Source organism: Lissotriton vulgaris, chromosome 6, assembly GCF_964263255.1.
Source record: "Lissotriton vulgaris chromosome 6, aLisVul1.2, whole genome shotgun sequence".
Classification (NCBI taxonomy): Eukaryota; Metazoa; Chordata; class Amphibia; order Caudata; family Salamandridae; genus Lissotriton; species Lissotriton vulgaris.
Window position 1 is genome coordinate 487,650,034 of NC_141694.1, and position 288,358 is coordinate 487,938,391.

Below are 288,358 nucleotides of genomic sequence, written 5' to 3' on the forward strand. Positions count from 1 at the left end.
CTAACAGCTCCCTCCACCCCTCACAGTCGGGTTTCCGGACCGGCTATTCTACGGAAACAGCATTATTGGGGGTCACCGAAAAAATACGTAAACTTCTGGACGATGGCCAAACAGTTGCCCTCATCCCATTAGACTTAAGTGCGGCCTTTGATACCATCTCGCACAAAAAGCTGTTAAATACGTTGAAAAAAACAGGTGTACGTGGGGCAGCCCTGAAATGGATCGGTTCGTTTCTGGAAAACCGTACTTTTCAAATTACATCAGCCACAGCGAGTTCCAAATCCTTTGTTTCACCTCATGGGGTGCCACAGGGCTCAATCCTCAGCCCATTGCTGTTTAATTTGTATGTGAGGCATCTAGCGGATATAGCAGACCAAGCGGGCCTTGCTCTCATGACTTACGCTGATGACTCTCAAATCATCTTTTCCTTATCTGATTCCAGCAAATCAGCCTCCTCCTCTCTTAAACAGGGCTTTATTGATATCTCCAACTGGATGACCTCTAACCAGTTAAAGCTAAACAGAGATAAGACAGAGGTTCTCATTTTAGGAAAACACAAAGATCTCTGGGAGTCCTCCCATTGGGTTGTGCAAATGGGTAATTTCCCTGTCCCTACCAGCCACGTCCGCAATCTGGGCGTCCTTGTGGACAGCACCCTGTCAATGAAACAACAAGCAGGCAAAGTAGCTGCTCTATGTTTCACTATCCTAAAATGGCTTAGGAAAATCCTTTGGATGTTGCCTGTTTCTACCCAAAAGACCGTAGTCAATGCTTTGATCACATCTCGGCTTGACTACAGAAACATACTATATCTTGGGGCAAATAATGCTGTGATACATAGATTGCAGCTTATCCAAAACTCTGCCGCCAGGCTACTCTGCAAGGTGCCAAAAACCTCCAGCATTTCAGGCCATCTTCGAGATCTACACTGGCTCAGGGTAGAAAATCGGATAAAATTTAAAGCCCTAAATTATATGTTTAGGATAAAAGCTGATACTGCCCCAAAATATCTAAAAGCTTTAGCGCACCCCTATGTACCCACTCGCGACCTACGATCCCAAACTGCGGCTAATTTCTGTGTACTCAGTTTTAAACTTTCTAGAATAGGAGGGAGATCATTCTCCTATCTTGGTCCATTCATCTGGAACACTCTTCCTACTTTCATTCGAAAAGAAGAAAACCACTTGCGTTTCCAAAAACAGGTTAAAACCTGGTTGTTTAATCAATAGCATCTGCAATAGGGTCTGTTTTGGTTAAATACATGGTCCTGGCGCCAGGAAACCCTTTTTGGGTAGCTGCGCGCCTTACAAGCCTAACAAATAAATAAAATAAATAAAATGTTATTAATAGTAAGCTAAAGCGTACACTGTCCTAAGGTGCTATTGCCCTTCCAAACAAACTCAATTAGCGGCATGCAATTGTTATTGCCAAATTTTCTGTCTTCGCTCATGTACTGGCACAGCACAAATGTGCCTAGAATTCAATCTTCGGAGAGCAAAATGAATTGGTTAGACCAGATTTCTGCCATCTTGCGAAATGGCTAAGAGGGCACCTGTTGGTAATCTTAAGCATTACATTTGGCAGGTAATATTGCAAGAAGATTCTGCCTTAAACCAGCATTTTAAGCAAACCCCTCAATGCCTTGAGGCCAACAACTTATGGAGAGTTTTTCTCCCACCCAAGCTGCAAGACTACTGTCAGAACAGGCATCATTTATCTCTGTACACTTGGATGTTAGCACTCTTGGTAAAAAAGTATAAGGCAGCTGGGCAGTTAAATTATACAACCCTTTGCGACTGCCAATTTACTTAATTCAACCGTTACCTAAAGTTCAGAAATGTCAATTGATAAGGTTGAGATTTGGACAAATTCTCCTAAAAGGTTATCGATATGGAAGGCTAAATGGGGCCCTAGAATGCCCTTGCTGTCTTTGAGGCTATGTTGTGGAGTTGCTAAGCCACGTAGTTTGTATCTGGGAGCAGCTCCCTCCCTCTAGGGTGCTTGAGAAATGATTGTAGTGTGCTTTTAGATATAGTTTGATATATAGATAACGACGTAAACGCCTGTGAAGAGTTCCATACATATGGAATAATTGGTAAATTGAGTCTTAAATGAACTGTTTGGTCATTTAATGTTTGGAGGCTACAGGTATTGACAACAAATAGTGAAGTACACACAGGGACTAAGATTTTGATCTCAATCACAAAAGCCATCTTTCAGGAGTCCAAAAGCTCAGATTGCATCCACCAAGGCCTTCTCTCAGGACCCAAAGCCAAAGAGAAGAGCAAGTAATCCGTGAAAACATACGTGAACTTCCAAACTCAAACACCACATAGTCAGCTCTTATGCTACATATCCCGGTAGACTGTGGCTTTAGAAGGCACACTATCTCAGAAGATAATTGAACAGGCTTGAATATTACTTGACAGTTCTCCCATATTGGCTTGTACCTTAAAGACTCAATGTTCAACCCGCAAAGATATATTCAAATAATATAGGTTTTGGAGGGGCAAGTTTTACATAGCACCATTTTCCAACATTTTACTCATACCTCATGGGTGTTTACTATAAAAATGATATAACAGTATATCACATTTCATAAGTCACAAAGCTCAACCTATTCGTATTTTATATCAAGTGCCTTAAAAGGTTTTAGACAGCAAAGATAACTAGCAGAGTACACTACTCTCAGGGATGAATGTTCCAGATAACAGGGTGACTCAGAAATTATTGTTCTTAGCAGTAGCTCTTAAATAATTTTTTTCAGGCCAAAACAAATATAATGCGCCAATCCCCAGGCAGCAAAGGATCAACCACTCAGATACCTAGACATCACAGTTGTCTCCAAACCGCATCCCTCTAGATGACATGATAATGTCTTATGGAAGATTAGTTTCTTTATTGCTCCAGCCAAATGTCATCCCTCAGTTCACAACATGGTGTAGTGCATGACAGGTAACACAGATCAATCAAACATGTTGCTCAATATGAGATCAAGTGGCAAAGAAAAGCTAGGAACTCCTAATACGTACTGGAGCACATAAGAAGCCTGTTCACTTCATCATCCCGCAGTGCTCACCCTCTGCTGGAAACAACAACAGACATCTCTGCATCCATAATCTAGCGCATCCATACATTGGGCGACATAAACGGAAATCTACAAATTGGGAGACAAAAAATTGAAGCTTTTGAGCACAGTGAAGCCAGACTCCTGATGATAATACTATTGATGTTTCAATTATCCTGTACTAAAAATAGCGTGGCATTAATTGTTTATAGTATTTTAATAGTATCATTCTTGTTTTTTATGTACTTTTTGTGTGAAGGTTAGATTAAAGGTTACTTTCAATTATTTGATAAAATATTGCTTTCTAAATTTTACATTTGTTTAAATGTTTTTAGTTTGTGGGGTTTATTTGGAAATTAGGTGGCTAGTGTTTGAATTTTTAAAACTGTATTATATTGTTTTCTTTATGTTTTTAAACAATAATGGTCATTATTTATTAATCAATTTAATTTAACCTATAAAACATATCAGAATATTATTTAAGGTTGGTAGTGCTTTCTTTTTATTTAATCCTTATTTAACAGATGTTAAGGTACATTGTTTAAATTAAATGGTTACTATTTTACTTACTGACTAATGTTTTTAAATCTATAAGGAAGTGGGTATATTTACTACCTATAAATATTTGATTTTATGAGGGATTGATTTTGTACCTGATTTGTATTAGCAATATACATTTAGATTACATTTTGGGCATGTCGGTGATATTATTTTAAATTTTAGTATTTACACAATATTTTATTAATTTAATGAACTATTGGGTTTCAGTGTTTAAATTAACATATATATTTTAAAGGAAAATTAGCATTTAGTTTGTAAAAATAACATTGGGGTTTATATTATTTTAAAAGTATTATTATTAATATTTTAATTAATTAGATTGTATTTACACAACATGTTAGCCCATCTAATCTTTTATTCCAGTAAATATATATTTAATGAAGTAATATAATTTAAATGTACTTAGAAAGTACAATTACATTATTTTTCAGCAAAAATATATGATTGGTGATATTATATTTATTTACATGCATCAAATATATATTCACATTAAAAAAAAGATGATTGACAGAAATGATATTGAAACTTAAACATGGAGTCCCACACAAACAATTCTTACCTCAATGTTTGTGAGCCTAGATTTGGAACAGTAATTTTGACCCTCTCACCCAATGTATACACTTTCTCGAGTGTAAGTTGTACTGGAATTCCAATAATTAATCAGAACTTACCCAATACAAGTACATTTCACTATGCAATTTGAATTGGATTTAGAATACTGATAAGGCTTCACCGCCATATATGTGCACTTTCCCCCAATGTTTTTGAACTAGAGATAGAATAGAAAATGTGATCACCCACAATGTATACACTTTCTCCGGTGTAAATTGGATTGTTGATAGAATATTAAATCTATATTCCCTTTAATTTATGTATTTACTCTATTTATGCCAGACTGAAATTAGAATAGTGAACCTGAGTCCAAACATATATGCTCTTTACCCACTGCATGTAGGTCTAATGCTGGGTTCTCCAAAGTGACTCCTGGGGGATCAGAACCATGCCAGATTTTTAGCATAGCCCCATTTAGATACACAAAGTTATCTTAAAAATCTTGCACGGATCCGGCCCTCCAGGACCAACTTTGGAGGACCCTGACCTATAGGTAAAATAGTAAATCTGAACCCTACAAAAATATCCCAGTTCGCAACTGCATTTAGGGCTGGAGTTAGAGTAATAGATAAGAACTCCCACAATATAGGCATTTTCTCTCATGTAAGTGGGTCTGGAATCGGATCCAGAGTACAAGATTAGTGCTTTCTGCCAAATGGCAACTGCCTGATTTATAGCAACTGCATTCTAGTTTTTGGCAATGCAAACGAAGAGTGCATTGACACACAGGTGAAAGACTACCAAGCGCTTCATGAAGCCAACATGACACTTCACAAAGAAAAGTGCCACTGTGAGTGGACCTCTATGTGGACCTCTATGATGGTTTATGGCCATTTATTTACACAGGATGGCATGTAGCTAGACCATGCCAAGATTGTGGGCGCCACCTCAATTCCAGCTTATGACAATACTTCTTCTCTAAGATGTCTCTTGAGCCAGAATAGGTATTGTGCATTTACATACTTGACTTTGTATCTTGAGATCCCCCCCTCAGAAACCTGATGACTAAAACGCAAATTTACAAAAGGGCATGGGATTTCAATAAAAAGGTAAAACAACAAGACAGGAATCTAGCCTACTTCCTTCTTGCTTTGCATACCAAAACTGTTGTTCATGCAAGTACAATGGCCCTTGGTGTCATTTTACTTAAGCAGGATAATGACCCAGAAAGCATGTTCAAGGTGATTTCCTAGGAGAGTCATACCCTTACAAGCCCAGAAAAGAAATACAAGCAGAGCGTTTGGCTGTAGTTTGGGCTTGCAAACACTTCCATCTGCTCATCTATTACAAGTTGTTTAAAATAATGACAGAACATCAGAATCTGCTCACGATCTTCAGAAACCCAAAGGCCACGATGCCCCATCGAGAGATGATGCCTTCAGGTACAGGACTGTCAAGTCAAAAAGATTCATTGTTCAGGGTATTATCAAAATCCTGATTTGGTCTCTTGATTCCGCCTCAATACCAACAGCTCTCAGTGGCTGAGGAATATCGTGGGTACATGAACAAGCTTGTCCTGCGGCCCTTAGTTAGGAAGAACTCAACGGGGCATCACTTGCTGATCTTACTCCCAGTGCTGTATCTTACATTATTCTCGGCGATGGAGAGATCTGTAAGGTGTCAAGAAACACATAAAAGTTGTAGTTGCAAAGACTAAAAGACATTTAAAACTGCCCAAGGTCCGCTAACTTAAAAGCGCAGTTTTTTAAAAGCCTCTTTGATTTATATTATACACCGGTTCGAATGCTAAAGTGGGGAAGAGGTCATGATGGCAAATGCTTTCGCTGTAAAATGGATAATGCAGACTGTATACATATTTTTTTCTCTTGCCCTATATTAGGGAGATTCATCCAAGATATTGAAAAGTTTGTATCTATTATCCTAAAGGTTAATCTCAAAATTACTCCTTCAATGATGATTTTAGGAAAGATTCCTGAGGATGGCCAAAATAAGGAAATCATTGGTTGTCGACAGTTTATTTTTGTTATAATGACGGTCGCTAGATTATGTATTGCGGCAGAATGGCTTCAAGAAAAACCTCCATTATTCCAACAATGGCAAGCTCGATTATATAAATTGTATAAGTTAGAGTGGAGTCTGTTTTCGTTATCTGAATCAAGAAGGAAAAAAAGATTGGGATTGAAAATTTGGGGGGCTTTTTCTGATTTTTATGAGACTTAAGTATTAATAATGATGTGGCTATAGTTATGTGTATCTCCTATTGTGTAGACCTTACCCTTTTCTTATTTGTAAGTTGTATTTGAGTATGTGCGCTTGTGTTTTTTCATTTCTCCAAGGTTGGAAAATGTATTTTGAATTATGAATTATGTATTCTGTGACGGTTATCTTGTGTATCTTGTATGTTCATGTTTTTTTTTTTCTTTTTTGACGTGTTCCAATAAAAAAAAAAAAAAAAAAAAAAAAACTGCCCAAGGTGTAGGTAGCAAATTGTTACTGGAAAAGACTCACATTGAGAGGCACCTCACGATTGTTTCCTCTGTCACTACAGAAGCAAGTGTGATTCGCATGCAGTCGAAGGTCATTGTGGCATCATTAAAAAACTAAAAGGTGTGGTTTCTTTTGCTTCTGAGTTGGTTAAATAAATGCTCAGGACCTGCATCTTTGGCGAGGTCCTGTGCAGGGCCGGACTGGGAACCAGAACCGGCCCTGGCAAAGTGCTCGGCCGGCCCCCCTCCCCCCCTCCGGGAGGAGAGGGGAGGGGGGAGAGGTGCGACCGCGCTCTGTGACAGGGCCGGTTTTCGGCCGTTTTTGTTACAGGACCGTTTTTGCAGCATAACGGCCCTGTAATAAAAACGGCTCCAGGGGCCCAAAACCGGCCCCCAACCATGCGGCCCACCGGGGGATTGCCCGGTGCCCTCAACGGCCAGTCCGGGCCTGGTCCTGTGTAAAAACCTGTGCAACTCCTCATAGCACCACAGGTGTCTCACCTGCCGAGCTCATGTTCGGAACGCAGCTCTGGGCGAAAAGCAGACACATTTGAGCTGAAGAGAATCATCCTGTACATGAGCATGTGTCAGCTGGAGTGTTTCCAAAAGACAGAAGATGAAACAGTATGCTGAATTACAGAAGGAGAAACAAATCAGCCTTGTTTCACGCAAAGACTTTCTCTTTGTATTATATCAAGATTACATGAGCAGAGACTCAGAGTCAGACGCTGGTACACACCTTCACACTCACAGCAGCGACTGGCCTGTGTGGGAAAAATACCAGGAATACAAGGAAGCTTGGCGCCTGTTTGGGCCCATGCGATGTCTGTATGCGTCCGTAATTTGTAAATGTATTGTCACAACATTACCAGGCACAGTCAAGGATCTATCTGGTGTCTGCTGGACTGAACAATGCCCCATGGCCTTTACTGCATTAAGTTTTAGTCTAAAAGAGGGAAAGCTGATAAAAGATTGAATATTAACATTTTAGGATAAAAATATTAATGAGCCTCCTACCTCAATTATCAGGGTTTCTATAATGGGCAGAACGACGTTCTCTAGCATTTTCAATCTTAACAAAATATTTACCATACTCTATTTATTACAAACAAAATCGTCCCTGAATGTTTGAGTTGCCTATGGCTGAAAGGGAAGAAGGCGTATGTGTGTGTGTGTGTGGAGGGAGGGGGGTGGGAAGGCTCATCTACTATGAAAGGAGAGGAGGGAGAAGCAGCTAAATACGAAATAAGGTTTCTGTCCAGGGTGCTTGCTACCTGAAAGAAATGTAAACATGTGCAAGATTAGAAAGTCTAAAGTCTGCTTTGGAGCCAGTATAGAGCATTATTAGCAGTATCTGGAATGTGTCATTTCAATGTCAGATTATTGTTGCAAATTAGGTTACTGGTTGAGGGGGTGAAACCCTTCTCAGCAGCAACCACAATTCTTGTCAGGGTGAAGTCACATGAAAACTTCAAATTAACTTGTGTTCAACCCTCTAGAAGCTTGGCATAGAGTAGTCAGGCTTAACTTAGAGGCAATGTGTAAAGTATTTATGCAGAACTTCAAACACCAATATGTAAAAATAAATAGTACATTTCAACAAATAAATCAAGACCATAATGATGAAAATCCAATCAGTAGCACTGGAGATATACATGTTTAAAGATATTAGTGAAAAGAGTCCAAAAAAGCAAAACACACCAGCTATGGTTATGTGGTTCAGCCAGACTGAGACAAAGTCACAAGTTTAGGCCGACAACAGGGACCCAATTAGGCCAGCTAAACACAGTACCCTAATCCTGGTTGCGAAGGGATGTGTGTCCAGTGTTGAGAATGCGCCATGCAGCAGAGGTGATTCAAGGTCCAGGTGAGGAGATGAGTCGTTCAACAGCAACTATGGGGAGATGTGAAGTGCAAAGCAATGTCCTTGTGTGGAGATGCATCATGCAGCGCTGTTTGCGATGGGCTGGGTGGGTAAGGTAATTTCCTTGATGGGAGATGCATAGGCTCTGAATGGCTCCAATGAGCGATGCAAAGTCCTTTTGTCTGGGAAGTCCATGAAGCAGGGGCGATGCAGCGGTTCCTAGGGCGATGTTTTAAGAAGCAAAGGTGATGGCCCGGTTCTGTGAGAGATGCTCAGTGTCGTGGAGGAGATGCATCAGTTCTGTTGTATCCACAGCTGGGCCGGCAGAGCAACTTCAGACCCCCTTCCAATGACCCAGGGCTGGGGTGGCACCACTTGGGAGGGCAGGACTCACAGATGGTAGAGTCCAGGTGCTGAGTTCAAGGTTGGTGGAAGCCTGTTATGTCAATGAGGCCTTTGGGCAGGAGGCCAGCCAACTAACCCTCGGAGTCACTCTGGAAGTCTGGGATTAGTGATCCAGTTCTCATGTTGCTTGGATATTAATTTACCCTGATAAAATAAAAGACAAGAGGTGTTTGGCAAAACAAGAACAGTTGGTTTAATTAAACACTTCGGTTGGAAGCACAGTAACCGTAGCGGGTCTGAGGATTGTCTCACAGTACAATCAATCTAAACAGAGTTTTATCAAATGTTTTGGGTATCATAGATACTTCCAGCGACCCTTGTTTGGTAAAAGAATGCGGTCCTGGTCTATGGAGTCATAAATTCGGCTCCTTGATGACAATTGCAGGTGGGCCTAAACATTGTGTGGACACAATGTGGGCCACTGCTTGTACTGTGTGTGCTGTGTCCTGATTGGCTGTGTGTTCCTAACTTAATGTGGCATCTCACTTTATGGTGTTTTGGGAATGCGAACACCCCTCTGGCCATGCGTTCTTTATTGGGGTCAATATCCCAGGACTTTTGTGGTGTTGCTGCCATTATCTGGGGGATGAATCTGAGTTTCCTGTTCACACGTTTGTCTGCTGGCAACGTGCTTCACTATCTGTTACCTGTCAAACAGTAACCTCAGGAATAGGTTGGAGAGCCTGCCTAATCACGTATTTCTGAGTCTGGGTTGATGGAGAGTTCATGACGGGTGAATTTGATATTAGTGAGGCAATTTTGTTCATATGTACGAGTGTATTATAAACATTGGCTTTGATTCTTTCAATAGTAACACTAATCGCACAGGCAAGAGGGCAGCAGGGTACTACAGCAGGACAGCAGTCCTTCAGAGCAGTAGTCCAGCAGAGTGGCAGCCCTTTCGCTAGAAAAGCAGTCCTTCTTCGTGGCTGGTCAACAGAAGTATACTGAAGAGTTGGGTCTTGGGGTCCAATATTAATACCTGATGCCCACTTTGAACTGGTAGAATCTTCCAAAGGTTTCCACCACTCTGAGGAGTCACACATCCCTTTCCTCTCTGTGCTGGCCCCAGTTTTTCTTGGGTCACAAAAGACCAGTGGCAAACCCTTTGTGAGAGTGATCAGGCAGAGCCTTTGTGATGTGCAAGTGTGGAAGGTGACAACTCCAGCCTCCTCGTTAAGTCAGAGTGGCCCATCCTGCCAACACCTATCTTCCCTTTGTCTCGCTGTCTAGGTGAAATACACCAAGACCAACTAGCAACTCCTCCTACTTATGTTTCCCTGGATTAGGTTGAGACACCAAATGGTTTGGTCAAGAAAATGCCAACTTTCTAAAAGTGACATTTTCAGAATTGTGATTAAAAATCCAACTGTACGTTTAAAAACGGCATTAAAGTACAAATCTTTAGACACCAAATTCAACCTGTCTACTTGCCCTCAATTGGAAGTTACAGCTTATTAAATCTAATAAAGTAACTCCAAAGTTATCCAAAGGGAGAGGTAGGCTTTGCAGTAGTGAAAAATGAATTTAGTCATTTTTTACTACCAGATAATGTAAAACTTAAATATAAATGTTCTACTTTTTAAATATACTGTACCCATCGCTATGGGCTGTTCAGGGCCTACCCTAGGGGTGACTTATATGTATTAAAAAGGAAGGTTTGGCCTGTCAAAAGGTTTATTTTGCCAGGTCAAAAAAGCAGTTTAAAACTGCACACACATGCTGCTATGGCAGGCCTGAGACAAGTTTAAAGTCTACTTAGCTGGATGGCACAATCAGTGCTGCAGTTCCACTAGTAGCATTTCTTATACAGGCACATGAAGTACCCCTTTACTAGAGATTTAAAAGTAAATTAGATCGTTTAATTGGGTGTAAGCCAATTCTACAATTATTTTAGGCAAGAGCGGAAGCACTTTAGCACTGATTAGCAGTGGTAAAGTGCACAGTTTTATAGCCAGAAAAAACAAAGTCAGCAACAGAGGAGGGTAGAAAGCAAAACCTTAGAGGAGAACCAACCCATGGATGCCACGTCTAACATGTGTCTTCCTCCAGCTGAAAGTGGGGAGAACTACCCATCTCCTGGGAGTTCTCACCACTAAGGCAGAAAAACCTGGAGAGACCATCAGTGTGGGCCTGATGGTATTTCACCGTAAAGTTCATTCCCTTTAGGGAAATGGACAACCTCGACAGTTTGGGATTCTCAGCCCTCATCTGCATTAACCATCTGAAGGGTCTGTGGTCTGTCGAAACCCAGTATCGAGCACCAAACAGGTATGGTCTTCTTTCATGCCCAGACTACTGCAAATGCCTCCCCTTCTATTGCACTCCATCTCTGTTCCCTTGGAAGTAGCCTTCTACGATGAAAGCTACAGGTTGATCTAGGCCCTCTTCATTTAGCTGTGAGAGTGTGTCCCCTGTACCATGCTCTGAGGCATCTGTCTGTAAAAACAATTTCCTAAAGAATTTAGGTGCTTTGCGCACGGATATTGTTTACATGCCTTTTTTCAGGGTGTCAAAAGTGCACTGGCATGCCTCCGTCCAGATAACTTGACTGAATTGTTTCTTGGAGGTCAGTGCTGTCAAGGGGGCAACAACAGCGCCATACGCCTTGACAAATCTCCTGTAGTACCCAGTGAGGCCCAAGAAGGCTGTCACCTCTGTATGAGTCCTGGGGAGGTTACCAAGCCAGAATGGTCAGGAATTTGGCCTGAAGGAGCTGGAACATGCCTCCTCCCACTTGGTCCCCCAAGTATACCACTGTACCCTGCCCTATCTGGCATTTACTGGCCAGGTCGATCTGGCACTTATTGGCCTTAATAGTCAGGCCTGTTTTCTACATAGCATAATGCACTTTCCTGAGATGGCACAGGTGATCCTCAGGGCTAGAACTGAAGATCACAATGTCATCTAGGTAGGCGTCACTGAAGTTCCCCAGTCCAGTCAGGACCTGTTTGACGAACTTCTGAAAGGTGGAAGGTGTGTTCTTTAACCCAAAGGGCATCACCCAGAACTGGAAGTGGCCTTCTGGAGTAGAGAACACAGACCTCTCTTTGGTCAGCTCTGTCAAGTCAATCTGCCATTACCCACACAGTAAATCGAATGTGCTGAGAAACTTGGCAGCTCCCAACCGATCTGTGAGTTCATCAACTCGGGAGTTGGACTATGTGTGAGTCTTGGTGACTGCATTGAGCCCCAGGTAACCAACACAGAACTGGAGTTCAATAGTGGTACCTGGTGATCATGCCTTTCAGGGTTTTGTTGAACCTCTTACCAAGCCTGTTAGTTTGGGGAAGTAGCATGTGAAAAACGTATAGCATACCCCAGACTCCTTCCACATGGACTTCATGTATGCAGACATGAAGTTGGTACCCTGGTCAGATACCACCTACTTGGGGAATCCCACTTGGGTAAATATCCATTTCAGTGCCCTGGCCACTGCAGATGCAGTCACTGTCTTCAGAGGAATAGCCTCCGGCTTACCGGATAGCATGGTCCACTAAGGCCAACATGAATCTGTTTCCCAGGGCTTTCTTAGGGTCCAGAGGCCTGACAATGCCCACACTTTCAAAGGGAGTGCTAACAACAGGAAAAGCCTGCAGGGGAACCTTGTGTGTCCCTCCTGACTTACTACTGGCCTTGCAGGTAGGGTCTGACCTGCAGAACGCATCTGAGGCTATCCGCATCCTGGGCCAATAGACGTGGTTAACAGGCCTTTCAAAGGTCTTTTCCTGCCCTAGAGGACCTGCCAGAGGAACATCATGAGCCAGCTACACTAGGAAGGTCCTGTAGCACTGGGGGACCACCAACACATGAGATGCACCAGGCTCAGAACCATTAAGTTTGCCATACAGAAGATTGTTCTCCCAATAGAAGTGTTGCCAGCTGCCTGAACCTTGGTCTGACCTTGTATGCTCTTCGGAGTAGGGCACTCCTTCTGCGCTCTACAAAACTCCTCCCTAGTGAGAATCCTTTCCTTCTGCCAGTTGGTCAGGACAGGTAGGTCTCACAGTGTGGCAATATTCTGCCCTGTTGGTTCAGAGATATCACTGGTAGGCTCACCCTCCTCTCAGACCGTGTTTCAGTAGTAGTTTTCCCACGCCCCTTACCCTTCCTTTTTTTGGCAGGTATCTGAGCCATTCTTACAGGCTCCAGGTCTTCCTGACTACCCTCTACAGCAGTCAAAGGCTGTGTGAGCAGGCACACCCCCTCAGGCAACTCTAGCACCTCTAGGTGGGATCTGAGTGCCCCTTTTTTCCAAGTGGCACGCTCTAGGTCATGCCAAGTACAGAATCCACACGCATTGATGGAGTAACAGCTACCCTTAAGGAATCTGAGACCACCCCTTTCCCTCCAACCCCTCCCCCACTGATAGGGAACCAGAGCCACTATATAGTGTGGCTCTCATGGTTGTAGGCTGCAGAAATCTGGTGGAATGCATTAAGTACTCCTTGCTCTGAAGTCACCGGATGACATTTGTCATGCAGGCTCCAGTGTCTCTCAGATCCTCCACGCTATGCTCATTGATAGTGACCCACTCCCTATACTGCCTATACTTATAATGATTTCTAGGGCATGCAAGCCATTGGCGCCATCTCTCTTTCACCCAGGGATACAAGGGTAACCTCTGCACTACCACCACATTATCTGGGGCAATCTCCACCCAAAGTGCTGCACTCGTCAGCCCCAGTGTCTGCCCACCAGTAGGGGGCTGTACGTGCTTGGGACACTTGCAAAACAACAAAGTGTGCCTGAGTCTCTATTTCTTACAAGCTTTTTTTACTTTTTGCTTATAAGCCAAACACATGTCTTAATGTTTGTGCCTGTATTTTATTTATACCTTTTTTGGGGGGATAGTCTTATTTCTATTTTCTCATACAGTTTTCTCAATGAAAAGGAAAAAATAGTGAATACTTTACATATATTACAAAAATACTTCCAAAAAATAAATTTACAGTCCTTTACAATAAACATACTATGATATACATACTACATTATAATACACATGCCTATATACAAATACCACAATAAACCAATTGTGACCTTAAGTTCAAATTATACAATGAATACATCAATATCATAGATTTTCAAAATATCTATCTATCCATAAGAGCATAGAATCATTAAACATTTAATTCATCAAAATAGGAAAATATCCCTGCCTATTTCTCGTCCCCTTGGGCCATACTCCTTTTTCTTAAAAAAAATGCTTGGGGCACTTGGCATTCCCCTTGTAGAGCCCAACCAGTGGGCACTCTTAGCACTTTGAGGGTGCCTTCCGAGAGGACATGTACGTATGCATTCCATAAGTTATTCTCAACACAGAAATTAAATCCTGTTTATTTCTAGTTTTTATGTTTGTCTCCCCCCTCCTTTTGTCTGGTAGTATCTCTGCCCATCCTCTTGGAGATCCGCCACTGATACCATATTGTGGATTCTGGTTCTTAACCAGTGGTCCAACTCCGTAGCAATCTCCCTTGGGTTAGTACCATTTACAGCAAAGGGGTAAACCTATTTCCCTCCAAACCTGAGTAATGAACATAAGAAGCTACAAGTGGTTCCATTGGGTGGAGCAACAGGAAATTACTTTTTTGACTCCAAAATCATTTTGTAGATACAATGATTAATAGAAACAGTTGTTTTCAGTAGTTGGTGTAAATATAAGTAACACACCCCAGAAGATGTCGAATTATTTGATATTCAATTTAATTCACATCACATGAGGTTTTTCACAGAAACAAATTAGAATAGGCTGTCAAACACACAAAAGAAAGAAGAAATGAATAAGTGATTACAATGACAAGTAGTGAAACAGAAAGTAACATGTATGTATTTAAGCTTACATAGCGCCCAGCTATCCCCAACGGGGTTGTCCCGGCGCTTGCGGACACATACCAAATTCAAACAAAAAAGGGGCACAACAACATAGATTTCTCCATCCTTCTTTAGGTTCCAACTATAACTTGCAATGTTGGTTCACTATATGGATATATTGGACCTGGACATGTGACACCATTATTCGCTGATGTTTCGACCCTATAAGGTATGTGTGCGTAGATACATCGAGTAGGGTCCTCCTCAGGGGAAAAGACCAAACAACAGCCAAAAGGAAGTAAAAATGGAACTACCACTAATGGGGTGTGTGCATAAAAAGGAGGTCAAGAAGTTTAAAATCCCATGGTGGGTACTACCTCAGGAATCGAAATAGCAAAAGACATAACTGCTCCTTTGTATGTGGAGAGTATCCAGGGAATGGAAATTTCAACTCACGACAACCATCAAATGGTCCTGGATTCTTTAGTGGAAAAAATACCATAGTAAATCCAAAGGGATACCCGTTAATAGTAGTTCAATTTTTATCTCTTTTTAGGCTGTCATTTGGTCTTTTGTCCTGAGGAATACCCTACTGGATGTATCTACGCAAACATACCCTACAGGGTCTAAACGTCTACATATATTAGTCTCATGTCCAATATAACCATACAGTGAACGGACATTGCAAGTTATAATTGGAACCCAAAGAAGGATGGAGAAATCTATGTTATTGTCCCCCTTTTTTTGTTTAAATTTGGCATGTTGCTTTCTGTTTCACTACTTGTCATTGTAATCACGTATTTATTTCTTGTTTCCTTTGTGTTTGTCTGACAGCCTATTCTCACTTGTTTCTGTGTAAAACCACATGTGAGCTGTATTAAATTGAATATCCATTCATTGTACATCTTCTGAGGTTTGTTACTTATATTTAGAGCAACTACTGAGAACAACTGTTTCTATTAATCATTGTATCTACAAAATATTTTTTGAGTCAAAAAAGGAATTTCCTTTGGCTCCACCCAACGGAACCACTTGTAGCTTCTTATGTCCCTGGAGTTAGTGTCACACCTGCTGCGGTCCATATACTGGATGCGGTGGGGGCGGTGCGCTTCTGGAATAAAGCTGGCCTCACCCAGCAAGAAACTGCTTGGTCTTCTAGTGTTGCATTTGCAGCCTTCTTGCTGTCGGTTCACTTTCTTTAAATTTCTGGGTCACTGCACACTGTGTTCGGCGTCTTTGGTGGCGTTGTTCATCAGTCTTCTTTCACGCATCACAGTGTCCTTAGTTTCCTGGGTGACCGCTCCTGTTCAGCTCCAATATATTCTCTCATCAAAGAAAGGAGAAACTCAGACATTTATAGGAATTCATTTCTTCAAAGCTACCTAGTGGTGACACTTTCTGCGCTTATACACTTGCCTATTACTGCATAAGACTGTTCTTAAATAAATACTGCATTCAGCAACTGGAGGCCGCTTTCCTGTTATATAATATTAAGTCTAAGGACAGTAAAAAGAGAAAGACATTCAATACTTGTTTCTGCATGCTAAATAAATAAGTACTAAGCATTCACCTAAAGCTCTATATATTTTTTGTATTTTGTTTTTGACCTTTATTTTTTGACTAGAAGAGTTATTCAATTGGAAATTGTACAAAGTAGTTCAATTATTTTTACCTTCTGATTCTTCACTATTCTAGACTATGTTTGATCCTTCATTTGTCACCCAGAACAGAAAGATACACGTTATGCTTAACTCTCACGCATGTAGATAGGGGCTAGGGTGTTTTAGATTCTAGCTGCCACCTAAACAGTTACTCTCTATTTCGTTTCCCTAGACTGTATGACACTTCATTAGATGCAGACAGCTGCCTAGTTTATGGAAGAAGGGATTTTCACGTATTCTTATGCCAGTAATAAGTAAATACCACATGTGGTATAGGACATATCATTATAGCAGATTTACTGATGCCCTCTTTCTTTTCAATTTTACTTGAAGACAAATAGAACATGTCTAGGTAATACATACTGCTCTGCACTGACTCTGTGAGACCTGTGTTCTCTTCCCATCCCCTGTTCTCCCATTTAACCTAGATTGGCTTTGACTTTTGTTGGGCTGTCTCGGTGGTGGGTGAAGTTGGGAACTCACCTTGCAAATTCCCTATCACTCCTGCAGAAAATAAGGTGAGATCTGACAGTCAGTGAGATTACTATCAATCAGGTCTTGGCATAGATCTGCAACATAAAGTGTGAACATGTGCTCTCTTGCAATCAAGTTATAACGTCCCTGGTAATCCTACACATCACTGCCCTTCACCCAGCCATCCAGTGCGTTGCAAAAGCAATCTACACAATCCACCTAGTACTGATGGGCTGTCCCGAAACCTTTTCCTGTCGTATTATGGAGAGAAACCATATTTCCTGACAAGGATGTCCTTCACGTGGGGATATCTCATCCTGTCCTCCTTCTCTAGGACCAATAGGACATCCCTCCCATCACTAGGTACGCGCCTTCCAAGGCTAGCTCCACAATCCTCCTCAGGAATAATATGCATCTGCAAAGCGACCTCATAAGCTTCACACCATTTGGCAATGTTGCACCCCAAAAAAAAGTCAGGCACAAGGCTTTTAGGTATCGGGACCCTCTTGTCTCTAGAGGGCTCTGTGTGTATGCTGCCTCCATCACGGCTAGACCCCAGCTGTCTGGCCTTGATATCAAGTTAATAAGGCTCCTTCCATGAGCCAACAGTTTCAATGTAACTCTTTCCTCCATGGACAGTTTTTCTTTTGCTCACACCCTCTCAGCCTCAGCTCAGTCTTCTTTTCCTCCACGTCTGTTGGAAAGTGGGTTATTAGTAGTGGTAAATAAGCAGCTACCACTGGCAATAAGGCCACTAACATGGTCTAGGGCTCAGTCAATCAATTATTCCCATGCTCAACCCTTGGTAGCTTGGCTGTGAGCTCCCAGACTTAACTTAGGAGACAGGAATGTAAAGCATATAAAAACACCAATTCAGTAAATATTTAAGACATAACACAGAGTAAAAACCCTACTTCAATTAAGAAAAATAGGAAATATTTTTATCTTTAAAATGACATCAAAATTACAAACATCCATTGTAGGGAACCGGAGATATGAATTTTTAAAGACTTACCACTTTATAGTGCTCAAAAGCTTATAGCACCATTCTTGAACATCTGGTCACACTTGCCCGAGACTAAGTTTCAGGAAGAACGCAATGGAGCCCTGGCCCGATACACTAAGTGGGAGGCCCCAGTCAAACGTTTACCTTCGCACTTAGAAACTTTTGTGGAGCTTTTTCTCCCCCCCCCCCCTTGCTGCTCCTCACTACACCGGAGTCAGAGAGGGTTTGCTGGCTTGAGTTCCACGAGGCCTCGATCAAATCCTGGAAGTCGGAGTTCCGGAGCTTTTCAGCAGGAGGAACAAGCAGTCCAGGCCAAGTCGCAGTTGAAGGAGGCCAGTTTGGCTTCCTCGGTTGAGTCGGTTCCCCTCTGGAGCTTTTTTCCAAAAGTTCTCCACACTTCTCCAGACTTCATGATGTATTTCCTGAAGGCCTCTTTGTTGGTTCAAAGTGTCCAAAACACAAATCTAAGGGTCTGGAATCTCGTGGATAGTCATCGGAAGGTTGGGACCACAATATCCACAATGCAGCTGGCCAAATCTTTAAAGGTCAACTGGATGCATTCAAGGCTGGGGACTAATGGTGGAGATGAGTCAGGTGAGCTCTCTTAACCTGTAGCTTGCAGGGAGTCCATTCTCCCATACTTTTGAAGCAAGGTACCTTCACAGTGCTGTAGTTCCAGATAGTGAAGCAGGTGCAGTCAGTCAGAATGAACAGCATGGTGGTGCAAATTAAGTTTCATGTGTGGCAATCCTTCTTCTCTTAGTTTTAAGCAGCAGATCTGAGATAGTGTTCTCTGAAGTCAAGAAGTAGAGCACTCCTGGCCAATGAGGTGCAAGGCAACACCCCAGAGCATGACAACTTCCTCCCAAGTCGGACATATTCTTCTCCCAGAACGCACTATTCCTCCAAAATTCAGTATGGCTGAAATCTCAGCAGAGGAGCAAGAACTAGCTAAACCAACCTCCTGTGTGGCTCATTTCCATAGCTCTCCTCCCCCTAACATCTACAGATTTCTTCCTTAGGCCTGCCATCTGGCTGGGCCAAAGGGGATGGGGATAGGCAGAACTGGCATTCATTGTCTGTCCTGTTCCGCTCTTGAAACCTCATGCTTTACGACCCGTCCTCCCTGCTCTGGCATTCCTGTGTAGCAGAGCCATCTCCAGCAGATACCCTCTTCCCTAGTGAGCCACTTATCATTTCATCAAAGCAGCCTGTCTAATCCTGTTTACCATGACCAATCAAGGAAGACGGCAGGAAGGCTGAAATTTTGCTTAGACAAGAAAGTCTTAACTTTTCTGTACAATTTAGGATACATTCAGCAATGGCATATTGCTGGATTTATCAATACCATTCCCATAAGTCTTGAATGGTATTTTATTCAATTCTTGGCAATTTTTATGCGTTCAAAAACTATTGCAATGTTATCCATGGGGATAGTATCTACAATACAGAAAATGAAGTGTGCAATTTCTCCATCACCAGGGCATATATAACATATTTAATAAAGGCCCTGTTTATAGTTACATGACCCCCCATACCCCCAGCCCTGGGACACCTAGGTTAGACCATTGGAGTCCTGAATATGAACAAATAGTGTAGATCCTCACTTCACAGTGCTCGCAGCACCAACGTATATTGTGGGAGTGAGTTTACTACAATGGCGGAAGTGAAATGTGCAATTTCTCTATTCACAGGGCATATAAAACATCTATTATAAGGACCCTGCTTATAATTACTTGACCATCCACCCTTGGGACACCTAGCAATAATGTAGGTTATCACTTTTTAAGTGTCGCTACCACCAAAGCTGAGTTTGGGTTTAATTTACATTTAAAAGCAGAGCTGCAACACAGATCTGCTTTTAAAATGACAGTAGGCTCTCAGCAGTGTACACATGTAAGTACAACAAAGGCTGCTGCCTCTAAAATGCTATGCTCTATGATATATTAGGGAGTGAAAGATAGTTTTAATCCACTTGGCCAGACTATGCACCAGAGATTTATGGGGTAGGTCATGGCAATTATAAGTGTACCCTAACACATAGTGTACCCTAATGCATGTGTATGTTTTCACTTGTGTTTTCAAAATAGCACTGGCCCTGTGCCTCATTAGGGAGAGCCCCGGACAGAGTCAAAGTCAGTTACCATCAGTCAGCCAAAATGAGGGTGCACAGGGCACACAGGATGACTTTGCCACACAGTCCAGTTGCTGTTCCTCCATTTTTAACTGGCCCAACTGCAGGCTGAACTCCCTTTCGGCCTTCCTGTCAGTCAGCTCGTCTGGGGACAGGTCTTGTGAAGACATGGTGCTCTCCGATCTGGCAGGGAGCTCCAGCTCAAGAGACAAGTCACCCCCCTGAGCCGAATGCTGCATCTCAGACTGGTATCCAGATCCTCTACTTACCTTTCTCCATCATCGTCCCCTTCAGTTGCTGTAACCAGTACCTTGTGGACATCCACCCAGGCCCTCAGCACCTTTTGGAGCTCCAGCTTTCTGGTGTTGCTCTTGGCTGGAAGTACTGTGGTCTTGCAGAACTCCTTGTGTAGGCATCTATGTGGGAAACTCAAACCTCATCCTCGCAGGTGTGCTTTCAGGCCCAACAGTCAATAGAATGAGAGGGAATTTGGGGCAAAAAAAAAAACAATATGGGAGAATTTAAAAAACTTAAATTTGTCTAGATCATTTATCTGGGATTTTCAGTGTAACACAAAATCACTCCCAGCACTGAACAAATCCTTACTGCTGAGTACCAATGTAAGAAATTGGGTTACAGGTTGGGTGGCGTGAAACCCTTCTCAAGTATCAACCACAATCCTTGTGAGGGCAAAATCACAAGCAAACCTCACATTAACCTGTGCTCAACTCTCTGGTAGATTGCCACAGAGCAGTCAGGTTTAACTTAGAGGCAATGTGTAAGGTTTTTATGCAGCACTTCAAACACAAATACAGTGAAAACATTGCACAAGAAGAATCCCACACCAATTTAGAAAAAGATGGTAAATTTTTATAAACAAATCAACACCAAATGACAAGCATACAGTCAGTAGAACCAGAGATATACAAGTTTAAAGATTTCAGTGAAAATTGTGCCAAAACCCACAAAGACCCAACTGTGGTATCTGGTTGCGCGAGACCTGGACAAAGACACACAATTAGGCCAACCGCGATGGAGCGCTGGCCAGCTACAGATACCCAGTTATGCCCGCTGCTCACAGTACCTTAATCGTGATTATTAAGAGATGCGGTGATGTCCTTGTGTGGGGATGTATTGCCTCTGATGGGCTGTGATCTGCCCTGCGAAGTCCTATTATCTGAGCAGCCGAGGCTATGCGTCAGTTCTGAGGGCGATGCGCCATGCCACTGAGGAGAGGACTTGGTTCTGTTGTATCCACAGATGGGCAGGCAGAGCCCCTTTATCCCCACTTCCAAGAGTCCAGGACTTGGGAGGCCACAACTCACAGATGGCAGAGTGTAGATGCTTAAGCTCAAGGTTGTTGAAAGCCAATTATGTCCCTGAGGCTTCTGATCAGCAGGCTGGCTACCTAGGCCTTGGAGTCACACCGGGGTCCTGGGTTTAAAGATGCAGGTCCTGTCATTATCAACCAGGCAAGAGGGCAGCAGTCAGGACAGCAGGGCAGCAGTCCACCAGAGTCACTCTCCTTTCAGCAGCACAGCAGTCCTGGTACCACACATTGAAGTAGAAGAAGCTTCTAGAGGTTTCCACCTCCTGAGGTGGCAGGCATCCCCATTCTCACCAGCTTCTATAGGGTAACAAATAAAATAGCGGTAGCCCCTTTGAGAGAGTGCTCAGGCACTGCCTTTGTGATGTGCATGTGTGGTAGGTGACAGCTCCTCCCCCTTTTAATTCAGAGTGGCCAACACCTATCTCCCATTTGTCTCACTGTCTAGGAGTAATACACAAAGACCAATTGCCATCTACTCCTAATTATGTGACCCAGGATCAGGCTGCGCGCACCAAAACTCAAGAAAAGACAAAAAAGACATGAAAATGCCAGCTTTCTAAGCATTTTCAGAATTTTTATTAAAAATACAACTTTACCATTAAGTAGGGTTTTTAACTACAATTCTTTAGACAGCAAAATCAACTGTCTACCTATTTCCAATTGGAAGGTATAGCTTATAAATGTATTAAGGTAACTCCAGTGTTATCCTGTAGGAGAGGTAGGCCTTCCAGTAGTGAAAAACGTATTTATGAGTTTTTCACAATCAGGAGATGTAAAACTTAAAAGGGCATTCCCTCCTTTTTAAAAACACTGTACCTTGCCTTCAGGGCTGTTCATGGCATACCCTGAGGGTGAGTTACGTGTATTAAAAAGGAAGGGCCGGTCCTGATAGAAAGGTTTCTTTTACCAGGTCAAAATGGCAGTTTAAAACTGCACACAGACAGGCTGCAAATGTAAGCCTGAGATTTCTTTAAAGACTACTTGGGTGGGGGCTGCAGGCCCACTAGTAGCATTTAATTTACAGGCCCTGGGCACATGTAGTAATACTTTACTAGGGACTTAGAAGTAAATTAAATACGTCAGTTGGGTGTAAGTCGATTCTACCATGTTTTCAGTAGAGAGCACAAGCACTATAGCACTGGTTAGCAGCAGTAAAGTGTGCAGAGTCCTAAATCCAGCAAAAACGAGGTCGGGAAAACAGGAGGATTGAAGGCAAATGATTAGGGGAGAACCACATCAAGGATGCCAGGATTAACAACTATGAAAATGTTTAAAATAGGCAGTCTGCATTTTACCGAAAACATAACTTTTGAAAGCACTGTAAGTAGTTAAACACTTAGGGCCTGATTTAGGGTTTGACAGGTGACTTGATATCTGTCAGAGTAGCACAGGCCATTATGTCTGCCACTTTGACTTCCACCCGTCAAATTCTGAGATCACTGCTGGCACAGTGGTGAACTCCGTGCCTTTAGAAGAACTGGGGTCACAGCAGATCCTCTAGAGTTACCAAACACTTGAAGGACAGCAGCCATTGGTTTGGACAGCCATTCACAAGTCTTCAGGTTTTTCAAAAACAAACTCCAAATGACCCCCACACCCAAGAAGTTTACTTTATGCATGCATGCGAAGGGTCATTATTTTATTTTTTGTTCATCACCACTATGATTTCCCTAGCAAAAAACAGACACCAGACCATCAGCACTAAATGGGCAAGACACCCCTGTTGTGATGGCCAGATTCTGCCCATCATTGGGATAAGCTTTTTGTCGAACAAAGCCAAATGGGCGCACGTTTGATGGAAAGCTGGCAGTTCACACAACTATAAATCAGGCAGGAATACAAAGAATTTGCCATCACAAACGGACATGGTGCAGTAACCTGTCCGCTAGACTCTAAATCAAGCCTTTAATCTTTTGCACATTTTGCTACAGCTTATTTATACTGTATGCATTTATTTTTAAACTGAGGAATCCTATCGTATGCAGTGTGTAAACCATTTCTTTAGAGTAATGACTGACATTCACAGTGCTTTCTGTCACCGGGCGGGACTTCATAGCACTATTCTCAAGTGCATCAACCAGAATTCAAATCATTGAGCTAACTGTTGCACAAAACTCTGGTTAGAGAAATACATTGGACAAATTTCCCTGCACTGCGCAAGGTCCCAGAATTGTCACATGAATGGGCTGAGGCTGTGAGACTCTTGACAGGTTGGTTATTTGGAACCGCTATGTTTCTCTATACATCGCGTCTTTCTGCTGCTCGAACATCCACCAGTTTCATGGCCCAAAAAACTTGCATGACTGGTTGTGTGATCCTAATTGGCTCTCACACATCTTGGCTTCCTCACCTTGACTCTCTAATTCCCTGGATGCTGGTCTGTGACTAACACTAAACATTCTCCTGACGTGGTACCAAATGTACTAAATGAACCTTATAATGAGGCGGATCATTCATCTTCAGCAGTCAGAAAGCTGTAAGAGGGTATCAATGGCCGAGAGACAATCATAAGTGCCTGCCAGGTCATCATAAAGCTCAAAAGTGCCTAGAGAGCATCCAGGATGACCTAAACAGGTGGCTGACCATAGTCCAATTGTGATGCATCACCTGCTCAGCAGGCTATAGTCACAGGCTAGCACAGATGAATGTCACTTGACGGCCATGAAGTATGAGTAAGAAGTGAGCTGTGCTTTCATGTGGCTGGGGAAAATTGGGAAATCATTTTTTAGAATACAACAGTTACTTTTTACGTAAAAGCTCAGGGAGTAGATGTGATCTAGAGAACTGCTGGCTTTAGAACATGGGGAACCGAACTCGAATCCTGATCTTGTCTGAACATCATGTGATTCTCTGCAAGTGCTTAATCTCCTTTGCCCAAAAAGGAAATATGTAATGTTGTCTGGCTCTGTTGTAAAGCACTTAGGGGCCGATTCCGATCTCGCTCGGAAGGGCACTGAACGTGAACCGGCTGGAAAAAGAACGAGCCGTACGCGTGTTTTCCGCCTTGTACAGCTGTATGGGCGAGCAAGTACGATGCGAGCAACGTGAAATTCACCGACCGAGTCGTCTCCGGGTCCAAACCGCTCCGTACGTCTCATCCGTAAGTAAATCATGCCGTGCAATGGATGCGATTTACGACCGAGCCGTGCACGTGTCGGACAGCCGGTGCAAGCCGAAGTTTCCGGCTGGCAAAACGTCAAGGAAGTTGTCTTTGGGGGTCCGCGTCTGACCCCTGTCACCCGCAGACTTAGGACTCGGACACACCCAGGTATGTACCGTGCGGATGGCACTGATGCGTGCCCACTGTAGGGAGCGCCCTTGTGCGAGACGTATCAGGGGTAATTATGCAACAAATGGTCGTGAGGCCAATGATGTAGGGATGGAAATTTGTCCCTAGAGGGTTTGATAACAGTGTGTTGTCTGTGTATGTTTTTAACTTGTTAATTAGTTTCTGACAACTGCATAAACATGACAACTTTGTTTCCCCAAGATAAAACTGATCTTCAGAGTCGTGGAAACAATAGATAGATATTTTACTCAGTCATTCGTGCATGCTTCGTTTCACCAGAGGTGCAGAGAAATAGAGAGACAGGTGTTTTCAATAAAAGAGTATTTATTGAACAGTCTTCTTCATCATGCAGAAGAAATGAACTGTTACAATCGCGATACTGGTTGCAAAGTATAATGTGTACAGTAAAAAGAGTATTATAAAATAATACTGTAAAAGCTTTGTATGGCTCTGTTAGAACCGGCTGTCTCTAGTTGGCAGAGGCATACACTTCTGACAAATAGGGACACTCCTTTTCTAGTCAGGGCAAGGGGATCACACCCTTCGATAACCCCTGCTCACCCCCTTGGTAGCTTGGCAGATCAGAACAGGCTTATCTCAGAGGCTGTGTGTTAAGCAATTATGACCACATACAGTAATAAAGTGAATACACTACAAATGGACACGACACAGTAGTATTATAAAAATAAGTATCTTTATATAAGACTTAGCACAAGACCAAATAACGGCAAAACTGTACACAATCGGAATAAATACGTTCGGGAAGGAAAAAGGATAGTTCAAAGGTAGTTTCTTCTTTAGCACAAGAGTCTTTTATATCAAGCAAATCTTCTTCTTGGAAACACAGTTCTTAGCAACAGGGTAACTCACACGGGAGCTACACAACGCTGGGGCAAAGATAATCCACAGGTTCGGCGTCGACCGCGAGGAGCGCTGCGCCGGGCCTGGAGTCACACGGACCCCCAACAACACAGTACCTTAGGAAATTGAAGCACACGATGATCAGCGGCGTCGAGCAATCCGGCGTCGCGTCTTCGATGTCGTTCAGGCCACAGCAGGCGTTGTCGATGATGCAGTTGCACAGAGTGAGCAGCGCTCACGGCGTCGAAGGGCACACGGTTGATGCGATCAGCAGCGGGGCAGACACGAGGTCCTCTGGAGTTAGAGCCGTACTCCTACTCACTGGCGTTGCTGCTGGCGTCGGTCGGGCCCAGCGTCCGATCGTCGTGATTGCTGGTCCTTTCAGAGGTGCTGGATTCACACTTCCAGCGAATAGCACTTTTTAGCAGGTGAAGTCCTTTAGCCCTGTGACTTCGGCAGGAGACTGGCACTCTTCCAGTCCTTGGAGATTTTCTTAGCAAGTGTGAGAGGACACACACAGTTCCTCTCTCCTGGTTTCCTTGGCAAAAATAAAGAAGCACTGCAGGATTCCCCCAACAACAGCACACTGGCAGAAGGGGTAAGCAGTCCTTTAGATCAGCAGGCTTCTTGTCCTTGGTTACAGGGTTCCTTGTCAGAAGTGATCTGATTTCCTAGTTCAGGGGTCCTTCTCTTATACCCCTTTTCGTCTTTGATCCCTTTGTCTATGCCGGGGGTTTCCCAACATCCTGGGTCTGTGGTGGGTGGAGCTAGGCAGTAGCACCTGGCCTATTCATTGAGCCGGGCCGGTGCTCAGACGCCCCGCAGGAGGTGGAGCCAGTATTGACACTGGCAGGAGCAGAGCTATCGCCCTCCTGGCAGGAGGTGGGGCTAGGATCGTCCATGGCAGGTACAGGGCCATCAGTCGCTCGGCAGGAGGTGGAGCCAGCATTGTATCAGGCAAGGCAGGCTATCAACAACTACTCTCCCCCTACTCTCAACGTAATGTCCCACTCATTCCACACTGACTCATCCAGACCTCTTGGAGCCACCCAGCTCCTGTCACACACACGTAAGACCAGCAGAGACCAGATATGGTTAGACAAGAAAATAGACACTTTCTAAAAGTGCTATTTTCGAACCCAGAGTCCAAAAACCATCCACACCACCGGATGCGTAATTAAACCCCGAGTTCAGGGATACCAAACTCGACATTGCACCATGCTCCCCGAGCCAGCTAGGATTATAGCGTTAATAATCCCGGCGGCCCATTCTATCCAACGGAGAGCAGGCTACCTCGCAATAGTGAAGCCCTAAGGTGGCGGCACTTCACTATCAGGACATGCCAACTTGGTCAGGCTTGTCCTACCTTACACTTACAATGCACCCTGCCCATGGGCCTACCATAGGGGTGACTAACATGAAGTTTAAGGGAAGGTTGGAGGGGCTGGCAAGTAGTTATACCTGCGCCGCCGACGTGACAGTGCAAGACTGCATGTGGGTCTCGCAATGACCGACCCGTAGACATTCTTTTACCGGGCCGCTCCTGTGGGTGGCACAAGACGTGCTGCAAGCCCACGAGCGGCATTTGTATTTACAAGCCCTGGCACTCCTGGTGCACTAGACTAGGGACTGACAGTAAACCAAATAAGCCAAACATGGATACAATAGATACATCATTTTAACAGAGTGAGCACTTGCGCTATGGCACTGATCAGCAGTGACACGGCGCCCAAAGCATATACCAGCAAAACATCGTAAAACAGTAGAGGCAAACAGAAAAAATGGAGGAGAGACTCAAGCCAATGATGTCAGGTCTAACACGTGTCCCCTCCAGCTGAAATGTGGGGAGGACTACCCTTACCCTAGGGAGTCCTCATCACTAAGGCGGAAAAATCTGGACAGACCATCAGCATTGGCGTGATCTGTACCAGGGCGGTGTTCCACCGTAAAGTCCATCCCCTGTAGAGCAATGGACCACCTCAACAGTTTTGGGTTCTCACCCCTCATCTGCATTAACCATCTGAGGGGCCTGTGGTCTGTCTGAACCCGGAAGTGAGTCCCAAACAGGTAGGGTCTTAGCTTCTTCAGCAAATGCTTCTCTCTCTATCGCACTCCACCTCGTTTCCCTGGGAAGTAACCTCCTACTGATGAAGGCTACAGGCAAGTCTCGGCCCTCTTCATTCACCTGAGCTAGAACAGCCCCCACGCCATGCTCTGAAGCGTCCGTCTGAACAATGAATTCCTTCGAAAAGTCGGGTGCTTGGAGTATAGGTGCTGTGCACATTGCAGTTTTCAGGGTGTCAAAGGCCGTTTGACAGGCATCAGTCCAGATCACGTTTCGTGGCTGCTTCCTGGAAGTCAGCGAAGTCAAGGGGTGCACAATGTTACCGTAATCCTTGACAAACCTCCTGTAATAACCCGTGAGTCCTAGGAAGGCTCTCACCTGCGTTTGGGTTTTGGGCGGTGCCCAAGCCAGGATGGTATCAATCTTGGGTTGCAGGGGGGCCACCTTACCGCTCCCTACTTGGTGCCCCAAGTACACCACAGAACCCTGCCCAATCTGGCACTTACTGGCCTTGATTGTGAGGCCTGCTCCGCGCAGGGCCAACAACACTTCCTGGAGGTGGCGCAAGTATTCCTCCCAGCTGGCGCTGAACACTGCGATGTCGTCCAGGTAGGCGGCGCTGAATTCCTCCAGTCCAGCCAAGACCTGGTTGACCAACCTCTGGAAGGTGGCAGGGGCATTCTTCATCCCAAAGGGCATCACCCGGAACTGGTATAGCCCATCTGGTGTGGAGAATGCTGACCTCTCTTTTGCCCCATCAGTCAAGGCGATCTGCCAGTACCCAGACGTTAAGTCAAACGTACTAAGGTACCTGGCAGCCCCCAACCGATCGATGAGCTCATCAGCTCTGGGGATGGGGTGCGCGTCAGTCTTCGTGACTGAATTGAGCCCTCGGTAGTCCACGCAGAACCGGAGTTCTGGTGAAGCACCAGGCGCTGCAGCCTTCGGGACCAAGACCACTGGGCTGGCCCAAGGACTGCTAGAGGACTCAATCACCCCTAACGCGAACATTTTGGAGACCTCCTCCTTAATGTACGCTCGGACCTTGTCAGTCACCCTGTAAGCCTTGTGCTTCACAGGAGGGCTGTCTCCGGTGTCAACGTCATGGACACACCAATGCGTGACACCCGGAACCAAGGAAAACAGATCCGGGAATTGTCCCAACAGTCGGCGACAATCCTGTTTCTGCTCAAGGGTCAGTGTGTCAGAGAGGACCACACCATCCACTGACCCGTCTTGCTCTTTGGCATACAGGAGGTCGGGAAGAGGCTCACTCTCCTCCTCCGTCCCATCATCTGTAGCTAGGAGCATGCCCACTTCGGACCTTTCTAAGTGGGGCTTCAAACGGTTGACATGCAGGACCCGCAAGGGGTTCCTGAGAGATTTCAAGTCCACCAGGTAGGTGACATCGCTCTTCTTCTCCACAACCTTAAACGGTCCAGTCCACCTGTCCTTGAGCGCACAAGGTTCCACAGGGGACATGACCCACACTTCCTGACCAGGCTGAAGCTCCACCAGAGTGGCATTCCGGTCGTACCATCGCTTCATCTCCTCCTGGCTGGCCTCCAGATTTGCCTGAGCAAGTTCTCTGAAGCGCAGAGTCTGGTTCCGAAAGGCCAGCATGTAACTGTATACATCCTGGGGAGGTTTCCTGGGAGATTGCTCCCAGCCTTCCTTGACCAGACTCAGAGGTCCTCTTACCGGGTGACCGTATAAGAGCTCAAAGGGGCTGAACCCTAGAGACTTCTGCGGCACCTCACGGTAAGCAAACAGCAGGCATGGCAAGAGGACGTCCCATTTCCGCCTCATTGGTTCTTCAAGACCCATAATCATGCCTTTCAGGGTCCGGTTGAATCTCTCAACCAGCCCGTTTCCTTGAGGGTGGTAAGGAGTGGTGAACTTGTAGGTTACCCCACACTCCTTCCACAGAGACTTCATATAGTTCGAAATGAAGTTGGTGCCTCGGTCGGACACCACCTCTCTGGGGAACCCCATCCGGGAGAAAACACCCTTCAGTGCCCGTCCCACCACGGGGGCCGTCACTGTCCTGAGAGGGATGGCTTCCGGGTACCTTGTGGCATGGTCCACCAAGACCAGGATGAACCTGTTGCCCAGGGCTGTCTTGGGGTCCAGGGGCCCAACAATGTCAATACCCACCCGGTCAAAGGGGGTGCTGACTACCGGAAAAGGTTGGAGGGGAGCCTTCTGCTTCCTTCCGCTTTTCCCACTCGCCTGGCAAGTGCGACAAGTCTTGCAATGGATGTCTACATCCCTACGCATCTGAGGCCAATAAAAATGGGTGACAAGCCTGTCATAGGTCTTGTCCTGCCCCAGATGTCCAGCTAACGGTACGTCATGAGCCAAACCCAGTAGGAAGGCTCTGAAGCGCTGGGGGACCACCAGCACACGGGCTGACCCAGGTTCAGCAGCCTTAGGCTCGCTATACAGGAGGTCGTTCTCCCAGTACACAAAATGTGACCCTGACTGATCACCTGAGGATTGGGCTGAGGCCTGCTGCCTCATGCCCACAAGAGAAGGGCACTCCTTCTGTTCCGCACAGAATTCCTCCCTGGAGGGACCACCGTCCTGCTGCCAATGGGTCAGCTCGGGCAGATCTCCCAGTTCGGCAATTTGTTCCCCTGTGGGTTCCAGGGCATCCCCCTCAGGGTCTACCTCCTTCTGGACCACGGGAACAACGGGGGCCGGTTTCCCGCGCCTCCTGCCTCTTCTCTTCACAGCTGGGTCCTGGGTCGTACTTTCAGACTCCGGGACCCCATCAACACCCTTACTCGCTGTCATCGAACGAGTGGTTGCACACACCCACTCTGGCACACCCAACATCTTCAAGTGCGCTGCTCTCTCCACCTTAGCCCAAGGTGAGTCTTCTAAATCATTGCCCAGGAGACAATCGACAGGCATGGCGGGCCTCACAGCAACCTGAAGAGTACCTGAAACTCCCCCCCATTCAAAGGAAACCTGAGCCACCTCACACTCTTTCTGGGAGTTATCGGCAGCTATCACGGGGTAGAATGCGTGGGGAACCACCTGCTCTCGGGACACCAAGTGACACTTGACAGCTGTCACACTCGCTCCGGTGTCTCTGAGGGCTTCCACTCTATGGCCATTAATGGCCACCCACTGCCTATATTTACTAGTGTTACTAGGCAGAGGGGGTGGAGGGACCATTTGCATGTCTCCTAGCGAGACCAGGGACATCTCTGCGGGACCCCTCCCACCATGGACAACCATCTCTTCCCCTCCCAAGGCTACACTTGCCAACTGACGAGGGGGTGCACGCGGCGGTGCATTCGAATCCTTTTTGGGACACTGGGGGTCATAAAACCTGTGTCCCACCTGCCCACAACCGTAGCAGGTTAGGGGGCCCCTATGAACAGGTTTACCCGTCGGGGCCCCTGACTTCTTCTCAGGGGGAGGCTGGGAACCCTTCCCTTGGTTCCCTTGGGGATTACTTTGGGGCCCTTTCTGAGACTCCTTCTGTTTACCCTTGTCCCCCCCACTCTTCTGCTGGGGACCCTGCCCACCTTTGGCTGAGTCTCCCACTGGACCCTTGTGGACCCTGGTACTGACCCAGCGGTCCGCCTCCTCAGCAAGTTTTCTAGGGTTAGATATCTTGCTATCAATCAGGTGCTGGCGCAGCTCTGGAAAACAGTTATTAGACAAGTGCTCCCAAGCAAACAAATCATAAAGAGCTTCATAACTTTCCACGTTGCTGCCCTTTACCCAACCATCCATGGCTCTGCAAAAATAAGACACATATTCAACCCACGTCGTACCAGGCAACTTCTTACATTCTCTAAAAGCTTGTCTGTACTGCTCGGGGGTTAAGCCATATCGCAACATTAAAGCATCTTTCATATGAGCATACGACATCCTATCCGCTACAGGCATGTCTAACAGGGTATCTCTTCCCTCCTTCACAAAGCGACCCCACAACCCCGCTCCCCAATTCTTCTCAGGGACCTGGTGGGCCAACAATGCTAACTCATATGCTTTAAACCATTGACCAATATCTTCATTCTTATTGTAATCTTTGATCACATCTTTCGGGAAGTAAAACTTACTTTCTGCAGGCTCGGATGGAATGCTGCCACCAGAGGGATTCAACTCTAACTTTTTAGCTTGGATATCCAGTTCCCTCAACCTGGCTTCACGCTCCAAAGCTAACTTCTCTCGTTCAAACTCCAACTTTTTGATCTCTAAATCAGCTTCCCTTCTACCTCTTGCATTTTCTAACTCCAACTGCCCATTTATCTTTAGCCTTGCCATCTCCATGTTGTAAGCTCGCTCTTTCGCCCTTTCTTCTCTTTCTTCAGGGGAAAGACCTTTGGAGGAAACACTGCTTCCGGGAGAGGGCATAGGTCCATTCACTGGCACCTCCTCATCCCCTTCCTCTGTGGGTACCACCACCACATCAGAGGGATTTCTGGACTCCCACCAGGCCTGCAATGCTTTATAAAAATCATCTTTTCTCGAGAGGCCGGTGGTAGGAACTTCAAACTGGTTGCAAAAGTGTTTCAGCTCATCTTTCTTGTATTTCTTTAGCTTACTCCTCTCGAACTCCTCCACAACAACGATAGCAGGGGCAGTGACTCCGTTGTCACTCATGGTTAAACTGGCAGTGTTCGGAAAATCAAGTTTCAGAAAGCGGAGAACAAAAATAGGATCCTTCCGAATCAGATTGTGACTGCGTTATGGTCTGCTTTCACTACGTAGCGCACACTAATCACTGTACATGGGTCATAAATGCAAGGTCCAAATCCTCACCGCTGCATCCAATGTTAGAACCGGCTGTCTCTAGTTGGCAGAGGCATACACTTCTGACAAATAGGGACACTCCTTTTCTAGTCAGGGCAAGGGGATCACACCCTTCGATAACCCCTGCTCACCCCCTTGGTAGCTTGGCAGAGCAGAACAGGCTTATCTCAGAGGCTGTGTGTTAAGCAATTATGACCACATACAGTAATAAAGTGAATACACTACAAATGGACACGACACAGTAGTATTATAAAAATAAGTATCTTTATATAAGACTTAGCACAAGACCAAATAACGGCAAAACTGTACACAATCGGAATAAATACGTTCGGGAAGGAAAAAGGATAGTTCAAAGGTAGTTTCTTCTTTAGCACAAGAGTCTTTTATATCAAGCAAATCTTCTTCTTGGAAACACAGTTCTTAGCAACAGGGTAACTCACACGGGAGCTACACAACGCTGGGGCAAAGATAATCCACAGGTTCGGCCTCGACCGCGAGGAGCGCTGCGCCGGGCCTGGAGTCACACGGACCCCCAACAACACAGTACCTTAGGAAATTGAAGCACACGATGATCAGCGGCGTCGAGCAATCCGGCGTCGTGTCTTCGATGTCGTTCAGGCCACAGCAGGCGTTGTCGATGATGCAGTTGCACAGAGTGAGCAGCGCTCACGGCGTCGAAGGGCACACGGTTGATGCGATCAGCAGCGGGGCAGACACGAGGTCCTCTGGAGTTAGAGCCGTACTCCTACTCACTGGCGTTGCTGCTGGCGTCGGTCGGCCCCAGCGTCCGATCGTCGTGATTGCTGGTCCTTTCAGAGGTGCTGGATTCACACTTCCAGCGAATAGCACTTTTTAGCAGGTGAAGTCCTTTAGCCCTGTGACTTCGGCAGGAGACTGGCACTCTTCCAGTCCTTGGAGATTTTCTTAGCAAGCGTGAGAGGACACACACAGTTCCTCTCTCCTGGTTTCCTTGGCAAAAATAAAGAAGCACTGCAGGATTCCCCCAACAACAGCACACTGGCAGAAGGGGTAAGCAGTCCTTTAGATCAGCAGGCTTCTTGTCCTTGGTTACAGGGTTCCTTGTCAGAAGTGATCTGATTTCCTAGTTCAGGGGTCCTTCTCTTATACCCCTTTTCGTCTTTGATCCCTTTGTCTATGCCGGGGGTTTCCCAACATCCTGGGTCTGTGGTGGGTGGAGCTAGGCAGTAGCACCTGGCCTATTCATTGAGCCGGGCCGGGTGCTCAGACGCCCCGCAGGAGGTGGAGCCAGTATTGACACTGGCAGGAGCAGAGCTATCGCCCTCCTGGCAGGAGGTGGGGCTAGGATCGTCCATGGCAGGTACAGGGCCATCAGTCGCTCGGCAGGAGGTGGAGCCAGCATTGTATCAGGCAAGGCAGGCTATCAACAACTACTCTCCCCCTACTCTCAACGTAATGTCCCACTCATTTCACACTGACTCATCCAGACCTCTTGGAGCCACCCAGCTCCTGTCACACACACGTAAGACCAGCAGAGACCAGATATGGTTAGACAAGAAAATAGACACTTTCTAAAAGTGCTATTTTCGAACCCAGAGTCCAAAAACCATCCACACCACCGGATGCGTAATTAAACCCCGAGTTCAGGGATACCAAACTCGACATTGCACCATGCTCCCCGAGCCAGCTAGGATTATAGCGTTAATAATCCCGGCGGCCCATTCTATCCAACGGAGAGCAGGCTACCTCGCAATAGTGAAGCCCTAAGATGGCGGCACTTCACTATCAGGACATGCCAACTTGGTCAGGCTTGTCCTACCTTACACTTACAATGCACCCTGCCCATGGGCCTACCATAGGGGTGACTAACATGAAGTTTAAGGGAAGGTTGGAGGGGCTGGCAAGTAGTTATACCTGCGCCGCCGACGTGACAGTGCAAGACTGCACGTGGGTCTCGCAATGACCGACCCGTAGACATTCTTTTACCGGGCCGCTCCTGTGGGTGGCACAAGACGTGCTGCAAGCCCACGAGCGGCATTTGTATTTACAAGCCCTGGCACTCCTGGTGCACTAGACTAGGGACTGACAGTAAACCAAATAAGCCAAACATGGATACAATAGATACATCATTTTAACAGAGTGAGCACTTGCGCTATGGCACTGATCAGCAGTGACACGGCGCCCAAAGCATATACCAGCAAAACATCGTAAAACAGTAGAGGCAAACAGAAAAAATGGAGGAGAGACTCAAGCCAATGATGTCAGGTCTAACAGGCTCCTAGACCATAGATAAATACATACATAAATAACAAAGGCTAAAAAGTACTCAACTGGTGCTTCTAAAATACGCCTACCCCAATGTACCTAACCTAAGTCTCGTATGAGGGAAGAAGTAAGTGAGGTGTCGCATAAGTTTAGTATTCTTTTGCCAAGAATCTATCCAAGATCCAAGATATGCCTAAGATTTCTCTTAGGGTCTAATCAGCTCCATACCTTGGTTTAGAATGAAGGAGGTCAGTCTCAGGACTCGATTTCCCAACACTCCGCAAGGGGAGCTTGGAAACACTGGAGTTGGATTTCTTGGAAAGAGAAAAGACAGCGTCTTCCTCAGTGCGTCTGCTGGAGGGTCGGCTTCCTTCGGCACTTGCTGTAGTGAGATGTGTCGGGCAAGTAGATAGTCCAACTGCTCCAAACCACCGTGTGTTTGCTTGGGGAAGTGTGGGCTTATTTATACCTTGAAGGTGCCGGGTTTGACGTAAAGGTGGACATAAAAACGTCATCAAAGAGTCTCAGTTCTTGGAAAACTCCATGCGTTCTTGGACAAGTCAATATTCAAGCAAGTGGAAGTCCTTAACTGCTGAAGCCGAGTTTTCCAAGAAATCGTTGTGGATTTTCGGAACTAGTGGAAGTAGCCATGCAGTATTTGGACTGCATGAGCTATGTCTAAATATGGTTATGATTTCTATGCCTATGTAAGGACATGGTGATGTATACCTATATAAGGGCATGAATCAGGAAAATTAGACTAGGGTACCAAAATGCTATACAACACCCACTCCACTTTATTATGTTCGACATTACAAAATGTAAGCACTAAAACATATCTAAAGCATGTGTTTACAATCCCACCCAAAAATACATAAAAATGCATTTGAAATGGTTGCACACGTAAAATGAGCATTTTGTACTGTACGCATTTAAAAGCAATGATTTCATTGTAAACATATAATATGACATTGGAAATGCTAACTGAACGAATCATAATATTACATTTATGAAATGTCTCTAAACACAGAAGAAAAAGGTCGAGACCATCCCACAGCAGAATATATAAACTGTTTTGGTTTGTGGATAAGGTCAATATTATTTATAGGAAGTATTCAAAGAATTCTTGTTCTCTAAGAATAGTTCTGCTTTAAGCAGATTATTTTGTGCCAAAATTCAATTTCGGAAAAAAGTCAAATTAAATCGTAGAAAAATAGAGTTCCAAAGCTAGAAGTTTTTGATTTTGAAAAATGAAGGTCAAATTCAAAGTTGATAGAAAGCTGTGTGCTAATTTCAAAAGTTATTCTCGGTGTCAGGAGAAAACATTAAATTTTCTAGGCTGGCAAAGAAATCGTCTACCACAGTAGGTGAGAGTTGAACCACTTCATTAAGTAGATCAATCCATCACAGATGAGAAGCATCGCCGTCAGCGTCAGTCGCATTAGCAATGTTCGCAGTAGATGGTCCCTGTGTGCCTGTTGGTCCACGTATCTCACCCTAAGCTGGAATTGCCGGTGAGACCTCAATGAATGCCGTCATCAGTATCGGTAGCCGCTGGGGGAGAAAACACAATAAATGAGCCGTTACCGAACCAAGCAAAGCGTCAACATCCGTTGGCAGTGCTGTTGGAAATATCCAACACGCATTCCTCTCCACAAAGCATGCAGGTAAGATGCAATTTTGCCAGATTGGTCTGAATGATATGAACCACGTGGTATTCAGATCTCTCAAACAAGCCAAGCCAAGAATCTGTGTTATGCGCTCGCGATACTGCATTGCCAGAAGAGTGTTCTCCATGGAAATCTGGGAATCGTCGGTGACTGGACTTGCCATAACGGAGCGGAAGGAACAAAAATAGTATCCTTGCTACGAGTCCCAAGATGAGAGGCAGGCCGCCGAATACAGAGTGCACAAAGTTTTGAAAAATGCCTAGGACTGCTTCAAAGGGTGCTAACAGTCCCGAAAAAATCATCTTAAATACATGTACAATAGCACTGGTATCAGACATGTTTAAGATACGACCCAACATTTCTGCAAAATGTATGGGGCAGTTCGTTGATAATAAGGCATGTATCTCTGCAGAGGACGTTGCAACTTGCAGATCATACATCTCTCTGGACAAGGTCAGTGGCAGAGTTTTTTGTAAAAGAATGCCTTTCATTCTGCTTAAAGTATCAATTCGTATCGAAGAGATGTTCAGTGAAGGCCATAGCAGCGACTCCCCGTCTGTCTTAGTTTTAGGAAACAATACTTGCATACAGCAAGTGACCCTGGCTGACACACAAGGAGATAGGCTATTCCTGGCATCATTCCACAACAGCTATGATCATTCAACATTATGTAGCTCCCATTGGAAAGCTGCCTAAAAATTGGATCAATCACTGCTGCTGGTGAACTCTGCAGGTGGCACGATAAGTTGGTTGAAGAACCATCGCAGGCTCCATGTAAATTAATACCCTGACACAGAAGTGTACCGCTCAATGTGGTTTTGCAATTTTTACCACTAAGAAATACCTCTTTTCCCCACTCCAACATTTGTGTGTGTATGGTAAATCCCAGGTCGACTTCATGTATTCTTTACCCAACCTTTCATACAGGCCTGCTGGTATGTGTTTTAAGCAATACAGAAACTGGAAAATCGTCACTGGTATTGTGATGGTGCCATGTATTTTCCATTCAGCGGCTTGTTTCTCAGAAACGCTTAATGATAATCTCTCCAGTTTTTCTATGCTCAGCACCGTATAGTCTGCTCCCCTCTGTGCCAAAGAGATTTGTTTATCTATAAGGTTAAATCCAGAAAACAATGACGTGGTGTTGATTAGACGCCAAGGCACATAGCCTGAATGAAGGTTTTGTAACGTCCAGCCTAGCAGCATTATAGAACGCAATTGAGACTGTCCATGTTGTCACATGAGCAAGTCTTGTTCCATTATGTCTATGGCAGAGGATACAATGCAGTCCAAAGAATAAATTCTGAATGACAGAGTTGTTAACCCATTGTCAACTACAAAGAGAGCTTTCTCTAAATTAATAATTTCTCGTATTCGTTCTGCAGTTTCCATTTGCGTGACTTTCCATGCTTCATTATAAGCAGCGTAAATACCGGCTTTTATAAAACGTTTATGACATTGTTTGTGAGTTCCCAGTAAGAATTCTCTCAAATCAATGCCATCTTTAAGTATAGTTAAATGTTGTTTTATATCTGGGAGTGCGGATTTTCGTAGCCACTGAAGGCACAGTTTTCCTACACTGTAAGTTTTTATTATCCCTGGATGTTGTCTCTGGATATATCTTGGATCTGGCCTAGTTACTGTAAACCCTTGTGTCTTGTTCAGTAATCTATTTTGACAGTTATTCGTGTCTGTGGGCCAGATTAACCATTTTTTCCAATCAGGATTAGTTCTGTTCTGTTGTAAAATATAATTATGTCTACCTCCTCATCTGTAGTCCTACTACTATCAGGTGTGGCTTTAGGTATGGACGGTTTATTCAAGTCTTTTATCTTAGGCAGGTCAAGGCAAGATGTCTGTTGAACAGTTTCATTTAAAAACATAATTTGTTCTGGGATGATGCAGGCTCTAAATAAGGCTTCTAACCCTTGCACCTGTCAGTCTTTTGTGGCCCAGACAGTTTTCGTCTCAATGTTGTCTTTCCAAAAGTCAAAACCTAATGTGGACAATTGAGCATAAAAGGCCGCAGAATAAATTTGTTTAGTATTAGTCAACATACTTTTCATTCCTGTCTTATTAACATTTTTAAAGTAAAATGTTTCTGGTTTTGTGACATTAAAGCCTGAGAAGGATTGGACATTTTTCATAAAATGTTTTAGAGCTACCCTTTGGTGGCATTGGACAATGTTCCCATTGATTATAAGTTAAAACATTTCAAGGGTTTGCAGATTTGTGCAAATAATGGTGACCATAATGGTTAAAACAATACATTTGTTCATAATCTGATGAGCCTTCTAAGTATTCATGTTTTGTACATTTTGCTGACATTTCTTAGTCTTCCATCATGCTATTAACAATCTCAAAGTCCCAATCATCAGAAAATGTACTGGGTGAAACAAAATCACTCAAGGAAACCTTAAATTGGTGTAGAATCTTCAACAGCCCGACCGGACCATAAATGTCATATTCAGTTCTGTCTCATGCTATACCACCTGGTAGGGGAACGGCTGTAATGTTCACTGATGACAGGTCTCTTTGTTTACGATGAGATGATTTGTGTGGTTTCAGGAGCAAGTTGATGTTCTTACTTGCTGTGTCTATTTTACTATATTTTCCATCTATCAGCTTTCCCAAACTTAAAACAAGAATGAGCCAAAGTAGGAGAAAAAGTAAACCTAACACAATCCAAAATTCGGCCCATGGTGAAACTAGATATGTATTTGTAAGCTGGTGAAAAAGTTATTTTACTTGTTCCTTGATAGTTTTATTTGCTGGCGTTATTTCGGGCTCACTGGGATCCTCAGAAAAAGTATCAAAGTTGATGAAATAGCCAGAGGCAGTTCTGTCTATTGTTGCTATTGCATCCAGATTATTTGAAATCGCTGGAGTTGCTTGTTCCCTTGACATATTAGTATAGTCAGATGCTACATCATTGTAGACAGGAGTTTATTGATGAACTGTTATTTGGGTTTCAAGAGGCACAAGTTCCATGGCTTTATTGCATAGTCCTTCTTTTCTCACTGCAGATTCTTCAACGGTGATGAGTCTTTCAGTTTGAACCTCTTGGATAGTAGCAAGATTTGGTCGTCTGCTACACCTTTGGAGTCCACTGGGCTTACTACTTATTATCGGCCACATCGTGTGGTTTTACCAGGTCAATTGATATGAACTGGTTCTCCTTTCTTCCACCAAGGGGCGGCAGTAAGACTGTTCTTGATCCGTGGACTGCTAGTGCAGGTACTGGTTTTCTGTAAGAAGGCCCAAATTCCTTCTATCAGCTAATTTCTCTCTGACTAGATCCCCAATTTTTGGAATCCAGACAGGTCTTGCTGGGACAGGTGGTTTTTCTTCAGTGGTCATTGGCTTCTGTATGGTGTTGCTTAGACTTCTTCTTGTTTCATTTAAGTCCTGCAAAACAGCCAAACGGTCTTTGATATCAAAGGGTATTTGTTCTACCACTGAAGTATGACGATGAAGGTGTTCGACCATCATTCTAGTACCAAAAACAATTTCATATGGAGTGATTGCACCCAGAGAATTTCTTGGCAGGTTGTTAATACTACGTTGGACCCTTATTAGATGTTTGACCCACCCGTCACTCGAGCCTAATAACCTAGCTGTTATAGACTGCTTTATGTCATGTTTTTTTCTTTCCACAACCGAATTTCACTCAGGATGGAATGGACTAGAGTACCGCAATGCAACCCTCAAGCTGGCCATGGCCTCCTTGTAAGCTCGAGAGCTAAACGCAGGACCCTGGTCAGAATGTAGCGTGCCGATTGCGTATGTGCCGATAAAGACTCGCCAATCTTTCATAACATTTCGGGCGTCAGCCGTGCGCTGAGGCCACATCCAAATGAATCTTGAGCAGGAATCCACTGCGACCATGATATACTTATAGTTGCCATCCCTTTGTAAGAGACCACAGTGGTCTAGGTAGATACATGCTAGTGGTTTACCTGAGATTAAAAGGGGCGTCTGCGCCATTCATTTTCTGGCAGATTCCACATTCCAAAACATAGTTTCAAGTCTGTTTCCTCATGCGGGCCACCAGTATCTTTGCTTTAATACCCACACTGTGGCAGAAACACCAGCGTGTGCAGAGGCAAGCCATTCATGTGCTGCTAAAATCAGTCCTAATCTGTGTTCCATGTTTGGAATTACCCTATCCCCCAATCCGGGGATTCAAACAAAAGGAACATTATTTGCATCAGTTATATATGAGTACTTCAGTGGAAAGGCTTTTGGAAGGGTTTTACCACTGTCTTTTATTGAAGCAGTGACAGCTTACATTATTTTGCTGTCTATTTTTGTTTTTGAACGAGTGATTGCAACTATGGAAGCCGTTTGCACAGCTGCCTTCGCGGCTTCATCAGCCAATGAATTCCCTGCAACGTGAACGCCATCACGCTGATGACTCAGTGTATGGATCACGTGAGTCTTTTGTAGTTCTTTCTGTAATAGAACTACTTGTTTCCAAAGCAGTTTATGCTTGATTGTGCCACCTTTTGCGTCTTTGAAACCGTTTTGAACCCAATTCTGCAAGTATTCATTGTAAGATTGGACGCAGTAATATGAGTCGCACACTATGAGTGTGGGGAATTCACGATCTGCATTTTCAAGCACCATCTTGAAAGCCTGTAGTTCAGCTCGCTGAGCTGTACGGTCTCCTAGAGATTTCGTTTTTTGTGACCATAGGTCTGAATTTACCATCACAACCTTTATGCGTTTTCCCTGCGCGAGGCAACTCTCTTTTGCTACTGCAGTTTGAACCACTGTCATAATTTTTTCTGTTGAAGTGAATTTCATTTCAGCTTGTGTGTACAAGTGTGATTTGTAAGCTATTGGTACCTTTTCACCTTCACTAAAGGTTAGGTATGTGAATCCGCATCTCCCTGGGATGATTCGGATTACAAGGTTGCGTTTGTTTACGCGTGTCTGTAAATGAGTTGTTGCTAACATGTCTGTTGGCACTGAACGCAAAATTTCTGTGTGTTTTTGAGTCCAATTAGTAGGTTTGAAATCAGGTTTGATTAGTTCGTAGAGAGGTTTAATCCTTTCTGCGTAATTAAGAATGTAAGTTCTTCCGAAATTCAGGAATCCTAGAACTGACTGTAGGTTTTTCAGTGTTTTTGGAGGTTGCAGCATCGCACTTTTTTCTAAAAAAGTTTGCTGCCAGGCTTTTGCCTTCACTTGAAAGCTCGTATCCTAGGAATAGAACGTTGAGGTGGGCAATTCTTGATTTCTTAAAATTGAATTAGTACCCTTCAGAGGCGAAGCCAAGTATTTTGGTGTTCACCCTGTTCAAGTGTTTGTCCAAATCATCGTCTGTAAGATAGATGTCATCGGCATAAGATAATGCCTCATCATCATACATTTGTAGTAACTCTGTTACTCTGGCTGAAAATAACCCTGGTCTAGTCTTGAATCCTGGGGGAGACGACAGAAATGACGCTGTGTCCCCATAATTGAGAAAGCGGTCAAGTACCTGCTTTCAGGTGGGATATTTTGACAGAAGAAACCGTTGGAAATATCTAATGTTGTTTTATATTTTTTTCCACAATGTTATTCAGCAGTGCTGCACTGTGTGCATTTTGCACTGCAAATGTTTTGCAACAAGAATTTAAATGTCTGTAGTCCAAAACTAGACGATATGTATTGTCTGGTTTGGAGACAGGAAACAAAGGATTGTTCATGAATGAGGTGCATGTTTCAATCACCCCTTGGTATTCAAGTTGATCTAAGATCTCCCTGACCTGTTTTTTAGCTTCTTGCTTAACTGGATACTGCCTCTGAACAGTAGGTTGATTTTTTAACTGTTTCTTATGGTGAGGAGAGTCCTCATCCCATCCCACATGATTTTTATATAATGCTGGAGCCTGGGCCACAGCCCATTTTGTGGCATAAGTGTATTTTTTTTAATAGGAATATGTTTGGGGAAGGCTGGCATAATGATCTCTTCGCCATGCGGGTACTCTCTGACAAATTTAGGTGGCCAGTCTTTTTCAGCCAGAAGGATGTCATAACCCTTAGTTTTTCCCAAAAGATCTTTTATTTTTCTAGTTATGCCCCCCTCTATGCGGAATGTTACTTCATATAACTTATGGGGTACACTAACCCTGGTGTCAGCAGTTTCAACTTGAATATATTCATTCAGGTCCACTGTCTCCAGATGATCCTTCAGGATCTTGCGAGCTATGGTAACTTCTGCTGCGCTGTCCAGCATTGTCTTGGCCCACTCCCCGTTCTTGAGTTGTGTCCTCAAGATCCTCGGCATGTCTGATTTTTAGACCTTCTTCTTGGTGAATTGAGTTTTCTTATTTTTTGAAACGTTTTGATCGTCTTTGGACTTAACGCGTTCTTCCTTGTGTTCTGATCTTCCTCTTCTTTCGGATTTCTGCAAGGAAGTCTGAAAGGTACGAGAGGAACGTGTATTAGTATCTTGATATCTATCAGGTTTTCTCAAATTATCCCTATTTCTGAGGTTATACCTCTTTTCAGAGGGCTCCTTTTGAGGAGACCTTCCTCTTGATTGAGAACGCTTCTATTAGGAAGTGTCTGTCTAGTATTTTCCCACTTCTTTTTAGGAGTAGTGAGTGTGTTTTTAATAAAAACTTTTTCAGGATTTTCTGGTAGTTTGAGCTTTACTGGTGTCCCACCCAAGCTATCTCTTCCTAGTTCTTCATAGGATTTTTCTATTATTCTGGCCAGTTCATATGGTTGCTCAGTTACATCAAGTTCTTTTAGTTTTCGGCGGATTGCCACGAATGCTGCTTCACCTTTAATATTAGCTAATATTATAGCTGAGACCTGTTTGAAATCCTTCGGTAACTTCATTTTTTTTGTTTGAATATTTTTTTATTAACATTTGACATTTTGCAGTTTTCGATACAAGGTTTTATGGATGCAACAAGTAGGATAAAACACAACAGCAATCGGTCTAGTGCATGTATCACTTGTTATACATATTATTTAGGTCTAGGCAATTGAAGAATGTGGTAAGACATGTACATCTGGTAATTTTTCGTCTTGGCATCCGTACACAACAACAGTTCAGCGCCGCAGTCAGTGGCAACGCATACGTCCCATGAACTAAATGAACTAAGTGAAACATACCACACTGAAACCATATAGTACAAGCACTGGATAAGGGCTATACTAGCCAATAGGCGCGTCCCCAGCCAGGTAGTGTTGGTTGTACGCCCATAACATGTAGTGTTTCGAGTAATTGATACACCAGGGCCTATGCAGTGTGGAACATTGAGTGCGCTCTCCAGTGTCATGGCTTAGCTATCCTAGTGATATATCCCTGTTCATGAAATCGTGCCAGCCGTTTCTCAATCAAATAATACACTCTCACTTCTGGGGATCCTAAAGTATCGGTGCAACACAGTCCGCTTCGGCGGTCTCTACATGTAGCCCAGGGAGGAGTAATTTCTGGTGCAACTGTCGAGATCCCAATCTGGGAATGTTCGGACTAAACCAAACTCAAGAAAATAAGAACCAAACAAAATGCTATTCAGAACAGGGCAAGGGACAACTGCGTGTGCATGTGGGGTGCGCGTTTTGCCAATCGTTGCATAAACAGTTCAGTTTGAGCGCGGGCCGCTACCCCTGGGGGGCCGGGGGGGGGAGAGGGAGAGGGCGAAGGACCGCTAGTGATGCAGCAACATCCAATATCGCGTGCCTGTCACCCTGTGACCGTGCCTAAGTGTCATCCATCGCTGTTGGAAGGGCGCAGGCGTGGGGGGTGTCGTCTGGGTGGATCTCTTGCTTCGATGCTATCCCGGGGGGCTGGGGAGTGATGAAGGATTTGTGCCTAAGTAATGCCTCTCTGTGTACACACCTGGTGAAAGGCGGCCAGGATATCATCCCAGGTCTGGGCTATGGGGTATTTGCGAAGGCCTGCAGTCTCCTCCCTATGTAAAGCAACGCTTTCTGCTTTTGCCCAGTTATCAAATGACGTGCGCCAGTGTATGGCCTGTGGGGTTTCTCTGTTTTTCTAGCGTTTGGTAATGAGCTTTTTTGCAGTTATGAGCCCAAGGTCCCAAAATCTACCTGTGACTTTTGACAGCTTCGTCCTTCTGTTTAGGCCCAATAGACAGGCTTCCCATGTGTGTGGCAATCCACCTCCCGCCCCTAACGCCAGCGCGGTTGAGACCTCCGTCCAGTAGCCTTGCAAAGAAGAGCAGGCCCATAGCATATGCAGACAATCCGCATCTAGTAACCCGCACCTAGGACAGGATGTCGTTGTCAGACCAAAGTAGCAGTTTATCTTATCGGGGGAAAGGTATGCCCGATGTACAATATAATATTGGATGATTTTAAATCGGGAATTGCGCTGGATATCTATTGTTCCGGCTAGTGCCTTACCCCATTCTTTATCGGTCCAGTCCCGTCCCCTGTCTCTAGCCCACTTGTCTCGCAAGTGCTGGGTGGAGTATTGTGTATGCATGTGTAAGGCTTGTGCTAGCCAGTGTACCAAGTGAGACCCATTTCCCATCACTTGTAGGTATTTTATCAGTAAATGAGGAGGTGGCTCTACCGCAAGGTCACCCCAAGCATATGTGAGTATGCGCATTAGTGTCGCGTGCATGAGGAACTGGCCTGCTGGAATCCCCGCGTCAGCGACTAGCGACTCGAACGAGAGCAGCGAGCCATCCTCGTACAGGGCACCCACTGTGTCTAGATCCGCCTGTAGCCAGCTGCTCAGCGCCGCTTCCGTGAGTGTCCCAGTACCCCAGGGCATCCCCAACAATGGCAGGTTAGGTGCATAGGGCTTAATGCTGTTTGTGAGCTTTAAGCTGCGTGTATAACATTTTCGCGCCACCGCTAAGTGTATCTGTGTTGGGCATCGGGACATGGAGAGAGGATGAAAAAGCTTGTGTGTCTGAGTGACAGTTAAAACTGTCGCATCTGTGGCAGTATCAGCAAAATTTTTCCCGCTTAGCCAGTAGGCCACCCACTGCAGCTGTGCTGCTAAATAATATAATTCATGGTTCGGTACAGCTAGTCTGCCTGCTTCCAACGATGCATATAGGGTGTGTAGCGCTACCCTGGGTCGCCCCTTGTTCCAAATCAAGCGTCTGCTCAGAGTCTCTAGCTCGCGGAATATGCGAACAGGGACATAAACTGGCATATTGGCGTAAAAGTACAGTAATCTAGGTAATACCACCATTTTCGTCAGGGTGATACGAGCCGGAACATTTAGCGGGAGGGAGCTCCAGAATGTCACTAGTGCAGTGAGTGAAGAGATTGCTCGTATCAGGTTCCCCTCCAACACATCAACAGGGTCACAGTAAATATACAGCCCTAGATATTGAAACGTTGTGGGATACCACACAAGCCGTTCTCCCATGACGGCAATATCACACTCTTGTGTTGCGGCATTAAAGGGATAAACGCCCGATTTGGTCCAGTTGACCCGGAGTCCCCACATTTCGCCGAATTCCCGGAAAATGTCAGTGAGTTCCTGTGGGAAGATGGTCAAGTCACGGATGTAAAGTAGTAGGTTAGCCGCATATAATGACACTGCATGCATCCCATCCGCCAGCAGTATTCCCCAGTCTTCGCCTGAAGCACGCAGTCGAATCGCCAATGGTTCCATCACGGAGGCGAATATAAGAGGGGAGAGGGGAAACCCCTGCCTAGTGCCTCTACATACCCTGATCTGGTCTGAGATGAGCCTGCCCGTTCTGACACGTACCACTGGCCTTTGATACAGGAGCTCCACCAGTTGCAGCAAGCCCTCTCCCAAGTCACATTTTTTTTGCACCAACATCAGGTAAGGCCACTCTACAGATTCAAATGCTTTTTCCAGATCAAGCACTAGGCATCCTGAGTTAGGCCATTGGTGTAGGGCCAGGCTTTGCACACTAAACAGCCGTCTGATGTTGTAGGATGTGCTGCGCGTGGGTACAAAACCATTTTGATCACTGTGGACAACGGTGGGCACCAACGGTGCCAGCCTCTGTGCCAATGTAGAAGCTAGGATTTTATAGTCCGTATTGAGGAGTGCTAGGGGACGGTACGACCCCAGGTTGGCCCCATCCCTGCCTGGCTTCAAAAGTGATATGAGATTCGCCTCATTTAGTGTGGGAAGAAGGGCAGAGTCCTGAACTGTTGCCGCGAACATGCGCAATAGTTCCGGAATCAATATGATAGAGTAGGCCTTATAGAACTCTGTGGGAAGTCCGTCGGGTCCCGGGGATTTGCCATTTGACAGATAAAATATGGCCGATCTAAGATCTTCCGATGTCAGGGGAGCCCCAAGGTCTTCCCGTTGCACATTGGTAACAGCCGGTAAGGGCAGGGTGGTTAGATATGTCGAGATCTGTTCTGCAGTAACCTGTATGCGAGAGCGGTAGAGGCCCTCATAATGTGTTGTGAAGGCATTGTGTATTGCTTGTTGTGTATACAGTGGTATTCTGTGCTGCTTTTATTGACATCACCTGGGTAGTTTGGGTTTCCCACCTGATCAGCCAGGACAGCAGCTTGCCTGGTTTATCCCCAGAAGCGTGCGTGCGTGCTGAGTGTGCTGTGTAATTTAGATGCTTCAGCCTGTCTAATAACTCCGCGTGTCGTTCTCTGTTTGCCAGCAAGTTTGTGTCGTCGCCCTCAATCGCCTCACGCTCCTCATCCAGCAGTGCGGCCTCCACTCGAGCAAGTTCTCCATCAATCTGCCTACGCATCCCTGCCTTCCCAGACATTGTGTCCCCTGACCACCACCTTGAAAGCGTCCCATTCCAGCTGCGGAGAGGAGGCGGTGTCAGCGTTCTCCTCCAAATATTGCAGGAGGCGGGTTTTAAGTGCTGCCCAGAACGTCCAGGAGGAGATCTGGTTGTAGGCGCCAGGTTGGCACTGGTGGATGTGGGCGCACCCAGGGGAAATATAAAGTGTGGGGGTTATGGTCAGAGTGGGTGTGTCCTAGATAGCAGGAGTCATCTACTTGGGGGAGCAGATCACTAGTCAACATGTATCTGTCTAGCCTAACGTGTAGTGTGTGTGCCCCAGAGTAATAAGAGTATGTCTTCGTAAGGGGGTTACGTACTCTCCCGGCATCATGCAGATCCCATTGTGCAGCCCAATCCCTGAGCACCCTCATAGCCCTCGCTCACCGTTGCACCGGCCAATGGGGGGGAACGAACGATCCAGAGCAACATCCAATACACAGTTAGAATCACCTCCCAACAAAAAGGGCATTCCGAGCCATGGCGCCAATACTGCTGACAGCCGCTCAAAAAAACGGGGTTGATCAGTGTTAGGGGCATAAATGGAAGCCAATACTATCGGCTGTCCGTCGGATCCCTGCAGCACTACTTATCTGCCATCTGTGTCTATCATGCAATGGGAAAGCGCAAAGGGAACTCCAGGTCGTACCCAGATTAGTACTCCTCTCGCATAAGCCGAATAGCCAGTAGTGTGAATTGGCCCCCTCCATTTGCGGCGGATCGCCAATACCTTCGCAGCGGTCAAATGGGTCTCCTGTAACAGTGCAATTTGGATGTGCTGTCTCTTAAGATAGGAATAAACCTGGTAATGGCGTGTTGGCGTGTGCATTCCCAGCACGTTCCAGGTGCAGAATTTAACCATAGTCATAATTGTCCCTCAATCTCAGCGTGACCATCACCCACCCCCCACCACCCCACAGCAGCGCAAGGTCACCCAAACAGGCATGAAAATCTGCAGTGGATCTCCACTCGCACCCATTACGCAATGATAGAAGGGAAACAAAATACATAAAAGCAAACAATCCTGTGAACATTAGGAGCAACAATGCAATACCAAAAGGTCGACAGCAGAACTTTTTATCGTCCATACGCTCTAGAGAGCTTAATAACAAAAAAAAACTTGAGTTCAGGGGGAGGTCGTTAAGCACTCGGCTCCGAGGGTAAGAGCCTAACACACGTGCAGGTAGAGGGTGTCTTCCCCCACAGGCCCTATGGCCCCTCGTACTAGCTCTGGCTTGTACTTACTATGTCTCTGGAGCGCTCATCAGGCCAGTCACCGGCACCCTCCACTGGGGCAGGGCAGCCTTAGCAGAGTACCAATGGGGTAAGACGGTGTCAAAAAGGAAACCCCCTACTGTGTGGCATAAAGAGGTTATGGGCTTAGCAAGAAGGGGCAAACAGTTCAGAAAGACACTAATGAATAAAGTCTGCTGTTTGGGGCGTGACGTCAGATAGGTCTGCTGATGCCTGTGAGTCAGGCAGTCCATATATGCGTTCATCATCACAGGGGAGGTCACGGGGACTAGTCGCCAGGAGCGGGTCTTTTTCCCTGCGAGCCGCTGATCTCCGCCACCATCCGCGGAGCCTCCTGCTGCTCGCTGTGCATGAGTTCGGTTGGAGGGCCTATTTCAGTTTCCATCCGAGTTCTTCCTGAGGGCGAGAGCCTCCGCTTGCGGCAACGTCGGGGACCTCTGTTGCGTCGCTCAGTTGACCCGGTAGCCGCAGCGCTGGGTTCTACATCAGTTCCCGAGTCCAGCCAGGTTTCCACAGCCTCAGGGGTGTCAAAGAAATGGGTTTTGTCGCGGGCGACCACGCGCAGCCGCGCTGGGGAAAGCAAAGAGTATTTTAGTGTCAAGTCGCGGAGTCGCCGTTTCACTGCCAGGAAGGAGTGTCGTTGGCGCTGTACCTGTATTGTGTAGTCAGGAAAGAGCATTATCTTCGCGTTTTCAACCCTGACGTCAGATAGCTTCCTTGTCTCCCACAGCACAGCATCGCGGTCTCGGTAGTTCAATATTCAGATGAGCATGGGTCTCGGGTTGGAGCCCTCTGGGGGGGGGACTCGCAGGCACTCTATGAGCTCGCTCAACCACAAAGTGGGGAGAAGGGGAACCCTCAGGAAGGAGGTCCATGAGCCACTTCTCCATTCGGATTTCCGGTTCTCTGCCCTGCCATCTTTCCGGCAGCCCAAAGATACGGACGTTATTTCTTTGCGCCCTTCCTTCCGCATCCTTGGCGCGGTCTTCGAGGAACTCTACACGGTTGAGGAGGTCCTGGACGTGTTTGTCTGTTTGTGATACTTTGGGTGTGATGTCCGCCACGGTAGCCTTGAGGGCAGCTGTGCGTTCAGACAATTTCTTATGATCCGCTCCGAGGTGCGTTAGGTCAATGGCTAGGATATCTATCTTCGTCTCCAGTGACGTGCGAGTGAGTTGTAGGGATTCCTCTAAGCGCTCCATTACCACCAGCATAGTGTTCATCTTGGAGGCGGTTTGATCCTGGTCTGCTTGTTTCGCCATTCGTCCCTTTATTAGTGCGCTGCCAACACCGGCCCTCGTCTTAGGCCCGCCAGACATGGGCAATTTGATACAGGTCTATGCGCAATCGCTCTCAAAGAAAGTTCTCCGTAACGTAGGGAATGTTCCAGTGCAAGTTGCCACAGGTGAGCACTGTCCGAAAAGGTGCGACAGTTCCACCGCGCCCTCCAGGTACACCGGCGTCCTATTTGTACGGCAGGGGAGAGATTCGCCGCCCGGTAGATGCAATGAGACATACAGTTTACCTCACCTTTTTAGGTTCAGGTCCTCCAAGTAATAGATGATCCTCCGCAAGGGTTGGTTCGGCGCAGCTGATGAGAAGCACACTTAGCTCGCAACAGGATAACGCCCAGTCAGGACTGGTCTTTCCAGCATCTGTTTATTATGGGCTCTGAGCTTCCGCACTGTCTGTCAAAGGCCTCTGCGACCATTGCCAGCTCCCCAGTTCGGGCAATGCTCCCAGCCGCGGGGTGGGCCGATCCAGGTCCCCAATTCAGTCAACGAGGACACCCCCCTCTCTCCTTAGACGCGGGGTGGGCGGCAGGTCCGCACCGATCAGTGCTCCGTGTGTCCACAGCTAGTATGGGCGGGACCCTGTCTCACAATCGGTAGCACATATAGGGAGGGTCAGGAGGCGAAGAAGTGTTGTGAATAAATAGCACGAGTACCTTCACTCCACGTGTACGCTGCCCCTCAGCCGCGCCTGCTCCTCCGCTCGGGGAGGCCCCAGCGTCGCCACCTGCAGCACAGTGCCCCCGTGCACCAGCCGGTCTCGACTGCGGGCCAGGACTCTCCGTCAGCAGGGTGGAGGGCCAGATGGACCAGGCTCCCTCAGGCAGGTCCGCAGCGCCGCTAGTTCAGCGCCAATTTCATGAGGGTCTGGGCTCTCCGCTGTCCATCAGTGTCTGTGAGGGTTGTGTTCACTCATCTACGCCTCTGGTATTCGCCTCAGGCAGGGCATGGGATCCTGTAGGTGCGCCGATCCGCGCATCGGGTTGAGAAGACCCACCAAGATGGCCACTCTGATTGCCCAGTTTGAGAGCAGGGGCCCAGGGAGTTCAGATCGTTCTGTGGCAACCCTTCGCCTCTACCCCAGTGCAGGAGGGGGCACAGATGTGGTACTCGGGGGTCTCGTCCAGCCTGGCCGTTGCCGGGACTGCCTCGCTATGTCCTCACTTGATTTCTCCCAGGCCCGGTTGGGACCAGCCCGTCAATATGGCCGCCGTCATCCGTCGTCTCCAAGACGGAGGCCCCCGCCTCGATCGGGCACCGCCAGCAGGGGGTCTCTCTCCTCGTCCGGCCGATCTCCGCAGACAGCAGGAAGAAAACGGGCAGGGTTCTGATGTCTGCCAGGTCCTGAGACCGCCCGGCTATCTCGCCCGGCCTGCTTCACAGCGCCCGACCTCGGGCTTGCGTAGGTGCAGGCGCCAGCTACGAGGATCCACAGCAGGGGCCGGCGCTTCCCGCCCCCGTAGAAGTGGCCACGGCCAGCCTCCCAGCTCCAGACTTTGTCAGTGTGTGGGGTGCAGTCACCCACAGCCTCGCTGTCGACGGGGCCGTGTACAGGGAAAATTGCCGGTGAAATTGCCTGTGTGAGGGAAGCTCAGCATGGAGCTCTACCCAGGCACGTCTGATGCCATTGCGTGGTTAGCCACGCCCCCCCATCCTTCAGTAACTTCATACCGAGATTTAAAGCAGGCTCTGCCCCGTATTCATTTTGAATCTGTTTCAGGACGTCTGGTATGACCGCCATGGAAGGAACACCATGTGCTTTTGTGTAAATTGCAGAAAAAGACTGTACCCCAAGTGTCACAGCCCTCCAAGTGTGGTGCGATCCCCATTGGTAAACAGATTGTTAGAATCCTGTGTTTCTCATTTGGTGTACTATCGGGAAATACTGCCTCGATCTGAGTAATTTTTTGAGCTAACCAGAATGGAATTTGTTCCCTTTTTGTGGGTAATTTACCAATGATTGATTGTATAGTCTGTGGTGTAATTTTGTTTGTGTTCCCTTGATGAAGGGTTTGCTGTGGAATTCTGATAGTCGGTTGGACTGGTAGAGTCCGCATGACATATTGAACCAATTGTCTATGTATTTTAATTAATTGTTGAGCTAACAGTTCTACATCTGACATTCTTTCAATGTCAGGATGTGGTGTATATCTGGCTAATACCGGCCATGTTGCTCCTGGTCTACCTAGTGGACCGAGCCAGGTAATGTTATTTTGATGTTGTAGGGCGCCTTTAAATCAGAGCTGATGCTCTTGGTAAGTTAGTGGAATTTCAATGTCCTCGAATTGAATGTATTCCGCTGGAGATTCCTCTATCTTGTAGAAGTGGCACACGTGTGTTCTTGGATTTGCTTCTGGGACGATAATCCATGAATAGAATACCTTTGTCTGCCAATATTTGTGTGCCTCTAAGACAAATAAAACCCTACCACCTATTGGTGATAGGGCATTTTCTATAAGCTTTATAGCTATTGTTTTCCTTACATTTTCCGGGATGATTATAGCATCTGCATCGTCTTGTTGGAAACCTGTAACGTCTAAACCTGGTTGTGTTGCATTTACTGCAGCTCCACCGGTTGCGTTGTTGTTGTTATTTGACATTTTGTTGAAAGTCTTGCAGAGCATGTTTCAAGGAAACAAAGATAAGGTGCACAATATTTTTGGAACACTGTATCCTTCAACGTTGAACAAACTGATGGAGTGGACTTTCAGAATTATTTCTGAATAATAGTTCGTGACAAATGAAACTCTCATGATTTTTATTTTTACTAATGAGTGTTGCATGATTTGCACGTTTTTACTGACTCAACCTAGAATAGCATGCACCAACACCAACACACGGGTTTAATCATTTGTGCTCTTGTCATGTTTGTCATTTTGCTTTAAATAATACATTTACTTTGTCTTTTGTTTCGTTATATATTAACTGCGGCTGTTTTTTTTAAATAATAGCATGTGCATTCTTTTAAATGTGCTTCTGTTTATGTTTTGTCGTCTCATGTGTCTGTGTTTGTTTATTTATTTGTATGCAAAACTAGGTAACATAGTTAATGGGTTAATTTTAGCAAAGGGGGTGGGTAACAGAATAATTATCATTTCTTGAATTAATTATTGTCTTGTGTTTCCTTGCATACTAGACTCACGCTAAAAGGCCTGTTGCCTACTTCTAAAATGGATGTCCGAAAAGCTTTGCCAAAAATAAATGTGACAAGCAAAGCTGAATCAAAACAAGCTGATCATGATGTTGCAGGCAAGACTAACAGAATCATTGAGCATAAACCAGATGTCCATCAGGACAGATCAGTTGGAGATTTTTCTACTAATTCATTTTCCAGACTCCTTTCAGAGTATGATAGAGTCATGGATGTTAAGGATTGCTATGTATGTGTTAAGCTTCCTACTTCAGTTTCTGAAGGGGTCAAGTATAACATGCTTCCCCTTACTTATGGAATAACATGCAGTGTTATATCAAGCTTGTTCTATCAAACTGGTCGTCTGGAATACTATTATTCTGATTTCGACAAGATTTTTGCTAACCTGAAAGTTGTGAACAGTCTTAACAAAGTTAGGCCTGCCAAGCAGATGAGGGAATTTTTCCTGGTAACAAATGAACTAACATACAAGTACGCATACAAGAATAATTTAACTTGCAAAATGAGGGATGAAGAAAGATCTTTCCTTGATCAGGTTGAGGAGAGAAGAGCAATTTATAAGAGGAATGAAATGCTGAAACAAACTAAATCTAAGTTTTGGCAGATTGAGGATGAGAAACTTAATGGTGAAAACAGTTTTGCTGCTATTCATATAGATGAACCAGTTAGTCGAAAGTTTTGTATTAGAAGAGATAATTCGCTTTACGACAACTATTTTGTCGGTGCTAGCCAATGTGAGGACACTTACCGAATTATTGGGGGTTGGGGATTTAAAGGTGGTAAAGACCCAATTTTCCCAGGAATTTATTTTGTTTGTGGAAATAAAGCATATTTCAGTCTTCCTGACCATTGGTATGGCACATGTTACCTTGGTCTTGTCTTTCCTAAAATTTTCTATGTTGACAGAAATGGAGAAGGATCATTTGAAATTGGCAAACACCTGAATAGGTTCAAAAGAGAAAGTTTTTCAGAAATCATGGGAGATATATTTGGTGCAATAATTCCTATGGTGAGAATTACCCTGAATGCAATTAAAATCAGAAAGGTTTCTACAATTGTTGACAGATTGTCCACTGATACTGCAGGTGGTTTCCAGTTGGTCAATACAGAGCTCATTGCTACCAGAAGCATGGTTATGCAAAACCGGCTTGCTTTAGACATCCTTTTAGCAAAAGAGGGAGGAGTCTGTGGGATTTTACATGTTCAGCATTGCTGTACATATATCCCAGATAAAAGTCAGAACATTGAATTGTTAATTAAGAATATTACAGAATTTCATTCCGAAATAGAACCCATGGAAGATGACAGTTTTTCTGAACGTTTGTCAAAAAGATTTGGGGCAATCAAGGAGTGGTTTTCTGACATTGGCAGTTCAATCATTGGCAACGTGCTTTAACCTGTTATAGTTATTGTTATAGTGACACTCTTGTTAAAAAACAGTTGCATGATTCACAAAAGAAAGAAGCATGTGAGGGAAAAGAAGAGGACTTATACACTCAGAAAAGCCCAGGAGAAGGAGATAGAAATGGATGACTTCCGTAGGGCTCAACATGATAGTTCCAGACAGAGACAGACTGATGAAACAGAAGTTTAGATTTACTAATACTGAGAGAGATCATTATATGTCATTTCTAAAAGTAAAAATTTAGTATACATTTTGGGGTTTTGTTTGGTGATTTTTAAATTACCAGATGAGGGAGTTGATGGAGCGGACTTTCAGAATTATTTCTGAATAATAGTTCGTGACAAATGAAACTCTCATGATTTTTATTTTTACTAAAGAGTGTTGCATGATTTGCACGTTTTTACTGACTCAACCTAGAATAGTATGCACCAACACCAACACGCGGGTTTAATCATTTGTGCTCTTGTCATGTTTGCCATTTTGCTTTAAATAATACATTTACTTTGTCTTTTGTTTCGTTATATATTAACTGCGGCTTTTTTTAAAAAATAATAGCATGTGCATTCTTTTAAATGTGCTTCTGTTTATGTTTTGTCGTCTCATGTGTCTGTGTTTGTTTATTTGTTTGTATGCAAAACTAAGTAACATAGTTAATGGGTTAATTTTAGCAAAGGGAGTGGGTAACAGAATAATTATCATTTCTTGAATTAATTATTGTCTTGTGTTTCCTTGCATACTAGACTCACGCTAAAAGGCCTGTGGCCTACTTCTAAAATGGATGTCCGAAAAGCTTTGCCAAAAGTGGGCCTTGCACAGCTACGATGGAATGTGAAAATGTTTTTCTACATTAATTCTTGAAGCGTGGCTTGCAAACAAGGCTGTGTGGAAGCTTAGGACATTTTGTTCAGATTTCTTCATGGTCAAGGCCGCACTTGATGTTCAGCGGCGGAAAAGCTTGAGTGGACGAAGGAAATGATATAATCTTTTTTCAAAAGTAACCACCTTCGGAAGCTGCTAGTGACATTAAATAATGGACAATGCTGCTCTTGAAAGAACGTGACTCTGGCTATGCGAGAGTCGGATGACCACATCAGGAGACATCCTTTGACCAATCGCGTTTTGTCCTGCTCGAATATTTGTATTCTTCTAGTTAGTTGTAGATAGGAAAATACTATAAGAATTGCCCCCTTGCTAAGAGCACTGTTCGTTCGTTCCTGTGCTCCAGAGACGCTGCCAGATTTTCCTTTCACGTAAGACTCTTAATGACTTTACTTTTTCCTTTCAGGTTTTTCTTAGCTAAGTTAGGGAAATGGGCTATGGAGAAATAATCTAAGTGTTTGAGCATTTATTCATGCTGATTTTGGTTCGAACTTGCTAAGACTAATGTGCCTTTGATGAATTATTCTGCGGAATTAAAATTGCCAAACAAAGAGTTTTCACAAAAATGCATTTTGCTTTAAAATAAAGTTAATAAACATAGATTTATAATTATGACAAGCTGGTCTTGTTTGTTTCCTTAAGTTACCATTAGTTAATCCATTGCCTATATATGTGACTTAATTAAAGTGATTTGCTATGTTAGATTAATTAGGTCATAAGATTCAGTAGGTCAAAATTCAAGTCTCAGTCATTTATGGGCCTAGTGATAAATTTATAAATAATGGTGAGTATTGTGGTGTAGAGTTGTAAATATGAGACTGAATTTCTCTTGACCTGCTGGATCAAAACCAAAAACTAATACATAGGATTTTTGTCTTACTCTGTTATGGCAGATATTTTATCATTCATTCATACAAGTAATCTTTATTTCGGTCAAAGACCTTAAAAGATACAAAATACAGAAATGCAATCAATAAAAACATCATTACAGCTATGTGCATCTCCGTTTTGCAACAAACGGAGATATGTTATCCTTTAACCCACTCCAGACGTGTATTGGAGTATTTTACGGCAAAACGGGGTCTCTGTGAAAAGCACGACTGAGTTACTCTAGTATCTAGCGTTAAATGAGTGCCTTACCAAACGTTGGGCACCATGTAGTGTAGTTCCTATATTCCCAATAGGCTCGGCACATTGGAATAATATATCGATTAGATGTGACGTAGGACTTATGTGTACTAGGTCTCTATCGAATATATTAGACTTTATTGTGAGTGCCAGCTAGCTCAGAGGTCACTAGAAACTTTCTCGAGTTCATAAGAAGGGATTAGTTTCTGACAACCGCATAAACATGACAACTTTCCCCAAGATAAAACTGATCTTCAGAGTCGTGGAAAAAATAGATAGGTATTTTACTCAGTTATTCGTGCATGCTTCATTTCACCAGAGGTGCAGAGAAACAGAGAGACGGCGTTTTCAATAAAAGAGTATTTATTGAACAGTCTTCTTTCTCATGCAGAAGAAATGAACTGCTACAATCGCGATACTGGTTGCAAAATATAATGCGTACAGTAAGAAGAGTATTATAAAATAATACTGTAAAACATTGTATGGTTCATAGACCATAGATAAATACATACATAAATAACAAAGGCTAAAAAGTACTCAACTGATGCTTCTAAAATATGCCTACCCCGATGTACCTAACCTAAGTCTAGTACAAGGGAAGAAGTAAGTGAGGTGTAGCATAAGTTTAATATTCTTTTGCCAAGAATCTATCCAAGATTTCTCTTAGGGTCTAATCAGCTCCGTACCCTGGTTTAGAATGAAGAAGGTCAGTCTCCGGACTCGATTTCCCAACACCCCGCAAGGGGAGCTTGGAAACACTGAAGCTGGATTTCTAGGCAAGAGAAAAAACAGTGTCTCTCTCAGTGCGTCTGCTGGAGGGTCGGCTTCCTTCGGCACTTGCTGTAGCGAGATGCGTTGGGCAAGTAGATAGTCGAACTGCTCCAAACCACTGTGTCTTTGCTTGGGCAAGTGTGGGCTTATTTATACCTTGAAGGTGCCGGGTTTGACGTAAAGGTGGACATATTAACGTCATCAGCTTGTCTCAGTTCTTTGAAAACTCCATGAGTTCTTGAACTAATCAATATTCAAGAAAGGGGAAGTCCCTAACTGCTGAAGCAGAGTTTTCCAAGAAATCGTTGTGGATTTTCGGAACTAGTGGAAGTAGCCTTGCCGTATTTGGACTGCATGAACTATGTCTAAATATGGTTATGATTTCTATGACTGTATAAGGACATGGTGATTTATACCTATATAAGGGCATGAATCAGGAAAATTACACTAGGGTCCTAAAATGCCATACAACAGCTCAAGCTCAGTCAGTTGCTGGGTCTTGAATGTTGTTAAGGTCTCTGCTGATTCTGCACGTAATAAACCTGAAGCCTCACCAACCAACTGGTCTGTATTTATTGGATGAACTCCACAACCGCTTTTAGGGTTTACATGACTATTGACTTGCCTCTTAGTTCACTAATGGCATTGTTTTTGGGGATAAGCTATGAATATTTCTAAAAAATATCACTTTTAATAAATGGCTGTCTTTATAGTAATATACTATGGTGTACTAAGGGGAATGCTTCTACATGTTTCAGAAAAATGCTTTTTAACATTTTGAACAGATTGTATTACATTTTTTAGTTATGTTTGTTGTGCAATATGCATACCAAAGGTTTTCATACTCGACTTGTGCATGGGTGCTTAGAGCCAAGCCAGATCCATGGCTCAGCTCGCCTAAACAATTTGCCACCTTTATTCGATTTTAAAGATAAAATCATAAACTCAAATCATTTAAATTGGTACACAAATTGTCATCCACATGCTCATACTTATTTTAAAACCCCTGTGAGAAAACGTACGAGAAAAAAGAAAACTGTGAGTATATTTAGCCCCTGTAAGTACAATAAAGCAGGCCGGACTTGAGTAAAAATCAAATGTTTTAAAATTGGACGTAAAAACTTGTGTCGGAAATTATTAGATTTTGGGTATATCAGAACAACATGCACTGTGCCGTTAATTGAAGTGTTAAAACAACAATTGATGGACAGAATGCAGAGCAATGTCACACATTCACCCCAGTACAGAGATCTGAGCTTAATCCATCGTTTTTTTGCACTCCACACCACCCCAGTTCAGACATGGCCATATGCAAATCAGCCTTGACCCTGTGCCTCATGGGAACAGTCCAGCCCGAACTGCCAAGCCATGTCTTTCCTGGAGCAGAATCAAGCATCCTAGAACCGGTTTCTGGCTATCAGCCGTCTTCAGCCAGGATAGCTTGACTCAGGTGGTGTGGAGAGCATGGGACTCACGTCTGAGCATACCCATCCCACTCGGGTGACAAATGCAAAAACAACAATTGATGGACAGAATGCAGAACAATGTCATACATTCACCCCAGTATAGAGATCTGGGCCTAAATCCATCTTTTTTTGCACTCCACACCACCCCAGTTCAGACATGGCCATATGCAAATCAGCCTTTGCATTTTGCATTTGTCACCCCAAGTGGGATGGGTATGCTGTAGTCATGAGTTCCCAGAGACAACTACCAGCCCAGTTGGGACAGACATGGGCATAGCTTCAGTGGCCGTGTTTGGGATGTGACCCCCCGCAAATGCTTTATTGGTTTGATAGTTGGGTCTGGGTGCCCTGAGTTGAGTCTATTATGTCTATGTTGGTTTTTCTCATTGCTATCTTTTTACTAAGATGTTTTAACATGTTCATTTTTTGGATTGGAATCTTAAATGTATATATAGTAACCAGTTTACCAAATAAAGTAGTGAATCTGCACACATCAAAGTACTCCTTGAACAGGTGCTATTTTACTACTTTTGGGAATTTACAAACATTGGCAGTAGTAGGCTTGGAAAGCAACCAGTCTCAAGTAAGTTTGCAAGCATACTGCTAGCAATCAAAACCCAAAATGTGATGGGATGAATGCTTGCAAATAGTTTAACCAGTGGTAATGACTTGTAGTAGTATTCCCACCCATAGTTGTTCGCCTACTGTGCCACTCTAGACAGATGCTCACCTAATACAAATCAGTACACAAACAGTATTATTAACAAACCGTGATCAACTCACCCCTTCACACTGCAGCTCACTTTTTTTCTGTAAAGAGATTTGAGTCACACCCTCCGAATCTCACCGACTAGCAACAACAGTGCTAGCTGGGCAATTATAATGGGTTAAGTGTGCAATTTAAAAGCATGTTTCACAAAAAATGTTTAATTTACTATTCAACTGCCCACCACCATCATATTTTACTTATAGAATTTAATAGTTTTGCATAGTAAATACTAGATCCAGTTAGTGCTTTTTCTCCAAAAGTCATCACTATCATGAAAAAAATGAAATAGTGCACATAGTGTATATCCAGTTACCTGGATGTGAAAGGCCAACAATATAGCTACAGATTATTTTGTTCAAGTCACTGCCCAAGATCCCATTGTATTCAGGGCATACATGCCAACAATTTGGAAGAGGAAAGTTGGAGATTAAAAAAAAAAATAGGGATGGTATGGGAATTGCAAGTGTGCTGCTGCAGGATGGGAAATTCGAAATGTAATATAAGTTGTGTCCATACCCGTCAGAAGCAGAGAGAAGTCGCTATGGCAGACAGAGAAAGCGAGACAAAAATGTTGTGCCCTTGCAGGTTAGTGGCACTGCATAATTCGAGTCATACAAAATGATCGGCCCCTGCCATCTGAAGTCCGCTGAAGAATCTGTTTTTTTTATGCAGGATCAGAGTCAGACTTCCCATTCTTTTTTTTAAAAACACTTAGACCACTGCATGCAATACAGGAGAGAAAAACGTCGTACTACAAGATCAGGTCAAAACACTGTCCCTCTTTCACTTTAGTAAATATATTTTGACGTTATGTGGGTTGGGCTTGATTCGATTGTCTTTCGAGAAACAGGCGGAGCTTGTTTTTTCAACAAACCTCTGGCAGCAGAGTAGTTCTTGCTGCGCTGACAGCTTGGGCCAGCAGAGAGCACTTCCTGCTGCTGCCGCTGCACCACTGCTCCTCTGCCGCCTCCCCTGCCGCAGCAGCCGCAGCAGCCGCAGCAGCACGGGGGTTAAATGGGAAACCTCTTCGGAGGGGTCAGCCAGAAGGAGCCCACCGCCCTGGAGGAGTGCGACTCCACCTGGGAGACAGACTCGGGAGGTGAAGACTCAGAAGAACTAGACAGCGAGAAGAAGCAGCGCTGCTCTGAGCAGGAAGAAGACGGTGACCCGCAGGGGAAGGAGCAGAAAGAGGGCGCAGAGGCAGAGGTTGGCTCTGAACAGGTATGCACGCCGTGAACATCGCTATGGTAAACTTATTCACCTCAGACGCTAGCCAACATTGTGCACACAGTAGTCTCTGATCCTAGAGTTCATAGAATAAGACTGCATGGTCAGGTGCAACTGTTTTACATGGGCGCAGAGAGAACAGCAGCACCCTAGCATCTGAAGTACATTGGTGTCGAGTATTTTTCAACTGCCCTTATCTTAAGAATACAGGTGCTAATGAATCATCACTACAACCGTGTATGAAAATGTATTCCTTTATTTGGCATTATATTGTGTGCAAAGCCTGTCTCAGAGTGCTGGGGGGGTCACCAGCACCGTTTGCTAAGGGATTATATACATTGCTAATGCTAAAGTGCATTCAACCTCAGCAATGGTCTACACCTACAAGAGTAGAACAACACAGGTGATCATGTGTTCTCAGCACTCCCCCTACTCTAGTACCCAGATGTTAAGGCATCCTCATGATTCCTGAGCATGTGCTGACAGGTCACTAAGGGAGTTTAAGCACCTGGGCACCTGAAGTCTCTTTGCACCAAGGAATTTTAGCTCCCCAGGCCTTCTAGTGGATTGCCTTCATTCTTCCACCTGAAGTACTTGGCCACTGAGTCCAGGAGGTCATTCATGCTGAGTGATTTTTATCTCCTAAATGGCTGGAACAACACTAATGAAGACCAATTAGCAGCACAAAAACTGTCACAGGTTCGTAAGAGGAGTGAAATCATCAGCCGCCCATGCCTCTCATGTGGGGTCACTGCTGTATGTTTGCAGTACATTCTGTACATGGGCGGTATATTTAAAGGTTCAGGTGACACAGCATTACGTGCCTGAGTGCCCCCCTGAACTGGCATCACTGCCTGCACCTTAAATTACAGCATGCATGAATTTAATTGCACAGTTTAGTTTGCAGCTTTGTGAATTACGTCAGCTCTACTACAACTTTGCATGGGGAGTTGGGTATTGCAAAATTCCCAGTTGGCGTATTGGATCTGAATCATTGAGTTTAAAAGCAGCAGTTTGCAAATGGTTGACTTATGTGGTAGTGTTGTGGTAGCCCAAGATAATTTTATATACGTGTACTATCGAATGCTGAAGTACAGTGCCAATATCGAAAGTGCCTGAGTCCAGGGCACTAAGAATCATTTGAAAGTACTGTGTTAGTGTATCATAACTGACAATTTTAAATTATGTCTAAATTGTTTACCATGTCTTGTAATGAAAACATCTGCGTTTTAGCTAATTCACAGTAGACTAGACTATTCCTTTGCAAATATTTGGTTTCATCATAGAAGTGCTTATGGGACAAACAGTTGCTTTAGCATTATATGGGACTAGGGCATAGGATAAGAAGTGGTAAAATGCTTGACTTTTTGTGCCTCCCAAAAAGTCAAAGATGTACTCTGGCCAGTGGTGGCTGGTGACATTTGAAAGAGGCGGGCGTAAAAGTCATGGCAACGCAATTTAGAGAGCGAGCTCGACCCTATTAAGGCTGGTTCAGGGAAATTTTGAAAAAAGAGCAGGCAAATGGTGCGTTTTCAAGCACTTTTCAGAAAGCAAGAATGTTAATAAACCATTCTATATATTTGCACCTTTCATCTACTCCCTCATTATCTTTCATCCTTTCTGTCATCACTCTTACTCCTACCCATAACCCTACACTTAATCCTACTTACGCTTAATCGTATTTCACATCTCTATTTACTCTTAGTCCTACAGTTACTTCTACTTACTCATACTTACACAAATTTGCACCTACTCAGTCCACTTTACACCAAATCATACTTCTAATTAGTCCTACACTTCTTACTCCTTTTCTTGCTTATTCCTCTTCTTACTACAAAGCTGACGCTTTACCGCAAATACATAATGTAATAGCAGTGAAGGCTCGCAAATGATACAAAATGTAAACCTAGATAGGTACTGACTGGCTGTAACCCGATTGGGGAAGAAGCCGTCTTTCATGCGCGAGGCAGGCACTGCCTATTATATTACTAGAAAAACAATTTTGGTGAACATAATAAACTGTTTTAAAAGTAGCACGCCACTCTTGCTTCCAAAACGGAATGTGAATTAATTACATCCCGTTTTGGAGGCAAAAGTGATTGTGCTTCTTTTAAAACAGTTTATCAATCAAGGCCCAAAAGGGTGCACGAGAGCCCTGCTGCAATGAAGCTCACAAGAGAGTAGGCAGCCACTAGTAGGGGTCAAAAGCGAGCAACAGAGCCCTAAGGGAGCAGTGGCAGCAACAGACCCCAGGATTGAGCCCAGAATCTTGCAATATGGCATGAAGGCAGCAGTACAGTCTCCAGAAAAAGGCTGGACTGGGCATGCATATATACACTGAGCCCAGGCTTCAGAACCGCTATGGAGACAAATACATGGCAGAAGTGAGCTCAGTAAATGCTGAAGACATGACATAAGAACCTCAGAGGAAACCTCAGCGGCGTGAAGTCATGGTAACCTGCCCGTAGGCGGCAAATTAGCACCCCTACATACTTCAGTAGTGGCATGGCAGCATTGGGTTCACGCACAGGCCGAGAACTGTCCTTGGTGTTAAAATGCCAACTTGTGCTGCAGGCCAAGAAGATTGAAATGCGTAGGCAGAGTTGAAGGGGCGTGGGGGTTGGTCAGGACTGGAATAGCAAGGTCCCTGCGGATTCGAATGGAGGTGCATTGAGAGAGTGGGGGTGGTCCTCGGTGCTTGAAGGTGCCAGGCTGCTCCATGTCAAGGGTGAGGCGAATTAGGCGCGGGGTCGCAATCGATAGTAAAATACAAGGCCGACTGCTTAATAACATTCCGGAAGGAGGTGCTTTGGCAGAGCTGTCTGTGGTCCCAGTGCCGGGCTAGAAAGTAAGAAGTTGCTCTCTCCAGGATTCACTGGCCTTGTAGGTGTTCTAAGAGGCACCCCAGTGCTTGATGGAGGTCAGTGTGAGGATGCGTTGGCGCAGACGTGTGTGCAATGACTGGCAGATAGATGCTGCAGAAAAGTGTAAGACAGCTGAGATATTACACAATAAACACGACAACTGGCACATGCTAAACACTGCTGTGAGACTGAGACACAGTCGCTTCCGGCATTACGGTCGGGTGGGGGGGGGTTCGAAATTGAGTTGTCGCGCCGCGGAAGGGATGGTGGGGAGGCGGGAGGGGTTTCATGGAAAAAACATATATAAAATTAAGTACACTTATCGTCCTAAGACTCCCACTCCCGCCGTCCTGACAGGCAGGCATCTCCCTCCCCTCCACTGCAGCGTTTTTGATTGGTGAGGCCGCTGCCCCACCCGGGTCATTTTCTCTCTGTATGCTGCAGCATACAGAGCGAACAGGGAGAGGGGGCGGAGTGGCTCGAGGGCCGGGGGAGTGGCTTGTCCACTGTTGTTACTACTGACTGTTTGGGCGGCCTCAGGCTGCCCAAACAGTCAGTATTAACAACAGTGGGCAAGCCACTCCCCCCTGCCCTCGAGCAACTCCGCTCACCCCAACCAGGAACTTCTGCTTTCTCACCGTGCGAGAAGGCAGAAACAAATGGTAGTTATTACGGCAATAACTACCATTTGTTTCTGCCTTCTCGCACTGCGAGAAAGTAGGGGGGCGGCGCCCAAACACCCCCGTAGAGGAGCCGCCACTGACTCTGGCATTCTTGTATCACAATTGTTCAGTAAAAGGACTGACTATATCTATTGATCATTTTTAGTACCCATATCCAAATTTACAAGGAAGTACTTATGTGAATGTAAAATTACGAAAACAACAACCAAAAGTGAAAAACAGACTGCGCCTCCTAGAGTTCATATTCTCGGAGAGTACTACTACAAAGAAAAAACTATTCTGAGAACCTGCGATGAGCACCACAATTTCTCTTTTGTCTGGAGTACATCATATTGTTTTCATTATTTCTTCAACACTTAGGGGGCTATTTGAAAAGTAAACTTACATGTGAGTAAATCTGCATATGTAAGTTTACTCTTATACCTCTGAGAAACACTACCACATTTAGTTGTTCGCCATTTCTGAGTGTAAAGTTACTCAAAAATATAAGGGAGTCGGTTAAAACATCACATGCGCACTTAAAGTTGCTACTAGTAGTGACTTACAACAGTATTTAACATTCCACACACTTGGAGGAAACCACTGTAGTCCGGCAGATATCTCCCTGTGGTAAAGTGCAAGGAAGAGCTTTGTTTATTAAAGTTTAATATATATATATATTTATATTTATATATATATATATATATATATATATATATATATATATATATATATATATATATATATATATATATATATATTATTTTTACATCTAATGTTATATAATTTAAAAGTATTGAACATTTTACAAATCAATACTACAGCACGGTTAATTTTGAATTAAATATTGAATTTAATTAAGTATATTAAAATTATTTTTAAAGATTTGTTTTAAAGACAATACACCTAAAGTAAATTGTTTTTATTTTTATGCATTAAAGGGTACTTAACAATATGTATGTAATAACTTTACAATTATTTCATTTTTTATGAGCTTTACATTTATTTGTAAATTTAAAAAGGTAATTAATGTGTTTTAGAAATGAAAATGTTACAATTTATATTTAAAATTTATATTTACATTTTTAATATTAAAATCTGTTTATACATTTTTTTAAACGTTTAAATAAATTTAAATATTTTAACATTATTTCCTAAGTGGTTCTATCTTTAGTCCCTGCTTCTGTTATTTTCTATGGGAGAATGTTGTAGCGGACTCAGTGGTTGGTAGATATTTTCCCATTTTCCAGCTACTCTCCCTCCCTGCCACATTTACGACTAAAACGTATACCCAAGTGTTCAGACATCTCTGCAGTCAGGGAGCAGATAAAAAATAGTAGAGGCCAGGACGTTGACAGCTGCATTTAGGCTTAAAAATAGCATTTTGTAGTATGCTAGTAGTACTATTATACTATACTAAACCTACTACAAAATGTAGGTTGTAACTAGGGGCCAGATGTAGGACCATTTCATTTTGCAAGCCTTTAATTGCGCTTTTTGCGACTGGCAATTAGAGACTTGCAAAATGAAATATACTAATGTGTCTCAGACACATAAGCGAGTCCCAAAGAGGTCGCAATTGACCTGCCTCATTAACATTGAAGAGGCATGTCACATTTTGCGACCCCTTGTGAATGGGCAATAAAACAGGGATGGTGACCTGCTGGGGACAGCAGACCACCATGTCTGTGTTTTCTTTTAAATAAAGTAACCTTTTTGCCTTTTGGATATAAAGCCAAATTTTCCTTGAAGGGTTGCATTTTCCTTGGAGGGTTGCATTTCAAAAAGAACAATTAAACGTTTCTGTCTGTTTTTTTAAGAGTAGGCAGTGGTCCTTGGGACCACTACTTGCTCCTAAAAAAACTTTTCACTACTATTCGCAGAGGGAAATGGGTGCCCTTGGGACCCCTTTCCGTTTGCTAATGGGTTACCACCTGCTTAAAGTAGGCGTTAAGCTGCAACTGTTTTGCAACCACATTCTATACCCCCCTGCGACTTGCTAATAGGAAGGAATGCCCTTGGAACACCACTTCCAAATAGTAACTCACAAGCCCTATTTTGCGAGTCAATAATAGTTTACCAACTCATAAAATAGGGTTAGTACATGTGAAAAGGCTATTAACGCCTTAACCGCGGCGGCAATTCCGCCGTGGTACGGGCGTTTTATTGAGTGGGCACTGGGGAGGGAGCACGGAAGGGGTTAAGTGGTCGCAAACAGTCCGATTTTCCATTTGCCACCGCAAAAAGCAGTCATACGTCTAGCCCCAGCCCCCTAATTTTTATGTTGTAGAATGCCAAGAACATTTGTAGTGCTATTGTTTTTGTGTTATGTGGTTTGTGAGTAAATGTAGAACTCTTTGCGTTTGTGAAGGAAAACAAACCAAGGGAACCCCTGTATCTCCCAGGAAATCTAGTAAAAATAAATGTCTCTTAATGAATACTTTTGATAATACTTAACAGTTGTCATAATTCATCACTGGGTGGCATTGGCAAAACTGTTGCAGAGTCTGAAGCACTTCTGGGATTTGATGGAAGCGTCTTATTAGCTGAGTTAAAGTTGTTCTTCTGTACACTAAAAAATGTGATTCTTAGTAAAGAGAATGTAGTATTTAGAACATCTGACATGAAGTTGGAGCTTAAGCCATACCAATGAGTTGTAAACACTGAGATCCAGTTGTTGATGGTGTATGTTCCATTTGGGTGATGATCTTTTAGAGTAGGAGTCCAATAGTTCAGAAAGTCCTCCATACTGGAGTAACATTGCTGCTACCTGTGCTGAAAGAAGGGGTCCGGTTTAGTAACTGGTGATGCTGACCTTGTGTATGGCGTGCAGTTTACGAAGAGTGAGAATGCTGTAGTGGTCACTCAGGAGAAATGGGTGAGGTCACTAGTTTTCTGCTCAAAGGATCTGAGTAAATTGCATTCAAGATGTGTGTGATTGAGTGAGTAGATATGAGGCCTATGGCATTCACAAATTGGATAGTACATTTTTCGATGCCATTGTCAAGATGGTTAAACCAGAAATTAAGACTGCTATAGAAGATCACAGTGGATTGAAAAGAGAGTTTGCATTTTGCTAAACAGATTTGTAATCCGAAATATGTGATGGGATCATCATATTTAAATATAATTGGAGAGTTTCATTTATATTTTGATTCTGAGAATTTGAGTCACTTAGTAAAGTTAGTTAAAGTTCTGGAAGCCTTTCAGCTGGCCCAGTTTGTTAAAGGTCCTATGCATGCAGCAGGTTCTGTTGGAACCTGTTTTCTCCAATTTAATGCCCCTGAGTGTGCATACCCTCTTCCCCTTTGCTTGGACCAGTCGCTTTGCCTTCCCTCCAGCAATGGTGGTAGAGCCCTTACCACCTCGGATGAATGGTAGACTGCGGATTAGTAGACAATGGTATAAATTATGACTTATTGCAAGTACCCCCAACACCTTTTATGTGTTTGATGTACCACCCTAAGTGGCCAAGGGTATGCCCAGATGTGGGTCTCTTTATCACCTTGTCACTGGAACCAAGCTAAGCCCAACGGAAGAGTTAAAATCGGGGCGAAACTGGTCCCACATTGCCTGTGTTGCGGTTCATTAAGAACCTGGCTTGGCAGTTCGAGCTGGGTTGTTCCTATTGGAGCAAGGTCAAGACTGATTTGCATATTGCTGGGTCTAATCTGAGGTGGCATGGGGGGCAAAAGAACAATAGTTTGGAAGGCTACCCTGAACTATTGCCACTGGTTAGACTTTTTGAAAGCATCCTCCAGTCACCTTTTGTTTGTTTGAGGTACAAGCCAATGTGGCTAAGGGTGTGCCCAGACATGGTTCCCTTTGTCCACAGTGCTACTGAAGCGAAGCTACAACCGACTGAAGAGCCTCAATCAGGGTAAAACCGGTCTTGGGTTGCTTGTGTTTTGGTTCAGAGAGGACCTGGCTTTGTAGTTCAGGCTGGACTGGTCACAACTGAGTAGGGTCAAGACTTATTTGAGCATAACTGGGTCTAATGTGAGCTGGCATTATGGGCTAAATAACAATGCATTGTCTTGCTACCCTGAATGGTTGCCTGTGGTTAGGCTTATTGCAAGCATCCTCCCATTAACTTTTGTGTGTTTGATAAATTGAATGAAGCTAATTTCTTGTAGTGTGTTACAGATGGAAATACTGGTGGTGGACACGAAAATAGAAGAACCAGTGACTAGAACTAATTCCTGTATTTTTTCGGCAGTTGACACTCTTATTCCTGAAATAGTGGCCAAGCCTAAAAAGAAACCACCTGCCGTTTGGTTTGATAACCACCTAGATGAGCAAAACAAAGATGTAAAGTTCTGGAACAAGCATGGCAGAAATCTTATGATCCTAAGGATGAAAAGATCTATTCATAATACAAGGAAGACACCAGAGTACTGAGTGAGCACACTGTTATAAAAAAAAGTTCAACACAAATATATAGATTGCGCATATAAGTATATATATATATATTTGATTTGACAATCTCCAAACAGCCAACATGTGTTTCATCTTGGTGGACTTTTTCAGGGCTGCAACACAATGTCATAAAATAAGTTATTGGGAAATGTATATGTAAATATCATTAAATATGTCAATCTTGATTTTACATAAACAAGAATGTACAAGATCCATTTTGTATAAAAAGGTGTCTTTAATAAATTCCCATGTTAATAATAGAGAGTGATAATTCGAAACCAAGTGTGTGCATGGTGCCAGAAAGTAGATACATCTTGTAGGTAAAGAAACACAGTGCAAGTAGTCAAGAAAATAGCCTGAACATCTAAATAGTGTACACCACTGATAGAAATATAAACAAAAACAAATGTCCAGAAAAATGAAGGTCACAGTTAAAGAAAAGTAAAGTATATAGAGTATATAAAACAAATATGCCTCCTTACAACGCATGCCTTTGTCCCGCAGGCTATTACAACGTGGTTGTTACAACGACCGCGTTGTAACAACGCATACCATTACCCTGCAAGTCATAACCATGGCTTGCCCAAGGGAAGGGGGGGGGGGGGGGGGGTTGGATGTTAGAATAGTATAATTTACTATTCCAACTCAAATCTGTGCAACAGTAGAAAAGTTGTTGGATTTTAAATCCAACGCCTTCTGACCCCTCCGCAAGTCGTTGTTATAACTTGCGGGGTAATAGTATGTGTTGTTACAACGCGGTCATTGTGACGACCGTGCTGTAATAGCCTGCGGGGAAAAGGATTTGTGGTAAACTATGTTTATCATATAAACCTCCATACTTTAAGAGTCATCTTGAATCCTCTGGATCAGTGAACATATAGAAAAGAGGGTCTCCAAAAAAAGACTGGCGGAAGGACCTACCCTGTGTATCGTGTGGTACTCAAGAAAAAATAAAAGGAAGGTCCAAACAAACTGTTGTGAACAAAGCCAATTAGATCTTTTAGGAATATTAAGCAAGTGTGATCATAGTGATAACAAAATTGTGGGAAAAGGACACAGATTCAAAGGCAGTCATAATGGTTGTTCATAGCATACCGTAATAAAACTCACATGCTATGATAAGTATAATCCCAGAGTATTGGTCAGTCGGCAAGTGAAAAAAGTAAGAAGGATGGAGATCATGCCAAATATATTTAATTGTTAATATGTATGCAGAATGACAAATTGAAAACACTTTGCAGCTACGAACAGTTCTATAGCCTGTGCCTGAGGTCTAGAAGTGTTTTCATCATCCTCTGTAATAGGCAAGGGGTATGATATGCCCTACCGCACCTAAAGTAAAAAGACCATAAGGAACATAAAAAGCCTCAACATTGTCATCATAACAATTGATACATTCTCTGTTGAAATAGGTTACTATTAAAATACATACCAATAAGGTTATAATAATGGGGGAAGCATGTCTTATAACAGACTTGGGGTATTGATACATTTTGAACTCCTAGGACACCATGCATATATGTTCTGTTTAAGGTATGCAAGTCCGGCCCCATTCCCCCAGGCAGGCCCACTGTAGTGGGTATTGACTCTACTATAGAATGTTTGTCTGAATACATTGATTCATTTTTACAGCCTATTGTTTTGAACCTTCCTTCCCATATACAAGACTCTAGAGACCTTTTCAATAAACTTATTGATTTTGATTGGCACGGAGACTTCACCTTTGTCACTTTGGATGTATGTTCCCTGTACACTTCGATACCTAAGAATTACTGCCACTCCGCACTTTCTCTATCTTAGCGATGCCACTTTGTATGAGCATTAAAATATGTTGTTGGACATAATCATCATCTATCTTCATTCGGTCATTTGATGACAATAAAAGTTGCACAATAAATATAAAATCACATAAATCTATGTCGCAGTCTAGTCAAAATAAGGTAATTTAGTCAATTGGTCAAGTATCTGGAGGAACTTCATTTATTGCATACATCTCAAACTGGCTTTTAGCTGTCTCATAGTACTGAGATTGTGTTGCTCAAGCTCACAGAGGAGCTCCGTAAGATTGTCAACACAGGAAGTTCAGCTGCTTATATTTTACTAGATTTAGGCGCTGCTTTTGACACTATATCCCACAAGATACAATTGAGCAGATTAAATGACATGGGTATGTCCTGCCATGTGCTAGGCTGGTTTACCTCCTTTTTTGGTGATATCTCCTTCCAAGTGATATCTCCATTGTTCTCTTCCACAACGCACAAGCTGGAGTTTAGGGTTCCACAGTGCTCTGCGCTAACTCCTTTGCTTTTTAACATCAATGTTCGCCCACTAGCGGAATATCTGGAGGTTTCTTTGGTTTCATATGCAGATGACATTCAATTGATTTGACTGTTATCCTCGCTTTAGGAGGCTGGCCCCTTCTACTTCAGAAATTGTATGACATCAGTGGCGCAATTGATGAACTTGAATTGCTTGAAGTTGAACTCCAATAAAGCTGAGGTTTTAACTATTTGCAAACACTCCTTGAGCTGGGGACCTGACTGGTGGCCTAAAGCTTTTGGACAATCCCTGTTACCAAATCGTTCGTGAAGAATTTGGGAGTTTGAGTTGATAATAAGCTGTTCTTTGGACCACAAATTAAGGCGGTTACATCTTCTAGTTTTTGCCTGCTGAGAAACCTTAAGAAGATTCCAGGATTGTTCCACTTGGGTTCAAAAGATGTTTTTTCAGACCTTAACCATTCTGCTTGTAGATTATTGTAAACTCGTATGTCTGGGCTAGGAATAGATTACAGAACATCATAAATGCTGCTGTGTGCCATCTGCCAAGAGAACATTTAGTATCTAGTCATCTGCAAAATTTACATTAGCTCCCGGTGGAGGGGCATACGCAATGTAGGCCTTGTTGGTTTCTCCTCGCACCCTCAATAATTCAGGCATGCCTAGTATCAACTGTCTTCTTCAGCCTGGTAGCCCCCCTCCCCCCACCCCAAGGTGTCTAATATCTGAGCTCAACCTAGCTATGATACAATGGTTTAAGTTAGTGAGGCAGGAAGGAAGCTCTTACCATATTCTCGGTCCACGTTTGTGCAGTAAACTTCAGATCAGCCTGCGTACCTATACCAACTACATTATTTTCAGTAAACTGCTCAAGACCTGGCTGTTTTAAGTTTGAGACTGTTGCGTCTCTCCTTGCATTAAGTGCGCTGGAATGCCCTATAAGGGCAGTAACGCTTGTTATAAATCCTTGTAATGTAACATAATAAGTAAAGATGACAGGAAAGGAGGTGAGTGAAAGTGATAATTTGTGGATTATTTTGAGTGCGTTTGCCCTTTGAATTAGGTTTGTGTTTGAAAACATTTTACTTTCTGTTTGAACTGATTCATGAATAATGAAATCTGTCATTTGCATGTCAGTAGAAATTAGTAGTTCATTTCTGTGGATTATACAATTATGTATGTGCTACTGATGGTGACATAGATAAAGGTTCCGAGGATGCATAGGTTGAGTGGAGAAGCAGTAATGGGTTGAGAGTAGATTGATTGTGGAGGAGGTCAGAGCAAGAATTGGGTGTTGAAAGTAACCAGTTAGCAGAAGAGGTATTTTCATTGGGTCATTGGATGTAGAAAGGAGACAGGAGGTGGCAAACTAGAAGACTTAGGTGCCTTACGGCTAAAGAGAAAAAGGCACAGGAAAGAAAGGATGATGAACGGGTTAGGCATCTGTTTGGCATGTTGAGAAAATGTGGTTTCAAGAATGATGCAGGACGAGGTAAGATTAGTAGGAGAAAGGGGGAGTATGGGGTCGGACAAGTCATACGAGGGCAACAAATGTGGGTATAGCATTGTGAAATAGAGGAGAAGGGGAGAGTTTGAGGTACAGGTGGGACAGGGATTTTGAATGAGAGTAGGTGTTATGGAGAAAAGAATTGGAAAGGTTGTAGGAGGAAAATGGTGGGTAGATGAGCTGTCATGGTGGCGAAGATATGGTGTGGGGCAGAAACAGTGATTTTCAATTGTTTAGATTGAGGGAAATTTCAAAGTATGAAGGTATGGGTAGCTGGTGAACTGCTGAGTAGGAGGGAGAGAAGTAAATGGCTAAGCAAGTAAGGGGAGGAGAGCAAGAGATTGGAATAAAGTAAATGGACGAAAAATAAAAGAATGCTAGAGAACCGCTCATTGGTACTGAGTTTAGCACTCTGGGGCAGAGTAGTAATTCACCCGTGGCACCCAGATGTAGATAAGGAATACCCAGATATTAAACCAACCCATAGGTAGGTCACTGAAGAAGTAGAGGTGTTCCAAGTAGCACTCATGTGTGGAACCAATTGACAGTTCACACCCAGAGGAGATATACACAAATCACAGGTAGCACCCTAACTGCTTGCAAAAACAATCCACAAATGGCACCCAGATGCAAATAATTTCACTTTAGCACCAAAAAGACGATTAATCCAATGACGGTCAGCACTCAGAAGGCAAGTGTAGTAAAGTGCCCCTTTGTGACAAGTTAGCCCCACTTTTTACCCACTGGTACTGATGTTTTTGACTGGATGTGTACTGGGTCCCTGATAAACAGGCCCCAGTGCCAGTGCTCTTACCCTAAAAAAAAACTACAACAGCTCAATTGTGCCCTAATCTTTTTATTTGATTTTTTATTTTTATTAATTTATTTATGAAGTTATCATCCAGGTACAGTATGTAAAAGAACAATATACCATCAAGTATATCCATATTGCAGACTACAACATACCCACATAATAGACATTTTCAAGTGGAGCTTCGGTCACATCGCTTTTCAGGCAGTAAGTAGGTTACACAGCTGTTTAGCCAACAATCCCCACGGGGCAGGCAGCGCCATCACTACTCTCTTCACTTATACTCTCCGTCTGAACGTCCTTATTCACTGCTGACACTCCAATTTCGTCCCTTCCCACCTCACTTTCTGTCCTAGCAACCCCATCTTTGTATGTCTTGTATAATCCCCAGAAATTTTTGGGCCAGCTACGCTGGGGGAGCAATTCGCTGTAAGTCTCTGCGTGCAGCAGTATAACATATCGTGCGACCACCTTTGTACCGTGGGAAACGGACCCTTCATCAAGCGCAGCGCCACCACCCTTTTTGCTATTAAGAGTCCCATGTCTATGAGCATGCGTACAGCTTTTGGAATATCTCTGGAGAGTCCCAGCAGCGCTAACGCCTGGTCCGGGGCTAGCTCCATTTCGACTATCCTCCCAAGCTCCCCGAATATGTCTCTCCAATATTTCCGGATTCCGGGGCATATCCATGCTATATGTATGAAATCTGCTGTCTGTGCACCGCACCTATCACAGGCCGCCCCTTCTCTGAGGTCATATCTAAATAACCGTTCTGGAGTGTAGTATACTCTGTTGAGAAACTTGAAATGAATTAACCTATGCTTCCCATGCAGTGATAAGCGCCTGGTGTTCGAGCAATAGTACTGCCACATCCTGTCATCGATTATCGTTTGTAGATCCCTCTGCCAAGCTAGTCTAGCTGCCAGGCCGTCCTGCACCCTATGGGACATTGCCAGTTTATAATTATAGGTTATCAGCTTACAGAGGGGAGCTAGTTTTTACAACATACGCAAGTTCAGGGATCTCCGGGGGTTCCTGCATATCCTCACTAAATTGCTCAATCATAGCTTGGCGCACCCTATAAAATTGGAATTTCTGCTGTTGCGTTGGGGCATCCGCCCCTTCCTGCACCTGTTCCCATGTTTTGGCTGTTCCTTCATGAAAAAGATCGCCCGCAGCCTTCAATTGTAACGTTTGTAAGGCTCTAACCACTTCTTTGTCCCTGCACGGTGCAAGCCAACGGATCCATTCTATGGGCATCGCTGGGGTTTACAATAACACTCCCGTCTGCTGTTGGAGCAGGTAGTACCAAGCGTTCCTAGTAGCATTTAACAACTCTAAATAGCCTCTTCTATGGTCCGGGTTCTCAAATATGGACACCGGGGCGAGTGCGGGGCAGCAAACAGCCTCCATGCGCAGGTACGGTATATCCTTCTCGCTATGTATCCAAGCATGTAGGTGGGAGCACTGTGCCACCCTGTAGTACAATTCAAAATCTAGCGTTCCTAGGCTGCTCATATTGCATGGTAGTGTCAGTATCCGCCATTTGACCCTTGCCTGTTTGCCCGCCCAAGCCAGCTTGAGCATCAACTGCGTAAGTCTCTGGAAAAAGGATCTGGAGAGGACTATTGGTATATTGATGAAGAGAAACAACATCCGAGGTAATACTACCATTTTCATTATTGATATCCTCCCCATCAGGGACAGTGGAAGCTTGCACCACGTCTCAACTTCATCTTCCAGTTTGTCAATAACCCTACCGTAGTTCTCCCGCAGAGTCAACTCTGAGTCTGTATGCAAATTGATCCCCAAATACTTGACTGGGTCCGTGATCCATTGTAATGGATACTCCATCTCGAATTCCTCCGTGACCGGCGTCAGAGGAAGGACCAGTGACTTGCCCCAGTTAACTTTAAGTCCTGACAGGGCCCCAAAATGCACAACTTCGCGGAGGACTGATGTCAGATTCTTTTCTGGCTGTCACACATACAGCAGAGGGTTGTGTCTGCGTATGTAGAAATTACTATGTTGTAAGTCGGAAAGCTAATGCCTTCAGGGGTGTGATATTCCCTCAGTGCGCACGCTAGGGGTTCCGCCACCAACGCGTATAGAAGAGGCGAAAGGGGGCAGCCCTGTCTAGTGCTTCTAGTGATAAGAAAGCTATCAGTAAATAGATTCCCTATGCGCACTCTCGCAGTTGGCCTATGATCTAGCGAACCAACGAGTTGCAAACAAACCGTCCCCAACCCCTTTCTCGTCAGCACCTTGCGCAGAAAGGGCCATTCGACCGAATCAAAAGCCTTTTCCATATCTAAAAAGACCGTGACAGCTTTCACATCTTGCCGATCGTGCTGCATAGCGCCAAACACCGTGCATATGTTATACGTTAGATTCCTTTGCGGTATAAAAACTGCCTGTTCCGGTGCAACCAGCGTTGGAGTGAGAAGTGCTAATCGATTAGCCAGTATCTTAGAAAAGATTTTAGTGTCCATGTTTAAAAGGGACAACGGACGATATGAGCAGCACTCTTTCAGAGGCTTCCCCGGTTTAGGGATCGCTACTAGTATCGCCTTCCGCATAGAGCTCGGAAGGGTGCCTTCTACACATAGATCGTCAAAGTGTGGCAAGATGAGGCAGAAGTATATCTATGTAGGTCTTTAGCAGTTAGACCATCCACTCCCAGCGCACTATTAGGTTTCATGCTAGACAGGGCTTCTACAATCTCGTCCTTTTCTATTGGAAGTATTAAAAACTCTCTGTGAACGTCAGATAGCAAAGGCAGCTCGATGTGCTCTAAGTAATCCTGTATTTCCTCCTCCATTTCAGTAGTTGTAGATGTATAAAGTGCATAGTAATATTGCCGGAATCGACCTGCAATGTCTGCTTCCTCCGTGAGTAAGTCCCCCCCCCCCCTCGGACCTCACTTCTGTGAGTATCGGCCCTCCCCGCTTTGCCTTTAGGATGCGTGCCAACACAGAGCCCGGTCGCTCCCCCTCACCGTAAGTGCGAGCTGTTGCATATTTACCAAGGTGTTTTATTTCACTGTCCGCTGCCTCGTAATTGTGCCCTAATCGGCAAGGAATTTAGCACCCATGTAAGTCTCCGTTAAATGGTACCGATGGTAAAGAGCGCCTCTATGGACTGAAGCATGTATTTTGCTACCCACATGGACCCACACAAAAACTGCATGCAGACTGCCATTGCAGGATGCGTGAAAGGGCTTACGCCATTCTGTAAACACTCCCTGTGTGCAATGCCTAAGCACCCTGCATTAAATAACATGTGAGGGCACATCTACATGAGCACATATGCCCCTGTGAACCTACTAGTCCTCTAGTGTATGGCTGACTGGTATCGTCCAGCCTGGCACAGCAGGCAAGTTTCTGATCCCTGTAGGTGAGAGCCTGCGCTCTCGGAGGCAAGAAACAATGCCCTCCCCGGAGAAAGGTGTCCACATCTCCTCCAGCAGGATGGCTAGTAATTTAGCATATCAAGACAATAGGCTCCAGAGCCTCTGCCACCTTCGGTATGCAACCCTGGCTTCCTCCCCAGACCTGGGGAATGACACCCACTACCCTGGGAACCATTTGTCACCAGGGCAGGTGGAGAATTAGCTATCCAGAAGGCGTGTCACACAGGCAATGCACACCGCTACGGTGGTCCACCTGAAGTGGACAGTCGAAGAAGGGTTTCACCATCTTGATGTTGATGGAACTTGGAACTCTGGGTCAGGATTATGCCCACTCCTCGCAGGAGTGTTGTCACCCTAGAGGTAAGTAACCCATTGGCTACTACACTACACTGCCCTTAACGTGCCTAAATTCAGTATTTAGGGGCCCTCTTGACACCAGACAGACAAATGTATCGACCTAGGAACACAAAAAGGACAAAGAAGAGCCATCACATCGAGGACCTACTCTGAAATTGCCTGGCTGCTGGTACCTCAACTATTGTAAATATCCGACTCGTCCTAAGAATGTGCATTCTCCAAAACCCTTTGAGGACTGCTCTGTGTTTCATCAACCACTTAGCATATCCCTTTTGGTGGAGGAGCCATCCCCCTGCATTTGCAGGCACCTACCACACTTGTCCGGTACTCTGTTTTGCTGCCCATCAGGGTAACCCATGGAGCCTCTTGCCATGAGGAGGTCACTATGGTTCTAGCAGGTCAGCCCGTCTCTCCAGCAAGTTTACAGATGCTAAACGCTTCAGGAGCCTCCCAGCACCAATACCCTGGGTACTGTAGCATTTGCCACAAACCAAGGCTTGTTAAGTATCCATCTGGGCCACCACTGCCACAAAAACCGACTTGTGGACAAGGGACTTAAGTACTGATGAAGCGCACACAGAGAGTGTCTATGCTGCCCTATTTTCCTTCCCCCTCCTGGTTATCTAAGAACTGTGAGAGCCTCTAACTTAAGCAACCTGCCGGACAAAACACCTCTGCACCCAAGACCCGCAGCCCAGTTCCACAGAAACCAACTGTGTTTCCTTGCTCCAGAGACCTTCACGAGCTGAGCCCCCCTTTCAGTTCTGCTGGACTCGTCCCGTAGTCCCCACTTACATCCTTTTTGTTACAGGCACCCTTCCTTTGAATTTAACGTGTAGTGCTCGAGGCTACCAACACAGCCAGCACCTCTGTATCCTGACATCCCAGTGCAGGTAAAAATGAACAGCTGGTAATTCTTTTGTCCTTGGCTCCTAAGCACCTTAAGCTCCAAAAAGAACATTCAAATACTGTTTGCAAGTATGTGTATACAGTGTATGTTTTTCCATAGGATAACATTACTGCGTTTGTGGCTCATACCTCAAAAAACGTTACTTGATCATTTTACTCTTTTACTGTAAAATCTGCAACTCCTAATTACCTGATTATGATAATCTTGGTGTCTAAAATTATTTAAAAGTCTGTATTATTTTCCTAAATGGGTCTTGAATTTCTTCTTGAGTGTGTCTCATTTATTGACTCTGTGTGTAGCAAATGCTTAACACTCCCCTCTGATAAGCCTAAGCTGCTAGAGCACAATAACATAAATACAGCATTTAGACTTACTGAAGTAAGCTCTGTAAACCAATAATGGTTGTCTGGTGTTTTTACATGGTGTGCCCATACATTGGCCCACGGCATACAAAGCCAACTTGCTACATTGGTGGTTCAGTGGTGGGATACAAGACTTTGCATTTGCTAATGCCACTCTGTCAATAGGTGATTCTGCAAAGAAATCCACAATTGATTATAGTCGAAGAAAAACAGGATTTAATTTGCCCCATCCCCCCCAACCCCTAAATTTTCTAATCTGAACTGTGAGGGCCTTGTGTTAAGTTCCCCAGTCCATTAAATTAGAAATTTAAAAAGTATACTAGTCAGTTGGGCCATAAAAGTCTCTAAAATGGTCCAAACTGTACTACGCATGTTTGGCTCAGATGAGACAGTGCAGGAACTCAACCTGATCTCTTATCTGCAGCTTAGTATGAACCAGTTAGGGCTCCTCTGTAAAGCCAACAACATTGTTACAAGCTCAATTCCTACCAAGGTGCAACTCCAGGAGGATCTTGCGGATTTTGATGCAAACCAGTTAACAAAAGGTCCTGACACCCCTACAGAAGAGGAGCAGGACATTGACAAAGAGTCCATAGCCAATATTCACGGGGGTAGCCCCCCCATTCTAACTAAGGAAGATGCCTACATAACCCCTCACGTCTTCCCAAACAATAGAGTGCCTTCCTTTTCTGAGACTAGGCCAGGCATCCCTAGGCCTAATGCGATAGAGGAACTAGATGAGTAGGATCTATTCCTTACAAGACTATCCAAAAAAGCAGCTCTTGAAGCCAAAATCCAGGCTATAGAAACAGAGAGGGCTGAGATGGGTCTAGCACCCATAAGTTGTGGCAGCAACAAAATAAATAGGGAGAGCAAGGAAACCATTGTTCCTAAAATGTCCAAAGTGATTGTCCCCAAATATGTTGATTTTGATGACCTTAGCAAATGGCTTACAGCCTTTGAGAGGGCTTGTAAAATTAAGTAGTCACATAAGACGTTCTGGGGCTCTCTACTATTGGAGTTATTCTCAGGAAGGTGCAGGGATAGACTCCTGACACTGGACGAGGAAGATGCTGAGTTCTGTGAACTCATGAAGGATGATTGAGGGCTCTGGACTTACCACTGAGGAGTGTAGGATTATGTTCAGGGAGAATCACACAACCTCTTGTCATTCCTGGGTAGATTTTGTTAACTTGTCAGTCAAAAACTTGGAGGCTGGTTAAAAGCCAGTAAGGTGCATGATAATGAAGGAGCAACAGTTAAGTAAATTTATATATGAAAAACAGTATCAGTACCTAGTGGACTTGGGCTTAGTCACTCCTCTAGAGCTGTGGAGGAAGGCTGACCACTGGGTCAAAACAAGCTTGTCCAGAAGGTGGGGGTGAACAAAAGAAAGAGGTAATTTACACCCTCCAGGGAAAGATGTTGGACCCAAGGGGAAAACCCCAAAGAGTATTTTTAAAGGACCCCAAAACCTGTTCAGGGGGTTGGTCCCAGAGACTATTCCCAATCCATGGGTGGGTATCAGGGTAAAAAGTGGGATCCCAAAAAGGCTTGGTGTCCTCTTTGTATACAGAATAGACACTGAACTAGGGACTTTTCTTGCCCCAAAAGAGTAACACCTAGCCCAGCACCCACAGAGGTTGTTAGTCTCCAGATTGGATCCCTAGTATGCCCTGACAAAGTCAGAGAGCACACTGAAACTATTTTAATCTCAGATGGTTGGGTGGATATGTCTACCCTAGCTGTCCATGCCAGTAACCTGGAGGAATACAAACAAAAGTCATTCATAAATGGGGTTGAAGTAGAAGCACTGAGGGATACAGGTACAAGTGTCTTCATGGTGACTGAAAACTGATACCCCCAGAGCAGTACTTAACTGGGCAGATGTATCCAGTTATCAATGCTTATAACATTATCAAGATTCATCCCATGTCTATGGTGACTTTGGAATGCAGGAGATTACTAGCCAAAAGAAGGTGGTATAGTCCTCTGCAATTGCAGTAGGATGTCTCCTAGGTAAGGGTCCAGAGACCTCCGCATTGGCTGATGTAGAGATGAGAACCCATGCATCTATACTGTGAATACCGGATTGGGTCTGTGTAAAAACTAGGGTACATAGCAAAGCCCAGTGTGAAAAAAAGGTATTGAACTTGGAATAATGGCCGAAACCTCCAAGAGAAAAGGTAAGAAGGTTGGAAAACCAAGTTCTGAAGAGTCACAAGCTCATATACCCTCTACTCAGGGAGAAGACCTGTTAGCCCTGGAGGGAACTGACCCTCGGGAGCTTCAGCGTTATACGGCAGAGCTCTTGGGACCAAAGATACCCTCTAGGAAAGTTCTGTGCCAGGGACAAAAGCATGTCCTAATCTTGAGAGTCTGAGACAGCATGCTACTGTATAGAAAAATAGAGATGTCAGTGGCTCCCAAAGGGCCTATTGGAAGGATAGGCTTCCATACACTGAGGCCAGAAATCCCAAACCTGGTGCCACCTGAGGAGCGGTTGTGCTTCAGCTGCATAGTGAGTTCTTACTCACTTTGGCACATGGCATCCCCCTTTATGGGCATCTTGGCCAAACTAAAACATTGAAGTAGGTTGGTTGACCACTTCTACTGGCCCAATCTGTCACAGAAACTGAAGGAGTTGTGTAACTCATGTGTTTCCTGTCAAGCCAACGGCGGGACAGGTAGCAACCCAAAGCTCCTCTTAATTTGTCTTCCAGTGGTTGGGGTTCCCTTTGAAAGAGTAGGGATTGACATTGTTGGTCCTCTTGACCCCAAATGGCTTCAGAGAACAGGGTTATTCTGGCAGTAGTGGATCATGCCACCAGGGATCCTGAAGAAATTCCCCTTAGGACTGTTACCGCTCTGTCAACTACAGGGCCCTCTTAAGTATTTTTACAAAAGTGGATTTCCCTAAGGAGGTGGTTTCAGACTGAGTTAGTAACTTCCTGTTTGCTTACCTAAAAGCCATGTGGGCTGAATGTGGGGTCACACATTGTTCACCACTCCATATCTCCCACAAACCAATGGCCTCATTGAAAGGTTTAACAAGACCAGGATGGGTATGATCATGGCACTCCCTGAAAAACTCAGGAGATGGGATGTCCTATTGGCATGCCTGCTTTATTGCCTACAGAGAGGTGCCACAGAAAGGAGTGGGCTTTAGCCTTTCCCGGTGTTTAGAAAGCTGCTGACAACAAGGCATTTTTCGACATAGTTGGTTGATCTGTGCCTTTCTTTCCTCCCCGTCGGCCCAGCACCTTGACACCCTCCGGTATTAGTGTGTTTTATAAATCTTATTCTATCCTAGTCCTTTTGAGCTTCTTTTTGGCCATCCTGGTAGAGGTCTCCTAAGTCTGGTAAGGGAAGGGTGGGAGAAGGCTCTCAAAGAGCCCAAACACTATATAGCAGACTATGTGCTTCGCCTTCATTCCAGGATGGCTTGGTACATGGAAAAAGCAAGTCACCACCTTGAGGCAAGCCAGGATCTCCAGAAGCAATGGTAGAACCAAATGGCTGTACCATTTGAGTTTCAACCACTGCAGAAGGTATGGGTGTTTGGAGCCTGTGGCAACTAAGGCCAACCAGGACAAATAGAGTGGGTCCTACCTTACCCTATTCTTTAAAGAAAAGAGGTCACCTTCTTGGTAATTCCACAAGCCCTCACCCGGTCATCCATATGAACCACGTTAAACGCTTTTGTGACAGGACTGATGTGACCATGTTCATGGTGACTAATGGGGATCAGGAAAAAGAGAGTAAACCTCTCCCTGAACTCCTCTCTAACAACCCTAAAGATGGGTCTGTTGAGGGAGTTGTCTTTTCAGACACCCTCATTGCCCAACAGAAAGCTGACTGCAGGCAAGTCCTGGGGCAGTATGCTGATCTCTTTTCTTTAACCGCTGGTCAGACAGACTGGTCTACACATGATGTGGATCCTCAAGACAGTCTACCTGTCAAAAACAACATTTACAGACAGTCTGATCAAGTTAAGAAAAGCATCAGGGAGGAAGTCGGCAAGATACTGGAGTTAAGGGTTATTGAACCCTCTGAGTCTCCCTGGGCAGTCCAGTGGTCTTAGTCCCCAAACATCGTTCCAGGGGAGGTAAACCAGAGCTGAGATTTTGTGTGAACTGCTTGTGTCTCAATGCATCACAAAGGCTCCTCTCTAAAGCCAACAACATTCACCCTACTCCCAGAGCAGATGAGTTAATTGACAGGCTGCAGCCACGTTTCTCAGTACCTTTGATTTGATATCCGGGTACTGGCAAATTGGACTCACCCCAGGAGCCAAAGAGAAATCAATATTCTCCAACTCAAATGAGTGTTACCAGTTTACAGTAATGCTCTTTGGTTTAAAGAATGCCCTTGCAAACTTTCAAAAGCTGGTGAACAAAGTCCTGTCTAGGCTGGAGTCTTTTAGCAAAGCGTATCTTGATGATATTGCTGCCTATATTTCCACTTGGCAGCATCACCTGATTCAACTAGGAAAGGTCCTTGAGGACCTGCAGAAGGCCTGACCCAATATCAAGGCAAGCAAGTGACAGATAGAGCAGGGCTCAGTTGTATATGTGGCCCACCTTGTTGGTGGAGGCCAAGTTCAACCCTTACAGCCCAATGTCCAGACTACTACGAAATGGGAGGCTCCAACAACCCAGACTCCAGTCAGGGCATTCCTTGTGGCTTGACTGGGTACTACAGGAGGTTTCTGACAGGGTATTGTACTTGTGTGGCACCCCTCACAGAATTATCCTCCAAAACAAAACCAAAGAAAGTAAACTGGATAGTGAGCTGCCAAAAGGCTTTTGAAACTCTGAAAGAAGTAACTTGCTCAGCACCCTTCCTAAAAGCTCCAGTTCATTTAAAGCAGTTGATTGTGTAGACCGAAGCCTCTGAGCACGGGATAGGGGCAGTTCCATCCCTGACCATATTATGATGGCTATGACCAGCCTGTTGCTTTTATTAGCGAATGAGTGCTCCCCATAGAACAGTGCTAGAGTGCCATTGAGAGGGAAGCCTTTTCTGTGGTTAGGTCACTGAAGAAGCTGAACCCATACCTGTTTGGGGCTCATTTCCTTGTTCAAACTGACCACAGGCCTCTCGGATGCAAATGAAATGGGAAAATCCTAAACTGTTGAGATGGTCCATCTCCTTACAGGGCATTGACGTTGCAGTGGAACACATACCTGGGACTGAACATGCCAATGCAGATGGCCTTTCCAGGTTCTTTCACTTAAAAGTTGAATACTCTCTTAGGAAAGGTTACTCTCATTTCCTCGCATTTGGGGATGGGGGTTGTGTAGCAAAGTGCAACTTTTTGACATGGTCACCACCACCTTTTGCCCACTGGTAATGAAGTTCTTGCCTGAATGTGCACTGGGTCACTGCTAAACAGGCCCCAGTGCCAGTGCTCGTTCCCTAAAAACTAGATCATGCTCAATTGTACTTCAATGAGCTACACCTTTGGCACCCTTATACATCCCTGGTAAATGGTTTCTTCGGTACCCAGGGCTGCAGCATGTATTATGCCACCCAAAGGGACCCACACAAAAACTGCATGGAGACTGCCATTGTAGGATGCGTGAAATGGTGCAAACCCTTTTGAAAACACCATATTGCACACTCCCTGTGAGCAATGCCCAAACACACTGCATGCCTTATAGATATGTCAGCCCTACAGTAGGGCTTAGAGCCCTAAAGAAGGGTGCATTATATTACATGTGTGGGAACATCTGCATGAGCAAATATGCCCTTGCCACCACAGACAAGTTTCTGACCCCCAATAGGTGAGAGCCCGCACTCACAGAAGCCAGAAACAATGCCTGCTCCGGAGGAAGGTGGTCCCCCCCCCCCCCCCCCCCCCCCCCCCCAGACCTTGGAAATGCCATCCCATACCCTGGTGCCAAATGGGAAATTGGCTAGTCAGAAGCTGTGTCACCAGACAGGCTAGGCATCACCCTAAGGGGGGGCCGCCTGAAGTGGACAGTCGAAGAAGGGTTTCGCCATCTTGTATTTGGTGGGACTACGAACTCTGGGTCAGGATTATGCTCACTCCTCGCAGAAAGTGGTCATATGGGGATGTAGTCACTCTAGGGAAAGTAATCCAATGGCTACTACTCTGCACTCTGTATTTAGGGCCCTCTCGACACCAGACCGACAGATGTGTCTACATGGGACCAGAAGAAGGACACAAAAGAACCATTATCTCAAGACCATAGGACCTTGCTCTGAAATTAGCACCAAACCCTGCCTGGATGCTGGCACCTTGACCATTGCAAAGACCCGACTCGTCCAAAAGCTGTGCTTCCTCCCAAACCGATAGAGGACTTCTCTTCAACAACCACTTCACATCTCCCTTGGGGTGGAGGAGCCATCACCCTACATCTGCATGCAAAGATCACACTTGTCTGGTTCTCTGTTTTTCTGGTCATCGGGCCCATTGAGAATGCACCTCACCGGGAAGAGGTCACTGTGGTTCCAAGAGGTCAGCCCAGTCTATACAGTGAGATTGGAGATGCTAGTCGCTTCACAGAGCCCCCCAGCAACAATACCCTGGGTACCGGAGCATTTGCAGCAACCAATGCTTGTTAAGTGTCGAGCCTGAACACCACCACCACAAAAGATGACCTGCTGATGAGGGACTTTAGGACCAACAAGTCTCACAATGAGAGTGGCCCTACTGCCTTGTTCCTCCCCCTCCCCCTTCCAGGTCATCCAAGAACCGTGAGCGCCTTTAACTCAAGCGACCCACTGGATAATACACCTTTGCACCCAAGTCCCCTAGCCCGGTCCACAGAAACCGAATGTGTCCACTTGCTCCAGAGACGCTCACGAGCTTACCCCAACTTTGTGTTCTGCCAGACTTGTTCCCACTTGCAGCCTTTTTGTTACCGATACTGTTGTGAACGTATATAGGACCCTAATTAAATATTCCCGATTTATGCCCTTATGTGGTTATAACAAATCATATCCTTTAAAGGCATAAGAATAATTTCCATATTTAGTCATAGCCAATGCAGTCCAAATACGGCAAGGCTACTTCCCTAGACCTTTAGAAAGTACAACGCGTTCTTTAAACAAACCAAACCTCCAGCAGCCCGGGAATTCCCCCTGCTTTTGTTTTGATTTGTCCTAGAACTCCTGAGAGTCCTGAAAGAAGTGCCAGTTCTTAGTGACGGTTCTTAGTGACGTCTTATGTCCAACCTTACGTCAAACACGGCACCTTCCAGGTATAAATATACCAGCATTTGCTTTAAGCAAAACACTGTGGTTTGGCGCAGAGCGGCTATCTACTTACCCAAAGCCCAGCTGATGCGAGTGCCGAAGGAAGCCGTCCCTCCCATTTGACGCACTGAGAAAGACGCTGTCTTTTCTCCTGCCGAGAAAATCCAGCTCCAGTGTTTCCAGTCACCCTTGCGGGTTACTGGGAGATAGAGTCCTGAGAACGAGATACAAGACCTCCTTCATTCTAAAACCAAGGTACGGAGCTGATTAGATCCTTAGAGAATTCTTGATTCAGATTCTTGGCAAAACTAACTTAAACTTAAACTGCAACTCCCTTACTCCTTCCCACGTACTAGGCTTAGGTTAGGTACACTGGGGTAGGCGTAATTTAGAAGTACCCGTTGAGTACGTTTAGTAAACTTTTATCTTTGTATGAATTGTATATATTTTATCCATTTTAAGTATCATATGGCTCAGGAACCATATCAGGGCTTTTACAGTATTATTCCATAATACTCCTTTTACTGTATGCACTTTACTTTATGATAAGTATTGCAATTGTGGCAATTCACTTCTATTACATGGGAAAGAAGACTGCTCAATAAATAACACCTTTTTATTGAAAACGCCTGTCTCTCTATTTCTCTGCACTCTGGTGAAACTAAGTATGCACGATTGACTGAGTGAAATAGCTATCTATTGTTTTCACACGACTCTGGAGATATACTCCTTATTCTGGAGGGAGCAAAGTTGTCATGTTTATGCGGTTGTCAGAATCGAATCCCTTCTTGTCTAATCAGGGAAGTTAACTCCTCCCTGTTCATTCAAGAACGTTTCTAGTGACCTCTGAGCTAGCTGGCATACCTAATTAAGTCTAACATATTCAGTAGAGACCTAGTCGACCTCAGTCCTCCGTCTAAACTGCCATTTATGTTATTCCAATGCGCAGAGCCTATTGGGAATATAGGAACTACACTTCATGGCGCCCAACGTTTGGTAAGGTGATAATCTAACGCAAGGTACTAGAGTAACTCAGTCGTGCTTTTTCACACAGACCCCTTTTCCCGTAAAAACTCCAATAGATGTCTGGAGTGGGTGAAAGGTTAATATCCACCGAAACTTAGTAGGAAGAGATTCCTATGTATTAGGTTTTGGTTTAGTCAACGTTGAAGGATACAGTGTTCCAAAATATTGTGCACCTAATCTTTGTTTCCTTGAAACTTGCTCTGCAAACTTTCATTAAACAATGTCAAATAACGGCGACAACAACAAAACCGGTGGAGCTGCAGTAGATGCGAATCAACCGGGTGCAGACGTTACAGGGTTTAATGAAGACGACCAGAATGCTATAATCATCCCGGTCAATATAAGAAAAATTATAACTATAAAACTTATAGAAAACGGAGTATCATCAAGAGGTGGTACAGTAGTATTTGTGGTAGAGGCCCATGAATATCGGCAGACAGAGGTATTCTATTCCTGGATAACTTTTCCAGCAGCACATGCTGTGACACGCGAGTTCCACTACTACAAAATAGAGGGATCTCCAGAGGAATACTCTCCTTTCGAGGAATTTGAAATTCCACTAACATACCAAGAGCACCTGCTCTGGTTTAATGGTGCCCTAAAACATCAAAATCACATTACCAGGCTCGGATCACTAGGTAGACCAGGAGCCACATGGCCGGTTCTAGCCAGCTACACACCACACCCCGACATATAAAAAAATGTTAAGCGAAGAACTCTTAGTTAAAATAAAATAATTAACAAAAGCATATAGAGATTTAGTTCAATTAACAGTTGACGGTACAACCTACCGACTAAATACACTAACTGAAAATCCAGAAAAAACTTTCATTAAAAATAATCTCAATTCTCAAAAGAAGAAGTGGAAGGGTAATAAACAAACCTCTCCCAGAGAAAAACAGTTTCAGACCAGAGGAAGGTCTCCCCAACGAAGAGATAGATCTCCGGAAGGGGGGCAAGTCTCCACAACGGGAGCCCTCTGAAAAAAGATACAACCTTAGAAATAAGGACAGTTTGAGAAAACCTGACAGATATCAAGATATTGATACACGTCCCTCTCGATCTTTTCAGACTTCCTCAAAGAAATCGGAAAAAAGAGGACGGTCAGAATATAAAGAAGAGCACGTCAAGTCCAAAGACTAGGAACCTGCTCATCAAAGTAAAAAATTACAATTTCCCAGAAAGAAGGTAGCCAGTATTAAAGTAAAACATGCCGAGAATGCTGAGGACACAACTGAAAAACGAAGAGTGGGCCCAGACAATGCTAGACAGCGCAGCAGAAGTGTCCATAGCTCGCAAGATCCTGATGAATCTTCTGGAGACAGTGGACACGAATGAATACATTCAAGTGGAAACTTCAGACACCTGAGTTAGCCTGCCCCATAAACTATATGAAATAACATTACTTATAGAGGGAGATAAAACTAGGAAAATAAAAGGTCTCTTTTGGGAGAATCTATCTAAAGGCTATGATATCCTTCTAGCAGAAAAAGACTGGCCACGAGAGTTTGTCAGGGAGTGCCTACATGACGAAGAAATGATTATGCCTGCCTTCTCAAATCACATTCCAATTCACAAAAAATACACATTTGCTAGAAAATGGGCAGTGGCCCAAGCCCCTGCATTATATAAAAATCATGTAGGAGGGGATGAGGATTCGCCTCACCATAAAATCCAGTTAAAAAATCAACCTACTGCACAGAGGCAGTATCCTGGTAAGCAAGAAGCTAAAAAACAAGTGTGAGAAATTCTAGATAAACTTGAATATCAGGGGGTGATTGAAACATGCACCTCACAAATGAACAATCCTTTGTTTCCTGTCTCCAAGCCAGACGATTCATATAGTCTAGTTTTGGACTACAGACACCTAAACTCCTGCTGTAAAACTTTTGCAGTACAAAACTCACACAGTGCAGCACTAATGAATAACATCATGCACAAGAAATATAAAACGACATTAGATATTTCAAATGGTTTCTTCTGTCAAAACATAGCACCTGAAAGCAGATATTTGACCGCTTTCTCAGCATGGGGACCAAAAAACAATTTTGTATTCTCCCACAGGGATTCAAGAATAGCCCAGGATTATTTTCAGCCAGGGTAACAGAGTTACTACAAATATATGATGATGAGGCATTATCTTATGTCGATGACCTCTATCTTACAGACGATGACCTGGAGACTCACTTGAAAAGAGTGAACACCATAATACTTGGGTTCGCATCTGAAGGGTACAAATTTAACTTTAAAAAATCACGAATTGCCCATCTAACTGTCCTATTTTTAGGATATGAATTATCCAAGTGAAGGCAAAAGCCTAGCAGACAACTTCTTAGAGAAATGTGCTGTACCCTAAGCTCCAAAAACGCTGAAAAACTTACAATCAATACTAGGTTTCATGAATTTCGGAAGAACATAGATTCTAAATTATGCAGAGAAGGTTAAACCTCTCTACGAACTCATAAAATCTGATTTTAAACCAATTAATTGGACTGAAAAACACACAGAAATTTTAAGATCATTAGAGACAGACATGTTAACTAAAACAAAACTGCAAACACGCGCAAACGAACGCAACCTTATAATCCGAGTCATCCCAGGAAGATGCGGATTCACATACCTGACCTCTAATAAGGGAGAAATGGTACCAATAGTTTACAAATCAAACTTGTACACACAAGCTGAAATGAAATTTAGTTCTACTGAAAAAATTCTAACTGCGGTTCAAACTGCTGTAGCAAAAGAAAGAGCCCTAGCCCAAGGGAAATGGATATCTGTTTTAACAGCAGTATCAGCCCTTGAGGCAGTAACAAGACCAGGCATTTCAAATGCTATAGCTCTAGATCCAAAATGGATACAATAGGAAAATTCTCTTGCTACAGAAGACATGAAACATGCTTTTGATCCTAAAATGAAAAAACTAGAAAATCTGGAATACCAACATGAATGCCCTCTGTCAATCGAAATTCTGCCTCTCGAACAGTACACCTGTGTAATCTACACGGACAGATTTGCACAACATTACGTTGTGGAAAAACAAATTTATAATGCTGCGTGTGCGATTGTTAAAGGTCGCTGGCGCTTAGGTAAATTCAGACCGATGGTCACTAAAACTGAATCACTCAGAAACTGTAGAGCTCAGCGAGCTGAAATAAGATCTCTAAAGATGGCGCTTGAAAATGCCGATCGCGAATTCCCCACACTAATAGTGTGCGATTCGCATTACTGCGTCCGGTCTTACAATAATTCCATGCAGACCTGGATAAAAAACGGGTACAAAGATGAGACAGGTGCCACAATAAAGCATAAAACACTATCGGAAAAAGTAGTTCATTTGCAGAAAGAACTACAAAAGACTCACGTGATACATACCAGAGTCTTCAACGTGATGGCGTTCACGTTGTAGGGAATTAATTGGCTGGCAAAGCCACAGCAGCAGCTGGTCAACCGGCTTCCGTAGCCACAAAAAAGTGTTCTAAAAAACAAATAGACGGTGAAACGCTGCTTGCAGTAAAAGCCTCAAAGGAGGGCAATTATGCGGCGTTACCTCTAAACTATCCACTCGGCAATACATACATAATTGAGGCGAACTCCGTTCCGTTTGCTCAAATCCCTGGAGTGGGGGATAGAGTAATTCCAAACACGAACCGGAGAGTCTTCTTGATTGAAGAAGCACACATGGGATTGGGTCTGAGGCACCAAGAGATCCTGAAATCTCTAAAAGAATTACAATCAAAATACTGGTGGCCGGGGATGAGCGTGCACATTTATAACTTTGCAATGAATTGTCAGGACTGCAACAGAGATCGCAGTTGTGAACCGGACCAGACACCTGCCCAACACCTCTATTAGACAGCATCAGGCTATCTATTCGCAGACATCCGGACGGAAGAATGCGATCCCATAATTATTAAGACAAGATTCATTTGGATGTGGCCCCAGCGCTCGGCTGACGCCAGAACTGTTATAAAAGATTTGCGAGTCTTTATCGGCTCATACGCAATTGGCATGCTACATTCTGACCAGGGTCCTGCGTTTAGCTCTCGGGCTTACAAGGAGGCCATAGCCAGCATGGGCATTGCATTGCGGTACTCTAGTCCATTCCATCCCGAGGGAAATGCGGTAGTGGAGAGAAAAAAACGTGAAATAAAGCAATCTATAACAGCGAGGGTATTGGGTTCGGGTGACGGGTGGGTCAAACATCTAATAAGTGTCCAACGTAGTCTTAATAACATGCCAAGAAATGCTCTAGGAGGTATCAGTCCGTACAAACTTTTATTTGGTACTAGAATGATCATCTAGGATTTGGATTGTCAGACTTCAGTGGTGAAACAAAAAACCTTTGATATCAAAGATCGTTTGGCTGTTTTACAGGACTTAAATGAAACAAGAAAAAGTCTAAGTAACGAAAAGCTAAAGCCAACGACCACTGAAGAAAAACCACCTGTCCCAGCAAGACCTGTCTGGATTCTAAAGATTGGGGATCTGGTCAGAGAAAAGATCGCAGTGAAGAAGGAATTTGGGCCTTCTTACAGAAAAGCAGTACCTGTCTTAGCTGTCAGCGGAACAAGATCAGTAGTACTACCGCCCCTTTCTGGTAAAAAGGAGAACCGAGTTGTATCAATCGACCTGGTGAAACCACAACCATGTGGCCAATAATAAGTAGTAGGCCAAGTGGACTCCCAAGAAATAGCAGAAGACCAAATCTTGCTACAATCTAAGAGGTTCAAACCTAGAGACTAATCACATTTGATAAACCTTCAGTGAATAAAAAAGGACTATGCAACAAAGCCATGGAACTTGTGCCTCTTGATACCCAAATCGCAACAGTTCGTCAAGAAACACCTGTCTACAACGATGTAGCCTCGGACTATACAAATGTAACAAAAGAAAGTCCAAAGATCAATGGAAATCTGGAAGCAATTCCACCAATTGACAGAACTGCATCTGGCTACTTCATCAACTTTGATGACTTTTCCGATGATTCGAGTGAACATGGAGACAAGCCAGCATCAAAAACTTTCAAAAAGAAAATCAGAGCTCTTTCATCAACTCAGAGAAACATAACTAACTTCACCATGGATTAAATTATGGATTGTGTTAGGTGTACTTTTCCTCCTTCTGTGGCTCATCTTGGTTTTAAGTTTGGGTAGATTTATTGATGGAAAATATAGTACAATGGACACAGCAAGTCAGAACATCAACTTGGTCCAGAAACCACACAGATCCTCTCACATCGAAAAAAGAGAATTATCATCAGTGAACATCACAGCCACCCCTATACCTGGTGGTATAGCATGGGACAAAACTGACTATGAAATCTATGGCCCGGTTGATCTCTTGAAATATCCACACCAATTTAAGATCTCCTTAAGTGACTTTGTATCACCTAGTACTTTCTCTGATGATTGGGACTTTGAACATATTAATAATATGATGTCAGATTTAGAAATGTCAGCAAAATTTACAGAACATGATTATTTACAGGTTTCATCGAATTATGAGGAAATGTATTGTTTCAGTACTTTGTGCATGATTATCTGCATAAATCTGCTAATCCTAGAAATGTTTTCAAATATAATCAGTGGGAACATTGTCCAACTCTGCCAAAAGGCAGTTCAAAAACATTTTATGAGAAATTTCCATACTTCTCAAGTTTTAATTACACTAATCCAGAAACGTTTTATTTCAAAATATTAAATAAGACAGGAGTAAAAAACATGTTGACAAATACTAAACTGATTTATTATGAAAAATTTTATGAAAAAATGTCTACATTTGGTTTTGAATTTTGGAAAAACAACATTGAGACAAAAACCATCTGGGGTACAAAAGAGTGGCAGGTACAAGGTCTAGAATCATTGTTTAGAGCCTGCATGATCCCAGAACAAATAATGTTCCTGAATGACACCATTCAACAAACAACCTGTCTTGGTCTAGCCAAGATAAAAGATTTAAACAACCCGTCTATACCAAAGCCTATGCCTGATAGAAACACCACTACCGATGAGGGGTTAGACATGTCCTATATTTTGAAACAAAACAGAACAATTCCTGATTGGAAGAAATGGTTGATCTGGCCCACAGAAACAAATAACTGTCAAGATAGATTCCTGAACAAAATTCACACAGAACAGGCCAAACCTGAGATATTCCCAGAGACAACATCCAGGGATAGTTACAACATACAGTGTAGGAAAACTATGCCTCGACTGGCTACAGAGATCCACACTTCCTGAAATTCGGCAACACTTAACTTTACTTAAAGAAGGTGCTGACTTGCGAGATTTCATAATAGGACCTCGCAAACAGCGTCAAAAACGTTTCATATACGCCGGTATATACGCAACTTACAATGAAGCTTGGAAAGTAACACAAATTGAAACTGCAGAAAAAATACGAGAAATTGATCGTATTAATTTGGAAAAATCACTTTCTGTAGTGGACAATGGGTTAACGACTCTGTCCTCCAGAATTTATTCACTGGTCAGCATTGTGTCATCTGCTATTGATATAATAGAACAGGATATGCTAATGTTACAACATGGCCAGTCCCAATTACGTTCTATTGTACAGCTAGGCTGGACGTTACAAAACCTCCGTTCAGGCTACGTGCCATGGCGTCTAATCAACATAACGTCATTATTTTCTATATTTAACCTTGCTGATAGACAAATCTCGTTGGCACAAAAAGGAGCAGACTATACGGTGCTGAGCATTGAAAAACTAGAAAGATTACCCTTGACAATGTCAGAAAGACCTGTCATTGAATGGATAATACATGGCACCATTACAATCCCGATAACAACTTTTCAGTTTCATTACTGACAAAAGTATATACCAGCAGGCCTGTATGAAAGATTGGGTAAAGGATACATCAAGTCAACCTGGAATTTACCTTATACACATAGATGTTATAGTGAAGGGAAAAAAGAGGTATTTCTTAGTGGTAACAATTGTAAAAAATCACTAAGCGGTACACTTCTGTGTCAAGGTAATAACTTGCATGGAGCCTGCGAAGGTTCATCAAATAACCTTTCATGACATCTGCACGGCACCCCTGCTACACAGATAGAGTCCTTTTTCAGACAACTTTCCAACGGTAGCTACGTTATAATAAGTGACCACAGCTGTTGTGGCATGATGCCAGGAAAAGCCTATCTCGTGAGCGTTACTTCCAGGGTCATTTGTTGTATGCAAGTATTGTATCCAAACAGCAATCCAGACATGGAGGCAGCAATATGGCCTTCTGTGAATACCTCTTCTATTCGAATTGATACTTTAAGCAGAATGAAGTCTATTCTTTTACAAACAACTGTGCTTTTAACCTCGTCCAAGGAGATGTATGACCTGCAAGTTTCAAGGACAGCGGCAGAGATACATACCCTATTATCGACAAATTGCCCGGTGCATTTCGTAGAAATGTTAAGCCAAATCTTAAACATGTCAGATACCAGTGGCATCGCACATGTATTTAAGACAATTTTTTCGGGACTATTAGCACCCTTTGAACCAGTTCTGGGCATCTTCCCGAATTTTGTGCATTCTCTATTCGGTGGCCTGCCTCTTATTTTAGGACTCATAGCAGGAATTTTATTTTTGTTCCTTCTGCTCAGATATGGCAAGCCAAGTCACAGACAAAACTCAAGCTACGATGGAAGAAACGATCCTAACAATACGATACCTAGAACGTATCACTAAAGTCCTCGCATTGGCCCGGCTAAGAGATCTGAATACTACCTGGTTTCTTTCATTCAGACCAATCTTGCAAAATTGCATCTTACCTGTGCTTCGATGTCTGCTATGCGTAGAAGAATGCGTGTTGGACCTCTGTCTTACACTACCATCAGCAGTACCAATGGATATTGCTACTTTGCTCGGTCCGGTAACGACTCATGCAACGTGTTGTCCCCAGCGGCTACCTATTCTGATGACGGCATTCGTTGAGACTTCACCTTTACGATTAGGTGGCGGTGAAGTACGAGATGAAAGCGGCACCACACAGGTACAACCTTCCGTGACCATTGCTGATCTAAACACAGGTGATGGCAATGCATCGCATATATGCACTATTTCAACTTTTTCGGAGTTGGCCCAACTTTTACCTATTGTTCTAGACGCATTTTTTGCCGGCCTATCTGAAGGAATGTTCTCCCCTAACAACGAGAATAATATTTGAAATAGCGAGCACACAGCGTTCCCTGAACTCTGAATTCGGCCTTCAGTTTTGATAAACAGCACTGCTGAAAACATTTGAAACTATTTTTTCCCATGAAAGCGAAATTATTTTTTCCCAATCTCCAAAATATTTACTTTTTTTTGGCAAAAGGTACTCTGCTTAAAGTAGAACTATTCGTAGAGAACAGAACTTCTATTTTTAGAGACTCTATAGACAATATTTTGAAATCAGCCTCTAGTACATTTACAATCTTGTATGAATATGTGATGAAATGGTCTCGACTTTTTTTTCTGTATTAAGAGCCATTTCATGAATGTAAATTTCGTAATTCATTCAGTCAACATTCTAAATGAACAAAATTTTATCTGAATGATACCACTGCTTGAAAGCATACAGTATAATACTCATTTTCGTGTATCTACACCATTTCAAATGCATTTGATGTATTTTGGGGTGGGCTGGAAAACACATGCATACTTATATGTTTATATATTGCTTAGTATTTAGTAAAGATGGACATTATACGTGGAGTGGGTGTTGTGAACGTATCTAGGACCCTAATTAAATATTCCCGATTTATGCCCTTATGTGGTTATAACAAATCATATCCTTATAAAGGCATAAGAATCATATCCATATTTAGTCATAGCCAATGCAGTCCAAATACGGCAAGGCTACTTCCCTAGACTCCTAGAAAGTACAACGCGTTCTTTAAACAAACCAAACCTCCAGCAGCCCGGGAATTCCCTGCTTTTGTTTTGATTTCCTGATTTCCTCCTGAGAGTCCTGAAAGAACTGCCAGTTCTTAGTGACAGTTCTTAGTGACGTCTTATGTCCAACCTCACGTCAAACACAGCACCTTCCAGGTATAAATATACCAGCATTTGCCTTAAGCAACACACAGTGGTTTGGAGCAGAGCGGCTATTTACTTACGCAAAGCCCAGCTGATGCGAGTGCCGAAGGAAGCCGTCCCTCCCATTTGACGCACTGAGAAAGACGCTGTCTTTTCTCCTGCTGAGAAAATCCAGCTCCAGTGTTTCCAGTCACCCTTGTGGGTTACTGGGAGATAGAGTCCTGAGAACGAGATACAAGACCTCCTTCATTCTAAAACCAAGGTATGGAGCTGATTAGATCCTTAGAGAACTCTTGATTCAGATTCTTGGCAAAACTAACTTAAACTTAAACTGCAACTCCCTTACTCCTTCCCACATACTAGGCTTAGGTTAGGTACACTGGGGTAGGCGTAATTTAGAAGCACCCGTTGAGTACGTTTAGTCAAACTTTTATCTTTGTATGAATTGTATATATTTTATCCATTTTAAAGTATCATATGGCTCAGAAACCATATCAAGGCTTTTACAGTATTATTTCATAATACTCCTTTTACTGTACGCACTTTACTTAATGATAAGTATTGCAATTGTAGCAATTCACTTCTCTTACATGAGAAAGAAGACTGCTCAATAAATAACACCTTTTTATTGAAAACGCCTGTCTCTCTATTTCTCTGCACTCTGGTGAAACTAAGTATGCACGATTGACTGAGTGAAATAGCTATCTATTGTTTTCACACGACTCTGGAGATATACTCCTTATTCTGGAGGGAGCAAAGTTGTCATGTTTATGCGGTTGTCAGAAACTAATCCCTTCTTGTCTAATCAGGGAAGTTGACTCCTCCCTGTTTATTCGAGAAAGTTTCTAGTGACCTCTGAGCTAGCTGGCATACCTAATTAAGTCTAACATATTCAGTAGAGACCTAGTCGACCTCAGTCCTACGTCTAAACTGCCGTTTATGTTATTCCAATGCACAGAGCCTATTGGGAATATAGGAACTACACTACAATACCCTTCCATTGACTTTAACGTGTAGTGCTCAAGACTACCAACGTGACCTAAAAGGCACCTTTAACAACCAGTTGCGTACATAAGTATGCAGTGTATGTTTCTCCCTCAAGCTAACATTACCACATTTGAGGTGCATACCTCAAAATTTTTATTAGAGCATTTTACTGTTTTACTATAGAATCTATAACTCCGAAAGTACTTACCCGATTCCGATAATGGTGGTGTCTAAAATTATGTAAACATCTGTATTATGTTTCTAGATGGGTCTCAAATGTCTCTGTGAGAGTGTGTCTCATTTATTGACTCTATGTGAGCTACAAATACTTAACACTAACCTTTGGTAAGCCTAAGCTGCTGGACCACCCTACCACAAATCGAGCACTTGGGATTATTAAAGTAAGCCCTGTAAACCAATAAGGGTTGTCTGGACGCTTTGCATGGTGTGCCCTTACATTGACCCACTACATAAAAAGCCAGCTTCCTACAGCAAGAAAACATAATTTATAGGAAACACATTTATCTTGATTAAAGAAATAACAAATAAAGCTAAAACTGCAAGTGAAATAGTTAACAGATAGCTATCTAACTATGACCAATGCCAACAATATGTGAACCTGCTTCTATGCCTATGTTAATGGTCTAGAGCAGTAGTTCTTAGCCTTTTGACTTCTGTGGACCCCCACTTAATCATTACTGAAATCCGGGACCCCCACTGAATAATAATTGGAATTGTAAGTCCCCCTATGAGTAATTACTGGAAGCCAGTGACTCAAGCTTAAGCATTTCTGACCATTTGAACTGCCAAACAATACAGAAAAAATACAGAAACAAGCATTCATCTAACAAATATACAAATGCTGAAATTTGTTATTTAACAATGTTATTTAATTCACAAATATTTAAAAACTATATTTGAAGATGTAATAGGAGGTTTTATAAATGTAATTAAGGCCTTTCCTCTTTAAAACTATATTCTGCTTGATACACTAACACGGCTCCCATGAATCAATCTGAGGATACTACCTTCATTTAATACGCCACTACACTGTACCCCACTCCATTCTATTCCACTCTACTGTATGCCACTCCATGCCCCTCCACTCCTCTCTACGCACCTTCACTCTATGCTATTCCTCTCTCCCACTCTACTTAGTGCATCTCCACTCTGTGTCTTTCCATTCTATCCCACTCCACCTTATTCCACTCTTCACCACTCCACGCTATGCCATCCCAGTCAATGCCATTCTATTGTATGCCACTTTACTAAATGGTACGCCACTCTAGGATATTCCACTGCACGCCACTCCACTGTACGCCATTCCACTGCATGCTATACCAATGTATACACCAGCCCACTCTACTTTATTGTACTGTATGCCACCAAAATGTACACTACTCCACTGTGCTAGGGTGACCAGAATTTTAAAGCCAAAAACTAGACATTTCACAAAAATAGAAGAAGGACTACCATTTTACTTCAAGCGATAAGAGCACTCCTCAGCAGAGAATTACAGAACAGGCAGTAAGAACATACATAAAATGCCATTTTTAAACCCAGTAGCTTGCCTGTTAATTAAATTGCTTTCTTGAAATAACTGCTCACTATCCCTGCTTTGTAAAACATGAAAAACACCTCCCACCATTTTCATTCGACTCTCTCTAAAAACCAGAACGTGAGCAAAATTTCTTGAAATTTGCTGGGACAGCTGGTTAAAATCCGGGACCGTCCTGGACACCCTACACTGTGCGCCATTCCACTGTGAACCATTACACTATTCCTCACTCCACTCTGCTATTACATTATATGCCACAGCACTCTACCCCACGCCACTCTACCCCTCTCCACTCTATTCCACTTTACTGTATGCTATGTCACTCTACTGTGCTGTACTCCACTCTACGCCATCACACTGTACATGACTCCACTCAACGTCCATCCACCCTACGTTATTCCACTGCACGTCATTCTAATCCACTGTAAGCTATTTCCTGTACACCACTTCACTGCATCATGCTCCTGTCTGTTTTTCCACTCCGCTCTATGCTATAATTCTGTGTCACTCCACTCTATCCTTCTCCACTGTACACTGTTCCACTCTACGCCACTTCAGCCTATGCCACGCCATTACCCTCTACGCTGTTTCACTCTACACCTCTATGCCACTCTACTGTATGCCACTCGACTGTACGCGACTTAACACCGCTCCACTCTATGCATCTGCGCTACTCCTCTCTATGCTATTCCCCTCTATGGCACCCCACCCAACTCCATTCTATGGCATTCCAGTGTACGCCGCTACGCTCTGTTTCCACTCTATGCTACGTCACTGTATGCAATTCCACTCTACGCACCTTCACTCTATGTCACTCTACTGTATACTATTCCATTATATGCCTGTCCACGCTATGCCACTTCACACTATTCCACTGTATACCACTAAACTGTACGTCACTCCACTCTACGCCACTCCACTGTACTCAGCTCAAGGCCACTCCATTCTACGCTTCTGTGTGCTACTCAACTCTACAACAGTCTATGCCACTCCACCATGCTGTACAACACTGTAATCCACTCTGTGGTACTCCACTTTACTCCTCTCTGCAATATTTTCCTGAACCTTAGAATACGCCAGTCCACTCCACTGTGTGCCTCACCACTCCACTCTCAAACACTTTACTCCACTGTCTGCTATGCCAGTCCACTCCACTCCAGGCCACTCAACTCTATGCTACTCAACTCTTTGCTACGCTACTCCACTGAACTCCACTGCATGACACTTACTCCACTCTATACAACAAGACTTTACTACACTCTGTGCCACTGTATCACAATGTACTCCACTCTATGCCACCACATTACATTGTATAATACTCTACTCTGCGCCCCTCACTCCACTGTACAATACTATATTCCACTTGGACGCTTTCCAACCCTCCACGACACACAACTGTACTGTACAAGACTCCACTCCAATTTATGACAGTTTACTCAACTGTACGCAGCACCTCACCTCTATGACACCACACTGTTCAACACTCTAATGTACAGCACTCCACTTAACAACACTCCACTCAATGACACCGAACTCTTCGATATGAAATACATTTTTATTGAAACAAATACAAAATAAAATAAACCATAGCTATAGTTAGGAAAACTTTATTTATTCATTCTATACAAATCAAAGTAAAAAAATCCAAACATTAGAAATTCTGAAGTTATACCTTAAATTTATAATTTACGCACCACTTTCAAAATATTATAACTCGCGCAACTACATACACAGTGTATTAAACTTGGTAGCCACACTACATTAACCTAAAATCACTTCCCTACCATGCACTGTATTCTCATAAATGATTTGATTAAGGATGTCATTAGTGTTGTAAATGCAATGATTTCAGATAGTATAAGTGATGTAATATGAAAGGATAAAAGCAGTGCATGTAGAAGGTGTGTGTTATGGTTAATGTAATGTGGCATTTATTTATTAAACTTGATTTTTTACTAAAAATGTTATCTACTTTTAGAAAACCAATACACATTTAGATTTTCTACTTTCTGAAATATTTATTACAAGCCCAATTCACTGAAGACTGATTTGTAATAAAATATTTTGGAAAGATTACTTTTAAAAAGTTACCTTTCCGACGGGGCGTGGCATGGATGGCAATGAAGAGAGTTGCCTGAATCCAGAGCTCCGCTCTACCCAGTGACAAGCGAGGCGAATAAACTAGCCTAAACAAATGAAAAATCGAAGACAACAAGAGAAACAGCGATCGGAACGCAAGAGGAACAGAATGATCGGACTAAGGATGCAAAAAAAAGCTCTTTTGAAACCGAAATAGCGGAAAACAGAATGGCGCACCAGAGGCACGGCAAAGAACCAAGATGGCGACAATCACTGCTTAAGACGTGACGAGAAAAGTAAGGAAGACTCAGTGAGGCAAATATAAGGACCTGCTACCGGATACCGGAAACAACATTAAGGTCAGTACACAGCACCCCCCCAACCCGAACAGCGCCTCACCCGCAAAAAGGAACGAGAAGGTGTCCAAAGTCCCTGAGCAAAATACGAAAATGAAAGCTACACATGGAGCGGCCATCTTGTGAGGGGCAAAAGAAAAGAAAGAAAAGACCAAGCACAGGGGGGAGAACACCACGGAGAGAGAGAGAGCTAATAGAGAATACTGAGCGCAACGGGGTAGCCCACACAAACGCTGACAAACTCGCCGAACAGGGAAAAGCAAAGACGGTCAATCGCCCGAACCAACCAACATCGGTGGCCATTTTGGGGTGGGTAAAAACGATCGCAAAGAGAAAAGTGCACTAGCGCGATCCAGCTGGAAACCACAAAGCACAAGCGACAAAGAATCAGAAAGTGGTGCACTGGAGCTGAAAAAACCCACACACGGAAACAAAGAAGAAGAAGAAGAAGAAGCGGAAGCAAAAGCCGCGAGAGAACAAAAACTAAACTGAAAGCGCAGCAATGATCGCCGCCATATTGCAAAGGTCAGACGAGTAAAAAGGAACGGCTGACACCCCCCGCTAAGCGCTAACCACCAGCGGCAGGAAAAACAAAAAGCGGTACACCATAGCTAGCACTTCAAAAACAGAGAACACAGAGGCAGGACGCTGGGATAGAAAGCACAGACAAAAACAAAAGAACACGAAGAAACAGCACAAAGGAGCAAATAAACAAAATTGGAAGCGCAGCAGTGAGCGCCGCCATACTGGAAGATGGAGCTATCGCACGATCTTGAAATCAAAAGGGGAAGGAGGCTCAAACAGGAAACTAGGGAAACACAATAAAACAGCACAGAAGGGACAAGGATCGGAAGAGAAAAAGAAAGCTTACACACTCCGAAAAGCGCAATTGGCCAGAGACAAGATGTACAGCAAGCGCTAACGTAAAACACAGCCAACACGATCTCAACACGATCGCAAAAACAAGAGACGAAAAAGGGGCAAATAAGAGTCCAAAGAGACACAATAAAACAGCGCAAAAAGGGCAAAAGAAAAGGCGAGGAAGAGGAAGGTGTAGGCGGAGCTACAACACAGATAAAGCAGGGGCAGAAAGTAATCGTAACACAAGACTACTCAAAGCCAACTGTAGACACAAGGAAGGGCTCTCTAGCACAAAGAGACAAACTGAGACAAAAAAAATCACGTTCTCCTTCGTGGACCCCACCAAATTTAAGATCATTACCAACGGAAGGACGCACACATTTGAGGACCCACGAGATCTGGCAAGATATCTGCAAGGACCAACACTTCAGGAAATGGAGACCACAACACCGAGTACCAGTAAAAGACGTGTCTCACATGAACAAGAAGCGGAATAATCCACAGGATTAAGCACCAGACAGCATGAAAACAGAAACAAACTGTAATCGAGACCTACCTCAAATGCCAGCAGATGCAAAACTAAATCTCACTACCTCATTATCGTCAACAAATCTATCTCATCTGCAACCACAAAAAGAAGACGTATGAATAGCCATTGAGAGACACAGACAAGAAACAAGTATCCTTTATATGAGCTAGAACTGTACACTAGTGTTAAATGACTCTTAAGAGACACTTCCGAGGGAAGGGCGGGGCGGGAGGGATCTTGCCGTCGCACGCCTTCAGTACGAGTCTATAGAGCGGGGGGGAAGGATGGGGGAGAGAAGGGAGGGGGTGGTATGTCTACCGTTACACCTGTCTATTCTGTTTATTCTGTTCTGTCCCGCATGCCGTCTGTTTAGTTTATCTCGTCCTATCGTACTGTCGCATACATGCAGATGCCCACAAGCCTACACTGGGTAGACAAGTCCTCTTAACTCCGCAGCTAGAACACACTGTCCGGTCAAAATGGATAAAGTAGCGCTACAAAACAAAATGCAGCCACAACGCACACGCAATAGGCCTGGCCAGATACTGTACAGGAAAGCCTAAAGCAAATAGAGCGACCCACACAGACCACACATAATGGCACCGAACAATAGTACACCTAACCCACTGGGAAACAGCTCAAATCTCCAAACAGACCTGAAAATAGTGTGTCTCAACGTGAAGGGTCTCAACCACCCAATAAAGAGGAAAAAAGTATTAGACTACCTAGCTAAGACGAAAGAGATGTCATACTATTACAGGAGTCAAAATTGTCAAGAGAAGAAGCTAACAAAATGAAAGCAAGGTAGATAGGACAAGTAGCCTGTTCCCCTGCCAAAGGCAAGATAAAAGGGTTGTCACACTGATCAATAGAAAATCGGGGATAACCATTGAGAAAGAGCAACATGTCGAGAAAGGGGGACTAAAATCAAATCAAAAATTTCTTTATTCGACTGACAGAAAAGCAGTCATAAAAGATAACGATGGAAAAAATGAAAACACTCCTGGAATCCTGGTCACCCAAATTCATAACGTGGTGGGGGAGAATAGACACTATCAAAATGATGATAACTCCCATAGTGAACTACCTACCAGGGATGCTCCCACTCACACTGACAGACAACTTTCACCGCAAGATAGACCAGATGATAAACACATTCATATGGCGCAACAAGAAATCCAGAATAGGTCTTCCTAAACTAAGACTAACAAAAAAACTAGGAGGACTCAATGTGGCAGACTTTAGGACTTTCCAAATAGCCATTATTGCTGGACAGGGCATATACTGGATACTACCAGGACAAATATACACACCGACACGGCTCGTAATTGAGAAAGCCATCCTAAATAACACCAGCCCCATGACACTCCTAACAGCGAACAAGCAAACAATGATGAACAACCCTATTCTTAGAAACCCAAAACAGGCGCTTCTTAAGATAGACCGAAAACTAGAACACAGTGTCAAAAACTCAAGCTGGGAATCCCTTTGGGCGTACAACAAAATCCAGTACAAAGGGAAAACACTAGACATAGATTCATGGAAACTATTAGGGTTCTCCTTCCCGACACACCTCGAAGAAAAAGAGCAGAAACCTCTCACATACAACAACATAAAAGAACAACACAACCTAAGCGAGATAGAACTATACAACTTCCTGATAATGAAGACAGCAGTGGCAAAAGCCAATCTGTCCAAACACAAACCCACGATCATCCAATATATGGAAAACCTAAACACGGCAGGTCACCAGGTGTCCCGTCTATACAAACTCCTCCGCCCCAGCACATCAAAATTAAACACCAAGAGCACCAAACAATGGGAAGTGCTAATAAACACCAACCTCACAGAGAAAGAGACACACTCTCTGGGAGTCCCCCTCGAAAAACATGATCTCCCCGGTGCTAGCGCAAACTAAGTTCTGGCTATTACACCGCATATACTGGACCCCTGCCAGGTTAGCAAAGATGGGCCTCAGAGAAACAGATCATTGTTGGAACTGTGACTCAGAGAAAGGGGATCTGGCGCACCTCATTTTCGACTGTTCAAAGGTGAGAGGGTTCTGGAAAGAGGTCTTCACATTCGCAAACAGAACCCTAGGGAGCACAATTAAAGAAGAATTTGCCACCATAATCACAGCATGCTTAGGGGTAGACAACATCACAAAGCAAGATAGCAGCCTCCTCGACTTCCTCCTAACCTCAGCCACCAAAACTGTCCTTGCCAACTGGAAAGACACTACCAAAGCCATGTTTAATGGGTGGCTGAACTGGATAACATTCCTTAGAGGTGCAGACAATACAGCACTTAGATACACCCCATGGAAGAACCCCATCAGAGAGATGTGGTCGAAACTGGATAATTTCCTCGATCCCTACAATCCCCCGTGAAGGGAAGAATGGTAGAAGGAAGCAACATAGTAACGAAGCAACACTAAGAGGGTTTGCCACAACACCCGAAGCAACCTCTACAGGTCTTATCTGCATGTTCTGTGTTTTGTGTATAACACGAAATGAATCGCACACTGCATTCAACGGCTCTTCTCTTTTTGTTTTATGTTAAGTGTAATAACAGGAAAGGTGAAAGTCCACCAAACTGTATCGCAACTATAACCCCCCCAGAATACTCAGCGAATTGTCGATTTATGTTAAATTTGTAATATGTTGTAATGTAATGTAAAAGCACAATAAAAAAAATAAAGTTACCTTTCCCCTGTCTAAAGTCTCTGGAAGCTGATTCTGAATTTAGTTTCCTATTTCTGCCAGGCAGTAAGTCAAAAGGCATGAATGAGGTGTGAACTTGCTCCTGGGACAGGGACCAAAGGCCTTGGATGTTGGCACAATTACTTAATCAACTTCAAAATGGCCTACTCTGTCACAGGCACGCATAGCTCAAGCCCAGGCCTGTACCCTTCTTTGTTCCCCCCAGTAGGACCGACCTCCATCAAATGGGGGTCTTGTTGACATCAGTGTCCGCTCCTGCTGGAGTGTCAAGATCTGTTTTATAGGTTTGCTGGTTTTACATACCATTTGGGGCACAATTCAAAGGAGGGAAACAAAATGCCCAAAATAATGTGGGTGCATTCACAGACTGGTTGCTGAAAGCTCAGCTTTGTTCTACCAGACTTATGTCTTTTGTAGTTTGTTGGGGAAACAGGTACCTCCTAAAACAGGATTTTAGTGTTAGATATTGGTGGACACTATGATTACTAAAGTACATTCTCCACACGCACCCCCAGCCCCCCGCACTCAAGTTTAATCTTGAAATTGCCCAAAGTGGATAGGGTTGGCTCTAGGAACCTAAAGCTGATTGGTTACGGCATATTTTGTACCTATGGTAGATCAAAGGAGGACTGAACCTGCTGTCTGAAACCTGAGAAGAGCCTAGAAGACTGGACCTACTCTTCTCTTGTACCCAGGACAAAGAAGTGGGGTTCAAGGTCATAGGATTGACCTCTGTGGAAGCTGCAGGGACACAACAAGCAACCAGCAGTGCACCTGGACTGAACTGTCCAGTGGGCCTCTGCCTACCACCCTGTGAGTTTCTAAGCACCTCCCCATAGGTCCTGGAGGGCTGTAGAAGTTACTCCTAAGGTGGATTGAGACTTAAAGGACTAAAGTAAGAAGGTAAAATCTTTGACAAGGACAAATCTAGTTAGTGTATCTGACCCGCCCTCAATCGCGGTCAGCGTCCAATTGTGCCAGGGTACTGAATATTGGCTAGCGTTCTTACTCTGTGTGTCTTGGCACTAAAATTTAATAAAAAATCATCTCACTGGTTTCCCTAATTGGACTTTTGTCATTTTGCTTATTAACTTTTACTCAATTTTTCTAATTAATTTTGAGAATTTTATTATTTTTCATTTTGACTTTGACTGTTTTTAGTATTGGATAAATACTTTACGGATTGCCTCCAAGTAAAGCCTGTTTGCTCTGTGCCATAGTTACCAAGGGGTTGAGCTCAGGTTATCTTAGTGACTTTAAGGGTTGAGTTATCAGTTTAAAACTGCTCTGCTGGTCTGTTGTGGCATGCTGTAAGATATGTTTACACATCACTTCCAGAGTGGCGTAATAAGTGCTGCAGCCCCTGTGGACCACTTTAATTTGAAAGCCCTGGGTATTCCCGGTACCATATACTAGGGACTTATAAGTAAGCAAAGTTATATCAATTGGGTACGAGCCAAATCAAACACATAATTTTAAGGTTCAGTGCACTGCCATTGGGGGTCGAATTAGAAGGCCTAAGTGCATTTTAAGTTGAAACACCAGCAGCATCAGTCCAAATTTTGGGGGTTATCATGAATAAAGGCAATTCCTTACATAGTACATTTGTGACTTTTTCTTTGGTCATGGCCGCATCCGGCCCATAATGGCAAACACCGTTTTGCTGTCTTTACACACTATTCTTCTTGTCACTGATATTCTTTTTTTCTTTTATATCTTGAGAGGTTTTTCAGTGTTTATTCCAATTTAAGGGTTTAAGCCTTTTTGTCCTTTGCAAGTTACTTAAAATATTTTCTAAGTAATAAACGTGGTTCAAATGCTTCCTTTTCGACTTTTCTCTAAATTCAGCTTTTTGTTTTTCAGTTTACATGCTCTTTCTTTTAGCTCTAAGCTCATGAACAGCAAGGCTGGTTTCTCACAGACTATAGTGTTTTTAAGTATGCGTCAGTACTATGCAAATAGTTGTAAATACAGATTGATTTCCCAGTTACTTCCCCTGATAATTCATTATGAATGTATTGATGTTTAGGAAAGCCGTATACGTTTTAGTTTTCGAATCCAGTTTCAAGGTAACTGTGCACTTTACATGCCTTTGGGTATTTGGCACAATACAGATCTAATAAATAATTGTCTACAGCTGCTACCTCACAGCTTAAATAGCACTTTAGTCGGTTCTCCTCCTGTGCGGCAGCTCAGAAATTTGTTGTGAAAAAAGCCTAATACACCAGAAAATATGCATTCAATCCTAAATAGACCGAATCCGGTATTTATCTTTTTTGTTTTCACTCTATAAATGAGCTTCTCTATACTGCAAATAACGTAAACGAGTTATTGGTATAGATTACTAGAAAAGAACTCACTTCTTGCAAAAAGCCATGGCACATTAATCTAATGAGCATTCTACTTTACTGTCCATATTAACATTATTTGCCGCGGCGGGGTTGTTTCTTTTATGATATCACGAAAGATGGGAAACCTCCCAAAAAGGTCCCGGTTAACACGTGTGCAGAGCGGAATTCCCAATGCAATTTATACTCTGCATAATTATACAGGCCCTAGTGTTACCACACCTGGGAACCAGGGTGCAGGAACACTCGATACTTTTTTACCATCCAGAAAATCTACCCGGTAAAATTGCATCCTGAATAGGCTGCAGTGCACTTCAGCCTTGCATGCGTGGTTGGATCCCTACTGAGTTCTTAGAAATCGAGCTCTCCTCCTCTCCATATCCGAAATGTCTCATGAAGGCAGGACTTGGAGAGGTTTTATTTTTGAAGACTACTTATTGCTTGGTGTTTCTTGGAAAGCAGCATTTTTATTTGTGCTCTTTTATTGTGTTTTTTTTATGTTACAATCCATTTTATTGGACCTCCCTTTCAAATTACTTTAGGCACAGGGGTTGATGAGTTATGCTTCCATAACTAAGTCTTTATGCCTTTAACCAAGGTGTACAGTAGCCTTCCAGTATGTATTTTTAGTGTGCTATCTCGGGAGGTGTGAAATGTACATAATTTGCTCTTGTGAAAATATGCAAAAGTATGTGAAAATGCAAATCTGTCCATGCTATATTTTAGTGGGAAATACATTATTGCATCAATTTCTTACACGAGGTCGAACATTACGCGCGAGGGGAGCAGCAACGGCTCACATTCTGACCATTTGTGTTATTCCAAGCACTCGCAGTAAAATTTCGCTGCGCACGGTGCGTTAATTACGCAACGTGGCATTTTATAAACAAATTAGATGGGTTTGCCTAAATTGAGCCGCACATCCCAAAACGTTGTGCCAATTGTAATATGAACATGAGTTAGTGATGCAAATGCAACTATGGCTAGGGTGCTCGTAAGGTATATGACACCTACCCACCAAAGTGTCATTCGGTCCCTGAATCAATATGAACCTGGGTAACACATATACAAACAGAATACCTAAGCACACCAGTATCATTATTTCCAATATTAGTAATGTAAATATTACTTCAAACAGTCTGTAAAGTCTCAGTGCCCTATGCAGTTCAGTCCGAAAAAGTCTCAAGATGAAATGAGTGAGTAATCCAAACAAATCTTCATGGGTCGAAGTCTGTTTTTAATTTCACAAATCACAAGAAGAAGACAGCAGCCATCGCGCGTTTCGCCCACAGGGCTTTTTCAAGGCTTGTTGTTTTTAGTCTTCAAGTATCTATGAATCAAGGTGGTCCCTTGGCGATGTTGTTCATGCGTGGATGGAAGATGTTCCAAATATTTATAATGAAGTTTCTTGTCGGTCATAAGATGTCACGTGCATGAGCTCCTATTTTTCACTCTAAATTGGGATAAGTATAACCCCAATGTATGAGATACATTCGTTCTCTTTCAAGTTCTAATACTGCATTTTGGAGTTCAGTTCCATCACAATGGTGTACTACTTAGTTTCCAGAAAAACAGCGTATCGCGCCCACTCGTGTTCGTTGTACGCAACGTGGCATAATGGTGTACTTTCAGGAATTTCATGGAACCAGCGTATTGCAAAGTTCCCTAAATTAGGATGGCATCATTTTAAATTTTGCCTAGGTCAAGTGCTGTCATGCCATTAAAAAAAATGGCCCCCTAAGAACCTGAGTTTGGAACTAGCAAGCCGGAAAATGGATGCAAGTCACTGTTTTCTCAGGCAGAAGGCAACCTTAATAAAAACTCCTGTGGGCTTGAAACCTACTGGTGTAGCCGCACTATGCAGCCATGCATCTGATAGCATCATATTCTTTTTTTATCTGGTATGTTTCCTACTGGTCGACATTTTATTTAGCGAGTTGCTCACCTTCAGAGAGCCCGAATCAGCTGGAAATGGGGTCCACCCAAAGTGGTACTCCTTTAACATGGGTGATTGCCATGCCTTACCCAGGCCATGACATGACTAATGATTGCAGGCGGATGAGAGAAGGAGGAGAGAGAAATAGAAAAAGAAAGTTTATTTAAATATCTGCAAATTTCGATGGCACTTTAAAACACATGCTTTCTGAATAGCCTTCTGCTATGCTGCAGTAAATTAGTCCATTAAATTCTCCTATCACAGCTACAGAAAAAAAAGTTCAGGTTTTAGGAATGTACAGAAGACATTCATTGATGGGTTGAAATTAGACTGTGGATGCCACATATCTTTGCCCAGAAATCAGGGGTGTTAGCGTAGCGTACATTAGTCATGGCTCAAAGGAATATCCTTCTGTGAAAGGGGAACCAAGGTAGGACCCCAGCAACTGGCGTAATTTGATCATGTTGAGAGTAACCACTAATCAGTGTAACACAATATATTTAGCAGTACTTTTGGCTAGCTGTGTACAAGAGAATAGTTTTGCAGGAGCTGCAGTGCTATTTTGCATTACCATAGTCCAACTGGGACCGTATCACAACATTGATAGCTATTATGTGCTATTGTGAATGCATAAAAGAATGTGCCTTTTACCTGATCATGGAGGAAACCTGTATTTGCAACTTTAGACCTGGGTCTCTGAATATAGACTCCTGGGCTTCTGTCATGATTGCTGAATCTTCAGACAACACTAAAGATCAGCTGATTTCATCCACACACATCTAAAATTTGGCCCCGGCAGGATGGAGTAGGAATCTCATGTATGTATTGGAGAGGAAAGCTCATAATATTGACACTTATGTAAAACTATGGTTGAAATTTTGGGAATCAATGTAATGGGGAACGTGATGATTGTTTGCGATCTATCATCCAGAAACCATTTAAGACTGACCATTAAAAGTCACTTCTACTAATCAACTGAGCAAGATGAAATGCTTGCCATTTGCGAATGTTGCACAAGGTATTACCTGGTAACATTTTCATATATAGAAAACGTAGATGTGCAGTAATTTCACGCAATTTAGTGACTGCTGTTGTGGTCCTGTATCACAGTATACCGACTTGGTACCATACCGTAATGTTTAGGAGATCATAACTGGCCTTCTTCAGTTCCAAAGAGCAGACTGAGATTTTCCTCTACACTCTAGTTCCATATGTAGTGTCCCATTGCTATGGCCAGTCAACCTTCTCCTGGAACAGTTGGTTGAAATTATTTCTCCTACCCTTACAGCTTGAGAGATGTTATCAACTAAATCTACAGATGAACCCTGACTCTGTGTGTCAAGTCACTTGCATGGTTAACCTCTCAGCCCACTGGGTGCCCCCGACCCGAATGATCCTCTAGCCAGACAAAAACCTAAACTGACTAGCGTTGAGTAAGGAATCTCGGTTCTTTTGAGCAGGGCTCATTGAAGCATGGTACTCTTGACTGTGTACATTGGATGCTAGCCCAATGAAGGAATTAGTAAATTTCCAAAGTAAATTTCTGTTGAGGTGACCAATTTTACCCATAATTGCTCTTCCCTGAATGTGTCCTATTGGGGATAATGACTACTGATCTGCCAGTAGCCCCATTACCTAGACAACATGCCATTTGTTAAATGGCCCGATGCACTGTAACTTTTCAACAGTGACCTTGTATAGTACCAGTGTGTAATATTTAATGCTGGGATGTTGGGTTATTTAGTTTTTTTTTACCATTTTACTTGTTTCTCAGTAACCCTGGGCTCAAACAAAGTGTCAAGCCTATGAGATGTAAGCATTACATCCATTGCTGCTGAATTAGTGGAGCACAAAGCAGAAATTTCAGAGCTACCATGATACATTATAGTACTATATGACACCTCTGTCTACTGACTAGGGCGAGTAAACCCTATATTTAAGTTGAGTGTGCACAAAGTTGGCTTGAGGAAGCCGAAAAGGTTTGTGTAAGAAAGTGTATAATTATTTGGGCTGAACACTCACCCACCTTAAAGAATAATAGTATCTTGTCAGGGTGAACCCTATGGTCACTAAATAAACTTGAGCTCAACCCCATGGTAGCTATGACACAGAGCAGATAAGCTTAACCTAGGACGATGTGTAAAATATTTATGCAGTACAAAAACTGTAATAAAGTCAAAACACCCAAAAATAAAGATCCCAAACTGAATTCGAAACAATAGAGTTACAATTAATAAACCAAATTACTTCAAAATGACACAAATCCACTAAGGGGAACCAGAGATATGAATTTCTAAAATGCACCAAAAAGAACTTAACAGCAATGACAGTCTATGGAAGCAGAAGACTGGGACCTATGTGCAATTTCAGACCGCTTGTGACTTGCCATGGTTTGGACACAACAAGTGAGTTTGTCCTAGTCAAAAATGTTACCATAGTGTCTTTTAAGTAGCTCATAATCCTTCAGCGGGGCAAGGCTGAAGCTGTATCAGAGGAAGGAGAATCAAAATCTGACATCAGTGCCGTGAGGTCCCACTGACGACAACAGACACGTTAGAAGTCCAAAACGTTTCTATGTTTAACTTTTCACGGTTTTTGGAGCAGCTCCTCAGGATCACAACATCAGGAACAGCACATTGGAGCCAGGACTCACTCAACCAGAGGCCACTAGGAATATCCTGTCCAGGTCCAGTGGGACTGGTTCCATAAGAAAAAACTCCTCTTGCAGGTTATTATGTCTCTGTAGCCACAGAGGAGGTAAGCCGTCTGACCCTTGCAGTCCTGGGTACAAGAGGGAGCAGGTTCAGTCCTTCAAGGTTTGTGCCAGATTACAGTAAGGATGGACCAGTTCTCTTCTGAATTTCCACTGGTATTGAAAGTGTTGTGAGAACAGTTCCTTGTGATGCCACATTTATGGTTGGCACTATCTAGTGGGTGAATGTGACTCCTGGCTCCTCCCTAACCAGTGAGATAAAAGTTGCCAGGGGCAACCCTACCCACTTTTTCAGTAAGTCCTGTTTGCCCTTCTGCGAACAATCCCACAGCGCCTCTCACTACTAAAATCCAAGATAGGGAAACCCTCCCTTGTGCAGAGCTTTTAGGTCCACCTAGAGGCGAGGCCAGGGAAATGAGCAGTTGTCTTCTCTGTGGTCATTCAAAACTGGTTGTAGAGGTAGCTCACAAGTTAATGAAGTTTTGAGTCCACCCTAAGTAGTCTTCCTACATGGGGGAGAATTCCCTTCCCACACTCAGGCCATTGTTACTGCGCTGGGAGCAGTTTTCACTCCTCGTTAATGCTATGGACTGGCACATCAGCTGTCAGTAGGCTTATGTAAGTCAGCCTACTGAACGTTCATATAGCTAAAAGTTAACTTTCTAAAAGTTACTTTTCCTTAAATTCTAATAGAATAAAATCTAACTTTACCAATGGATTGGGCATTTCATAAAAAAAAGCCAGTGTTCAACTATATTAGACGTTTCCTGTTGAAAGCTACAGGTGAAAGTTTATAATGTGCACTTTGATATATTCTAGGATGTAGCTACAGCTCTGCAAGTGAAAATAGCCTTTGGGGCTTAGACACTGGAGGAACATTACATTTCTAATTTAGCACATGCTCAATTTGTAGGTTTCACCTGCACAGCACTTGCTGTGTAGGTGAAACCTAAAAATCCTCTATCGTGTTTAAATCTAAATCTTAAAAGGTTCTTACATCCTGCCCTTACTTTTTATTGATTTTGTTGCTTGCTGCTTACCATTTCTATTCGCTGATGCTCACTATTTCCTGTTGCTCTGCATGTGTTTGCTCTTGTCAGTGTTCCAAAGCCCAAGTACTCCTTTTCATCCATCGAACTTCTTAGTTAGCGGATCTCTTGATGCCTTTCTCTCTTGATTCTTTGTGAGGCTGCTCTTTACTGTGTACCTCAGCTTCATAGTACTTCCTGTTTGTTCAGTCATAATCTCCCTGTGGCTGCACTAGAGTAAAAAGCCTCTGTGAAACAAGGAGCTGCATGCTCCGATTGAAGTGACTCTCATCAGTGTCCCCGAGACAACGCACACTCACCAGTCCCCCCGGGGTAACGCACACTCACCAGGCCCCTTGTGGCCAAAGCAGAGATCCACTCTAGGGCTCTGCAAGACTCTCCTAAGCAGTATACTTCGCTAGTTTCCATTTTGCACGCAAATCTGAGGTTTAAAGAAGTGTGCTTAAATACGGGTTTCGGCTATTCTTGCTTTTTAACACATTGGTTCTGCTGTCACTTTTCACCGACCTTTGATAATATTCTGCTTTAGATAAAACTTCATCTATTTGTTCGGACAATGTCGTGGATCACGTGCACAGATTCTCTTCTGCACATGTGCTCATCTTCATTGTCTGTTACTAAAACACTTCGTTTGGCCGTATATCTCTTGGCCAGGCTCTATTCCCTGGTGTTTCCATTGCTCATTCTCTATTTAGAAATATAATCTACACTCCATCCAAATTCAAGAAATACTACGGGAATCAATTAGCCTCTATTTAATAGTAAATCGCCTACGCGTGCTCTCAGCATAAGACTTGTCTGTGAAGCGGTCTCCCCGGCGCATGCTCTTTAAAGCAGTAGCTCCTCTCCACTGCCCATATCTTTATTATATTTTCTTATGCTTATACTGTCCCCGCCGCTAAAATCTTCATTTGTCATTTGTCATTGAATTATTGTTTGGTATTGAATTATAGCTCAATCCCACAGCAAGTGACTCTGGAGTGAGCAGCTCACCCCATTGCACTCGGAGTAGAGAGGCGGAGAGATGGGTGGATGTTGCACATTTTCAAAAGGTTTGCATTTAAGAAGGCACTTTGAAGCGAAAAATACACTAGAGCCTGTATAGGCATAGTTACTGCCTTCAGACTTTTTGTTTGTATAAGATTTTTTAGTTCTGTGTTTATTTCTACCTCGCTGTTTATGTATTCTTGTCTGAATGTCAGATTGAAAGCTATGCAGTTAGGGACATAGTCATACTGCTTACAGGCAGATATAAAAAGAGAGTGATAAAGAAATGAACACTGTTTCACTGACCCTGGAAAGATATAAGGATGGGACATATCCAGTAAATCCTATGCACCAGTCTTCAATGTAGTTGATCATATATTGAGTAGCTACACACTGGAAACGTGATGAGCAGCCCTGTGGTGTAGTGTGCCAAATTGTGTTGCTTACTGGTGATATGGAGTAGAGTTTTTACTTTGTCCACTTTACTTTAAAGGTTGTTTTCATTTTGCTTTTATTCATCTGTATCGTAAACTACATCAAACTCAACCCGAAGGTATTGTAGTGCTTTACAAGACACCACTTACATTACACAGGAAACCTTTACTTTTTAAAACATGTTTCACAACAGCGTTAGATGCTGTACAACATGAATAAAAGGTTTGTTTTTAAAGCACTATTACTCGGCCAGTGTTGTCTGTGTCATAGTTTTTTTTTTAACTCTAAGCCACAGCAACTAGTGCTGCTGTGTAATTATGTTTTAAAAAATTAAACTGTCCCTCTGAAGTGTAAGTGGTGCCCCTGTAAGGTACTTCAATAACTTCCGGCCGAGTATGCACAATATAAACGTGCCCCAAAAATGTTTTAAATAAACATGTTGCAGTGCTGCTATGTAACATGTTTTTTTTCTATTACCATTTGGGCACTTTTATGTAGCTCAAACTCAACCTGAAGGTATTGGGTGCTTTACATTAGCACCTCTTTCATTACAAAGGAGCACTTTCATTTTTAAAAACATGTTACTCAAGCAGCGCGAGGCGCTGCTGTAGCTTAAAGTTAAAAATGAAGCCCTATGACGCGGTCTACGCTGACCGCGTCATAGTGCTTTTTGTTTTTACAGCAGCCTGTGCTTCTGTGTAATATGTATAACTAAACATTAACAAACCCACTAGAATTCGTAAAGACCAAACCTATTTGCTTTGCCAATATCTGGCACCCTATCTTGTGGGCAACAAGGTGCACTGAGGGTGTCTTGTTTAATATTTAAAAGCGGTGTTTCCTTCCTGTCAAAAAGGGTTATTTTAACAGGTGTAACAGCAATGTTTAGCCTGCTGCATTCAGGCTACACATAGTGGGCCTAAAGCCATGTTTTCCAAGGCCACCCCGTAGATGGCACAATAGATGCTGCATTCCTTTGGTGGCATTTACCTTCCAGGCCTTGAATACACTTATGGGCCGGGATGCCCGCCACCCCTCCCAACACCAATTCCCCATGGGAGGAGACAGACACAGGTTTAAACTTTTGGAAGGCGGGGGGGCCTCACGACCCCCCCGGCCGTGTTTATTAAAATATGAAACAAAATGTAAAACTTTAAATTAAAACGTTTCATGAATCATGTACAAATTCAACTTCATTACATTTTGATGAAGACAAGTTTTTAGGCTAACCTTAACAAATCTCTAATACAAAGGTTTCCTAGCCGAGACTAGCATCCTGAAAATGCATTACATTTTAGAATTTGTACAACCTAGCATTAAGGGCCAACGGCAAGGTCTTAACCAGTGTCAGATCCCTATCACCAACTTCCCGCCCTCACGGTGTGAGTGGCGCATGCGCAGAGGACTTTACCCTCGCAGCCAACTGTAACTTCCCTTGTCGTGGGGGCCCCCTTTCACTCGACGCCATCTTAAGGTCGTCCGAGTTCCCGTGCAAGGTATCCGTAAGAAGGACAACGTGGACTCCCCTTCCCCACACTCTTCCGCCGGAGCGGATATCCGGCCACCGGGAAATTCGTGGGAGGGGCATATAGCCGTCTCCCCCTGGGAAGGGCCTATGGCCGTCTCCCCCTGGGCGACTCATCCGTAGTGGGTGCCGCCCCCCGTGGGAGGGGCCAATGGCCGCCTCCCCCCGGGCGCTCCCATCCATAATGGGTGGTGCCCCCCCTAGGGACCTTAAAATCACTGCTCAACGATCATGACCTTACCGCCACAGGCCGGATAGTTGACCGACTATCCGGCCCCCCACACCTCCTAAAGGTCATGCTTCCTCAAGCCCACTAGCCACGCTACGAAGTCTCCTATGAGTAAGTCATTCCCAGCCCTGGACAGATGCACCCCATCATTCAAATAATAGTGATCTCCCCCTAATACACCCATGGGGAATGCTTTGGAGATGAGCGGAGCGAAACAAATTCTCAATCTTGTTGTTGACCCTCTTTACCGAGTGGCTCAATGCTGACATAGACAAACCCCCCCGCCACATTCTCCTGGGAATCATGTGGGACCAGGCGATCGTACACCCAGGGAGCCTCTTGGCCAACCAGCTAACTGCAGACAATATGTGCTCAACTAACACCCGTCTTCCCAGTCTCACCAAGTCATTGCCTCCCACATGCACTATGATTACAGATGGCGGTGACCTGTGCCGCCCTAACAGTTCCTCCACACAATTTTGCAATTGGTCAATACAGAGGCCTCCCTTCCCATGGAAGGTCACTCTGAACCCATATTCCTCAGATGCGTGGATCGCGTCACCTGCTTTGAATATGTCCCCGGCACGCCTCACGTATGAGTGGCCCACAACCCAGACCACTTGATCTCCATTCGGTGATCCCTTCCCGCCGGTCAGCTGGTGTTGGGCCGATCCCAATTTCCGGCCCGCATTACAGGCTTGCGAAACTGTAGTCCAAACAAAAGACAACAAGCGTGAGTGCATTTCATCAGTCTTTTACAACATGTGCAGGCGCATATACCTCTTGAAACAATTCGAGGACCAACGGCCTAACTGTTTCACCTCCTCTGTCTGCAGACCCCGAGCCGTAGCCTCTGTAGCGGCCCCTATTCTGAATGAGTGGGTCCCAAAATCACATGTGTTCAAGCCCGCCGCTGCAATCGTAATTGCCAGCACCCTCCGAAATTGAAATCTTGTCAATGGGGTGCCGTCCTCGTGTCTAAGCAGGCCCCCCCCCCCATGTTGTCAACCTCTGTTTCATGTAGGCCTCCACATGCCCTACTGAGCAACCGGGGTCCCCAACGCCTCCTGGTCTGTTTTTGACCTGGCTATCGAGATCAGCAGAGAATCGCCCCTTACTTGGACGTGAATCCTGCTTAGACCTCCCTCCACATCCTTCTTTTTCCTTGCCACTAGTTCACTTACCCGCATGGCCCCAGAGAATGCCAATGCAAAAGCTGCTCGGAACAGTATTACCTCACTGGGCGAGGAGCATGCCTCATCCAGTTTCGCTAGTAATGTGGACAATCTATCCAACCCAATCGGGTGCCTGTTATCCTGTCTGCGACCCTCCAGGCGCTGCCAGCCGCGGAGAGCCTTCCTGACTAAGAAGGAGTTCGTCGGGTCCCGTATCCCGTGGAGCTGTGCCATAAATGATATGGCGGCCCTATACCTGTTGGCGGTCGCCGCCGACCGGCCTTCCTTATGAAGTGCCACCACAAATTGGAGCAAGGACTCTTCCCGCCCCCATCTATGCTCCCCTACCGGCCCTAGAAAGGCGCAGTATGAACGGAACGCTCCTTCATAGGCTTTCCTCGTCCTGGGCGCTAAACTGGCTGCCACGAGGTCTTGTAGTCTGGGGCACCGATCTGCCATAGTGCTTCGGGGAAAGGTGCCGCCACTAGTTCCGCTGTGGGTAGATAACCCCTGAAAGCCTGCATGTTTGAACGATAGAGTGCATCAGCTGCATTATTCAGTACACCCGGCACATGCCTTGCCCTGAACTGTACATTCAATCTCATGCATCGCAATACAATTTCTTTCAACAGTCGTAAGATCCATTTGCAGCGTGCAGCCTGGTGATTAATGCACTCGACCACTGTCATGTTATCTGACCAAAACACTACTGAGCGGTCCTTAAAGTCTTCTGGCCATGCCATCAGAGCCACCCAAATGGGGAATAGCTCCAAGAATCCCATGTTACCTGTTAGGCCGCTTGTGTGCCACCACGCCGGCCATGTTTGTGCCGACCACCGGTTTCCAAAGATTGCCCCAAACCCCACGCTCCCCGCCGAGTGGGTCCACAATCCTAGTTCCCCCGACGAGGCTGGGGGTTTGTTCCACACCACTCGACCGTTGAAATCCGCCAGAAATGCCAACCAAATGAGCATGTCCTGGCGAACCTCTGCCGACATTCTAGTGCGGTGGTGTCCTTCCTTAAGGCCCACCATAGCCTGTGCTATGGAACGAGAGAAAGGGCGAGCCATCGGCATCACTCTTAAGGCAAAGTTAAGCTGACCCACTGTCTGTTGCAACTGGTGTAGGGTCACCTTCTCTTTTCGGAGACATTGTACCAGGGAAGCCCTAAACTTGGCCACCTTCTCAACCGGCAGACGGAAACACCCTTCCTCCGAGTCTAGTTCCATACCCAGAAACTCGAGTGAGGTAGATGGCCCCACCGTCTTACCCGGCGCCAATGGGACCCCAAAACCCCGCATGAGCATGCAAAAGTCCTGCAATGCCTGCGCACAGTCCTGAGTGCCCGCTGGGCCCAGAAAGAGGAAATCATCCAAATAGTGCAGCACCTGTCTATGCCCTGTGGCCTCTGTGAACACCCATTCCAAAAAGGAGCTAAACATCTCAAAATAGGCACATGAAATCGAACAACCCATGGGCATGCATTTATCCATGTAGAATTTCCCCTGAAACGTCAATCCCAGCAGGCGCTGGTCTTGAGGGTGTACCGGGAGTAACCTGAATGCAGATTCAATGTCTGATTTAGCTAACAGTGCACCGGGGCCCAGGCGATTCAACAGTACGACCGCGTCATCGAACGATGAATACTTCACTGAACATACCTCTGGGTCAATAGCTTCATTTACTGAGGCCCCCCTAGGGGCCGATAGATTGTGGATGAGTCTATTCTCCCCCGGGTCTTTCTTCGGAACCACTCCTAAAGGGGAACACACAAATTCCGCAACTGGTGGGCCGCCAAATGGTCCTGCCACTCGCCCCAAGCTAACTTCTTTCGCTATCTTTTTGGCGGCCACCGCTGGGTTGTGTTGAATAGACAGCTGCTTTTTACAGGAAGGGCTCCCCCGAAAATTGCCCGCCGGGATCCTGAAGCCATATAAAAAGCCATCCCTCAAAGTCCCGGCGGACGCATGATCAGGTTATCGGTTCAGCCAAGGGGTCAAAGCCAAGATGTCTACGGGCGAAGTTGTTTGCTTCCGAGGCACCGCATAAATCCTGCTTGGATCCCCCCTTTCCTCCCGCGCCATTGGCTTTAGATCGGCAACTGATTTCGGGGTGTGAGGAATTCCCACAGCCCGAGCATGCGTGCCGGAACCTACACGTTCCCTGAGGCCTGTTACAGGTTCCTTTGTTAAATCCCCAACAAACCCCTCGCTTGCCTCCATTCCCGCCCAACCTGGGCTGGGAATCCCCCCCGGCGCTCCCCCGAAAGGGCTGTGACGGCTTCGGATGGAATCCCCCAGAGCCACTCGTGCTTGGAACCGAAGTACCCGCCGGTCCTGACAAGAGCTGAGCATGCCATGACACTGTATCCAAACAATCCCATGTCAAGGCCTGGTTAAACTCCTTTGCTTTTCTAAAGGCAACATCATAACCCTTCCATTTATTTATTTATTTTATTTATTTATTTGTGCGATTTTTAGAGCGCGCAAATACCCAAGGGTGTCTCGGCGCTAGCGTTGCAGAGCTCTCAATTGTGGAGGGAGAGGTTAAGTTCAGAACAATCAAGTTTTGAGTTTTTTCCTGAAATTGAGTAGTGTCGGAGCAGTTTTGATGTTGAGGGGCAGTGTGTTCCACAGTTTGGCTGTCGCGACGGAGAAACGTTTATCGCCCCAATTAGCTCTTCTTGTGCGTGGGACTCTTAGCAAGTGGGCTGATGATGAGCGTAATGTACTTGAATGCTCAAGCGGGCAGAAGGCTTGTCTTAGGAATAGTGGGCCTTGGTTATGTATAGCTTTATATGCTATACATAGAGCCTTGAATTTGATCCGACTTCTTACTGGCAGCCAGTGTAGCTGTCGGATGTAAGGAGAGATAGGTGCGAATTTAGGGATAGTTAACAGGGTCTTGGCTGCCGCATTTTGCACTGTCTGCAATTTGTTGAGGACCTTTTGTTGTGCGTTTAGTAGCAAGGCATTGCAGTAGTCTGTTTTTGAGAAGACTAAAGTGCTGACTAAGGTTTTGCCTGCAGACGGAGGTAGGTATGGGGTTAGCTTTTTTATCCTTTTTAAAATGTGGAAGGATGAGGAAACCACTGAATTAGCATGCTGTTGGAAGGACATTTTGTTATTAAAAATGACTCCTAGGTTGCGTACTTTGGTCACTGGTTCGGGAGGTTGTCCCATCTGAGGTGGCCACCATTGGGGGGACCAGGTCGGTTGCAACCTCCCGAATGTCATCTCTTCTGTCTTATCGGAATTTAATTTAAGACATTTGGATGACATCCAGGAGCTTATTGCCCTCATTCCGTCTTGGAAGTTGGCTGCCACCGAGATGCCATCATTGTATACAGATAGCACCAGTTGGGTGTCATCTGCATAAGTTGTGAGGGCAATTCCATATGATTTTATGACCCTCGCTAAGTCCGAAACATAAATGTTAAAAAGTGTCGGACTTAGCAAGGAGCCCTGTGGTACTCCGCAAGGCAGAGAGGTCTGAGAGATGTATTTGCCCATCTTCACTGTTTGAGGACGGTTGGACAAAAATGAGGCAAGGAGTTTTTTAGCTTTGTTTTTTATTCCTAAGGCCGCGACACGGTCGATCAAAGTGACATGATCGACCGTGTTGAAGGCTGCGGAGAGATCGAAAAGTATTAGTATCGCAGAGCCTCCGTTATCCATTGTGGTCCTTATCTCGTCTGCTGCTTTTAAGAGCGCCGTCTCTGTTCCGTGACCTTGTCTGAACCCAAATTGGGTGTCGTCCAGTAGGTTGTTGTCATGTATGTAGGTCGAAAGTTGTGAATTCATGATTTTTTCAAAAATCTTAGCAGGCAACGGGAGACATGCAATAGGTCTGTAACTGGCAGGAAGAAGAGGGTCTAGGGTAGGCTTTTTTAGAAGTGGCTTAACGATAGCCTCCTTCCAAACAGATGGGTAAATGCCAGTTGCGAACATTGCATTACAGATGGTGGTTAGGGAAGGGGCAATGGCTTTGGGGATGAGATTGAGGACGCCAGGAGGGCAAGGATCAAGGGGTGATCCCGATTTAGTTCGAGCTATAAGGGGTTGGATAAGTTCCTGCGTAGTGGGTTCAAAGGCTAGGAAAGATGGAGCGTTATCGGAGATGGGAGTCAGAGTGGATGTGGGAGAAGGAGCAGGGGAAAAAGTGGTAAAGATGGCTTTGACTTTGTCTTCGAAGAATTTGGCCAGAGAGTCCGATAGGGCTTGTGATCCTTCTGATCGCGGGGCGAGGGGATTAGATAGGTGAGTGACCACCTGAAATAATTTACCTGTCGAATTTTTGGCCTGATTGATTTGATTGGTGTAGTAGATGGTTTTCTCCGTTGTTATGAGTTTTTTATAGTTCGATAGAGCATTCTTATATGTGGTTTTATCATGGGGACTGAAGTGGCGGTTCCTACAGTATTGTCTCTGCAGACGAAGTGGTTCAGTAAACCAAGGGGCTGAGGGGAGTTTTCTGCTCCGGTGAGAAATTTTGATGGGCGCTAGCTTGTTACAAGCTGTATTTAAGTTGTCCAGGTAGTTAGCAGATGCTACTGTGGGATCCTGTTCATTTGGAGTTGAACTATCCCGCATTATCTGCGTGAGGTGGTCAAGATTAATGTTTTTCCAATCTCGAAAGTTGATAGGAGAAGGAGGAGTAGAGGGGGAAGTGCTCGAGTTGGTTATGATGGAAAAGTATATGGCGGCATGATCCGTGCAGACTAGGGGGATCACACTAGAGATGGATATCTTTGGGTTGTTGGTGAAGATTCCGTCTAAGGTATGTCCGGCCTAATGGGTGGGTTCTTTAACGATTTGCAGGAGACCAGCTGCAGCTAGGTCGTTGATTAGCATTGAAGTATCGGGGTCATCAGTGGCTTCTAGATGAAAGTTGAAGTCACCCAAAACGGTGAAGTGTGGGGATCCCACTGAAGCCTCAATTACGTTATCCACGTTCGAGAGAAAGTTGGATCTGGGCCCAGGAGGGCGGTAGATTAAGATGCCTTTGAATGACGTTCTACCGGAAAGGCCTATAGTGAAGTGCAAAGCCTCGCACTCGGAGTAGTTTGACTCAGCTGTTGTTATTTTGAGGTGATCTTTATAGATAATAGCTATTCCTCCACCCTTTCTTTTAGGTCTGTCTAGCTTACATACACAGTAGTTGCTGGGGGTAGCAGCTCTGAAATCTGGACCCGAGGAATCGTCCCCCCATGTCTCGGTGACAAATAGTAGGTCTAGCTTATGTGAGTCCATGAATTCAGCAATTTCAATTTTGTGTTTAGGGAGGGACCGTACGTTTATAAGTGCTGCTGTCGCTTGACGGGGAGAGGTTGTGTGTGGGGTAGAAGTATCCTCCGTGCATGTGGGACATTTAAGTGGTCCTATGCAGGGATGTGTGTAGTTGAAATGTGGTAAGGCGTGAGCTGCCTCAGCTACAGGTCTAATGCTTAGGAGTTGGGCGGAGGTGTAGGTCTGTACCAACAAGTTTTGTGTAGGCCGGGAAAGCGGTGAGACAGGGGGGGTGGCCCTGGGCCCGTGCTCGTCGCGGACGAGCGCAGACGAGCTTGCCTTATGCGCGCCTTTGGCGCGCATTCGTCGCGCCCGCTGCGCTCGTCCGCTGCGCTTCCGGATCCGGTGCATAATTTAAAGTGGAAAGGAGGTGACGTGGCGGGGGGCGTGGTCAGCGTGGGTGGGCGTGACCGCTTCCCAGAGGGCGGCGTCGTTATGGCAACACTCGGCCGCGTCAGCGTTTAGTCGGCTGAGCGGGGTGTTGATCAGCGAGAAGTTAGCAGGAAAAACAACGAGTTTTTAAAACAAGAATATCACAATTTTAAAAGTGCAGCGTTAAATCTCCCGGCTTCCGCCTCAGGAGAGAGTTCTGTAATTCATTTCCCCATACATCGCATGGAAATTCATGATCCTGTTCTGATAACATGCCAGGTCAGTCAACACTTCTGGTTTACGCTCTCCGATAATTGCCGTGAAGATAGAAAAGGCCCTGACCCAGTTCACCATGGTCTCATCGACCTGAATTCCGCCATCTTGGCCCGCCATACACTGGGGTGCCATAGATCTTTCTGGGTCTTTGCATATTCTAACTCACGATGGTCGGTCAAAAGGGAAAACATGTTAATGTACTTGTCTTCCCACACCATCTCTTTTGTAACCATGGGAATATGTTGCGATAAACTTTCACGCCTTGAGGGTACCGGGCCCTCCCCCACCAATGGCAACGCTCTCTTACCGGCTTCAGCCGAACTCCCAGCTGTGTCCGTTGTCTTCTCCCGACCGTCCGCCGTGACCCCCGTCGCCATCTGCGGGGAAATAGAAGGTACATTCGCTGTCCCGGCATCCCTTGACTGCCGCAACTGCTCAATAATTAATCTGGCTTCTTCGGCCGGGTCTCCCGCAGCCGCTGATCCCCCTGTTCCCTTCTTTAGCCAGGGTAATACTGCTGCTAACTGAAGTGCTAATTCTGGGGGCATCTGGTCATCCCCCAGTGGCGTGATAACCACGGGAATTGGCAATCCCCCATCCGGTCCTGGTACCGGGCTGGCCGCTGGCGCGACGGGAATGTCCGCGACGGGACTGGGTGGAGCTACTACTGGGACTGGGGCCTCGCTGGGACCTGCCCTCCCCTTCCTTTTCTCACCCTTATGCCCTGGGGTGACGTTCGGCAATGCCGGTCCTATAACCCTTTTAGGCCGTCCCGAGGGGGCATTCTGGGCCTCCACCTGTTTCCTGATGGCCGCTAGGCCACGACCGAGCTGGTCAACTTTACCCAACTTTCGGTCCATCACCGCCACTTGGTTCACCAACGTGCACAGCATTCTTTCCATCTCGGATCTCTTTCCGGATTTCTTGCCAGGCATGACTTCGATCACTCCGTCCGCCTTGACTCGCAAAGGTGACTCGATCTTCCACACGCCTTGGTACTGAAAGAGAAAGACAAAGATTACAAGTTCTTAAAAAAGTGCAGCTTGTTCCCTTGAGGGCTCACGGTCGACGAGTGGTGCAGCCTTCAGAGCACAGGAACAAGAGGAAGCTTCGTTGGATTCCCGCGCTATTTATCCATCTGCGGGAGGGCGGTGGCCCGCCTCAAGTACGCCCATCCGTGCACGGACTTCCAGGCGGGTGTCTAGGCCAACCTCTTCTGGGCGGGAGGGGCGTGTTCCGGCTACGCCTCTTCGGGCATACCAGTCGGGACACGCCCCCCACCCACAACGGTTTTCCAGGGTATCGGGGCACCCATCCATTCGTTCGGGGGGACCGAGTGGTCTCCCCTTTCCATTCTGTACCACATACTATGTACATATAGGCAAGTAAAATAAGTCAATTAGGGATTAGTAAACATGTTTAAAGGGGAGCACTGACAATTTCTTCTTGCATAGCAGGGGTACCAGTGTACAGAGTTCTACGTTGAGCAAAATGAAAGTTCAAAAAAGGCCAATAAAATTGGGTTGACTGTGCAGGGAAGACAGACTGCTACAGGTTCAAATGATATAACATTGGCCATATTGCCTAATATTATTGGATTTAGAGTGTCTCCTGCATAAATACTTTGATTCTGTTGGAGGACGTACCTCAAACCTAAAAGGTGGTATAACCATGTCTTTTTGTAATGTTCTAAAATTTAACTACACTACTTTCAAACATCCAAAAAAAAGGCATGCTGTTTTTCAGAGCTATAGCATTCACTGGACATTAAGGGCAATTGTATCATACAGCACAGAAGTTCTGAAACAGTCTATTTCCTTTTGGAGCAAGATTTAATGGTTCACCTTTATACAAGTATACGCAAAGTATGTTAGGCAAGTGTAGGCAAGTATATTAGGTTATCCAGTTGAAGCACAATAGTTCAAGAGGTTCTGGGACACCAGTGGTATATTGAAGTACTTGGCATAGATACTTCCCAATTGTCTGTGACTGCCCCAGGGCCCAGAGGCAATGCCTCACAAGCTGTAGCCAGATTATTTGCAAACTTGTGAATGCAGTGAATGGGTTTGTAATTTGTCTCTGTCACCCTGCTGGGACCGGAGTAGTCCATGAAGAGTAGTAAGTAGACCCTTGCTTGAGCACTAACAGATCTGGGATACCACACAAACATTAGCTTGGCAGGGCTCATTCACTTTCATACGTAACCACGATGTCTGCCTTGGTGCAGTCCTGGAATTTCTCTGACATTCTGCAAACCTGGATTATTGCAGGCGGTTTCTCCCCTTTGTGGCAGTTTTATGTAGACTGGATCCAATTTAGGCGATTGTGAAAACAGGTGGGCAAATGAGCTCACCACTGTCATGCATTTTACCTGCAGGCCAGGAGTCCGATCATAGGCAAGATTTAAATAAATCCCTCTACTAAACCATCCTTTCGAAACCATGTGGTCTGTGAAGATGAGACTCATTTACCTCTGTAGCCAGGTAGGTCGATGGCCATACTCCAGGCTCCAGGTTCCTCCCTCCGAAGGTAAGATTTGAGCCAAATAACAAGGAACACCGATGTTTTACCTTTGGATACCACTGGAATCAAATATTTGATTTTGCTCATGCCTTTTAATGTGCAATTTGCTATCTTGTGCATGAGGACTAAGCAGCTTGTTCATTAAGACACACTTGCTCTCTTGGTAACCAGTAATGGTTATTTTGTACTACAAAACTCCGTAAGGAGATCCTGGCTAGTTTTGTAGGTGTCCTTCACCATGTGCACTTAGGCCAGCTTCCTCTTGAGGCCAGCACATAGTCTTCTACGTTACATGTGTGGTATTCCTGGTTCACTTCCTATATTTCTTCAATTAAGTGGGAGCTCCATGGATAGGATGATGGTAACAGAACCTCACGTCTTTGATTTCTTTTCCTTTTTGTGGAACCTCCTAGCAGGAAAATAAAATAACATTATTAGGAGGAGGATGTCACTGGAGACCAGCATTGGCAATGCCCCCTCCTTCCAGAGAGAACACCAAGCACTTGCGTTGGTGCAGTATCTTTAAAGTCAGAGCAAACTAAAACACCAAATATCTAGACATGCATACCTACAGGGAACTTGAACTTCAGACCTACAAACCTGCTCACACTGGCCAGATTCAACCAAAGACCACAGAAACAAAATGATATGTTTTTTGGAGCCCTGCTCTTAAATGCTTTGTACTCCAATTTGAGAAATCAACTTAAACTGACAACATTTAAGAAAAGGCTGAAAATAAGTCTCTTCAAAGATGCTTTTCCAAGAAAGATCAAAACCATTATCACCATACTCCTCTAATGAGGAGCATTTAACTGTTTATATGTAATTCAATGCCCGCAAGATAAAAGGTTGGTTCTGAAAACCATACTTAATATCCAACATCTGCGGACAGTGTATCAAGGTACAAACTTGATTAGTACCTTTTGCAGCATTATGGAGTGCTATTTATCAAAAGCAAAACAAATAAATACAAGGAGTAGGCCTTGCCAGCCTCCTGATGTACAGCTCTTACAGTCTGACCAAACAAAATGTCTGTTTCCTTGTTACAGTCTCCCATGGAGAGTCCATATTGACACATCTTCAATCGTTCCTTGACCAACTCATTCATGATTCCCTGGATTAGGAGATCCTAGGATCACCTTGATGCATTTCTTGAGATGCCCAAACTTCTGATCAGCAATCGGTATGCTGGCTTTGGAATCCTGAGCAATAATCCTCTTACCATCCATATTCATCATGTAGATCTACTGGTATGTGTTTTTTGAAGCTGTCATCAACAGAATAACATGGCCTGCCTCAAAGGATGGAACATTGGTATTTCTATACTCTTATTTGTGCCACTCTTCTATGAATTGAGAATCACCAGGGAAAGTTATACTTGTATGGCTGTTTTTTTTCACCTCACACAAACTACCCCTCGTTGGGACTGGTCAAAGCATCCTTGCCTACATTAGTTTTCTGACTCTGTTGGGAAAAGCCATTTCTCTCAGGTTTTTTGTCTCTTATGGGTGCGTTTTTTGTCACTTATGAGTGCTCTGACTATTAACACATGCATTTTAGGAAGGCATCTGGCCACACTGCTATTCTGCCTTCCTAACATTACTACTGTCCCTTTCTTTCCTGTGATAGCCTATTTGTGACTTACTGAACTGCAGCTTTTAAACTACGGTCCGAGTGTAGTCTAATGCAGCCTCAGCTCCACAGTTATGAAAGAGACATTCTGTTCCCAGTAAATTGCAGAAAGTTATTTAGGTGATTTTCTTCTTTCAAGACACCTAGATTTCAACATTTCTCTTTAACTCAAGCACCCAGGCCTGCTATGGCACTCCATGTCTCTTACTGTATTCCTAGATTTTGTGGCATTGGACGATGTAAGCCCGAGCTGTCTCATTAGGGCTTTCCTCATGCAGTTCTCATTTACTTAGTCACTCTCACTCTGCTTTACAGCACCTTTTCCATTTCGGAGAAACAAATAAGATCCACAGCATTCTCATTTTACTCTTTCCATCCTACAAGCATGATCAAATCTCAACGACTGCGTTGAACAGTGTGCCACCGGGACCAAGCTATAGCGGTCTGAGGATCTCTAGTAATAACAAAACTGATCTTGGGTTGCTTGTGTTCCAGTTCAGGGAGGACCTAGAGGCAGTTCGGACCGGACGATCCTATTGGAACAGGGTCAAGACTTATTTGTGTATGTATGGCTGGGTCCAAACGGAGGTGGCCTGTAGTGCAAAATAACTATAGACTGGAATATGGCCCGAGTAATTACCTGTGATCGAGATTAATTCAAGCATTTCATCCATCCTCTTTTTGGAAATTCCAAGAGTGAGCAGGGGCTTTTTTTAAACAATATTTGAAGCGTGCATGAGTTATAGCAGCCCCCCCAACCTAAAATACTGCATCACATACCACTCTACTGGAAATACTGGCAAACTTTGGTCTCCAAGGGACAGCTTTATCTTGGATGGCCTCTTTGCTGAATGATGCCACTTTCAAAGTCTTTTCAGTCAGCTCCACGTCGAAGCCATATGCCTTTACTTCTGAGTCCCTCAGGGATCAACCTTAAGCCCGATGTTATTTAATATCTACGTCCATCCACTTGCGTCATTAGTGGAAAGCTGTGGCCTTACCTGTGTCCCTACGCAGATGACAATCAAATCATCTTCTCTCTGTCTTTTGTTCGGGGCCACAACTCAGAGGCCCTGAAATCCTGCCCGGGTTTTACTTCCACCTGGGTGAACTCCAACTCGCTAAAACCTAATGCTAATAAGACCGAGATAATGGTGTTGGGTAAGAACCCCCTGCTTGGAGGCTCACAGCAATGGCCTGCAACCCTAGGTGTTCTTCCCGAACCGGCCTCTATAGTAAAGAACTGGTGGTACCTTACCAGCACACTTGCTTTCAGCATTCAAGCGACAGGTTGTCCTGCACGTTTCCCAGAGTCAAACTGGCTCATTTGGGAGGTCGCTCCTTCTCATACTTGGGCCCCAAGTTGTGGAACACCTAACCAGAGTCCCTGAGGAGCTGCAACTCATGGACCATCGTTCGCAAAAACCTGATAACCTGAATGTTCTAATGTTGTCTTATTTTGCTATCCGCCAACTACAGTCTATACAACACTTTATTATAACAATGATAATAATATTGAAAACTTTGCCCTTGTACTTTTAATTTTTACATGTCATGGTAGCGAAAAACTCTTAATTTAATTTTAATTTAATTTTGCGTGTTTATATAGCGCTAGAATCACTCCCGGGGGAGTATCTCCGCGCTTCGACCGCTGCGAAACCCTTCCTGGCTTCCCTGAATATTCGTGGGAGCGCAATGCAAACCGCCAGGAATCCTGGTGCTGAGAGATGGAAAAGCCTGTGACAGAGGGCAGAAATGGTATTATACTCTGGGACAGAGCCACGGTTTTATTGTCCTTCTGAATGGTAGAAGATCTTTCATCTGCCGCAGCTCTGTGGGTAGGCTATTCCAGAGCCTTGCAGCAGCAACCCTAAAAGCTTGCCCCCCCAGTCTAGCTCTTCTGACCATAGGTACTTTCAACCAGTTAGCTGAGAAGGACCGAAGACAGCGAGAGGGAGCATACCAGCTGAATTTATTCAGCAACGGTATTGGCCCGTGCAGTGCCTTAAACACGACACAGAGGGATCTGAAATGAACCCTCTGTAGAATTGGGAGTCAATTAAGCTCCACAAGGGCCTGGGAGGAGGAGGACTGACGAGGTCTCATCAAGGCCAGCTTGGCCGCTACATTTTGGATTTTCTGCAGTCTCCCAATTAGATATTTTGGGGACTCCAGCAGCAAGGCATTGCAGTAATCTAACCTGCTCATGATGACACTCCTTACCACCAGTGCGCGAGTATGTATGGGGAGCATAGGGAGAATTTTCTTGAGGGGCCATGATAAGGAAAAAACAGCTCCCAACGGTCTTATTGACTTGATTTTACTATTGCAAGGCCTGTCTCTCCCATAGAATAACATTGGGATTACTATTACATTTTATAAGTGTAATTCCCAATTGGGAATAGGTAACCTTTCCAAGTTGGTGTCTCTGAAATCACAATTTAAAATTCAAACTTATGGTGAAGTTGGATTTTACATTGAGATTTTGAAACGTGCCATTTGCATTCATTTTGTGCTTGCTGCCTGTCTCTGATCACATAGCTTGGGTGGTTGACAGCTGGGCTTGGTGTATTCCCCTAGACAGCCACACACAATGGGAGCTTATGTGTGACCTGAAGGGGTATTCTGGTTGGATGGAAGGAAGAAGCTGGATCCAGCCTCATTTACACCTGAATAGGCTGTGTCCTGTCCTCGCACGAAGGGCTGCATACCCACCTGTATTGAGTCTGGAGCCAAAGTAGGAAGGGAGGACATCTGTGCACTTCAAAGGCACCACTAGGTATAATACTGGACCTCAGACTCCACCACTTCAGTACACTTCTGGACCGATGGATGCTCTGCCAGGAAGAAGGACTGCTGTGCTGCTGAAAAGACTGCCACTCTGTTGGACTCCTGTTTTGCTGTGCTAACCTGCCGCCCTCTTGCCTGGGTGAGAAGGACTGGACCTGCAGCACTTGAGCCCAGAACCCAGAGTGACTCCAAGGGCTAGTTGGCTGGCCTCCTGATCTAAAGTTTCAGTAACATAAAATACTTCCAACCACTGGGCTTCTGCCACTGGGCTCTGCCATCTGTAAGTCAGTCCTGCCAAATGGTGCCAGCCCGGTCCGGGACCCTTGAAAGTGGGCCTAAGGTGTTTGCTCCAGCAAAACCAACGTGTCCTCTGTCGAATCGACGCATTGCCTATGCTGTGTGGATCAAAGCTGATGCGTCGACTCTGCTGCATGCATCAGAACCATTGCATTGCCGCTGCTGCGTGGATTGGACCTCCATACATTGCCTTTGGAACCACTACTGTGCAACGCTCTTCCTGGCACAAGGTCCTCCCATATCCATCGACGACAACGAACCTCTGCATCGCAGCACTCCACTCATCAGAGCCAACACTTTGCCCCTGCTGCATGGATCAGGACCAGCGTATCGCCGTTACTGCATGGATCGGCATCGACGTACTGCCTCGACTGCACCACGCATCCTCTAAGTTGAGGCATCATGTATTATGGTTCTTTGGTTCAGCGTGCCTCATTGGGTCCCTGTAGCCAGCCTGTACACTCTCACAGTTGGTCTGAGCTTTTGACTTTGTCCCTGTCCTGCAGATATCCCTTGTTGGCGCCTTATGATTTTGGGTGCTAGTTTAACTTAACTTAAATCTTTAAAATTCAATATCCCACGTTCTACTCATTGGGTTTTTACTGTTTTGATCTTGTTTTATTTATTAACTTACACTTTATTTTTCTAAACTGGTGTGAGATCTTCTGGTGTGGTGTCTGTGTTTACTGTTTGAAGTGTTGTACAAATACTTTACATATTGCCTTCAAGCTAATCCTGTGTGCTCTGTGCCAAGCTACCAGAGGGTGCGCACAGGTTAATTTGGGGATTACTGGTTCCTTACCCTGACTCGGATTGTGGATACTGCTACACCAGGGCTCACACCTCAGTCAACCTGGAGCCACATTTCTATTAGTTGTCATCCCAAGTTAAGGGTGTCCAAAATAATAAAATGTATTGTTTGTAGGGATAACTTGATAATGTCTCGAATTGAATTTCATTTAGTCTTTCTTCCCATGATAAAGGGTATCCCTATTGATTGAGCGTAGTCAAAAATCTCAGCCCTCCCGAAAAATTGAGCAGTCAGATTTGTTGAGTTTATTGGGATATCTGAGCTTGATGGTGGCTTGTTTGTCGTTATTGTGGTCTTTCCTCCTCTCAGAGAACAAATGATGGACTGATATACTTAAACTGCTAAAACTGTGCTGGGAAGTGGGAGGACAACCTGCACATCTGAGAGGATAAATGCCCGGTAGTAATCTTGCTTACCTGTTTAATATAGATGCTTCTTAATGTTTTCTACTTTTATCATTATAGTGACACCATGGAAAAGCTATTAGGCCCACCTCATTGATACTGACACCCACTATATTGTGCTATTGTATCAATTATAGGTGGGTGGATTGTGATTATGGGGTTGGGTCTTACTGGAGTATGAACTGCTATGTGGGTGTCACCAGATATTTCCAACTACCTGAATGTATATATTAGTAGTTAATGTGTAGTGTTTAGTAGTATGTGTTTATTACAGTACGTTTCTTTTTATAAGAAAAAGCATTGACTGGACAATGATTTGTTGAATGTATCGGTTACATACCAATTAGCTGGGGGCACTAGCTCACACCTCCTCCCTTGTTTAGGCCTTAAACTGTTTTGCTTCGCTATCCTGAGAGAGTCAAATTCTGCAATGGGATACTTTGTTCCCAGCAAACAGAAAGTCGAAGGCTCATTACTAGTGATGGGCTCAAGTCCTTCCCAGCTAATAACCCAATGTCTTACTCTTGTGTTTTGACTCCAAAAGTTTGGAGTGGGAACAACTGGCAATCAGTAGCCTCTCAGATCATTTAACTGCCGAAATCATTTGACCGCCTTTTCTGGTGTTACTCTCAACACTTTGAATTTGTCACTTCTGAGGCATGTAAGAGTTTTTGTTGTGATCGACCCATGTTAAGTAATGACAGCAATAATCAAAGTAGCAGGTATGTAACGGTGGTCCAAGTGACCAAATATAATATGCTTCTTTTACAGGCTTGCAAATTCGAAGATACGATTCTAGCTCAGAGATTTGCTCTATTTCAAATTTGGAAATGATTGATATAGCACTTGCAAATAGAAATTATTCCAAGTGGCTAGTTTTTATATCGTTGCTTCTCAAATTAATGGATAGAATTTGTTTCTTATCGCTAATGTTCTTAATGTACACAATGCAATTCTGCACATGTAGCTACATATATCTGTGTCCCTGAGTGGGTCCTTGGAAACGGTTCATTTTTGTGGGCCCGGACCAAGAATCAATTCGGTGCCTTTCCAGCGATCTGTGTATGTTTTAACATACATGACATCCACCTAATCCATGCACACATTCCTTTAATCCTTTAGTATAGGTTACACACATCAATTGTATGATTTTAGAGCTCAGTCAGTTGATTGTTGACAAGAGTTTGTTTTCGGTGTTTAAGAAGTGACAGTTGAAAGGAATGTGACTCTTCCATTACCTTGGCTATGAATTGTGATGACACTAACGAGGCTGTTTACAATTAGAGACAAGCAGAATTATCTTGACCATGCAAGATTAGCGAAATAATGTGCAGAAATAGTGTGCACATTGAGTTGAATTAAATCGCTCTTCAAAGTTGCCACGTATAACTGACAACAATTTCAAAAGCAAATAATGTTTAGTCCTTATGTATTATTTGTTAAAATGCCAAATATTTTAGGAGATCATAAAGATAAAGTGCGCTAATTCGATTTTTAGTGTTTCTTTAACAAGGGAGGGAGTGCTGGGACTTACATTTAGGCAAAAAAAAAGATCATTGTTTTTAACATGCCAGTTTAATGACCCATGTTAAAAATAAAGCATTGTGTTTTGTGTTTGTGATTTCTGTGCCATGAAAGAAGTGTTTGATACAGGCATGCCATATTGAACATTTTGGTTTGGTATGTTATTGTGTTTTGTTAAAAAAACATTAGGGCGCAAAGTTCTTGTTTTTCCACGTGTTATTTATATTAAAGTAGCTAGCCTGGTCACTTTATAATGCGAATTCTAATTCATAACAAAATATTGCATATTTCGAAGACAGTTTGGCTGATCTTGTGGGTTTGCTTTCTGGTTTCGTGCCTTTCTGAATAAGTGAAGCTTTCTTGAACAAATGTGATGTACTTTGAACAGATGGTTATATTGTTTTGCAAATGCACTTATGATAAAAAGTTGAATCTGTAAAAAACATCCCACACTGCTCGATTTCTCCCAGTCCACAGTACTGTCCTGAAAGGAAAAGGTGTGCTAGTTTCTGGAAAGTGCTAAATAATTCTGAAAATAAAAACGGGAGAAAGCTTTCCTGACGTTTAAGTGCAAACCAACCTTTAGGCAAGAGGGTCTTCGGACTATTGTAATTACCCCCGCTCTGAAACGAGGACAGTGCATACTCCAGCATAGACACAAATTTGAGTCTTGGGGAAAATCGGCCGAGGTTACCCTAAACCTATCACTGCATCTCAAAGCCATCTAGTAAGGGGCAGTCCCTCTAAATCTGTGAGTTATGGCATGAGCTCCCTTTGAGCGACTCACATCTATGGCCATGGAAGCCATCTCATTGCTGGTGTCACTTGTGCACGCTCCAGCTGTTTGTGTTTAGATTTAGCCACTGGGGCTCAATGTCGTCTAGCAGGACAAGGCTAGGAGCAATAACCCCTGCACTGGGCCTACTCCAACTGTACATTCATGACACTCTCACACATACACCCCAATAACCCTTCCAACATGTCTTGTTTCTTGTGGTAAATGTTGGCTGCAGTTTATTCTGTTAACATGTCTGACAATCTTGCATCATCACTTTTATGCATTACAGTACTTCAGTCATAAATCAAATGACAAATTCATCAACCCTTGGCACAAGGGTCGTAAATAATTTTTAAAAAAGCTCGTAAATTATCGGCGTGACAAGTCATTACTCATTCCATTTACCAGGTCATAAATCACTTTTGACAGACTCTCAAACCATATGACCGGTCATATCTCTCACTGGCTAACAAGCCATAAATCATTTTTGACAACTCACAATCTTGCTCTGTTATCTGCTTGCCATACTTGTGACCTCTTAGTATGTCAATGCCATCATACATGCTGTTTTATGGGGTCATAAATTTCCTTGTTGGTTTTATGCCGATTGCGTGGGGGAGGTGGGCTTTTACTTGGAGTTAGGTCCCAACAAGCTACCTTGTTTGTCCATTTTGCTATGTTCAGCTTCCTCCTGGAGTTGTCAACTGTACTGTTTGACATGTACCTTCGCCATGCCAACCTGGTGATCATTTCAGACCATATAATGGTGGGGCTGCCAAACAGTTTGGCTTCTTCTTCCAATCCTAAGCGGATGGCGTGGAGGAGGTCCCTCCTCCCCAGCCTTTGCGAGGTCATTGCCCACCAGGACGTCAGGGTGCCAGGTGGCTGCAACCTGTAATTTCCTCCGGGTTGCTTAAAGCTGCTCCCATCTCATCCCAGGGCGGCTTAATCACCTGACGCATGTAGCTTCCACCTGGCCTGTTTGCCTGTGTCTGCCGCACCACCACTGTGTCTGTCGCACCTCCACTGTGTCTGCATTAAGTGGATATATGAATGGCCGATTACCCAGACTAACCTCGTGCAGATGCCTGCTTGGGCAGCAAGTACAGTGTCAGCCTGACCATGCATCATTTCTGTTCCCCGCCTCATGTCGGTTTTATGTGCGTTGGAGTACCACCTGTCCACTGCCTTGATTCTGGCTTCAGCTATCCCTTGCTGTGCCACCGTTGTTGCCGCCCCTATCCTAAAGGAGTGTGATCCAAAAGATGGGGGTAGGAGCCCTGTCTTAAGCAGAGCTTGGCGCATGATCGCTGTGACCTGGAACCTGCTCAGCAGGTCACTGTTTCTGTGCTTGAATAGCAGGCCCTCCCCTGTGGGCTGTATTGCCATGTAAGTAGAAATGGCAGCACACTGGGCAATATCTGAAGTCTTCTATGCATTCTAGTTGTATCCAGGCCCCTTTGCCCACCTAGTCTGTCTTAGATCCTCTCAACACTATGTCTACCCTTGCTATACCTGGTTTAACATCAGCTTAATGTGGGCATCTGGCGGCCATGTCCTTTTTTGATGGGGCCTCAAGTTTGCCGATCCTTAATGCCCCAAAAAATTTGGTAAATGCAAAAAAAACAGTTGATGGACAGAATGCAAAACAATGTCATACATTCACCCCAGTATCAAGGTCTGGGCCTTAATCCATCGTTTTATGGCACTCCACACCACCCCAGTTCAGACCAGGCCATATGCAAATCAGTCTGACCCTGTGCCTTATGGGAATAGTCCAGCCCGAACTGCCAAGCCAAGCCTTCCCTGGACTGGAAACAAGCTTCCGAGGACCGGTTTCTGGCATTCCAGCCTTCTTCAGCCCGGCTTGCTTGAATCCAGTGGTGTGGAGAGCATGGGACTGGCGTCTGAGCATACCCATCCCACTCCTGAAATGCCAGAAACCAGTCCTCGAAAGCTTGTTTCCGGTCCAGGGAAGGCATGGCTTTGCAGTTCGGGCTGGACTGTTCCCATGAGGCACAGGGTCAGACTGATTTGCATGTGGCCATGTCTGAACTGGGGTGGTGTGGAGTGCAAAAAAACGATGGATTTAGACCCTGATCTCTGTACTGGCGTGAATGTATGACATTATTCTGCATTCTGTCCATCAACTGTGGGTTTTGCATTTGTCACCCCGAGTGGGATGGGTATGCTCAGACGTGAGTCCCATGCTCTCCACACCACTGGATTCAAGCAAGCCGGGCTGAAGACGGCAGAAATTCCAGAAACCGGTCCTCTGAAGCTTGTTTCCGGTCCAGGGAAGGCATGGCTTGGCAGTTCGGTCTGGACTGTTCCCATGAGGCACAGGGTCAGACTGCTTTGCATATGGCCATGTCTGAGCTGGGGTGGTGTGGAGTGCACAAAAACGATGGATTTAGGCCCAGATCTCTGTACTGGGGTGAATGTATGACATTGTTCTGCATTCTGTCCATCAACTGGTTTTTCCAAAAAATGTGGTAGCAAAGGCTACTTTGAGGAGTGTTACCTCAAATGTGTCCCTTGCCACCTCCTCCAGCTAGTCCATTAGCTGTGCCAGTTTCTTAAATTCCATGATCCGCCATGTGTTTGGTTTCCTCCCCTCCAGATTCTTCCACCCTATCCTAGCAGTTCTGATGTAGTGGGAGGCTGTGGGGTCATGTGTAACTTTGAAAAGTGTGCCACTGCTGACAAGTGGGCTTGTGCCCATAACTTGGACTTTGTCTCTGTGTATGCCTATTGAATGAAGTGTTCACTGCCCTGGCTGTGTCTCCAGGATTCCCCAGTGACAAGAGCCCCCCACTCGGATTACTGTTGCTACTTATTTCCTGTAGCGATTTGTCGCATTGGGGCTGAGTACATGCTGTACTAGTGCAGACATGTCCGTTCTGCCAGTTCCCACAGGTGCTCTTGAAAAAGGCTCTTCTTCTGCTCTGCCTCTGGTGGTAGCCTCTTGAAATTTTCAATCTGCCCACCGGAGAGCGCATCTGCAGTTGGATTCTCCACCCCGAGAAAGTGACATGCCTTTAGCTCTAGATTTTCCTCTAGCTGCAATTTATCCATGTAACACATTAGTCTAAGTATGTCTGGACACCTAGCTGTACCTTTATTGATAGCCTGGACTACCAATGGTTGTTTGACCAGAGTCAGCTTCATGTCCCCTGGGCTCTCCTTCCGGACTGACAGGACCACTACTATGGGGAAAAATTCGAAGAGCATAATGTTTTCGGTGGTTCCCAATTCCTGCCATCTCTTGGGCCATACTCCAGTGCACCACTTCCTCCCCAGTATTGCCCCAAACCCTATGCTGTCAGCTGCGTCCGTGACCAGGGCTATCTGTTTGGCTGTTACACAACCTTCCTGCCGTTGAAATTTTCCAGGAATGAGTCCCACAATAGCAAGTCCCTTTTTACTCCTGCCCTCAGTCTAGCGTTGCTCTCTAAGACGAGCCGTTAGCTGCAGTAGGAGCCTTGCAAAGGCCCGTCCAGCTGGGATGACTCTTGCCACAAAATTAAGTTTGCTGATCAACCTTTGCAGCTAACAGAGTGTTGCCTTCTCCCTGCTGCACATTGCCCTTATCTCTTCTCTCATCTCTGTCACCTTTTCATCTGGGAGCCTGGACATCCCTGCCTCTGAGTCAAGCTCTATTCCTAGGAATGTCAGCTTTGTTGCGGGCACGCAGTTTTCTCCCCTGCTAGCGGTAAACCCAGGTCCTTGGCAGACCCTAGAAGGCCTCAAGTGTGTCCCTGCAATCTCTGGTCTCGGCACACCCCAAGAACAAGAAGTCTCCAAGGTAGTGTACTTTGCTTTCCTGCAGATGTCTGTCGTGCAAGGCCCATCCAGGAATGTACTGACACGTTTGAAGTAGGCACAGGACACCGAGCAGCCCATTGGAATTGCTTTGTTCAAGTACCCTGCTCCATGCCAATGGAAGCCAGCTCGTCGAGTGAACAGAGAGAAAGCGGAACGTTGACTTGATATCTGCCTTTGCAATGAGGGACCCTTTTCCTGTTGCCTTTACTAAGTCAATGGCTTTGTCAACAGTGGCGTATCCCACTAAGCATGCCTCAGGACTGATGCCATCATTCACTGATGTGCCTTCGGGGGCAAAGAGGTGGTGGATGATGCTGAACTGTCCGCCTCTTTTTATGCTACTACCTCCAGGGGCGAGGTTACCAACCACTTGGAGAGCGGATATGTTAATGAGCCTTCAATCCTTCCCAGCTCCTTTTCCTTTGCTATGTTTTTGCTCACCAACCTCGGGTGTTCCTGGGCTAATTTCAGGTTGTTTGTCCTCCCACTGGGCTGGGGGCCCTTACTGGGAATTACAGATCCTTCTTCAAAACGTTTAACTAGTAGGGTGGCATTGTTTTTGTTGCTTTAGCTGTTGGCTAGCCTCCTGAGCTGGTGGGTGTTGATAGGAGATCTGGCTAGCTGAAAACGTCTCCATCCTGCCTGCCCCCCCGCCTTTGGATCCCTGCTAGTGCTTCTTTTTCTTTTCTTTCTTGTCCCCTTGGCGCTTGTTCCTCCTGCACCCTGATGCTGGGTGCCCCCACCCCCTACTCTCGCTGACTGAGCAGGCGTGTTGGAACTCAGGGAGGGGCTCTTTCCCCCACTTTTTTCCATTTGCTGTCAGTCCCTCCGATCGACACGGGTCCCAGACTGCTGGAAATTGGCTGTGGTCTCCCCACTGCTAAAGAAGGAAACCCTGGATCCTGCCTGTCCAGCTAACTATAGGCCTATTTCCCTGTTGCCATTTCCAATTAAAATTCTTGAGAAACTGGCCACAAACCATCTTTCAAACTTCCTTGAGACCACCGATTGTTTGGATGTGGCCCAGTTTGGCTTTAGTCCAGCACATGAGACTGAATCGGCACTGGTGACTGTTCTTGAGGACCTTCGGACGCGTGCCGACCAGGGTCGAGCAGCCTTTCTAGTGCTGCTCGATATGTCGGCCGCGTTCGATACGGTCAGCCACGTGATCCTGATCAGGAGACTGGCGGAGGTTGGGGTATCTGGCCTGGCCCTTGAGTGGCTGGTGTCGTACCTCGATCACAGGCACCAGGTAGTAGCCCTGCCACCCTTTAAATCTAACATCAGGAGGGTTGGACAGGGCGTACCCCAGGGGTCGGCCATCAGCCCCATCCTATTCAATCTTTACCTCCGTCCCCTGATCACGTTGATAAAATCCTTTGGCATAGCAGTCACCAATTATGCCGACGACACCCAACTTATCTTCTCGTTTCAGGGTAAGGAGGCTGTGTCACAGGAGGTCTTCCATCATTGCATGAGCACCACAGCAGAATGGTTGGGCCATCATTCCCTGCAATTTAACAGCTCCAAAACCGAGGTGCTGCATTGCTCCTTGGATCGTACCCCTAGGCCTCTTCCACAGGATTTTTGGCCTACTGATTTTCAGGGTACCAGCTTGCCTGCCAAATCCGTTCGAAACCTGGGGGTGATGTTTGGCTCCAATCTGTAGCTAGACGTATCAGTAAATAAAACGGTGGCCACTTATATGGCACTGCTCTGCTCACTGCGGAAGATCTTACCCATGCTCCCTGTACAGGCTAGACCAGAGGTAGTGCGGAGCATAATTTTAAGTCGGCTTGACTACTGTAACGCACTACTTCTGGGGGCGCCTGCTACTTTGGTGGGAAAATTGCAGCGCGTACATAATTTCGCCGCCAAACTAGCACTTTCGCGCCGACGCCTGGACTCTTCTGCCACGGCACTTAGGGACCCTCATTGGTTGCCAGTCCCTCAACGGATTGACTTTAAACTTTGTGCTTGGTATTTAGGGCTCTTCACGGACAAGGTCCGTCCCCTCTTCAGGACCTCTTCTCTTGGTACACCCCGTCTAGATCACTCCGGTCAGCCTCGGCCTACTTGGTAGTAGTGCCCAAGATTCTGAGGACCCGGATGGGTGGTCCAGGTTCACCTCAGCGAGACTGTGGAATTCCCTTCCGTTGAGCCTGAGGGGTTTGGAAGATCTCCCTTCTTTTAAGAAAGCCTTAAAAACATACCTGTTCCCTTGAATAATGTAAATGGATCGGATGCTGGAAACATCATGTATGTGTCATAACAGTCTAAGTGCCAGGATGCCCGTCGGGTGACAGTTATTGCGCTATACAAGAACGCCAATACATACATACATACATGACTGCCTCCATGTGCATTTATTGGCCCTTTTGAAGATGGCTATTTCCTGCTGCTGTGGGCTTGTAAAAAGACCTGTGTTTACCCTTAAGGGGTACTCCGTAAGGACTGGTTGCCTTTTCCTTCCCAAGACCTGACCTCCTTTGCCGCCAACATCTTGTGGATGAACCCTGACACATCCTCCTCATTATATTCCATTTGGGCACGAGTTTGCATTTTCAGCCTATAACCCTTATGGTACTCCAACCAAGCGTCCCCTGGGAATTGCCTATGTGCCCTGTGTATGTTGGCTTCACGGAGCCAAAGATTTGTTGTGAAGTGTGGAAACTTCTACACAATAATGCAGGCCATTATTCTAAATGCTTTGAGCCAATTGTTGAACTTTCTCTCTTTTCTCCTTTCTCTCCTATCCTCCTCTTTCTTGTCACACATTGTTTGCTCGAAACACAAATGGAGGGTTTGGATCTATGAGAATATGTTAATGAATTCCTTCCTCCTTATCCTTTCTTTTACTACTAGGGGGATGTGGTTCGCTCGCCATGTTGTTCTAGTGGTCATTGATGGCTGACCTGGTGACGGCCTTGCATATGCCTCATGGGCTTCACCCACCAGTGCTGGGTTGCCCGCTCTGCATGTGCTGGCCCAGGCTGTCAGGAGGGAAATAATCTTCCCACCATTGCCCTTCTCGTGGTTTGACTCATTGCGGGCCCTGTTCTATTGTTTTGCTTTGTTGGGCCATGCTGCTGCCCCTGCGCGGATCCTAAGCATGTGCGCCCTGGGTCCATTTGGTGCCATGAGAGCCTGGATATCTCCCCCTCCTGTGCCAGTGAGCCTACAATACCCTGGCCCTGCGCACCCAACCCCTGTTGACCTGCTCCTGTCCTCGCCGCTGGCTCCCACCATCACTGTGATGGCTGTAGGTGGTGGGTCCGTCTGTCCACGCCCTTTCTTTGCCTCTCGTTTCTTTGGCGTTCTTATGGTGCTTCTCTGGCACTTTCTGGCAACTTATGCTTTGCTAGTGCCTGCTGCTCTGTCGTCTTGCAGGCTGCTTGACCTTTTTCCGGGTCCTCCTGCAGGTGGGGGTGTAATCAATCAGTGCTGTGTCGCACTGAAGCTGTCCTGCTTCCGAAGAGTTTATATGCTAGGCAGTTGCAACCTTATAACCCCTCATTGCCCCCTTTGCAGTCGAGATGGCGTTCCCCCATTGGGGGAGTTCAAGCATTACCTGGCCACCTATTAGCCAGATTTTATGCCACTTCCTCCCCTTTTGCTGTTACTGCAGCGACCCAAACCAGTATTTTCTGGTCTGCTGCTGTAGTTATGGCCCTCCTGTGAGGTCCACTTTGCAGCGGCCTCTGCTAAAGCTGATAATCGGTCCACGAGGTCAGATATCCAGTTCAGAGGTCATGCCGAATTACATTGTTAAAAGTTGAGAGTGAGATGAGTTCAGAGAATCTTGCCTAATTAGGTTGCATCGTCATCGCTCCCATGGTACCAGGCCTGAAATAGCCACTGGAGACATGCTCAACCACTCTCTCCAGCCAGGACGCAGCTAAAATTCACTTTCAACTAGTCAGATGGTGCTTCTGAAAATAATTTAATCTTGAACTTTAGGACTAGAGTGGGCCAGCTTGTCTCGCTGTTGTGAGGCCCTACCAAAGTTTAGGTACTTGGAAGAGCAGAATCCAAGACCTCACTCCTTTCACAAGACTTCATCAGCATACTTACCCTTCTTATTGTCCTAGGTCAAATCTAGTTGTATTCTGATTGCCTTATGATGGGTGCCATAGCAATAGAAGTACCTCAACAGTGCGTATTAGAGGACCAATAATCTAGCCTTGATAATTTGTTACACTGACAACTTACCAGCTTTTCTACTCCCCATGGGGTGGTCTGTTGCAATGAGGTACTTCCCCCTTTCGACCAGTAGAAACCCCAACATGCCGCAGCACTTTCTGGGGTAACATTAGTCAGCCTGGCTATAGAAAGGTACGTTTTAAAGGCAGACTGACACTATAGTAATGATCTGGATAAACATGCTACTTGTTGGGGTCTATTTCATATCAGCTGTTTTCTCTACCCCCTCACAAATCTCATTTAAGTGTGTGGATGTTCCTGCAATTAACCTCTCCCTTTCTGCCCCTCATGAATCTTCTAGCAGTGCAGCTACTCCTATAATCGTGTTTTGTTATAGATCTGTTACTATAATACTTTTTGCATTTCCATTGTTTGGCAGTCTCATGTCACCCCCCACCTCTCCAATTCCTGATTTAAGTGCATATGGATGTTACTCCTGCTTCCTTACCAGGAATCTTACAATTGGAAAGTTTCACCAAAAGGTCTTTAGTTCTCTTGGTGGCTACTGATGGGTGCCATTCATCCCCTCACCCTGGCCTGAGTAAATGTAATTGCTGGTACTATTAGTGATAGCCTGGCAGATCCAGTATGGAGGCTGCCCCGGTCAGGTACAGATGACCAGCATTTATTAAAAAAACACTTTTGTGGCATTTTTACTAAATATTTAGACCCCAATTTATTAAATTTGCAAAGAAATAATTAAAATGATTTGAATATGAACTTTCCAGAATTTTCCCGTTAGTTTAATGAATCATGGATTTTTTTAACCGAAAGCAGGCCTAGACAAGAATAGAAATGATCCTTCAATCTATGCAGTAAACATCATTTTTGTTCTGTTACTGTAGACGCATACTAGCTATGCATTCAGCCTGTCACATTTATACACATTATGCAGCTACCCCTCATAAGGTCCAAGACACCTTTTTGTTAAGATATATTGGGCCCAACCCCACTTCAGTCCACTGGGCCATACCCCCCAGTTTCCCAAAGTTTAGAGCGGGTTGTTACCCGAGTGGGTCTGGACTGTGACCTCCACGGTCCCTCTCTGGATCAGTTGATTAATTCAAAGTCAGGAGAAGAATCTCCTGTCAAATTATGTCTGAGAAGGAGACACTGTCCTTCACAGAAAGCCACATCAAAAATGTAATAGCTTCCAATCCCTTCCCAGGTCTTTCATTGAGCACTACTGCAAAACATCAAAATGAGGCAGATAAATTAACTCGCCTCCAAAAGAAACATATAAGAACCGAATTACATGGGTATTTCCTTCTGCAGCACCTCCAGGCAGGCACCATACCGTGGGGTTTGCAAGTTAAAAATATCCCTGTAATTTTTGTCGAAGATACAGAATATAAAAAAGGTTTCAGCTACATTAACACAAAATGTAGCAGGGACCTTATGGTTCACACAATAGAGACGGCCCAACGCTTATGCAATCAGGAAGAACAGGAGATTGCGGATTTAATAAAAGCCATTGCCGATAATAAGACAGAGACTGAGGCTAAAGCTCTATTAGAGAAGATTGAAAAGGAAATACAAACCTTTAAAGATATTACCATCAACACCAAAACCTCCCAATTTGAAAGAGACTCAAAGTCATTTAAGCTTGACCAAGTGTATCCGTTCTTAAAGGAGGACTATTACACAACAGCTGAGTCAAGAAGGGCCTTGAACTCCTACCAGGGAAGATCAAAAACAAGGTTCACTACCTTTTCTTCTACCTCGTCATCGGGGTCTTCACCTGAGTCAAGACAAGACAGACAAGGGGGACAAAACAAAAAAGGTTTTAATCAGCCTTTTTTAGGGAAGGGCGGCCAACAATCAGTCCGCTTCAAACAGCCATGGGAGATGCGCACGAGAAACAGACATTACAACAATTAGACACTTCTACAATTGTTAATCTTTCTGAAAAAACTTTAACTACAGATGAAAAAATTATTTTGAGTTTGGGTTTAAAATTTGTACCTAGTAGAAGAACTGATTTCACTAAACTCAAGTTGGAGGCAATTGAATTTTGCCGAAAAATTAGGTTGAAAGCCTTCTTTGCCGGTGCTGAACCCACTCCAAATAGGGAAACCACTGGATTAAGGGTCAAATCAAAATTTTTGCTGATGACAAATATACCCAAACAAATTCACGCCTTTGAACAGGCTGTGTTGTCGTCACTGACAAAATTGGAAAAGAGTAAAAGCTTCATTCATCACAATATTAGCAAGAACCAACTGACGGCCATCCAAGACCTCAAAGCAGACACCTCTATCATAATCAAGCAGGCAGATAAGGGGGGTGCGGTGGTAATTTGGCCTCGACCAATGTATTTGTCTGACGGCAGGGCACATGTAGTGTCATATGGATACTTCATTACATATATTGCGTTAAGTTAGCATGAGTGTATTACATGTTTAAACAGCCGTTTTGCCTTCAGGCTTCAGTTTTGCACACGACACGTACTTGTTGTTGTAGCTTTCAGCCTAGAAGTGGTGAGGTGTTTTATTTGAGAATAATATGTTATTCCTATGCTATCAGCTTTGCCTTGTACACTTGGTACAACTGTCTGCACACTGAGAGCTGCACACTCTAAGATTAACCTAACACAAGGTTGCTGGGAAGTCTGATCCTCGCACCACATTAGACATTAGACATAACACAAATAATGTTGATGCCAACATTTTGGGCTCTACGCGGTTTTAAGATAGAGTTACACGGAATGAACGCACACACTTGGTGCTGCGCATGAAGAGAGCTGGTAGCTGCTGATGTGAACTGCTCCTACTGACATTGAGAGGTATGGGGTCGCCCTGCTAAAGCCCGAATGAGACCTTCTTAGATATAATATAATATGCTAGATAGGGTGCGCGAAATATAGGTGATATAGATTTCTATAGAAACTGCATTATAACATGCTAGCACCTTTTGCTTACTATGGATTAGTGACTATGCTGCTGACTCTGATTTTTATAATCTGCATTTTGGTATTATACAAGATACTGCGTTTGAGAACTTTGCATTGAATAATAAATATTTCAAACTTGCACTTGTGTTCTTTGACTCTCAGTTTTGGTTTGAAATGATTAAATAACGAAAGAGTGTTCATGTGTTCCACGACTCCTGAGGTATTCTAAAGATCATGTTCTGGTTTGTCTAATACATGTATCATTCCATAATGATCCATGAGACACTGTAGCTAGCTAGGTAACGAGATTTCTGACACTGAGATGAGTTTTTGGATCATCCTAACTCACTAAGGTTCTAGATCTCTATGCACAGTTCTGTGGGAGAACGGAAACCCTGCTACATGGCGCCCAACGGATTGGTTGGCCGTATTTCATGACACTCGAGTAGTATGTCATTCAAACCTTGACACCTTCATTCCCGTTTCCGGAAAACGGTGGTGTCGGAAAAACCTACCTATTTATGTGATAGGTGTTTTCAAGCTTGAATTCTTCTAAAAACGGTTTCTTTGAATCACTACCCAGTTGTGCTACACACAGTTCTTTGTCTGGTTTTTCTTCTTCCTGTGCTAACATGGCAGTGGAAATAGCGCAGCATAGCCGAGTCGCGGTTCGCGATCACTTGCGGGGATATAATGTACCCGCGGAAGGCTTAGCTGTGGTTCTAGTTGTGAGTGCGGAACATGCGTACCCGTACGAATTGTTTTATTCCTGGGTGACATTTCCGGAAGTAGACGCTAATTCGGGTGTCTATCATTCATACACTGCCTCAGCAGTACCGGCAGCTTATGCTCCGTACAGGGCACTGGAAGTACCTATTGACGCTTGGCAGCACGGTGTTTGGTTTGGTGGCGCCCTACCCCATACTTTGAACGCTACGAGGTTAGGTCCTTTGTCCATTCCGGGCACAAATTGGCCCGCCTTGGGTGGATTTACTCCTCATCCTAATCGCGCCACGTGTAACGTAGCCGACCTGAGACGTCTTCATGAGGTCTCGGTTGGAGTGATTAGAGCGCTTGTTCATTACATTAGTCGTAATATTCAAGGCGCAGCCCCCGCAGGTGCGCAGCTTCGAGCAGAACAGGCTGGTTTGAAAATCAGTCCTGTCTTGGTGAATTCCGTTATGGGCAGAAAGCCAGATAGTACGGATGAATTTCCTTACTGGCTTGCCGAGAAATTCGACCAGTTAGAGGCTGTGTTTCCTAATACGACTCCGAGTGAAAAACACCGGATTCTTACGCTTAGTTTACCGAAGGAAATAGCCCCGGACCTTGCTGACTGTGAGACATGGGGTAAGACTTTTGCAGCGGTTTACTCGAGGTGCTTTGGCACACCGTCAGTTTCGAACCTGTCTGCGATCCTCAAGCGTGTTCAGGATGATCACGGACCTGAGTCGGCGGTTGAGTTGGGTATGCGCCTGAACGGTTCATTTGAGACAGTTTGCGGTATTATCCTTGCCAATGTGAAAGGGGATGCAATGAACTTTCAGGTGGCCAATGGTCTGGCGTTAGTACCCGATGCCGAGAAACCCCGTCAGCTGGCAAAAATTATTGTGGCGGCTTACAAAACGGTTGGCCGCAATTCAAGGGGTGCGAAGGTTTTTCTTGAAAAAGAAAAGAAGCAACCCCAGGGGCAGTCTTCGGAAACAGGTGGACAGCCCAAGTCCAAAAAACAAACTTGGCCGAAAAAGCAGAATAGGGGTAAGCAACAGCAACAACAGACACAGGTCTCTAGTCCGACACCTTCGCAACCTGCGCAGTCTGAGCGAGTTTATGAATTGCGCGATCGCGCTACGATTAAATCGCCTGACAGATATCAGGCAACTGACCAACGCTCTCCTCGTTCCTTTCAGGACTCATCGGCTCCGTCAACCGGTGGTGGAGGGGGGGGCAGGGGCAGGGGTGGTCAGCAAGGACGTGGCCAGCCCCGCACGCGAAGTGAAGGGGACAAGCGGGACGACTCTACGCCAAGGAGACCGCAGTTTGCCAAGAAGAAAGTCGCTGCCTTAACGGCGCATCGATATGCCCCAGATAGTGAGAACGCGGCTTCGGAATCTGACGTGGGCTCTGACCTTGCTGGACAGCGCGGCGGAGATTACCATAGTGAGAGAGGCCCTCCGTCCACTGTTGAAGGTGACAGCGACTGACACTTATGTTGTAATCGAAACAGCTGATACACATGTTGCTCCCCCTGAAAGACTTTTTGAAATTGTCCTGTTAATTGAAGGTGACATACAGCGAACTGTAAAAGGGGTATTTTGGGAAAATCTTTCGGATACATATGACATTTTGCTTTCGGAGGCTGACTGGCCCCCACCTTTTGTTCTCGCAGCTCCGCGAGGGGAGGAGGTAATCCTCCCCAGTTTCGCGCACACTGTACCGAGAGTGGAAGCGCTGCATTTTGCAGAAGAGTGGGCTCTGGCGCTTGCGCCGGCTGTGTACCGAAATCAGTGTGGCTGGGATAAATTGTCCCCTAGCCATGAGATTCCATTACGGTCACAGCCTCAGCCACAACCCCAGTACCCCATACGGCGTGAAGCTAAAGCTTCGGTCGCGGCTATCCTTGAACAATTGGAATATCAAGGTGTGATTGAAACATGTGTGTCACCAATGAATAATCCCCTTTTTACTGTTAACAAGCCGGACGGCTCTTATCGTCTAGTTTTGGATTACCGGCATTTGAACTCGCATTGCCGTAACTGTGCGGTACAGAATACTCACGGCTCTGCCCTAGTGAATAGTCTTGAGCGTAAACGGTTCAAAACCACGCTTGACATTTCCAATGGTTTTTATGCACATAGATTAGATGGTCTAAGTTCCCAATGGACCAGTTTTACATGCGGTGGCGTACAAAAAATGTTTAAACGACTCCCAATGGGATATAAAAATAGTCCTGGAGTGTTTTCCGCCCGCATTGTCTCTCTTTTGGAGAGTTTCGATCCAGTTGCATGTTCGTATGTGGATGACATTTATCTCACAGACGACGAGCTTTGGGTGCATCTGTGTCGAGTAAACAGCATAATTTGTAACTTTGCAGACATGGGTTACAAGTTTAACTTTGCAAAATCACACATTGCGGAGTACACAGTGTTGTTTCTAGGTTATGAACTTAACCATGAAGGAAAGGGATTGGCTCCTCACTTCCTGGAGAAGTGCGCGCAGTTGCGCTCTCCGACAACACTGAAAAAATTACAGTCTTTACTGGGTTTTTTAAATTTCGGGAGGACATACGTTCCGGAATATGCCCAGCGTATCAAGCCTTTATATGCCTTGGTACAACCATCTTTTTCCAAATCATGCTGGCTGCCTGAACATTCAGCCATTCTGCAGTCCTTGCAGGCTGATTTGCTCACTTCTGACTACTTACAGACCCGTGATAACCAGACCAACCTGGTGATAAGAATAATCCCTGGGACGGTGGGTTTCACGTACCTGACTTTTAATGAGGGGGATACTGTACCTATTGCTTACAAGTCACACTTGTACACTTCGGCTGAACTGCGTTTTTCCACTGTGGAGAAAGTGTTAACGGCTGTGCAGATGGCAATTCTTAAAGAACGTGCCCTGTCGCAGGGAAAGCGCATGTTGGTTGTTACCCCGTGTCCTGCATTGGAGGCGGTCACGAAAGCCAGTGTACCGAATTCTAAAGCTTTGCACCCTCGGTGGATTCAGTGGGCTACATCCTTGACATCTCAGGATGTCACGTTTATTTTTGACGCCGCTTTACGGTCACAGGAGTATTTACAGTATGAATTTGTTCATCCTGCTCCTTTAGCAATGCGGCCGTTGGAGGATTTCCACTGTATCATTTACACGGATGGTTCGGCGCAGGTTGCGCATGGCTCTAAACATGCCTACGTTTCCGCTTGCGCCATTGTGGTCGGTGCCATGGTGAACGATGAGTTCAAGTCCAGTGTCGTGCACACGCAGACACTTGGAGACTGCACCGCACAATTAGCAGAGCTCCGTGCTCTTATGCTCGCATTGGAGTACGCAGATCCTAGTGTGACAACTTTAATCGTAAGTGATTCTTACTACTGTGTCCAGTCTTACAATGAGAACTTGTTCTTTTGGATTCAGAATGATTTTCGTGATTCCAAAGGTAGCACAATAAAACATAAAATGATCTGGGTCCGAGTGGCGGAACTTAAAGAAAAGCTGCCGCTCGTGTTTGTGATCCATACTCTCGGCCACCAGCGCGTGGGAGTCCACGCTGTTGGCAATTCGCTTGCGGATGAGGCAGCGAAGTCTGCGGTATCAAAATACTTAGTTGCAGCGGTCACGAGGTCCAAGAGCAAAATAGATGACGACATCTTGGCGGCTGTTGCTGCCACGGCGAAGGGAGGTAAATATCCTGCGGGGTTCCCTTCGAAATACACATACCACTTAAGTCCCGATAAGGTTCCTTATGTGAAAATTCCTGAAGTTGGAGAGCGTCTGATTCCCAACTCGGATCGCAGAGCTTCTCTGATTACAGCGGCTCATGAAGGTGTGGCGTCTGCGCATGCGGGCGTCTCAGCCACTGTATCACAGCTACAACAGAGGTTCTGGTGGCGGGGACTGTACAAACAGACGCGCGATTATGTCCTTATGTGTGACATTTGTCAGCAGATTAAGCCTTCTACTGCTGCGCGTCCGCCTCAGACAAAGTTGTACATTTCTAATAAACCGCTTGGTTGTGTTTATTTGGATCACTGCGGTCCTTTCTCTTCTGATACTGCGTATAAATACATCTTAGTAGCAGTTGACTCATGCACACGCTTTGTGTGGTTATGGCCGCATCGCAGCGCTGATTCACGGACTGTCATTAAGGATTTGCGTGTCTTTGTGGGAATCTTTGCTTGTGGTGCTTTCCATTCGGACCAGGGTCCGGCTTTCGCCTCTAAGGCGTATAAGGATGCTATGGTTTCGTTGGGAGTACAGGTGAAGTTTTCAAGCCCCTACAGGCCTGAGGGCAATTCTGTGGTAGAAAGAATGAACCGCGACTTAAAGCAATCTTTGACAGCCCGAGTTATAGGCACTGGTAGAAACTGGCTGACCCACCTCTATGGCGTGCAGCGTGCGCTTAATAATCTCCCTAGAAGGTCTCTGGGTGGGCGGACCCCATACGAAATGCTCTTTGGTATCAAGATGTACGTCCCTGACCTTGATGGTGCAGACTGCCAGGCCCAGGCCGCGGCCTTTGACGTAGATGAACATTGCAATGTTTTACAGGATCTACAAAAGACCAGAGACAGTCTTGCAAAGGAACACTTGCCCTCCACGTCGGATGATGCGTTGCAGATCCCGGTAGTTGGCTGGCTACCCCAAGTTGGAGAACTGGTTCGAGAGAAGATCGATAACAAAAAGGAATTTGGTCCCTCATATCGAGCGCCAGTTCGGGTCCTTGGAGTGAAGGGCACAAGAACAGTCATTTTACCACCACTTCCAGGTCGTAAAGAAAACAGATTTATTTCTATTGACAATGTCAAGACACACAGGGTGGCCGATTCTTCATAGCATGACACCGGCTGTATCCTGTCCTTCCATGGTGAGGCACTCTGTGCTGGCTATTACATCCGGTGCAGATCAGGAGGTGTCCCTCGAGATGCCTGCCATATCAAGTCCTTTATTAAATACTATTCCTGTTACTAACATTGATGAGGTGACCTATGCAGATCCTGCTGATTTATCCATGTCCGATTTACATGCACGTTTGGCTAACCAGTCCAGATTCTCTTTTGACTCAGTTTCGGAACTTTCGAAGAAACCATCAACTATTGCAAAATATGCCACGTTGTTTAAAAAACATTTTTTAATTCCGCCTTGGACATACGTTTGGCTGATACTATTTTCGTTTTATCTTTTTATGTCAATTGGTTTTGTGTTTTATTTTTTCCGCCTGATTGATGGCCATTATGTGAAAGAAAGAACAGGAATTCGGTACCTTAATGGAACATTGGCCCCTCACTCCTCCTCGCATTCAGCACACAGACTAAAGAGAGACTTACATTCAGTACAAATTACTGCTTGGCCTGTCCTTGATGGGATTGTGTGGGATGCGGTTAGGTTTCAGATACATGGCCCCACTGAAGTTATTAATGTTCCTAATGTGCTTAGAGTAAACATGGGAGATGTGATTAAGCAAAATATTCGTTCTGATGATTGGGATCTTCAGGCAGTAGAAGCATTGTTCTCTGATTTGAAATATTATGCGGCCTTTGATGATGAGGATTTGTATTTAGATTCTGTCAATTATGGTGATTTATTTTGTTACCAACATTATGGAAATCATTTCTTGCACAAGACAAGTTCCAGGCGGGTTCCTGTGAATTACACTCAGTGGGAACATTGCCCTGCTCCTTTACAGGGGAGCTCAAGTACTTTTTTGGGAAAATACTCTTACTTTACAGATTTTAATCAATCAAATCCTGAGTCGTTTTACTTCAAGGTGAAACAGAAATCAATGCCAAAAGTTAGACTGACTGACACAAAATTGTTGTATTCAAAGTCCTTTCTAGAAAGGTTATCTGTGGATGGCTATGAGTTATGGAAGGATGTTATTGACCTTAAATCGGTTTGGGGTACCAAAGATTGGCAGGTACAAGGCACTGAGGCTTTGCATCGTGCATGTCTCATCCCAAATCACATGTTGTTTTTAAATTCGACTATTTCCCAAACAACATGTTTTGGATTGGCTACATCTAAAAAATTAAATACCCCTACTATCCCTGATTTGGAAGAATATTCAGGTTGGAGTAATTTCACTACATTGTCCATAAGTGAGATACAAGCACTTTTGCAGAATTCCTCCTTTAATATTTCCAGTTTTGATCCGGATGGGTGGCTTTTATGGCAAAGAAGCTCTGATTCTTGCCAAAGTCGTTTTTTGGGTTTGTCTGAGGGTTTTACACACATCAGGCCAGATCCCAGGTTCGACCAAGATCACACTGTTACAACTTATTCAGTAGGCAAATTGTGTCAGAACTGGTTACAACATTCCACTTTAGCTGCAGTTAAACTGCATCTGTCCCAGTTGAATGAAAACATAGAGTTAAATGATTTTATAAAAGGCCCAACTATGGGTAGGTCTAAACGCTTTATTTATGCTATTTACAATGAAATTTGGAAATTTTCAAGAGTCGAAGCAGCTAAACGCCTGAGGGCTATTGATCAAGCCAATTTGGAAAAAGTGCTTGCAGTGGTCGATAATAGTATTAACACGCTTTCTTCCAGAATTTACACATTGGATAATATTGTTTCTTCTGTTGTTGATATTGTACATGATGAAGTGTCCACGTTATACCATGGTCAAAATCAATTACGTTCTGTAATGCAGTTTGCCTGGACTCTACAGACAATTAAGGCTGGTCGAGTTCCCTGGACCTCATTGAACGTTTCATCACTTTTTGCCCCTTTTAATCTTACTGATAAACAGCGCATGCTTTCAATGCGTGATGCATCGTTTTCTATGTTACATATTGAGAAGCTAGAATCCTTACCTTTTTCTGTTGCTGAAACCACCACTGCCACGTGGCTTATTCATGGTTTAATTACATTACCATTTCCCTTATATAAATTTACTAACTGTATGCGGTATATTGCTATAGGACGATATGAGCCACTAGGCAGTGCATTCCTACATGAGGCATGGTCATTACCATACACATACAGATGTCTGAAAGATGGAAAAGAAGTGAATCTTAATGGTGAGGAATGCACACAGTCACCTGACCATTCATTAATATGCAGACACATTCAGTTACACGGTTCTTGTAATCAGGACCGCCCAAATTTAGCATGTGTTTTAAAAGGCACGCCAGTTCCAGCAGTAGTGCCCACATTTACATTATTAGCTAATGGTAGTTATTTGCTTTTAAACAACGAATTATGTTGTGGTTTATTAATTGGTGTGGCTTATATAGTTACTGTATCAGAGCGTGTAGTGTGCTGCAAGAATGTTCTATACCCACCCACGCATGGCTCTTCAGATGTCTCCATCTGGCCTCGGATCCCAACCTTGGAAGCGAAATTCAATGGTTTAAGCAGAATAAGGGCTCTTTTGTCTCAAAAACAAGTGACCCTGAGTTCGGCCCGGGAAACTTATGTCCTTCACATAGCTAACACCCGCACAGAGGTGCAGGCGCTTTTAAACACTGATTTGCCATTTCATTTCTGCGAGCTGGTACACCAGATTTTTAATGCTTCTTCAACGACTGGGCTGGCACATTTTTTTAAACTAGTAAGCAGTGGCCTCGTGACTACGTTTGAAAAAGTTTTTGATATCATTCCCACGTTTTTCCACACTATTTTTGGGAGTTTGTTTGGTGGAATACCTGTATTGCTGGCTGTGGCCGCAGGCTTTCTGTTGGTGTTTTTCTTCATAAAACATGGATGCCCATCCTACGCAAGACGCCGTTCAACGCCTCCTGACCATGTGTCGTAATCGGATGCTCAATTACTATGGAACATTGCCGCTTGCAGCATTAAGCACGGCCTATAGATTGTCATTTCGGTTCACCGACTTCACGTGTGTCCAACCTGTGTTTCACTGCCTGAGCTGCGAGTTCGATTGGGCGATTGATTTATGCCTATGCTTGAGGACTGCTCCTGACGTCGATTTTGATCAGCTAATGCGTCCCGTTGTGGCTCACGAGCTGATCTGTTCTGGCGAGAGAGTTATGGCCTTGGCAGCGATAAATGGAGTTCTGGGCCAATGGGAGATCTCTGCAGCGGCGAATGCCTTTCTGACACACAGCGTTCTGGTGAACCCACCGAGTTGTCCTCTGACGTTGCAGGAGGATCCGATGCTGGAGGAGCACGTATGTTCTTTCCCATTGCTGAATTGGATGGCTGAACTATTTTCGGATGATGGCAGTGATTTCATACTGGAGGCTGTTGCAACTTTCTTTGCATATACTTTCCAATCGTGAGATGCCTGGAAGAATGCTTTGTTGTGAAATATAACTTTCCCCTCGCTGAATTGGAGGGATGGACTATGTTCAGCTGATGGAGAGTTCGCTCACGTGATGTTGCTGGAGATAACGTCTAAGTGGCACATGACTTTGGATATCGGATGAGTGCCTTGGTTTTTTCTCTTACAAACATTTGAAAGGATGCGACCTGGTCATGCATTTCATAATTTTTTGAACGGGGCGGAAGACTTTTGGTTCAAGAATTTTGATATTTTTTAGATTTGATGCCACTGTAGGCATTCATACATATTCATTCATACATATTTTTAGCTTATTTTAGCTCAAAACTATTGAGTTTTGCTTTCAAATTGTGTATCTGATTTAGTATTGCCTTTTCCCTTATGATTGGCGGTGCTCGGACCAATGGGGGGGTGTCATATGGATACTTCATTACATATATTGCGTTAAGTTAGCATGAGTGTATTACATGTTTAAACAGCCGTTTTGCCTTCAGGCTTCAGTTTTGCACACGACACGTACTTGTTGTTGTAGCTTTCAGCCTAGAAGTGGTGAGGTGTTTTATTTGAGAATAATATGTTATTCCTATGCTATCAGCTTTGCCTTGTACACTTGGTACAACTGTCTGCACACTGAGAGCTGCACACTCTAAGATTAACCTAACACAAGGTTGCTGGGAAGTCTGATCCTCGCACCACATTAGACATTAGACATAACACAAATAATGTTGATGCCAACATTTTGGGCTCTACGCGGTTTTAAGATAGAGTTACACGGAATGAACGCACACACTTGGTGCTGCGCATGAAGAGAGCTGGTAGCTGCTGATGTGAACTGCTCCTACTGACATTGAGAGGTATGGGGTCGCCCTGCTAAAGCCCGAATGAGACCTTCTTAGATATAATATAATATGCTAGATAGGGTGCGCGAAATATAGGTGATATAGATTTCTATAGAAACTGCATTATAACATGCTAGCACCTTTTGCTTACTATGGATTAGTGACTATGCTGCTGACTCTGATTTTTATAATCTGCATTTTGGTATTATACAAGATACTGCGTTTGAGAACTTTGCATTGAATAATAAATATTTCAAACTTGCACTTGTGTTCTTTGACTCTCAGTTTTGGTTTGAAATGATTAAATAACGAAAGAGTGTTCATGTGTTCCACGACTCCTGAGGTATTCTAAAGATCATGTTCTGGTTTGTCTAATACATGTATCATTCCATAATGATCCATGAGACACTGTAGCTAGCTAGGTAACGAGATTTCTGACACTGAGATGAGTTTTTGGATCATCCTAACTCACTAAGGTTCTAGATCTCTATGCACAGTTCTGTGGGAGAACGGAAACCCTGCTACAGTAGACAACAGGGAATGGTACAGACCTGTAAAAGAAGACCCAGCTTTTGAAATTCAAAATAAGATAGCGAAATTAACAAAAGAAGGACTAGATGATGGATTCCTGGGTCCTAAAGAGTTTGAATTTCTAAATAAAAAATCACAGAGAACGCCCGTTCTATACTTTTTGCCAAAGATCCACAAAAACCAACAGACACCCCCCGGGAGACCAATTGTCTCTGGATGCGACTCAGTATTGGAACCTATTTCCAAATATATTGATTTCTTTTTGAAACCATTTTTACCTCAGGTTAAATCGTACCTGAGAGACACGATTGATTTCATCAATAAATTACAAGACATGACAGTTGATGCAGAGAATGAATTGATGACCACAATGGATGTCAATTCATTATATACACAGATCCCCCAAGATGAAGCCCTTGAAGTTATGGAATTTTATCTTGAGCAGCGGGAGAGACCCCATAGGGTCCCTACTACTTTCATTATATCATTGGCAGAAATCTCCTTGAGGAGCAATTACTTTAAATTTGAAAATGAGTTTTTTATTCAGATCAAAGGTACGGCCATGGGCTGTCCTTATGCGCCAGAAATGGCGGTGCTGTACATGGCCCAGTACGAGGAAAAATTCATTTATAGGAACAACCCTTACAGTGACAACATAAAACAGTGGGCACGGTATATTGATGATATCTGGCTCCTGTGGCAGGGGAGCCAGATAGAACTCGACAATTTCTATGGCTGGTTGAATGCACGTCATCCAGACATAACATTTTCAATCGATTCGAGCAATAAGAAAATTACCTTTTTGGATGTGGAAGTTGGCATCGAAGGAGATAGGTTTTCAACCTCTCTATTTAAAAAGCAGACGGACAAAAATACTATTTTGCTCTATAATAGTGCGCATCCCCAGTGTCTGAAACAGAATCTACCTTATGGCCAGTTGCTGAGGATAAAAAGAAACTGCTCTGAAATAACTAATTTTGATACACATGCAGCCACATTCTGTGATGAAATGAACAAGAGGGGTTACCCAAAAAAATTGCTAAAGCATTCAATAAAAAGAGTGAGGTACACTCCTAGTGAAGAGCTCCTAAAAATAAAACCAAAAAAGGAATCAAATAAATTGGTCTGTGTTACCACGTACGGGGCACACACTAATAAATTTAGGCAAATAATCCTGCGAAACTGGCACTTACTAGAGGGACTTGAAAACCCTTTGGAAAGACCAATTTTCGCCATGAGAAAAAATCCCGGCATCGGCCAACAAATCATCCGGGCAGACAGCTATGTCCCAAAAACCAAGAGTGACCTTATATCACAGTGGAAACTAAAACCCATCACTGGACACCACAAATGCGGTATGTGTGTCGCCTGCAGCAGTACTGTGGAAGGAAATGAATTTAGTCACAACGGCATCAAATGGAGACATGAGATGCATACAAATTGCAGAAGTAAGAATGTAATCTATGCAGTATTGTGTGCCTGCAATAAAATATACATCGGCAAAACATGCCAACAAGTGAACATTCGAATCTCACGACATCGATCACGACTAAAGAAAAGAGTCCCGAATGCCCCAATGGTAGACCACTTTGTGGCTTTCAATCACAAGGAGACCGATTTTACCTGGACGGTGTTATCAAGCATTGATCCAAAACATCGATCACCAAATGTAGAACAAGCGCTGTTACGCAAAGAAGCGTACCTAATAATGAGGTTTGACAGCATCAACAAAGGACTCAACTCAATGAGTGAATTGAACAGACTTTAAAATTCAATTGAATTGTTCTGTTCACTACAATTCCCAGAATGCACCTTCGGGGCTTCACCGCATTATCCACATTTGATTGGTCAAGAAAGTTTAAAGAAACGTACAGGCGGCCGCCTGTTTGACCAACATTGGTGATTTAGAACAAGGAGAGCAGTGAGAGGAAAGCAAGCGGAAGAAATAGGTAAGCGTGGACCCTCAGTTTCTGTTAACACGCTCGCGGCCCTTGCTTTCAGCACAGCGTCCCTAATGGGTCCTTTCATGTTACAGATCTGCAGCCAGGGAACGGTTACCGCTAGACAAGGCTGGTGAGAGACACGACGATCTACGTGAGGAAACTCGCGGTGAGTGGTTCAGCGGTTCCCCCAGCAGCATAATGGATACGAACTTTAATGCAGAGATAGACGAAATAACGCCACTGTCGGTTACTCTTTTCACAGAAGGAAATTTAATTACAAGTGGTCCCGTTCTTTTCTAAAAAACGATGAGAGAAAATAGTTCACACACCTGAATTTTTGAGACACTCCGTGAAAGGTAGGAATGTCTTGCCCCGGTTTTGTATATTTTTCTAAAAAAAGTAAGAAATGATTGTTGGATCTTCGTAACTAACAAATATACAACAATCTTTATTTTAGAAGCGTGCACACAGCTTCACTCACAAGCTTCAAGTGTGACCTTTACCTCCACACCTTCGAGGTAAGGCACCTTGATGCAAACTATGTAGATAATTAAGAAACTGAGAAGGTTAAGGAAAGCTGTTCTAATAAGCATGCACAATTTGTTTTTTTATTATTAGGATAAGGACTGGAAAAACGATTAATTTGGCCCTGATGAGAGTTTGGGTACAGGAAACCCACACTCGAAACGCGTCGGCAAAAAGGATTAAATCCTATATTTTTGAAAACACTGTTGACAAAGACAAAGGGGACTGAACCTTATCTATTCTAAACATTGTTGGCATTGATTTTATACTGAGTATCTACAGTGATTGATGACATTTCAGTATTTTGAAAAAATTGTGCTTATGTGTTGATGTCTATTTGAAATAATTTTGACATTTTTTCTCACTTTAAAATTTCTTTTTCCACCTGTTTTCACTATAACACGTTGTACCATGAAATGAATCGTATTAATGGTTTGTTTCACTCTCTTCATACATATGTTGTTGTACAACTCAGACAGCAAAAGTATGTGGTTATGTTTGTGAAGAACGTCTTCTTCTCTTTCTATAAACAGTATTGTTCATTCCAAAAAAACGAATAAAAGGCATAAATAATTGCCGAGATGAACATGACAAAGTTAGTTCATTTCTTTACTTGATTAATTACTCGTTGAAATAACGTGAAGTGTGGGTTCTTCTGTTTTGTTAAGACCTTTTTACATGTGGCACAGCAAAAGACACAGCTAAACATGAAGCAGTGTGGCCTCTGACAAGTGAAAGTCACAGTGGCAGCCCTGAATGCACATATTAGAGTCCGTTCTATATTGATAAAAGTCCACACTGCAGCCCACATGTGACATATGACTTTTCTACCACTGGTACAGTTTCTTCTCCACTTTACTGAGGCCTTATTACATGCAGGATGTGCCAGTTGAGGCTAACCAGCTGTTTCCGTGCTTAGAGGTCAGAACATAAACTTATAGGTGATTAGCAGTTTCACAATGTGAGTAAATTCAGCCGAAATACCTACAAAAAAAAAATATACTTCCTTAACAAACCATACCGTGGATTCATATTGCCTGCAGTCACTAACTCTTTTACATTGAAGGGAATTGACAAGTTATTTCCTCTTCTACGAAAGTATCCCACTCGTGCTTCTGTTGCGTTTCCTTGTTCGGTTGATGTATCCCAATATTCTGCTGCTCAGACATTCTCTGACCTCTCCATCTCCAAATCTAACCTCTTATCTTTGAGCTCATTTGTCTTTCAGACAGCTAGAATGACTGTGGAAACCAGGCTCCTGTCGCTGGCATCAGGAGCTGAATGGGTAGAAACACAAGTAAGGCTAAGGTGGCTGCTCTGGCTTAGTTCCGACGCTCATTAGTCTCGTTTCCTACAATTATACAGCCTTTCTATGCATGTATGTTTTGTTGGATTGTATAGGGAATATTCGTTGCTTTGCGCAACTTTCTAAGCTTTTCTAGTGGTAGAAGGGCCACCGACCACAGCTAAATGTACATAGTGTGAGAGTGTTTTTAAACAGAACTTCTGCTGTGATGTGCCCCACTTTTATTGTTTGTAATTAACCATCTGCATATGGCTTTAACTTGTGCACAGTCCTTGCCAACCAATGTCAGACCATATCGCTAGGTTTTGTTGCAGATTATGGATATGTTGCAGTAGCTGTGGTCAGAATTGTTGTTTACAGCAGGTGTCAGAAGGGCTTCGTATACCGTTGTAGTTCTAGCGGATCATCAATGTATTCTTTGTTGATACTCGACTCTCCAGTTTAAGCGAGAATAGCAATCAAAACCGACTGTATGAGGTGGTACTGTAGGACACTAGTCATTACACTCAATCTTGATGCCGAATACAAACTACAACTTTAGAAATCTTTTTTTTTCTTTTTTACATCAGTCAAAGCATAGCAGTTACAATTTTGAATGACAGAACAATTACTACTCGACCTACTCCTTGCACTAGATGTCAAAACGATCCTTTGTGATTGGAAAGACTCCAGATCCATTTCTTACCACACTTGGTGGACCTGGATGAGCCTACTCAGAAGTTATACTATCCTTAATCAAAACATCGTTCATAAGAAATCTAGATTACATTAGTTACCCCTAGATACATACACACGGACCTCCTTTCCTACAGATAAATGCACAGCACCGCTCCTCAAAATGCCGATTAATTAGGTCCTCCCTCTGCACTAGATACTTGGGATAACCCCCCAATTACTAAATTTCTATTTCTTTCTCTCTTCTCTATTCCTCTCCTTCTTCTTTTTCCCCTCCTCTTTCCAGGAGAAGCTCACCCCATCTGACCATACTAGACAATGCACCAGGTGTAATAGTTGATTGTCGACGTCCGATCTCGTTTACTAACCAACAGTGTCATAAATGCATACTGACGACACACGTTGTTATGCGAATCTTGCAATGTTCTTATCTGTCGGACTCCATGTTATCATACAACATTTCTGCATAATGCCTGTGCTTCGCGACTGCACAATCTTGTTTTATTTTTTATTTGCTTCTCTTTATTACTGTATTTGTCTTGTATTATGAAAACACCTAATAAAATGTAAAAAAAATAATAATAATTACGAATGACATAATTATTCTTTGTGAACAAGATAATACTGTTATCCTATGCTGAAGGATGTTGGTGCCTTCTGCAATATACCTAAACTCTTAAGTTTATGTTTGTCTCAGTTTGCAACAGCCGTTATTGGGATGGATTTTGATCAACTAATTAAATTTGAAGTAAAAAAAACACATTTGTGGTAACCTATTTTACAGTTACCAACTACTGGTGACCATTTGTTTCCATTGTCTGACACAACTGGCATTACCTATTGAGCACTATGTGTGCCACCAGCACTGGCCACTTTATTATGATGTAGCATAATATTTATAATATTATACTAATTATAAATATTATATTGATTATCATTATTTGTTCATTATAATACTAATAATATTACTTATTATTATATTATGTATTATGATATATTGCTGAATCATATGTTATTAATATTCTTTTAGTTGGTAATTTTCGCTATTCATGTTTAAATGCATTCTTCCTAATTCCTACACATAAATGCAATGTATGTGCTGATGTCTGTCAGATTTCATGACAAATTGTTAGCCATAAGGTTACACATTTTTGAGTGAATCCTAACCTGAACTGTTCAAGCTCTTTCGGACAATTCATCGGGATTAACTATCCCTGATAAAGACGTGCCTCCAAGGTACGACCTCATTGAGTTTCTGTCCTCCAGTGGAGCTCAGATGATTAAGGAGTGAAGAGGCCCTCCTTCCTACCCTTCATACTAGCCTTGTCGGACCGTATGGAGTTGTACCATCTTTCAATCATAGGAGCAATCTCCTCTTCATCTTCTGAGCCACTTTTCGGTAGGGCATGGAACTGCTGCTTTCACACCACAGCGCAACATGCCAATGCTTGGACTACTGACTCCAGGCTGGTGTTTCTCAAGGATGTTGATTCTTTCCCCGGGCTGTTGTCATAGCCATGGACAGTTCTCTGGATGAACTGTTGGCACTGGTGTGTCTTTTCACGGTCTCTGATTCGGGGACACTTCTTGTGTAACACCCCTAGGCAGTTCATAAGCCAGTTGAGCTCTTCCAGCCCTGGAGAGTGCCATAATAATTCTCATCAGGACTTCAGAGGAAGTGTCCTGTCCCTCAGGCCAGAAAACACAGCATGAGCAACCTGCAAAAAAACAGGAGTGCACCCTATTCCCAATTTAAATGTCCACCTCATAGCCCTCCATACTTGAGTTGCACCGGCGTCCTCTTCCCCAACACTGACATGTGCTGCAGATTGTTGGAATGGTAGGCTACCTCAGCCCAGCAATATATTCTTATGTATGATTGCCAAAACTGTTGGCTTTGAAGTTTGCTCAAAGTTTTGTCCGGATGAGTCCCGGTGAGACAATTACAGCATTCAAAACCAGAATGCAAGATGGGTCTCAAAAGTGACTAGGGCAATACAAGTGTGTGTCTGTAGTAGTGAATAGGTCCCACAAAGGTAATAAAGTATGTTTAAGGTTTGTTGTTTCCCTGTAGGATGAACCACCCCTATGCTTTGGATTTTGTTTGAAAGTGGTAGGTAGGAAGAGACTCATGCAAGAAGGGTGAATAGAAGCATTCTGGACATTGCATCCTACCAGATAGTCCTCTTTTTTTATCCACTAAGCATGAACAGTTTTGGCCTGTCCATTCTCATTGAGAGTGCATTACTTTACCATGTTCTTAGATATTTAATATGGATCTGAGTATTATTAGGTGACTGATGTTATGGTTACACAAGATGGTCATTAGATGTGCCATTTTTTATTGAAGATGTGGAGAATTCTCGGACGAGTGTATCCACAGGTGTAGACAATACACATATTCCTTTTTGTTGCGAAAATTATGAAGCTTGGTTCACTGGAAGATGGAAAGTACTTGGGGTGTAATACACAACAGGCTAGTGCTTGACACAAGTATGTAAGGTGTGTTGCGTTCAGATCTACCATCACTGGAGGGCTTTGCTGCCTGGGATCTCATAGGAATCCTAAGGATGGGGCGACATGTGGGAAGGAGACCACAGTCAATCCTTTAACACTATGCAGGAAATGTTATATTTACCTTCAATTTTGCCATGCACGGGGATCTTACCGGACAGAATTGATGTCCCTTTAAAAGGGTAGGTGGTGCACTTTTCACTTTTAAATATCATTGGCACTAAATATGTCAGAGTTTCTTTTACAGATACGCACCCAGTGGAAACATTATTTAAGACTCTTCAGAGCTAATAAGTGGAATGAAGCTAACGTGGCATTTTGCAGGCCAACGATACTTGCTTGCCTGTGCTTGTTCCAAGCAAATCTTTTCCATGGAGTCCATTACACACCAGAAAGTCATGGAAAAATGCCAGAAGTCATTTTAGGTTTGTGCAAGAAGTTAAGATGAGGCTTGCAGTTTCTGCCATATGATTTGGGAATGCTGGGTAATTTGTTCCTAGTGCGGTAGCGTTTGCTGAACCCTGACTACAAAAGTGGGTTGGCCGGTAGGACTCGACCTGAAGAGCTGGCTTTAGGGAATTATGGAGGATCAGCAGGGTTCTGGGGGCTACCATACTCGATAGGGTTGGATTTTCTGTTTGCATCTATTTTTGATACACCAAAACATCTGGCTGTTGTGAGAAATACTGTTGGCCCAAAAACATAATTATGAAATACTATAAATCATCTCCTAAACCAACAGTAGATAACAATTTAATGCGAAAAAACACTCTGCCTTTGTGTGTTTCTTAAATGTTCTATTTGTTGTCTGTTCCACAAGTACGTGCTAAGATCATTGGTTTTTGTTATGATTACTGTTGGAACTGGAACTTTCTGGTTGGCTGAGGCGGAGCCCTAGCCAGGCAGAACCTGATACTCCAGTCAGGGGTAGGTGATTACACCTTCTATATAACCTGCGCTCACCCTTGAGTAGCTTGGCACAGAGCAGTCGGGCTGATCACAAAGGCAATGTGTAAAGCATTGGTACAGCACTCGCACACAATCAATACACTGAGCGTCACAAAAGAGACTTCACACGTGGTGTATGTAAATAAAGTTTCTGTTCAGCACACATTAATTAACACAACATGAACATCATGTATTTCTAGGCATAAATCACATTTGCAAATATTACAAGCAGTACTAGGCCCAACCATGTTAAAATGACATCAGTAGTATGCACACTTGGGAAATATTCTAATTTACCCCAGCACCCTTATGCAGTGTGAAATATTGTCAGAACTAGTCCCACCCTGGCAATTATTACAATTCAATACCACACAGTTATGGGGTGCACCCCAGATCACAACGATATCAGAAATGTGTACACACAGATCATTATAACACTTTTAAACCGCACCGTTGGCCAAAGCTGTATGGGTAAAAACCAATGTCAAAGTAGTATATTTTTGACAAGGTTTCAACGTGTAAAGCAACATTGCCATGCTGTGTACTTAATAACAGCTGGTCTTGCAGTCATCCTCACACATTCACTCGGCACCGCTACATGGTACAACGGATATCAGGCAGGTACATACGGAGCACTCTCACACACACAAAGGCATACAGCACCGTAATGCAGTGTAACTGATATCCAGCAGGTCAGTTGATAATACAAATGCAGACCCCATGGCCCAAGCCCTCCTTCACCTTTCAGCTAACCCAGAGTACCCAACGCCCACGGGTTGGAGATAAAAAAAAAAAACTCCCCTTGATACTAGGTTGATTGCGGCAGAGTCACATTTGATCGGCGTCCTAGAGAAGAAGGTGGGGGGTAGGTAGCAGGTCTAATTAGGCAGCAGTTGACAATTGGGGGTTTGACTACTACTCCAACTTTATCCACAGTAGCTGAAGCCGGTTCAGGGCGGTAGTCATTTAATCAAAGGGTTCCACAAGTGGCCTTCTGGCTCCAGCACCACTGTTTCTGGAAAGCACGGGGGGTCACGCATTCTCTTGACCTGCTTCTGATCACTCTCAGAAGCGTTCCTCAGCCCAGTCAATTACTCTACCCATCAACTTCAGGCAACACTATTGGGCAACGCGAAGTCGTCGGGCTGGGTGAGGAGAGGGTAGTAGATCTGCTGCACTGAGGGCACAAAAAAGAGCAATCGATGAATGGAGAGGGTGAAAGAGGTGAGCCTCTCAGAAGGAGGAACCCCTTCAGACACATTGATCAAAGTAGTCAACCTGGGCACAACAGGACACAAATCCAGTTCTCCACACCTCCCTGGAAACGAGGCACAACATCTGGTGTGCCTTGATGCGAGTCTTACCAGACAGTTTAGTCCACACACAATGAAGAGTCGCAAACTAGGTACCTCCCTGGAAATGAGGCACAACATCTGTCATATGTTGATCCAAGTCGCACCGGACAGTTTCGATCATACACAATGAAGAGTTGCAGATTCTGTACCTCCCCGGAAATGAGGCACAACAGCTGGTGCACGTTGATACAGGTCGCACCAGACAGTAAAAGTCACGCACACATATGCACGTTTAGCAGTGCTGCAAGAGGTAGAATGAGGCACTACTATGGGTATTCCCACCCGCCGAGGGTCGTACCCTGTGAGTCGGACACTGCATGCAGTCGGCGTGTCACACAAAAGAGATGCAACATGATCAACGAAGTGGGCCATGCTGGGTCCCACAAATGGTGAATCCACTCATTGAGGCCTCCACAATGCAGAGGTTGCACTCCTTAGATGCGGGCAATACATTTGGGGCTCTGCACAAGGCAATCAGGGTCTCCAGGCAAAATACTTAGTCCCACGATCCTGTTGCGCTACCAGATGGGATCTAGCAGATGATGGGGGCACTTAAGATGGCACCGTTCTCAGGGTGTCACACATATATGGTGTGGGTCCCTCACGGAGGTCCCTGAGACCTCCGCAAGCAAACATGCCCTTGTAGAGCAAACTTCAGGGTGCCACCCAGCAGCTGGTAGTCAGCCCAGGCCAGCCAATATTCAGATAGGGTGCCGGTCCCTTCCAATGTCAGTAATCCTCCTTGTGTGGAACCAATACATCTGGCATGTGCACCGCACAGTTCCAGGATGTCCAGTCCCACAAGTGTATCTCTGCCTTGCCCTCTATCTTTGTAATATAGGAGACTGGCCACGACCAGTCTCAGCGGGCTGCCCGGCAGTGGTAGGCACTCTGTGGACTAGCTCGAGCATGAAAAAGGTAGAAAGGCTTTCCGGCGCAACTTCCTCACATTTCGACTTCTCCAGGTAATCCAGCATGCTGGGCCCCTAAACCTTCTCAGGTAGGCCCATGACTCGAATTTTGTTGCAGCAGTAGCAGTTTTTGGCATCCTCTGCCCTCAACTCAAGTGTATGGATTTTGGATTCCACAGTGGTCAGATGCTCATTTTTTGAAAGGAGTGTGGACTGTATTTCTACTAGCACCTGTTCATTAGCAGTGATTCTCTCTGCTAGGTGTCACTTAGTATGCCCATGTTGAGCGTAAGATATCTATTCTGGTTTCTAATGTTACTCAGGAGGGTGTGTTTGCCAGGATAACATTCTGAAGTGTAAGACTCAGTCAGTTGCCGGCGAGGTCGATTCCATCATTTGAAGTTCAAGCGTACCTCCGTGGTCCTGGCCCCGTCTACATATGGTCTTGCCAATGATCTTCGCAAGTGAGGGCAGGCTGTGCGACTGGCAGCTCCGTTCTCTGCCAGTTAGTTCACACCATTCTTCTCCAGAAGCTCTAGTTAGTGGTCAGCTCCTAGTAGTACCCACAGTCCACTGGGACGGCCAGCATATCTAGCAGCGGTCGTGGGCAGGAGGGCCAGCTAAGATCACAGTGGCCCTCAGTAGTGTTGGTGGTCGTTGCTCTACAAGTCTCTCAGTGGATTATTGCCCATCTCTCTCATTGATCCGGCAGGCAGTGACCCCGGGGTTCCTATTCTGCCCTCCCCTCCAGCACCACTCAGGTGGACCACCAATAGAAGCTGAGGTGCTCCCGCCGTCGCCAGACAGATTAGACCGTGCAAGCATCCCCAGGCATATTCATCTACACTGCAGAAGACGATCTATCCAGTCTCAGTTGTCCTGGGCGGAGCACCAGAACCTTGCCTTTGGACCCCAGATTTCAGAAGGCAGAGTTGTTTGTATTATGTAGCGCAAAAGATAGAGGAATGGCAGGTGTCCCACACACGGGACCCCTTAATGTTCACATCGGGGCCCTCACCACTACCAGCTTGGTTCAGCTCCGGCAGACTTCCTTAGGCAACAATTCCATCGAGGTAGGGGTTGTATGCTCCGCTTCGATCTCTCTAGTCCGTACCCTGGGTTCACCCTCTCAGGGCCAAAAGAGCAGGAAGCTACAGCTCCAGTTCCGTACAGTTCAGCCGGGAGGGGGAGTCATTAAACGCCATGCTGGTTGGTGGATTTCCTCTGCTCTACCCCCGTATCTCTCCTCTTCTAGCCCTGGGGTAATGAGACAGTCCGCCATCTCTTAATTTCAAGCCACGAGGCCACCTGCCAACATGCAGTCCCATAGGCCTGCTGTCTTTTCATCTGCCACCAGGCCCCTGATCAGGCAGCGTATGACACGCAGCCAGGGATGTGGAGGCCGGACCGCAGTCCCCGGCCTGACTGCAGTCACAGCCCATCTTGGTCCCAAGGGGAGCCTGTTGTCAGCTCTACCCTGTAGTCCCAGGGCTAACCTCACTTCGCTCCCCACTCAGCCCCAGTCTCCGTGTCACCGCTCCCCCCGCTGGCTGGGCCAAGGCATCACAGGTAGGGCGCTGTCTCTGTGGCCTTGCTTCTTCTGTCCCAGCTTCAGGTAGTGCTCCACTTCTCCTGATTCAGCCCGATCGGAATTTGGGTCGGTGCCATGGCGCTGGGGATGAGTCAGCAGCTTCATTCACAGTTAAATTTCAGTCTCTCATGCAACTCGGGGCCCCAGCAGCAGAAGCATACCTCAGTTATAGTGTGTTGTCGGGCCGCAGCCACCATCTTGGGTCACAGCTTCGCTGCACCACCACAACTAGAACAGCTTTTAGTCCTAAGCTGTTTCTCTTTCCCTGCTGGATGGCACTGCCAAGGTCCCCCGCTTGTTGGTGGCAGTAGGGGTCTGTTGGGGCCCCCAGGCTGGATTCAGGTAGTCAGGTTGGCATTAGATGGGGCTCGGCCAGTCAAAGTACAGAGCAAGGCTGCTCACACCATTGGTGTCAGGCCACGCCCGCACTGTGTTTCCTCTACTGATATTAGATGCACTCTATACCCCTAACACAACCTCTATCTGGGTTGTGTGTGTACTTTCGCTCCAGTAGAATTGTCCTCTGTCTTCAACAAGATCTGACTCCCCTTGCTTTCAAATAAATATTGGCAACTTTGGAAAGATTCTTTATTTTGTGTAGGTTTTTTCCCAGAATTGATGAGGGTGACCTGACCCTATCTTTAGCTGTTCTCATCCACTGGCTTTGTAAGACTTTCAGGGACACACTAAACAGCTAGTTGCCTTAGGAGACTCGGGGATCTTCGTCTAAAACCAAAATGCAGATTTTCCACAGTTTTAATGTAAAGAAGTCATGATTTTATTAAAAAAGGCATGGAGGCTTATATTATGCTTATCCCTTTATTACCGCCCAAACACAGCAGCAACAATATCTTAGAACTTAGAAAATAACCAAACATTCCAGAACTTAGAACATGTTTAAGTCCCCTTGATCAGCAGCCATCTTCCTCTTTTGTGACTGCGAATGAACAACCAATAATAACTCCAAATAAATTCCACCGTTTCCAAATCTTCTTCTTAAACTCCAAACTCAACCTCCTTCTTCCAACTCGAACTCCTTCACCATCTTCATCTTCTTCTTCACCTTTTAAAAAAAAAAAAAATCAAATAAATCAATCACCGGGCGGGCACAGCGGAGGGATAATATTAGCCTCCGTGCCTTTTTTAATAAAATCATGATTTTCTTTACATTAAAACTGTGGAAAATCTGCATTTTATGTCAAAAGTCCGGAGGTCAACATTATGCATGTTCAAAGTTCTTCCAAAACCTTATCCAACACATTTTCCACAGGCTTAAAGTAAAACTTTCTAAAAGTTGAATCATTTGACCAATCTGCAGCCTTTAAAATATCTCCCAAACCAAAACCTTTCACAAATGCTTTACTAGCCATATCCCCTCTAACTGAATGTGACCCAAATACACCAATATCTACCCCTGCCTTGACCATCACATTCTTTAACCATCTTGCCAAAGTAGCGGTTGACACTGCCTTAAATGGCTTAACGTATGAGATCAACAATTGTTTACAATCTCCTTTTCTAAACGCAAATGTTCTCTTCTCATACTCTTTCAAACATTTAACCACACACAAAGAACTTTCACCCTCTCAATATGGGTAGAAAATCGTCCTTGACATAGTCTTAGTCCTTCTCTTTCACTCAAAACATACTCCTTCTGGGCGATAAAACCTTGAGTTAACATCCAAAGCTCTAACATCTGATACTCTCCTAAAAGAGACCAAACATAAAAGCATTGTCATCTTCCATGTTAACAATTTCAAATCCAAATCTGCATTCCTTCCCCAACTCTCAAGCTCTTTCAACACCCAAGTAACATCCCAAAGAGAATCCTACTTTGACTTTGGCGGATTAACCACTCTAACGCTCTTAACCAACCTCCTAACCAAAGCATGTTGCCCCACTGGAACTCCATCCACCAAAACATGTCCCGCTGAAATTGCAGACCTACTCAAATTAACCGAATTATAAGCCAAACCACCACAAAATAGAATTGACAAATAATTCGCCACCTCTACCACAGGTGCCGAAATGGGATCCAAACTCCTCTCAACACACCAACCATTCCACTTTTTTCAAGCTGATCCATATACCCTAGATGTTCCCTTAGACCACGACTTTGACACAAGCTTCACAGCCTCCTTTGATAATTCCTGCATCTGCCAAATTCTCCTGAAATCAACCATGCCATCAACTACAACTGCCCCGAGATCACTGGGGTCGTGTAAATTTCCCTGAACATCCATCAAAATCTCCCTGCAATCTGGCAGGACTACTGGATCCTCTACCAACAAATTCATTACATCCGGAAACCATACCTGCGCCTTCCAAAAAGGAGTTATCAGAACCAACTCTACATCTTCCCTTCTGACCTTGTTCAGAACTCTCTGAATCATTGAAAACGGGGAAACACATAACTTCTTCCCCCTTTCCAGTTTTGCAGGAAAGCATCCACTCCCTTCGCTTCTGGATCCGGTCTCCAACTGTAAAATTCCTTCAACTGAGAATTCAACCTGTCCGCAAACAGATCTACATTCAAAGGGCCCCACATTTCCTCCAGACTTAAAAATACCTCTCTTTAACCTCCAACTGCTCGCATCCCTCAGGTATCTTAAATACCAATCCGCTTCTACGTTGCCCAACCCTGGTATATATTGAGCCTGCACTACAATCTCCCTTTCCAGACAAAACTTCCAAAACTCCTTTGCTAGTTCTGCTAATCCTTTCGAACGTTGACCACCCATCTTGTTCACATACTGAACCGCAGAAAGATTGTCCATCTTCAGAAGCACACAACAACTCATCCTGTCCCTCACAAAGGTCTTTATCGCGAACGAACCCGCCAAACAACTCCAAACAATTTATGTGCATATGTCCTTCCTCTTTTAACCATTGACCACCTGTTGAAATCTCTCCACACCGTGCTCCCCAACCGTACAAACTCGCATCCGATTCTATCTCCACCTCTGCCATCATACCAAGTATCGCTTGACCGTTCCAAGCTTAAAGACTCATCAGCCACCACTCCAATTCCTCCCGTGACACCTGATTCATCACAACCCTCTGAGAGTACCTCACATCTTTCCTTAAATAATGTGCTTTCAACCTCTGCAATGCACGATAATTTAGGGGAGCTGGGAAAATTGCCTGAATCGAAGAAGACAGAAGACCCAACAGACGTGCCAACTGTCTCAAGGTAATCCATTCCGCAGACATCACTCTCCACACTTTCTTCCTGATCTTCCTCACCTTCTCCATAGGCAACTTCAACTCACAATCCAACGTCTGTATCTTGAAACCTAAAAACGTCATCTCCTGCTTCGGAACCATACAAGATTTCTCTTTGTTCACAACAAATCCCAAATCCTCTATAACTTTCACCTCAAACTCCGTTTGCTCCATCGCCAACATTCTCCCTTCTGCCATTATCAAAATATCGTCTACATTATCAGACGAATCCCCCTTGATCTCAACCAAGCCGCAATTGGTCTCATCACCTTGGTGAAGCACCAAGGAGCTGACGTCAAACCGAAAGGGAGACTTTTGAACCTCCAGCCCCTCCCTAACCACCTGAACTGAAGGTAATCTCTTTGTTCCTGACACATCGGGACTGTTAAATAAGCATCCTTTAGGTCCAGCCTCGTTAACCAATCCCCTTTTCTTAATAAGTCTCTTAACATATGTATCCCTTCCATTTTGAAATGGTTGTAAACAACCCAATTGTTCAACTCTTTCAAATTGATTACTGGTCTCATCTTTTTGTCCTTCTTCTCCACTAGAAACAAATTGCTTATGAAACAACCTTGCACTCCCTCTGCATACTCTATCGCTCCTTTCCTCTCCTCTCCAATACTTCCTTTGTTACCAAATTTTCCATCTCTTCTGAAAACCTTAACACCTTCGGAACCCTTTCCTGAACTGGAACACTGAAAAATCTATCCTGTATCCAACTACAGTCTCCAAAACCCATGGATCCTGTGTTATCTCTTGCCACCTGGAAACAAACTTGGCTAGTCTGCCGCCCAACTTTACTTACATAAATAAAGGTTCTTGTAAGAAGCTTACCTGAGACTCCTGTTGGCCTCCTACCTGATCTTGCTCCTCTTCCTCTCCCCCTCTGTCTTTGAGGGAAGAAACTTCCTTGATTGGTTCTCTGATAACCATACCCTCCTGAATATCCATATCCAAATCCACTTCCTTAACTTGCTCCATGGGGCCTGCTACCTCTTCCATAAAATCCTCTGGTAACTCCATTTCCTCGGCCGGGGAACAGACCCCTTGTTCTCCCGGCCCAACCAAAAACACGTCTAATGTCCTTCTGTGCTTTCTGTAAAGAATTGAAAGTACCCAGTATTATTGCTATGTGCTTTTTCACACAAATCAAAAATCTTGGTCAAAGGACCCACAATATCAAGCATTCTATCCTGGCATTCCTTCAATCCTTTGTCTAGTCCCCTTCTCGGGTCTCTTCCCCCTCTGTTATTCAAAAAACGTAACTTATTTTGATCTAACTCTGGCGTAAAGGCCACCTTACTACTCAAAGTAGGCCTCGGGCACTCCGACCGCAGCCGTTAAACACTTTACAAATCCCCTCATAAAGTTTCTCTTTAACTCATCAATACCATCGTTTTCATACCTTAATCCGGGTTAATTAAGTACCAAACATACCCATAGAAATTATCTGAATTTTTAACAGAGTACTTATTATGTTTTCGAGCAGCAACAAAAGAGGAAGATGGCTGCTGATCAAGGGGATTTATACATGTTCTAAGTTCTGGAATGTTTTGTTATATTCTAAGTTCTAAGATATTGTTGCTGCTGTGTTTGGGTGGTAATAAAGGGATATTCATAATGTTGGCCTCCGCGCCTTTGACATAAAATACATATTTGAACATTCATTTTTCAAAACTTAAATCCCCACAAATATCAAAAGTGCAAAACCTATGTATATGCTTCTGTCCTTGTTGCCTTTGAACGAGCTCCACAGCTTTTCTGATCTTTTTTGAAAATTAGTTAATTGAACAAGATATAGTTTGCAGATCCACTTCCAGTGTAAAAGTGATCAACTCATCACTATTATGTATCCTTAAAAGAAGTCTGTCGTATTTTATTTCTCTTTTCTTTAGTTTCTGTTCACATAGCCATCATATAAAAATTCAGTAAAATGTTTCATCCCTTGTCAGACTCTATCAAGACTATAGCCAGGTTTATAAAACACAAATGTGTATTCCTGTTTCTTATTTTATGTTTTCAAAAGAGTTTGACAGCAATTCAGTGCAACATATTAACCAATATGAAACTGGTTTATTGGAGCAGGATAACTTATATTTTGTTTATTAATAGAAATGTTTTAACACGTATAACCATCAACTGTAGAGTCCCCGCATAGACATATATCTGATGTAATTCTTCAATTTGCAGTTTTTTTTATCTGTACCCTCTCTTTTATATTCCAGAGTGAAATTGTAATTGAGCAAACTGTTAAACCTAAGAGAAGCTTTTATGCAGCCAAAGATCTGTACAAGTATCGACATCAATTCCAAGTAAGACAGATTCATCATTTTAAAATTTTTAAATTTTTTGCATACGTTACTGAAACTGGCCACTTAGGATCTTGAGAAGGAATATGTCTAATGAAATAAAAATATTGGATGTCACTTTACTTTTGTAACTATGGAGTTCGTAATTCTTGTAACCAGTTTTTCTCACTTTCTAGCAAAACTATAAAGATCTTCGTGGTCAAAATGATTTGTGTAATCTTCGATTTTATTTGAACAAAATCCCTTTCAAACCTGATGGTAAGTATTCTACAATTATGCATTTTAGAATATAAATCATTAATGAAAAAACACTTAATTTGGATACTTTTTGTTATATGTGGAATTACTAAAAAATGGTTACATACTTCAAATGTTTAGGTGGTGCTAATACTTAAATGTGTAATTTTATCAAACTACTTTGCATTCGGTATCTTGTAGTACTTTAGGTGGCAAAACGAGTTATTTCAGCATAAATACCCAACCTAAAGTCAAATTGGGCACATAGAATGATGATTATGCCTATAAGAAGTTGGATTATTATTCGGGGTGGGTGGCTACACACCTCAAAGTGTAATCAGAACCATTGTCAGGTTGAACCCTTAAAATCACTAAATTAACCTGAGCTCAACACTCTGGTAGCTATGGCAAAGAGCAGACAGACTTAGCTTAGGGTAGTGTGTAATATATTTATATATACCAAAACTGTAATAAAGTTGCAACCAAATATAAATCCTAAACTGAAATAGAGTAGAATGTAATAAACAAAATAACACCAAAATCCCAAAATCCAATAAGGGGAAACGGATATGACTGTTTTATAAATGTAAGTAAGGAATGGCCCTAACAAGCATATAGTGCCATGATCGTCAATGGTTGTGGTAGACAGGAGCCTATGTGCAATTTGAGTCTGACTGGGATGCAGTGTGGGTTGAAAAATCAGGTTCATCCTGGTCACAGATTTTACCTTCTGATAGAAGTCCATGAAGTCCCCATTTACCACAGGAATGCACTTCTAAAACCCCCAGGACCTAATGGGAGGCACTTAGAGACTCACAGGGTATCAAGCAGAGGACAAAAAACAGGTTTCATTTGCCACTGCTCAGCTGGATAGTTGCAGGAAAAGGCCACTTGTAGCTTGTTGTGTTCTTGTAGCTTTAACATGAATGACCCTTGAAATCCACTTCTGTGTCCTGCGCACAAGAGAGAGCAAGTCTAGTCCTTCAGGGCTCTTCTCTGGTCAAAGACAGCAGTTTCAGTCCTCTTCTGATCCTCCTCAGGGTCATGAGTGTGCTAAAGTGAGTTCCTGGAGATGCTACATATATGTCTGGCATAAGCTAGTGAGTTGGGAATGATGCCTCCTGGGCATGCCCTAACCAATTAGGTAAAAGATCCCAGGGCAAACCGTACCAACTTTGGGCATTTTCAAGACAGGGGTAGTCGGCCACACTAAACCTGGGCTCTGAGGCCCTTGAGTGTGTGTGGGCAGTTTAATATGGTAATCCTAGTTTCCTCTTCATTTAACACCAATATCCAGTATGACGCAGCCACAGTACCCCCAATAAACCCAGAGACAGAAGTCTGCCAGAACAAAGCAGGGCTTTCGAGCAATTGAACCATGGATACAAAAGAATTGTTTTGGCATCTTGTTTCCCTTCCTTTCAAGTGCTCCCCCAGTGTTCTATGTAAACCTAGCACACCCAAGTAGGATGTGATATTCGAACAGGATTTCACACATTAATGTAAAAAATGATGCTTACAGCCCCACCCTGCATATTTTGTCAGATTCAGAGGAGCCAATTCTGCCCATTAAGGTCAGCCCCTTTTTTGCACCTGGTAGCCATTTGACACATTTTTCACACCTGTTCAAATACCAACTACTGGCTGGCAAAACTCAGAGAGCAAATGCAAATTTAGCCTCCATGACATTCAGGCAAAGAAAAAGTAACTGTCTAAAATATACTTTTCTGTGATATTCATTACAAATATGACATCACCATTGAATTGGATTTATAATAAGTATTAAAAATTGTTGTTTCATACTTTTTCTACCTAGTCACATTCCAAAGATTCAGTATTAGGGTTTTAAATCTGTAACCTGTCTTTCTATTTATGACAGCTGTACTGTCATAGTGAAAAATTGCTTTTGACTTTTAGTCACTGCAATGAGATACTAGCATAAAATAGCCACATGTTCTACTTTTAAATACCATGCACCCTGGCATTTGGGCAGCAAGGCCTACACAGGGGTGACTTATTGTTATCTAAAAAGCAGGTTTTACCTGTCAATAGGATTATTTTTAATTGGTCAGATTATAGTGTTTAAACTGCCACGGTCAGGCTACAATGGTAGGCTTAAAGCAATACCCCTGATTGCTTGTACCACTGATACCGCTTCCCCTGCTGGTTATACACCTGTAATTGCAGTATGTCAAATTTAAATGTGTCAAATGTATGCAACTTCCATGGGTGTGGAACAGGCACTTAACTGTTGTACCAGACCTCACACAGTGCATTAAAGTAGATGCAGTTCAGTTCAGCTACTTCAAGCACTTCGAGTAGTTAATTTTTATCCCACTTCATTTGCTGTAGCAGTAGAGGTCTTGCTCAGCCAGGACTGGAAATCTACAGACATATGTTTCGTGATTCTTTTCACTCATCAGAGAGGATTATTACTTTATTTGAGGTTGCTTACAATCCCTTGAAAATTGGTGCAATAAAATGGCAAACAAAGCGACCGATTGCTTAATGTGTAGGTTTCTAATTTTTTTTCCTAAGCGTTTGTGATTTATATTCTTATTACAAAGAAGGATGTTTTTAATTAGGTCGGATTGGACCCATGTCTTATGGTTACCACACCTCTCTGTTTAACAGTTATGAATAGGTCAGTATCTTGTTAGCTCCCATAGTCTCATAAATATCTTTTACATTTTTCTTTTAAAAATCATACAGCGAGTAAAATTCCTATATACCATTTAAAATGGTCAAAATAAAAATAAGCACCTGTTGTACTACATTTCAAATCAAGTTTATGCGGGTTAGTACTCCTAAAATAGTAATGAAAGGACAGCCTTTGCTATATCATTGCACCAACATAAATCCAGGGGCGTCGTCAACCACCAGTTTTAGCAAGGATGGTGTTCTTGATGGGTCTCTTCCGTCTGCAGCTCGGCAGCCAAAGGCTCATAATTAATGTGAAAGGGTGGATGTATAGATGCATACAGGAATAGAAATGGATGAATGAGTAAAAGGATGGATGTAAGGATGGATGAGTGAATGGGAGAGAAAATGGATGGATAGATGGGCGAGTGAAAGGGTGGGTGGGTGGGTGGATGGATGGATGGATGGACTAATAAGCTGGATAGATGGGCGAAGTGAAAGGATGGATTGATGTAAGGATGGCTGAGTGAAAGAATGGATGTAGGAGTATAAGAGAGGGTAGATGAATGGCTGGATGAAAGGGTGGATGGACAGATGGATGAGTTAAAGGGTGAATTGATGGATGAGCGGATGGATGAATGGGTGAAAGGGTGGCTAGATGAATGAAAGGATGGATGAAATAAAGGATGCATGGCTGAGAGAAGGGTAGGTAGATGGATGAGTTAAGCGGAGGAAGTATGGAGTGAAAGGGAGGATGGATGGATGAATTGATAGAGGAAAGTAGTGGATAAGTGAAAGGATGCATGACTGATTGAAAGAGTGGATGGATGGGTAAGTTTGAAGATGGATGGGTAGGTTTGGATGTGGATAAGTGTACGGAGTGTTGACAGACTGAGTGATGGAGGAAAATTATAAAGGTGAAATAGTGGATATCGGGTAGATGGCAATGTGAATGGATGGATGGAAAGATGCTTGGATGGAAGAAATAAGCAAGCTCTTCTGGAGAAAGTTGTGATGACTTTCTTCATTTCCTTGGTGCCATAAGAGCTTTGGTTCAAAGTGGGGGTATTTAAATGTTATGGTTACGCACTTGTGAATATCATATTTTTGGTATGCTTTGTATCTGCAAGAAGCTGTAGATTGCGGACAAGATTTTCTGAGTTCCAGGCAGGCCTTTACACAATCCTGTAAAATCCTCCAACAAATGTCAAGCATCCACCTGTCATGTTGCTGGTCTATGAGGCAGATCTTTTAGGGCCATGAAGATGGCTGCAACGGATTCCTAGGCTCCCTATGCTCTCCCTGCCACTGCAGTCACTTTATGCTGCATGCTCTAAAGCGGTACAAAAGGGGGTGGTGATGGACGGAGCTTCTGAATCAATCAAACACTCACACCCAGTCAAAAAATCTGGGTTTAATCCATCACCGTTCTTTAGCCCACTCTGCCACCCCAGTTCAGACATGGCTATATGCAAATCAGTCTGACCCTGTGCCTCATGGGAACAGTCCAGCCTGAACTGCCAAGCCATGTCTTCCCTGGACCGGAAACAAGCTTCCGAGGACCGGTTTCTGGCATTCCAGCCGTCTTCAGCCCGGCTTGCTTGAATCCAGTGGCAAAGTGAGCAAGGGACTCACGTCTGAGCATACCCTGCCACATCACTAGTCATAGCGTGGACCTATGCCTGAGTGGGTAATGCCTATCTCCACTGATGCCCAATGCAGCTGGGGCAGACCTCTTCCATTCACAAACAATACAATATGTGGAAGTCTCAGGGTTCTCAAATACAAACTTGCTTAGAACATCAGCTCTTAGTTTCATGTGTGCTCTCCCCACTGACTGACACTGTGGATTATAGGGACTCTGAAAAAAGAAATAGAGTTCATGTAATGTGACTGAAATTTATATTATAAAAATGTAATGCCTCAATTTATGTATTCATTTAGGGCCTTATTCACTAACTGTGTTTTGTGTACATAAAGTCGTACTATTTACTACAAAATTCAATTAACACCACTACAAGTGTATATCACCACCTCTCTACTATATTTTATGTTGGGAGATTCTCACCCATGTAAGTTTACTACTTAGTGAAGAGTGGTTTAGGGAGGGACATGCACCCACCCAAAAAAGAGTAACTCTGCTATTCATAAACTGCACTTCTAAGGGAACCAAAACAGTACTAAATGACCTCCAACTTTTTTCAGCTAATTTTAGTTTAACTTTATATATTCAAAGTAATCACATTTTAAATTAAAATGAATAGTGCTGTAGCATTTTTATTTTGTTCATTTTAAATATATATATAACATTCATTTACATTAATATTTCACATAACAAATTTTTACAATTTTTTTTCTCAAGCCTAATGAACTTTTTTACTTTACTCTGTAGTATACAATAGGGTTATTTCTGCCATTGGGCCGCAATATCCCTAAGGTAAAGTAGAGAGTAAATGTGCCAAGTTTATTAAGCTTAAAAAAATTGCAGAAATTGTTTAATGTTAAATACTAATGTAAATTAATATTATATATCTGTGTATGTTTAAAATGTATGACAAAAGTATAAAGATTCGAGCGCACTAATAATACTATTTTGAATTATACATTTAATTAATTTTAATCTGTTAAACTAACATAATTTTTTAAGACCTATTAAAAACACCTGAATGTTAAAATGACTGTAAGTATGAAAAATATGAATTGTGTATTACAAATAACAAAGAATATGTATAGAATTAATTAAAAAATATATATTTTGTCATATTAGTTTCATTTATTTTTACAGTAAAAAAGTTAATAAAATGTTATAAAATATGCATTTTTTAATTGTTTACATCGAATTAATTTTATCTATGTATTTAAAAAGTTGAAATAAACGTATTTCACTTAACAATATTCCTGTTTTATTTTAACTTCCTGACACTGTTATTTTCTATGGGAAGGTGTTGCAGTTCTGTTGCTTAACCATGTGTGGTGCTTCACTTCACTCTTTTATGGCAGTAGTAACATACACTCATAAATTTAGCACCGCCCCTTGTTTGACGGGATGGAGAAATGTAAGTCTACACTTTTAAGTAACTAGACACTTGGAAATAGTGAATAAACAAAAGTAGCAAAGGTACTCAAAAGAGTAAGACTAAACTTACACGTTTAACTTGCAAGTGGAAGTTATCTTTATGAATAGCCCGAACATCTCCATTTTCCAAAAATTCATTGGGTTTTCTGTTCTTGCCATGGGAACGCTTTCTCTTTTTAATTATAATATAGGTACTGAATATTTTTTTCTTTCTCCCAGATCAAAGTATTTCAGAAAGGAAAACAAAACTACTCTTGCTTTCAGAATGCTATAGTGGACATGATTATTAACTCTAAGAATCACCAATTGCACAGTAGATCAAACAACTGTAGTTTCATTCTTTCACAGTGATTTAGTGAGGTCTGAAGTTTAAGTTACACTTATTTAAAACTATTTTTTTTCCTACTGTCCATGGCAATACGATTATTTCTTGACCTGACTCTATCTTGGTGTTAATAAAACCTCTAAGTATATATAGAATTTAAGGAAGTTGAAATGAGAGTGGCAAGTCTCAGCTACCATTAAATGACACATTTTAGGTCTAGACTTTGCCTATGCCTTTATCAGTTCTTTGGCCATCATGTAAATTGTTAAATGAATATAACAACATTGGTTTATATGACAAGAACTTTGAAAGGTGTACTGTTTAACGTGTATCTTCAATCCTTTTTCAGGTGTTTACATTGAAGAGATCCTAAGTAAATGGAAGGGGGACTATGATAAACTAGAGCACAATCACACCTACATACAATGGTTAGTTATTGTTCCTGATTGAGAGTAAATGTGACTTTGTTGATAAAGCAAGCCTTTTATCCCATTTGATTGAACCTAGAAGTTTCTTGTTGGTTTATTGTGCTTATATAAATGTTTTGTTAACATTAAATGTACACTTTCGGATAGGCTTTTTATGGAGTTGTTTTTATGTGGGGTTCACAGTAGTCCATGAAAGATACAACATATAATTCTGACAAGAACAGAGGAGAATGGCAAATATAATTTTCTGCAGAGGATATCAAGAACAGCAATCTACACATTTCATGGTGCCTGGTTCTGTGAGATCCACGGCATTCCAATTTGTTGACACTCGGTCTAAGATTCTGTGTAGATGTCAGTTTTAACATGGCATAGGAGACGCACCCAAAGCCCCCTCTGTGTATATTTTGATCCTGCTCAAGTGTCACCGGGGTGTAAAATGATCTACTCCCTTCAGACTGATATCTCTGAATATGATTTAATATACAAGATCGAATTCCGCACATCTGTGGGAGAGAGGATCATGGAATTGACGGTTTGAAGAAAGAAAGGGTTACCTTCCGAAAATCTTCATAGGATATGATTATTGATGAGAAGGATGATCACATTTTATTTCTGCTATTTCTGCTTTGCTGTAAGATATTTCTCCAACTATATTTCTAGTGTAGTACCAAAAGATTTGGGTAAGTGTCACCTCATTTAGAACTGTCTTTAAATGCACTACTAGAGCCTGCAGGCTTGCAATTGATACCATGGTGTCAGAAATGTTTCTTACATAGTTATCTGTGAGCACACATCTGAAAGGAAACCAGTGTATTTTTTTACCATGTAAAACTACTGGCTACCCTCCAGATCAAGCAATAAACTCTTCCTTTTAAGGTCAAGTAATAGCGGTTCTTTCCTGAACCACTAGTAGTTGCTGAAAGTCCACACCTATCCTGACAGAGATAACATTTATCTGATGCCCACCAGAATAATGTCTTTTGAGATTCATAGACATATTGTGGGTTACAAGCATTAGATTTGACATATCCCTAGATTGTCTTCCACTACCTTCTGCGCTTTACTCAAGAGAGCTGGTTTAAACTCCCTGAAGTACACCAGGAAAACATGTATGAAATTATATTTATTTCCTATTTACGCTACTATTCAGCTTAATTAGCTTACAACATGACTTGGATACACCAGCTAAAGATAGAAACCACTTACCACGTAAAGAAGGTGTTAGCTTTACAGAGCTTGCCTGCCTAAAAGGCAGGCTTTGCAGAGGGAAAAAAAGAAAATTTGAAAGCACACTATGAGTTGCCATGCAAACTGGGGCATGGCTTGACGGATGCATTAGAGAGGCACTCTACTGTCTTGGCCCAACATCCAACACAATTCAGAACCCCAGGAAAACATGTATGAAATTATATTTATTTCCTATTTATGCTACTATTCAGCTTAATTAGCTTCCAACATGACTTGGATACACCAGCTAAAGATAGAAACCACTTGCCACTTAAAGAAGGTGTTAGCTTTACAGAGCTCGCGCTGCCTAAAAGGCAGGCTTTGCAGAGGGAAAAAAAGAAGATTTCAAAGCACACTATGAGTTGCAGTGAAAACTGGGGCATGGCTTGACGGATGTATTAGAGAGGCACTCTACTGCCTTGGCCCAACATCCAACACAATTCGGTTCCTATCCTATGGTGCAACACTTTCCCATGATTGTGATGCTGTTCTTGAGTCTACTGGATGTGAAAGTTAAGAGTACAGCGGCTCCAACAGAGTTTTTCTGGCACTGCTGCCAGGCGGTGCTGGGATGCATCACAGGTCTCTTCTCTGACCCAACTGCAGTTGCTCTGAGGGTCCTTCATGGCCCTTACCGGGCTGCTGGACCATCATTGCCTTTCCATCCTACAACTTTCTTGAGTGGGTCAGAGCCCTATTTCATTGCACATGGCACTTGATGTTGCTAGCTACAGCAGCAGTGTGTGGATACATGGAACGGACCTCCTCCCCCATGAAGGAGGCTTGTGCTGCTTCTGTACTATTGATGGATCACATTGCTGGAACCTATAATTGATCGAGGCTGGATGGTGTCCACTGCCCACTGTGCCCCTTGACTCCTCTCCCCCGCCTCTGTTTGGTGGTGTTGCAATACTTTGGTTGCGTAAGCTGTGGGACCTGGGCCTCAAGTACTCCCTCCTCTTTTCTGCAAACCTGCGGATAATGGCCTAGAATGCGTTGTATTTCTTTAATGATCCAGCGGCTGCCTGGGACTGGACAGAGCAGTTTTCCTTCATTGTCACTCTGGAGCCGCTGGAGGCCGGAAGTGGCTGCCCCGTGGATGGGAGCGAGGGAAGATCCTCCATCTCCCTGGACTTGTGGGTCTTAGTGACTTGGTCTCATGGAAGAGCCAGGCGGAGGAGAGCCAGCACTCAGCCTTGAGACTGTGGCAACTTTTTACTCCGACACCAAGCCGTTGGACAGTGACCACATAGACTTGTTCAGTAAAGCAGAATCACATACTCCCCCTTGCCAAAGGCAACCCTGGCAGGATCCCTGCCTGTCACTCCCCAGACAACTGCAAAATTGATATGACACTCCCCTGCCTCCTTTCATGTGTAATGGCCCTCTCATTAAGCTCATGCCCTCGGACATGATGCTAAAACAGAAGAAGAGTGTTCAAGCCGTCACGTTTAGGTGCTGTTAAAATTACTTAACAGACTAAAGTCAATTAAATCAATTATCTGGACTTAAAGCACTTATTTGCTATGTCATTCTCTATTTTAGTACTAGATCCACATTATTGCAGTTGGTGGTGAGTTTAGGAATGGCTGAATTTTGGATTTCCCAGTCCCCACCTCATAAACAAATTGTTAAAAAAATATATTGGGAGTGGGTGGATGCTGAGGATCTAAAAAGTACAAAGTGGGGGTCTTTGACTAACCAATTCCTGAAATACAAGCCAACTAGGAAGTTAGAGCCCTTTTTGGATTATATTCAAATCCCAAGAGACAGATCGCTCTTCATGAAGATGAGATATGGTATACTTCCCCTTAAAAAGTTTACAGAGGGATGGAAAGGAGCGAGGGATCATTACGTTACTTGTCCAGGCAGCCCATGTACGAAAGAATCTCTACCCCATTTTTTGTTCGCTTGTAAGGCTTACAAGTAACCTAGATCAAAATGGTTAGAACCTGTGTGTAGGGAGTTGGGTGTTAGAGACTTCAGAACTGCATTATGTATACTCTTAACTGATACAACATCTTTGTATATTGTCTGCGGGGTTGCAAAGTATCTTGCTGGTGCTTGGTTCATACGGACCAGACTGTTCAAGAACACCAAAATTAATCTCCCACTACCTTTAGATATATGAATTTTATTGAGAACACACTACAGATTTTTGTAATTACCTTTTTAATTGTAGATGGATTTTAACCCTCTTTATGATGAAATGGATGTAATTTCTTGTACACTGGTTTTATGTATAACGATTTTAACCCTTGGTAAGATGAAATGGATGTAATACTTTGTACATTGGTTTTATGTTAAGTTTTGTAACATTTGTACTTTTATTATATGAATATATCGAATAAAGTATTACAACACATTATTGCATGAGTCAGACACAAGGGGATACTTGAAAATTAGTGCACATTATAACAATACATGTGACAAAACGTATCTTCACAACACAACTTAAATAAACATGGTGGTCGACAAAGCAACAAAGACTGCAAACAACAATGACTGTGTACATTAAAAACCAGTCTGAATTTGTAATACAATAGCAGCAACTGGACAATCTTTAACAGTCAGATTATCTAAACTAATAAAAGGTGCTGCTGCACTCGGGAAAAAGTGGTTACACCTAGTAGATGAGGATTTGTACAACATTCCTACAGAGGCAAACTTAATTAAATGTAGAGGTCCTTCGTAGTATAGTGCCGACGTGTTTCGATTCTAAAAAGTGATTATGGGGATTCTCTTCAGGGCATAGACTGGATTTTTTAACTGTTGAGGAATGCACTCGCAAGAGCATGGTATATGCCAAGAGAGTGCTTACTCGTAAAGAAAGAGTGGCGCAAGATGGAGAGATAGGTGTGCGTATCCACATATGGACCGTATACGAACAAATTTTGTTCCATTATTTTGAAGACCTTATACTAATAAGTCGGTCCTATACAACTACAGATGGTACAACATGCAGCATCTCGACTAGTATTAGAATGGCCTGGGAGCTCATCAGCACTGCTGCCCTTAAGCCCTGCTTTGGCAACCCATCCACAAAAGAATCCTATTTAAGATCTTGATAATTACCTTTAGAATTTTTCACTTCTCAGGCCCTCACTTTCCACTCCCCAGGTTTGCACGTTACGTGTCACACCGTACACTCAGCGTCTAATACACATCTATCCTCCTTGTTGCCAATTTCTAGTGGGGGAGAGTTTTTAATACATACATAATAACTTTCCTGTACCTCTCTGCTCCTAATTTCTAGTGATCCCAGAGTAATTTTTTCCACTTTCAGCACTATTCCTCCGCCTTGTCTCCCCATTTTGACGCCATTAGCTTTGCAAAAGAGCAGACCCATCCCCACTTCATCCCCCCACCCCGTGAACTTTGTATGCTCCTGCACAACGTCGTAACTTGACCCAAGCGAATATGCCTTGGTCTAGAACTAAATCCACATGGTATGTAGTCCATTCCAACACTTCGCAGCCTCAGTTTCTGACCATTACTGTTATGTTATGTTATATTGTGTTTATACAGCGCACGGATACTCTAAAAGAGTGTCCCGGCGCTTTCCACTTGCATACTGCTTAAGTTGTTTAATGACAAAAGGAGCTAGAGGGCCAATGAGGCGAAATAATTTTGTTTGGAAAACGAAAGCTAAACACATATCAAGATATCCATAAACCATAGCAAAAAGTTATAATGACGTATAGAGAAAGACCCCTGCACCACACTCAAAGTATGCTTATACTGATTATTTGGTGGAATAGATAACATTATAAAAAACAGTTTTTGCTTAGGCTACAATAAAGCAAAAGACACACAATTGCTGGACGGAATGCAGAACAAATCAAAACATTCACCCCCAGTCAAGAGATCTGGGTTAAATCCATCATTCTTTTGCTCACCATGCCACCCCAGTTTGGACCGGGCCATATGCAAGTCTGTCTTCACCCTGTGCTTCATGGGAACAGTCCAGCCTGAACTGCCAAGGCAGGTCCTCCTTGGACCGAAAACAAGCATCCTAGGACCGGTTTCGGGGATTCAGCCCTCATCAGCCAGGATGATTTGCATATGACTTGGTTCAAACTGGAATGGCGTGGGGAGCAAAAACATGAAGGATTTAGGCCCAGAACGCTGTACTGAGATAAATGTATGATATTGTTCTGCATTCTGTCCATTAATTGTTCTTTTTCCATTTGTCACCCTAGTGGGACGGGTATGCCCAGACGTGGATCCGGTGCTGTCCATGTCACTGGAGTCAAGCTATCCTGGCTGATCAGGGATGAAACCCTGTATCTGGTCCTAGGAAGCTTGTTTCCAGTCCAGGGAGGACCTGGCCTGGTAGTTCGGGCTGGACTGGACTGTTGCTATTGGGCGCAGGGTCAAGACTGATTTGCATATGGCAGGGTTTAAATTGGACTGGTCAAACTGGAATGGCATGGGGAGCTCTGTTCTGGGGGGATTGTATGACATTGTTCTGCATTCTGTCCATCAATTGTTCTTTTTGCATAGGCTACAATAAAAACCAGGTGTCATATTCTTTTGCTTGTGAATTAAACACCTCTCACCTGGAGCACAGATTGCAGTTAATGCAAAATGTAGAGCATAGAGTAAAAGAGGTGTATTTGAATACTTAACTGCAGTGGATAATCCGTTAACTGTAAGATTGTTGTGCTCGTGAACAGTTCATCCACTACTCGTGCAGGTAAATTGTTTTGGTGCCAGCACCAGAAGGATTTTCTTTAAAAGAACATCTCTCACATCTCACGGCCATTTAATTTTTATTGTTGCGATGTGCAAGTGAAATCCGTCGGTGCTATTAGATGCCAACCTGTAATACACTGTAACGGGGTCCCCCTTGCGAGCACCGCCACAGGGCGCGAACTGATCCAATGTGACCCCCCCCTCTTCTTTCCACAGCCCACGCAGTATTCGGAGTGGTACAGCCCCGACACCTACAGTTGCAACGAGGAGGACGTATGGCCCTTTAACCAGTCCGGAGGTGTAGAAGAGGCGGAGCCTCACAGGTGGATAAAGGAGGAGAACGCCCAGCACCAGGTGTGTCTATACACCGGAGGAGCGGTCAGAGTGGAGAGGAGCGGAGTGGCGGGAAGCAGCGAGGAGGAGCGGAGAGAAGAAGGACGAGAGAGCAGCGGAAAGGAGCGGAGGAGAGGAGGAAGCGGAGAGAGCGAGGACAAGCAGAGCGGCAGCATCAGGTGGATCGGCGAGACCCCTCGCTCTGAAGGAGAGCCGACGGATCGGGAGTGGACCTGGGAGCTGATCTCCGAGAGCAGCTCGGACCGAGCATTGCAGGAGGAAGCAGACGGCGAGAAAGCGGAGGAGGAACAGGGAACGCCTGGAGGCCAACAACACGCGTCGCCCAGCCGTACGCCAGGAGGGGTACGGCTCACTGAGGTGCGTAATCGCTTCCTGGGGTGGTTCACCGATAAAGCCAGAAGTCTAGTGGACAGGGGGGGGAGGAACCTGAGGGACGTCTCCCGGGGGAAAAGCACGAGCACTCGCCCTCCTCCTTGAGTTAAACGAGCTGATCAGGATCACTGTACTACGTGTTCCCCCTCACTACCCCATCCTTGTGTGTCCCACTGCATTCCTGTGGATCCATTCTGATACTTGCCTCTCTTTTCCTTTTCCCCATCGGCGTCGGCGTGGGCGGCCAGAACGGAGCCTCCAGAGCCCCCTAAGAGACGGAGTCCGGTCCGGAGGAGAGAAGAGGGAACCCGTAGAAAACAGCGCAAAGAGAGAAGCAGATCACCAAGAAGGTCCACAGTTCGCAAAACCTGTACCGATGCACTGTATGAGCAATTAAAAACCAGAGTCACTAAAACACGTCTCCTGCCCTTTTCTGGTCCCGCGGTTACATACACCCTTAGGCATAATGTTTTTGGAGGGAGCATCTCCCATGGGCATGGAATAGTACCCAAGCCCCTTGTAGATTTGATATTGAAATTCAGTCTTTTGGGGTGGCGGGCGATTGGGGTATTTATTTCCATTCACCACCCGCCCCCCCCAGATGCCAAGGTTATTATTATTTATTTTGAATGAAGGAATGGTGACATTCTTTCCAGGCATTAGTGCATGTCCCCACTCTATAACAGTGCAAACACAACAGGTGATGGACCGAATGTGGATCAATGTCACACACTCATCCCAGTCCAAAGATCTGGGCCCAAATCCATCATTTTTTTGCACTCCACACCACCCTGGGTTAGACAATGGCGATATGCAAATCAGCTCTGACCCTGTGCCCCATGGGAACAGTCCAGTCCGAACTACAAAAGCCATGTCCTTCCCAGAACGGAATCAAGCATCCGAGGACCGGACCGGTTTCGAGGTAACACCTCTCATCAGCCCGGCTAGCTTGACTCCAGTGGTGTGGAGTGCCTGGGACCCACGTCTGGGCATCCCCAGCGCACTTAGGGCGGAATATGCAAACACAACAGGTGATGGACCGAATGTGGATCAATGTCACACACTCATCCCAGTCCAAAGATCTGGGCCCAAATCCATCATTTTTTTGCACTCCACACCACCCTGGGTTAGACAATGGCGATATGCAAATCAGCTCTGACCCTGTGCCCCATGGGAACAGTCCAGTCCGAACTACAAAAGCCATGTCCTTCCCAGAACGGAATCAAGCATCCGAGGACCGGACCGGTTTCGAGGTAACACCTCTCATCAGCCCGGCTAGCTTGACTCCAGTGGTGTGGAGTACCACTCTATAACAGGCCATATAATCTTTGTGCCCAATGGACAGATTAGGGGATTTTATTTCCAGTCTACCCATCTAGGGGCACAGAAATTCCATAACACACTGTGGAAAATTGGTTAAAAAAAAAGAGTTATTAATCCATGCATCGGTGCACCCCTGCCCCTTCTCCGCCAATTACATATCGCAGTTGTAACCTTCCCAAGTGACTCCCGCCCACCCCCTTGCCTCCAGTTGGGACATAAAGCCATCTAGACGCAAAGAATATGTTTGAAAAGAAACTTAAAGAGTTGGGGTGGCCTGCCCAGGCATCGTACTGCACATAACAAACCAAGCAGTTTTTCTGCTGTCTCAGTGGGCCAGTTCGGAGGTGCAGAAAGCCCACTAGATATCAGGGATAAAGTGTTTAAAAAAAAATGGGGTGGGGCAGCCTGAGAAAGCTTTGGGCCTTTCCCTCCGCCTTAAAGCACAACAGTCTTTTGCCCCTGGGAGGCAGATTAGTGGGTTTACTTCCAACTGCCCCCAGCCCTAAAGAGGCAATAATACCACTACGCCCAGGCATGTCACCTTAACGAGGCCTCATTTTTATCAGAAGTGCAGAGCTGGTGTGCGGTTTGAATGCAATGCAAATTTGTAAATATAGACAAAGTGCAACATTTGCACTACATTCTGGATATGAAAGCTTAGGAGAATCCATGCAAATCACACCACCCGCGACTCCTTCAAATGTTTTTAGAAATCCCTTGGTTTTGTAAGTTTCCTAGGTGACACTGAGCTGGGTAGCTACCAACATTGCAAAAATGGGTTAATTTTCATAGAAAGAGCTTGATGTCTCCACGTTGCGTTGTGGGACCCATTATGTTCATGGGTCCTATGCCAAACCACACAAATGAAATGCAGTTTTTTTATCGGGAGAATGTGGGGACTCTAGGTACTGGGAATCTTGTGGTTTTCCACAAATTCAAAAACTTCACCTCACAGTAATATGAGGAAAGTGCTTGATTGTATCCAAAGTTTAACATTTCCAGGGCATTCTAGATAAGAAAACATATTGGAATCCAGACCAGTCACACCACCCTGGAGTCTCCTCAGCTCTATTTCTCAAAAATATGGGGGTTTGGTAGGTTTCCTTAGGTACCGAGCCCAGCCACAAGTACCACAGCTACTAAATCGCCAAAATGGGTTCTACCACTTCTATCAGGAGAAGGGTGGAAACGCAGAATAGCAAATGTTTGTTATTCTCAATTGATATTCTCTCAATTATTTGCTTATAAATGAATTCCAGGCAGTATCAGACCACAGGAGGTAGCACATAAACCACAAGGAGACTGGGGCAGTAATCTATATCAAACAACAGTGTCTCAAACATGGGTATCATTTAAGGAGCAAATATAGGCAGCATAATCAATTGCAGCGGATTTGATCTGAAAGAGGAGAAACACAGGGAATCACATTCATGTAAGGTAACTTGTATTAAACATGTTGGACATATTAAATTTCATATGTACAAGCACATGGGAAGGTAGCACTGCGTTCCATTAATGAACATGTAACCAACATGGTACTGTGCACAAGTGCTCGTGAAGTTTGTGATGGCGCAAGTGACATGTGACGTAGTATATACAGCGATGGTGATGGGTGCAACAAAGGACAATGTAAAACAACCAAAGGTTTATATATTCTGGACACCCAAACAATTAATGATATAGAATTTCAGAAACACAACTGGGTCCAGTGTCCGTAGAGATGAGGAAAAACAGCCAATTACCCTGCCTTGCCCCGGCTGTCAGCGCAAGCCGCCTCTAATTTCCCAGAACAGATAGTTACCAAATAAAGAGACAGGCGCTGGAAGCTGGAACGCAAGAACAGGTTTTATTTCTCATGAGGAGAGCCTGTCATTTCGGACACACACACAGAATGTCTTCGGGAGGTGCTCTGCCAATTTCTCTGCAGCCTCTCCTCTTATACACAGTTTTATGGTTTTATTGCATGAAACACGTCCTTGAGAATACTTTGATGTACGGTAAGACATCCTCGGGATCCCCGCTTCAAGCCTGTTCCCACCCAAATCTAACAGATGTCGTTCCCCCTCCCAAATGTAACAGACAGTTGTCACCTCACAGCCGGACATTCCACTAGGGCAGAGAAGTGTGTGGGGAGGATCGGATCTAAAGGGTTGGGTGATAGGATCAAGTAATTCTGTTTGTATAACAAGTCTCGGGGTGTGTGGGCAGGAAGGTGCGTCCACAGGGCCTGGTTTACAGCCTGGGACCGGATCGAGTGGCCAGGTGCAGTTGGGTGGGTTATCGGAAGGCTCGGCTCAAGTGCAGGGGATGAAAGAACAAACGCGTGTTTAGAGTAGGAAGTGACACTGGGGCTTTGTCGGGCGGGCAGGGTTTACGACCCCAGTGCATTTGGTCGTGTTGAATCAGGACAACGGGGATGGTTGCAGGGTCTAGGGTGAATCATAAATGGCTTGCGGAGTGTGGGATGGCCACGGCACCCAAAATGGATGCCGTTTACGTGTGCGCAAAAGGGCCTATGCTGGCAAGATGGCGTGGCCAATGTTTCGCGATTTTCACTCTATTTTCAACAGCGGCTGTGGTGAACATAAATGAACGCCGCTTATGTATACCTATTTTAGTCATTTTCAACAGTCCCCAGTTTTTATCATAAGTTAGTTCATTTCTGTTCATGTCTAGGGTCTTTGGTAGTCTATATGTATTACAGGCAGATGAAAATAAATTTGCTATAAATGCTAACAGAATCGTACAGAACCATAGGCAGTCAATGCGATAGGCGAGGAGGCAGTGCATACAAAATTACATTAGCTGGGTCATACGTTAGACCTGGAGATGGGGACATTACTCAGATGATGTAAGAAGGCCGTTCGAATACAAACATAATGTCAAAAATATTCTGGCAGAATAAGTGTTATTAAATACGTTACTTTGAGATCTAGACTCCCTGGGGATCCAAACTAGACAGCATGTTCAAGTGCGTGACTGGTGTCCTACAATCATCATGGTACAGAGTTAAAGTTTTCTTAGTCATTCATATGCAGTTGAAAGTGACCGGTGTAAGGGTTCGAAAGCTCTATTGGGCGATAATCAATACAAAGTGGTTGGGAGAGAAATTCAACTTAATACAAGTGACAGTCGGGGGGGTGGTAAAGTTAAAAAAAAGGGGGTGTTCTTCTTTCCAGTGTCTTATTACAGTGAGCCATCACTGGTAGGCTCTCATTGTCCTTCTTTTTTTTTCCTTTTTTTTTTTTTGTTGGCGCTGTTGAGCACCGGCGGTGGAGCTATGCGTCCAGCTCTAATCCAGATTTTGCGTCGCAGGGATGCGGCCATTCTTTGCTCTCAAGCCACAGTCCTGTCTGTCCCGTTCCCTAACTAGTCTATCATAGGTACCTTAGGCGGGGTACCCGCAGTCCGTTCTTCTTCCGAGACAAACCCTATTCTACCTGTGTGTTGTGTTCAAGTCAAGTTCAAAGAAAAACCCCATGCGGAAAAAGGGTGGGGGGGGGTTGTGCTTTGGTAGGCCGAGGGAAGAGAGGGTGGAGTGGGATCGGATCTGGATGGACCAAGGAGAGCAGAAATTTCAAGCAAGTGGGCCCATCAATCGGGCTCGATGGGCTGGGACTTCCGGCACGAGTTGATCAACAGACCGGGGCTTCTGGGCAGCCATGCCTTTTTTTTTTTTTCTTTCCATGTTGAGAATGGTGCCTCGTCCCGCATCTCTTTGCTCTGCGGCTCCGTCTTGGTCGAGGTCATAGATGTTCCACGATCTGCAGTCAGGCTGTGCGTCACGTCCGGCCCCTCTCCTCCGACAACTGCACGCTATTCATACGAGTACAAAAAAAAAAAACACAAGTCTTAGAGGACTGGCAGGGGAAGACGTTTACACACTTCAATTTCTCTCCCAACTCCAAGTAGCTGGGGAAACGTTCATCGGTCGCGATAGGGTGGATGCTTATTAATCCTTACATCGGGGTATGCTGCTAACTCATAAATCATTGCTGTGGTGCACGTTTGCAAGTATTCCTAAACATTTTCATCATTACGTCTATTAGGTGTTGATCCCGGTTACACTCGTAAAACGCTGCAAGGAGTCTGATATCTATCAACTACGTGGTCTATCAATTTTAAACCGGCTCCTCCAGTAGAGACTTGTCTTTCTACAACGAAACCTGTTGAGCTATATTTTATTTCACGGGAGGGAGGGGGGGTGGGGGGTGCGGGGGGAGACGCACGTTAAGCATTGTTTTTTTTTTGGTTTTTTTTGGCAGCAACGGCTAACCTTTATCAGTTTGGACGATTTATCTTAAGAGAGAACAAGGTCATCAGCTCTATTTCTTAAAATTTTCTGGGACGGCTAATACAGAACTGGGACTATTCTGGAAAAACGGGGGCGTTTCGGACACTCTGTTTTTGCGCAGTGGGCGGGGTAATCTGAACAATGAAGGTGGTGTTAATAAAGTGCTAGAACAAAGAGCCACTGACATATAGCTCCTCTTTAAGGGCCAGATTTAGGGGACATCAGTCGTCTCACCTGTCCTTTCTTTCTTAACCAATTAAATTCCATCATTTTACAGAAAGGAGAGGTAGTAATATGGCTGAATACGATCGTTTTGTTTCTGTCAATTTGTTCAAACACTGTTGTGTTTAAGGCCAATTTGTACATGTACCGGCGAGGTACAGTGTTATCATTTATTCAAAAGAGAGCAATGGAGCCCTCAGAGGGAGGGAGCGTTGTGCGCATCAAATAGGCTACTTAGTACACGTACAACATAAAGAGAGAGAGAGAAACGTGTACAATAATAGGCTATTCAGTGCACACACAACATAGAACAGTACGGGTCAGTTTTACGTATAAAAGCACAAGCTGAGGGAAAACATAAATTCACCGTTTACATATACACGAATACCAGACAGGGTACAACAGTACATACATTAAGTACGAAATCCTATGAAAAAAACCAAGGAACTATTTTGGGCAAAAGGACCCTTTTTCATGCGTGTCGCGCACTCCCAGTATTCTACTTGGTTCATTTGGGGGTCGAGCCCTTTACTCTCCTTTCTACCTAATAGCAGACACTTCGTTGGAGGCCTCGTTTCAAAAATACTTACTCCTCTTAATCGGTCGGACACTTAGTCCAGTCGTGTTTATACTCACGGTGGAGTCTTCCAAACTCTGGGCAGGCGATGACCCAAGCTGAGGTAAAAAAAGGGGGGGGGTGTCAGCCGGACGTGTAATGGTACAATTCCTATTTTCCATGAGGGTGGAAGAAGAAGGGGGGGTAAATCTAAAACATGACAATATCCCTTATTTCCGGGCAGGGGCGGATTTCGGGCGAACCCCAACCCGGGGTTCTCTTACTTTTCTATTTAGTCAGCACATTAATTAATTCAGTGGTGCGCATTTATTTGGTCATACATTTGAGATATCGGCCGGGTTCGTTGTACTGCAGTGATCCTTTCAAGTTTCTGATGTAGGCCATGCTCCCATTCACTAGCTCCAGAGAGAGAGTGAGAACGTCGTTTCTGAGTAAGGAGTGTGCTATACTCTCGTTCATCCGTCACATGCTGATACCATGTTCGGGTCTATTCTTCTCATTCCATTAATCGTTCGATCCACGCTTCAGTCGTACAAAAAGCATTCTTTTATCGGTCCAGGCGTACGCCACATATACGCATTCATACCGTCCAGACGTGCGTCACACATACGCATTCATACCGTACGAATCAGGGCACACGCGCACATTCATACCATACAATTTTTCACGCTCCCAGAGATAGCCTCTGCATACGATGTACCATCTCCCAGGGTTAGCTCATCTTTCGCGTGGAACACGGTGCGTTTCAAGTCTTCTTCCATACTTCGGCTGAAATTCCGATGTAACCTGCAGAAAAAGAAAAGAGGGGGGGGCAGCATTCAAAGCACATCAGCGCGCGTAAACACGAAAATGTTTTATTTACCTCGTACCTGGCCTATCTCTCTGGGAGGCAGTTCCCGGCCTTTTGGCAGAGGTCCCTGGTTTGAGAAATACGGTGGGGGCGGCGATTTTGACCCGTGAGGGGGCTACTAAAAGTTTGATCTATTGTCCTATTTCATAGGTATATATATCTAAGTATCAGGATCTTTATCTATTGCTTATGCGGCAGAGATGCAAAATACAACAGATCTTTACCATTCTTTTCGCATCATTTTCTGTACACCATATCCCTTTACTTTTTATATTCAAAGTGCTTAATTCTGTCCTTTACTATTTGGAAATAACTACCATCATTTAAAACCTTACCAATCCAGGCGACCGTTAGGATGCCGATTCCATATATCCTTTTGAAAACCTTTATTGTGGAAAAACGTCAGTGTACAAATACGGGCCTATAACCATATAGGCCGGCCACGTTGCCGACCGGAAGTGCATAAGGTAAGGCGGGATTACACTGTAGTATATAAATAGAAATAATACATAACGGGCAAGTAAGTCATTTAATCGAAAAACTGAGTGTGACTGACAGTTGCAGGATCAGTTAAAAATAAAATCGTCCATATGCACATCGTGGGCGAGTACCACAAGTAACCCCACTTCGATGCTACCATAATACAGTAATCGTTAATGAATAAAAACCCAACATCAAAAATAGGGTGGCCGCAGGCCCAGTCAGTGCTCTTCCCCTCCGGCACGTACACATAGACCACATGCATGTCCCATAACATCAAGGCTAAAACCGGGACATTATAAGGAGTCGCAAGTCCCGCCTATTTCGGCGCCATTTTGGGGGCGAGGCCGGGCGGGTCCAGAGTATAGTCCAAATGTCTCCAGTAACCAGCGGCCGGACCAGAACCCCTTTCGGAAGTTCAAAAAGTTCATTAATGCCAATAGAAAGAACAGGTAGCATGAACTGTGACTCAAAGGTGACGAAAGCAAAATCTTCCCTACCGGGTCACGCTGAGGCCCTGCTGGAACTTGATCGAGTTGGCAGTCTACAGTGTCTCTTGGTAATTTGGACAAAAAGCTGGCGTCATCATGGGAGCACCACTATCTCATGGCAATGTCGTGGCCGCTCCGGAGAGCGGGACAGCAGGCGCATCCCTCCGCCGATGCGCTGAATCTGCCTCTCCCACGGCACCAGATGAGGACAAGGCGGCGGTCACCCGGGGCAGAGGCAAGCCAAATGGGGAAATGATCGAGCAACAGTGGCGGTCGCCCCCGCCAGAAGTCCATTGGGGTCGAGGGCCAATGACTCTCGTAGAATCTTTAAATCGGAGAGAATGTCTTCAAGAGTGGGACTCAAGCCCGAGCAGGCGAGCATCCAAGTTCCATGGTAGCCCAGTGCCATCCTAGTGGACCAGGCCCGAATCCGGGGAGCCGACTGCCATTTTGAGAGTCTTGCAGCAGCCGTCCTTCACCACGGCCACCGGAGCGGGTCCCCCGGCCATCCAACCGAGTGGAACGCCAATGGCAGTCCTGGTGCAGCCGTCCGGTAGGTGAAACGCTAATGGGCGTCCTGCTGCAGCTGGTCGGCGAGTGAAACGCTAGGGGTCGCCTGAGGAACCTCCACCTGGGGAGGTGGGGGAGGCCCGTTCGCGTCTCCTCCCCCCAGGGCACCCCACGCCATTTCTTGGCGCAGCATTGTAGGATGGCCAGACCAGTGCAACAACTTGCTGGACACCACCTCGGTGCCGTCTGGGTCTCGGCGTTTGTGTTGCCTCCAGCCTATTCGCACAACGGTCCGCCACTGATGCCGCCTCGCAGGCCGATGGATTTTGTAGGCTTTTTTATAGCCCAAAGCCGACTAAAAGACAGCCCAAAGCAGCCGAATGCTGCTACTCGAAGGAAGGAGGGACAGGGGCAGCGTCAAGCGGACGGCGGATGCTTTGGGATTGGAGTTGCAGCAGGCTGCCATGTAAATAGTTGTCTAATAAAGTGTTTTAGCATACTACTTTGTTGGAGTGTTGTATATATATTTATAATCTGGCAACTTGTAGTACAAACCAAAAATGTACCAAAATGTCACCACGTAACCAGGAAAAATATAGCCCGACTGTGTGTGTGGTCTAGGCCAATCTGGCAACACTGATAGGTATCAGCAGATTTTTTTATTTTTATTTTATTTGTCTAGGGTTTGTTGCTATTGGGCGGGGTGGGCGTCGGAGCCGAGCTACCTTGCTGCCATCATGGCGTCGAGCTCGGTTCCTCCCATTAGTTTCATATCTCCCGTGAAGGGCTGTTCCTAGTGTTTCTATTTTAGCGGGGTCAGAAGGATCCCCTCAGCGGTCTACTGATTTTGTTCAATTCCTTTTTGTTTTTCTCAGCGATTTTTATGCCATAGTTTGCTTAGAAAGATACAGCGGCTAATCCGCATTATATATGTCTTTTTTTTTTGGGGTGTCATCCGGTGGAGCCGGATGATCTACCTTTAATAAACGGTCCGGGTAGAACCAATTACCAATCAGTGGGGAGAAAATAGGCATGACGGGTTACAACGGGGACAAAAGTCTGCATTACCTATCTTTTCACCGCTTGCAAAGACTAGATAGAATATCTCTATTCTTCGTTATTTGTAAGCGGAGAATACCTCCAGAGAACCAATATCGAACAGTCAATGTTCGGACAATCAATCAATCAGTGGGGAGATAAAAATAGGCGCGACGGATTACAACGGGGACAAAAGTCTGCGCTACCTACCCCTCACTATCTGCAAAGGAAGAGAACCTTTCCATTCCTCCTCGTTAGTAGACGGAGAAACTCAAGAGATCAATCCTCGAACAAACAATTGTTCGGGCAAACAATCAATCAATCAGTGGGGGAGAAAAGTAGGCATGACGGGTTACAACGGGGACAAAAGTCTGCATTACCTACCCTTCACTACCTGCAAAGGAAGAGAGAACCTGTTCTGTTCTTCTCCATTTGCAGACAGAGAATCTCCAAGAGAACCAACAATTCGAAGAGTAATACTAGTATTTTCCAAACAATCAAACAATCATTTCGCAATTTGTCGTGTTTACACGACCTTACCCGGACCACGCGGACAGTTCTTCACCTTCCCCTTCCAGCGCCCGATCGTCCTCTTACTCCAATTTTCACCGCAGCACTCCTGTGGGATCCCAGTCAGGACAGTTGGTTACTCGAGAGAGGTCTGTTCAGAATCGGTGAAGTTCATTCAATCGGCAGCCAGACGAGGGTCCTCTCAAGGCAGGTATACTCCAATCGTTTAGATGTTCACCCCGTCGTCAGGACCTCTCTCACTGAACCTACATGTCGCTGATAAGCCCCGCGTTGGGACGCCAATTGAGGAAAAACAGCCAATTACTCTGCCATGCCCCGGCTGTCGGCGCAAGACACCTCTAATTTCCCATAACAGATAGTTACCAAATAAAGAGACAGGCGCTGGAAGCTGGAATGCAAGAACAGGTTTTATTTCTCATGAGGAGAGCCTGTCATTTCGGACACACACACAGAATGTCTTCGGGAGGTGCTTTGCCAATTTCTCTGCAGCCTCTCCTCTTATACACAGTTTTATGGTTTTATTGCATGAAACACGTCCTTGAGAATGCTTTGATGTACGGTAAGACATCCTCGGGATCCCCGCTTCAAGCCTGTTCCCACCCAAATCTAACAGATGTCGTTCCCCCTCCCAAATGTAACAGACAGTTGTCACCTCACAGCCGGACATTCCACTAGGGCAGGGAAGTGTGTGGGGAGGATCGGATCTAAAGGGTTGGGTGATAGGATCAAGTAATTCTGTTGGTATAACAAGTCTCGTGGTGTGGGGGCAGGAAGGTGCGTCCACAGGGCCTGGTTTACAGCCTGGGACCGTATCGAGTGGCCAGGTGCAGTTGGGGGGGTTATCGGAAGGCTCAGCTCAAGTGCAGGGGATGAAAGAACAAACGCGTGTTTAGAGTAGGAAGTGACTCTGGGGCTTTGTTGGGCGGGCAGGGTTTACGACCCCAGTGCATTTGGTCGTGTTGAATCAGGACAGCGGGGATGGTTGCAGGGTCTAGGGTGAATCATAGATGGCTTGCGGAGCGTGGGATGGCCATGGCACCCAAAATGGATGCCGTTTACGTGTGCGCAAAAGGGCCTATGCTGGCAAGATGGCGTGGCCAATGTTTCGCGATTTTCACTCTATTTTCAACAGCGGCTGTGGTGAACATAAATGAACGCCGCTCATGTATACCTATTTTTGTCATTTTCAACAGAGGGGCGCCAGGAATTACGCTGTGAAAGTCTACGGCGTTTCGGCCTGCAGAAGTCTAGGCCATCATCAGGACAGGTTACATTTGAGTTAGAAGCAGTGCTATGGATAGAAGGAAAATAAATCACAGGGAGACGTGGACCTCGGAGGGGCAGAAGAGGAGAGATAAAAGGGAAAGTCCAATGACTCCTAGATGAGGTAGATGTAGGGCCTCAGGACTGTTGCAGGGGATGCTGGGGACAATTTGCGTTTAGCTATGTAAAGGAGCACAAAACGGGATGAAGGCCGTCCTGTAAATGGAGCGGTGTGGAAGAAGGGGAAGGTGTAAAGGAATAGGGTGGGGGTTGCGCTGTGGACTTATATGAGAAACTGAGAATAACTTACGCGAGACTATAAGGGTGAGGATGTTCAAATTGGCGCAAAGGGAGGGATACTTACAAGGAAAGGATAACCGGGCATAGTCCGGTAGACGCGAGGACATCTGTGGTATCCTGGAAAAAAGGGGGTGAGTACCACGTAAACTCTGTGAAGTGGAGGGGATTGAGTAAAACACCGGAGGCACGTCTGTGCAGGGGATGGTACTTACTTGCACAGTTGCTTGATCGGATTGAATCATGAGAAGAGTACGGGGGCTGGACATCTCAAGTACCTGGGGAGCCAGGGAATAAGGTGGAGAACCGTGAGGCACGGGTCAGGAGTGTAGGGGGTGCCGAGTGGTCTGGAATGCGCATATGGTCGGCGGTACTTACTTGGTGAATGCCAGGGGTAGTAGGAATCAATCTTGCAGGATCTAATCCCGTTAGTCAGGAAGTCAGCGTTAGTCCAGTGGAGACTACGGGTTGCGTGGTGAGCAATGAATTATTATGTGCTGCGGGTCCCGTGGGCTGTGAGACGTGGGCCGGAAGGGAGAAAACTAGAGCGCCTGGAGGGGAACTGCTGACAGAGTAGCGGGTAACAAGAGAAGAAAGACTTAGAGGGGCCCGGAGGGCAATTGCAGGTGCAGAGTCTCAAACCGGGCGACATGAGAAAAAAGCATATTAAAACACATTCATAATATGCAGTTACATCCGATTGTAATTAACGGTCATAAAAGGTTGAAAAACGCATATACGTTAAACACTGGGGACCATAAGTTGGCAGGCAACAATTGATTAACAAATTATACACAACCCATCAGGGAAACCAATTAGATCAGTAAGTTAAGACCACAGTGATGATAATACAATGTAAACCTTTCCTTTTGTCTGATCATGATCATTGGCCTCCCTGAGTTTACCACCCACTCAAGACAATTCAACTCACTGTGATATCCGTTTCTAGCCTTATATTGTATTATAATTACTGTGGTCTTAACTTACTGATCTAATTGGTTTCCCTGATGGGTTGTGCATCATTTGTTAATCAATTGTTGCCTGCCAATTTATGATCCCCAGTGTTTAACGTGTATGCGTTTTTCTCCCTTTGATGACTGTTAATTACAATCGGATGTAACTGCAATATTATGAACTTGCTTAACAATGGTTTTTTCTCATGCCACCCGGTCTGGGACTCCGCATCTGCAATTGCCCTCCGGGCCCCTTTAAGTCTTTCTTCTCTTGTTTGCCGCTACTCTGTCAGCGGTTCCGCTCCAGTTTTCTCCCTTCCGGCTCACGTCTCACGGCTCACGTGACCCCCAGCACGTATGAATTCACTGCTAACAGCGCAACCCGTAGTCTCCACTGGACTAATGCCAGCTTCCTGACTAACGGGATTGGCTACTGCATTCACCAAGTAAGTATTGCGGACCATCTGTGCATTGCCGACCACATAGCACCCCCTACACTCATGACCCGTACCTCACGGTTCTCCACCTTCTTACCTGGCTCACCAGGTACTTGAGATGTCAAGCCACCATACTCTTCTTGTGATTCGATCCGATCAAGCATCTGTGCAAGTGAGTATTGTCCCCTGCACAGACGTGCCTCCACTTTTTTACTCAATCCCCCCCTCCACTTCACAGGGTTTACGTGGTACTCTCCCCCTTTTTTCCAGGATACCACAGATGCCCTTGCATCTACTGGACTGTACCAGGTTACCCTTTCCTTGTAAGTATACCCCCCCTTTGCACCGATTCGCACATCCTCACCCCTTATATTCACGCTGTAGTTATGCTCAGTTTCTCATCTAGGACCATCGCACAACCCACACCCCATTTCTTTACACCGTCCCCTTGTTCCACTCCGCTCCATTCATAGGACACAGCCTTCATCCTGTTTTGTACTCCTTCACATAGCTAAACGTTAATTGTCCCCAGCATCCTGTGCGACAGTCCTGAGACCCTACGCCTACCTCATCTAGGAGTCATTGGACTTCCCCTTTCATCTCTCCTCTGTGATTCATTTTTCTTCTATCCATAGCACTGCTTCTAACTCAAATGTAACCTGTACTGATGACGGCCTAGACTTCTGCAGGCCGAAACGCCGTCGACTTTCACAGCGTAATTCCTGGTGCCCCTCTCCACGGACACCTGACCCAATTGTGTTTCTAAAATTCTATATCATTAATTGCTTGGGTGTCCTGAATATGTAAATTTTTGGTTGTTTTACATTGTCCTTTGTCGCGCCCTCCCCCATCGCTGTATATTCTACGTCACATGTCACTTGCGCCGTCACAAACTCCATGAGCACTTGTGCACAGTATCTTGTTGGTTACATGTTCATTAATGTAACGCAGTGCTACCTTCCCATGTGCTTGTACATATGAACTTTGATATGTCCAACATGTCTAATACAAGTACCTTACATGAATGTGTATCCCTGCATTTCTCCTCTTTCGGATCAAATCCGCTGCAATTGATTGTGCGGCCTATATTTGCTCCTTAAATGATACCCATGTTGAGACACTGTTGTTTGATATAAATGAATTCCAGTGAGCACAACATTTTTAAGATGCCTTTTAACTCGCGTGATAGTATTCACCTCAAATTCAGTCAGAGTTGTACAAATAACCAATATTTCTAAACCAAGTAGCTATGGCATATTTCAGAAGTGCCTAGGTTTCCTGCATCCCCGTTTTTTAATTTGTTACATTTTCTTCATGAATTGAAACATGATTGGTAGAAAATTAAGTATCCATTATAAGCTGCAGCTCAATTGTTGGCCCTGGGTATTGGCAGGTTTTGGACAACCACATACAATATGGGGCATATTTATAAGGAGTTGCATTGTCCTTGCACCATGCAACAGGGCGCAAGAGCGACGCAACTCTTAAATTTGATTCAGGCTGGGCAACATATTGTTTGCCAGCACTGGGAAATGACAGGAGTGTTCTGTATATTGCTAAGTATGGCACATTACTGTCTTTTCCCTATCACTCAGCACAGAAAGGTGACTTGCTGCACTATGCACTATACCCCTATATATTTATGTAACCAAAAAGGTTGATGGTAATCTTATCACAGCAAACCTTTAGTTGATGCCATTTTTCGGGGGGAAAAATGCTTTGTTGCACAGAACCTTTATTCTATTTAAAACAAAAATGTTTTAAATTTACTATATTTTGGCTATTTTGTCGGTTCACTTCAGGGGATTTCTGAAACCCTGGTTACCTTCAGAATCCCCAGTTTGTGGGGGGGGGAAAGGGCACAAATCCTACATGGATAACTTTTTGTGGAAAAAAATTACGAAGCCTTAAGCGCGAGTTGCTCTAAATATCAAAAAGGGATCGACACTAAAGGTGTAAACGGTTCAACAGCTAAATCAAATGTATTTGTTGTATGTGTAGATTACATATGCACATTGAAACCGACACAAAAGTTTGGATGGGAACAAGTGTAAAGATAGATTTCCATTCCATTAGGTAAGCTAGATAAAAAAGGCAGAAAGATGCATCTCGTTTTTAGATGTTATCAAACGTATCAAATACATTTCAAAACATATAGCTTTAGCTTGAAGCCACTACTTATTTGTTAGTCACGGAAACACGGACTGCAAGTCCAAAGATCGTTCGTAGTTGGTTGAAGGAGGGGCTGCATGGGAAAGCGCACTCACACCTGGGACATCCTCTCCCTATATAATGCCTTAAAGTCTCCCGCTGTGAAGAACACACTCGAGCGAAAGCCTGGGCCAAGGGCAGAGCCATCTTCGCCAAGATTGGGCAGGGCCCAAAGTCTCAAAAGACCCAAAGTCTCTTAGCTCTGTCTTCAAGTGGGACAGCTGCAATAAAGGTATGATATTATCTTGCCCCTCCTCCCCATTGTTGTTTCTGTGTGAAGGGTAAAAGGAAAGTATTATCTCTAAAAGGAAGGAAAGACTCTGTAGCCTCCATTATGCCCTGAATCACTAGTTTCCTTACCGCCATGATGGTGGCAATCAACTGAGAAATTAGCATAGTGGAGAAGAGGATTGACACAGATTGCCATCTCTCTCTAAATGCTACAGTCGAAATGTGGGCAAAAAAGACAATTCTTTTAAAATGTTAATGTTACAATCCAAAGGCAGTCCAAATGTAAGCATAGAGTAGATTACATGAGTAAGGTTTATTAAGCTTAGTCCCAGCATATTCAGATGGTAAATAGCAGATAGGAAGTTCAGTCCCATCAGGAGCAGCCTCCTGGCTGCTCAGCCCACATACTCAAACTTACACTCTCTCCACCACACTAGGCACCCCAGCATTCCATTACAGCACCAAGCACTCCGAAATTCCACCTCCTCACATCCATACTTGCTGAGCAGTAGGGAACAGGTAACTAAGGGAAACAATGCATAATAACAATTCAAGTCACAACACTTCCTTAGGGAAAACAATAATATAAAACAGTATACAATGGAAATACACATCATCTAATATCATAAGCACAAGGGAAGGACAATTAGATACATGACATCAATGTAGTTCTATGCAGAACTAGCAGAATTAATAGACACTCATACGAGATTAAAAAGTGTAGCACTATGCAGGACTAGGAGAATTAAGAAACAGTCCTACGAGAGGACACTTATTACATAACAATTGCACCAATGTGGTACTATGCTGGACTACCAGGAGCAGACTCCATAGCTCCTCAGCCCCCACACTCCAACTGACACTCTCTCAACCGCACCAGGCAGTCTAGCATTACATTACTATAATTATACCTAACCATGTACTTTTAATCAGAGCACAGGCCCTGGGTCTGGTTAGCAGAGACCAGGGCACAATCAGAGTTAGAAAACTAGCACCTAGTAGTGAGAATGAAGGCAAAAAGTGGAAGGACACTACAAACCGGTCCTGATTTCTCATACATAGGTTGTTTATTCACAAGAGCATTATTTTTAAATTGTTGGTTCTGGTTTTTAGGTCCTTCCATGTTACTGGCCTCCAAATATTTATACAATCGCTTCTGTCATTACAGGATGCAGAGGACACGTAGACCTTCAAATTCCGATTCACTAAAACCTCCTACTTTCTGTTAAAAATCTGTAGGAGGCAACTCTTTTGTTGCCTTTGGTACCAAGGCTTGGAACAAGCTTCCTGGTCCTCTTTGTCTTATGACAAATGAAGCCAGCTTTAAGAAGAGCCTGAAAACAAACTTGGTTGTTCTCGGAGGCCAGATAAACTGTCATTGCCTAATTTAACTAGCTTTGCCTCCGGGGTCTCCGCTCCTTCAATTCCCCCCGCTTGTTTTCTTCTCAGATATTTTTTAATTGATTTATTTTGCAATGGTTGATTTGAGGATTGCTCTTTGAGCTAGCACCAGGATGCTCTGTTTGAGTGACTGTGTGCTCTACAAGTACTGTTTTCATTTCATTCAAATGTAGCATTATCAATTTAATATTCCTGTCAAGAGAATTTAGTTAACTGCTGATTTTAAAATCACTCTGAAATGTGTAAGTGGTCACAACTACCTTGTACTATCTATACATTTAATTGGTGATAATGGGAGCAAAACTATTAAGGTGGATCCTGTTAATTATTCAGCTAATAAGGACCTGGGAATTAAGTAGGGATTTTGTTGACCTGACCATGTTTAATGAGGATTTGATTATAGAAAATGAGGATTGAGTAATTATCTGCCTGTCAATAGATACCTCGACAAGCATTATAATAAATAGTTTTATACTCTTATGTCAATCTAGTTCTCAATTCCTTTATGGCAAACCTATGGATCAGAACGGTGTGCTTCCCTCCAAGGAAAGCATCATCGAATCACACCGCTTGTATCCCAAGGGGGGAGGCATACAAGTTTGTCTGTGTCAATAAAAATACCACAAAAGGGCATCCATTTGTGCTTTTACATGCATGTCAATATACAGATCGATGATTTAGGCTTGCAAATTTCAACAATTCCCCAATGCATTTCGGGCTAGATACCCTACATCATGGATTTTCAACTCTTTAAGGTGTTTAAAAGACAGAGGGCCATATGTAGGTGGCCAAATACCGATCGGTAACATCGAAAATGGCTCATTTTCGGTATTTCCGACAAATATGTAGCCATGTGAGATGTAGGTAATACCGAATAGGATCGATAATAACGAATCGGTAAAAACCTTCCGTCACCGAATCGGAATTACCGAAACAATGAGATCCGAATCGGTAGAAACGAATCGGTAAAACCCCCAAATATGCTATGTAGCAAACCCCGGTATTACCGAATTTGGCCAAAATCGGTGATAACGATTCGCTAATTACCACGTTTCTGGAGCATGTGGTAATCAGGAGGAGTCTATATAAACACACCCAAAATGCATCTGTATGACCACAATGGCAGGCCTCTATCTCATAGCAAGGCGCCTACGGCTGGGAGCAGCAGGAATGAGGATCTGGAGACGTGAGGAGCAGGTGTACAGAGTACGCATCACTCTGTTCCAGTTGACAGACGCTGAAATACACGAGAGATACAGATTGCACCCAGACACCATCCTGGAGCTAATACGGGACCTAACACCCTATCTGGAGCATCAGACACCAAGGGCCCACGCAATCCCCCCCCCCATGTCCAAGTACTCTGCTGCCTGCACCTGCTAGCATCAGGAAGTTTCCAGGGTGTGATAGCAGCAGTGGGTGGAGTATCACAGAGCTGCCTCTCCCGGATCTTCAACACCTTCCTAGACGCCATGATGGACAGAATGGAACATTACATATCCTTCCCCAGTACGCAGGTGGAGCTGCAGAGAACCAAGCTGGAGTTCTATCAAATTGCCCACTTCCCCCAAGTGATCGGCTGCATCGATGGGACCCACATTCCCATCTGCCCACCTGCAGCAAGTGAATACATTTACAGGAACCGCAAATCCACCCACTCAATCAATGTGCAGGTGATCTGCAATGCCAAACACATTATCACAGACATTGTGGCCAAATACCCCGGGAGTACCCACGATGCTTACATCTTCAGGAACAGTGGCATACATACACGTCTGCTTGCTGGTGAATTTGCCGACGGACACATACTAGGTAAGTAAATGTCACACACCCTGATGTACACCCTGCCACAAGCTGTTGGTCACACCAATCAATGCCACTTACTTCTCTTCATAGGTGACAGCGCATATGCCCTCCGGCCGTATCTCCTCACACCATATCTGAACCCAACCACCCGAAGGGAGAGGAGATACAATGTGGCACATAGGAGCACACGCAACGTGGTGGAGCGCACTTTTGGTATGCTCAAAAGCAGATTCCGTTGCCTCCACAAAACAGGAGGTGCGCGTCTGTACAGCCCCTTAAAATGTTGCAAGATTATTGCTACGTGTGCAATGCTACACAATCTGGCCACCAAAAAAGGAACTGCAGTGGAACTGACTGAGTCAGAGGACGAAGACGAGGACAACCCTCAGCCAGAGCCCAGCGCGGCTGGTGCTGCAATTGAACATGATGGGAGACATAGACGGGCAGAGATAACATCACACTACTTCTGAGTGAGTAACGACACTGAGGCATTTCCAATTACATGTACAGGTGTTTATTTGGCACACCTACAGCATTCTGAGCAATGTCCAATTGGACATGGGTTACATCACCCATCACATGCATGTGGACAGCCAGAGTCCTTCACTTCTTGCGTCCCCGTGCTGCACGTGCATGTTCCCCATCCACACTGACTTGTGAGTTGGACCGTTCCTGTTCTGGGACAGTACGTCCACTACGCCTCCTGCACTCGGTGGGTGAGGGTGTGACGCTACCACGGCTGGAAGCCTCCTCACTGTCCCCCCCCCTTCCATATTTGAGGCATTAGCATTCTGCATGAGCTCTAGCACTGAGGTCATGGACACCATCCCCCTGGCCACATCCCTGCTGCAATGCGACATCTTCTCCTGCATGGCGATGGACCGGCGACACATCAGTGCTGTCGTACTGGCCAGCCGGTTCACCGACGAAGTATAGTCTTGGAGTCTCACTCTCAGTCGGCGCATGCCAACACGGTCCTGCTCCAGCTGGCTGCACAGGTTGTCCACCGAGGTTGCTACCCTCTCCATCCCTGCAGACATATTCTCCCCCATGGCACTGATACCCTCCTCCATCTTGTGCATATGTCTGTTAATGTCTGCCACCTCCCTGTGTAACAACTTCATCTCCCTCCATTGCAGGCGCTGGACCTTCAGCATCTTTCCTTCCAGTCCAGCAAACACACTGCCACCCTGCTCATATTCCACTGGACTGACCGGCCTTGCCCTGCGGCGTCGTGATGAGATGTTCGCACCCTCGGATGCTGAACCAGCCCGCTCCCTGTTGGATCTCTCTACAATGGGACTTTGTTGGCGCTGGCTGCCCTCCTCCTCCGACTCCTCCATCTGCTGGAGGGTGATCACGGCATGCCTCCTGCCTGACTGTGGTTGTGGTGGTGGTGGTGATGGTGGTGGTGGTGGTGTAGGTGAACGTCGCAATGGTGACTGAGTGAGAGGGGATTGCGGCCCTCCCTGGCGCTGTGGTGATGTCTGTGGTGAACGATTGGCTGGCTGCGATGGCGCAGAGCTGGTGTTCCCTGCAGCCATGCTGTCTTCATCGTGTTCACTCCCCTCTGGCCTGGCTGACCTGCCTCTGCTGCCCTCAGCTGCACTGCGAGATGACTCGCCTGAAATGACACAAATGTGAATTTTCTCAATGCTCTGTCTGCAATGCCATTGCATTAAAGTACATGCCAACAGTGCACAGTGGTTATCCTGACCTGTCCAATTATGTTACCATGCTATTGTGTTAGCTGCCCTGACAGTCCTGATCATGATTTCACACTGACTACATCACCCAGTATGCATTGCAGGTAAGCAGTAAGACATGGTGTGGAGTGGGAGCACTTTTACCACTATGGGGGTTGGGGTTTGGGAGGGGTTAGGGCAGCATGCTGGGCATGCTTCTTACCTTGTTTTCTAGCTGCTCTGGCGGAGCTGTCTGCGTCTCCTATGCCACTCACACTCTCCCGCTGGATGGTGGACTCCACCATCTGTTCCAGTGGTGTTGGTACTGGGGCTCGATTTTTTCCTCCTCCAGTTTTCCCTGCCAGCCTATGTCTCTCTGCCATCCTCTGTTTTGCAGTTTTTCTGAGGTCGTACCACCTCTTTCAGATGTCCTCTATGGTGCGCAGGGTCACACCTATGGCATTGATCTTGTCCCGAATGCCACTCCATATTTGCCTCTTCTGTGCGTCTGGCACTTGGTGGGACTGGGCTCCAAACAGCTTGTGGTACACTTGGGTGACTTCCTCAATCAGGATCTCAAGCTCCTTGTCGCTGAACTTGAGTTTTCTTTTTCTATCACCTCCCTCCTTCTCCTTGTCCTGGCTTGCCATTGCAATGCTTGTTCTGTTTTTCTTCTCTTTTCTTTTTGTGGTCTATGTTGCTGCTGCCTCCTCAGCTCTCCTGCCTGCCTGTCTGCCTCACAGTGAGCTCCAGGCCCTGTGCACCTGGCTGGGTGTGGCAACTTCCTGTTTGGGAAGTAAATGGGTGTATCAGGATTGGCTGATTCACCAAAACGCTGTTTTTCGAATTACCGATTCGGTATTTCCGATTTTGGGTGTGGATTCGGTAACATCGAATCGGTATTAGCCTTTCGGTATGCATTTTTATTACCGATCTGGTCACAATCGGTATTTAATACCGATTAGGAACGAATCGGTAATGTTTAACGAATATTTACCTACATCACGTTTACCTCATTCTTAATACCGATTCGGTATGAATCGGTATTACGGAGTCGGTATTTGGAATTTACCTACATATGGCCCAGAATGAGGATTGGGTCTCAAGGGAGTCCGAGAAATATTAGAACTCCTAGTCCTCCACCTCACCAGGGTTAAGTTTGATATTAACCGGGTGGTGTGTATAACATACCGCCAAAGGGTAAAAGAGTCTGTATAGAATGTCAAAACCAGCAAGAAATTAAGAAATCAGAGGGTGACCCTGTGCTCACCGATCAAAAAGATGAAGGGTGTAGTGTTAGGATGTTAACTTGCAAGCAAGCGTCTCGATGTGTCTATGAATGCCAGGTGTCACTGGTGTTCATGCCGTAGGGTATTTGTGGGTATGATTTGAGCATGCCATGCACCGACTGGGAATAAGATAGAATGAAGTAAAGGGTTTCGGTTTACATTTTTGATCGCACTTTGATCTGTTTCACCCATTTATGCATTACTTAGTACTTTTATGTGATATGTATTTTGTGGTGGTAATTTGTTTTTATTTCTGTTTTTAAAAACAATCACAGTATTGACTATTATGTAATGCATGTTTATGTTTTTGTAATTTTATGGCTATTTAGCCAAATAAAGTTATTTTACTGGCTGAGTAATTGTTATTTTATTAAATATGTGCTATTGAAATAAAATTTAAAATAATAATTTGGAGAATAGTGTTTGTTCACAACAGAATTAAAGATTCGCAACAGCTTGCTAGTATAATCCGCACAGCGGATATCACAAATTATTATACTTTTGTTTTGCATCCCTGTTTCTTTTTTATTGTACACGTTAATTGTGTACTTTGTATTTGTGTGTTAGTTGATATTTTAATACCAACAGAGCTAAATCATGTTTAATGTTGCATTTGAACTTATTTTAAATATGCCTGAATACTTTACTAATTGTGTAAGGTAGACATGGATGCACCCTTTATTTTACTAGCCCTGGTTTTTGTTGTGTGCAGACAGACCCTCTGAAACCTTTTACTCATCATCCAGATTCAGGTCTCTGACAAAGAACAAACATCTAAAATCATTATATAGTTGCTGTAGTCAAGCATGATGGACAAAATTGACTTTGCCACTTTTTTTTGGCCAGTGCATGGTTTTGTTTCATTGGCGGTTCAGTGTGTCTTCTTTTATAAAGGAGTGCATGCCACTCCTGTTGTTTGGCTTTCAATAGTGTTTGTGCCAGCCCTAAACTTAACAGGCAGTGCTGCAACATCCATGGGAGCCATTCTGATGTGATGCAGCTCTTCACGTCTTCTTTGTGTGTGCAGTGAACAATCAAATCAAACTTACCTATAAGAGAAATGTTTGCTCAGTGGGGGCAATACAGTGGAATAAAAATAATTATGGGCCAGATTACGATGTCGGGTGGAAATCCGCTCACCTGCTGTTGGTGGCTATCTGCCCCAAATCGTAGGTTTCAGTCTGACCACTGTATTAGAATGACGGCGTTCGGAGTGAAACCTGCGTGGAGATTCCAATGCGCTGAAGGAGCCCGTCGGAAGCCACCATAATCCTCTAATGATGGTGGAGTCTGGCTCAGTTCGGACGTCTGTAGTATAATGCCACTTTCCGACAGCCTTTTCATATCAACCTTTCCAACATGGAAAGGTTGTGTGAAAGTGTCTTTGAGAAGCCCCTAGCAGCCCCCAGCCCTCCGCTGTGATGCCTGGGGGGGTACGATAAACATACCTTCACCGCGTGGTAGGCACCGCATGTTGCCTGCCACACGTTGCAGGGGTGTTTGAAAACATCCATTTCTCAATGGCAGCTTGTGCGGCAGGCCTTTTCAAACTGCTACACAAACTGCCATTGGGAAATGGATGTTTCCGATGTTTCTGACATCCGCATTAAAATCAGGTGGTCAGAACCGCCGACCTATGGTCGTCGGTTCCAGACCACAGTGGTGTCATCCCCTCTACATCGTAATTCTCCCCCATGTGTCATTTTTTAAACTAGAGATATAGTAGATGTCCTGTAGTATTTATTTATATTGTTGTATTATAGTTAATTATTAAAATAGTATGTTTAAAACAAATAGAACTGTACTTTCATGTGAGTGCGTAAGACATTTTATGGGTATTTTTGTGGGAATTGTGTGGGCTCACACACATTGTAACTTTGTATTGTTTTGCAGGCTTTTTCCCTTGAGAGAACAAGGCTTGAACTTCTATGCAAAGGAATTGACTACTTATGAGATTGAGGTAAAATAAGCTGGTAAAATGTTTAATACTCTCAAAACACAAGTACCTACAGCAGACAAAGTCATTTTCTTGGTAGGTTGGGCTTACTAGGGTCTGCACTACTCATGGGAAATTAGTGCACTTAACATGAAAGAAGGCAATAGGCTGGTTGCTATATGAATTATGCTGTGGCTAGTTGAGAGAAGTGTGCAGCAAGCACAATCACTCAAGAATGGGGTTTGCCCTTGTCACATTCTTGCCCTGGTATAAACAAAGTGCAGTTTGTGTAGAGGGCACTTTGAAGCAGGCAGTTGTAGTGATAGACGCGTGATCCTCAGTTTCAAGCGTGATCCTCAGTTTCAAACAAGGGCTCTGTTGATTACGTCTCTCCTTGCATTAGGGCCATCTATTGGTGGGAAGTGATCGCCAGCAAGAAATATGAACAGTTGTGGATAGCTAAGCACAGAAATATAATGTAAGCTGTTGTAGCTGTTGCTATTCTTATTGCTATGTGGCAAAATTATTTAGTACGTGTGCAAGCAGGAACATAATAAATGCCATAAGACCTAATAAATGCCAAATGCATGTTTATTTAGAACAGTCAAAGAGCTTAAGTACATGCTAATAATTTTCGTTGATCATGAAATGCAAGCACACTTCATTTGTTTTAAACCAGATTTAGATGTTAATTATTTATTTGTGAGATCAATTGTAAATAATCATGAGTTTGTCTCCTTAGGAATTCAAAAAAACAAAAGAAGCAATAAAAAAGTTTATGTTGGCTTACAAAATGATGCTGGAGTTTTTTGGAATTAAACTGGCCGATAAAAATGGAAATGTTACCAGAGCTGCTAACTGGCAAGACCGATTTCAGCATTTAAATGAGTAAGTTACTACTAGATTGTGTGTGACAAATCCAGGATTACTCATCGTTATTGTCCTAGTCTGAACCTTTAGCCTTCTTGAAGTTTCATAGTGCTTTTTGTTATCAAAATTGGCATTTTCATTGTAATGTTTCAAATCAACCCAACCGTGTATGTGGTTAACTAAGCCTGGTTTCTCTGTCTCCAACAATGTGTGTGTGTATATATATATATATATATGATTCTTTTTGGATGTCGCCTGTGCTTTTCTGATGGATCATGGATGTTTATGTATTGCCCTTCCTGATGAATACCGGATTCTTAGATTAGATAGAGAAAGAAAAGTAGGAGGTGGCGTTGCCATATCATACAAAGATGCGCTGAAAGTCGCAGTCATTGACTCTGCTTCTGATAATAATATGGGAATGTGTATTTTTAAAATTGACTTCACCCCCCCCAGGACTGTTTCAAGGGCGCTCTGATATATCTCCCTCCTGGACCTCTTAAAGATTTTAATTTAAAAATGATGGTGAAAATTGCCCCTCGTGCTGTCACCTCCAAACATTTTCTGTTAGTAGGGAATTTTAATATTCATAGCGAAGATAGTGAGAACACAGAGGCTGCTAATTTCTTGGCCGATATTGCCTCGCTGGGCCTCGTGAAGATTAATACTGGCCCTACCCATTCAGCAGGGCACACCTTGGACATCATACTCACTAATTCACACTTCACATCTTCTGATCCCCCTTTTCCAGTGATGTAGTCAGATCACTCTCTGATTGTATTCCGGATTAATGGCTGCGTTCGAAATCAAACTCCTTTGTTCTCCCCAAACAGCCTCCAAAGCCAATGGCATAAAGTCACGTCCGACTTTTTTAGCAAACAGGTTGTGCCTCCCATTTTCAATGAACATATGGACACTGGTAATAAGCTTAAGGTCTTCAATGAGGCCATCACCTCTGTGTTAGATACTCTTGCTCCCCTGAAGTGGCAACAAATTAACACTCATAAGAAGAGTGCTGATTGGTATACTCCTGACTTACGGTCTGAAAAATCTAAATGCTAACATTTGGAGAAAATGTGGAGTAAAACCCATACGGAGACAGAGAAACTCAATTATAAAAATGCTCTTACCTCCTATCACAAGAATTTTTAAAAAGCAAGTGAAACCAATGTCCTATTAAAACTCAACCAGGCAGGGAGTTCTACGACGGAACTCTATAACATTCTTAACACTTTCACCAGTCCTACAGCCTGTACCCAGCAGATTCTCCCCTCCCAGGGACTATGTGACAACATAGCTGAATTATTTCGATGTAAAGATAAACTTAATCTACAATCAATTTCCCCAGGACCCCAATTCCTTGGAGCTTTCAAATTTGTGTCCTTTAACCCTTAGAAATCATGATGAAAGACTTCTGCACTTTAATCACATTCAGACAGGCTGAAGCCATGCTAAGAGCAGCAAAATCTGGATCCCCTCTAGACGCTATGCCTGCGCATGAATTTGCCCTAATAGCTTCTCTCCTGGCCCCTCCCGTCTGTGACAGCCTGAATACATCTCTGCGTGAAGGGGTACTGCCACTTAATTGGAAGGCCGCTCAAGTGCTACCAATTAAGAAGAAAGCTCAGTTACCCGCCGTGGTGATGGCCAACTATTGCCCCTTTTCACTACTGCCACTTATGAGCAAAATGGTGAAAGGTTACGTCAACGGGCAGCTGTTGGGCTATCTTGAATCTCAAGGCATCCTTTTCACTGCCCAGTCTGGGTTCAGACCCAGCCATTCTATTGAAACTACCCTTATTGGCATCACAGACTATATAAAAATGGCCTTGGATAATAACAAGGCGGTGCTGCTGGTTTTATTGGATCTGACAGCAGCCTTTGATACCGTCTCTTATCAGAAAGTGATTTATCAATTGAGAGAGTCTGGTTTGCAGGGACAGGTACTTAAATGGCTTTCTGGCTTTTTAGATCATCGCACACAGACAATCAATCTAGGCTCCTTTCTCTCCCAAACCGTGAAGCTTACTAAGGGAGTGCCCCAGCGTTCTTGTTTAAGTTCTACCCTGTTTAATGTTTACGTGGCCCCCCTTGCCAAGATCATTAGGGAATACAAATGTACTCCCTACTCTTATGCTGACGATACGCAACTGCTCTTGTCCTTTGATAAAGACATGGGGCTAGTTGAACACCGCTTTGCCAAGGGCATGCTAGCCATGTCAGCCTGGATGACAGAAAATGTCCTTCAACTGAATGCGGCCTAGACCGAAATCCTACTGTTTGGCTCAGCTCAAACAACCTGGTCCCCAAATTGGTGGCCGGCTGTGTTGGACCCTGCCCCTAACCCCTCATCTATGGCAAAGATCTAGGGGTCCGTTTGGATATCTCTTGTAGGAAGGGGGAGTCTCTAGTTGGCGCAGTGCAACACTAGCGACAAGCAGGGACTCTCTCTTCCTCGTCAGGGCTGAGGGCTACCTTCAAGACAACCTCTGCTTACCCTCTAGGTAGTGTGGCTTAAGCAGTCTTAGGCTAATCTCTGGGGCACATAGGGTTAAACATTTGCGATATTATACCGTCACCACCAACCCACCACACAATGACACCAAACTGTACTTGTAAAAATATATATATTTATATAAATTTCAAGCAGGCTTGTAAATACAGTTGTCAAACTTTCAATAGCGGTTCCAGGTTACTTAAGTTCAGGTTGCCACAGTTCTTTAATAAGCAATAAGCAATCTTTTGGGCCTTCTGCCCAGGTTCAACAAGGTTCAGTGTCTTGTAGCGCCTCGATGCGCTGTCCGCTGTCTCCGCTCGCTTCCGAGAGGAGATCGGGCCCGGTCGGCCAGAGTTCACGCTTCCCGCGTGGGTTCCGAAGACCAGGAGCCGTGCGAGCCTCGGTTTCAGAGGCGGCTCGCGTTGGGAGCAGATAGCGCGGTGCGAGCTCAAGTTGCAGGATGCTCGCACCGTGAGGATGCAACACAGTACCTTTCAAATTCTTGTGGAGCGGGCGGCTTCCAGGGGAGCTGTCCCACGTCGCGTTGCTTTTCCGGGGTCGCTGTTCGCTGCGGCTCTCAGCCAGGCAGGTCACGGGTCATCCAGGGCGGCGGTGTTCAGTGGCGGCAGGGTCCTTCCTTCGTCGTTCGCTCCGACTCTGGAGGCGGCGGCTGTGTGGTGGCGGCAAGTGGCAGTACGGTCCTCAAGTGCAGGACGTACCCAGCCAAGTGCCGGTTGCAGCTGTGCGCTCACAGCTGAGCTGTCGGGCAGGATACCGACCAGAGGGGGGTTCTCACAGGGCGGCTGTCCGTCTTTGCAAGTGGATTGACGGCTCGCAGCGCAGTCAATTCGGGAGCTTGGACCGGACGGGTCCTCCTTCACGTTGCTCTCTGGCTCCCAGGGCAGGTGCGGTCACGGTGTTCAGGCCAGCGGCAGCTGGACCTCACGTTGCTCTCGCTGTTGCTTTGGGACCCGGTCACGGTGCTTGGGGGGATGTCGATGCCTTGGATTACGGGGAGCGTGGCAGGATTGCCCAGCGCTCTCAGACTCCTCCGTCAGTACTGCAGCGACAAGCAGCACACACAGTCGCTTTCTTCAGGGTGTAGCGCCCACTGGTCCTGGGGCGCTGGTCAGGGGGCAAGTTCAGCAGCAAGCCCTTGGAGATCTCTTAGCAGAGTTTGGCACAAAGTTTCACAAAGCAAAAGTCTTCTCGTAGTCTTTTCTTTTCCTCTCCTTCGGCAGCAAGGCACCAGACACAGGCCAGAGACAGCACTCCGCCTTGTCCTTCCAGGTCCTTCTCGTCGGGCAGAGTTCCTTCTGTAGCACAAACAGGATCTAATTTACAAGGAGCAGGGCTCCTACTTTTATACTGCATTTCTTTTGTTCTCGCAGGCCAGGGGGGCCTTTGCATAGCCACTTTCAGTCCTTGAGTACTTTGTTGGGTGCAATCCGGCTTCTGCTTTCAGTGTGAGGTGCAGGCACATCAGACGCCCCACAGGAGGCGGAGCCAGCATTGTGTGGACAGGGGCAGCCAGAAGTACCTTGTTGATGGGGCTTCGCCCTTCCTGGGCCAGGTGTCGGCTGAGTCATCAGTCGCTCCCCAGGAGGGTGGAGCCAGCATTGTGGTGGCAGAGCACAGCAAGATTCAGAGTCAAGAGCCACTCCTACCTCCCACTAAGGTGCAATCTACGCATTCACCACCTGTCATCCCCCAGCCCTGTCACTCACACATCCCAGACAGTCAGATACACATACCAGCAGAGGCGGGCTGAAATGGTTAGGCAAGCAAATGCTAACTTTCTAAAAGTAGCATTTGCAAACACAGGATATTAAAATAAACTTTACTAAAAAAAATATTTTATTATTCTGAGTTCAGGCATACTAAACTTGACTCTCTACCGTGCTCCCTGAGCCTGCTGGGATTATAACGTGTAATAATTCCAGCAGCCCATTCTGGCCTAACGGAAGCAGGTAGCCTTCAATAGTGAACTACGAATTTAGTTGTAATTCACTACTAGGACATGCCACACACATCAGGGCTTGTCCTACCTTACACCTACAATGCACCCTGACCGTAGGCCTACCATAGGGGTGACTAATATGCAGTCAAGGGAAGGTTCAGGGGCTGGCAAGTGGGTGCACTTGCCCAGCTGGCATGACAGTACGAGACTGCACGCGGGGTCTGCAATGGCGGACCCCAGACACATCTTACGGCTGCTTCTGTGGGTGGCGCAACCAGCACTGCAGGCCCACTAGCAGTATTGGCATCTACAAGCCCTGGCACTCCTGGTGCGCTTTACTAGGGACTAACAGTAAATCCACTGCACCAATCATGGACATCAATCACATGTACAATTTACAGTAGGGAGCACTTGCACTGCGGCACAGGTCGGCCGTGGCGCAGTGCCCTGAGTATCGGAAAACCAGCAAAACATCGGAGGCACACCAGCAAAAAGTGGAAGGGAAACTCACGCCAAGGTGCCAGGTCTAACATCTCTCTGTATATGAAGGATCAAGTCATGGCCACCTCAGCGGCCTGCTTCCACACTGAGTCTTCTGCGAGTGTCCCAGTGGCTGCCCCTATCGGTCCGAAGAACTCTGATTCAGGCTTTGGTCATTGGTCGACTTGATTACTGTAATGCTCTTTTAGTATCAGCTAACTAATCTCTTTTTGGGCAGACTACAGATAGTCCAGAATGTTGCTGCATGACAGGCTCTCAAAATGCCGCCTCATACTTCACCCAGGTCGCTGCTGAGACAGCTTCACTGGATCGCTATTTGCCAGAGAATTAAATTCAAACTTTGCTGCCTCGCCCATAAAGCTCTTTATGGTACGAGTCCTAGTTATTTGGCAGACAAGTTTTAATTTTACTGCCCAAGCAGGCTGCTTAGATCCAAAGGTTGAGGGCTGCTTGTGGTCCTCCGCTTCAGGAAAATACGAACAGGTGGCAGAACTTTTGCATACCTTGCCCCGAAATATTGAAATTCTATGCCGGAGACCCTTGCGCAAATGCCCCAGTCTTCTTCACTTCAGGAAGCTCCTGAAGACTGAACTATTCCAAGACTGATTTGGTGCTGGCCCTGTATCCTCTCTCTCTCTCTTGCAGCACAGAGATAGCCCTACGGGGGTGATTCCGGCACTTTATAAATCCAATACAAATACAAATAAAATAAATCCCATACAAACTCCATTGAATAAAAGGAAAGAGGGTCTTCTAAAGTGAACACCCCGGTTACTTTGTTTTGTTTGAAACCATTTGCTGGCTTATTCTAGCTTGTGAGGCTTCAAAGACCTGGTCATAGGTCTAAAATTGTGGAATGTTGCCTTCCTTTAATGAGGTACATCTGTGAAATGAAAGAAAATATGTAATGCAATGAGCACATGCCCAAAGGCCCTTTTATAATACCATAAAAGTATAGGGAAGTTTGAGAGCATGTATTCGCATTTACCCACCAAGCGAAAAGAAGACCTTTGCGTGCAGTCTTAACTGCCCTTGACCCACAAATTAACATACCTAGGGATTTTATTTTATTTATTGTGATTTTATATAGCGCGAACATTACCCAAAGGTGTCCGAGCACTTTACAAAATAACTATTTGCGTTGCATAAGGACTTTGGATTACATGAGTTACATAAGAGCTACAAACCGAAAAAATTGCAAATGTACAAGGTGTAAAGTCACTCAAAGAAGAGATAAAACAGGAAAAAATTGCACATGTACAAGTTGAAAGTCACTCAAGGAAGAGATACAATCAGATAAACTCTTAAATCACTTGGGAATGGTAGTAAGTACAAAGGTCTACTACATATACTAGGGGTTAGAGTTCTAAATATACAAATAGTAAATTCACACAGGATTACATTTTTTTTTTTTTTAAACCGATTTTATTTGTCTGGTCGCACATATGATGCATAGCCCTGAACACCGGAGACTGCTGCAACCAATAACATAGCAAAAATACCATACAGGATTACATTTTAACAGCAATTAGGCTTGGACAATTAAATAATACATATTTACCTATACATATATATTTAAGGCCGTCCAGCAAAAAGAGAAAAATGATCAGGATGAGTCCAGAGGTAAGAAGGAGTGTAACAAAGGTCAGACATAATGGCGGGTCCGGGTATAGACTGAAACCATAAAAAAAAAAGCGGGAAGCTCAAAAGTCACCAAAGTCAAGAATCCAGAAGAAGAACACACAGATCAGGATTCCATTGAGTAGAGTCAGAGGGGGAAAGCAGCATAGAAACAGATTCCCTGGCGAGGGACTGGATGTTGAGATGGTCCGGAGTTATCGGGAGGCATTATGTCCTCCGCAGGTGACATTTTTTTTTTAAAGATTTTTATTAAGTTGCAAATTAGGGCACTCGTACATACATCAATAGTCATTGTAGACTGCTTCGGCATCAGAATCGTAAAATAGCAAGATATGTTTATACTATCACATATCAAAAACATTCCCACACATACAACCCTTTCCCCCCGCCACCCAAGACCAACAGCCCTATCCCAATGAGACATTATCCGTTTCAAGTTTTGGCGGATCACAAATGTACCCCTACACTTATTCCATGCCCCCCATAGTTTTCCCCACTTTTGTGGACAGCCTCGATGAATAAAAATCGTCCTTTCCGTCACCATCGCTTCATCCATATCTTTACACCATTTGTGAAGCGTTGGCAGTGTGTCCGACCCCACAACATAGCAATATTACGTTTCGCCATCATCATACCTAGTATAGCCCAATCTTGTTCTCGGTGATTAAGGTCATTCGGCTCCCATACATTTAGCAAGCATTGCTGCGGTTCCGGCAAGATCGAGAGTTCTAGTGCCTGGGAAATAGTGAGCATTATTTTGACCCAATATGTCGCAATGAGGGGACTGTCCCAAATGGTATGATAAAACGTGCCCTCCCCCCCACAACCGCGCAGGCAGAATTTGTGCGCCGCCGTTCTCATGGCATGGAGTGTTGTCCTCGTGTAATATGTGCGGTGTAACACCTTAAGCTGGACCAGTCGAAGTCTGGATGGTATCGCCGTCTCACATGGTGAGGACAAAGCTTCCTGCCACTCCGAGTCGTCAAAGTCTCCCACTTCCCGGGACCCACGTTGGGTCAGGCAGGTTGGTGACTAGCTTGCGGTACGTCAAGGACATTGCCCTATTCGTCCTATGTTCCGTCAGAAGTCTATCTTCTAATGGGGTGGCCTCTTGTAGGGAAGTGCCCAATGGTATGACCGCCTGAAGTGCGTGTCGTAATTGGAAATATCTGAATTTCTCCGTCTGTGCCATGCCATACTGTGTTTGTAGGCATATAAAATCGATCACTGCCCCCTTTTTCCAGATGTCTCCTACTATAGAAAGACCAATGCTGTCCCAATTTTGGAATCCCTTACTCCTACGGAGGCAGCCCAGTCGCTGGGAGTCCCACAGCGGCATCATTTGTGTGATTGTCCCCGTACATCGCAATCGGGCATGTGTCTGGTACCAAATATGTATTGTGTGTGCGGTAGGGCCAAGCAGTCCCGGGGGCCGACGGCGTCTAAATAGATGCATCATCAGTCCCTTATCATCTAAGCTTTGGCTGTCCGCGCGATGCGCCGGCTCGTCTTGTGGGGCGTGCAACCAATAGTTGATTATTTTAAGGTGCGCCACCCAGTAAAACAACTGAACATCCGGAAGCGCTATTCCTCCATCGTACCAGCTACGCACCAATTTAACCTGTGTGATCCGTGCCGGTTTGTTTCCCCACAAAAGACCGGAAACTTCCGTCGCTATGGCCTTGAAGTAGGCTTGTGGGACTAAGAACGGCGTGTTCTCGAGAACATAGAGAAAACGTGGGAGCGCCATCATTTTATAAAGCGCCGCCTTCCCCAATAGGGTGAGGGGGAGATTACGCCACATCGCTTTTAAATCGGTCCAATTGGGGCTTTAAATCGCAGGTGCCATTTTTGAGTCAGCCAGTGCCAATTTTCAGAGTGCTGGGGCGTTGGTATACACACATAGTCCTGCATGACTCGCCCGTTTCTGTGCCCGCCGCCGCTTCCAGATAGCCGCCTCAATCCCTACCTGGACAGTCCGCTCCTTTCCCCACGCTGTGCGGCATCAAGGGGAAATGGCAGCCGCGTTTTCCCGTTTTGCGCCTCTGCATCGTAGGTCGCCTTCACCGCAGGCACATCTCAAGAGTGAATCTCCTAAAAATTGGAAGCCTCTGGAAGTCTTAATACAAAACCTACAAAGTGTGGAAATTTGACCTTTGAAAAAGAATGTATACAAATTATTTAACTAGTATTTTAATATGAAATCAGGTGTTTGATCAAAATGGAACTTAAATACACCGGACATGTTGATAATCATTGCAAAAAACAAAGGGAGCAAAATGTGTCTGCATTGTTTAGTGCGAGTAATGAGATGATTTTAGAGGCTATATATATTCGCTCCATAAGATGATACGTTAGCTCTTCACCCAGTGTAAAATCAGTATCACTTTATTAATACATGGCTTATAATTATTGAGGGTGTGAGTAAATCCAAATTGGAATTCTGAGTTTTGTTTAAGTATTATATATGCACTTGTAAGCTGATGATACTCTTCTGCATCCACAGATCCCAGCACAACTATTTAAGAATCACGCGCATCTTGAAAAGCCTTGGTGAACTTGGATATGAGAGTTTCAAAGTACCGCTTGTGAAAATATTCCTCCAGGAGGCTCTTGTGGAGAACACCATTCCCAACATTAAACAGAGTGCTTTGGAATATTTTGTATATACAATTAGAGATCGAAGGGAAAGAAGGAAACTCCTTCGGTTTGCCGAACGTCATTATCACCCGCCTGAACACTTTATTTGGGGACCCCCATGCAAAAGAAAGATTGAGGACATTAAGACTCTTGAAAAGCCCTGCTCTCCCTGTGCTCCCAAGTGCCATATTTCGGCTCATAAACGATCGAAGGATGCACTTACTTCTGGTAGCCCCGCAATAAAAACATCTAGTCATAAAGAGGCAGAATGCAAAGATAAGGAAGTTCTAAATGACTTGGATGGATCTGAAATGAACAATGCAGTTAGTCCAAAGGGCATCGATGAAAAGAAAGATGGTGAAAATCAGAATTCTGAGTCTTTGGAAACTGACGAATCCGTGAGCAGCACTGAAAATATTCCTCAGGCTCAACAAAACGATGGAGATCTAGAAACTGTTAAACAAGAGTGTGAAAATCTTGAAAGTACAGAAAATAGTAATTCACTTATAGACTCTGCATGCCATTCAAAACTGGATCTGCCTGCTGGTGGAGAAATAGCTCCACTATCATTTGAACTAGTGCCAGAGGAACCACCAAACAGTTAAAACTACAAATTATCTGGACTATATTTTTTTGCGTTTTTAGTTAATTTTCTGTTTTATATGTAAGGTTAAAATGTTAGTTCACAAATCTCATGCTGAAGAGAGGATAGGCATGAGATCAGGATGTATTGCAAAATGAAATTATATGCTGTACATGTGCTTAGTGTTATCATTGCATGTTTCTGTGAGTACCTTTTTTACTGTGATTGCTTATATTCCTCCACATTTCCAATTGTTACATTAAAAACGTTTGTATCAAAATGCATGTGGAAATTGTCCACATTTTAAGGGAATCGTAAATATCAAATTCCCTGTAATGATATTGCAGGTGATGTGTAACTTAATATTACCATATAGCGCTTATAACCACCGAGTTGCTCATTTGTAGCTCTGCAAACGTCGGGTGTTATATTACCCAGTTTTAACGGTGCTTTCACAATATCTGAGTTGTCTGACATTTTATGTGCTTTACTCCTCTTGCTCTCCATCATGATTTCTTTAAGTTTTTTTTGTTTATTTTAGTCCTTCGTTTCGTTAGAAGTCACACTCCGTGTAGAACCAATCGTCCGAATATAGTACCAAAAGCAGGTTGCTTTGACACAAAAGACAGTATCAAGAAAAAATAAAATCACCTGTGGGAAACCAGAAGCGAAGAGACATTATAAGTCCAATGTTGTATTTTCCGTGGAATTATTTCAAAACAATTATTGATTTTGTTATTTTCGCTGTGTATACCAAGAGTACAGTAAATATTAGGTTGGATGCATTCCATTGTGGTTTTGGGGAGTACGAACATACAGGTGAATAGCTTTTTCTAATCTCTCATGGACGTCAATGTCACACCCTTCTTAGAGTTACTAACAGTGAAAAAAGTAAAACAAAGGCCTTGCGTTTTTGTGGACAGTAATGGCACCCTCATTACATTTCACTTAAAGAAAATTAAAAAGTTTTCTTTTAGTTTTTTAAGAGCAAGCAGTGGACCGTGGGAACATTGCCTGCTCTGAAAAAAGGTTTGTACTGCCATTCACAAAGGGGAAGGGGTCTCTGGCGATCCCTTCCCATTTGCGTAGGGTTACTACCAACTTCAATTTGGTGGTAAAATTCAAATTTTTTGTGACTGCATTGCATTCGCAAAACATTCTTACATACCGCTGCAATTTGGTATTAGGATGGGATTCCCTAAACACGCCCCTTCTTAACACCGAATCGCAAACCCTATTTGCGATTTGGTGATATGTTACCAAATCGCAAATAGGGTTTAGTACTTCAGAAAATGATTTTTTATGGTCGCAAACAGCCCGTTAGCGAGCAGAAAAAAAGCTTCTTACATCTGGCCCATTTTGATTTAAAAGCCATATTTTGCTACTTTGGGATTTTCTTTTACTGCCTTGTCTTCCTTCAGCAGCACCACATAGTTTTGAACAAAAACATATCCCTTATCACTTAATTATCAGGCCACATTAGTGTGGTACTGTTTGAGTGATCAGGTAAAACCAATGCAAGCTCATTCTCAAATTAGTTGTTGGTACAAAATTATGTCTCACACTAGTTAGTTCATTATAATTTTCAGAGCATAGCCATCGCAACCAGCAACACATTTATTTTTCATTATTACCATAAAATATATTTACAATAACTTATACAGACTGTGTGCCCTATAAAACGTACAACATATAAATGCAAAAGCATATTCCAAAATATTAACATTGAGACATCAGATACTTTAGTCTCACAAACTGTAATAGCGAGAATGGCTGCCTTGGGCTTGTCAGATATTTTTCACTGTGGTGAACGAAGCCAAGAGGTTTTTTCATTGCTGCATTTGCGAAGTTCTTTTGATATTTTCGCAAAAGTTGCAGAGTTTTTTGCTTTCCCACTTTAAAACGTTCTGTGCAACAAACTGCTTGGAGAATGACTCCTCTATTACAACTAGTTTGAAAATGTGAAATCGAGCATGCGACTTTAACTCCCATGCTGGCATATGAGGGACGATACAAAAGGGGATGATGGACGGAGGGTTTGAGCAAATCAAACACTCACCCCAGTCAACTGATCTGGGTTTAATCCATCACCATTCTTTAGCTCACTCAGCCACCCCAGTTCAGACATGGCCATATGCAAATCAGTCTGACCCTGTGCCTCATGGGAACAGTCCAGCCCGAACTGCCAAGCCATGTATTCCCTGGATCGGAAACAAGCATCCTGGGACCGGTTTCGGATTCATAATCCTGATCAGCCAGGCTATCTTGAATCCAGTGGCCAAGTGAGCAAGGGACTCATGTCTGAGCATACCCTGCCAACTTAGGGCGAACAAAGCGATACAAAAGGGGATGATGGACGGAGGGTTTGAGCAAATTGAACACTCACCCCAGTCAACTGATCTGGGTTTAATCCATCACCATTCTTTAGCTCACTTAGCCACCCCAGTTCAGACATGACCATATGCAAATCAGTCTGACCCTGTGCCTCACGAGAACAGTCCAGCCCGAACTGCCAAGCCATGTCTTCCCTGGACCGGAAACAAGCATCCTGGGACCGGTTTCGGATTCATAATCCTCATCAGCCAGGATATCTTGAATCCAGTGGCCAAGTGAGCAAGGGACTCATGTCTGAGCATACCCTGCCAACTTAGGGCGAACAAAGCAATACAAAAGGGGATGATGGACGGAGGGTTTGAGCAAATCAAACACCCCCAGTCAACTGATCTGGGTTTAATCCATCACCATTCTTTAGCTCACTCAGCCATCCCAGTTCAGACATGGCCATATGCAAATCAGTCTGACCCTGTGCCTCATGAGAACAGTCCAGCCCGAACTGCCAAGCCATGTCTTTCCTGGACCGGAAACCAGCATCCTGGGACCGGTTTCGGATTCATAATCTTCATCAACCAGGCTATCTTGAATCCAGTGGCCAAGTGAGCAAGGGACTCACGTCTGAGCATACCCTGCCAACTTAGGGCTAACAAAGCGATACAAAAGGGGATGATGGACGGAGGGTTTGAGCAAATCAAACACTCACCCCCAGTCAACTGATCTGGGTTTAATCCATCACCATTCTTTAGCTCACTCAGCCACCCCAGTTCAGACATGGCCATATGCAAATCCGTCTGACCCTGTGCCTCATGGGAACAGTCCAGCCCGAACTGCCAAGCCATGTCTTCCGTAGACCGGAAACAAGCATCCTGGGACCGGTTTCGGATTCATAATCCTCATCAGCCAGGCTATCTTGAATCCAGTGGCCAAGTGAGCAAGGGGCTCGCGTCTGAGCATACCCTGCCAACTTAGGGCCTTTTGTATCGGCATATGAGGGACAGCAGTTCTCCATTCCTCCATTTGCAATTGTAAAATGCCATAATTGCAACCCCAGTGCCTAAAGGGATAGAGGCAGCAATTGGAGGAAAAAAATGGCATGAGGTAAAAGAAAATTGGGGAGAGGGTGCAGCAGTCTCCGGTCTGATTGTTTGCTCCCACAAAACCTGCAGCTGTTGTTCACTTAGAGGGAGCTGACCGTGATGGACCGCTTTGATTTTGCAACTGGAATACCACTTCTTTCATGAAGTGTTTGATACATATCTTTGAGAGCCACAAAGAAGGTGGGAATCTCCCTTTCATAGCGATACAGAAAGACTAACAGTGTGAACATTCTGAGTCACTGTGGCTCCTTTGTACACAGGAATCGTAGTTGTTCCACTCATAAAGCCTGCAATGTTGCACATCATAGGCTTTTTAGGTCTCGCCTAGCATTGCAGTCCATGCGCTGCTCGCTCTGCGAGAGATAATGTGGATGAGGAGATTTCAGAAAGGGACTTGAAGCCCAGACCCTCGTTTTCATTGGCTGTGGTCATCGTTTATGTAAAACTGTGGCCTCCCATTGAAACTGAGGCTTTTTGGTTTCCGCCCTTTCCCCTTTTCGTCCATCCCATCAAGGCTGGATCGTCTGTTTTTCGACTGTTGTGAAGCACTTTCTTATCTTTAGGGGGCCACCTGTTTCTAAATAGGTCATTGCTTGTTTCATTCTGCAGAGCTAGCTTTAGGTGGCCATCTGTTTCTAATTAGTTCATTGCTTGTTTTGCAGTTCTTAGCACCCAAGAATATTTCTTGAACCTTTAGTTTTGAAAATGATTATTATGCTCCTTGTTTTTTTTCCATCAGGCTTCAACCCTTACTTGCAAAGTATCCCTTCTCCCCACCATCCTGCTGGGCTCCGAGAAAGCCCTGACATTGAAGGATGGGCCTCCCCCTGCACACTCGTCTTTTGTGGGAAGCGCGTTCTAACTAGATCTGCTCCCCCGTCGGTTTGTGCCTCCCCTACGTCAGAGAGAAGAAATCGATTACCTTCTTAGGGGTCCCACTGATACTTGGTCCTTTTAAACCAACAAAGAAGAAATTGGCACAGAAGCTGAAATATAAAAGAACATCTTTATTAAACACAAATGAGTAGAAAAACTTCACACAGAAACCTTAGCAACTGAATGATGCAGTCTAAGGAGTTCAGAAAATTGGGGCTTTATATATGCTTAGGGTTACATAGTAAGCATAAATGCAAGGGGCAGTCCTGGCTCATGTAAGCATGCAAAATGACTAAGTTGGGCATACAAGATCTACTTGCTCAACAAAGTGGGAGGAGAGTTACTTCTCCATACATCAGCAAAAATAGCCTGACCGTTATACTAGAGAAGCAGGTGCATTCTACTAGCTAGGCCCTTCTGGGCATGTACGAAAGTGGAAGATGCTAAGTATAGTTTGTCTCTAGGCAGATTACAAGAGCAGTTAACAGAAAGGTAGGACAGAGCACATGGCAAACAAAATGGCTGCCAGAAATACAAAATGGCTTTCACAAAGCGGATAAGATAACTTCTAAATACAGGATGGCTTCAGCTAAATGCTAACCCATTACTGTCAATTTACGACAAAGGGGGAGCTTATAAATACAGTTATAACCTGTATGTTGGTGCCTGGCCGTATGTCTATGCCTCCCCTAAAGCATCGCAGCTGTTTCCGCTAAGGGGGAGAGCATTCCGATGGGGCGCTGGAAATGACTGAACACTGGCCCTCTCTCTCTCTTGTGTCTCTCCTGAGCCACGCCCCCTCTTATTCACACAACCGCACATTTCGGAATACAGGTAGAACAGCACAACAATTACTTTGACTGGGGAGGCCAAGCGGCTCTTCGGGTCCACGTGATGGGCAAGTCCTCTAGGTGCCCTTGTGGGTGTGATATGGGGGCAGCTGCCTGCAAGCAGTGACAGCGTAGTCAGCGAGCACCCCTCCTACCCGTAACTGCAGTGATGTCAACGAGGCGGTGATCTGCAGGAAGCAAACCCTTCCTTCGCAGATACTGGTTGGCAGTGCGAGGGTGGCAGATGGAGCCTTCCCTGGGCTTGGCTCTCGGTGGGGATGGCGAGGCACTGCCCTCTGGCTCCGCCTATGCCTTGCCCCCAGCTCTTTTCCTGCATGCCATTTTAGTCTGTAATGTACACACACCAATGAGCAAAGGTCTCCTAAGACGGGTTTAGCAGCGGCCGTAAGTCGCTTAATGCACAGGACAGTTTTTTCCTAAGCAACCTGCAACCCAGGAATGTCCAAAGCTTGGCGGGATAAATTCCTTCTACAAGCTTGCTCAGGTTCAAGGGCGGAATGGAAGAAGGGATCACGACCTATCCTTAGGGTAACACTTACACCAATTCTCAGGGGTGCCTGTCAAACTTTTGAGGCGCTACATTAGTCAACTGTACAATACAGCTTCGCAGGATCTCTCCATCAGGAGATGTATATTTGAAGGGGGTGTCATCTCTTTCGCAGTTGGGGTCCGTCACCTGCTTCGTTTTTTTTTATTGTTTATGCTTGTGCCCCATTCTCCTAATGCCTGACTTCATTCACATTTTTTTAGTCCAGGGGTTGACAGGTGTTGTAGAAGGGTCTGTGAGCCGTAACTCGGGATTTCTCATCATACTGCCTACTGCCCCTCTGCATAAGTCCACTACCCTTCTTCTACCTGTGTATCCAGCTGTTAAACTGGTACTAATGAGGTGTAACATAGAAGTTAAGTACAGTAAAGGGAAAATGTGAGACATCAAAACTTTCAAAGAAACAATTGAGAAAGAGTGCAGGAAAGGGAGCTGGGGACAGCAAAGATGGAAGGAAGGGTGGCTGGGAACATGCAAAGCTAGAAAGAAGAGTTGAAGAAAAAGAAAGTAAAGCAGAAGGGAAGGGGATGAATGCCTGTGGGACTTCTGGACAGGTGTATAAAACAAGCATTTGCAATGCAATAGGTCTTGCAGTTATGCGAGGCGAGTTTAAGCTATTGGCATTGTAAGTGACAATGCCCTTTATTTATGTTTTAAAAACAAAAATAAAAGGCATTGTTATTTGCAATGTCAATAGCTCAAATTAGCGTAAATGCGAGACCTATTGCATTGCAAATGCGTGTTGCAAGAATGTGGCCATTGTGTAACATTGGACGTAGCGGGCGGATCTCCCATGCTCTACAGCTAGTACAACATTCCACCCACTCCCTTCCGCAACATCCGGTCACATCCGCTTCTGGCAAAGGGGAGACTCAGTTTAAACGGAGCGGCTGTAATGGTACTTTCTTGAAGGGCATGAGTAGGGTTCAATCGGAACCGCACTGGTGCATTGTTCCCTCTTAACACTGGCCGGTGAAGCATGTCTGCTGAGGTGGAGAAAGGCTGTGTTTTGCTTTGGACAAGGGAGGCAAACACTGCAGCCTCAGTAAGCCTCCAAGATGAATAATTGATGCCAAAAGGAAGGAAGGCCTCTGGGAGGGGAAACTGCCAGGGTTTCACACCAGGGGTATGTGCTTGACACTGTGTATACCCATCTTAATTGTTTACCTGTTAGTCGGTTGCTGAGCTAGTTTCTCTCCCAATCTGATACTGGCATGCCTTTTTTGGGAGTTTGGTGCTAGCCTGGAACGTTATTCCTTCTGTTTTCTTTTGAGACCAGAAAGTACAGGAACAAAAAAAATAAAAGTCTAAGAACTTAAGTTTGTGGAAGCACTTAAAAGTGGCCAAAATGATGGGGAATCTGGATGTTGCCTCGACCCTGGACGTAAAGCAAAACCACGGACAGCCCAAGCTCTGCAGTAGCAAGAGCAGAACGCAGTCTACAGCTGCACCAAGAATTGGGGCAATCATTAAGTCAATTGAGCTCAGAGCATGACTTATTTGTAACCGGTAAAGAAGGTGGGTCTGCTTTGGCCAGTCTCCCTCAAGAGTTGGCAGCAACAGAAGGGACCACGGGGGTCAGGCTTGCTCATACAAATGAAACATCATACCAGTGTATAGAAAACAGCAGGGCGATAGAGCACATAAAAAATAAGGAAAACTAAAAAGTTAATGAAAGCTAAAAAAAAAGTTTCCTGCAGGTGCATACTAACAATGTAAGTATTACCGCAACTCGGGTAAAACAAAAGAGTTCCCGCTCTTCAAAAAAGTGAAAGTAATGCCGGTGTGCCACCAGGGGTCAGTCTCACACAAAGACTTGGGGACGCCAGCAATCCCACAAATCAAGCGTACGTTAAAAAGTGAAACTATCAAAAGGCTATATGATTTGTATAAATGCATTGAAGTGTAAGAACCCAATGTACAAAACAATTTTGTGGTGACAAACTCTGTGATTTGCAAAATCACAGCATGTGCAACTGCAAAAATGTCTTGAAATGTACAAAACCCCTTTTAGAATCGTCTACTGACTTACAAAAGGCGTTTCAGTACCCATTTGGATCACGAATAGGAGGGGCATCAAGGCGGTGTTTACCTCTTTTTAGCATCGCAGTGAAATGTTTCAGGTCTTTGCAACCGCAATTGCAGTCACAAACCATTTATCAGGAAGTAGCGCCTCAAGAGTATGGCATCTTATTTTCCTTTCCAGCAACGTTGGGGGAGTGGCAGGCAATGGTCAAGAGGACTACTGTGTACTCTAACCTCTGAGTTCCCAAACAGGAAACATTTGGCAAAGCATTTTTCTAAGACACACCTTCCCATTTAATGGGTACTGGCTGTTTTTAAATAAAATGATTTCCAATTTGGGAAAGCAAATGCACGGATGGGGTGGTTTGTCTCCTGTAATCATCCCTGCATTCGCAGCCATTCACAGGGGGTCGCAAATCGTGACCTGTCTAATTCATATTCATTAGGCATATTAACAACCACCGCCCCCCTGCTAATGTGCTGTTTGGGACGTGACCTATTAATGCATGAGTTGTAATTCAAATTGCATCTCAGTCTTGTGTAAATTGCACATCATGGCTTGCAAATGGGTCTTTATGCATCCTCCTCCAAGTTCTCTAAATCGTCAAACATGTTTCCATTCCCTGTAGCTCAAATGCACCAACAGTTATGCTAAGAAATACCCTAGTTCATTAGGAGAGATACCAATTGACTGGTACCTAGGTTTCACATTGGCTTCCCAGGCTGTGAACCTTTCAGCCTTAGAAAAGGACAGCAGACTTGTTGTACTTATGGTTTGGATACAACAACGCAGCATCATTGGCGACAAAGGGTGACACCAGGTCTTTGTCTTCCAGCCCACCGTTGTCTTTGAGACCAGAATGTGTTCAGATGTTATGAACTTTTTGAGTCTGCTCAGGAATGATTAGACTGCAATACATTTAAAATAACGTTTCTGTTTTTTGTTTATCAGTTTTGGTTTCAATTGAAAAACCTGTGATCGAAAACAGGCTGCTTTAGACTAATATGGAAGGGAAGTGCATAAACGGTCACTTCCCTTATTTTTGCAGAAACTGAGAACTGTAACCGAGACTAAAAAGTACAGCATTCAAAAAGGTATTTTCCCAACGCAAAGTGCCAAACCTATAAATAAGAACAATAGCCCAGCCGTGATGATGTCAAGTTTGAGGTGAGTAGTCTCGTGGGAGAGGGGGGAGCTGGAACTGAAGGACAATGTGTAATACACAATCTGAGAAGTTATCAACACTGTTTAGCAGTGTGGGATACTTTTAATAACAAACTCTAGCATCTTTACGGGGAGGGGGGGTCAGATAAGGGATGTGCCCCAGCTCTATTTGTACCATCCCCCCACCCCTACAGCTACTCAACTTGCCAGGAGGAGACAGAAAAAAATACTTCACCCCATCCACACATTCATTTATCTAACGACCTCTCAAGCACAGAAGTGTTTTATGTTAAAAATGTCCATGTGTGTTAACGTGTATATATATATATATATATATATATACATATACACATAATTAGCTATATATCCACACATACAAAGTAAAATGTATACATTTTCAGCATTCATGTAAATACACAGACATATATAACCTGCAGGTGGCCCCAGAAATGTTATTTCTTGTCCGGGGTGTGCCTCTCCTCAACCACTTCCACTCAAATTTACTTCTAGAGATGCCACTGATAACAAACTACAACACTTGTTGACATATTAATAACACTTCTACACAGTGCTCTAATACATTTATTTGGAAACGCATATGCACGTCATGACATAGTTATTGTACTGTTCACAGGGCACGATCCGCCCTTCACAGCAGGACTGCTATACCTTTAATGAAACAGTGTCACACGTCTCAGCTGGATTTCCATACATTTAGGGCCATATTTATCACAGAGTGAAACAACCTTTAAGTGTGATTCATCAAGCTACGCAAGGCCACCCTGATTGGCTCTGAGTGGTTTGGTAATTCCAGAGTAATGCAGTGCAAATCGCTGCCTTGTGTTACTCTGCCACAGGGAGGTGTTCTATGGGTGGAGAGTGGGTGTTCCCACCAACACCCATGGATTTTGACGCATCCCCAGATTTACCATAAGCGGTAGACCTGGGAATGCTTCAGAACTGCTACGCCTCCCCAGGTGAGGCGTAACGAGGATAATATATTGATTTCTCCTTTTTTGGTGCAAGGGTGCCTGCATTGGTGCTAGGCAACACATTGTGTGCCAGTGCTGGGAAAAGACAGGAATGTGCTGTTTAATGTTAGATGCAGCGCATTCCTGGCCTTTCACTGTCACGCAGCGTAGCAAGGTGGCTCGCTGCGCTGCATGACTTTTTGCTAAATAGGCTCCTCAGTGTAAAAGCAAATACATTTCTCTGCAGGAATGGTAGACTTAAAACATTTTTGTTAAAGGCTGTGTTTCTTGGAGTCAGTAATTCCATGTTGCACTGCAGGGGCCTTATCAAGAAGGGTTGCTCTGCCTCTGTTTACGTGCCTGCAGTGTCGAAAGTAAATGTATTTAACCTGATATTTCTTTTAGTTAGTGCACTATTTCCAATAGTACAGCTCTGAAAAAGAATGAGGCTAACCCTACTCACTCTTTCTGAGCAGCACTTTATGAAAATCAAGCTCTGCCTTGGAGAAGTATTGGATTAAGGGATTCCACTTTACACATTGCAGAAGCATAAATACAAGTGCCTGCAATTTATGATACTTTCCTGATTTTCAAATAGGGCTCTTCTGACCTTTCTCAGCAGGACTTGTATAATTTCTAACGGTGTAGTCCAATGTTTCTCAACGTAACTGCTATAGATTTAATGGGACAGCCCCAGGACCTTCATAAAAGGGGTGTTTTACATGACAGAACTAGCACACAGTAGGGCTTCCGTGCTTCTGATGTCAATGAGACATCAGAAGCTATGATGCACTCTAAACAGGACTATATCAAATTGCAGGTCTTAGCCGGATACACACAGCACCCCAATGATTTAATTTACCAGCAGCAGAGGTGCGAACATTATATAAAGACTTGGGGACCAATTACGATGTCGGTCCGAAAAGCTCCAAACACCAATCGGATTCTCCTAAACTGTTTTCGGAAGCCTTTCTGACCAACCGCTTATGATAGAAATTAACCGTTCGGGCTGTCCGAATCTGGTCGCATCGGCACTCAAAGCCCCCAAGTCGGTCAGGGCCGATTTGTACATCTCTATGGACACTGTTTCCGACCGAACAATTACGATGTCAGAGTCTGACAGCTGTTCCAAGTCAATCTGCCCAACACGAAATGGCTGTCAAAAATTGACTTTGGGGGCACCCCTTCATCCTGAGGCCCCAGCTGGGTTCCGTGGGGGTACCCAAGGGACCCCCCCTTAATGCATGCACAGTGTGGCAGGTACCATGGGCTGCCTTCGACAAGGTGCAAGGTTTACCGCAACCACCCCTTTTTTCAATGGGAGCCTGTGTTCTCTTTTGGAACACAGGCTCCCATTGAAGTCAATGGGAGTCCGACCGAATGGTGTTTGGAAACATCTTAATCGGTTGGTCGGTCCTGTTTAACCCAAGTCAGTCAGAACCGATTCCAAAACCGAGTCGGTCAGAAGAGTTTCCGACCAACATCGTAATCGGCCCCTTAGTTACAATATACAGGAGTTTTGCACAGTCTGTTATGTGGTCATTGATACTTAACTCTGCGCAACCTGTTCAAGCTGCACAACCACAATTGGCTACCCAGGGCATTAGCCAACAAACTCCGAATGCAATAATGGGAAAGTTCCCATGAGGTGGGAAATTTTGTTCTGGATTGTACAAAAATAAGCCAGATTGAAGCAGTTTTTCCCCATCCGAGCCAGCAGGAAGAACGCAAAATACTAAGAATTTGCTTGCCATGGTGATGGCTCCCCTAGTGGGAGATTGCACCACTTGAGGTACAGTCTTTGCTGCAGTATATACCTGGTACCTCTTTTCTGGTCGTTTTGCCCGAGGTGATGAGTATGCTTCAGAATGAGTATGGGGCAGAACCTGCCTGCATTTGGGGATGAAACTGATGAGCGATTTTGCTGCAGTATCTGCCATTATATTAAGTAACATAAAAAGGGGAAGAAGCAGCATTGGCTATACACCAATGTCTGAGGGATTTGACTCTTGCACAGCAGGAGCTTAAATTACCTACAGTTATTGAAGAAACCTATACCAAGCTTCATAGAGATAATTTGGGAGCCAGACCTGGTAAACCACAACTAATGAGTAACTCTGAAAAGGATAACTCTAAGCAAGCGCCTGATTTATCACCAAAGAAGTGGGACAATAAAGAAAGACAATAAAGAAAGAAAAATAATAAAGACAAGATAAAATCATGGTTTCGTCTCCTCAACAGAAAAGACCTGAAAAACAATGCAATCAGCAAAACTGTGATAATATTTGACTGCCTGATAGCTATCAAGATACTGATACACGTTCGTCTTGTTCCTTTCAGGAATTAGCCGTTAAACGTTCGTAGAGAGGTGAAGAGTCGGAGCGCAAATCGGAGGAGCATGTGAAACAAAAGAAGGACTTACACCACTCATCTGACCACATAATCAAACAGGAAGATATAGAGAACCCTGCTAAGCCTCAATTCAGAAAGAAGGCAGCTGGACTGAAGGTCAGGCATGCCCCGTATATTGAGGACCTTGATTCTGAGTGGGGAATGGGCTGTGACAATCCTAGAAAGCGTGGCAGAAGACACAATAGTTTGCCAGAACCTAAAGGATTGTCTCGTGGGAGTCACACTGAGTGAGCATATCACAGTGGAAACACCTGATACAAGGGCGAGTCTCCCTCATCGTTTATATGAAATACAGCTATGGTTGGAAGGGGACGTGCCCAGGTTTATCTATTTTTGGGAGGACTTGACACAAGGTTATGATATTCTTTTGGCTGAAAAGTATTGGCCACCAGATATTGTCACAGATTGCTCAAATGGGGAAATGGTAATTCTACCTGCATTTTCTGACTTTGTTCCAGAATCAGTAACATTTACATGCCAAAGAGTGGGTGCAAGCGCTAGCTCAGTAGTTCCCAAACTGTGCACCGCGGCACCCCGGTGCACCATCAAAAGTCACCAGGGGCACTGCACACTTTTTTGGGAAGAGAGAAAGGTTTTGTACTGTAACTTTAACCCAATGCTTTCCTAATTAGTGATGCCGACTGCCTTGCATTTGTGTACTCTGTGATTGTTTGTGTTTTATACTACGGCTCCGTTATAAAGACATGCACTTATCTTTTTTGTAATGTGCATTTGCAGGCCCCATTTAACCCACGTGGGAATGACATGTGGGTGAGTTACAGAACCCGCACCGGTCAGCTTCTTGAATGGTTTGAACTATCGCATGACGTGTGACAAATAGAGAGCGTGTGCGTTTAGGCTGGGCCAGGCATCATCAGGACAGTGATGCAGAGCGAATGTTTTTGCTGCTGTCTGCCACTCTTTTAATAGAAAAATCGGGTAAACATGATCATGTGAGGTGAAGGGGTCAAATTACGATCAGCTGAAGTGTTTCTGGAGTTTGTGAGGGGTGTTTGAGATTTCTGGTAAACTGTTCTATGTGCATTGTAATCTTTCCTGCCACTGAAAATATCATGTTCTCAGCTTGCTTGCCATATTTTCCAAAGTTAAGAATACAAACTGCTCACGCTCCATTCGTTCAAAACGTTCACCACTGTTTGTATTGTAAAACAAAGCATTGAAATACAGTGGCACACACATTTTTGAAAACACCCACACGTTTACTGAAATGGGCTTATCTAAGCACATGTTTTTTTTTGTAATTTCAGAGTAGTTGAAAAACTATTGAATGATGGGCTGCCACTTTAAAGCTCGAATCTAGTTTATTACAGCCTGGTGCCACTGTTCTACACATACAGCGCTTTATTTTAATCAAATGCCAGGTGGATGCAGTGACGTCTTGAGCGTCGCATGCAACTGGCTGCATGTTAAGTGAGAATGCAGACATCTTCAACTGCAGTCCTATTTACCCACTGAGCTACCTGCTTATCTTTTCTATCCCTGATTACATATTAGTTTACCTTTGAGTCAACGTTATGGTATGTGTTTGCCCGCAACACCACTAAGCCTCCATACCAAAAGTAGCCATGTGACATAACATTTTCTCATTTATTACATCTCCTTCTTAATCACTGTACATTACAGCACCTGTGGTCGGGCTTACATCACCACACCTTCACAAAAATGGACATGATGGGGAGCCGAGGCAAACTCCCAATTATGTCCCTAATTGCGAAGCTGGCTGTTTTAAACTCCTACTATCCCCGATTTTTACACTGTCCGGTGCTCTTTTATATCGCCCACCCGGCGCTGCTGGCGCATGGGCTGCTGCTCTTCCGGAATATATCTCCCCCCTTCTGCTAGAATCTAATAATTTTTTATTATTGGGTGATCTAAATATACATTTTAATGACACCCTATGTCCTACCAGCATTCATCTCACACAGGACCTGGCCGCCCTCAATCTAAGTCTTTTAAACTCTGGTCCCACGCATAAAGGTGGCAACTTACTTGATCCAATTTTTACTAATCTAGATAATGTTACCTGCCTCCCCTCTAAGCCCATTACTTGGTCGGATCACTTCCTTGTTGAGTTTCACATCAAGACAACGGTTGCACCTGGCCCCCATGGCAGCCCACATTCCCTTGGTACTAGAAGGAACTGGCAAAAACTTAATCTGGAGCAACTTAACCATTCCTTAAAAGAAACTCTCCCCCCTTCTGCTAATATTACCACGGACGACGTGGGCAAGATCAGCACCTGGCTTACTGCTGCTATTGAGTCCTGCCTTCCGGCACGTAAATCTAAACAAAAGTTCTTGCATCCTCCTGCCCCTTGGTTCAATGAAGAACTTAAAATGGAAAAGTCACGCTGCAAAAGACTGGAGCGCATTTGGAGATCCAACTATCGGTTGGCAGATAAAGAGATTTACAAAATGGCCTTACATAAATACCACACTCTATGTAACACTGCCAGGGCTAATCATGTCAACGACACGATATTGAAAGCTAAGAATCGTCCTAAAGCCCTCTTTAAGGCAGTTCAGGAACTATCGGGTATGTCCTGTGTCCCCAAAGCCCCCTGCCTGGATAGCAATCAATGTAATTCCTTGGCAGAGTTTTTTACATCAAAAATTGATAACATCTACGCAGGCTTTGGTGCTTCACCTTCGGTCTCACCCAGGTCACCATTCCAGCAACACGACCAACTCTCCATACAGGATGATCCTGAACGACTCTCCTCTCCTCGTTTAGATAAATGGGAATGTATCTCCATGCCCGTCTTCCAGAAATTGTTGGCAGAGATTAAATCCGGCTCTCCCTTGGATCCTATGCCTCCCCAGATTCTTTGTACTTTAGACACTGTCCCTCTGGACTGTATCTTGGCTCTTTTGAATGCATCTCTCACCGAGGCAGTGGTTCCTAACATCTGGAAGCATGCGATGGTGGTCCCACTGCTGAAGAAAGCTAATGCGGATGTCAGCAACCCAGCCAACTTCCGGCCCATTTCCCTGCTTCCCTGCCTCTCAAAGGTGTTGGAGAAACATGTAAATCGCCACCTTACCACCTACATTGAGTCAGCGAATGTCCTCCACCCTTCTCAGTCTGGTTTCCGGGCGGGCTTCTCTACGGAGTCCACCCTTCTGGGAGTCTCGGAGACAGTCAGGCGCCAGGTAGACAAAGGGGAGACAGTGGCACTCATCCTTTTGGATTTGAGTGCCGCTTTTGACACCGTCTCCCACAGTATCCTTTTGTCTGCCTTGAAGTCTGCTGGTATCTGCGGCTCCGCCCTTGCCTGGATCTCTGATTTTCTTTCTCATCGCACTTTCCAGGTTTTCTCCCCCTCTTCTGTGTCCACTGTTCACAACTCCCCGTATGGTGTTCCTCAGGGTTCTATTCTTAGTCCTTTATTTTTTAATCTTTATGTTAGACCTCTTGCCTCTCTTGCTGAACAAGCGGGACTTTCTATTTTTTCTTATGCTGATGACACCCAGATTATTTTCTCTCTCTCTTCCAATCAACACTCCCCTTCTTCTTCTCTCTGTTCTGGACTCACTGACATCGCCAACTGGATGCGGACTAACAAGCTAAAACTGAACGGCGATAAAACAGAGCTTCTTCTGTTTGGGCCGGATTCCGCTCTCTGGGGCCCGCAACATTGGCCTCAGCAAATGGGACCTTTACCGGTCCCAGCAACTTCAGCACGTAATCTGGGGGTCCTCTTTGATAATCAGTTATCCATGAGACAACATGTGGTCAAGGTCTCGGCCACATGTACCACCATCATCAGGTGGCTGAGGAAGATCACATGGATGTTGCCTCCAGATACCCAGAAGTCAGTGGTCCAGGCCCTAGTGACATCGCGGCTGGACTACGGTAATGTACTCCTTCTGGGTGCCTGTAAGGAGGTCACCCGGAAGTTTCAGGTAGTCCAGAACATGGCTGCCCGTCTACTTTGTAACCTACCGAGAACAACCTCTGTTGCTTCTTCCCTGCGTAGCCTTCACTGGCTGCGCATAGAATCTAGGACCAAATTTAAAGCACTTTGCTTCATGCACCGTATCAAAGCTGGAAAAGCCCCCCACTATCTCTCCACCTTAGTCCAACAATACTGTCCCTCCCGCACCCTTAGGTCTTCCACTCACTGTAGATTCTCTGTTCCTCGCTTTAAGCGTGCCAGAGTCGGCGGACGCTCGTTCTCCCACCTGGCACCTGCGCTCTGGAATTCGCTTCCCATCCCTCTGCGGTCTGAAACATCCTATATCAAATTCCGCAAAGATGTGAAAACCTGGCTGTTTTCTCTGTAATCGATTCCTTAACTTCCGTCTGCCCTCTTACTTCTGTTCTCTTAGCGCCGGGAAACCTTCGGGTAGCTGAGCGCTTTACAAAATTAGATATAATATAATAATAATGTCAAGTGAGCCGCTGGTCTAAAAAGTTTGGGAACCACTGTGCTACCTCCTGCGTTTGTTCTGCAAGCATGTGGGGTCGGATGATGGTTCTCCATATCATAAAATTCCTTTTAGGACAACCCCGCTATCTCAAAGACCATATTTAATAAAACATGAAGCTAGAAAACAAGTTAGGGAAATCCTAGAACAACTTGAATATCAAGGTGTAATAGAAACGTGCACCTCCTCCATGAACAATCCTTTGATCCAGTAATGAAACTGGACCATTTATATAGTTTAGTATTAGATTACAGACATTTAAATACAGCTACTCGCACATTTGCAGTACAAAATACACATAGTACTGCACTACTCAAAAAAAATTGGCGAAAGAAATACAAAACAACGCTAGATGTCTCAAATGGATTTTTGTGGCAAAATATAGTGCCTGCGAGAAGTTATTTGGCCGCCTTCAGTGCGCTAGGCTTTCAGATGCAATTCTTTCGATTACCTTTGGGATGTGAAATAGCCTTGGGCTGTTTTCAGCCAGAGTGACAGAGTTGTTATAATGTTTTGACGACCAGGCTTTGTCCTATGTCGAGTACATTTATCGGATGGATGATGACCTTATAGAACACTTGACAAGAGTGGATCGCATAATATTTGGATTTACTCGCATGGGTTACAAATTCAATTTAAAAAAATTGAGAATTGCCCACCTCAATGTCCTTTTTTTTGGCATTTGAGTTGTCAAGTGAACGCAAAAACGTTACAACGCACTTCCTAGAGAAATGTGTGCTTCTTCAACCACTGACAACACTGAGAAGACTATAATCCATTTTGGGATTTCTAAATTTGGACAGAATATACATGCCTGATTATGCAGAATGCAATAAACCGTTCTATGACTTAATATGTCCTGAATTTTCAAGTATGTTGCTAGCATAAGAATTCACCTTCAATAAATTAAAAGATTAGGGGCCATATGTAGGTATCTCAATACCGGTCGGTAATGGCCGATTTTACCAGGTGCAGGCTATAAAAAAGGACCCAAAATGCAACTCTGTGACCACAATGGTGGCATTCTACGTCATAGCAAGGCGTCTACGGCTACAGGCAGCAGGAGAGAGGGAATGGAGACGGGAGGAGCAAGTCTACAGACAGCGGATCACACTCTTCCAACTTACTGAGGCAGAGATCCAGGAAAGGTACAGTCTAGACCCCCAAACCATACTGAACTTGATCAGGGACCTGCACCCACTCCTGGAGCAACCAACAACAAGGGCGCACGCCATCCCACCCCATGTGCCGGTGCTCTGTAGCCTACACCTGCTTGCATCTGGGAGATACCAGGGGGTTATAGCTGCGGTAGTTGGGGTGTCCCAGAGCTGCTTGTTCCCTTTCTTCAGGAAGTTCCTAGAGGCCATGATTCAGAGAATGCATCATTATATCAGCTTCCCTGATACACATGCGGAACTGCTCAAGACTAAGACTGACTTTTTTCAAATGGCACACTTCCCACATGTCATCGGCTGCATTGATGGCACCCACATCCCAATCTGCCCACCTGCTGCCACTGAGTACATCTACAGAAAGTCCACCCACTCTATAAATGTGCAGGTGACCTGCAACGCTGACAGCATAATTACTGACATTGTGGCCAAATTTCCAGGGAGCACCCACGACTCCTACATATTCCAGAACAGTGGGATCTACACATGCCTGACTGCTGGTGAATTTGGGGAAGGATACCTGCTAGGTAAATCACAGTGACACACCCTGATAATCATTACAGCTGAATGTATCAAATGCTATGTAACTAATGGCACTCTCTTTCCCACCTAGGCGATAGCGCTTATGCCCTGCGGTCTTTTGTACTTACCCTCTACATAAACCCATCAACCCAGAGTGAAAGACGTTACAATGTGGCTCACAGAGCAACACGCAACGTTGTTGAGCGCACATTTGGACTGTTGAAAAGCAGGTTCCGCAGCCTCCACAAGAGCGGAGGAGCACGTCAGTACACACCCATCATCTGCTGCAAAATCATTGCAACCTGTGCCATGCTGCACAACCTTGCCACCAAGAATGGCACAGATGTTGATTTGACTCATCATGAGGACATTGATGATGGACCAGAACAGCCAGGGCCCTATGCAGCAGGAGTAGTGCCAGCAACAGATGGTAGACTGAGACGGGCAGAGATCACGCGCAGCTATTTCTAAGTAAGTAAGGAGACACAGCCAGGCTTTGAATATGAATGACATAGTTTAATGGGCACTACGGCAAATTACTAATGGCACGCCATGGTACTCCAATGTCTGACAACCTCACTGGGTGGTCACGGGTTACTTCACCCTAGCATGTCCTGTGGAGTGTAGGCAGCATTATTGTCTGCACCCACGCACAACAGTGCGGAATGCCCAAGGCTGGGTTTCAACAGTAACCATTAATAAAATGGGGCAACCCAGAAGGATACGGACCTTGGTATAATGCAATAAGGATAAACAATGGTCCAGAACCTATTTCTTTATGATCCGATTCAATCAGTACCATGAACATATAACTTATGAACATGTACTGATTGAATCGGATCATAAAAAAATAGGTTCTCGACCATTGTTTATCCTTATTGGGTTTCAACAGTGGCTGTTGAGCCAGGGCCAGCAGATTGGCGCCTGCTGCTTCTTCGTATGTCCTGTATGGGTGTGCTACTGCTGCTCCTGCTGGTGGTGTCTTCAGTGTCCCCCACACCTAGGTCTCCAGCGTCGGCTGACTGGTTGGTCAGTAGCAGTTCCATGGCAGATGTCACTCTCCCCATCCCACTAGACACATCTGTGCAGCAGTGCACAAGGCCCTATTGCATGGCCACATAGCGCCGACATAGCAGGGAGGTGGCTGTTGCAAGACGGTTCTTCGCCTTGGTGTTTTGCTTCATACACTGCCTCTCCTGGCGCTTCTGTGTGCGGTCTGAATTTAGTTTTTCACAGAGAGCCATCATGGACCGCGACATGTCCCTCATTCTCTCTGCCATATCTTTCATGCTCTCTGCCATGGAGCTAATGCCCCCGTCTATGTTGCCCATCTTGATGTTTAAGGGGCGCATCTGTCTCTGTACTGATAATATTGCTTTTGCCTGCAGGCGCTGCACTTTGTGGCCTCCAGCCCACAGAAGACCCCCTCTCCATTCTCAGTTGTGCTTCTCTCCCAGACCCTACGGCGTCTGGCACCGGTATGCACACCTTCAGAGGCGGACTGCTGCCCAGCGTTGTTTGCCTCCAGTGGAGCTGTTTGGGTGTCACCCTCCCTATCATCATCATAGGACGTCGCCATGATTTGGAGAGGGGGCACATCATGCCTCCTTGGCCTTACCAGTTCTGAGGAATCTGTAGCTGGTGAGGGAGAGAGTGCTGGTGGGTTCTGCTGTGGTGAGTCGTACAGCAGAGGTGAACAAGTCTGTGCTGTGGTAGCTCGCTCTGGTGTACATGCTGCCTGTGCTGTGGTTGCGGGTGGCATCTCAGTGCTTTGCCCTGCACTTGTGCCTGCGTCCTCACTCCTTTCCATTTGGGGTGCCCTTTTCTCCCTTTCCTGCGCTGTCCTGCGCGATGACTCTCCTGTGGACAGATATGGACATTGGCTCAGTGGTGCTGTAAACCTGTGTATCATTATTAAATCACATTCCAGTCACACAATTGCAATGTCCTCAACTGCTTATGGATGTAGTGTGTGGCATGCCTGGCTGATTTCTGTGATGAATGTAGTGATGTATGTTTCTATAACTACGTCTCCCATGATGCATTGCAGGTAAATCCTACAAAAAAACATGTACTGGAGTGTGAAACACACAACCACATTGGGGAAGGGGGACAGGGAAGGTGGGTGTTGGAGTGATGGCCATGCAGCTTACCTTGTCGGCATCCCCTATCCCATGGACGTTCTTGGGCTTCCTTAGGTGGACTCCACCATTTGCTCCAGGTCTGTTAGGGCAGGTGCCCTGCTCCTTCCTCCCCCTGTGGCACTGGCTTCTTTTTTCTGTGCTGCCAGCTTTTTTTGGTTATGATCCTGAGATCATAACACCATTTTATAAGGTCATCAATATCCAGTGGTGTGACCCCGATGGCGTTCACCTTTGACTGGATTCCCAGCCAGGTGTTCCTTTTCACAGCCTCGGCCACCTGCAGAGACTGTTTTCCAAATAGCTGGGTGTGGTGTCTCACATCCTCCTCCACCAGCACCTGCAGTTCAGCTGTGCTGAATTTTAGTTTTCTTTTGCGCTCTGCTCCTTCCCTCTGTGAGTCCTGGGATTCCATCATGCACTTCAGCTCAGCTCAGGGCAGCCAGTTGCTCAGTGTCTCACAGCTCTCTAGAATGTTCAGTTACTCTGCACCTGCATGGGTGTGGCCACTTTCTGGTTGTGGGGTGGGGTAGATGCATTTGATTGTTTGGTTCCTCTGTTGCTTTGTTGTGGGGTGTGGTGGATGAACCTGATTGGTTGAAAAGCTCAATTGGTTGTATTTTGTATCTCCAAATCGGTAAATACCGAATCAGTAATTCTCATTCATTCCTATGGGCCTGGTAGCCGATAGGGATGAATGGGTATTACCGAATCGGATTTTACAGATTCGGTAAATACCGATTCGGAGATTCCGATTTTTACCGATTCGGTTAATTTTACCAATTTTTTACCTACATCCCATTTTCCGATTCTAAAATATCGAATCGGTAAAATTCGGTATTTTAGAATCAGTAAAATGGGATTACCTACATATGGCCCTAGATGCTTTGGGCAAAACTGAAACAAGTTGGTTTGATTAAACGCTTCAGCCAAGAGAACCTGGATAGAATATGTCTGCTCAAAATCTCTCGATGTACATCGTTTTTTCAAGTATGTTGCTCGCATAAGAATTCACCTTAAATAAATTAAAAGACTAGATGCTTTGGGCAAAACTGAAATAAGTTGGTTTGATTAAACACTTCAGCCAAGAGAACCTGGATAGAATGTGTCTGCTCAAAATCTCTCGATGTACATAGTTTTGGCCATCAATTTATACAGTTCATGAGGTACTATAGAATTATCTCTACATTCCTAAAGTGCATCATGCTCGTAAATCAATCAAATGTGTGCATCTGATAAAGACACTGATGGCTCCCCACCTTCGGTAGAGCTAATATGGGCCAGTGTGTATGTGTCCATATGTCTGGCAAAAGGAATGTGTGATCACTAAGTGTGGTTGAGTGTACCTATCTACATGTGTTATCTAGCTTTGTGGTATTCATGGGGGAACGCAATCATTTGGCCTAATGTGTTTTATTGGGGCCAGTTTCCCTGGACTTGTTTGTGGAGTAACTATCTGTGGAGTCGACCATGGTTTTCTCTGGGTGCCTGTTTACCTTTAGTTTATGGATGCCCGCACCTGTGATCTGTTGATAGGCGTGGTTCGCAGGACGTGCCTGACCACGTACCTCTGACTCTGGGTTGATGGGGTGGTCACCATGGGTGAATCCGACAGCAATGATGTCAGTTCATTGGACATCGTTCATACGCAGAGGACGGCCCGGGACCAGGGCAGAGGACGGCCCGGGACCAGGGTTCGATTCCCGGCGCGGCAGGTTTCTGGACCAGGGTCAGCGGACTCAATAATTCTCTCGCCTCGGTGCCCACTCTGATCAGCGATCACACTCGGCAACTCTGGGCATTAGCTTGCCTCATCTTCACTAACGGCCCCACCAGACCGCCGGGGATGCCTGGTTTACCTGGAGATACCCATTAAGGGACCATCTCTCAGGGAAGCCAGGAAGGGTTTCGCAGCGGTCGAAGCGCCTTGGGACCCTACGGGTAAGTAGTGCGCTATATAAATGCCTATACATTTACATACTGGTATTGACAAAGTTGTTTGCTTTGGTCTGAACATACATTGACATTGTTCTTATTGGCAACTAATAATAATATCGAACAAGCATGAATCATGACATACATTGATATCATTTTTGCTGATGAAAGTGTGCGTGTGTATGTAGTGTTGGTATATTTTCCCTAGCTAAATGCATACTACATATTTTGAGGACAGTTTTTTCAGCAAGAAATCCCCACTTGTAGAAAACCACATAACAGAAGTACAGTAAGGAGAATTGGCATCACGGCTGTCAGTAACTTAGGCACCCTCAACAGGATCCATAAAAATATACTATGTAACTAGTCCTGCTCCATGGAACCTCTCTACTTTGGATGTGCATGGTCACAAGAGCGCAGAGTCCCAACCATCCAGGGACGAGCTTTGTGTAGGCAAGGTCACCACAATGCCAGTAGAAATCCATTGCCATGGCGGGTCTGATTGCAGGTCTGGTATGTGCAGTATCGTGCTGCAATTCTCCTTGCTGCCCAACAAATTCTTGGCCTCTGAAACAAAGAGTACAGCGCAATAGTCCACTCAATTAGGGGTTGGCCCGCCCCCTCCAACCATATGTGCCTATTGACCTCTCTATCCTGGATTTCCTAGCACGGGGTGTCTATGCTGGCATTGGATCCCCTCCCATGGGACACATTTGCCCCCGCGTGATTGAGATGAGCAGCCCATCACTCGACTTCGATGTCTGGGATCCATTAAGTGTTAAAGAAGGTGGCCCCAAATGTAATAAGGGCTGCCCTGGGACCGCAAACCGAGGGGAGACTGGTGTGGTCGTGCTACCTCCAAGACCCTTTTTTTCCCCAAAGTCCCGGGGCCAAACCGTGGTACCCTTTTTACCTCACATTGATGTCACTGGGCTCAGTGAAGAAATATAGTGCAATGGGGTTGGCCTCATACCGGGTGATGTTTATTATAGTCCTAAGGGGTTCTACTCTATAGGGTTGGATTTTTGCCCTGATCCTACATAGGTACAGATGGACAAGACATTTTGCTTTTTCAGGGGCTATTTCCTGTGCTAAATAAAGTCTATATGTGCCCACAGTGTGAGGTATCAATGAACAGATGTAACATGATTTGGTCATTGTTTGTGTACATCGGACATTTTAGTTCCAGGTGTTGTGTAGGCGTGCGCTGGGTAGTGCATGAGGAATACTAATGTTTGGTTCAGTGAAGGTGTATGTGAGCTGAGAGAGGTATCCGTAAATGTATCGCAAATTTAGAAGTAGAGCTTACAAAATCATGAACATTTTTGGTTCCTTAGGGGCTTGAAAGCAGCCCTGTTAAGGAGAACGTGTGTAGAAATAAAAGAGTACATAACTAAGAAAGAATTTGTAGAAAGTAGGATTATCTACTGGAGAGATGTCAGTCGCCTGGGCCTGTCTTTTGTTGTTTGCTGTCTGTGGTCCGGTGTTGGGTGACTGTTGTCTGTGCTCCTACGTCTGGTGGCTGTTGTCTGGACAACCAGGAATGTTTTCATCTTGGTGTAGTGCAGAAAGACTGTATCTTAAAAACAAAGTTACAAAGTCAGTTGAACTCTGAAGTACTTGAGCGACTAATCTTTTGAAAGTCTTTTGAGGGTCCTGATTAAAGTAATGATGGGCTGCAGCAATGTTGGTGCACTTACAGTTTGATTGTTGACCTGTAGGGTAAGAGTTGTGGGTCATAGGTTAACTTGGAAAACACATTTCTTAGGCAATTTATTGTAACATACCGGTTTCATCTGTAAAATGATCCTGATATATGGTTTTACTGGGGGCTGTATGATTTTACTGGAGAGCATATTTTCCTATCTGGATTGGACAGAGGTGATAGCCTTTTTAATGGAACTGGTGAGGTTTTCAAACTAATTTCAGTGAGTCCTAGAATTTTGGAGACAACCAGGGATTTAAATACGAATTGTAATATGATTTGTATTATGGGTTATCCCCCCTCTCTCCTTGCTCGTGCTGGGACAGTATTTTCTCTGTAGGCTATTCTGTTCAGAGTGTGATGTTTTAACAGGTGCTGTGATGTCTTTTTGACCTATCCGGGCTGCGTGCAATTGTGAGGCGAGACAGATGTTTAATTTTAAGGTTTAAGTTTCCCTTGACACATGAGTGCCCTTTGGGTCTTTGCACATGTCGTGGAACAAGGTTTCTCTAATTAAGGCTGAATTTCTGGGTCACACCCTCCTTCTGGAATGTTTGAGAACCTTTGGGCTCTTTTGTGTGGGTCCTGATGGGCTGTTTCCTGTTCTTGGATGTTGCCACTCCTAACAAAGATAGTTGAGACTTGCATATTCCAGGTAATGGAGTATGACTGGGAAGGATATAAAGGGAGTGGATTGTCTTGTGGAATTATTTAGACTATGGCACATTTATATTCTTGGATTGTATTAGGGCGTTTCCGCCCAGACAGTCTCCCCACATTTCTGTGACTGTGGATCTTGTCCCTGCTGGACAGAATTCCCTGGTTGTTGCAGCGATTGCTGTGTGTTCGGCTACCCACCCTTTGGGGCGGCTTCGGCCTGCCTTCCTTAGAGCTGATTGTCTGATGTGTATGTATTGCCCTGTGCTTGGTTTTTGGGTTGGATGCGCTGTGGGGACAGCCCCTGTTCTATTCCATTTTGATCCTGGTATAGTTTTAGGTGACATTGGTTGGCTATGTGCCCCATTCTGTGATATTTGTGGCATTCTATTGGGCTGGTTTGGGCCCAGCCTCCTTGACTTTGGCCACTAGGGCTGGGCGGATGCCCTCTGGGTCCATGAGTGGAGCTTAATTGAGACAAGAGCCATCTAGATGCATACTGCTAGCGTAGCCCCCTCAAGGGATCCTTTTCAACTTATGTTAGACTAATTTGGCGGCGGCTTTCTGTGCCAGCTGCATCTTTCTGTGCCTGCTCCTGCTAATTCCTGTCCTTTTCCTCTCTCTTCCTCTAATATTGTAGTATGTGGGCTTGTATTTCCCCCAAAGGTTTAGTGTCTAGCCCTACTCCGTTATGTAATCCAGTCTGGATCTCAGTAGGTAGTCATGGGAATGTTGTAGAAGAATGGAACCCGAGTCAGTCCAGGGCTGTTCTGTCTCCTTCCTCCTTTCTCCATCATTCTCTGATTCTGTCTAGGAATCTGGGCATGGTCTCCCGAGGCTCCATGCTTTCTACCATCAGTTCTCCTACATCTGGGCAGTAAAGGAACAGCTCCCCCAGGGCTATCCAGATCTAGTGTCCGAATGAATTAAATACAGCCCCATCATTCTCAGTTTTGGTAAGCGTGACTGCTGGAGGGGGGGTGACGGCTTGGGAGAGCACAATATTTGTCTGCTTCCCAATAAGGCTACTGAGCAGACTTTTGATGTCACCTATAGCTACGTTTATACATGTAGTGGTCTTTTTAAAATGTTAGATCTATTTTCCTACCCCATCCATCAGGGTTGGCAGCTTATTCCTGAGTCCATCTATGCCCAAGGTATGCCGATGGGTCCTGCTGCCTGTTTTTTTTTAGCAACAGGCAAATCCTGGTGTGGATATGCTCAGTCTGTTTATCCCAGACTTAGTGCTCCCAACGCATCGGATATTCCTGCATGTAGCAGTAGTTCCGTTTTGGATCACCCATCCATGTCAAACGTAATCCTGTGCAGTGGCTATGTCCTTGGGTCCCTCCTCTGACCAAGAGAAATCATACTCTTGGCACTTCCTTTCAGTCCAGTAGATGGCAAAAAGCCTGCACGAAGATCTCACCCTCTTCTCTGGACATTATTTCAATAGGGGTCAGTCTTTCTGACCAGTGAGTTCGGGGGTAGCGGCGGACACATTCGTTGTCACTCTCCTCATGCATCTGTAAAGGTGCCATGCTATTCATTCTGCATCTCAATTGTGTCTCTGTCAGGCTATCCTGACTACTTATTTCCTGCTCTGCCCCTTGCCTACACCGATGGACCAGTGATTTGTGCAATTCGGTTAGGGGCCTTCCTACCAAGTCTGATCTCTATGGGGGGCCTAAGGCCGAGCTCCTGTTCCCTCTGGGGGAAGGTACATTGTTTCCCCCCTCCCTGGGGTTGCCTCCTTCTCTCTGTGCTGTTTTTCTAGGCAATGTTTTGGCCTCAACCTCGCTCCCTGATGCTTCCTAGGTGCCATAGGAGTGCTTGTGCAGTGTAACCTGTGGATCCTCCTTCGGAGTCCGATATTGCATGGCTGATGCCTTCCAAGAGGGCACAAACCTCCGTCTGACCTTTAGGCGCCTGGTGGGGTGATCAGGAGTATGTGTTGCTTGTTTGGCTCCGGCCCTATGGGTCGCAGCCGACAGGTGAGGGGTCAAACCCCGATGGGGCTTAGTACTGGGCTGAGCTGAGGCCGATCGTGCTGGGCTTGATGGGACCTGGGAGCTTCTTCCCCTCCTGGTGACTTGCTGCCTCCGGGGGTGTCCAGCAGTCTACTTGACCTGTGGATTGGTGTAACCCAGCACAGAGGTGACTGGGATGGCTGGCATCACTGAGAGCACATCCCTACCGGCTTATGGTGGGGAAGGTGCAGACGCCTTCCTTACAGGCTTTGGGGTACCTTGGTAGGCTAGGGCTAACTCAAAGATTGCCCATAGCTCTAACACGGTCTCTTTTTTAACCTTTTTATGTCCTGTATACCTGGTTTGTATATGAGTCTTTGTGTGTTCTAAGGTAATGGTGTGGAACATTCCCCCATCAGACCAGGGAAATGCATGGGCTTTGGTATGGATGCGCCACTTGCTGCAGTGTTTCTCTAGTTTCCTAGCCTTGGTAGGGAACCACGCTTTTATGTGATCCAATGGAATCTCCATGACTGATTGGGAAATGTGTAACAAAAGTGCAAGTGTTAGTTCAGAGCAGTACGGATTGTTTTGCAGCAGAAAACTAGCATTCATGAACTTCTGATTTGAAAAAGAAAGTATTATCACCTGACAGCAGTGGCTGTTTAACCAGACATAACATTTAAACATGTAGCATGATTTGCAAAGGTTTGACAGCACCACAATATCAATGAATGGAAAAGATCTAAAACAGACTAGAAAGGTTAACAGAAAAAATAACTTTTCCCAAAATCTTGGCTCCCTCCCACTGCCTATAGCTCAAGGAGAACGGATGCTCTATGCCGTGTGCGGAGTCTGTCCATATTGGCTCGGCAGACATAACCTTGAACTATTGGCCCTCTGCGGCCAGACAAGCTATACCAGATTCACCAGATCTGAAACTTATCCCTAACTTCCGAATGACACTCAATATTACACCCAGGAGTTGTGCATATCACTGCCTAACGTCCACCGATCCATGCGTAGAGAATAAAAGCGAACAACTCTCACTTTGTTCAGGTGCTATCAGTGTTGAAATCTATAGCCCTAGGATCTTTTATAACAAAAAAAATCAAGTTTGAGTTGTTAGCTCTTTATCACACCCAGAGCCTATGCAAACCAACTTGCCCCCAACCCCGGTGGTCCAGGCTATCCCCTCCTAAGACCCAGGGACTAAGCATATTCTCTGATTTACGTCAAGAAGTACAAGCGATCCCTTATTGAGGCAGGGATGAGCCGGACCCTGCGCTCCATGCCCATGTTAAGATACCAAACATTGAATCTACATTCACCTTCTTCTAGCGTGCTGACTAGGAGAAAAAAAAAGGGATCTATGTGCTTGTCCTAGTTTGCCACATGCCACGTGCTAGAACTCCAGATCAGATGTAGTTCTATTACCCTATGGCCGCTGCCTCAGGATGAACCTCCACCCCTTGGATTCAGCAGAACTTCTAATGAATTATGGCTTCTGCTCACTGATATTTTTGCGCAGATGGGAATCTGTTTGGGTCAGGGTCCTTCCTTTGACTGCAGTTGGGCTCGATGTGAATCTGTTTGAGTCAGGGTCCTTCCTTCGACAGCAATCGTGCTCAATGAACCAATATCTCTTGGCTGACTCAACAAAATGTTGCTTGGATATGATTTTACCCTAAATAAATGAAAATCCAATAGGCTTTGGGCGAAATAATGGGAACAAGTAGGTTTAATTAAATGCTGCGGCCGGGAGAGCCTGGCCAGAGTGTGTCTGCTCAAAGTCTCTCAATGTACAACGTTTTGGACTTCAATTTATACGGTTCATGAGGTACATTAAAATAATCACTTCATTTCTAAAAGAGGATTTTAGTCAAAAATCAAACAAATGTGTGCATCTGATAAGGACACAGATGGCTCCTGACCTCAGGGAGAGCTAATGTGGGCCAGTGTGTATGTGTCAAGATGTCCGGACATGATGAGCACGTGATCACTACGTCTGGTGTGCATGTTGTGTCCTGACTGGTTGAGTGTGCCAAGCTGTGTGGTATTTAGAGTGAATGCAAACCTTTGGCCAAACACGTTTTATTGAGGCCAATTACCTCAGACTTGTTTGTGGTGCTACTATTTGTGAAATCGATAAGGGCTTTACCCGGGTGTGTGTTTGCCTTTAGCTTATGGAGAACCACACCTGTGACCGGTTACTCGATAGGCGGGGGATGCAAGACCTGCCTGACCACGTATCTCTGACTTGAGGTTGATGGAGAGGTCAGCTTGGGTGAATCCAACAGCAATTATCTGAGTTCATTGGAACTCCCAAGACTAATAAGACAGCCACTTGTATAATTGTTATCAACATTATCAACATTGCACATACAGTTGTCATTGTGTACATTTACATCATTCTTACTAGTATTGACAAAGTTATCGTTATTTGTTACAGTTGGGGAACTGGGGCCAGACTTAATTTCTCAGAGGCCCGTTTTGTGGCAAGAGGCAGGGGATGCCCTCACACCGTTACACTTGCAACACGGTGCAGGAGGCACCCAGGCGCGTGCCCTTGGCAAAGAACGGGCCAATCTGTGCCCGAACGAGGCCGGGCTGGTCCTGCTCTCATGGTCTTGGTCCTATGACTCTTTGTTCCTGTCCACAATTGGTGTCCTTTGGTAAAATCTCAGCTGGGATTGCCTCTGAATGTTACTGTCTGACTGTGAAGCAGTGAGTAAAGGATTGCCCACTTTTTTTCTTTCCCTGTGCACAACCCTGTAACTTTTACCACTGTGCTCCGCAAGTGACTTGCTGAATTGGAGGGGGGGCAATATTCCAGTTCCGAAGGTCCACCCTTTTACTCTACCAGTTACTATGGGAAGGGTAAGGTTGGAAATGTCAAGACAGCAGTAGATACAAACCTTACTTCAATAGATTTGATTTTAGTACGTACGGTCAATGTTCTCTCTAAGGAAAAGGATTTGGTGGAATGTCTATTATCTCTGGGCATGTCTGGGTCAGGAAAGCTGGTGGTGTCTTCCGAGGAATTTACGGCCACCCTGGCTAGTGAGGAGTGGGTGATGGGGTATACCGCTAGTACTAATGTGGCCTTGAGTGATTCTATTATGCAACTAACGTCTCTTGTGCCAATGGTAGTCCCTTCGCCTGTGGCCTCTACCTCATGGCATGCTCACCTGCACCCAAAAGAAAGAGGAAGAGTAGAACGGATATTGTTGGTGATTCAAGTGCCCCTGCTTTAGCTCTGTTGATTGATTTTGGGGCTGCTAATCACCCAGTTCTCCTGGAGGAGTCTCTCTGGGACTCCAAATTAGTAACCACCATAAGGATTTATTGCTGCAGCTCAGGGAGAAGCTGGAGAGGCTGGGAGGAGAAATTAAAAATGTTATCTCCTGCCAAAAACTGTCAAATATGAACAGTCACTCACTATGGCTAATTCCCATTTGAACCAGAGTCCTCCATTAGGCATTCAGTCGCAGCCTCCTATAAAGAACTATGTTCGCCTTAATGACTAAGTGTCTCTCTGCGACTCCACAACAATTAATTTGCCTCCAGCCTGCTGCCCTTATTTGGCAATCTTACATAATGTCCCCCCTTTGAAACCGATGTGGATTGGGCCATTAAAACAAGCTTTCAACCCCCTACCTTTGCTGGAGAAATCCTAGAGAAGTCACTGCCACTTTAACTGTTTGTTCAGAATATGGATCTTTTCCCCCTGGGTTTGTTTTATCGTCATTTGCGCAGCACCATACAAATGCACAATCCCGTTCTAAATTGCCTAGTGACCAGTCCGGATGTTTTGTCTCATTCCCCTCTGACAATGTCCAATCGGAATCAGGCGTTGAGTTATTTACAAGATATTTATTGACTTAACCCTTTTAGGTGCAACAAATTGAGGTGCTGCGAAGATAACCCTGAAAGTACCTCGATGGGTTTGCCGTTGAATTGCCTTTAATTACCTGATGTATCAGGGCTGATAAAGGGGCCTGAAGGTGTTAACTCTGCATCTGTTGGAGATACTAATGACTCTAATCCCAGCCCTAGCTGTTCATATTTAATGAGATAAACGTAAGCTACTCAAGTGAAATTCTGGTTTGGAAAGGTGTAATACATGGAATGTGTGCTGGTCAACAAATAAGTTAGTAACTGATAAATGCGCAAAGATTATATCTAATATTGATGTTATTTGTATCCAAGAAATCTGGTTTACGAATCCGACACCTGTTGAGGGCTTTTCTTCCCACTTCCTAGGGGCCTTACCCTCCCCTGCTGGGCCGGCAAAGAACAGGCTACAAGTTCTTATATCCAATAAGCTCCTCTGTAACTGTAAAAAAAATCTATGACGGTGGTACCACATTCCCAGTTATTGTGGTTAACAATTAAGAGGGGTCGTGACTTGGTAATGGTCAACTACTATAATAATGTTTTTGATACTACACGTAACAAAGTGTTTAAAGCACTTGACCATGGCATAGGTGTATTTCTACTATCTGCCCGTACAAATTTTGTATTATAATGGGTGGGCGATTTTAATATCAAGTCTTGCCCCTTATCTACAACACTTGTATGTGGTAATACTAATCGGGATGTTGTGGGTAGTATACACTTCTGGAATAATAAGTATGTGGACGCATTGACGTCCATGAATTTGAAGTATGATTTACAATTATTAAAGTTTAATGTGTTGATAATGGAGTGCAAATCCCATCTTTTCCTGGAAGAGTTACTTCTATAGTTATTGACCATGTCATAATTTCTGCATCTGCAAGTCACATGTGAGTCACTCTGAGCTAAGTGCAACTGCCTTACGGTTAGACTCTTAACCTTTTAACCATTTTTAAACATTTTAAGGACTTATTTAAAACTGTATTGAATTTGTTGTGTTCATACCGTCACATCACCGATTCCATCTCAAACTCGGCCCAGGCCCCAGTTTGTTCCTGGTGTAACGTCCACCTGGGTGCCCAATCACAGAGGAGGGGGGTGGAGCCAAGGCTGCTACCGGCCATTTAATGCCGGTTACAGCACGGGAGCGGGCACTCTGAGGTAAGTGCAGCTGCCTTACAGTTAGACTCTTAACCTTTTAACCATATTTAAAAATTTTAAAGACTTATTTTAAAAACTGTATTGAATTTGCTGTGTTCATACCATCACATCGCCGATTCCATCTCACACTCGGCTCAGGCCCCAGTTACTTCCTGGTGTAACGCCCACCTGCGCGCCCAATCATAGAGGAGGGGGGTGGAGCCAAGGCTGCTACCGGCCCTTTAATGCCGGTTGCAGAGCGGGAGCGGGCACTCTGAGCTAAGTGCCGCCGCCTTACGGTTAGACTCTTAAATAACCATTCAAATCCATTCCCACTCCTTAAGGAGTGGGAATGGATTTGACTGGCCAGTCACAGCATGACAGACATGTGCTTTAGTGTGTAGGTTAACATTGTCTTCTTCACTAACCCTTAACACCAAGACAGAAAAGATCTGCAGTAGGGAATGGCCAAGCTATGGTCTCTGAACTGACATCCCTCCCTAAAACAACAACAATATGCAGTACTGTCTGGGTATGGAGTGAGCTGCCCACTAACACATCTTACCAGGGTGATAGGTGTCTGTAGTAGGATTTGAGAAAATGGATCTCTCTGCTCATAGCTTTTCCTTTGCTGCCAGGTATGCACAGTAGACTGTAGGTAGGAAGTGCCCTGTTTGCTAACACTTCTCACTTGCATGATGTCTTTGTAGTGCAGTGTGGGGAGAGACTGGCCCCTCTCCTGGGACCTGTGTCTTGGTTGATCAGTGTGCAAATTAGGCTGTAAAAATGAGCCTACCTCCTTGGTCACAGCTTTCTACAGCATTACAGATGTACAAGTAAGGTGTGGGATGAAATTACCTCTATGTTGAGAAGTCTGCTTGCATAACAACTATAAAGACTACGATGTCTTAACACAATACCTTGTCAGGTGAGACATCTCCCCAGAGTAATATATGTGCAAAGTAGACTGTGACTAGTAAGGTATAGAAATGAAGAATCCTCTCTGCTGAGAACTGTGTCTTGGTTGATTGGTGTGGATAGTTGAATGTGGGGACACAATCACCTCTTCCTCAGACTTCTCCCCATGGGGACAATGAGGTGTAGTAGGGTATGTATATAAAAGGATAGACTCCTCAGCTGAAATTTCTCTCCAGAGTCAGAAGCATAATTAGTAATGCTCAAAAGAACTGCCCTTTCCCTTGTACACATCTCTACTAGCTGATTGTCAAAACTCAATCAGATGAGTGCTCTCTCACTGTATGCAGGAGCAGTACACCGCAAGTTCCCAATTCACCCCCGAAGCTCCTTCGGCCATTCACAATTATAGCATGTAAACCAAGTGAGTTCCGCGGGGGAAAGGGGATGGGACAGAGAAGAGACTGCCACACACGTCAGAATGCTCTTCTGCTTCTTTGACTTCTATCTTCTCGGGCTGCTTGTGTTTGCTGCAAAATAAGACACAATTACTTGTCCATGTCCTCTCTATCGTTCTTACTTCTTTACACAATCTTCCTTCCTTCCTACCTGCCCAAGGTGTGGACTATGCTTCTCTTCTATGCTTCTTTTCTTTTCTTCTGAACTTCTTTCCTGTGTGCTAAAATGTAATTTTGGTTTTACTCTTGTACGCTCTACTCACTTCTCTTGGTAACTTTATCTATCTGCTTTTTAGGTTTCCTCACTTCGTGTGCCACAGATGAAGCGTCAAAGAATGCTGTGTTGGTAAGGATGTCATATGGTTCTCTTCACCTAATGATTATTATTCCTGTATTGCATTTTTATTCTTGGTCTTATGTGTATACTCAAACATTCTAATAAAATGATTGTGTGTAGTTAAGCTCACTACGAGATATGTCTTTACTTCCAAAATAACTCCTCGAAACGCTATAACTGTAAGCAATCGAGTTTCAACTAAACAGAAATTCTTATTCTAAAATGTGCTACTCAACAAGAGATAACCTATATTTAGTCTGGCATAAAGTTCTATTTAATTCTGGAATGGAGTAGGAAATAATATCGTGCCAACTCCTTCAGGACATAACGTACTTCACTTCGGAAATGCTTGTTCTGACTCTAGTTAATTCTAGGAGAGCCTCATACATTGCGCATGCACTCCTCAAGAAACACAACCCATTTACTTCTGCGCACTCTATACCGTTTGCGCAAGCACTCCTCAGAGGACACAGCTCATAGCTTTTGCACACTCGATACAGTCTTCTACTCTAATGCGCAACTCAAACATGAAACGGTCTTACTTGCAGGTGCAGGATAATCTCTAAGAGCTTTTCTCTGGAATTCAGTTTTCTTTCAAACTGCGACGCGAATTAATCCCTAAACTACGCAGCGCATTCTTCAGGAACGTCTTGCACTCATCGATTCTCAGGTGAAGTGCGCCACACTGCCGGTGTCTCACCTGCTTCTTGCTGATTAGGATCAACAACTAGACCTCTAACCTGCCCTTGCCATACATGACCCTCAGGACTCAAGGGGACGTAATCCCCCCACTTAAATCGAGCCACAGGGTGAGTTTGCGCAGTGGTGCAGGGAGGGGGCGGGGCCTGATGTGACAAGTGTGCACACATGCCCGTGGCGCGTTTTAAGTTGGGGGATTAAGTCCCCTTGAGTCCTGAGGGTCCCTGAGAGCCAACTAGCCCACCAGGTACCTCCAGTAAGCACCACCGAGCTGCGTTGCAGAGAGATGTAAAAAGGGGCGTGGCCTCTAAATATCTCTGCAACTCAGCTCTGTGGCGCATACAGGAGGTAACTGGTGGGCTAGTTGGCCCCCAGGGACCCTCAGTATTCAAGAGGAATTAATTCCCCAACTTACAACGCACCAGTGGGCTGAGTGTTGCAGCGAGGGGGTGGGGCCTCCATTGCGATGCCAGCTTTAAAACATATATATATATTTTACAAAGTGGCCCCGATGACACCATCTCCTTGGGCTGTGCCTCTTTATTTATTTTTTATTTTTTTCGTTTTAATATTGAACGGGGCCTCTTCTTGCCCCCTGGACCCCATCCCTCGGGCCGGCCCTTTCCGTTGGGGACCGTGGTGGGAGCCCCAATGCCCCCACTGTCCTGCTGGCTCCCGACATCCTGTGGGAGCCAGCATTACTTTTCCACACGGGGAGCTCCCCTTGTGGAAAAGCAATCTGCTTTGGATTTTGGAAGCAAGAGCAGGGAATCTGCTTCCAAAGTCCAAACCAGTGTTTGCTATGACAGGGCGGGAGCCACACAGCTCCCGCCCTGCCATAGCAAACAGCAGTGTCCCGGGGTGGGTACCCCGGGACACTGCAGGAGCCGGCGGTCCCCAGGGCCATCGAGGGCTCCTGGAGGGGAGCCATGAAGCCCCTCTCCATTCAGTGTCAAAGCACTGGGGAGGTGGTGGTCGCCGGGGCTTGGGTCCCCCACAAGGCCCCCCCCCTCATTATTTAAAGAAGCCCTGGGGAGGTGTTAATCCCCGGAGCTTAGGGGGGCCCGCAAGGCCCCCCTCATTTTTTATAAGAAGCCCCGTGGAGGTGGTGGTCCCCGGGGCAGCGTGGGGGGGTGGGACCTGCCCACACATTCTTCATTAAATAAGCCTCAGAGAGGTGGTGCTCTCTGGGCCTGTGGGGGGCCACATGCCCCCGCAAATAATGAGCATAGCCCCGGGGAGGTGGCAGTCCCTGGGGCTGCAGAGGCACCCGCTGGCCACCGCTATTATTTTTCGGCAAGCCCCAGGACCTGGCCCACCGGGGAGGCCTCATTAAAATGAAGCATTTTTTTAAATCATTTTGGCGGGATTCGCGACCCCAGCGCAAATTCCGCTGAAATTATTTTTAACAAATTGTTTTTTTGGCCCTGGGGGTGTTTGTGGGACCTGAGCAGACCTAGAGGGTCAGGGTGTTTCTACCCCGCCCCCTATTCTTGTTTTTCATCTTTTTTCACTGTTTTCTTGTGACTCGGTTCTACTGAGTCACAAGATGGCTGCCAACACTTCCTGATTTGGAGTGTTTTGACAATAATAATTTGATCAGCACACATTAATAACAAAGAAACAGTTCAAACAAATGAAATCATTGCAAATGTCTTTTATTTTATGAATTTAACTTTCTTTTCGGCGCGGGTAGGCTACCTGCGAAGAAAAGAAAATTAAATTCATAGAATAAAAGAAATTTGAAACAATTTCATTTGTTGGAACTGTTTTTTTTTTCTTTAATGTGTGCTGATCACATTATTATTGTAAAAGTTTGATGTGGAAATCTTTTCACATTTTAGGAAACTATGGAGTCTTGTTTCCTTTGATCTTTGCACCATATGTAGTTAATAATTTCCCGAAACACAAATAAGTGCGGTAATAAATCCTAGACATCTTTTGTAAATCATTCTGCTGGTTTGGGGTGTTGGCAGCCAATCACAGTGAAGCTCGTGCTCTGGAGGGTTTGCGAACAAACCGCTGCCCTAGATATCAAAACTTTTTCTTTTTCTAATTTCTCAGGAAATACTGAACGGATTTACACCATTTAATAAAAAGGACTCTTTCTGAAACAAGGGCTACCTTTTTGCCAAATTTGGTGTAATTCTGTTCAACAGTTCGGGTTGTAGCTTTGTCTAAAGTTTCCTATGGAAAATAACATAGGGAAAATGCGTTTTGGGACCACCCCTTTTTTCGCGGCCCCCGCTTGGTGAATCACCCCGAAACTTTCAAGACAGGAGCTGACCGGAGCTCATCACTAGTTTTGAATATTTTGCAAAGATTCGTCAACCGGAACCAAAGTTATTGGGCAAACAAAAAATGCTTTTCCTATGGAAACAAGGTCCTAACGTCAACTACCTACTGGCAACCACCAGTGGGTAATATATACAGGAGCACTTCTGCATTCCCTGAAGATAGAACTGTCAGTTTTAGTCAACATTACAATACTGTAATATTATTCAAACCTAGAACAACTATTAGGCAAACAAATCTGTAGTAACTTAACATTTTTATTACAAAACAACAATTTAACGATATTACAAAACTACAACTACATTAGCAAACTTTACCAACAACTGTAAAACAAAAAAAGAACTATCTTCACTAATTTATAATGCCTTCATCACATTATGATGAGCATCCTGGTGTAGTTTCGCCACCTCAGCCTGGCAAAGAGTATTTTGGCCAAAAAAGTCTCAGCAAAGTTTCTCATGCATACAGTAATTTTAAATGAGTTCACAAAGTCTAGCTCGGGCAGAGTTGGCTTGTGCTGCTGAACTGCAGATCTCTTCATGTGTTTCCACGTGTTTTCAACCTGGATACACCGTGCCTGCTCAGGTGCTCAGTGCTGACCATGACAATAATCCTGCTTGTCTTAACAAGGTTCTTTTTTCATGCTTATGTAATCAGATAATTATTTCATCGTCGACATGTAGACCTTCACAGCAGAAGCATGTGGAAGATCACAAATGTCCCCGATGCAATACAAACATTATCACTTCTTCGCTTAATAGTTTATTTCCTCTCTTTCCACAGAGTTATTATTTCCGGTTTCTTCAAAGGTGAACAAGACTTCTTTTCTCCTCCATATATGTTCTCACATGGTAGTTTTCATGTTCACAATTTTTGTTTTCCATTTTCCTCCAACAAAAAGAGAAAAAAAGCCAAATATGTAAAAGTTACATACTAGTAAATAAATCATAAGCAATTCTTTGCTTTATTCTGTAATGTTTTCTACATCTTTCACCAGCAATCACATATTTATATCTAATGTACCATTAACTTGTTACTCCATTCTCCAGAAAAATTCCACACCCATACCCAGTGTATTTTTTTCCACAAATAAATTATAACGCCATCAAACCTGATTTCATGAATTTTAAAGTGACACATTCTTCTGGAGACACCTTTGCTAACATGGAGCATGGTATTTCACTCTCGAAATAGCAATATCATTACTCAAACATCTCATAGGGCTAAAGTATATGTGCAGTGTGGTACATAAAACATGTTCATAAAAACATTAGGGATGAAGGAACGCATTTCACATTCTTTATTTTATAATTTGAGAAAACCTTTTGTATCACAAGTCCATACAGTTGAAACACTTTGTTTTTCAACACAATCTGCAAAACTTGCAAGATGCATGCTGTTGTCTACCTCTCAACCGCTATCTTAAGAGATCTACACCTCCCAAAACAGCTTTTGACTCTGTAAACATGCTGTAGAATAAGTTTACCAACGTTAGTACCCTTACTGACACTACACAACAAAGTTTATAAATATAATATTATTTACCTGAACGTGGAGTTCTTTCCTAAATGCAGATGAAGTCCCCAGTCTCTTTTAGCTCCAAGTACATGTACTTCTGCTAAGCACAACTAAGAATGGTAACTACTGGTTTGGCCTTGGGACACTTTTTTTAATATATAAATCTTTTTAATATTTTGTGCTGAGTAAATAACTTGATAGATACATTATGCATTTTAAATGTCTGAGTCATTCTTTGGTCACAGGAGGATGAGCAGGCGTGGATTATATCTGAATGGTCACTTAAAATACAGGTAATAAAATGTCCAGCCCATCCCAGGCCTACAAACCTGAAAAGGCCCGCCAAGGACCCCATACTTTCTCCCATTTCCGTGGACAACCCCTAGCCTTATATATAGTCTGTTCTGCTTGTTGGCACCAGTCCAAGTCTATTTTCCACTCTGCCAGCCTAGGGATTGTATTGCTCCCCAGTGTTTCGCTATATTGTGCTTGGAGACCACGGCAGCCAGAGTCAATCATATTCTCATATGTCTAAGCCAGTCCTCATCTCCTGAAATCATTAACAGGAACCATTTGTGTTTCAGAGGGACCCCTACTCCCACCACCCGGCATCTCTTATTTTAGTTCAATAGCTTTGTATCTTCGGACATTCCCACAGTGTATGTATGAAGGTCCCCTCCTGTCCGCAGCCCCTCTGGGAGAGGCTATTCTCTGCTCTGCTTAGTTTGTGAAGTAGTGGCCTGGGGTAGTACACTTGATGTATGACTTTTAACTGGATCAGGTGAATCTGTCTTAGGCTGCAATCACTCTGTCCATTGTTCATCATCTGTATGCCCTATGTCACCCTCCCAGACGGTCTTTAATGTCACAAGTGGGTGGGTGTTGAAATGTAAAATCTGAAATTTCTCTTTTTTTAAATGAAGCTGTTCTTCATCCATTTTTCACTTCTGCCCTGCTTTCAGCCTGGTGCTCTCTCTCTCCTCTCTCTCGCTCTCTCTCTCTCTCTCTTTCTTTCTCTTTCTCTCTCTCCTTGACACCGCACCTGCGTAAACATGCAAAGTCAGCACAAAAGAACAGCTGGCTATCTGCTCGAGGGTTTTTAGGCAATGGTTAATCCTCAAGTAAAGTCTACTCAGATAGCATATCTTGTTATTGAGTCTTAGGACGTAGCAATTGCACAAGACACAGAGGCTGTTGATTCTTGCCTTACCTAATTTGTGTGTTTTCCCCCAAAAGCTCTATTTGCCTCTGTGAGTCCCTTGTTTGTGATCTCTTGCTATAAAAACCCATGTAACCATCGTTCAGTGTGCTCTCTCCTTGAGTATCTTTATGGTGCTTGTCGGACGGAGTTCCATTCATGAATACTTAATAAATGACCTATGGTTTGTACTTCGCTCCACTGTTGATTCCTTCTTACTTGTTAAGAACCTGTGGACAAAGTGATGACCCTGCGCCGGTGGATTATTAATAATTCACTTCCACAAATTGGCGCCCAAACGCGGGGCCCCATCAAAGGCTCGCATTCGAACCAAGGGAGGAGATTGTGTCGGTAAGATGAAGTTCGCTGAGGGACGCCCCACCTGAAGAGACTAGCTCATGGTCCAAGGTGATTTTTCAGCTCTGCGACTCTGACTACACATTTTTTCTTTACAGGTAATGTGAGAATATTTTTTATTTCTCTCTGTTTATAAGTTTTTTAAATCTTATATAACATGCCTATACTTAGTAGTCTTGGAAGATTGGTTGTTGCTGCTGCGATAAGCAGAGCATTTTGGAAGCAAATCCGCCGGCGACACCAGAAGGTACGCCGAATTTTGAGATGTACATCAAATATGGTATTTTTCCCATCATGGATAATGCATTGTGGAATAAATATACAATAGGGGATCTCCAGTTGCAATGACCATTAGAGGGAACCATGGACCCTCACAAACTCGAATATATAGAGAAACAATTATTTTTTTTTTAAAGGAGTTAGGCCAGCTATGTTTGACAGTTTGTGTATGTGGAGGTAAGAAGTGAAGGAGCGGCAGCCCAAGGCAGGAAAGGTACAAAGGAAGCAAGAAAGGAAGACAGAGTATCAGAAGTATAAGGAACTGAAGGATAAGGAGGTTCAGGAGAAAAAGGAATGTTTACACAGAGAGCATAGATTATTAACAGCTAAGGAATATATAGTAAGACCAACAGTAGAAGTGCAGGCCCACCAAGAAGATGTGGATACAGATATTGATGGATTATTTATTGAAGGACCCCCTTGTACCAGCTCCCTATTTTCCAACCAGTACCGGTACATCCCTTACCGCCCCCATCTAAGTCTACTGCATCCCCATCCCAGGCCACTGCCACTTGAAATGACTGATGATCCTGTACTTCCTGTATCTGTCTCCACCCCTCAAATTCTTCGTTCTACTGTACCTCAGTTTTGTCAGGATGCAATAAGGTTGATGGTATTAAATTGGTTGAGTGATTGAAAAATGGAAGTAGAAGAAATGATAGATCAGATACAGGATTTTCCAGAGGGTGAACTTCTTTGTCTGATAAATAAGTTTTCACATCAACTTATGGTCCAATGGGAGATGACTACAGGATAAAATGGCCCAGATGAAGTTAGAGCCATTAATCAGCAGTGTCAGAAAGGGGCCTTCCCTGTAAGTAGAGTTAATAATGCCATATCAATGATAATTGGATATTGTAATGAACTTGCTTCCTCTCCTTGAATAAGACCCATGAGGGAAGCTGTGCTACAATCATTCCTAGAAGAGAGAATGCAGATAATGATGACCCATATAGTTCCAATTGTAGAGCCCATATTTTGTATAATTGGATATATGCGCCCAGGAAAAGGACGGATGCACTCACTTTAAAATCCTCCTTACGTGACATATGGAAAAACCCTAGAGGATTTTATGATGATATACAGGCAGCCATTGATTCCTGTATCATGACTTTAGCAGATATTGATATATTTTTTGGTATGATCCTGTCACCAGTAATGTGGCGACTCACCCGGAAACAGAATCATGTTCTTGAAGTAGGAGGAGATTGGACTGTCATAATAGCAGCTGATAGGGATAGGAAACCTGGTCAGAAACCTAGTCAGCTCATACTTGACCTCCCTGGCAACATACTAACTTATATAAAGACAATAACTCTGGCACGGAAATAAATTGGACGCTCCTTACTGCTTGTAAGCAAAGACAGGGCGAGTCCGTCCCTGATTTCTTTACTCGCTTTGAGGAAGTTTCCTCTAATAAATGTAATAGCCCTTTTCTTCCTGTCCTTAAAGGAGGGGATGGAATACAGGATAAAAGTTTATCGATTTGTGATTGATTTGAGAGAAAGTAACAAGATAGTAGTACCTCAATATCCTGTTGTTTCTCAGGTAACGTTAATACACCTGTGGGATTTTCTCTCATCTCCGTTCCAAGCCCTATTTCACAACAATTGAATGTTAGTACCAGGGTCTCCAACATTTTCTGTAACAAAAGTCGCTAGTGATTGTCATGGCTGGATTTTCTGATTAGATGGGATCAGCCCCTAGGGGCCCCTCCAACCCAGCCAGAACGTAATCACATCCCTCCTCAGGACCATCTATCCAGGCACCTGGGTACCTACCTGAGGATGGGGAACTCGCAATATACAAGCTCATATTATTAAAAACACCACTAAATCTATAGGATACTAAGAATACTCACTGATTACTAAGGATATCCATACCCTACACCACACTTATATTCACATCAGTTGGTCTCGCGGCAACCCCGACCCAGACCGGTCTACCCTAGGGCAGATATGACACACAATCCGGTGCGTCTACACATGGGCCTGCAGAACCCAATGCTCTCTTTTCCAAACGGTTCGCAATCCGGCAAACCTCCACGCCAGTATCCCTCCTGACGCTCTCACTTACACAAGCCACAATCCTGTGGGTATACACGCTGGTCATCCTCCCCAACGTTCTCACTAACGCCGCATATCAACGACGACCACATTCCTATGAACACCTTCAGATATATATATATATATATATATTGGGAAGTCTCTTCACTAAGGGTCTGCTACTACAATATTAGGAGTTAGCCAATTAATATAATGTACCTCTTATTCTTGGCATCATAGGTCCACTCACTCCCTATTTATGTGATCACCACTTACCTGATTGGGATTACTCATCCATTCATATAACTAGTAAACACCTAGGAGATACATTTACCTAGATTGAACAAGGATACAAGGCGCATTTTAGTTTACTACAAACTGGGGGTTTTATTAGAACAATATTAAAGTACACAGATCTGTAACTGACAAAGACTATAGATGAAACACACCGCTGAAAGAGAAAAGATTAGCAATACAATAGCTTAGGGAATAAGGACAAGATTAAGATGCAAGTGTAAAGTAAACTAATGTGATGAAATAGATGTCACCTGATTAGTGTGAAGTCTTGTTCTAGCTGTCATCTGGGTTCCTCTCTCGTCTGTGCCTTGGCTCATCTCAGACTCTCTCTCTCTCCTGCACTCTTGGATACACCTCTGCGCTGATCACTTTGCACTGGACTCCTCTTCCCCACGAACTGTCTCCACCTTCCAGATTCACTCTAATGGTTCCTGCCGCTCTAATGCTTTTCATTCCACTAGCTTGTTCACTCTGTCTCTGCGCCAATGTCCAATTAACTCCCTCTGCTCCCACAGGTTAGTCCACGATCTCTCCTCCGTCTCTTCTAAAAGGCATTACTTCAGACTCCAGCTATTCACACCTCCTCCTGATAAGTAACTGCTTCTGACTGCTTCCTTCAGTTCCAGCTCACTGACTGTCTGTTTGTCTTCTCTCTGTTCCAAGCATGTCCTGTCTCTTCTCCTCTTGCAATTCCACTCCTCCAACTCTACCAACACTCTCTGCTCCTTCAATTCAAGTCAGCTCTCTCTAGCTTGAACCCTCTCTGCTCTGCCAACTCCACTCGACTGCTTGGTTCCGCCACCTCCACACGACTCACTGACTCCGCCTCTGCACTTCACTGATATAGAATGCTGTTTCCTCATGGAAAGTTCCAGCCATCAGCCTGCCGCCCGCCAGATCTCTGCACCACTTCGCATCAAGGACACACACCCAGCTGGCCAGCCTTTTGTGGTGTCTTCGACACAGAGAATAATACAGCCTACCGATAAGGGCTGGCCCAGACCGGTTCTCTCCAAGTGAAAAACAGCTTTAACTATAAACTTTGCCTTTACCCTGAAAAGCCTCTCAGCTTCATCAAGATGGAGTCCCTCTAGCTCTAGGCCTGTAGGCCTGAAAGGGATGAAATGCCCCTTAGCTCTGCCAGAATACCTACATAAACCATACCAATGTGTCAAGTATGTCAAAGCCAATAGGCAATAGACAGGTTAGAGTCAAGAATAAAGGATCTATCATCATATTAAGCAGCTATCCTCTTCTAGGTCTGGAAGAAAGGGCTTAAAAGGGCCAACACAGGCTAAGAATACCTATCCTAGATGTGAGCAAGACTAAGATCTATATCACTGCTAAATAGAGCCAAAAACTCTGCCATAACATTCCACCCTTAGATCCTTATCTTGCGAACATCAATAAACAACAACATCAATATAAACAAACATCAACACAACCTATCAACAAATCAAAAACTAAAAAACTCTCTAAAAGAATGACAACTTAAGGAAATTCCACCTGTAACTCAATTGTAGGGAATACAAACCTAACAACCAACTGAAAACAAATCAAAGCACCCTTGACTTGAATGCTAAAACATATCTAAGATTGGATCTGATAACAACAGAAACTAACCAAAGCATCCTCAAACTAAATGTGCCTCAACTTCTAGTGATAACTGGTGAAGTCTAGTGATGTAGGGACTTATGTGTTGAATGAAAACAGCAAGGGGCCTAAAAGGGGCCTACCTACTTCGGACAATTTAAGAACTAAATGTGTTTCAACTTCTAATGAAAAAACAACAAAGGGCCTAAATGAGGCCTACCTACTATGGTCAACTTAAGCTAATGATGACACATGAAATCTATTGGTGTAGGGACTTAAATGTGTAATAAAAACAACAATGGGCCTAAATGAGGCCTACCTACTATGGTCAACTTAAGGAAACATTTTGGTGAAATCTGAGAAATAGACATGACAAATTATTTTCAAGGTCTGGGCAAACATTAATACATAATCATACTAAAAGACACACCTCCCAGGACAACCTAAAGTCTAGGGTAACCACCCTTTGATCAATCAAGGTGAAAATGTAATAACAGTAAAAGACAACCCCATTTCTACAAGATAGCTGGTGTATATATATAACACCTAGTTTCTTCACACTGTGGAACACATGTGTGCACCACCATTCAAAAAAAAGTCCTTCATTGGCAAAAACTGTTTTGAAGAAAACAGGAAAACTATAATAGGTGACATGTTTGTTGTTTTTTTTAAAAGTGGGGCCTGCTCGTAGTGATTGCAAAGAAAAAACATGGGAATAATGCAGGCCAAGGAATTACATAACCAAATCCTTTTGTGATTCTGTCACAAATTAAAAAAAGTGTCTAATTGTTTTTTGTTTAAAAAAAAAAAGTAAGTCCAATGTCAATTTTGGGACATCAGTGTAGGTCACCACCCGGCATCTTCGGTATCCGGACACTTCCTCCGATGCGGCCATCCACCACCCTTCCGGTCTGGTCTGGATCCATCCTCCAAAAATAATAAACTAACATAAAAACATGAAAGTAAAAAACTAAAATAATAAAGGAAGTGGGGGGGGGGGCCGACCCACGCACCAACACCACAACCCAGCAATCCTAGGACAAGAAAACAAGTATCATTAATCTTGCAAAATAAAATGTTTTATTTAAAAAGCACCCCGGGTGCCTTTCATTATTGAAAAGAAAAGATCCTAATTAATTAAAAACATTCAAAATCTAATTTTTAAGTAAATTTAGAAGGGCCTAACATACCCTAATCCTGTCTGAGACAGCCCCTCCCTTCAGAGCAGGAGCCAGGCTACAGTATGAAGTAATTTGAATCACTGCCAAATGATGATCTCACAGCAGGAGCAGGGCGCTGCAAGCCTCCAATTCCCTGATCAGAGAAGGCCGCCTAAGCCTACTGTATCTAACTAACTCCAAGGGCCAAGAGTCTGCAAGAATCCCTTATCAGCAGGCAATGAAGCTGCCTGCGTCAACAGCCAGGAAGAGCGAGTTCCCCCCACCCTTACATAAACATGCCGTCCGCGGAACAAAATTGGATTATAGCCAATCATAACAGGACAGGCTGCAGTCGAAGCCTGCAGAGGAAAAAAAACTCGTCTTCACAAACCAGCTGGTCTTCCAAGGTCGACAAACAAATTCCTTGTAAGCTTGTTCCCAGGCCTGATTGCTCTAACTAACGAAAGCTAGCATTTTTAAAAAAAAACAATTCTGTTACAATGTACTGCTACTTAAAAGCTCCACTTTCTAAAAAGACTTTTGTCTAACTAATTCAGCATTTATGCAACATGCAGATCAACATACAAAAAGGGGCAATTTAGTTCTGCACACAAAATTATGCATTCTGCATTTGAAAAAACGAATTATCATGGACCATTGGGTTTAATTTTTCTGTGCACATATATCTATCAAGCAGCATGTTTATCATGCAAGGTATTAAAAAAACATATATTGTCAGCTGTTGAAAGAGAAATAATTATAAAACAACATAAAATGCAGACACATTTCACCATTGTATTTTGTTCAACCAGGGGCATCATGTAATTTTGCATTACAATGTAATTTATAGCGCAAACTTTTAAATTGAACCTAATAAAAGGGCCACATTCATATATTAATAAACAGCCATTTATTTTCTAACTGAGTTGGCTAACTGACATATACCGGTGTAGCTGCATACATTCACATATAAAAAAAAAATTCAGTTTGCATTTGGGAAAATAATAATGAGAACACACATTTGTTTTCAAAAGCACACGGTTGCCTTTCACTAATTAAAAGCACATGTTACCATGCACTGTCGGGCAAGATTGATTATTCTCAACCTGTGATCATTGCAAAACGGCCAGCACATTCCTTTCTAGATGGAAAACCCTCAAAGAAATAATTAATGAAAACAGCCCGTAGCATGCATTCTAACGGGCCACCTCCTTAACATTTCACTCATTTTAAATCATGCATTCAAAAATAATTCTCCACACGTCTGTGGGTGCATATTAAGAAGCGTATATAAAAGAACACAGCTCTCTCCGTGCAAACCCTTATCTCAATCTGACTGGTTGATTTATAACCGCATCAGTTCCAAGGTAAACCCACACAAATTCGTAGACGCATTTAACAGAGCCCTTCGCAAAGCACAAGATGTTACCTTTCCGTCAAGAAGCTGACAAAGCACGTAGGCAGACCCAGGAACCAGTAAAAGTCAAAATCAAACCACAAATAATCCACTGACTTTTATAGTCAGGTCAGATAACCATGCAAGGTAAAACAGCATGTTTAAAAATAAAGACTGCCATCTCAATTCAAGATATTAACCCTTTGGCAGCTCTAGCACAATCATTCCCCAATGACTGCAGATACATGGGAAAATCATGAGCACATCTCTTCACGTTTACAGATAACACGTACACACATTTTCAAAACGTTATCCCCAAGCACCCGAGAGAGATCCAGCTCTCTCCTGCCTAACGTAATGATAACATGCCCTGTCCAAACCATTACCACATGGCGCTATTCACAAGCCATATTTACAAGACAAACTCTTCACAAACAATATATCCAAGGCGCAATGCACAAGGAACACAGCAGATCAACATGAGAACATGCACCTCACAAGCCACATTAATATGGCGCTATTCACAAGCCATATTTACAAGACAAGCTTTTCACAAACAATATATCCAGGGCACAATGCACAAGGAACACAGCAAATCAACATAAGAACATGCACCTCACAAGCTACATTAACATGGCGCTATTCACAAGCCATATTTACAAGGAGCTATATGCAAAGAACTCCACAGATCATATTACAATGAACACATTTCACATTGCACAGCATAAGCAGATGCAGCAAGCAATTTAATGGGCAATTTAAAAGCATTTTTTACACACATTTATACAATTGGACCATCACAAAGATGTAACTGGCTCCCTCATGTAATGCCATCCTTCAACCCTGACAGTTTAAAAACCAAGATGAAAACCATTCCTTCCACCCTGAATAAACCAAATGCCATGATGTAATGCAATCTCCTCACGCTGCAACTGTTCAAGCCCATAGGTCACACAGGCTACATAAACTGCAACATTACGCCAGATGGAACCGGCGCTCAGGGCACTCCCACACAACACATGGGAAACAATCTAAGCACATGGCAAGGTCACACAGGTTTCGTAAACTGTTCGTAGACGCCAGATGTCATGGCTGGATTTTCTGATTAGATGGGATCAGCCCCCTAGGGGCCCCTCCAACCCAGCCAGAACGTAATCACATCCCTCCTCAGGACCATCTATCCAGGCACCTGGGTACCTACCTGAGGATGGGGAACTCGCAATATACAAGCTCATATTATTAAAAACACCACTAAATCTATAGGGATACTAAGAATACTCACTGATTACTAAGGATATCCATACCCTACACCACACTTATATTCACATCAGTTGGTCTCGCGGCCACCCCGACCCAGACCGGTCTACCCTAGGGCAGATATGACACACAATCCGGTGCGTCTACACATGGGCCTGCAGAACCCAATGCTCTCTTTTCCAAACGGTTCGCAATCCGGCAAACCTCCACGCCAGTATCCCTCCTGACGCTCTCACTTACACAAGCCACAATCCTGTGGGTATACACGCTGGTCATCCTCCCCAACGTTCTCACTAACGCCGCATATCAACGACGACCACATTCCTATGAACACCTTCAGATATATATATATATATATATATATATATATATATATATATTGGGAAGTCTCTTCACTAAGGGTCTGCTACTACAATATTAGGAGTTAGCCAATTAATATAATGTACCTCTTATTCTTGGCATCATAGGTCCACTCACTCCCTATTTATGTGATCACCACTTACCTGATTGGGATTACTCATCCATTCATATAACTAGTAAACACCTAGGAGATACATTTACCTAGATTGAACAAGGATACAAGGCGCATTTTAGTTTACTACAAACTGGGGGTTTTATTAGAACAGTATTAAAGTACACAGATCTGTAACTGACAAAGACTATAGATGAAACACACCGCTGAAAGAGAAAAGATTAGCAATACAATAGCTTAGGGAATAAGGACAAGATTAAGATGCAAGTGTAAAGTAAACTAATGTGATGAAATAGATGTCACCTGATTAGTGTGAAGTCTTGTTCTAGCTGTCATCTGGGTTCCTCTCTCGTCTGTGCCTTGGCTCATCTCAGACTCTCTCTCTCTCCTGCACTCTTGGATACACCTCTGCGCTGATCACTTTGCACTGGACTCCTCTTCCCCACGAACTGTCTCCACCTTCCAGATTCACTCTAATGGTTCCTGCCGCTCTAATGCTTTTCATTCCACTAGCTTGTTCACTCTGTCTCTGCGCCAATGTCCAATTAACTCCCTCTGCTCAAACAGGTTAGTCCACGATCTCTCCTCCGTCTCTTCTAAAAGGCATTACTTCAGACTCCAGCTATTCACACCTCCTCCTGATAAGTAACTGCTTCTGACTGCTTCCTTCAGTTCCAGCTCACTGACTGTCTGTTTGTCTTCTCTCTGTTCCAAGCATGTCCTGTCTCTTCTCCTCTTGCAATTCCACTCCTCCAACTCTACCAACACTCTCTGCTCCTTCAATTCAAGTCAGCTCTCTCTAGCTTGAACCCTCTCTGCTCTGCCAGCTCTCCGGACTGTTCGTTGCTGACGCTCCGCGATTATAATAAATAACTGTGAATACTTGGCAAAAGAAGCGCGATTTGAATAAACCACCAGAATCTGTCTTTCGCAAAACTGCTGTTTGCACAAGTGCGTGATACTCATAATTGAGTCTGCACATTGCCCGCTTCCTAAAGAAATTAGCTGAGGCCGTCACTTAAACCTATAAGTGTCGTGAGCTGGAATAGAAAAAGGGTCAACCTTGCATATATCAATATTCCGTCCTGATGATGGTCTTGTAAATGATCAAGATAAGACCGAAACGTCGACCCACATAGTCCAATTCTGCACTGCATGATTTGTACCGACTGTTGATTTTCTCCTGATTAATAGTAGAAATCAAGTTGTCACCTCTTTAGCAGTCTGGACAGTTTTCATGGATATATTATAGGAAAAGTAACCAGTACCTTTAATATCCATTATATATCTTTGTATGTACCCTGCCTTACGTTATTGTTGATTTTGTGTACAGAATTATTCTTTGTCTTTAATGCAAAAATAATAACTTCTCAGACAAGAAAACTATCCTGGTTTCATGTTTTATTATTCATTTACTCTATTTTTGATGTTAGTGTGATAACATCCTGTGCTTTCTCATTGTTAGAAACTTTTAAATTTATTCGAACAGCCGCTGATTGAACTCAAATTTAGGTACTTTGATTGTTACTCAACAAGTCCTAAACTAGTGCTGCAAACTCATATAAATGAAATCCCTTGCTGGCCAATTCATACTTTACTAAACTCTGCCCGAGCCCGCAAGGGTATATTGGGTTACTCACCTTCCGAAACACACACCCAGCTGGCCAGCCTTTTGTGGTGTCTTCGACACAGAGAATAATACAGCCTACCGATAAGGGCTGGCCCAGACCGGTTCTCTCCAAGTGAAAAACAGCTTTAACTATAAACTTTGCCTTTACCCTGAAAAGCCTCTCAGCTTCATCAAGATGGAGTCCCTCTAGCTCTAGGCCTGTAGGCCTGAAAGGGATGAAATGCCCCTTAGCTCTGCCAGAATACCTACATAAACCATACCAATGTGTCAAGTATGTCAAAGCCAATAGGCAATAGACAGGTTAGAGTCAAGAATAAAGGATCTATCATCATATTAAGCAGCTATCCTCTTCTAGGTCTGGAAGAAAGGGCTTAAAAGGGCCAACACAGGCTAAGAATACCTATCCTAGATGTGAGCAAGACTAAGATCTATATCACTGCTAAATAGAGCCAAAAACTCTGCCATAACAGTGATGAAAAAGTGACCACCCTATCCAAGAGTGTCAGTAGTGATCACATTAATGCATTAGCCAGGGTTTTCAGCAGTAATGAAAAAAGAAAAGAAAAATGCTTTGACAATTTGAACTGAAATACTACATGGGTACTAGATACAAACAATAGCTGCAATACTCCCTTGCACCAAGATATAATTATGAGTAATACATATCTCCAACTGAAGTAATAGCTGTAAGTACATTTTCAAAATGTCAACTATTTTTCTGTAGACATCAGTTTATGAGTTATAAAAATACAAAAGAAATGTTGTATTGAACGAGTGAGTTTTATTTTTAAAATGCAGGTTGGACTGCACACTGGAGAGCTACTCACAGGTACCTGGTGATCTACTGGTAGCTCACGAGCCACTCTTTGGAGACATAGCAATGCAGGAGAAGGTTGTAAACAGACTACACTTAAATTATTGCATCACTTAGCCTCCTTGGGACAAAGTATCTAGTTTCGAATTACAGTATTGTCAACAGAAAGCTTACCTTTTTAGGTCTCCTCCTGTTGAAGAGGGGTAAGACACCACACCCACATAAGATATAGTTGGTGCAGAACTTGCAGAAACCACTGCCTCAATCTAATATCCATGCGTGTATTACCAAATTTGTCACTAAGTGCAAAACCACTGCATGCTTTAACATTAAAGCATGTGTGCATGCTGCTTCCTTGAGCTAGTCAGTGTGAAGCTGTCTTTTTGTAATTAAAAAATGCTTTATGTAATTCTCCTGCTTTAGGTAAAACATAATTATTACAAATTTGTGCATGCAAAAGATGGTTGTAGCTTGGCACGTTCCCAAGTAGGAAGAAATAGGTCATGCGCATATTTCTCCTCCACATTGGACCCCACTGCAATAAACTAATCTGAAATGTATATTTAAAGTCACAATTTGACAGTTATGGTACCACATTTAGTGGATATCTAAAAATAATAATTCAGATCCAGCACCTGACCAGTGCAATATCAACAGATTATGAGTTGACACTTTTTGCTCCAAACATCACTCTGAAATTCTGTAACATTTTGAATCCAGCCACTGTACTGCCCCTTTCAGAGTCCCAACAGGATGAGAAGCATGATTGCATATACATTACTGAGAAGGAGACTAAGGGACGGGTAGACCTGACAGATAGCCCGTGTCCGTGGATGGTGCATGTTATAAACTACCTGATGACTCTAGAATAGCGACCTATACAGTTACTCCCTTGAAATCTGTGGTTGAGTTATGTAAAATACAACAAATGTCAGAGCAATCTGTGGAGCTGCCCGCTTTGGCTAGAGCCTGTGAATTAAGTAAAGATTTGACTGTAAATATCAATATATATGCCTTTGGAGTTGCCCACTCATTCAGACTACTCTGGAAAAAAGGGGGGCTTTTTGACTTTGCATGGTGATAAGATACAGTATGGGGAATGAATGGTAAAGATACTGGATACCTTCATGTTACCAAAAAGAGTTGCTATTGTTAAATGTTTTGTCCACAAGAAAATTCTAGATGAGGTAATACAGGGAAATACTTTTGCTAACGAAACGGCTAAACGAACTGCCTATTTAGAGTATTGTTTAATGTATATTGTAGTGACAGCTAGATGAACACCAGAAGGGACTATGTTTAATCAGACTCTTGCCTTTCTTTCTTTATTTCGGGCTGACCAGGCCATAAAAGCACAGGTAAAAACATATAATATAAACATACACTAGTCTAAAATTTCCAAGAAATAAACAAAAAAAGTATAAATATATACAAATAAAAATGCATATTTATAGCTCATAAAATATAATAAAATAAAACTAAATAAAACAACCTATCACAGTAGAGGGTGGGGCAATTTATCCAGGCTGACTGTGTTTTGAAAACAGCTTGACGTATGCACCACATTGTAAGCAGATAGGGGGCCACATAGTACGCTATAGGCATGCTGGTATCATTTTTAAAAATCCTAAAGGCCTGTGCACACTGGAATACTCCGAGGTTTTTACACAGCAGTACTAGCCATCGGTGTCTCGCTTTCTCATATGTAGGGCAGAAGAATAGCACGTGTAGGTTCGACTCTGGTATATGGATGCATGTTGGGCATCCCTTAGTGGCCGAGCCCCCCCACTTGCTAACAAAAACACAAAAGGGGAGGGTACTGTGCCTAAACTGAACATATAGCCTTTTAGCGAGAGGTGGCTGCATGACATCGATGACAGGGTCTAGCCAATATTGAGATTTTATTTCTAAAAAAGATGTTGTCAATGTTCCCATCTTGGAACTCCCTTGAAGTAAGGTTACATTGTGATCCCTATATCTCTTGGACAGAACCTTCCTGGGTGTTAGCTGGCAGCTATCTTCAGCATTATCCCATGGGTTACTCATTCTGATAGAGTTTAAAGAGGTCCTAATGTGAGTCAGCCATGGGATTTTGCTGGCTCCATAGAGGTTGACTACTTCGCTCAGTTTCTCTCTGTACACTGATAATTCGGGTGTACTTCAAAGGCGACACCAGTATAACAAAGGTTGAAGAGTAACCTCTACTGTAATTTGGCCTACTCCCAAATCCATACAGAATGGTATAAGTGGCGTGCTATTTGGGAGACCCAGGAGTTGTCTGATGAAAGAATTCTCGATTTTAGAAAGATGGTCCGACGGCCGAAAACCCCAGATTTCTGCCCCATACAAAGCGGCCCCTCTAGCTTGGGTCTTATACACTTCCAGAACCGGACCAATCGTCTTGCTTGTGCACTTCCTCTGTAACTTTGCTAACCCCCGTGGTTTGGGATAATCCTAACTAACTTTCTTTGTTTGTACTCCCCACTCCATTTTCTCAGTCAGTGATAATCCCAGATATTCACAGACCGAGACTTTCTCCAGGAATACTCCATTCAGATGGGGGTTGGGGTGGGTAGAATGCCCTGCATTAAATACCATGTATTTTGTTTTCTGGGTGTTTATTGCCAAACCCCTGATCTTGCAAACCGAGTGAAAGATGTCAAAAACCCTCTGTATTCCCATAGGGGATATAGACAGTAAGAGGGTATCGTCCACGAACATTAAGGCAGGTACCTTGTGATTCGCCAACCTAGGGGCGTCTATATCCCCCCCACTATCAGAGCATCCACTAGACCATTTATAAATAAACAGAAGAGGGTAGGGGCAAAACCACACCCTTGTCGTACACCTCGCTCAATGGGAATACGGTCAGTTAGTTCTCCGTTCTTTCCAAATCTAATTTGAGCAAAGTTATGTTCGTGCAATCTTTTCAGATTCTGACAAGGATATGGAGGAACGCCCTGGTCTAATTGAATAGTCCATAATTTCTACCTTGGTACTAAATTGAATGCCGATTTTATTTCAACAAAGATCATATAGAGGCTGCCACCCTCCATGATCCCTGTCTTCCAGTGCAATAATTGCAGCCTGAAAACTTGATCTATTGTTGACATTTTTGCTCTAAAACTGGCCTGGTAAGGGCTAAGGATGGACTGTTCTTCCATCCAACTTTGCAGTCGGCGCAGCAGCACTCGAGCATAGATTTGTTGAGTAACATCAATGAGACTGATGGGCTGATAATTTGCCGGATGGAGTGTTGAGCCCTTTTGGCAAAGTGGAATAATTTCCGCCCCCAATCAAGTCATGGGAATCAACATTCCCTGAAGAATGGCATTAAATAAAATCCATAGGTACGGGCCCCAGATACTAGGTTCGGTGTGGAAAAGATCGCCAGGGATCTTGGCTAGACGTGGAGCTTTTGCATGAATTATCCTGCTTATGGCATCCCTCCACTCTTTTATGGAAATTTGGGAGATGTCAATGCGGGAAAACGAGCCCTGAATGTCTACACAATTTACTTGCCCTTCCTCACCTTCTGATTTGGAGTATAAGGACTGGAAGTGATCCATCCATACTACTGCCCCAGATTGGGTTCAATAGCTGTTTTGCCCTCCTTGGAGCCTGTATTTATCAAATTCCAAAAAGTCCTCATGTCCCTGTCTTTTAGTGCATTGCTCAGGCTCATCCAGTTTTCTTTTTCCCATTTATTTTTAGCTAGTTTAATACTGTTTTTGTATACAAGCCGCTAAGCTTTTATTTGTAGCTTGACATTAGATTTGATTGCTTAAATAAGGATTTGCTTTGCCTTGCAACAGTTCTTATCATACCAAGATTGTTCAAAAGCCACCTTTTTTCTAGTACTTCCAGTGGGGAAGAAGAAGTTACCCCGGGCGGCTACTAAGCCTTGATGATTTTCCTCGATCTCACTAAAAGAGCTTGAGGAAGCAATTATGTTACTCGATTGCATTGCAATATTCAGGAATGATATAACGGTTTGGTGGAGGAAGGCTAACTTATCTTGCGATTGGCAAAATGTGCCCCATCTTACCCTCCTCCTGCAATATGTAAGTGTTATACCATCGGTTGTTTGGATATGTACATTTGGAGCTTCCCTCACGGACGGCGAGAGCAATTGAAGAATCAGGGCATTGTGGTCACTGTCATGTCTAGGCTCAATTCTAAAATCGATTATCCGGTACCAGGATTTTGTGTTCACCAGGATATAATCTAAAATAGAGGGTCAACCCACTCTGTCATAGGTAAAATTGGGACGGGGAGTTGGATTTAAAATGCCCATTGCAGGCCCTTAGGGAGTATTTCAGTGAAATGGTATTCATTTGAGTTGCCACGGGTGTCCATGCCCTTGTTGGGGGCACATTTGGCTCTGAAATAGACCAATACAAATCCTCATCATTAAGATTACCCGTGTTTAAAACTTTTAAGGGTTTATACTGGCAGTTCAGTTCGCCACCTAATATTATTATATTGTTTTCAAGGACGGTTGGCAAGAAGGATGATAATAGGTCAAGTATAGCAGACTCTTGGCCATATCCCACCTGGCATGAGTACACATTTATCAGTGATATCTTAATCCCAGTGTGAAAACTCAGAATGACACATTAAATGTCTCTGTAAGATGTCTCTGCTTGTTTTGCTATGCATCCTAGATACGTGGCAATCCATATTACCCTATATCCTACATCCTACCCCCGCATGTGGCTGCTATACTAAAATTTGCTAATCCTAATCTATGGGTAGGCTCCATAGCCCATGTTTCCTGGAACATACAGACTCTAGATTGCATTAGGAAAGTACAGGGAGAAGATATTCAGGAAGAGAAGGAACAGTATAAAAGATATGGGTGTCAGGATGCAACAGGCTGTTGGATGGATCTGTCAGGAAAGCAAAGATGAATGCTTCCAAATTGTTATGTGAATGCTATTGTTACCATGGCCCACAGTTCAGTGCACATCAGTGCTAAAGCAATAGTGGCCATGTCAGATCATGTATGGTTCAATAATCTGATTCCCAGGGTGGCAGAGTTCTATGTCACGAGGTGCATGATGTGCCATACTTATAGCACAGGAAAAGATACCCCGTTTCAACAGCTTACTTTGCACCCCCGATCTGCCCTTCAAGTTCTTGCAACCAGTTGAGGTGGTAATGTTAAGGCTAGCAAATGTATAGGGTGTACCAACATCAAGGACAATCTGACATGGAATTTACCTTTCTTGTTGGTTCCTGTGTTGACTAAAGATTTGCATTTGATCCATTCATAGGTGAAGGCCAGTCTCTCTCCCAGTCTTTAAGGTCCATGTCACAAGCTGAGGAGTAGAGACAGCATCTTTACCCAACAGTTTCAGAGGCCAGTGCAAGTTCTCTTCACCACACAGACTGCTTTTAAGTGCACAGGGTTCAGTCACTGGATCCATGCCAGTGATGTGGAGAAAGCAAGCGCCACTCCCTTTACCATATGATCAGTGGATAACAAGAGGAATATCTGATTTTGAATATTATGATATCTCTCAGCAAGTGCCTTTTGGGGATGTGATCTTTTCAAAACATGGTGAAGTGGTGTCATTGGAACAATAACTTGCTACCATCATGCCTGACCCAGATTAACAGATTCTGTTTGAACATCCTGACATTGTTCAGCCCTGATAGAAAATGCGGCCAAGGGCCAAAAGAACTATAGACTTTGATTGAAGAAACTATCTCTGGAGAGGTAGCAACCCATGCCGGTGGTCAAGACCGCCAACGTCCGGACCGGTACATAAGCTTGCCAGTGAGGCTTTGAATCAAAAGACACTTGGGACTTAGTGCTCTCTGATAGTGTAGTGAAGATATTTTGGTAGAATTGAGATTACATTGCACTGTTTATGGCTGATCGTTATGCTACTCTTTGTTACCTTGGCAATCAAACAACAAATACTACAGTAAGAGGAAGGAATTTTACGAAACATACATGTTATATATAAAAGATCAGTTCTTCTGAAATAGGTATCTTTATATAGATTAGGTTGAAATGGGTAGAGTTGTCGATCTGCCCTTAAGGCCCTTTGAGAAGGTGATTTTTGACCTATTAAGAGGAATATATGTACTTGCCCCAAATGCCCCCGTTAAAAGCTGACCATTTTGGATTAAAGGGAGAGAAATAGGGATACTTGTATGTTTTCTATTGTTAGTATTGGGATTTTTGGATCTATTTTGGAAGCCTGATACATATTACCTTGTTCATAGCCTAGTGCCCCCTACTCCTACCGCATCTGAACATAATCACTTCACCTTGTCCTCTCTTAAGGATTCACACTGCCAAATATTTAAGCACAATACATTTGTTCAATATTTACGCCCATAATGTTAATTGAGCCACACAAAAGCTTCATCAAAAAGCTGCAGAAATACACCAGGAAAACGGAACATGGACATGATCAGAATGGTTTGGGGGTATTGTTTCTGCTTGGGGCTGGAAATTAATAATGGGGATAGTAATTATTGGAGCAATCTTTCTCACTTGCTGTTGCAGCATTCAGCATGTCCCTGTGATATGTATAGCTTGTATAGCTACTTGTAACAGCATGAAGCCATCCCCAATTAATGTTCATGAATCAAATAGAGAGATGATGATGCAAACTGAAATTTACCAACTTATGAATATTGACATCAGAAATTAATACATGTACTTTTAAATTGGATTCAGCTCGCTGAAAAAATCTGAATTCTCTTGTTTTTGAATGAAGCTGTGCTTCACCCATTTTTCACCTCTGTCCTGCTTACAGTCTCTCTCTCTCTCTCTCTCTCTCTCTCTCTCTCTCTCTCTCTCTCTCTCTCTCTCTCTCTCTCTCTCTTTCTCTCTCTCTCCTTGACACCGCACCTGCGTAAACATTCAAAGTCAGCACAAAAGAACAGCTGGCAATCTGCTCGAGGGTTTTCAGGCAATGGTTAATCCTCAAGTAATGTCTACTCAGATAGCATATCTTGTTATTCAGTCTTAAGACGTAGCAATTGCACAAGACACTGAGGCTGTTGATTCTTGCCTTACCTAATTTGTGTGTTTTTACCAAAAGCTCTATTTACCTCTGGGCGTCCCATGTTTGTGATCTCTTTCTATAAAAACCCATCTAACCATTGTTCAGTGGGCTCTCTCCTTGAGTGTCTCTATGGTGCTTGTCGGACTGAGTCCCATTCATGAATGCTTAATAAATGACCTATGGTTTGTATTTCACTCCACTGTTGATTCCTCCTTACTTGTTAAGAACCCGTGGACAAAGTGGTGAGCCTGCACCGGTGGATTATTAATAATTCACTTCCACAGGGGGAGTTATTAGTGAGATTGCCTTTTCACTCAAAGGGTCAGTAAGTAGCCAATCTTCTTGCAGGGATGCGTCCACTAGACCTCCCCTTCATGTATATATTCCTTTAGGGCATGTCCAAATTGCATGTATCTAAGCCACTTCCATTGCCCCATTTGAAATTCCTTTTGTAGTAATATGTATGTAATATACCCGTGTCCTCTCCAAACATCCCCCTATCCGTCCAGACCCCACCATTTCCACTTTTCAAAAATCCTTGAGTTGGCTTACTCCTGCCAGTTGGTCACTATACGAAAGTGAGATCATCCCAGTTAACTTCCCTTCCCACCCTAGAAACTTGGTAGAAGCCTACTATGCCCTTAACACCGTAAGGGTGTGGGGCGGCAGGTCTCTCAATTTCATTTTGCTGTATAGGAGGGAGGGATAGCCCCGGGTCCCAACGCCGCTCTGTCCACTCGGAATGCTGGTTCTGATCTATCAGTGAGGACCCAGTCGTTAATGCACACCATCTGAGAGGCCTAATAGTAGGCCTTGACAACCGGTATAGCCAGTCCTCCCTCGTAGACTCCTTTGTGTAGTTTAGTTAGGTCTATGCATGGCATGCACCCATTCCATATGAGCGCCCTAAATTCAGAGTAAATTTTATGGGGGGAAAACTTAGGGATCTCATAGGGTGTTGTTAGATTTGGGGGTGTCTAGTTGGCAGAGGTAGGTACCTCCATCCAAATAGGGACCCTTGTGTCTAGTCAGGGTAAGGGGGTACACTCCTAAAATAACTCCTGCTCACCCCCTTGGTAGCTTGACACGAGCAGACAGGCTTATCTCGGAGGCAGTGTGTAAAGCATTTGTGAACACAAACAGTAACACAGTGACAACACTACAGATGGACACCACGCAATTTGTAGTATAAAAAGTATTTTTATATAGACTTAACACAAGACCACAAATGACAAAAATCCACAATACTGTACTTTAAAAATGGTAGAATTAGCTAAGATGCAATATGCGACACTTTGAGTTCAATGTACCTTAGGATGCGTAACGCTATATAACAAAAGTGTTGCAGGGAAGGTGATGCGTCGGTTCCTTACACGCAAGAACGGTGATGCGTTGGGTCCACTGCAGGTCAATCCCCCAAGCAGCACTTCAGTTTAGGGATCGTCTATCCTCTGGTTCCTCTCCTCAGCAAAGGTTTCTTCTTGCTTCCCAAAAGTGATCTAAAGTTCTGGGGTCTGGGTCCCCCTTTTTATACACAGTTTCTCTTTGTTCTCTGAAGGCAGAGAGGCCTTTGCCTAGTCCAAACCAGTTCTGGAGCACTCTGTTTACATGACTCCTCCTTTCCTTTCACAGTGTACGCCAGGGACATCAGACGCACCACAGGAAGTGGAGCCAGCATTGTGGAGGGAAGGCACAGCCCTATTCAGGTACCAGGTGCAACTCCTCCCACCCATCTACATGCAGATCTCTCTATTGAGCCCTGTGCTGACTCACCCTGTCTCCTGGAATCCCCCAGCCCCTGTCAACTCAAACTGCAGACAAGGAATACACAACCTAGCAGAGGCAGGCTTGGATGGTTAGACAAGAAAATACCTACTTTCTAAAAGTGGTATTTTCAAACACAATGTTAAAACCAACATAACTAAAATATGTATTTTAACATTCTGAGTTCAGGCATACTAAACTCAACTTTCTACCTAGTTCCCTAATTAAGTTAGGATTATAAGATGTAATAATCAAACGGCTTATTCTGGCCTATGGGGAACAGGTAACCTTCCAATAGTGAAAAACGAAAATGGTTGTAATTCACTATTAGGACATGCCACACACATCAGGGCATGTCCTACTTTTTACCCACAATGCACCCCATCCTTGGGCCTAACATAGGGGTGACTAATATGCAGAAGAGGGAAGGTTTAGGGACTAGCAAGTGGGTGCACTTGCCCAGTCAACATGGCAGTACCAGACTGCACACAGCCTATGCGATGCCAGACCTAAGACACACTTTCACAGGCTGCTTCTGTGGGTGGCACAACCAGTGCTGCAAGCCCACCAGCATCATTTGATTTACAGGCCCTGGGCTGTAAATCAAATGCACTGTACTAGGGTCTGACAAGTAAACCAAACCAGACAATCATGGAGTCACTAATCCATACATCAATTTACAATAGGGAAAGCATGTGCACTTTAGCACTGTTCAGCAGTAGTAAAGTACCCAGAGTCATAAAACAGCCAAAAACAGGTCAGAAAACCAACACAGGGGATGCCCCTGCAAAAAGGGCCAAGTCCAACAGGTGTGTTCTGGATTGTATATAGTAACCGTGGGAGCATCATCATTTTAAATAGCACCACACGGCCCATTAGTGTGATTGGAAGAGAGCACTAGCATTTGGTGTCTATGGAGAATCTTGCTAACGGAGTCTCTGCATTTTTCAGATAGAACACCCATGGGTCCCTAGTAATGTGCAGCCCTAGGTGTTTAAAGCAGGATGTCTCTACAGGTACTTGACATCTGGCCATGAGAGCTGGTGCACCCCCCACCAATAGACCAAGTGGAAACAGCAGCGACTTGTCCCAGTTGATGTGGTAGCCCGAATAGTCTCTGTAGATCCAGAAGATCTGCAGTATTCTCTCTACTGATTGCTTGGGTCTTTCAACATATAATAGTACATCATAAAGAGAGATGCGTTCCTCCCAGTCATTCCCAATAGGGATGCCCCAGATCAAGGGGTCTTGCCGTACATACGCTGCCAGTGGCAACTTTTCTTGTCCCCTTCTGCAGCTCGTTAGTGGTTTGTGGAAGAAGAGTCTCACCCTGCTCACAAAATTAGGTCCAATGCCAAAACGGCCCAGGACTGTGAATAGATACTCCCATTTCATACTGTCGAAGCCATTCTGGCATCTAACTATAGCAGGGCCACTGGATTCATTATTCATTATGACGTTATATGGAGGATCCCATCAGCCATCGCAGATTAAGCCTCGTACTTCTATGGGACATAAACCCTGCCTGGTCTGGATGAATGCGGGAGGTTATGATTTTACAGAGGCGAATTGAGAGGGCCTTGGCCAGTACTTTGGCCTCATCGTTTAGTAGCGATATTGGTCTAAATTACCCACAATTGGTTAGGGACTTGCCTTCTTTGGGTACTACTACGATTACTGCTGTTCTTTGATCATAGGGGAGTGCCCTCCCTCCCTAGCCTCAATGAGCATGCTATGGAGGTGCTCCGCTGTGCGATGGAGCATTGCACAGTCGTCTGTGGATAGCCTTGGCAGTTGAATGTCTTGGAGGACCTCTGTGCATTCCTCTTCTGACTTCCGGTCCGAGGAGGAGTAGGGGGACTGATAGTACGAGGCAAATGCCTCAGCTATCTCACTACCTGTAATGTGGCTCCGGCCTATCTCGTCTATTATGCTCGGTACCCAATTGTTTTCAGTTCACCTTTTATCCAGCCAGGCTAGGAGTTTGAATGCCTTGTCCCCCACCTCATAGAGTATGTGTTGTGTTGCCTTTGACTGAACCCTGTCCTTATCTTCTTCACAGTTCCCTTTTTTGTCGAAGCTCTAGTTGGTGTCCCAGTTCTGCGTCTTCCACCCCTTTCTCCACCACCTGAACTTCCAACTTGGAAATGGCATCCTCCAGGGCGAAGCATTACAGCTTTTTTCCTTTTTCGCCTGCCCTAATAATGCCCGAGTCTAGCTTCTTATTACCTCCTCAAAGGCTTCCCAGAGTGCCACCGCCGATGCCACTGAGCCATTGTCCAGTCCCTTCCTAATGACTAATTTAATTTTGGGACCTTTAAGATGCCAGCGGTCTATTTTCAGGGGAAATGTCTGGTCCCTAAAGGGGCCCTACAGGACTACCTCCACTGGGGAGTGGTCCAACACCCCTCTTGCTATGTGTGTTGCTTTGTGAAACTCCCCAAGGCTGTGTGCCTGAGTTAGTATGTAGTCTAGTCTAGAGAAGCTTTTACCTGAGGTGGCACCGTGCATGAACTGTCTAGTATATGGGTGTTGGTGTCTCCATATGTCACCAAGGCCCATTGTACGTAGGAATTCTTTCAAAGGACCTGTGTGTCTTCCCACTGCCGTTCCCCCCAAGACATCTAAGTCGAGCGGCACAACATCGTTCATGTCACCCCCAATTACCCACTGTCCATCCGGAAGTTCCACCAGTAGTGGACCCAACGCATCCAGGGCAGCAGATTGCAGATCTGGGGTATTGGTGACAGAGAGGGAACATAGATTCAGTCTTGTACTCTCCCAAGACCCACTTATCACCGTAAACCTACCTAACCGGTTGGGCCAGGATCCATCCTTGATCAAGGGAACAGAGTTTTTGCCTAATATCCCGGTACCCCTGGACCCTGACGGTTGTTCTGAATGTGATAGTAGGGTATAGCCATATCTATTCAAGCCTTTGCATTGGTTACCCATTAAGTGGGTCTTATGTAACAGGACAATATCAGGGGAGTGCTGTTTAAGGAATTTCAACACAGTGGCCCAATTAAAGTCATTGTTGAGGCCATTGACATTCCAGGACTGGTGGCTGGTGACTAGTGACCCCAGAATCTCAGCCCCTGACTCTTCCTTAAACTCGTAGTTCGAGACTCAGGAATGATGATTGATAACAAACTGTCCATGAAAGACCATGTCAACCATGTATTAGGCATTTGCTATGGACTATTGCGAAGTCTACGCAAGGTCTTCCAATGGATCCCGATCGATTATGGGAATGCTGTAATGGCTTCCATAAATGAAGAGCTTCATACTAAACTTCAGGTGCTTCAAAACTTTGCTGTGAAACTAGTATTAAATCTACTGTCTCGGTCCCCATTGGCCTTACGTTTGAGAGCTCTCCATTGGCTTCCCATTGGGAAACAAATTGATTTTAAGATCATTACTCTGGTACATAAAACCACTAATGGGAATGGGCCAGGCTATCAGGCAACAAAACTCAACTGGTACATGCCCAAGAGTACCCTTAGATGAGGAACAAAACACTTACTTACTCCTCTTACGATCCCTACTGCCAGGAATGGCGGAAGATCCTTTTCACATCTCGCACCTACCTTGTGGAAGGCTCTCCCCATGCAGTTAGGCATGGTCACTGACCACTGCCAGTTCCAGAAAAGGCTCAAAACCTGGCTTTTTTGATCTTCCTCCCTCTCTACAGTTGTCTTTCCTTCCCTGCTATGGTTTTGGCTGGCGCTTTGAAACCCTCCGGTGATATGTGTGTTTAATAAAATCTTATGACCTTGACTATGACCATATCTTTATACATTTTTGGGCGTCCTCAGGGTTCCCCATAAAGTCTTTGGTTCACCACCCACCCTGTCTCTCTCCCCAGACTCCCTATATTCCTGCTCGAGTTACACCCAGAAGCATCCTTTTTCCTGCAAGAGTCTCACAGGAGCGCCAGGGCTGCCATCGCTCCTGCAACAATCACACAAGATATCAGTAACAATAAAATAAGGGGGGAGGTCGTGAGTAACTGTTGTGAGTTGACTGCCTAAGGGCAGTTGGCCATGTGCCTAATCCACACTGCATACAGCAAAAAAGCCACGCACAGTGGTCATCCCTGGACGTTTGGCCACAAGTCCAAGCCACAGTCCAGGCCCTGTGCCCAACCCCATGTTACATATCACTGCAAGGACATGTGCCTTAGGGGGTAACTTATAAGTATTACCAAGCATTGGCATAGCCAATAGGCCTCGCCTCTGGGCCCTTATAAGTGTTTTGCCAGAGACTAGCAGCGAAGGAACGAGTGGCATACATGCAGAAATCCCACGCATAGGAATGGTGGAATGGGGGAGGATATATCCAAAACAGGCAGGATGGGGGAGGGATATACCTAAAAATGACAGTGGGTTGTAGGGTTTTAGTACCAGCAGTGGGTGGGATGAAGGGTTTTAGCCACAGCAGTGGGCGGGATGGGGGCTCAAGCCACACTAGAGGGTAGGGGGAGCGGATATAGCACACCTTGTTTGAGTGGGTGGGGAGGTGCCGCCCTCTACCAATCTTGAGGGAAGAGATGTTGGAAACATCACCTCTCTGCTGTGAATGTGAGTCACAATGGAGTATATGTGAAGGTAATATAGTGCTTTGGCATTACCCCTTATGGGAGAAATTCTATTTTCCCGGATGATCTGAATTAGCATGGAGCATAAGTAAGTTGTGGACTACATATGACCTCCTGAAACAAAAGGCAGTGTGACTAAAACGTGGCACGTGTCTGAGATAGCTATTATGGGAGTAAATAATGTATATGGGATTTCTTGTGCATCAGATAAGGAATGTGTGCCCACACTTACACAGGTTAGCGCCAACCCAAGACAGACGGCTCGGTTGTGGAAAGAGGGTAAATATAAAATAGATGGGAAATGTTGCTACATGTGCCATGCAACAGTAGTGCTGGGAACTGGATGGTGTTTTTAAAGCGCTTCCCGCGGATTACATTGTTAGAGAGGCAGAGTCCATCTGAAAGTGCTGTAAGATGTACAACAATTGAATTTTAGACACCACAACAGCATATATATCCAGACGGCCCTGGTCTGCATTGTTAAAAGAACTTTGTGCAAATGGATAATTGTAGTGCCTATAATAAGCATTTTGCGAGTGATACAATGCCGAGGAGAAAAGCAATGCCGATGCAAAATAAAAAAATGCAGACGTAATACGCTAAAAGCCAAAGTTTGCCAAAAACAGTTGCTGTCCCAAACAAGTTCTCACAAGCACCAGTACAGGGACAATTGTGATGCAAGATAATGATAATGATAAAAGCAGTGCTGTGGCAAAATAAATAAATGCCGGTCAAAAGTTAATGTCGAAAAAAAAATGTCAGAAGCGCAAAGATGCCGCCAGCTGCGATACAATGACAATGCAAAATGCAAGGCCTATACAAAGGAAATAAAAACAAGTAACATGAGACTGGAATGCAGCCTGTCCTCCATCTGGCACACTGTGCGCTGCAGCTGATAATTAAAAACTGATGGCACACGGCCGCGCTGCTGCTTGCTCCCTTGCACCCTAGGCCATGGGACAGAGAAAGCAGGACATGCACTAGCCTTGGGCCAATTGCGTGCTGTCTTTCTTAGAAAGATGCATGCAAAGGTCAATAGTGGGAGATAAAAAAAAAAAGCCCACACATGAGCGTGTGTTTTCAGTTTAAAGTCCTTACTAAAAGCCTTGCAGACAGCGCATGCACGCCGGCTCAGGCGAGACCTAAAAAGGAACGTTTGGGCCTGACAAAAGTTTTATTTTGCCAGGTTATAATAGCAGTTTCAAAACTGCACTACAGACTGCAGTGGCAAGCCTGAGACATGCTTTGCACTGCTACTTTAGTGGGTGACACAACATGTGTTGCAGCCCACTTGTGTGTTGCAGCCCACTTGTAGAATTTAATTTATAGGCCCTGGGAAAATGTAGTATCATTTACGATAACGGATAAAAATGTATATACCCATTTGTTAGACCTGGCACCTTGGCGTGAGTTTCCTTTTTGCTGATGTGCCTCAGATGTTTTTGATGGTGTCTGCTGCTCACGGCACTGCGCCACAGTCAATCCGTGCCGCAGTGCAAGTGCTCCCAATATAAAATGTATTTGTGATTGATTTCCCTGATTGGCTCATTGAATTTACTGTCAGTCCCCAGTAAAGTGTACCAGGAGTGCCAGGGCTTGTAAATGGCAATACTGCTAGTGGGCCTGCAGCACTGGTTGCGCCACCCACAGAAGCAGCCTTTGAAAATGTGTCTAGGGTCTGCCATTGCAGAACCTGTGTGCAGTCTGGTACTGTCATGCTGGCTGGGCAAGTTCACACACTTGCCAGCCTCAAAACCTTCCCTTTGCTTCATATTAGTCACCCCTATCGTAGGCCCCAGGGCAGGGTGCATTGTAAGTGCAAGGTAGAACAAGCCCTGATGTGTGTGGCATGTCCTAATAGTGAATTACAGCCAATTTCGTTTTTCACTATTGTAAGGCTACCTGTTCTCCTAGGCCAAGATGGGCTGCTGGAAATATTACACCCTATAATCCCAGCAGGCTCAGGGAACATGGTAGAAAGTCAAGTTTAGTATGCCTGAGCTCAGAATAATAAAATACTTCTTTTAGTAAAGTTTATTTTAATATCCCATGTTTGCAAATGCTACATTTAGAAATTTAGCATTTGCTTGCCTAACCATTTCAGCCCGCCTCTGCTAGGATGTGTATCTGCTGTCTGGGTTGTGTGAGTGACAGGGCTGGGGGATGACAGGTGGTGAATGCAAGGATTACACCTTAGTGGGAGGTGGGAGTGCCCCTGGACTCTGAATAGGGCTGTGCTCTGCCACCACAATGCCGGCTCCACCTCCTGGAGAGCGACCGATGACTCAGCCCGACACCTGGCCCAGGAAGAGGGAGGACTGTCACCAGAGTACTCCTGGCTGCCCTTGTCATCACAATGCTGGCTCCACCTCCTGTGGAGCGTCTGATGTGCCTGCCCCTCACACTGAAAGGAAAAGCCAGGCACAGCACAACGGAGTGCTTCAAAACTGAATTAGGCTATGCAAAGGCCCCCCTGGCCTGTAAGAACAAAAGAAACTGAGTGTAAGTATAGGAGCCCTGCTCCTAAGAAACTAGATCCTGTTTCCCACAACAAACCTCTGCCCAACTAGAAGGACTAAGAAGAAGCTGGAAGGACTGGCCTGCTGTCTGCCTTGCTGAGGAAGGAGAGGAGAAGACCTACAAAGGACTTTGCAGAATTGTGCTGAGACTTTCTCCAAGGGCTTGACTGAGCTTGCCCCCTGAACGGAACCCCAGGACCAGTGGGTTCCTTGTGCCTTCGCTCGCCTTGTACTGCGAGCCGTGTGTGCCTCTTGCTGGAACTGAGACTGCGCCCCCATCGCCCCCTCCTAGGGCTGTGGCACTCGGGACCTCGCCTGCCCTTTACCCGAGAGAGCCTCGCTCTGTTGGAGCCGCTCTCTGCCCCCGGGTCAGGCTGCCTGCTCCTCTGCCCCTGCCTGCCATTAGGAGAGCGCTGAGGCGCCCTCTCGCCCCTCCCGCTGGAATTCCTCCAAGGCTGGTGATCGCCGCTGGGACAGTCGCCCGCACGTAGGACCGTGCCCTGCTGTCCAGCTTCACCCCCTTTGAGACTTTACAGGCCGCGCCGCCCCCTTTGGCACCGTTTTATTTCCCCGTGCTCCTATCTCTCACCAGGTACGTGCCTACCTCTTCAGAAGCCGTACGCGAGGCGCGTACTACATAGGAAGGCCTCTGTTCGTTTAGAAATACGAGGCGCACAGAAGAAGTGCGACTCGTACCCTGAGCACCGCGAGATGCGTGCAAGTTAGACGGGCTGCCCCGTACGCCTCGTAGCTTGAAGCAGTATGCCGCGTACGCCGGCTCATGCAAGATGCGTGAGCCGCGGTAGGGTCTCTTGTATTTCACCTGTGAAAGCGCACAGAAGCGCTACGAAGCATCCTGCTGGTCTAAAAGTGGCCTCAAGTAACTAAAAACCCTAGAAAAAGCATTTTTAAGGACCAAAGACCATTGTCAAGTAAACTCAACCGTTGTTAAAGGAACTTTGATCATTTGAACTGTAACAAAGAACATTTGCCTATTTTTAAGATCTGGTGGCCCAAAACTGTGTTGAACTGGTCTTGTGATAGATTCCTACCTGCATAGATATATTTTTACATAAAGGAGACCTATTTTTGCATAACCACAGCCTGGTGTCCATTTGCGGGGGGGTTGGTATATTTACTGTGTGTGTAATTACAAATGCTTAACCCAATAACACCTGAAGATTAGCTTTGGCTGCTCACGCCACGCACCTAGAGGGTGAGCAAGGGTAATTCTAAAGGGGTCATCCTTCGCCCTGACTTAGAGGAGAGGGTATCTGCTTGTCAAAAGTGAATACATGCGCCAACCAGAGACCCCCATTTCTAACATTGGGCGCAGCAGTAAGGATTTGCGAATTTGCATTTGTAGTTAACATACAGTGAATTATTTATCACCACATAGTGAGAGCAGACCTATAACGCAGCCACAGATTTCCATTTTTTTAACTTTGTTGAGAAATCTCCCATTTCTTGGAAGCCATGCCTGGCCCACTCCGTGCTGGAAGAGCACCTCTGAGATCTCTGGAATTGAAGATGTAGATTGGGAACAGGGAGGACTGGAGGGCTACAAAGTAGAGCAATTGAGAGGCTACTGTGTAAAGTTCAGAGTTGCACACGCAGGGTGCAAAAAGAAAGCCCAATACATCAAGGCGCTGAGAGCCTGGAAGGAGTCAAGAGAGCCACAGAATGCGGTGGAAATCATACAACCAGATGGCATTGTGGATCCCAGCAGAGGCCTGTCACCAGAGGAGCTGGCAGACAGGGCACATGCAATGGAGATGGCAAAGTTAGCTGGACAAATGGAAATGGAGAAGCAAAAATTGGCAATGGAAGCGCAACAACGCCAAATGGATCGTGACATGAGATTGAAGGAGTTGGAGCTGAGAGCGAAAAGTTTGGAAACAACTCCTCCTGGTGGCAGCACAACGCCGGTGCAGGTAGAGTCCAGGATGTACATACCCAAAGATGTGGTTAAGGAATACTTTAAGGGGGATGACATAGGACAG

The 288,358-nt window shown here is 44.4% G+C and overlaps 1 protein-coding gene across 1 annotated transcript; it reads left to right on the forward strand.

Moving 5' to 3' along the window:
- The first annotated feature begins 60,013 nt into the window (after positions 1–60,013).
- On the forward strand, positions 60,014–220,526 carry OGFRL1 (opioid growth factor receptor like 1). The gene is made up of 7 exons (XM_086926473.1): positions 60,014–60,343; positions 171,890–171,976; positions 172,150–172,231; positions 178,601–178,679; positions 209,116–209,182; positions 209,901–210,046; positions 219,134–220,526. Exons 1-7 carry the CDS (start codon positions 60,137–60,139, stop codon positions 219,870–219,872), a joined length of 1,407 nt encoding a protein of 468 aa, XP_086782599.1. The 5' UTR covers positions 60,014–60,136; the 3' UTR covers positions 219,873–220,526.
- The last annotated feature ends 67,832 nt before the right edge of the window (positions 220,527–288,358 follow it).

Bases quoted from the DNA above. Each gene is read 5' to 3' on its own strand.
- OGFRL1 (XM_086926473.1), top strand. From the start codon at position 60,137: ATGGGAAACCTCTTCGGAGGGGTCAGCCAGAAGGAGCCCACCGCCCTG. The intron at 60,344-171,889 runs GTATGCACGCCG...TTTATATTCCAG, and splicing joins CAGAGGTTGGCTCTGAACAG to AGTGAAATTGTAATTGAGCA. The intron at 172,232-178,600 runs GTAAGTATTCTA...ATCCTTTTTCAG, and splicing joins AATCCCTTTCAAACCTGATG to GTGTTTACATTGAAGAGATC.